This window comes from Macaca nemestrina, chromosome 16 (genome assembly GCF_043159975.1).
Source record: "Macaca nemestrina isolate mMacNem1 chromosome 16, mMacNem.hap1, whole genome shotgun sequence".
Taxonomy (NCBI): Eukaryota; Metazoa; Chordata; class Mammalia; order Primates; family Cercopithecidae; genus Macaca; species Macaca nemestrina.
In genome coordinates this window covers 22,384,259-22,672,616 of record NC_092140.1, presented here as the reverse complement: position 1 = coordinate 22,672,616, position 288,358 = coordinate 22,384,259, and the positions used below count along the sequence as shown (strand labels likewise).

The 288,358-nt window shown below is 37.1% G+C and overlaps 6 long non-coding RNA genes across 9 annotated transcripts; 2 read left to right on the top strand and 4 right to left on the bottom strand.

Annotated features, from left to right (window-relative positions):
• Positions 1-14,705: 14,705 nt before the first annotated feature.
• On the bottom strand, positions 14,706-53,459 carry LOC139359076 (uncharacterized). The gene is made up of 3 exons (XR_011614683.1): positions 53,318-53,459; positions 21,786-21,882; positions 14,706-14,720 (listed from the first exon to the last, which is right to left on the bottom strand). It is a non-coding gene; the product is annotated as an uncharacterized lncRNA (long non-coding RNA).
• Positions 53,460-94,639: 41,180 nt separating this feature from the next.
• Positions 94,640-98,798, bottom strand: LOC139359204 (uncharacterized). Its single transcript, XR_011615110.1, has 3 exons — positions 98,782-98,798; positions 96,901-96,996; positions 94,640-94,929 (listed from the first exon to the last, which is right to left on the bottom strand). It is a non-coding gene; the product is annotated as an uncharacterized lncRNA (long non-coding RNA).
• A 3,948-nt stretch (positions 98,799-102,746) lies between these two features.
• Positions 102,747-246,504, bottom strand: LOC105477168 (uncharacterized). Of its 2 annotated transcripts, XR_011614680.1 has the most exons (7): positions 246,198-246,504; positions 133,651-133,836; positions 133,131-133,243; positions 126,611-126,844; positions 107,061-107,244; positions 106,376-106,526; positions 102,747-102,900 (listed from the first exon to the last, which is right to left on the bottom strand). It is a non-coding gene; the product is annotated as an uncharacterized lncRNA (long non-coding RNA). The 2 variants fall into 2 exon arrangements; XR_984510.3 differs by lacking the exon at positions 107,061-107,244.
• LOC105477162 (uncharacterized) lies at positions 139,517-224,677 on the bottom strand. The gene is made up of 4 exons (XR_984509.3): positions 224,598-224,677; positions 206,512-206,576; positions 143,061-143,246; positions 139,517-139,755 (listed from the first exon to the last, which is right to left on the bottom strand). It is a non-coding gene; the product is annotated as an uncharacterized lncRNA (long non-coding RNA).
• Positions 224,240-232,690, top strand: LOC139359074 (uncharacterized). 3 transcript variants are annotated; one of them, XR_011614678.1, is made up of 3 exons: positions 224,240-224,314; positions 226,558-226,688; positions 232,070-232,689. It is a non-coding gene; the product is annotated as an uncharacterized lncRNA (long non-coding RNA). The 3 variants fall into 3 exon arrangements; XR_011614679.1 differs by lacking the exon at positions 224,240-224,314 and adding an exon at positions 225,162-225,297 and having other exon boundaries at positions 226,555-226,688; positions 232,070-232,690; XR_011614677.1 differs by lacking the exon at positions 224,240-224,314 and adding an exon at positions 225,165-225,297.
• A 19,277-nt stretch (positions 246,505-265,781) lies between the features above and the next one.
• Positions 265,782-283,190, top strand: LOC139359075 (uncharacterized). Its single transcript, XR_011614681.1, has 3 exons — positions 265,782-265,968; positions 281,374-281,516; positions 282,665-283,190. It is a non-coding gene; the product is annotated as an uncharacterized lncRNA (long non-coding RNA).
• The last annotated feature ends 5,168 nt before the right edge of the window (positions 283,191-288,358 follow it).

Genomic DNA, 288,358 nt, shown 5'->3' with positions numbered 1-288,358 from the left:
CTCTTACATCCATCATCTCAAGCATGGCATACTAATTCTCCCTTTTCAAATGCACAATTGCCAGTACTATGTTAACAATACAAAAATCAAAAGTTGTTCATTTGACCTTGATAACCACTCAAATTGTATTCCCTCTCCTTAAACTGCCCCCTCCCTGGCACACCCACACCAGATTTCTCCACTGATGACTTTGTTTCATCTCCTAGGAGACCTCTTCAAGAAGAGCTAAAAACCACTGCTCAAAGAATTCAGAGGACACAAACAAATGGAAAAACATTCCATGCTCATGAATAGAAAAATCAATATCATGAAAATGGCCATACTGCCCAAAGTAATGTATAGATTCAATGCTATTTCTTTAAGCTACCAATGACGTTCCTCACAGAATTAAAAAGAAAAAAGAAAACTATTTTAAAGTTCACATGGAACCAAAAGAGCCTGAAGAGCGAAGACAATCCCAAGAAAAAAGAACAGAGGTGGAGGCATAATGCTATGTGGCATTAAAATGTATACTACAAGGCTACAATAACCAAAAAAGTGTGGTACTGGTACAAGAATAGACACATGGACCAATGGAACAGAATAGGGAACTCAGAAATAAGACTGCACACCTATAACCCTCTGATCTTCAACAAACCTGACAAAAACAAGCAATGGGGAAAGAATTCCCTATTTAATAAATGGTGCTGGGTGAACTGGCCAGCCATATGCAGAAAATTGAAACTGGACCCCTTCCTTGCAACATATACAAAAATTAACTCAAGATGGATTAAATACCTAAATGCAAAACCCACAACTATTAAAACCCTAGAAGAAAAATCTAGGCAATACCATTCAGGACATAGGCACAGGCAAAGATTTCATGAAAGGCCAAAAACAATTGCAACAGAAGCAAAAACTGACAAATGGCATCTAATTAAACTGAAAAGCTTCTGCCCAGCAAAAGAAACTGTTATCAGAGTGAACAGACAACCTAAAGAATGGGAGAAATTTTTGCAATCTATTCATTTGACAAAGGTCTAATATCTAGAGTCTACAAAAAACTGAAACAAATTTACAAGAAAAAAAACAAACAACCCATTAAAAAGTGAGAAAAGGACCTGAACACAACACTTCTCAAAAGAACTCATACATATGGACAACAGATTTTTTTTTAAAAAAAAGCTCAAAACCACTGATCATTAGAGAAATGCAAATCAAAATCACAATGAGAAACCATCTCACACCATTCAGAATGGTGATTATTAAAAAGTGCAGAAACAACAGATGCTGGTGAGGTTGCAGAGCAAAAGGAATGCTTTTACACTGCTGGTGGGAGCATAAATTAGTTCAACCATGGTGGAAGACCATGTGGCGATTCCTCAAAGCCCTAGAGGCAGAAATACCATTTGACCCAGCAATCCCATCACTGGGTATAATCCCAAAGGAATATAAATCATTCTACTATAAAAATACATGCATGCATACGTTCATTGCAGCACTATTCACAATAGCAAAGACATGGAATCAGCCTAAATGCCCATCAGTGAGAGACTGGATAAAGAAAATGTGATACTTACGTACCACGGAATACTATACAGCCATAAAAAGGAATGAGATCATGCCATTTGCAGGGACATGGATGGAGTTGGAAGGCATTATCCTCAGCAAACCAAAACAGGAACAGAAAACCAAACACGTCCTCACTTAGAAGTGGAAGCTGAATGATGGGAACACATGGTGAGTAACAACACACTGGGGCCTGTCAAAGGGGTGAGTGGGAGGAGGGAGAGTATCAGGAAGAATAGCTAATGAATGCTGGCTTAATACCTAGGTGATGGTATGATCTGTGTAGCAAACCACCATGGCACACATTTACCTATGTAACAAACCTGTACATCCTGCACATGCACCCCTGAACTTAAAATAAAAGTTGGAAAAAAAAAAAAGACAAAGAGATAGAAAAGTATCTGCTATTATTATTCCCTAAAACAACAAAAATCTACTTTCTAACATGTATTATTTCAACACTATTTCAAATGAAATAACTCCCAGATATAAAAATAAAGTTAGAAATTGAAAATCCACACTGGAAGTTTTAATCATGTAAATCAAGGGATCCAGAGTTACTGTCAAATCATCCCATGACAGCCTATGAAATATACTAATCACAGGCCACTGACTCAGTGGACATTCAATAAATAACAACTGATGAAGTTGAAAATATGTTGCTGCAAGTTGACTTTCAGTCTTAAATAACCACTTGCAAAACTCCACTTGAAAAATGTCCTGAATATAAAGAATATTTATGAGTGACAGCTCTCTTCATCCCTTTCATAGAAGTGATTTAGTTCTGGCAGATAATACTGGATCTCCAATATTGAGGTATTCATGTTTAACGTCCAATATACGAATAAACACCATATATAGGCATTACTACTGTTAATCAGAAAAGTAAGTAAAATGTTAAATAATAAAATAGATTTTATCTGTATTCAACAAAATTTCAATAAGAAAAGTAAAAGTCAAGAAACATGATCTGGTGAAATAATTTCAACAAAAGGCAGAAAATGGAAACACTAAAATTACAGACATAAATATGTAAGATGCCTTGGGACAGTGGCAATGAAGAAGAGTAGCACTCCTGGCATATACACCATAGTATCTGAATTAAGGACTACAGCTCATAAAAGGGGACATTTGGTTACAGTATAAAAAGAAAAACCTAATTAGGCTTTGTGAAATATTTGGACAGTTTCTAAAATCAAGTTATGGCTTTTTTTTTTATTAAAAAGGCTTTAAGGATGCCTTTAAAAATGATGATGACAGTGAAATGTTTAGGCCAGTTTGCTGTAAACCTGAGTAAACTCCAAATGCCCGAGTCTTCTACTACACTGCAGCAGCTCATCGTTAGGTTTCTCAAAAGTCCAGGAAAGGCTACGCTTTCTCATGCTCACTAGCAAACTAATATATTTGTTTACATACGCAAATATGATTTCAAAAAATAGGTCTTTTTTCTGAAATCTCTTATGGTGTTAAGTGATTTTACTAGATGTGATTATGCCTAGTCCACAACTCAATTCTACAATTATTACAATGACTATATTAGAAAATATACCTGCTACTATACTGGGGAAAAAGAAAACAGACATTAAATGCTTATGAAATGATAATATTTTAGTTTTTCTTTTATTCTGCAATGATCTCTACATTAAATGATATTCCTTTTTCCTTTCAATTTGAATTTTTTGTTTTTTTTCAGATGAGGGTCTCACTATGTTGCCCAGGATAGTCTCCAACTTCTAGCCTCAAGCAATCCTCCTGCCTCAGACTCCCATCCCAAAGTGCTAGGATTAGAGGTATGAGCCAATGTGCCAGGGATAATTTGAATTTTTAATAGTGAAGTTTTACATTTTTGTCTCATGTTTTTTAGCCATTTGGATACTCTGATCTGTAAGTTGTCCTTAAAGAGTCCTTGGAAACACAGCACTCACTTTGAAAAGGGCACCTTTTACGAGATGTGGTCCCCCTCGGCTTTTCCCTATGGTAGTTGCTGGCACTCAGCAGTAGGTGGGTTTCAGCTGGGAGGTGCAACCAGCTACTACACTCACAGAAAGGTGACGCATGACTAGAGCGAGCCCTATGCTGAGGGACACTAAAATGATCTAGTCAGTTTATCTTTGTTAAAAATCACAGAGTTTCAGCCTGTGGTTCTGTGAGAAGTAGAGCAGACCATCAGTAAATGGTATTCTTGATGATCTTTGTATGTTAGATAATAATAAATTTTCAGAATAATAGGTTTTTCTATTCAGGTTGATGAAATCCAACATCTAGACAATATCTCTAATTTCCTTCTTGACATTCCTATATAGATTGTGAAAGGAACTGGGCTTTTTCTCATTAACACTGACTGTACAAAGCAAGCAGGGGCTTCTACTTCAGGTATAAAGAAAAACCACATATAAGAAGCATCTAGCACAACAGTACCAAAGTGCTTAGGTCATAAGATTTATGTGTCTGTAGAATTTATATCCAGCCATTATTAGCCATTATTCATAAGAGGCTTGAAATGTACATAAAAATAAAAGAGAGGCTGGGCGCGGTAGCTCAAGCCTGTAATCCCAGCACTTTGGGAGGCCGAGAAGGGTGGATCACGAGGTCAGGAGATCCAGACCATCCTGGCTAACACGGTGAAACCCCGTCTCTACTAAAAAATACAAAAAAAAAAAGAAAAAAAAAAAAAAAAAACTAGCCGGGCGAGGTGGCAGGCGCCTGTAGTCCCAGCTACTAGGGAGGCTGAGGCAGGAGAATGGTGTAAACCCGGGAGGTGGAGCTTGCAGTGAGCTGAGATCCGGCCACTGCACTCCAGCCTGGGTGACAGAGCAAGACTCCGTCTCAAAAATAATAATAATAAATAAAAAATAAAAATAAAAGAGAAAAAATTGAAATCCTTAAGAAACAAACCTATAGCAATAGTCAGCATAGAGAATGGAAGGATAGACACTGGTTTGAAAACTGTTAATTCTTGCTAGTTATGCAGCAGCATTCCCTAGGGTTAAAAAGACTAAAACACAAGAATCATAAGCAGAAGAACCCTAGAAAGTCCCATGATCATTGCTAACCTTTGGGTTAGGGGTATCAATTTTAATAACTTTTGTCATTAAAAACTTATATGGTTTTTGTGTTATATCATCATATTAGGAAAAATAATTCAGTATTAGTATGACAACTGGTTATATTGTCAACAATATTATCTTATTGGAAAATGAAAGATCATCCAATTGAGTATCTTTCTAGCAAACTGATGACTAAAATCTCAGAAAAATGTCATATTTGTAAATCACACACTACGTTCTATGTTAAGATATTCACACACACACACACACACACACACACACACACGTCACAGAAATCTGAGACTATCCTATGCTATTTTGAATGCTCCTTCTTGCTCCTCCAATGCTATGCTCTTCTGTTTGTAACAGAGCATATAACTGAAATATTCTCCTCCCCACTCTTTGTCCACTTAGTAGAATCATGATCTTTCTTTAAGATTCAGCTGAAGTGATTTATCCTCTATGAAGCACAACATAAGCCCTTTATCATGATGCGTAGGATGGTGGCCACCCTCAACCCCATTTCCATAGTCTTCTTACTGCTGTGGCATTTCCCATAGAGTACTGAAATTTGTTATAGGAGACTCTGTATAGAATAGTTGCAAAAATGGTTAAAAGCACAGAGGAATAGATGAGTGAAAAATCCAGATATATGACTTATGAAAATATTAGCTGTATAGCTTGAATCAAATCATTTAACATCTTTGAGCCTTAATTTCTTCATCTTTAAAGTAGAGAGAAATATGACTGCCTTACAGATTACAATAAAGGTTATGTGAGTTCATACATATAAAACATTGCACAGCATCGCTCCTACGGAAACAAGGAATTATAGTAACTGTTAGGAGGAGGAGGATGAAGAAGAGCATAGTAATGTTCCATTATCTTCTAAAATAGAAGATAAATTTCTATTTTATCTAGCAATTGATAGGTAATCATTAACATATCTAAAGCAAGGAAATGACATGATAAATGTTACCATTTTAGACATATAAGCAACAACCTGGAAAACAGATTGCAAATATTTTTATTCTATGGCTATAAATGAAAATATTTATTAACTTCAGCTATGTGTTCTCATTTCTATTACTGCAGATTCGAGGAAAAAAATTGGCATTTTAAATAATTATTTTAAATAACATTTTTCTTTGTTTTGTTCTGTTTATTAAATATTATTCAATCTAAGATTGGCATATATTTCCCTTGGATATTTTATACTCTCTGCCATATATATTTTTCTATTATGTATATGTGAAACAATGAAGAGTATGTCTATGAGGTTGAAAGTTCATTGAAGTCCTTTAATCACATTTTTAAAACTAAGTAATTACAGAAAAATAATGTAGAATTGTAAGAATTTTCTAGTTGATATTCACAGGGGAAGAAATCTTGACAAGAATAGAAAGGTCCTTGGTAGGTCAGCTGAGCATTAAACATTTTATTCACATTTCGGCATTAGGAAATAAAAGTTATTAACTTTCTTGCTTTTAGATGCACTTAATACTCTGTAGAAATATTCTTGAGCCTCAGAGGCTATTTACCTTTCTTTGCAATGTACACATGTGTCAATCTTTAAAGAGCTGGAAAATTTGAATAACAAATCCTCTAAAGTAAATGGCATAGCATGCTTAAGTGTATCAGTTTGCTAACATGTATTTAGTCTTTCTCATTACCATTATTCCTGCAATAAAAGGAAAGTGTCAACAGGGAGTTGAGATTTAAGTAATTTTTAAAAACAGAAAGGCTAGTGATTCTTATAGAGAAAATACCATTTTTATTTAATATATTAAACACAAAATATTGTATTACTATTCTTTGAAGCTGAATATCACTTTGCCCAATTAACAATATTTTAATCAATCAGGACATCAAACAAATTTTTATCTATAAGCAGGTCTTGTGTTAAACAGGTAGCTAAGATCAAGAAAATAAGTCCTTACCTAGCTATAATGTGACCATAATAATAATAAAGGTAATTATTTTATTTATTAGAGGATTTGAGGTGGCTTCACAAATAGTACAGAAATCATAGAGATATTTTGCTCGCTGGAAGTGAATTCGAAAAGGAAGCTGGAATGAGGATTCAGGACTGGAATTCTATGTATTTAACTATCTAAGCGTTGTGTCAGTTAGAAGGAGTGCTTGTCATCTATGAAAGCAGAAGGAGTCACCAAGGCAAATGTTGTTAGTTCCTGTGTGCTCATTGTCTAGGGGAGCAAGAACTTGAAGTGTCCTAGAGCCACTGACAGAGATAAACGTAGGTGACTATAGCCAAAGAAATTCAAATATTCTGATCTCCCAAATTAACAATAATATAAAAATTAGTGAATTGGATTCATCAAAATTAATAACTTTTGCTCTTCAAAAGTTAACATTAATAAAAGAACAGGTCATAGACAAGGAGGAAATATGTGTAAAACATATATCTAATAAATAATTTTTATTCAGAATATATGAAGAACTTGTAGCTCAATAAGAAGATGAAGAACCCAATTTAGAAAAGATTAAAGGTAAACAGACATTTTACCAAAGAAGATATATATTCACACAAAAAGATGTACATCAATCATCATTAGAAACACAGAAAATAAAATTACAATGAGATACCACCACACACACTAGATTGGCTAAAATCAGAAAGACTGGTAACACCCAGCATTGGCAAAGATAAGGATAAACTGCAACCTATTTGTATTGCTGATGAGAACATAAAATAGTATAACCATTTTGGAAACAGTTTAGCAGCCTTGTAATAAGTTAAACATACACTTACCGTATGGGCTACAAAGTATGAAAATAAATGTTTACACAAAGGCTTATATGCAAATATTTATAGCATCTGTATTCATAATAGCCAAAGAATAGAAGCAACAAAAATGTACTTCAAATTGCTCAATGGATAAACAAATGGTAGCATATCCATACATTGGAATAATACTCAGAAATAAAAAGGAGAGAACTCCTGACTTATGCAACAGTATGGGTGAATCTCAAAAGCTAAATAAAAGAAATCAGACACAAAATATTATATATTATAAAATTTCATTTTTTCAAAACTTATAAAAAAAGGTAAAAACTATAGAGACATAAAGCAAGTGAGTTGTTAACAAGCAAAGGGATGAGAATGAGGATTAGAAAATGGCAGGAAGAAATTTTCTGGGAGTGATAGAAATGTTCTGAAACTGGATTGTAGTGATGGTTGCATATCTTCATAAACAGTAAAACTCACCAAACTATACACTTAAAATGAAGGAATTATAGAGCTGTAAATTATCCCTGAATAAAGCTGTTAAAACATTAATAAAAGATGAAAGCCAAGGAAATCTCTATTTTAGTCTTATAAAAGGAATAAATATTATATAGAAATTCAGAGGGCATAAAATAATTTTAGAGAATGAGGAAGGTTAAGTGACAATGTGCAAAACATCAAACTACAAAATGAATCAACAGCTGGCTATTTTCTAATTCCATCCTCTAACTGGTTCATTCTTTTTAAACTATAAGAGACCTTGCTGAACTAGTCGAGATAATGCAGTATTTTTTATTAACTCATCCTGAATTGAAAACTACTTAAATAGATTCTAATAGTACCTGGAAGGCAAAAGCTGAACAGAAACAGTCACCGAAAAAAATACATGTTAATAATCAACTATTACAGCTCTGACTCATGCATTTCATCACATCAATCGCAGTATAAAGTATAAAATTTAAAGCCCATTTTAACAAAACATGGCTGAAGTCAACTGTGATCATTCAACATGGTGTAGACAGTACAGTACAGGTGCTGCTTCTGATAAATATAGTTTGCTTAAAAATCTGTGAATTTGAACAAAATTTCCATAACTGGATTTTGAGATCTCTCATTCATATTCCCATATCCCTATCAAAAGATCTAATATAAAATTCATTTCAATATATAATCCCTATCAAAAGATCTAATATATAATTCATTTCTCTATAATTAATGTTTTAATTTTCTTTCTTCTTTATTAACTTTTTGAGAACATGTCTTATGTATATTTATATTACTTGTATATATTATCATAAAAATATTTATTAAAATCATTAGATTCTTAAATAAATAAATAATAGGAAAAAGAAAAAAATGCTAGTGCAAATTCTTGGCAGTCCCATATCGTTTGCCTGCTCATACCACATACCTACTGATGGTAAAACTTGAATGAGCTAGGCGATTGCTGCATCTATTTATCAACCAACCCAGACTTTCGTAGGATTCTGTTGAATGAAAATACAGTGTATGTGAATCAGAAACTCATGGAAACCAGCTCGTTAGGAGACAAGTCTCCAGAAGTGTCTCAGGTTTCTACAGGTCTTGCAGAAAGGCACTGCTGCACGTAAGCAATAGACTATCTTCTCAAGTATGTCTGGATAGTGAATAGCCTGGGAAAGTGAGTAGAAATAGTTTAGTTTCTCTCTCTCTCTCTCTGAAGTTGGGATTTCTTACTGCCCATAAGAAAAGATTCAGGTTGCAGCTTCAGGGTCTCCATCTTGTAACATATCCCACTGCAGCTGCAGGTAATACCTGGCCTTTGTTGTGTCACTCTGTAGGGTCAGGGGCTTGAAGAATTAGGGCAATGCTGATATTCAGACTGCCAGATTGCTGCGAGTAATAAAGTCTTTTGTCTCTGACACAGTAGTCTCCTATATTCTGTCAGCATCCGTAAAACTTTAGCAGTTTAATTTATTAGGTTGCAAGTAGGGTAAAATCACAGACCCTTCAGAGTTCTTGACACAATTTCACTTTAAACTTTCCTTACTTGGTTGTCAACTCTGTATCACAAGCAGAAAAGCCTAAATTTATTTTGGAAATAGAACTGTGCAATACTATTTAATTTGGTCAATTTAGCCAAAATGAGACCTAGTAAATTCATGCTCAATAATTTTTATTTTACATACTACTTTGATATTACTTTGCAAAATAAACGTTTTACCTAGAAAATGTTAGTTAATAAAGATGTATATAGTTAATACAAAACATTAAAGATTAAAATGCACAAGGGATATAGTAAAATTATCCATTGATTTCAAATTGTTCAATCTTTTTTTTAGACTACTAGATTAATTTCTTAATTGTGTAATTTAAACATCAAACCCATATATTTTTCTAAAGATTAAGGATATGCATTCTACCCTAAAATCTAAGCAAACCTTAATGTTCATTAAATTAAAATTTATCCTCACTGTAGTACAAATTTAAAAGCATGCCATAAAATAATATAATAAAATTACTACAATGTGTCTTTTTCTAGTTTAAATAAATATTATCGGCCGGGCGCGGTGGCTCAAGCCTGTAATCCCAGCACTTTGGGAGGCCGAGACGGGCGGATCACGAGGTCAGGAGATCGAGACCATCCTGGCTAACACAATGAAACCCCGTCTCTACTAAAAATACAAAAAAATTAGCCGGGCGAGGTGGCGGGCGCCTGTAGTCCCAGCTACTCGGGAGGCTGAGGCAGGAGAATGGCGTAAACCCGGGAGGCGGAGCTTGCAGTGAGCCGAGATCGCGCCACTGCACTCCAGCCTGGGCGACAGAGCGAGACTCCGTCTCAAAAAAAAAAAAAAAATAAAATAAATAAATAAATATTATTTTGATAAACTAAAAGTCTTACAGGGTAGTCTTAAGAAGAGGCGTCAATGCAGGTACAGCCTTCTCATTTAAAGATTGCTGGTTGAGAAACTTCACTGTGACAAGTACTTAGCAAAACAGTCATTATTAAATCTGGTTTCTGGGTTCAATCAATAGCCATTGATAAAATGCCTTCAAAAGAACATGTATCATTTTGTGCAATTTTGAAAGTGCTACTTTTGATAATGTAACAGTGTCCTTAACCTTTTTGGAGGAAAAACTGAGTGCATTATTGTCCTTATAATGACAGCAATAGCAATTATTAAACTATTTCTAGAAGAGCAAACTTATTTGTTTTCATTGACACCTTAGTATCAGCACAATCACTTTGCTTTGAAGGAAATGAAAAATGACTTTAGAATGTCAGAGCCTATATATAGTTCATCTCTGATAAGGGCTTTTTCTTTTAGGACTTAATACTAAGGACACTGGTTTGGAGCATTCTTAAGAACTCTCTTGGGAAATTACATAAACATGACACACACACACACATACACACACACATGCGCACACACACAGAGAGAGAGAAAGAGAGAGAGAGAGAAAGGTGCTCTTTTAAAGAGCTCAATGTAAACTGGTTAACTATACTAATAATTAAAGACACAAATTACATGGGCAAATACAGCCACAGCTGAAATATATTAAGCTTCGTATTAAAAATTATTATATGGAATCAATACCTTTCTAAGTTCTTCAATAAACACATAGATGCTATGGAATGAAACAAAAGAGTAAATATAATTCTGAAATTCTATATAATAATATTACATTCTCTTTTAATGCTATCTATATGTTTGATATAAAACTTTATAGTCCATATTATGTATGTTATTGTTTTTGTTTCTTATCTATAAATCTATATGCTAATGCAGTGATGCAAAAAGAAAATATAACATTTGCTACTTTAAAATTTTGTATGAGTTTTGTCCTGAAAATTGTGTTTTGATAAGAAAACATATCCAAAAAAAAATTCAACTTAGCCAATTCATCAGCCATTTCATGTATAAATAAATAAATCTCTGCATGCATATACATAATTGGGAGGTTTAATATAAAAATCACTTGGGAGAAGGAGGCTAGAGGAATGTGAGCCTGAGTTTTATGACAGAAAAATTCAAGATAAATTATGCTGAAGACCCACACATAATGTTTTTGTTTTACCTTCTCATGTTATTTTTGATGCTGATTACATTTGGTCTAAATGTACAGATTCTTAATCAAGGTCTTACTATTTTAGGTAGTTTACCAGATTTTTTTTCTTTACCCCATTTGCCCAGATTTATGAAAAAGAAAAATGCAGCTGAGTTTAATACTAAGGTGATATAAAAGCAATTGGCATATCAACTATAAAAAACAAAGTTTTCCTCAGCATTTAATTGTATAATTAGCTACACTGAATTTACTCAAAGAATATAAATTCCTGTCTTTGACTTCCAACTTTTCAACCAGTCCTAGCTAGGCGAGAAAGAGTGAAGAGGTTCACTAAATATAAGCATGGCATTATTTTTTAGAAAGGCAATCTAGTGCAATGATTACATATTTGGTATGAGGCTTTGGCATCAAACAGATGTAAGTGAATCTAAATCCCAGCTCTGCCACTCATCGTCTGTGTCAACAGGAAGTTACTCAACTTCTGTAAGATTCAGGGGAAAAAATAAACTATTTAAAATCAATACTGCCTGTAGGCCCTTCTGCCATTAGGAAGTTGTCAGACTGGGAGTGGGAGGCATCATTCATATTAAGGGGGAAATAAATTTCTAAACTGCTTCTTTCAACTTACCTTGGCTGAGAGAGAATGGGATAAGAGAAGGCTGACCTTTCATAATCTTTGCCAGTTCTTCTCTGATACATCTAAGGTGACACTCAGAGTAGATGACTGTGTCTTCAACAAGAACGTAAACACATTTTTTGGATATGCGAATGGTAGTCCAGATCCTAACTAGGAGTAGAAATGTGAATTGTGTTGCCTGATCTCAGGACTTTAGATTTCATAAGAAAGCCCCAATGAAGCAGTTTGTATACTTTTATATAAACTCCCAAAGAGAGAGAAACATGAGATTTAAAGTGAGTTAAAGGACGAAGCAGCAAGTTGGGAAGAGCAAATTTTACAGTATCTAGAAAATAAGATGCTCCAAGAGGAATTTGGGACCATCAGGCACCATGTAGAGACAGAGATGTCTCATAGTTAATTTTGAAATGGATATCCTAATTTTCTGCTACATAAACATCCTCTAAAACTAAGGTAAATCCATTTTGTATAAGTACTGTGTAAACTTCCACCTGTTGCTCCTGCCTCCAACTGTCCTTGGAGGACAGTTCTGAGTGAGCCTAGACAGATTGACCAGTGCTCCTCTGCAAGATTGCACCCCCTTCCTGGGCATTCTGCCCCAGGGCCTTCTCAAACGCTACAACAGTTTGTTCATCCCAATATAATCCAGACCAGAATGCAGGACAGTGTGCACAGCCACTTCAACCTTCAGCCAATGTGGGCAGAAGATGGCAAATATATGCTCAGACTCCTATCTTGAGAAAGGACCACTCTGGTAGACATTCTGCATGCTTCCTGGTAAGCTCTCGGAGGGTGGAGCCCTCGCTGCTCAAAACAGAGGCATCAATAGCATGGGGGCCTGTCATCCTTTCTGACTCACTCCTCTCGCTACCTCCAACCCCTCTACCAAGGCTTTGTCTGTCCATGCATTTGCTTGCAACAAACCAAGATGCTTTATGAAAACGGATTTATGTGACAAACAAGGGGAAAGAAGCTATCCCTCCCTGAGCCAGTACAGAGCTGAAAGGGCCAGCAGGCTGTGGAAGAGAGAAGGCTGAGCAGAAACACAGACTCCACGCTGGGACCCTGAGGAGCACGATAATTCCTGTGTGAAGTAGGATAAGAAGCTTCTATCAATCTTTTTTTCTTGAATCAATTTTATTTATATCTCAAATGATAGTACAATCTTAGTTAACAGATACTTAAATAGTAGGTACATGATACATGGAAAAATAATTTAATAAAGCTGATTAGTAGAATTTAATATTCTGAACCAGTTTATTATGGTCAAGATCTTCAGTTTCAGTTTAGCTTTGATGAATCTCGGGTTCCATGGATATTGGACATAACTTTTAGTGAAGTATCCACCAATTGACAAATGGCACATTTTGAACCTTAGAGACATTGTATGAGTTGGTAAGAAACTATTTTTGAAAATTTATTTCCTAAAACTCACATTCACATACTATACTTCAGTCAAATATTACCTATATACACCTTGCATTTTACCATTCTCTCTATTGAAATAGCCTTCATTCTCACCTCTCATTTCCCCAATGCCTATACATCATGTACTGTCTGGAGGAGTACATGGCCCATGAAATCTTCCTGAACCATACCAGATTGTAACTAAAAGTTTCATGGTAGTCACTCTCTGTTATCTCTTGATATATTTGTTAATATTTTTCACTTTCTCCCATGTCACAGGATGCTACTTATGCTTCATTTATCTTTTATTTACATATGTTGGGGTTTTGGTATACAGTCCAAGATTGGATCTCATCACTTCTTGGTCCCGTTCAAAATGCTGGACATATTTTTAATACAAAAGATGTTGCTATCAGCTTTCTCATTAACCCCCAAAATTCTGTGTGTCCCATCCTACAATCCATTCTTTCAAACATTACCAATGATAACACATCTTATTCTGAAACTGAATTCTGACACTTGTTCCTAAAACAAATACCTACCTGTTGTCAACATTTCACTTTCACCCAGGTTCTTCTATCTCTTCTTATTCACAGGATTATGATGTGTACCAGTTTGTCCAGAGCATCTCCAGTTTAAGCCTGTTGTACTGATTATTTACAGTGCCTGCTGCTACTCTCAGAAGTTTCCAGGTTTGGAGGATAAATTATATAGTCACCTTATCTATACAGCTTGCAATGAATTTCTGCTTTCCCTTCTCATCTGTGCTTAACCTATTTTCACACTGGATTGCATATTTTACCTCCACTATTTCAGAATATACCATAATTTTTGCAAGTGAGGGAAATTGTCACATAAAATGATGTAACGTAGTCAGTTTGCTCTGGGCATAGAGAAAGACTTTTCTGTGACCAACATTATAAATATCTGAGCAGTATTAACTTTGAAAAGCAGACACAAACCAGAATGGGTGGGGAGAGAGATTGCATTTGGCACAGCTTCAAAAACATCATTTCAGAAAGAAAATCCAATTCAATTTTCAGAATGACTGGTTAAACCGATCCATGACAGGTCTATATAATCAATATCTACTGCTACTTACCTTGGCAGCATTCCTGGAGAGATCATTTTTCTAAATTGTCCTCTTCTCAGCCACTTTCCATTGTGTTTTATGCAAATTATTTTGGCTTGTCTACTGTATTTCTTTCTTTCTTTCTTTCTTTCTTTCTTTCTTTCTTTCTTTCTTTCTTTCTTTCTTTCTTTCTTTCTTTTTTTGCTTCCACTGCAATAAAGAACATAAGCAACATATTGCATTGCATATGAAATAATAGGTATTTTTAAATCCCTATATGCATTTTATTTCTTTGTGCAGTCAATTTTAATATTACTCTAAACTATCAGAGATGGGTCAAAATATTTTCCCATCTTCATAGCGTCTTGTAGATAATTCTAACCCAATGCTAAAAACCAAGTATTTCTATCTCTGTTATCAACCCCACTTTTACAAATTGTCATGCACCCTCCTGCCTTATGATGTTTCCCTTGGAGAAATCAGTGTTTTCTCAGCCAGCAAAGCCTTTGGCAGCAGATATAGCCACTGGATAGAAAACTGTTGATCCTCTCCAAAATACACATCTGATGAGGGCCCTCTGTCAAAGGATAAGCACCCAGTTAATTTGGGACTTAAGAGAAGTGGATCAGGAACCACTTTCACTTCTCCACTTAAATATACCCTCATATCTCTCAATAGCTTTCCATTGCTATGAGAGCAAAATCTAAACCTAGAACTGTGACTGATAAGTCCCTGCCTGGCCTGGCTGCAGCCCACCTCTCCAGCCCCGTCTCACGGATTCTCCCCAACATCTGCCATGTTCCAGCTACACAGGCCTCAAGTAAAGCATGACACTGGATAAGTTCTCTAATTTATGAGACTCTGATCTGACCATTCCATCATGTATGTTAGCTCAGTTGTGTATTAGAATCCCATGGGGAGTTAAAACAATACTAATGCCCAAGAATTACTCTAATATGGGGGAGAGGGGAAAAAGGGATGGTGAAGTTTGTTTTTCTCTTATTTTAATCTTGGGCTGTGAAAGTGAAAATATAACCAAAAGCTTATATTTTCAGTGATCCCCAGTTGTACTGGGTTGAATAGTGGTCCCCCAAAAGATATTCCTAATTGCTGCACACTGTTGACTTTGCCATCTAGTGATGACATAACAAAACGCCATCCATTGGATGGCTTAAACCAAAGACATTTATTTTTTCACAGTCTGGGAGGCTGGAAATTCCAAAAGCAGATGCCAGCAGATTCAGTTCCTGGAAAGGACACTCTTTCTGGCTTGCAGACAGCTGCCTCCTAGACGTGTCCTTACATGGCAGAGAGAGAGAGAGAAAGGGAGAGCAAGCTCTGGTATCTCTTTTTATAGGGGCACTAATCCTATAATGAAGGGCCCACCCCATAATCTCATCTAAACCTAAGTACTTCCTAAAGACCCCAGATCCAAACACCATCACATTGGGGCTTAGGACATCAATGTATGAATTTGAAGAAGGAGAAAAATTCAGCCTACAGACGCAATAAATGTCACCTAAAAGTTTCTTTGCAGATGTTAATTTAAGGATCTTGAGAAAAGATTTTCCTGGATAATCTGAGTGGGCTCTAAATCCAATGACAAGTGTCCTTATAAAAGAAAGGCAGAGGGAGATTAAATACACAGAAGAGGTTTGTAAGCACAGAAAGAGAGGTTGGAATTGTGCAGCCCCAGCAGCCCACAGAAGTTGTGGGAAGCAGGGAATAATTCTCCCTCAGAGCTATCAGAGGGAATGCAGTCCTGCCAACATCTTGATTTTAGACTTCTGCTGTCCAAAACTGAGAGACAATAAATTTCTTTTGTCTTAAGCCAAAAAAAAAAAAAACAAAAAAAAAACTAGTGCCCATGTTCTATCCCGAACCAATTAAATTGGTATCTGCTGGAAGTGAAGCCCTGGCACTGCTATTATTTCAAGCTCCTGAGATAGTAACTCTGCCATGTAATCAAGTTTGAGAAGAACCAAACTAAATAGCTATTCCTTCCAGAGATATTTTCATTTTAATTAGGGTTTCTTCCTTCTAAACAAAAATAATCTTGACCTTCTACATAAATATTGTCCAATATCAGATGCTTTATACTGGAGAATATATTAAAAATTAGGTATAGTGATAATATATATTAGAGACTTACAGCTCCTTTAAAATCTGTTGTCACCTCTATTATGATGGGAAAGGATTTTTTTATACTTGAAAGATAGACTGAAGTCACTATGGAACAACATAACATTTCTACCTCTTCATTTTACACTATAAATAATAATTCAAAGTTGTCCTGCATAGTAACATCAAAAAGCTGGGTATTTTCTTTCTTTTGTGTTATAATTTCCTATAATTGGTTCCTATTTTCATACTGATCAATAGTGAATAAATCTAGGCATACCATGTGAAATAATCATAACCTAACAGAGAAATACAGGCCGTTCATCTAACCCTAATCCTTTCTTTTTAACCTGCCATCAGAAGGAAGTGCAGAACGTCACCTCTTCATCTCTATTTCTTAAGGAAAGAATTACTCATACGTATTGTTAAATTGGCTTCTTCCTCCCAAAAATAAATGAGAGATGAACCGCATTGAGCATAGGTACATCACTATGCTCAGAAAGCCATTTGCTTGCAAGAGGAAATTAATGTAAAGCGGTCTTACAACATTACATGACATTAAATGTCTATAATCACTTTATTCTGCTTAAGTTGTATGATGTGTTCAGCCAGCATTCTCCTTCTACAATCTCCCCCTAGGAAAACTCATCTTCTTTCACAACTGCAGGGATCACTTCAAAACTAATAGCTCTCAAATCCCCATCTCTATCCCCGACATCCCTCCTAAGCTCTAGAGGCCATATGGTGCAGTAGTTAAGTATGAATATAGAGGCTTTGGAAGCAGAGTGTCTACAGGCAACTCCCAGCCAACACTCTTAGGCCAAATTATTTATGTTAAATAAGTTTCATTTTCCTCATTGTTGAGAAAAATGCATGCATCCCAATGCCTGGCAAGAAGGAAGTACTTGATAAATGTAATATTTACTATAATTATTATCATTAGGCCTAGCCACACAGATGTCCCAGGGAGTCATTTTGTATTCTCCCTTCTCCCTAATTTCCCATTTACTTTTTTTGGCTTTATTGAAGTAGAATTGGCAAATAAAATTGTATATATCTAAAGTGTACAACATGATGATTTGATATATGTATACATCAAAAATGATTAGCACAATCATCTTCATTAATTTATCCCTCACTTCAAATAGTTATCTTTTGGGGGGAGTGAGAATGCTTAAGATCTACTATCTTAGCAATTTTCAGGTAGACAATTCAATGTTATTAATTATAGTCGCCAAGTTGTATACTAGAACCTCCAAATGTATTTAACTAAAAGTTTGTACTCTTTAACCAACATTTCCCCACTCCCTAGCCACTGGCAACCACCATTCTTCTCTGTTTTTCTATGAGTTCTACTTTTTTAAAATTCCACAAATGTGGTAGATAGATGATAGATAGATAGATAGATAGATACATACATACATACATACATACATACATACATATATACATAGATATAGATGCAGACATAGACACAACTATAAATACAGATATAGATATAGATAGATGTAGATACCAAGCGTGATCCAACCTCACTGTCTTCGCATGTGCTCTACTGTTTACGTGACCCACCCTTTCCATCAGATAACTGCATCGCCCATTCATTATTTCCTTTTGTTCTTTGTTCAAATGTTATTTTAGTGTAGGTATACAGATTTATACACACACACACACACACACACACACACAATGGAATATATCTGGCCATAAAAAAGAAGGAAGTGTTAACATTTATGACAACTTGGATGACCTTAGAGGGCATTATGCAAAAGTGAAATAAGCCAGACAGAGGAAGACAAATACTGTGTGGCACCACTTAATTTTAGTTGTCTTATCCTGTTGTTCTACCTCTGCAGAGACTCATTGAGTTTCGTCCATCCTTGCTCACATGACCTGAATTTAGGTTATCATCTCTTTGATATTGAGACCTCCTCATAACTGGTCTCTTAGGCTCCAAACTCTTGACCTTACATTGCTGCCTAATTTCTTCCAGCAACACAGATCTGAACTGGAAGTGTCCCTGCAACACACTCAAGTGCCTTACTTAATACATCATTCAAGGACTTTCAAAACCAGCCTCCAACCACCCTGCCCACACTCACGTTCCCTACACACCTCTCATGAGGTTCTCAATCTCACTCTAATTATGACAGATGATATTAGTGAGTCATCCACTTCTGTGGGAATTCTCAAAATAAATGTAATTATCTGACCACTGTCTGTAAATCTACCCTCCAAGAAAACAAGGTAGAATGCAAGTGAGAGTAAAATTATTAAATGTGTATGTATGTATGTTATATACATATATATAGTGTGTATTTATATATATAATCTTAACGTGTTTCTAATTCATAACTCTTAAAATAAATTATGTGTAAACTTTGGTACTTTATAATTGGTTTTAAAAGGATTACTAGACTTGTACCCCTCAACCAATAAGCTTTTGGATGACTATGTTATAGATGGGTAGTGATGGCCAACAAATTAAATTGAAATTAAGCCAAAAATGCCGTGGTGATTCATTCTAGTGTACCTTTGCTATTTCAACACTCTCACCAAAACACCTTATACAGTACTCCACTACCTCCCAGTTCTTGAATACCAAAGCGCATGGTGTTCCTTTTGTTACCTAGGCTTATCTCCCTCGTCTGCCTGGTAGATCTACTCATTTCTTCTACTCTTGGTTTAAATAACACTTTTCTGTCTCTCTACCTTTTATTTTAGGTTCAGGGGATACATATGCAGATTTATTACATGAGTAAATTGTGTGTCACTGAAATAAATTAAAGGCAATGGAATACTGAAAATGAATAAATATTACCTATTCTTTGAATGTTCCTTGACCCCCTGGAAGATTAGATGCATGCTCCTTCATATATCTGAACTCAAGATGACCTGAAAACTGTGCTGAAATTCTGAGATTCAGTTCCAGGCTCAGGTTGGATGGATCCCTCAGCTGCAAATTGCAGCATCAAGGTTAATCAAAGAACAACAGCATAGGAAAGGTGATATTTCACACAACTGAAGTGACTGCAGAGAGAAAGTCTACGTATAAGGCAACTGAATAGAAATCACAACTTCAAGTCAGACAAAGAGTGATCAGGATATACATAGGAAGACTGAACCTGCAGAAAGTATTTAAGGTGCCAGATTACAACCATCACCTCTTCTTACAGGTCATGGGAACCTTCAGCCTAGAATGCAAAAGAAGCTCTCAGAGGCCACCCTGGAACATCACTGCAATCTATACATTACCATTTTATGAAAACTTACAATATTTTTTCTGAGAAACACTGATTATTAATAGAGAAAAAATATCTGGGTGAAAGAATTAAATGTATATGGAGGAACAGTGAAAAGGAAAATAAAAGTTAACATTAATATACTGGTATGGTAAATGGGAAGACAGAAATATATGGGCTATCTTTAATTGCTAATATAATTTAGGCATGGTAATATATGTAAATTTCAACACAGTGTCAGGAACCACCTAGTATTTCTAACTTGAAGCTAGAAAACTGTGTTATTGTTTCTAGGTAGAAAATAGTTTATCCTATTACAGAGCCTATCCAATTTTTCCATTGTGATTCAAAATAGAGTTAACGTAAAAATTTCAAAACCAGGCCATAATGAGGCAAATTTAAGTTAAAACAGCAGAAAGGCAACTCTGCTTCCCAGTGGCAAACATTTCCTTCATTTCCTTACATTTAAAAATCCAATTTCTATCTATTTCAAATGCAGTGATCTCTGTTAATATTATCCTTTATATTATTTTAAGTAAATACAAAAGGTTTACATAAAAATTTCAAGTTGTCAGATATCAACCTCATCAGAATAAATGAAGAAATGAACCCTACATATGATATGCACATATTGATTACAAAGATAGATGATAGCTAGATAGATGATAGAGACTGATGTTTACTAACCAACTTTGTTTATTTTACAAAAGCATTTCAATTAATTGCATTAATGATAATATCTCAGTTGATTCCTTTAGTAAAAAGTAATTTGTGCTTCTATTGAATACAAAGGTGGCAGCAAGAGGAGCCTGGAATCTGTCCTGTGCTTTCCCAGCCAAATCACATGCCCTAGCTCACAGCTCCATTCTGGAAGAAACAGCATCATTTTCTATTTCACACCAAGGCTGACAGCAGATTTTATAGTTCTCTGAAAACATAAGTGTCTGCATTCCTTTGAATACAAAACCAAATACATCACATAACACCTGATGTGTGATACCCCCTAGCACTGAGAGGAAATATTCAGTCACCCATGCATGCGTGCATGTATGCATGCATAGAACACATGTTAATTAAGCCCCCATTCTGTGCCAGGGCTCATTCAGGCATTAGCAACACAGCCCAGAGAAATCAGAAAGAAATCTCTGTTCTCATAGAGCTTACATTCTAGTGAGGAGAGACAGAGTGTAAACAGATTAAATCAGTAAAACACAAAGTAGCAGCCAGAAAACATAAACATAAACCAGCAAAATAAATGATAAGGAGGAATATAAGGAGACCCATAAATAATAAGGAAAACAATTAAACTAGTTTTGCTAGGGCACATGACTTGGCTGGAGAATAAAGTAAGAAAAGGGGATAAAGAATATAGAGAGGCTGGGAAAGGGTGGCCACAGAAGACCTACACCAAAGATAACATCTGAACAAAGACCAAAAGGAAACTGAATGGGGCATGCAGTCATCTGGGGAAAAGAGCAGGCCAGGTAGAAAGTAAAGCACATGCAAAGACCATGAGGTGTGATCATGCTTGGTGAGTTGGACAGTTAGTACTACCAGATGTATGCAATGCTTACAATATAGACAACGTTTTATACAATATAAAACGTTCATGAATGTTTTACATAAAACAATCCATTCAGTCCTCCCACTTATTATATAGGGGTTAGCATGATCCCCGTTTGATATAATTTGAATGTGTGTCCCCTCCAAATCTCATGGTGAAATATGATTCCCAATGTTGGAGGTGGGTTCTCGTGGGAGGTGATTGGGTCATGGGATGAATCCTTCATGCATGGCTTAGAACCATCCCCTCCATGATAAGTGAATTCCCACTGTGTTAGTTCAAGAGAGATTTGACAGTTGAAAAGAATCTAGAACCTTCCCTTTCCCTTTCTGTTGTTCCTATTCTCACCATGTGACCTGCCTGTTCCACTTTCAACTTCTGCCATGATTGTTGAGCTCCTTGATGTCCTCACCAGAAGCAGATGCTGGAGCCATGCTTGTACAGCCTGCATAACCATAAATCATTTTTCTTTATTAATTATCCAGCTTCAGGTATTTCTTTAAAGCAATGCAAAATTGGTCCAACAAACCATTTCATTGATGAGTAAAGTGAAACATGGTAGATAGGTAACTTGCTCAAGTTCATGCAAGGAGTCAGTGGATGATTCAAACCCAGGCAGTTTGGCCGCAGGGTTTGTGCCCATAACCACGCTACTGTAGTGTGTCCTACTCATTTCATAATTTTAATTCCCAGTAAATGCAGATCATGAACATATCTACATTAAACAATAGAAAGGAAAAATTTTGATAATCTAGTAAAGTCTATTATTCCAAAGGGCCAACCCAGAAATTCCACAGCAAAGTTAGTATCCATCTACTATTCCTGTGTAATAAGCATTTCTGCTGGCATAACATAAGTTTTTCTCATTGGTTGAAGCATTTAAGTGCCATAAAATTCTAAAAGGAGTAACCTTAACAAACCACTCAATTTCAATTACTATGATTCTAGGTCGTAGCTAAATTAATTGCCTACTTTGAAAACATTAGACAGGTAAATAGCAGAATAGTTAATAACAGATTTTACAACTAGATTTTCTGAGTACAGACCACAGCTCTATCGTTTTTGATGTTAACAAGTCACTTAACCTCTCTGAGTCTCAGTCTTCCTCTGAGAAATGTGAAGAGTAATAGTCCCTACCTCATTAGGGTTGTTGTGAGGGTTGAGTTAGTAGTACTTGTAGTTAAAAGAAAAAAAAAAGGTATAAAATAAATGTTACCTTTATTATTACTTCAGTGTCAGTGTAGTATACTAGGCAAGCAAGGAGCTCTTGTGGTAAGCTGTATGGATTGGAATCCTAGATCAACCCTTTCCCAGCTATGTGACTTGGGCAAGTTACTCATCTGTAAAGTGGGGACAACAGCAATACCAACTTCATAGTATTGTTGGAAGGATTAAATGAGTTAATACCGGTAAAATGGTTAGCCAGCACCTGGTACATAATAAATGCTATCATTTTGCTGATATTAACATTATCATTATATGTTATTTAGATTTATTAAAGGAAGTTGTTTTCTTTTCATTTTCATTCAAGAAGGCAAGACCACACTATGATTGCTTCTTAAATATCATTCTTTTTATTGTGCTCAAGCATAAAAATGTTACAATATGCTTTTCTCTGTGTCATTAGAATCCAACAAATTGAAAAGCATAATCCAAGAATTTAAGTATCCTACTAAATTATTTAGCCACTTCTTTGAAAAGCATGCTCATGGATACTTCCTTCCCTTGACTCATTACTAACCTGAAAATTCAGGTAGATTTAATTTCATTTTCCCCATCTGCAATTACCATCATCTTACCAATAGGATGTTTTCAGTATTCACTCATGTTTGACAGTAAAACCCTGATAACATGTCAAGATGCATGGCACGTGTAATGTATTTCTTCATTATAGGATAGTTCAGAGCCTCCGCTTAACTGTATACAAGGGAAAAGAAACTGAACCACAGCTCTAGTGAGCCATGCTGCTGACAATTACTATTTGTAGTGAACATGTTGTGCTTACCAAGATTTCATTACTGCACCTCAACATCTAAACTGTCCTGGGATTGCCTTAGAGGTCCTCAGACATATTAGTCTACACAGTCTTTTTACACAGAATATTACCTTTACCCCAACGCAAACGGCAGGAAAATCTGCCAAAAACCTAAATTGTTGTGTGATCAGCGTGGTTGGCACACACAGCAGAGTTGGCAAGACAGAACAAATGTTGCAACAAATATGCACTCCTGATGCTGCCCTATAAAGGAAAACATGTTGGCCCTCGCCCATGCTTACTGTGAGTCTAGAGCCCAAAGGTCCACACAGAAAATATCCAACGTGTGCAAAGTTCCTTGAGATGTCACTGAAAGAGTATTAAGAAATTCTGAATATAGGAATTCCACCTCAGACCTCATAATAGTTTTAGTTACCATGATGATCTCATTTTGAGGATTTTTACCCAAAAAGTAATACTATTAGGTGAATTCAAAGCTGATGTGATTATTTTGCCTCATTTTAAAAGTTTCAATAAAGACTGTCATTTCCTATCTCCACAGAAATGTTTTTAAATCTGAAATCCAACTATTCTAAGTTAAAGAGTGTAGCAGAAATTGCCAACTGACATTATCATTTAAAAGTATCATTGACAACACATAACAAAAAGGCTCAACATACAAAAAAACCTTTCTGGTATTTATGAGAGAAGATTCTTTCTAACAACCAGGAGAGCACAATTTTTACAAAGTTAGGATAACTTGTTTCTGATCAACATTTTTCAGTTATTTCCTAATACCTATTCCCCTGAGGGTCTGCAGAATCTACTGCAGAGCAATGATATTTAACCTCTTTTGATCTTTCAAAACTTAAAAAGTCTTAAAACCATAGATCCAAGTTATGAATAATATACATATAGGAAAAGTCTGCGTATGATAGCACAGGTTGATTCCAGATCTCAGAAAAAATAATTCTGTATTCCATGAGTCATGGATTTACTTCATTCTTTTTAATAGTTTAAGAACATTAATCAGAAGGCATTTGCCGTAGATTCCATTTTGTCACATTATGGCTACAAAACATGATGTTTCTGAATACAATTTATAAGAGTGATTGAATTACCTTACCATCTCTCTGGTTCTAGAAAGTAAAAGCATTTTCTGATTCTTTATGTGTTTAGCATTAGAGAGTCACTGTGACAATTTTACCATGTTAAAGGGTTCAAGGTTTCCAAAATCATTCTAGAAAGACAGTTTACCACCTTTGCTTTTATCCCTAGTAACTGTTACCAGGAAATTAGCAATCTTGTCTAAAAAAAAAAAAAAAAAAAAAAAGTAGGGGGTGAGGGGCTAAAATACAGCATTTCTGATGGCACGAGAAAACTGCTGAAATTAGGAAGACTTGCCATATTCTAGACTTTCTCCAGTATATTTAAGACATTCATTTATCTAGATTTTTTTCATTTTATAATTAACTCGAACTGCAAGCATGAAATATCACATAATGTATAGTAGAGAAGGAAAAAAATTCTCAATTTCTACAATGGCTCAGAAAATTTTGGAAGAACAACTATTCCCAGGGTTCTAGGCAGAAACTAGAATATGAGTCTTTTCTGCTCAAGGATCATCCAAGTTGTTGGGGGAATAAATATTCTCTACTGCATTAGAGATTCAATTTCAGGAGAGTCTAGGGCCACAGCCCTCTCAAAAACACCTGTTTTTCAATCTTACTCCCCCCTTCTCCATCTTTTTCCCTTTGAGCCAAATGGTTAGACCTTTACCTCATTTCAGTCTGAAAAACTGCTTTCACATCCATTCCTACACACATCTTACAGCTTGGATTCCTCTAGATTCTGGTTCTTGAAGTTTATAGAATACACTTGCAAATCAGAGAGCCTTTTTATCTCAAGAGCCTAATCCTTATAAGTGAAAGTCTGACTTTTAAGATTATTTTCTTCAGTACTCTTCAAGCATGGTGATTTTGAAAGTCTGCTTCACTGAAGTCTTTATCATTCCTTATTGTATTTCCACTGGAGACCCCTTGAAGCACTCTAAGTAACGAGTATTGCTTTAAGTTAAAAATACACCTGTTACGGAAAGATTTGCTCATTGTCTCCCCCCAGACAACATTCATATGTTAATTCCCTAAACCTCAAGTCACTGTGTTTGGAAATAGGGTCTTTAGAAGGTACATAAGGTTAAATGATGTCATAAGAGTATGGCCCTGAAACAAAAGGATTGGTCTCCCTATATGAAGAGGAGGACACGAGATACCCTTTCTCTATGCACTCACGTAGGAAAGGCCATGTGAAAACAAAGCAAGAAGGCAGACCAGGAAAAGAACTCTCACCAAAAACTCAATTTGACAGCACAGTGATCTTGAACTTGTAGTCTCCATAACTGCTGGAAAACAAAACAAAACAAAAAAAACTTCTCTTGTTAAAGCTGCCTACTTTGTTTATGGCAGCCTGGGCTGACTAATACAATCCAATAAAATTTCAAAAATATTAACACATTCTAGTTGATATCTACATTTCTTTTAGTCTAAAACTGAATTTTTTAGTTGGGAACTGTGGCTCACATCTACAATCTCAGCTATTTCGTTTGAGGCTGCAGTGAGCTATGATCATACCACTGCACTCCAGCCTGGACAACAGAACAAGATCCCATTTCTTTAAAAAAAAAAAAAAAAAAAAAAGAACAATAAATATGTTTAAAGCCCAAAGTACAGGACTATTTCTATATATTGGCATGATGAGAGGAGAAGACTTCTTTCTAGAAAAGGTTCTTGCTGGTTGGGCCGAACTTTGAGTTCTTATAATTTTTGGCCTGAGATATTTCAACAGGTGCAGATGTCAACCTGCACACTTTTTGATCAAATATGGTATAGTGGTGAGAACCCATCTCTAGAAGTAACTAAATAAATAAATAATTTTAAAAGACTGACTATTTTTCCCTATAGATAAAACAGTATTGTAAAATCAGGGATGGTTCAGGTGGTTCAATTATTTCAACTCAAACATTTCTGTTCGCTGACTGTTAAAATAACTCTAGAAACTGACTTTTAGAAATATTGAATTTTATTTTAAGCCATTATGCCATAAACTACCAATTTCAACTCAAAATGCAGTCTTTCATTCCCATTTCAAAATATGTGTTATTGTACAAAGAGGAAAATTGACATAGTTCCTGCCATCAAGGTGTTTACAGTTATACAAAAGGACAGGTTTAACCAAATAACTACACACTTCCCATAGATTCGAGTGTGTTTGGTAATCCACACACACTCTATTACATTTACTGGCACCCAATTAATGCATGAAGACTAATAGGAGAGTCACCTGAGAGTTCCTTGTTTCATAAAGTGCACAGAAATATATTTAATGTACATGATGCTACAAAAATGCATTGAGGTTATATTTTTGGAATCAGTGTTTAATATGAGAATGAATAACAAAAAGGCCAATAGAACTGAAAGGATCAATCTATAAAGAAAGACTGAAAAGATAAATGTCAATAGTGAAACCAAATAAAAACTGAAGGAATATGACAATAGCGATAAACGCAAAGTGTTTAGAAAAGAAAGAAACCTCAATAATGAGCCAAAAGTAAGAAAATGATTGTTTGCCCAAAAAAATGAGCACCAGCTTTGTTATTAAGCTAGAGATGCAGTCAAAGCAAAGGCTGCATGAACTCAGAAATGAGGGAAGAAATTCCAAGGACAGTCTACGTGGTCACTAAAGGGAAGGTAGCTATTGGCCATTTTATCCGTTCATGGTTATCCCTACTGAGGACATTTACCTTGGTAGAGACACCAAGAGAGTTTTTTAATAGTTCAAGAAATATATATATATATATATATATATATATATATATTTTTTTTTTTTTTACATATATATATTTTTTTCTTTCTAGACGGAGCCTTGCTCTGTCGCCCAGGCTGGAGCGCAGTGGCCCCATCTCCGCTCACTGCAAGCTACGCCTCCCGGGTTCACGCCATTCTCCTGCCTCAGCCTCCCGAGTAGTCGGGACTACAGGTGCGTACCACCATGCCTGGATAGTTTTTGTATTTTTAGTAGAGATGGGGTTTCCCCAGGCTGGTCTTGAACTCCTGACCTCAGGTGATCCACCTGCCTCGGCCTCCCAAAGTGCTGGGATCACAGGCATGAGCCAGCAAGCCTGGTCTCTGCAATGGTTTTTAAACCATGTTCTAGGAAACCATTGGATAGAGCTCTACAGAGAATAATGGTTCCACAATGTTGGATTTTAATTAGAATTTAAAATCTACATTAAACTATTTTTAAGCTAAACACACACCTACACCTGTGCACTTAAACACAGTTTAAAAAAAATAGAGTCAGATAGTCACGGGTTTAATTTCTGATTCTACTATGTACTAGCTGTTTGACCCTTCAGTTATGTACTTAATCTTTCTCATTCTCAATTTCCTTATCTAGAAATACAGATCATTATAGTACATATCTCAGAGTTGTCAGCAGGATTAAATGAGATGCTACAGGGAGGCAAGACAGCACAGTACCTTCCAGCATGGGTCCTCCAGCAATGGTTCTCTAAGTGTGTGCCACAGACAAGTAGCATCAGCTTCACTCAAAAACCTGTCAGAAATGCAAATTCTTTGGCCCCACCTCAGACCTACTAAGGGTGGGCCCAGAAATTGTGTTTTAATAAGCCCGCAACTAGATTGAGAACCACTGTCTTAGATTCAGGCTTCTTGGTTTGAATCCGAGTCTTGCCATTTCATAACTTCATAACCATGGACAAGTGACTAAACTTCTATAATTCATGTAAAGTTATTGAAACATAATAATAAATGTTAGGTGTGATGAAAGTGTTTAGGACTGTGCTGGATTCATGATAAGCAACTGAGTAAATGTTAGCCACTAGTAGGGGGAATTATTATTTTTATCATTTTTTATTAATGTGAATTAATATAAAATCATCATACTATGCCATTGTGAAACAGGGTCAGGTAACATTTAAGCTGTTACGTTCAAGTTGAAAGTAAGAAAAAGGAAATTGAAAGCTGATGGCCGCCCATAGAAATTTCTGTGTAATTTAAAAAGCAAGACCTGTAGAAAGGTGTCCAATATATATGTATTTCAGTTCCAAAGAAGTCACATTTTCTTTTCTTCATATGATCAAACTTGTTGAAGGCAGACATGCTAAAAATAAAAATGATTCACCATGATCATTCATGCAGTTTTAAAAGTCAAAGATTAGAAAGAGCCAACGTTCTTTCTAATCTGCTGATTTTATTCCTTTTGTAGTCCAAATGTCCACACATTACCAGACTTGAATGCTAAGTATGACACGTCATTATTTTTTTCATCTTTTGTGTCTTGTAAAAGTTCAAAGAAAGGCGAATGTGCCCATATGCATATGGCCTGGCATTTCGTTCTTTATTGCTGTGATTAAAATTTAAAAAAAGAAAAGAAAAAGAAAAGAAAAAAAAAGATTGAGGATTAAGATGCAGAGAATGGAGATGTTCGTGCTTGGGTGAGATGGTCATGATTTTGACAGCAAGCATCTGCTTCTTTACAGCCCAAGGCCCTGGAACTTCACAGCAATCTGATCATACCATCTGCAAGCATGGGAAATACTTTCTAAGTGTCTTATTTTCTAGCTTATCATATTTCTTGTATTTTGCCATTTTTTATCTTTTTCTTGGTAATAGCACACTAAAGTTCATAAAGTCTGGAGTTTTCTCCACGGGAAGACATTTAAGTACTAATTCAGGCTCCTCTTTTCTTTGATATGCAAAACTACATCTTTCCTAAGACTTTGTCCATTTTATCTACATTTTCAAATGTGTTGACTTAAAAGTTCATAAAATCTTTACATTATCTTTTAAAAACATATAACATCTAAAATTAGGCTTCCTTTTCATTTCTGGCATCAGTTATTTGTGCCTTCTATTTTATCATCTTGATCAATGGTATCAATAGTACCATCAATCAAATTTTGTTCATTTGGTAATCTTTTCAAAGTACAAGCTTTTGGCTTTGTTCAAAATTTTTAGTATGTCCTTATTTCTATAACATTAATTTAATGTTTTATCTAAACTTCTGTTATGTTCCTTTTATTTGGAATTGCTTTGGAATTTTAAATAAAAATGAAATTAATCATTTGATTAATTTTAGACTTTTTTTTTTTTTTTTTTTTTTTTTGAGACGGAGTCTCGCTCTGTCGCCAGTCTGGAGTTCAGTGGCGTGATCTCGGCTCACTGCTACCTCCGCGTCCCACGTTCAAGTGATTCTCCTGCCTCAGCTTCCCAAGTAGTTGGGACTACAGGTGCGTGCCACCATTCCCAGCTAAGTTTTGTACTTTTAGTAGAGACGGGATTTCACTATGTTGGCCAGGATGGTCTTGATCTCTTGATCTCGTCATCTGCCCACCTTGGCCTCTCAAAGTGCTGGGATTATAGGCGTGACCACGCCCAGCACCTAGAGTTCTTTTCTAAATAAGCAATGTTTTGGCTTTTTTCCAATAGTTTGACATAATAGTATTTGCAGTATAATTTTTCAGAATATTTTGTATCTATCATGATTTATCCTTTGAACATAGATTATTTTGAGCTTTTAATTCCAAAGGATGGAAATATTATATTGTATTATTGATTCATCATTGAATTATAGGTTTATCCTCCAGTTGTCAGGATAGCAATCTTTTTAAATGTGTGGAAACTGGCAGTACGGTCAAGTTTTGTATAGACAACTTTTATAAATGTTCTCTGTTTCTGAAAAGAAGGTGCATTCTATAGTTATGTGATATGATGTTCTGTATGTGTCTCTTAGATCAGATTTGTTAATTCCATCTTATAAATCTATATTTGTTTTACTGGTTCTGCCTGGCTTTTATCAATTAATGAGAAATAATTGTTAAATTCTACTACCATGATTGTCAATTTGTTAATTTCCACTTTGTTTCTGACTACATTTTCTTTTTTTTTTTTTTTTTTTTTTGAGACGGAGTCTCGCTCTGTCACCCAGGCTGGAGTGCAGTGGCCGGATCTCAGCTCACTGCAAGCTCCGCCCCCCGGGTTTACGCCATTCTCCTGCCTCAGCCTCCCGAGTAGCTGGGACTACAGCCGCCCGCCACCTCGCCCGGCTAGTTTTTTGTATTTTTCAGTAGAGACGGGGTTTCACCGTGTTAGCCAGGATGGTCTCGATCTCCTGACCTCGTGATCCGCCCGTCTCGGCCTCCCAAAGTGCTGAGATTACAGGCTTGAGCCACCGCGCCCGGCCTCTGACTACATTTTCTTGATGTATTTTGAAACTAAGTTTGTAGATATGTCCAAATTTACAATTATTTTATGTTCCTGAGAAACTGAAATTGTCAATACTATAAAATGGCCACTTTTATCCTGAGTCATACTATGGACCTTAAATTCTATTTTGTGTGACATACAAATAAATACACCAGGTTTCATTTGGATATTGTTTGTATGGTTGTCTTTTCCACCCTTTTGCTTTTAACTCTTATATTTATATATAGCCTTTCACACAGCTTTATCAATTAGATGTGTCTTTCATAGTACTTTTCATTCAGATGGTTTTACTTAACAATGTTTCTAAATTGAGCCAAGTAGACAATTTACCTTTAGCATCTTTACCAATGTATTTGGATTTAAGTTTACCATCTACCGTCTTACTGTGAGCTAATTGTTCTGCTTTTTGTATGTTGCTCTTTTGATCCTTTTTTTCTTTCTTTTAGATTAATGAATATGTTTCATCTTTTTGTTTTTCCTCCAATAGTTTGGAAGTTACATAGTCTGTTTATTCCTTTTACTAATTTACTTATAAATTATCACATGCATGTTTATTTTTCCAATATGAATCAATAAACAATTTGTCTCTTCCTGGAAAAAACAAGGACTCAACTTTATCTCCACTTATTCCCACTCCAACCTATATATTATTGCTGTCATAAGTTTTAATTTTTATCAATGTAATCCACCATAACATTATTACTATGATTTATATTTATAGTCAATAATCATTCTGATTTACCCAAATATCGGCCCACTTTGATTTTTTCATTACTGCTTTGTAGAACATATACCTTCATTCTGTTTCCTGTAGCAAGTATCTACTGATTGAAAATCCTGTCAGTTTTTTTTTTTTTTTATCTGAAAACATTTTTATTCTTGAAATATTTTTTTGGCTATGAATTAATGGATTGCAAGATTTTTTTCTTCAGTATACTAAAATTTCAACCCACTGTCTTCTAGTTATCATTATTGCTGATGACAAGATAGCCATTGATCTATTTAGAAATCCTTGGAGGTAATATAGTTTTTTCCTACTTTGGGTGACTTCTAAGATTTTTTTTCCTTTGGTGCTCTTCAGTTTCATTACAATGTGTCTAAATGTAGCTGTCTTTGCTCATACTTTCTGAGATCCACTGAGCTTCTTGAGTCTGTGGATTGGTGATATACCAGTTCTGGAAAGTCACTAGCCATGAGACAGCATTCACTCTTTCTTCTTCTAATTATGAACTAATTAAACCTCCCATACCACTTAACCTGTCTCTCTGTGAAGTGTGCTCTGGGTAATTTCTTCTGATGTTTCTTCTATCTAATTCTATCTACATCTGTATGTAGTGTTTAAATCCATGTATTGAGTTTTCAATAAATGTTATCGTAATATTTAATTCTAAAAGGTATATATCCTACCTTTTTAAATCTGCTTCATCAATTTTTATATTATTATTTTCTCTTCATATGTATACACACACACACATAGATATACATATACTTTTTATTTCTTAAGCATAAAAACTATTTTCTAATCAGTGTCTCATAATTCTAATATATTATTTTGGGATCTACTTTGGCTTTCCTTTTTTCCTGCCAATTCTCTCATTGTACGTGTGTGTGTGTGTGTGTGTGTTTGTGTTTTTGACCAACGCTGCTCATTTTGGTTGAAAGTAATTCTTTGTGGGGAATTTTTGATACCTAGACTAAAAGAATGACATCTTTCAGATTGGATTCCCATTTGCTTCCCCAGAACCTAGTGAAACTACAAGTCTGGGATTTTTTTCAAAATAACTTCATGGCTCCAATCCAGGATTTTTGCACAACACAGTTGATGTAAATCTGGGCTACGAAACTGCACAAGAATGATCTAATTGTGGCTACTTCTCAAAGACTTGTTTTCTCCTCTGATTTGTTCAGCACCAAGGGAGCTCTTTTTTGTAGGCTCCTAAGTGCAGGGTATGGGGCTTATTGTTAGCCAACTCTTCCTGATAATATGGATAGGCCAGTGTGGAGTGCAGAGATTAGCAAACACTTTTCATCATTAACCAATGGGCTTCAAAAGTCATAAAGATGGCTGGGCTCCATGGCTCACACCTGTAATCCCAGCACTTTGGGAGGCAGGTGGAGGTCACTAGGTCAAAAGCAGCCCAGCCAACATGGTGACACTCCATCTCCACTAAAAATTAAAAATTAGCCAGGCATGGTAGCATGTACATGTAGTCCCAGCTACAGGCTGAGGTGGGAGAATCCCTCAAACCCGTGAGGCAGAGGTTGCAGTGAGCTGAGATCTCACCACTGCACCCCAGCCTGGGTGACAGAGCCAGCCTCTGTCTCAAAAAAAAAAAAAAAGCAAAAACAAAAAAAAGGAATAAAGATGATATTTTGATCTCTTATCCTTCTCCTATGATTTATTTCCAACTCTTTTCAACTTAGATCAGAAAGTGTATACTTCACCTTTTATTTGTTTATATCTATTTTTAAATGAGCCAGTCTTATTTAATATAATGAGATTTTTACAGATGTGAAATATAAGCACACATATTCTTTGTCAGAATGTGATTTTAGTCATTATTGTTTGACACTATAGTAGGTATAATTCACATAATTTCTGCCACATATTGACATACCAATGCACTCATTCAACTAACATTCGTTGAGTTTCTGCTAAGGACCATTGCTACTCAGAGTGTGGTTTGTATTTCTTAGGATCTTATTAGAAATTTTGATGGATTAAGTCAGCTTCTGATTTTTAAGAAAGCAAAATAAACATTAAAGCATAAGTTGGGGTTATGATAAACATGATCTAAAACACAAGAATAAAAGTATTATCATCATGCATTAAATTTTGTAGGAATCTGAATTTCTTAGATTTTTTTGATATGGTTCAACACTAGTCTGTTTTGAAAAGAAGACACAACTAAAGTTGAGCTCGAGCCAGAATATCTAAAACCGCTATGTGATAACAAATGAAGTGTCTGCATTAGTATTTAAAAGTACCACAGTTTTACACCTTATGATCTCCCCATTAGTTTGTGGCCCAGGAGAAATATCAAGAGTACTTTAAAAAGATGTCCTCAAAACTTACTTTTAAGGCCTGTGGAACCCTTCATACAACATTTGGATAAACAGAAAATTCAATGAACAAAAGGTTATCTCAACATAAACTCTACTGAAATCTACTGTAGGATCTAATTTCAAAGCATTCAATAACATAATTGAAGCAGTAATTACCTGACTTCAGGATGAACAGTTGGAGGCATTCATTTTTTTCCCCAGCATATCACATAATTTTTACCTAAGAAAGCACCCTTTACATTTCTAACAACAGTTTTGATGGATAGGAACAAGAAGCATTTGCACTATAATTTTTCAGTGCATTATAATAAAGTGAATGTTTTCTAAATGTCATAGTTTAAATTTCATGGGGCGTGAAATCTCCTTTGAAATGAAATTTAAAGCCTTTTTCAAATAAGAAGACTAATCTTACAGTCAAAAACACTTTATATCCCCAGATATTATTAACCTTGGAGGACTGCTTGCAAGATGATAATACTTTCTGACACATTAAGATTAAATTTGTCTTTATATAATTACGTTAAATAATACATTTAAAATAGATAAGATTGCAGGAGAAGTGTTATGTATGTGCAATGGTAGGATTGCCATTTACTAATAACAAACTTAACTACTCATCATTTACATGGTAATGTTAACACGTATTTGAGCAGATCACTTCTAAAGAAAACTATTTTAGACTAATCATAGTGCTTAATATCAAAAATGATAGCATCGCACTATATCCTAAAAAATAGACGGCGTTAACTTCCTAGACTACTTTCGAATTTGAAAAAGCACACAACTATTTACTATTAGTAAAGTGCAAAATCCTTTTTATATAATCAGTGCTATTTGGGTGTACCCCAAAATGTTTTAAAGTGATCTACAATACGTTAGTTATACTTTAAACTGCTTGTTTTAACACTTTGTTTTTAATTACAAGTAGCTGTACATGAAATCTTTTGCAAGAAGGATGTATGGTGATTGGCCATTTTTCTCAGACATTGGCTATCAATGCTAAAATCATTTCAAATATGAAAAGCAATGATGCAATAACATTTTTATCTTCTTTAAGGCCTTGAAATCTTAATGATAATGGAAAGTATTAGGTATCTTTTATAATTTGTATTCCTTCATCATACATCTAATATCCACTTCCATTTTCAGATCCTAATGTTTTAAAATATGAACAAAGAGAGTAAGTTAGACATGAAAAAACAATCATAAATACTGGCTCATCAATCTCATATTCTTTCAAGAGAAAAAAAACAAACTTAAATTCATCTAGGTAACCACTATTCCACGCTGATTGCCATCTTCCACCCCTCTGTGCTGGGGCTTTGGCCCCACCTGGTGGTTGGATAGGAGAATGGATGACCCCACATTTCATCTGAGAAACTTACGCACAGGCACAGCTTCCTTTATTTACGTGCTGGTTTCTGTCTGTTTGTTACGTATTGCCCATAATTGTGTTAATTCCAATATAGTGAGTCTTTGTTTTATCCAGAGATACACTTCTCTGTAAATCCCTTTAGTTGTTCCTTTCTCTCGGTGCTGCCTCTTGCCTAACGTTTCTTTTCCTCTTAGTATCAACTGCATTATCCATCTCCTAAACTCAAAAACTTTCACTTGAAACCAAAAATGGGCCGGGCGCGGTGACTCATGCCTGTAATCCCAGTAGGTTGGGAGGCCGAGGTGGGCGGATCATCCGAGGTCAGGAGTTCTAGAACAACCTGGCCAACATGGTGGAACCCCCTCTCCACTAAAAATACAAACATTACCGGTGTGGCGGCGGGCGCCTGTAATCCCAGCTACCTGGGAGGCTGAGACAGGAGAATCCCCTGAACCCGAGAAGCGGAGGTGGCAGTGAGCCAAGATCACGCCATTGCACTCCAGCCTGGGCAATAGAGTGAGACTCTGTCTCAAAAAACAAAAACAAAACAAAACAAAACAAAAGGCATGGCTGATGAAACACAATATTAGTATTATTAACAAGACGAATCAAAAAGAAAAACCATACAGTATATTTTAAGCCCTTCAAGGAATTTAAAATTTCCCTCTCAGTCCTCATAAAACTGATGGCCGCTTCTAAATATACCAGTACTTCTCAGTGCCAGGATTTAAGGCACACAGAGACTTTTTCTTCTCTTCTTTCCCCCCATGGTATATACTCGACTACGGGGAAAATTGGGATAGGGTGTGTGTGCGTGTGTGTGTGTGTGTGTGTGTGTGTGTACCAGCTTTACTCTCTTTCTTAATATTCAGAGCATAACTTTTATTAAAGAACAGTCTCCAAGTTCCAGTAAACCAACTTAACCTATGCTTAAATTGGATACTCCTTATATTAAAGCTTTTTATCTTTACTCTGTTTAATTTTCCCCAGTAACAGAACATTTTGTTTAACACCCTGAGCACAGGGACTGAAACAGCAGTCAACAATAGAAAATGTTTATGCTAACTTACTCCTCCAAGAGTCACTTGAACATTTTTAATGTTTTAAAATGTATTAAAATATTGATTATTCCCAGGGTAACTAATGCTACATCATAAATTATCTTTATTCAGGCCAGATAAGACCCAGGAATAAGAGGTATATGGATCCTCTAAAATGAGTTTATGTAATTAGCAACTCCATTCAAGGCTGCCATTATCACAATATCATTCATATTGTAGTCATTTGAAATGCAAACTATATGTACAACTAATCTTTGAACCAAAGAACAAAATCTTGCCTTTAATCATCTAAACTTGAGTATTTTGAATTTTGTCCCCAGAATTGCTTTACAGAGCATTATTTCTGATGGAATTCCAGATAGGGTTCTCAGATGATTGCTGAAATGGCTAGATATCATGGGCTGGAAAGGAGTCGATCCAAATAGTTGATTTTATTTAAATTTTCAGGATAAGAAGAAAATATTGTAGTAATTATAGTCACAGAATGCTCAGTTTTTACTGGTCTGTTTCAATAGAAGTATCCCTGAGCTAGGAGGATGATTTGAGCTATTTACAGCTTTTGGTGTTTACTCAGCACTTAAGTTTATGAAGCACTTTCATCTTATTTCATTAACTATATTTCTGAATTCAGCCCTTCTAATAGATTTTAATATTCCAATATAACTTTTTAAATTTCACTATCTAAATCTATAAATCAAGATAATAAAAAATGTTTACTCTAAGAAGAATATAAATTTGAACTATTGGAAGTTACGTTTACTTTTTTTGTTGATCTTACTTATATACATTTCCTCATAGTGTTGATGGTGGAAAATACAACTATGATGTATAGAATTAAAATTTCCCAGTATAGAGAAGTAAATATTCAGGATCCTGAAACTATTGCTATTTGTAAGTTATGTATTCTGGAACCTCATTGTGTATCATGTTTCAAATAAAACTACTTTTGTAAGAGTTATCACTATCACCAAATAATATTTCTTCAACATTGTTACAATAATTGTTCCTTCATTAACTAGATACTTGCATAAAACCTTGATAGAAGATGCTAATATAGTACTGAGAGCCATGGATTATTTAGAGTGCTATTTGTAACTACTGAAATAAAAAGTACAAAGTTAATATTTGACAGCCATTTAAAAGCACGTCTCAAAACACTTTTGTTTTAAATAAAGATAAGCTCATTTTAATATCTGCAACATGTTACAAGACTCAGATGAACTGTGGAAGTTATTATTGTCACTTGAATGCTTCAGAAACTGTACAAAGGGATATTACATTTACTAGCTTTTGAAAAACACCGTTGAGACATGACCTATAGTGACATGTTTCTACCACATATTTGTCACTCATCTGCTTTATGCTTAGCCAAATTTAAAAGTGAAATATGTCATTGGAACATAAAGGCTCAGAGTCAGACTTTTAAAGTCTGAGCTGTTCAAGGTGAACTGTTTTTAATTTCCAAGGCATCTTTCCTGCAAAATCAAATAGAAACGTACTGTTTGACCATCACTGCCCACAAAATAGCTATTAACTTTTCTAGTAGAATTAGCATAATGCTGTCTTTAGAGATTATAAAGCTGGCTTTTAATTGCGACCCATCACCCAGATAACTGACAGAATTCATCGATGTCAGTAGCAGTCTTTCCACACCCCTCCAGTTCCTCTCCAAAATACCCAAAATGTACATTGTGGATCTCTAAGACAATTCTCTTTTCATTCCTAGTAAAACCTAAAAAAAAAATAAAAGAAAAAAGGAAAATCTTAATACGACTCTCTTGTAGAGTGGCTGAATGCCTGTAACATATGTTCTCTGTCTTATCAGAATAAGGAAGGCTTTTTAACTAATGCTGAAGCTGCTCTTGCCTATGAATAGTGTAAAAGCCAAACAGGATGTCAAGAACAGATCTCAAAATCTTTCGCTTAATATGATATCTATTTTAGGCTCCTGAAAATATACATACTAATTAATGGAACCAAGTAACAGACCTAGGAGATGTTTAAAAGCCTATGACAGGCAAATGTGATTGGAACCTCATTAAGATTAAGATTATGCATTGATGACTGCAAGAAGTGCTCTCATTGGCCATGACTTGAAATTTCATTTCTACTGGAAGTAACATACACTTTCCAGGAATTACCTGGGTAACATCTCTTTCCACAAAGTAATTACCTTTTTATGTTTTGACATGGATGGCACTTGTTAATGGCAAAGTCTTAAGGTGTTACAAATGCATAAATCACTGTCAAACACTCTCAGTTATATAATGTGGGGTATTTTTATACCAACATCACCATCACCAAAAAAGTACTTAACAAGTTACTCTGCTAAGAGAATTAAATAAATGGCTTTTATGAAGGAGGATTAACATATTGAAAATAATAATAAAATTGCCAATACACAGAAAAAGGAGCTAAGAACAAAAAACAACATACTAAGTCAAGGAAATATTGAAGAGTAAGCTAGAGCTAAGTGCATTCTGAAACTGACAGTAGGATGTATTTGTTGATAAGGTGAAATTATGGTGAAGTTCAAAGCTAAAGAGAAGCTGTATTTTGTTGTACTGCTATCTATGATATCTCAAGTGGATGCTATTTATATTGAGTTTCTGTTCATCTATTGACCTGGTCTACCGATGTGTATGACTAGAAAATAAAATGGATAGCATGATGCAAGTAGCAAAATGTGTATATTGAATTTAAAATGCATTATCTTTATGAAGAGAAGATTATTTTGCTAATTGTATTTTAATATGAGTTGGCATTTCCAGAACACATAATGCTTATTAAAAAGGAAGATACTTTAAAACATGCTAATACCATCCAAATGTGAAAGGCACAGTGGAATTTGGTCTGTCATCCCCTCCCCCACCACCATCACCACAGACACACATGTGACTGAAAAATTTGGATCTTGAATCCACCCCCCATTTCACAGAGACTTTATTGCACAGAATACAAATACACCTCTCCTGTTTAAAACTATTTGCTGTGAACTCAACCTATAGCAATCTGTCAGTGTGATTTGTAGGAGCAAATGGTCAAGTTTAGTATACAACTCTTTTCTATATAATTAAGCATTTTCTCCTCTCATCCCAGAGGAATCAGTGTCAGGATTGAAACTTTGTTATTAGTGATCTGGTCATGCCATTAGAAGCTTAATGGGCCTCACATTCTCTGATGAACTGAGCCCACAAGTCTGAAGAAGCATCAAAGTCCCTGGGTGGGCAGAGAGTCAGCACTGGGCAGTCAGAGATGGAAGATAGATAGGGAAAATCAACTTAAGAAATGAAAGAATAGGGAGGGGGAAAGAAAGCAGAAAGTAGTAACCTAGATGGGAAGAGAATAGAAACAAAAGAAATGTGTATTTTGTATATTGTGGAACATTTGCCTTTGTGCTACCAGCTGGGATGAAGAACTTTTAGAGCCTTGGCAGAGTGTTCAGATGGAATGTGCATTGCTATAAGAAAGCCCCCAAAAAGTACTTCCACTGCAAAATTCTGCAGCAGCAACAAATAACAACACTGGCCACCACCATCTAAGTGATTACTGTGTACTAGACACCAGAGGCAATATGCAGACATGTTTTCTCCTTTCCAGTCCTTAAAACAAAACTATAATGAAGTCATTTATGCTCACTTCATAGACAGAGACCCAGGGGTAGGTCATTTAAGTGATTTACCAAAGGCAACAGAGCTCTTCGGTGCAAAAGTCTGAGATGCCCACTTCCTCCACTGCACCATTTTGACACTTATTTACAATATCCTACATTTGAAGTATCTCTGATACAGTAAGTCAATGTTTGGTCACTGCTTTTAGGGCACCAAAAAAATCTGATAACCAATTCGATCAATTCTGATTTTCTGATTAATAAGCAATGCTTAACCTGCATTAAATAGCAGGCTCTAATTTGGGGAAATGGTTTTTCTACCTCTCCAACCTTGAATCACTGATAAGGGCAGGGGAGAGTGTTTCTGTTCAGTTTCTCCAATCATAGGATCCCCGAGCCACAATGGTGAATGCGGAGATGGCCATGTGACCCAACAGGGGTCCAGTGCTTTTTTCTATTATTATTCTCTTCCTTTTTTTATTTTTTTTCTAAGTTGAAAAGTGTATTAGGGAAATATGAGAGGCAGATACAGCCCCGTGACAAAAAAGAAAACTATGAAAATGTCTCTTGAAACCAGCTGTGGGCCTGGCATTGAATCTCCCCCAAAGACAAGAAGCTGGCAGGTTAACCACATTCTCTGGCAGGCACTTTCCCAGGGCATGTCTTAGCCAGGACTGACCCTACCCTCTCTTTCCAAAAGTGAAGGGGGCAAAGATTGTTTATAGAATCAATGCAGAGGCCAGGAGAAGAAAAGTCTGAGAGAGAAAGGAGGAGAGTAGGAAGTTCTTATTTATTTACCTAAGAAGTAGGAGTGGAGGACTTTAAGTAAGAGGCACAACCCTTTGGCTCTGAGTGCCTCAAATACATTGACACATAGTTTGATAAAGTGTCACTGAAAAGATAAAATGCCTGGTGTTGTTTCCAAAAGTTCCCCTGGACTTCTTCCCACATGCTAAATCACAACCCCAGATGTACCTGCAGGCCCCAAAGGGGAAGGAGGGAGGGAGGGAGGGAGGGAGGGAGGGAAGGAGGGAAGGAGGGAAGGAAGGAAGGAAGGAAGGAAGGAAGGAAGGAAGGAAGGAAGGAAGGAAGGAAGGAAGGAAGGAAGGAGAGAGAAAGCCAAGAATAAGTCCTGTGGATCTTTAAGAAGACAGGACGTTGCTGAAGGATGCCAACTCTTTCCCACGTGGGTCTGTGTTCCGTAAAGTGACTTCAAAGCAACAGCATGGGCCAGGCATGGTGACTCATGCCAGTAATCCCAGCACTTTGGGAGGCCGAGGCTGGCAGACCACAAGGTCAGGAGATCGAGACCATCCTGGCCAACGTGGGGAACTCCCATCTCTACTAAAAATACAAAAATTAGCTGGGCATGGTGGCACGTGCCTGCAATCCCAGCTGTTTGGGAGGCTGAGGCAGGAGAATTGCTTGAACCTGGGAAGGCAGAGGCTGCAGTGAGCCGAGATCATGCCACTGCACTCCAGCCTGGGCAACAGAGTGAGACTCCATCTCAAAAAAAAAAAAAAAAAAAAAAAACACACAGTGGGGTCTTTCAGAGGACATTTTTATTTCTTATAAGCTTCTTTAAGTATAGATTATAAAGAAATTAAATTTTTATCATGAATAAAGATTGGAGAGGGAAGTGGCTATCCTAATTTTATTTGCATGTACTACTTTAGTCTTGACACTTAATACTACTATGATTATTGGGATCTTTCCTTTATAAGAGGAAATAAGATCATTTTGGACAGGTTTGTCCCAGAAGAGAAAATACAAATTACCAATAAACATTTAAAACTATGCTTATTTTCACAAATAAAGAAATCCCAGTTAAAATTAGATGCTGCTTTTAATGAAACTTTAAGAAAATTTTAGTTAAATTAAATACATCTAAATGGAACCTTCAATAAATTATAAAAACACTAACTTACACATCCAATAAATATATACTAAGTGCAGACTCTATGTCAGACATTCTGTACCCTGGGGAAGTGGGTAAGAAGTCATACAAGCCCCTAATCTTATAAAGTTTACATGGTAGAAGGGAAAGCTAACCACAAACAAACAAATGAATGACATAAATTTTGAAAGTTCTAAGTGCTATGAAGAAAATAAGAAATAGGGAGGAGCTAAAGGTTTAGGTAGTTAGTGGGGTGTGTACCTTAGACAAGAAAGAAGACGACACTGGAGCAAAGACATGAATGATGCGGATGAACCAGCCATAAAACACCCAGGACAGGCCATTCCAGACAGAGGCATCAGCAATGGTAAAGACTCCAAGGAAAGAACAGGACTGGCAGAACCAAGGAGCAGAACCAAGGATTACCAGGATCTTTCCTTTGTTAGGGGAAATGAGATTATTTTGAATGAGTTTGTCCCAGAAGAAGAAATACAAATTGTCAATAAACATTTAAAACTATGCTTTTTCTCACAAATAGAGGAATCACAGTTAAAATGAGATGTTGTTTTTAATGAAACTTGAAGAAAGGAGCAGGAAGATGACGAGTGTGAGTACTATATGGTGAGCAAAGGGAAGAGTGGTAGAAAACATCAAAGATGTAGACAAAATTGGATTACTTACAGCCTTCTGAGCCACAGTAAGGACTTGCGACTTACGCTATTCTACTTATAATGGAAGGTCATTAGATATTTTTTGTTAGGAGATTTACATGATCTGTTGTTGCACCTTAGGGAAAAAAAAAAATCATTCTGGCATCTATGTGGAGACTGGCCCATAGAGAGTGAGAGGTGGAAGCTGGGGGATAAGTGAGGAAGAAGTCTTCATAACAGGGGATGGTGGCTTATATTAAGGTAAAAGAAGTAGAAATTGTGAGAAGGGGCCAGATTTGAGATATAGTCTGAAGTTAATGTAGTAAATATGGGTAGTGAGGGAAGAAAGAAAGGTCACAATGACTCCTAGATCTTAGCCTTTGTAAGTAGGTGAATGTCAGGTGCTTAAGTAAGATGGAGGACATCGAGGGTGTAAGCAATGGGAGTAACAGAACCAAGAGTCATATTTTGTATTCGTTAGGCTGAGATATCGCAGGGAGTAGGGGGTGGGAATGCTGAAGTTAGAGTGAAAATTTTGGAGAGACCCTAGTATATACAAGTTTGAGGTTCAAGTAAGAAACCAAGGCTGGTGATACGCATTTTGAGGGACATCAGATAATAGAAAGGGTTTTAAACCATGAAATCTGGTGGAATCAGCCAGGGAGAGGGCATACTCACAGAAAAGAAACAGATCTAGGATTGAGTCCTAAAACACTTCACTATCTAAGAGGTCAGAAAGAGAAGACACCAGTAAATGATGGAAGGCAAATAAGTAGCAAAGAGAAAAATTAAAACAAAAAATGTGAGCCAGGAATGGTGGTTCACAACTCTAGTCCCAAAGCTTTGAGAGGTTGAGGTAGGAGATTCAGAAACCCCCATCTCTACAAAAATAAAAAATAAAAAAATTAGCCAGGTGTGGTGGCACACACCTGTAGTTCCAGCTACTCAGAGGGCTGAGACAGGAGGATCACTTGATCCAAGAGTTGGAGACAGCAGTGAGCTATGATCACACCACTGCACTCTAGCCTGGATAACAAAGGGAGGCCATGTATCTAAAACAAACAAACAAACAAAAAACCTACAAATATGTTTAGAGTACAAAGGAAGGGAATATTTCTATGTACTGTAATTATGAGAGAAGGCTTCTTTGTAGAAAAGGATCTTGCAGGTTGGGTAGAATTTTGAGTTCCTGTCATTTCTGGCCACAGATATTTCAAGTGCAGATGTTAACCCACATATTTTTTGATCAAGTATGGTATGGTGAGAGCTTTATAATTCTTCAAGAACTTATTTTCACTTCTTATATGGCCTCTAAAGCACATTGAAGGGGTGGTCAAGGAATGGCAAACTCTTTGGAGTAGGTATAGCTTCAAACTCACCTGAAGTTTCTTTGAATTTTCTAACAGATTCTTCAAAGATAAAATAAGAAAGTGCTCTTGTTTATTTTATAGCATATCTTTCCACCACATTTTTATTTCCTTATCTATATGCTAGAGTGTCTGAGGGAATCTTTTAAAAGTCTGCCAGAAGTCAAGTTAAAAGACTTTTAGTCTGATACTAGATTCTAGTCTCAGACTTCTCTTTAAGCTCAAGTTTTAGTTGTTCTGAGCCTCTCGGCACTGTGGAGAGAGAAGCAGGTAAAACCCAGCGTAGATAGAGCAGGAGGCCCCAGTCAGTGCAACTTGAGGAAGACAAAAATTCACACACACACATACACGCATACACACTCAAAATCTCCCCAACAGACATAAACACCTGCTTTTAGATTACACTGTCAGTTAAAGCTTTATTTTCAAAACCATTAGCACCAGATGAAAATGTGTTACGTAAAAAATGAAATGAACACAGGCAAAGCCACACAGTGTAGACAAAAATCCATTAAAGGCAAGGATGCTGAGATTGGGATACTCTGCGGAGAACAATTTACAAGTTTAATTCACCATCATCCTATTATTTCATAATTATTTTGTATCTTTCTCTAATTTAAAATTCTTATTTTTTTCAAACATGGTTTACATACCATTGTGCCTTTTTTGAAACAAAAGAAGAAATGTACTCAGAATAAACTCAAGAGATAAAACATTTTTATCACAGATACTAAATTGAAGCACTTCACGGGTTAACAGTAACACTTAAATGAGGGGTAAGCAAACTATGGCCCAGGGGCCGAATGTGGCACACCAAATTAGCCGGGCGCTAATCCCAGCACTTTGGGAGGCTGAGACGGGCGGATCACAAGGTCAGGAGATCGAGACCATCCTGGCTAACACGGTGAAACCCCATCTCTACTAAAAAATACAAAAAACTAGCCGGGCGAGGTGGCGGGCGCCTGTGATCCCAGCTACTCCGGAGGCTGAGGCAGGAGAATGGCATAAACCCGGGAGGCGGAGCTTGCAGTGAGCTGAGATCCGGCCACTGCACTCCAGCCTGGGCGACAGAGCCAGACTCAGTCTCAAAAAAAATAAAATAAAATTAAAATAAAATAAAAATAAAAAATAAAATTGTGCTAGATCACAGCATGTCCATTCATTTACATATTGTCTATGACTTCTTTCACGTTGCAGTGGCAGAGCTAAGTAGCTATGACAGAGACCATATGGCCCCAGAGACAAAAATATTTATTACCTGTCTCCTTTCAGAAAAAGTTTGACAACCTCAGCCTCAGAACCTCTCTCACTCACCATATACTTCTATTTTAGATACAGCTCTAACAAGTGGTGTTACTTATTCTCCCAGACTGAAAAAGAAAAGGAAGGTGAACAAACATTTAAAAATGAAAGACTTAACCTTCCTTCCTCCCCTTTTTCCTGACAAACACTAAGCTAAGAGTTTGAGTCCTTATTAGAATAATTGGTTCAAATTTTCATTTTTGAAACTAAAGGTACAGCCATAAAGAGATATGTGGTTCCTTCCTAATCTGCAGAAGTCTCAAAAGAGTACTCATTACAATCAGGGAAAGAGCTGTACACTACCATGCAATATCAGGCTACTGACTGGCTCTATGAAGACGAAGGGCCTTAAAAATTATGAAGCAGTTTGAATAACGTTTATCTTTCTTCTCCATACAGATTTAGCCTATTGCCTATGTTAATTAGTTTTATTCTTGGCACAGGTATAAATATGTCCTACAATTCTTATCTTTACTCCTTGAAAAGGTGAGAACAGAAACAGACACAATGAAACTCAGGAAGATGGAGCAAATTCATGAAGACCAGATTTGAAGACAGCATGTGTCTCTAGGCTAGATTGCCACAAAAAGCCCCTCTCCTTGGTTTATTGTATAGACCTTGGGTATTTACAGTCAGAACTGAAGATTCTGCTAAAGACTCATGGCATTGGTCCTGTTTGAGTGACTTGCCTGGAGAAATATATAACGGGACGAGGCAGCTGGACCCTTCAGTTAAAGTACTTCACTGGGTAAATCTTGAACATCCTGAAATATGGGTAGCGATGTACCAAAAGAGAATAAAAGTAAGATCTTTAACGGAAAGAGGTGAAAAGGGGGAAGTCAGCATAGAAATTAAGGATATGACTGTGCTTTGGATAATTTTTCTTTAGAATCCCAAGAAAATCGTATTTCATGCACAGTTTTAACCATTTCTTTTCTTTGTTCTATAGGGATAAATTGTGAAAGACTTTTAAACAGAATAGAAAGATTGCTGGGTATGTTCAATGGAAAAGTAAGCATTGTCTAGCACACCCTTCAGGATTACGTAAATGTATGTTTTTGTTTCTTTCATTGCCTTTGAGCTATTTACAGCTTTGTAAAATATGGATAACTGATAACAATGCAAATTACTTCTGTCCATGTACGTGCAAATAACTCCTGTCCAGAAGGACAATTGATTTTCCTCCTTCCTCATTCTTCTATCACCCCATTAAAAAAGACACTTTTGCATCTATTTGTAAATTCATTTCAGCATTTATGATTAATCTTGATGTGTGTGGCATCCTTCGAACCAGTTGTAACATCCCACTGGATTATTCTTTAACCAATGAGATTAAAAACAATAATATATTCCTTTTACATTTACATTTATGTAAGTGTCGTGCTTTTGTATATTTTTAAATATACTTTAAGACTTTAAGAGTGGTAATCCTGCTTTTTGTTTTTGCTTTTTTTTTTTTTAGACGAAGTCTTGCTCTGTCGCCAAGGTTGGAGTGCAGTGGCACAATCTCGGCTCACTACAAGCTCTGCCTTCCAGGTTCATGCTATTCTCCTGCCTCAGCCTCCTGAGTAGCTGGGACTACAGGTGCCCACTGCCACACCCAGCTAATTTTTTTGTATTTTTAGTAGAGACAAGGTTTTACCGTGTTAGCCAGGATGGTCTCAATTTCCTGACCTCATGATCCACCTGCCTCAGCCTCCCAAAGTGCTGGGATTACAGGCATGAGCCACCGCGCCCGGCCTGGTAATCTTATTTTAATAATTCCAACTCTTCAGGAAAACATGGCTATCTACCTGTGCAACCTGTAGTGATGAATGAGGGAAGATAATTTAAAGGACAAGGCAGAAAAGGTAAAATCGCCTACCCATATTTACCTCTTGATTTGTTCTCATGTTCGGCCTCTAGAGAGGGACTGAAGTTTCCTACATCTATGGACTGAGTGGTGGAGAAGCCCACAGCAGGACTGGGAGCTTCACATTGAGAAAGAATACACCACACTTAGAACCAACCGTCAAATGGACAGCTCTGGAAATACATGAGGGACAAACTTCAGATTGCCCTGAAACATTAGAATACAGGAACTGCTAAGAGAGGGACAGATAGGGAAGTCTTGATGAGGACAGGGAAGTACCTTTGTGCTTGAATTACACATGGATTGAGAATTATACATGTGCTCTACTAAGTGGTTTCTGTGCTCTGATTTAATCTTTATTAAAAGTGCCTAGAGTAAACTTGTTTCTCCCTTATGCAGATTTGGAAACTGGCAATCAGAAATAGGTAAAATCAATTAAATCCTAACCTGGAAGTAAAAACAAAGTCACGATTTCACAAAGTAACTGCACATCCCTCATTCCAACACTATGTACACGTTACGCGGGGCTTCCACCAAACGTCAAGAGTTCAGCAGATCTGTTCCATATGTACTTCTGAGCACATTCTTTTCACCTGTCATGCAATGCCAGCTATCTGCTTATCCACTTCCTGTGGTTTCAACTCCTTGTGATAATTTACCCTGCAAAGCCTCCAAGCCTTCAAAACTCCATGACAGTATTTGCTCTTGCTGCTGGTACTGCCGCCCTCCTTGTCCCCTTGCCGAAGCCTCACTGTGCATGTGTTGTGCTGCACCCAATTTGTTCTGCTGGGTCAAGACACTCTGCACTAAATGCAAATTCTAGCGCTAGTTATGGCACTGGTGTGGAGACTGGTACCAAGGCTCCAAAGCCACATAAACTGCAGCTACTGCTGGAAATGTGGACACTCACAAAAAACAGTATCCGTAACTATGTGGAAAGTGTTCTTCTGAAGTTGGATAAGGTCCTCCACTTGTTACAGTAGGTAGTTAGCCATACACGGGCAGGGAAGTAGAGCCTCCCCCCAATCCTGCCCACGAACTGTTTTTGTAAAGAAAGTTTCATTGGAACACCTTCATTTACGTATTGTCTATGGCAACAACAAGGACAGTTGATTAATTGCCATAGAGACTGTGTGACCCTCTACAGAAAATGTTTGCGATGCTTCCCTCCAGAGATCAAGTACAAGTACGAAATCTGCATTATCCATGAAGGACTTATCTGGAAACCTCTAAACTAGCCAGCCTTGGCAAGGATTCTCATGGACATACTTTGAACTGATAACCAGTTAAGTAGCCTTCTGGAAACAAAACTCCATGATAACTTCTTTCCATATTCAAGTTTATCCCACCAGGTTGCAAGAAGGTTCATTGCTCGCCTCTTTACTTTAGATCAATTATTTCTTGCTATATGCTATTTCCTATCCAAAGGTATTTATAGTAGGGCAGAAACTTGTTCTGAAAATTTTTCCAGTTAAATATACTGATACTGCTAACTTGAGTATTTTCTGCAAAAGAGAGTAACTGCAAAAGTTAAAATAGACAGGTTCTAATGTGAAAATAGTACCTCTGAACTGAAACTACCCTTTTCTCCACTTCTGTGCCTCACATCCTGATGCCAGGGCAGGGCTTAAACTCCGTGGCAGACATAAGGCTTCTTCTTGTGAATATTTAACTACATGTAAAAATGTCACTTAATTTCATCATATATACATACAGAAAACATTTTTTTTCATTTTTCAAAAACTTTTCACCATGTTTCAATAAACAACAGACTGGATTGGAATTATGAGTGGCAGCTTCCAGTCCTGGCTCTGATACCAAAGTTGTATTGTAAGAACAGCTTCATTTGGTGTGAAGGGAGGGGGCAGTGTGGATTAAAGACAGAGACACTGAAAATCCAACCTATGTTTACACAGGGAAGACGAACAGCTTAAGGGAAGATCTAGGGGTTGGGTGGTGGTTTCAGAAAAATATCTGACATACAATAAGTATATGTGGAGCAATTTGTTTTTAACACAAAGCCATAATGTGTAAAATGTGTTGGTAACTGTATTACAGCTTATATTTTGCCATAAATTGCATTGCTTATATTCATACTAGTCATGTCATAATATCAGATAAAACTAATTTGATAGAACCAAAAATTTATTTGTAGAATAAATATATTTCAGAAAGGGAAAACAGCTCTTCCACTTGATCTGGTACTACTTTTAAACCTCCACCTTGCATTTTGTTTTTCCTCGTGGCTTCCCCAAGCAATCGTAGGACGAACAAACAAAAAGTCATTGACCTTTGCCCACAAATTTTACTAATAAGCCCCATCAGTTTTTCTTTAGGACCAATTATATGATTTCACCCCCTCTTTATCCCCTTCTCCTTCCCCAATGTGGTGTTTTTTTGTTTTGTTTTGTTTTGTTTTTTAGAGATGGGGTCTTGCTCTGTCGCCCACACTCAAGTGCAGTGACATGATCACAGCTCACTGTAGCCTCAACCTCCTAGGCTCAAGCGATCCTTCTACCTAAGCCTCCAGAGTACCTGGTACTATAGGCATGCCCCACCACGCCTGGCTAATATTTTATATTTTAAGTAGAGACAGAGTTTCACCATGTTGCCCACACTGGTCTCTTGCTCCTGGACTCAAGCAATCCTCCCACTTCAACCTCCCAAAGTGCTGGGATTACAAGTGTGAGCCACTGTACCCAACTTCAAGACAGTTATTGTTGACTGAAGTTGTTCATAATTCCATTTAAAAGGAAAAAGAAAAACTTTATATTCCAGAATTTAATAAACACACATAGTCCAAGTAACAGATGAATGTAAATTATTTTTAATTGTTTTACTCAGAGCACCATCTACAAAAATTAAAAAACAGATTGCTTCACATTTTTAAGAAGGAATAAAGATTGGGGAGCCTTATGGGAAGGGATTTCCTCAGGAGGTGTTTAAGTCACATTGCCACCCTCTAAAGACTTCAGGTTTTGTCCATGCTAAGCTCTTGTTAAAAAAAAGTGCTCATGATTCTTCAAAGAGCTAAAAGAAGAACTACCATTTGACCCAGCAATCTCATTACTGAGCATATACCCAGAGGAATATAAATCATTCTACCATAAAGACACATGCATGTGAATGTTCATTGCAGCACTATTTACAAGAGTAAAGACATGGAATCAACCTAAATGCCCATCAATGACAGACTGGATAACGAAAATGTGGTACATATACACTATGAAATATTATGCAGCCATAAAAAAGAACAAGATCCATGTCTTTGGCAGGAACATGGATGGAGGTGGAGGCTTTTATCCTTAGCAAACTAACACAGGAACAGAAAACCAAATACCACATGTTCTTACTTATAAGTGAGAGCTAAATGATGAGAACTCATAGACACAAAGAGGGAAACACCAGACACTGGGGCCTATTTGAAGGTGGAAGGTGGGAGGAGGTAAAGGAGCAGAAAAGATAACTATTGGGTACTGGGATTAATATGTGGGTGATGAAATAATATGTACAACTAACCGCCATGACACGTGTTTACCCATGTAACAAACCTTTACATGTACCCCCAACCCTAAAATAAAAGCATAAAAAATTCTAAAAGGAAAGAAAATGTTCAACATTGTTCATTTAATTTGTACCTTATAAAAAGTTGAAAATATTAATATTATCATACCCTACTTCATATTTTAATACTTCTTTTTACTTTCTTTTGGTCCATTTTCTTCCTAAACTATTTTTTTCTTTTTGTCAAATAATTTAAGAGGTTGCAGGTAAGAGCCTATGCAGAAAATGGCATTTACAGATCAATGAGAACTTTTCCACAAATCAGATAAAGTAATAGTTCAAGCTTGCTTTGTAAAGCACCTGCTACAAAGTTTACCTGCTCCCTTTTTTGAGGTTGCTGATAGTCATCGATCACTACTCTGGTTGGCAGATATCCTGCACTATCTTAGGCCCGTCATTACTTATTAACATGCAGATTTCTTCTTAAACTGGGTACTTAAAGGTCCTGTAGACATCAAAACAGAGATTGCAATTGTCACAGCAGATTTTGCTGCATACTAAAGATGTGTGCTTTTTACCTACTTTATCAAGGGCCTCCCTTTGAGATAGCTTCAAAACAGCTTGCTTTCTCACATGTGCAATTTTAATTTAAATTATTTCTAAAAGTAATAACCTATCTAACTTTTTGGCAAAAGTGGTTCCGACAATAAAAATGATCAGTGTGATGAAATCCTTTCAGTAGTGAAAGTGTGGCTGACTTATTCCTGTAGCCACACCCCAAAGGACAACTGATGAATGAAGACTATCTACGCATCTCTTCAGTCTCTTCAGAGACCCTGGAATATGGAGTCAATGAGCTGTGGGGAGCCAAGTGAAACAGCAAGGTCAAGTTAAAATTAGGAAGAGCACAGTAGACCAGGCTCATGAATAAACACCTAAAGGAAATTATTTTGCCCAAAGGATGCTGAAAAACTAAACATGGTTCAAGATAGAAGCCTTGCTCCCAACGACAGTTCCCATAAGCCCTGACTATACTCAGCCAAACTTTATAATAAACCTCCCTTTTTGTTTATGAAACCTTGAGCAGGTTTCAGTTCCTTACAATCAATGATCCCAGTCTAGAATAGATATTGGTACCAAAGACACAGTACCAAGAAAGAGTCTCGAAGGTTTGAATTTGCCCCTTGTTTTGAGAAAGCAAGGAGGGAAAGGCAGGAAGAACTAGGAAACTATCTGTAGGATACAGTGAAGCTCGCTGATTAATTTATTGTAAACTGGTGGGATCTAGATCAGACCGCTGAAAAAATACTTTTGAGTACTTGGTAGCAGAATATAAGGTAAGTGTAGATATTCCTTATGGCATCAAATAAAGTTTTAGTAGGGAAAGTTTTGCTGTGGTCCATGGTGGCCATGCTGAATGCAGGCAATGAAAAGCAAGATGCCTACGCTAGTATAAAGGCATATAGGATTGTCATCAGCAGAAAGAAAAAGGGGTCAAGGGTAAGGACAGCTAGATAATGGGGGAAGGTATAGTATTATGTCTTGTGTGAAAACTACCTTTCAGAGATTCCCAGAACAATCACAGACACGGGGAGTGAGGGTTTCAAATGGATCAGGGAGTCAGAGAAAAGGCATTTTAAAAGCAGGTAGAGTTATAAAGCGGCCGCCATGAGACGTCTCATGACTCTATATATAATCTCCTGATCATATTTTAATTTCGTTTATCTATATATATCCTCTTCTAATTATTAAGAGTAAATTCTTTCAAAATAAAAAAGGTAATTAGGTGCCTGTTAACAAATCAGGATTAGGAAGGCTGGGTTCTATTCCACGGTATTTTGGAGAAGATGACAAAATCATAGGGAAGATTAAGTGACATAAATTGGAAAAGTAGGTCAAACTTTGGTGTTACATAAGAGGAAAATAAGATGAGACAGACATAGGATTAAACCTTATGAATAGTCCTGAGACATCAGCTGGCAGGAAACTTCTCTTTTTCTTGTAAGAGTGCATGAGAAAGCAAAGAGACAGGGGGTAGGAGGAAGAAAGTCATGAGGACACAGAATTATCTGACAGCAATTCAGAAGACAGAAATATGAGGCAACAGCATTCATTAGTTTCCAAATATGCTTTTAGAAATCATTGTTCTCTACTCTGTGACAATTCTAAATACCTGACATCTGAGGAAAATAACTACACTGTTTGACATTGCTCTTCAATCTCTCTCTAAAGTGAAATTTAAAAGAAATAACTTTTTTCACCCTCTGATGATTCAAGTAAAATGATTACAGGGTATTCACATTGCTACTTTGTACTAATAAAATCTGTCTTCAAAAGTTTAGATTTCTCCATTCTTTTCATTGAATAAGATAATCTCTCAGTTGATATTGTTCAAATTGGGTCAGAAGATAAACCTTGCCCAAAAAAAAAAAAAAAAAAAAAAAAGGAAAAGAAAGGACTTTTATTCAGGCTCTGACAAAATTTACTATATTTGCAACTATACATAAAAGGAAGGAAGATGAAACCCAAACTTACAGTTGCACTTTTATATAGCTGTCAAGAAACACAAATACTGCCACCCTGTATCCGATGACACTGGAGAGAAAACTAGCTCCCAAATGATGTGAGGTTAAATCTACAAAGGTGAGGTGAATTGTGAGGGGAAAGCATTTAGCAGGTGAAACCAATCAACACAGACAAGTAAACAAGGCAGCACTGTCATTTTACTTTCTCAGTAAAAGGTTTATACTATTGGGTTTGGGGACAGAGTTATCTTAATAATTACATCAAATATTCGATTCACTTTGCCTGTCCACAAGTTGCTAAGTCACCATTTGACACGAATCAGATGGTTGATTAGTCTAAGCAATCTCAGCTCAAATCTTCACTTCCCTTTGCTTTTATGACACTGTATTGTTAATACCTGCTCACTTACCTGTCCCTTCCACCTGTCTGTAAATTCATTGAGTACCAGGATTGTATCTAATGCAGTGATCCCAAGAATGTGGTTCTGGCACCAGCAGCAACAGCATCGCCTGGGAAATTATCAGAAATCCAAATTCTTAGGTTCCACTCCAGTTCTGTTGAATCAAAAATTCTAGGGTCGCGGCCTAGCACTTTGCTTTAAGAAGTCCTCTTGGTGATTCAAGTACGCATTAATGGTGTTGAGAATCACTGGCAACAAATCACATTCAGATACCAAGCACAATACCTGGCACAATGTAGAGTCTAGCAGGGAAAATTAGGCCTACGGGGGAACCGATCTTTTGCTGCAGTCAGCAAAGAGATTGAGATACAATCTTCCATTGTGCTACATGCCATCTATCATATAGAAAAGGGAAATACTGTCCTATTTACACTATGGACCTATGCTGCCCCTTTCTAGGATATCTGCAATATTTTTAAAACTGCTAGAGATAATAATACCCATTGCTTTGTGCAGGAATTAATTCAAATCAACTCCATTTTAGATTAGAGGCATTAGAGAAAGCTTCTGATTTAGATAACAGTTCTTTGTGGTCTCATAACACCCTGAATTGCAGTAGGGCATTTTCTAGATTTTCTTCTTTTCTCCACTGGGTGCTCCTGGATGGCAATGTGCTCATCTCTTATACCTCAGAGCCTAAAACTGTAAGTAGCAGGTAGAAGGTATTTAATATATATTACATGAATGAGTGAATGAACCCTATAAAATCGACTTTTTCACTTTTTGATTATTTAGTATGGAAGTTTATAAATACTTCTGTAATAAACTCAGTCTTCAGAAGTCCCCCAGTACAGATGCAGGTTGGAAGATAATAAGCCAATTCACATTAGCTAATACTATAACCAAAGTATTCAGTCACTCTTTGCTGAAAAAATAAAACATTCTGGGACTCCGGAGACTAGAAATATTTTACTAAACAGGATTATTATACCTAATTGTGCCCATTCTCTTCAAGATGAGCAGCTTCTTAGAAGTAATCGGCCAAGAATCAGAAAACAACATATATGACTGGGCATGGTGGCTCACGCCTGTAATCCCAGCACTTTGGAAGGCCAAGGTGGGGGGATCACAAGGTCAGGAGACCAAGACCATCCTGGCCAATATGGTGAAACTCCATTTCTACTAAAATACAAAAAATTAGCTGGGCATGGTGGCAGGTGCCTGTGGTTTGGAAGTTTGATGAGGACATAGATTCCATCAGTATTGTTCACTACTATATTCACATGTAGATATTCTGTAAATTTGTGTTAAATTATTGAACGAAACTCTCTGTTACAGATAAGAAAGAAGAGCTGGGCATTCAGAAATTGAAAGAGAGGCTAAAATGAGTAGCAAAGAAATAGACTGGCTTTTCAATAAATATTTTAGAAACAAAGATATGAGACTCTACTGCTGTGCTTTGGAATTGCATTTCAGTGGTATTTGTATTTGTGAGATGGGAGGAAGCCGAGGCATAAGTAAGATGGGTTAACAGCATGTATTTTGGCATAAAGCAGAGCCAAGACCCTAAAGCCAAGGAAATTGAAGAAGAGATGAAAAACACCTTAGAAAGTAAAAAAATAAAAATAAAAAATAATATAAGTCACCCAAAGGTTTGGGAAAGTCAAATATTCAAGTAAGTAAAGAAATGAGAAAAGGTACAAAAGAACGTAGAAAGTCAAAACCAGTATCAGAACACTGTTATTAACTCCAAGTAACAAAATCCAAAAAAGGATTCACAATTAGCTCGAGACCAAGGCACAGAAACAAACACTAAAGAGCTTTTCTGACTGAATACTGTCTTCAACAAAGAAAACAATTACATATATTTCATTGAAATTGAAGTGGATAGAGTCCCTACCACTTTCTTTCATATCAATATGGTACATCAAAATTAATAACATAGACTTGTTCTAATGTCAGATGTAAAAATCATATAGGTAAGTTCTCTAATGCCATTCTCCCGACAAGGACTAAGTTCTTCACACCCGATTTTTTCTTTTGTTGAATTTTTCAAGATTCTAATTCTCAAGATAGCCTTATTTTAAGCTCATAACTTTATGTTGTTAAGAAAACCTTGACTAAAGTCACTCACATGACTCTTTAAGAATCTCTATGGGATTAAAAAATGGATAAGTAAACATCACAGATTCACCAGAAATCTGTAAAAGAAAATCAACATTTCTTCTGGACAAGAAAAGACAGTAATAATAAGGTACTGATGTAGAATAAAAGGCACAATAAGTTGTTTAAGGCTGCCCTTCAAAACCAAGCACTTTGAGATAATAAAATGCCTAGTCGAATAAGTTAATATCAAAAGATGTCTACTGCGGATGGAAAAATGCCAGCTAAGCTTTGTTATAAACATATGTAAGATAGTATATTAAGCAAAAAGTAATCCAAATCTCATTTACAATCTAATTGGGTCTGAGCTATCAGCAAAACTCAGGAAACAGAGAGGACTTTGTAGATTGACAATCCCTAAAGGCATCGATGTAATGTGCTCCTTTTAGCTGGCGCCTTTAAAAGAAAGTCTTCCAAAACTCCACACTGAAAAAAGTACCCAGGCATGCAGACCCGATTCAAAAACTAATTCCTGAACTGCCCAAATCAATCTCACAGCTCATCTAGTCTTGCTCTAATTTCCCAGCTATGAACCTCAGTATTTATTTTCCTTTAAGATATTACTTTAGCTCTCAGATTTGATAACCTATGCAATCTCCAGGTAAAATCCCACCCATCTGCCCACTGTAAAGCATCACCAGTAAACTTCCCAACATTAATACCTATTCTGCCTAGATGTGGCCCTTTGCCCTGAGTAGTTTCCTACCAAGGGTAGAGCCCCTCACAGGGAGGACAGGCCATGAAATTCTGCTAGGTCAAAAGCAGAAATAAAGCAATGGGCATCATTATCAACAAACATTGTGGGGATTTTCTCTCTCTCTTTTTTTAAGTGAGAATGCATCTCATTTCTATCATGCAAACATAAAGAAAATCAAGGTTTGCATTGCTGAATTTTAGTTGTATGCATACTTTCCATGTAGCATAAATGCCAGGAAAATTATCTGAATTTTGCCTAATTTATGTTCATTTCACATGAATATAAACTTCACCATGTCCATTTCTCTGTGGATACAATTACATCGCTGTATAATGTCCTTGGTTTAAATTACACTATCGTCAAATTAGCAAGAACATAAACAGACAAGAACAGCGATAGAATTGTTAAGATATGTATTTTCAAAGCTACAATATATGCAATAATATGTACGTGCTTTGAATGCACTGGTATCACGTAACTGAAAAACAGCTATCGAATGTGAATATCTTTTGTCTTTCCATGTCTTTTAACTCCCACTGCAGAACACCACTATCTAAATACCTGATCCTGATGGTTTATAATTACAAAATGCCATATGCCTTTCTTTTCATTAAAATGATTTCCATATTATATTCAGTTTGTTTTATAAAGATGAAAACAAGGAAGAAAGCCTTGTTGAAGAGACTACAAGATGAGCATATAGGCAGGACTTAATTCTACATGATATCACACATTCCTATGAACTCTATTTTTATTCTGCAGAGTATCAGCAAAATCTGTTGGAATCAGAGGTGTCTGTGATGGAATGCTACAATTCCCTTTACATCCACGGTGCCCCAAACACAACAAAGGCAGATTTTTAAAACAAGTTGAGACCATTTGTTCATGCCTTTTATATACAAGTTTTCTAACTTACTTCAATTTTGTGCATAGTATACTTCTGCCATCTACTGGAGCAATGAGGTAGTATAGTTGCAATCATCTTTGCAGCAGTAAGAATCAAAACAGTAGCGATTAAACCAGATTAACCAGACCCTTTAAAGATAATTTCCCAGGGATCTAATACACAGAGAGGCAGAGAAAACCATCTCTTTGAAGATTTCTAGGACAGATACCTTCAAGCACTAGAGACCTTCACAGATGCTTGAGAACCTCTTCTTTGTGGTAAGAGTCTCTTTCCAAAGGCTCTTTTGAGATGCAAGGATGCCTGTTTCAAATATGCAACATCATAGGGAGACAAAAGAAAACCATCTGGATTTCCAAAGGCTGGAGGCCTAGATAACAGAGGGGAAAATGCATAGTCCAATGTAATCATTAACATTTTCAGTAAATTAATTTTGGTTGAGGATTCGTTCTGACTTTTTTCATAAACAAGATCAATCTGGCAATTTCTCCTTTATTTGATAGGAGAAGGTTTCCCATGGTCTTCTTATATTTAGAGAATACTTTAAAATTTTCACATTATTTTGAATTTATAATCGTATTTTGACCTAATTCTCTAAGTTCAGTATATCCAACCTTCTTACCATCATCTGAGAGGTAAAGAACAGAAGTGTAGAGAATTTGGAGCAGGCAGACTCGAAAAATGCGCTCCTCCGAATACCACCTCCTAATATCCACATCCTGGGGTAATCCCCTCCTTATAGCTGTAGACTGGAGCTGGATACTTGCCTCTGACAGTCTCTCCTCAGCCAAACTATGGCCAGGTTCCTCTGAATCCTCCTCCCAAATAGGCCTAGATTTGGGTTCCTTGCTTTGCCTGATTTTAGCAAGAATTCTGTCAAGTTCTTTTAGCCAGAATCCTTCACTCTTGTTATCTGATCACCCTCAATAACTGATCAGATTCCTCATCCCCCACAACCCCACTGGTGATGCCTGATCACCCTGGCCTGCCATTAGCAAGAACTTGTTAGGTTGGTTCAGCCCCTAATGCCCCCTTACCCCTGATGCTTCCTGTTAGTAATTTTCCATCCACCAACCCACCCAACCACCCTGGTCCTTGGCTATAAATTTCCACTTTCTCTTGTCGGATTTTGGAGCTGAGCCCAAACTCACTCCTTTACTGCAAAACCCCATTGCAGTAGTCTCTATACTTATGGCAGGAGTCCTGAATAAAGTCGGCCTTGTCGTTTTTACAAACATCTCGAGTAATTTTCCTTCTTTAAACACCTCTAACAAATAAAAACATATATAGCGAAGGCGATGAACAGAATTGTCACTTCCGAGATTAGGTTATAAAAGACAACTCCTATCTTGCCGCTCAGTCTTTTATCCCTCCTCTTTCTCTCTCTCTCTCTCTCTCTTTCTCTCTTTCTTTCTCTCTTTCTCCTGCTTTGTGGCTCTCAGGCTCCCTCTGGCTGTTCTCACTTGCTCACTCTGATGAAGCCACACCTCTATGTTATGAGCTGCTTTGAGTGCCATGGAGTTGGCAAGGAACAGAAGAGGCCTCTGACCAACAGCCAGTGAAAAATGAGGCCCTCTGTCCAACAACCCTCAGGAAACTGAATCCTGCCAAAAATCATGGGAGTGAGCTTATTAGAAGTAGATGCCTCCTCAGATAACTCTTGAGGTCACTGAGGCCCTGGCATCACCTTGATTGCATTGTGATGGACCATGAGCCAAAGAAACCAGCTAGGTCACATCCCGACATCTCACCCATAGAAACCAGTACCTCATAAATATGTTTTTCATTTTAAGCTAATAAGTTTTAGAGTAATCTGGCATGTAACAGTAAATAACTATGGCAAGTATATTAAGTGATTTCCCATAGATACCATCCTGGCTACTTACATAAAGGGAATCAACAGTTTTCACATATCTCAATAAGTCAGTAATAGGTCTTACCTTGGCAAATCAAAAATTATGAAGGAATAAGAGAAGAAACAAGTGATGCAATGCAACAAAAGTACTGAGCACCTAATTTTTAAAGACCTAGATCAAATAAGGAAAAAAAAAATCAGTATTGTAAGGGAATAACACAGATAAAGATGAATCAATAGAACAATGATTAGTGCAATGGATATAAATAATAATTTCAATGTAAAGAAGGCCCAAAGAAGAATATGTTCCCTGAATAAAGATCAGGAAAGACTTTATTGGACAGATAGTTTTTGAAATAAGATTTCCAGGATTTTTAAATGGGGAGAGAAATCTGAATAATTATTAAAACACGAGAAAAGCTACAGAAGGGAGAAAATGTGACATATTTAAGAGTAAAGGATTCATATGTGCAAAGACACTAAGGAATAAATCTGCAACTGTCACATGGGTGATTAGAGAGCACTGAATATTGGGTCTGAGAAGTGTGTTTTTAATTCTTCAATGATCCACCGAAATTTTTTGAGAGGTAGAAGGCTTTGACGAAATTAGTAACTTAAAAAAATTATTTTATACCAAAATGAAGGATAAGTCCAATACTCTTGGGAAAAATTGTAAAAGACTTTGAAATGGACCAAAAAGACTACTGGTGACTTCAGTAGCTAAACACGTGTGCTGAGAGCAGGGCTCTGTCACACTAGGAGCAAATCTGGCTGGAGGCATGCTTTTATATAGCCTTTGAACTACAAATGTTTTTCATATTTTTAAAACATTGTAAAACCAAACAAAAAAAAGATGAAGAAGTGATGGAGACTGTAAGTGGTCCATAAGGCCTAAAATATTTATTATCTGATCCTTTACTGAAAATTTTGCAAACCTCTAGTCTAGAGGAACGCCTTTCCAGTTTCTAAATCTAAGGGTTTTGCACCTTTCATAGTCTTTTGAGCTGCTTAGAAATTCTGCAAGTTCTCAATAACTGGTAACAGTGCAAAAAGTTCCTGCCTATAAGCATGCAAATAATTTCTGTCTGATAGAGAGACATTTTATTTCTTTCCCTTATTTCAAGGTCCCCGACCCTTGTAGAAAAAGAGTCAGCTTTACTTCTATCTGTAAAATCGTTTCCTGACCTACATGTTTCTGCTTTTTGAATTATCATTTGAACTAGTTGTATAACATCTAACTGGTTACCTCATTAATTCATGAGCTAGATAAAAGCTCTGACATGTGTTCATTTTATATTTTTTATGAGAGTCAGGATTTGGCCTTTTTACACATTTATCTTCTAACAATATGATAAATCAGAGCCAAGCAAAGCCATCTCTGAGACCCACATGTCTTAATGTGGTATCATTAAACGCAATTGAGCTCTGGGTACCTCTAGTTGATTAAGTTCAGTGTATTAGTTTGTTTTCACACTGCTATAAAGAACTACCTGTATTTTCTCTCCTCCTTCGTTCTCTAATCACCTCTTTAGAACAGGATATGCCTGCCTTCCCCTAATGTTCTTCCTTCCTTCTTACCTCTTTTAGCACTCATCCTTCTCCTATGAGAAAACTGCTTTTTAAAAAACCTTTCTACTAGCTCTTTCTCAATTGACTTTGACAGTTCATTAGAATCAAGTCAACAAACAACTATCTTTGCTCTACAGCAGGACGGGTATAATCCTTCATTCCTGAGTGAATGATATTTGGGTGTTTGGGATGGTGGTGGTGAGATACTTAAATTTTCAATGATGGAAGATGTTTATTTTCTCTATTACAAAGTCTGAATTAAGTTATCCTGTTCCTCATGGGTAATGGCAATGGGATTAGGGGAGAACAAGGTGGATAAAGAAGGCATTATAAAGGTAGAATATTTGTCAATTGACATTTCATAGGATATACAGGATGAAATGTAAGAATTGGTTAAAATACACTCCAGTATATCAAGCCTGGGCCGTTGGTAGCAGCATTAACAAACATGGAGAATTTCAGTCAGGAAACCAGTTTGAAGGAGGATGGTTAGAAAGATTATGATGTGGCTTTTGTCAATGTAAAGACCAATTATAATTGTAGTGGTCATTATAGAAAAATTTCAAAATAGTGATTGGGCATATATTCATTCTTCAATGCACAATCTCTATGTTGAAATTTCTGTAATTACTTGTAAAAGTAATTCTCATCTGTGCCACAGATAAATCATGTGGCTCTGTGTACTGACTTTGTCTTTTTCACTTAATTCTAGAGTGAAAAATTTTCTACACTTTTATCCCTGGATTTGAAGAACAAAGTATATGTTGTTATATTTATGATATTTAGAATAAAATTTTATGAAATATTTCCTATTTTTAAGAAAACTACTTCATCTAACAAAATGTGATCTTCTATTAATCTCTGTGGGTTCTAATAGCATCACTGATAGTTATTAAGTGGGTCCATGGATAATCCATCTCCAAAAGATCAGCCTGTAACTTAAGGAGATTTTCTTTGTTGGAAACTAACATCTGTGGGTAGACAGAAAAAGTCATACTTCATTTACTTCATCAGACTAAACTTATATTGCTTTGTTGCAATCCAGATGTTGAAGAAAGAGAAGATATGATTTCTAACTTATTTTTCCAATATTGGTTATTTTGCTTTTCATCTGTGGCCAGAAAGGAGGGTGAGAATCCTAAATTTTTAAATACCTCTAAAAATAAATGAGTTAGTTAACATTTTTAAACCTATTTAAAAGCCTGATTTTATCTAGCTTAATGAACCAAAAAAAAAAAAAAAAAATCGGTTTCAGAGTTAGCATCCCCTCTTCCCGACTTTCCTTCACTATTTTGTACAAACTACAACTTGATTTTTAATGAAGGTATTAAGTTTTTAAGAAAGTATATTGTATTCTGCCTCTTGGCAAAACTATGGAAATCAGCACTCAGTCAAATGAAGAATATGATTCCTAGTTTCAGGACTTGCTTTAGGCAAAATATGTCAAGCAGGCAATCTCTCCTTGCTTTTATGGAGACCAGGGTGAGAATCTGACAGGGTAGAAACCATAAAACACATTACCCTCAAACTGAAATATTGTTTAGGCCCCAGCCATGCCCTATTTCCTCTAAGAAAACTAAGACCCACACACTGTGTGACAGTTAATTCCTTTCAAATAAATTTGTTTTTGTGCAGACCCAGTGGTGAACAAAAGATTAATCTTCAAGCAAAATACCAAGAAAAAGCATAAACATACTTATTTTCTACCTGTTCTAATGAATTAAACATTCCTTTTTGGAGTAGAACAAAGCCTTCACTGCTTTTGAATGGCCTGGAGCTAATACAGTGATGTACACTTGATTTTTTTTTTGTTAAGTTGATTTATTACAGTTCTTCATCATGACTGAGAACCCACTTCAAATTAAATTATTTCACTACTGTCAAAACTAGAATGTACCAAACAATATTTAAAATGCAAAAAATTTTCAGATGAAACCTTAATGAGTCATTAATACTATTTTTTAATAAAAACTTTGTATGCCGAAGCAAAGTACTGAGGATCTCCTTAGAGTTTTGCATGCAATTAATCACACATATATTTTCTGAGAAAATAAATCTATGTAGTTTTTAAAATTATAGTATTGAAGAGTCTTTTTTATAATTGTGTGCCATGGTAACTAAAATTTAAATTGTCAGTAGAACACACAAATATTTTGAGTACTAAATCTAACTATTTCACCTGTAGATACACAGGTCAAAGCCTTTTAAATTTCTAAGCTGGCTAATCTTCACTAACCATGCTGAGATTTCTGTCCCATGCAAAAGAATGTTTTATACTATGGAAACAAATACTGTAGTGCATCAGAGGCATGCCTTACACCCAAAATCAAACATACTAAACATGAAGTTTTAATTATCTGACTTATATGATCAAAATCAATTAATGAACATATTTTAATATTATCAAAAATCAATAAATGAACACATCTTAATGAACATATTTTGATTTGTCTGCTTTTTTTAATTTGAAGTGTTATGGTTGCTCAGGCACATAAAAATGTTGGCTAATTTACTTATGAATTAATTATCTGTTTAGAATAAGAGTTGAACAAATACAAATATTTTGAGATTACAAAAAATGTAGACATTTGGTTTTTGACTAAGTTTTGTTGGGAGAGTAGAAAAACATGTTTTGTTTGACAACACTTCCTTCAAATTTGAGTTTTGTCATTATTGGTAACTGACCTCTCTGAGCCTCAATTTTCTCACCTATAAATGGGGCAATAATATAGACACTGCAGACTTGACAGGATTGAAAGGGCTGGTCAAATAAAGGAATAATCATATATAGTAAATTGTTCAATGAACAGCAACTTCTTCTTTGCTGATAACTACCAGGTGGCAGTTTGACATGAAATGACCTGGATCAACATACTTACATATGAGAGAAATATTTCTTCTGTTTTCTGACTTACATTCTTGGAAATAAAATAGTTTTCAACAGGTCAGGGAACATTTCAACTTCATTTACTTCCTTATTTTTTTCTAGAGCTGACTGTAATGACAAAATGCTGGTGCATTCAAGTTGTCACCTTGCATTTCCTGACACTGACCACCATGGCCCACGACATGTCTACTCACCAGACAAATAATTTTAAGCAAATTTATTTGGCTGTGAATTAACATTTATCAATTACTATGTGATGGCTAAAGCTAGAATTACAAGATCACCTCTCTCACAATTCACTATAAATATTGGAATTAAAAAATTAAACATCTCTATAATTTGGTGTGTCAGAATTAAAATAAGTAATCACATATCCCCAACTTCTTTAGTACAAACAGTTTATGCTTAGTTGAGCTAAAAATAGAGAAGCCTGGTGCCTTAGCAGAAAGATCATGGAGCTAACAAGCAAAAGATGAGTTTTCAGCCCATCCTCTCAAGCTGCTAGATTCTGTATATGTCACTTAGAACCTTGGATTTGCAGTTTCTTCATCTACACAACAAACAACAAAGCTGCCTATCCTGTCTACTTCGCACGGTTATTAAGAAGATAAAATATAAAAGCACTTTTAGATTTCCAAACTGGTAAGCACAAGTGTAAAGCAATACTTGATTTCAGTTAACTCAGCATGAAACTTCACTGTAGAGAATATGTATATATCTGTTCCCATTCCAGAAGAAAAAGAACAATACAATATTTGGCCTACATGGCCAAATATCAGCAAGAACTACTTTTTGCCAAAAAACAAATTTGCATTGGGAGGAAATGAATATCGCCTTGTGTGCATTGCCTAGCAGACTTATATGCTTTAAACATGTTTACCTCACGATGAGGGAGAGTAAAGCAAAATGCTGGAAAAAGAAGAAAAGATTTACTGCAAAAGAAAAGTAAAATGCAAATAGAATCATGAAGGAGCAAACCGAGACCAATTTTTCCACTTTGATGAGAGTTGACCTTGGTCATTGGTACATCAGACTAGGAAGATTTGATTCTTGAAAAACACTCACCACTGTTTTCCTGGCCAGCAATATCTAAGATTTAACCACAAGGTTCTAAGGAGGATAATCCAGACTACCTTGCTAGTAAAAAAAAAATAAAGATTTGATCCTAACAAACAAACACCTAATTTCACAATTTGAGGAGTGTTATACTTAGGAGTGAATCCACACAATTTGTTCCTCCCATAAATGTAAAAATCCTAAAAAATATTTCTCAAATTGAAAGACAACACTAATAGTTGTTTGGGAATAAATTGTACATACGGTAATGGAATTTTAAAAAGACATTCATTTCTACCCAAATTTACATCCAGAAAGTTATTTTCTAGTTTCTCATATAGGATAAGTGTAAAAAATATTTCATAATTAAGATCATATGTTCAAGAGAATCTAATAAAATATAAACCAAATCAGATTAGAGACTAGTCTTTAAATGCCTAGAATAAATCCCAGATCTCAGAGTAGATATAGGAAATTGAAGAATGGAAGAAGCTAACATCTCTTGTCCACTTACTATGTATGTACCTGGCCAGTGCATTGGATTTTGTAGATATTTCATTGAACACTCACATGCTTACAAATCTATACAGTATTTATAATAATTCCCTATTAGAGATGAAGAAACTGAGGTTTCAGAAGTTTGCCAAATGCTACATAGATGGTAACTTATGGTGTCAGAATTTACATATCAAAAAGTCCATCTGTGGTCTTTAACTTACTGATTTTTCATGGCTATGTTTTCATTTCAACCTTTCACTGCTAAATAGGTTTAACTGCATGACGTATTCTACTACAAATGTAAAGTTTTTTTTTCAAGGTTTAGCAGAGCCAATTATACTACTAAAAAATAAGACAATCCAGAATGCAAAATATTTCTACAAATATACAATAAATAAAAATTAAACTAGCAAATTAACAATTACTCTAGCAATTGTTAAAGTCACACGACTTAAAGGGTTTGAGATATCCAACAAAAGTCTGTAACCACTCTATTATTTTCAATTCTGTTGATCCTTTTTTCCAAAGGTCAAATAATTTATACCTCCAATACTCTGCAGTAGTTTTCCAAAGGTCAAATAATTTATACCTCCAACTGTCATAATTGCATAGGAGCCCCTCCAAGTAAGGCCAAGCTAGTTAACCAGGAATCTTCACTCTGGGACAGTAGCTAGAAAAGATCTTCTAACATTCCTTCACCTAAAACGTTTATTTCAGTTAAGGAAGAAAAGAAAGTGCCTAATTCCTAAGACCCAAGGATTAAACAATCTCATTCTTTCATTCATCATTACTGACCCAGTTTTAGGACTTCATGTACTTCGAATATGGACTTGAGGAAGTCCAGCAGCCAGTCCTTATGGCTTTAACTCACAGACAAATCAAACAATTAGAAAAATAATACAGAAGTGACAGTTATGATTCTAAGACATCTATGAGAAACAGCCTAAACCTTTCGAACCAGTAGGCCCAGGCAAAAATGTCTGAATTATATTTAATATGACAATTCTAAAGCCATTTTATTTTGGCAACAATTTTAAACTACTTTTGTTTACCAAAGATTACTAAAGTCACTGAGCTAAAATGCATTTAGTTTTTAAATTTTTTGATAAAATATTTTATTTATGTGCTTATTTTAAGCCAATTAATTAGAGGTTTTAAAATGTATTTTGGTACAGAAATATTATACATACATAACACATAAAAATATATAGACATAGAGACATACACATAGAAATAGATGTTATAGCTTTATATGATTTTCTTATCATGTCTTAATTTTTTTTCTACTAGACTGTGAAGCCCTAGACAATTGTTAGCTAGGCAATCTGAAATTTTTACTTAAACACATACATGAATGTTCATTGCAGCACTATTCACAAGAGCAAAGACATGGAATGTTCATCAATGACAGATTGGATAAAGAAAATGTGGTACATCTACACTATGGAATACTATGCAGCCATAAAAAATAATAAGATCATATCTTTTGTGGGAACATGGATGGGGCTGGAGGCTATTAACCTTAACAAACTAATGCAGGAACAGAAAACCAAATACTACATGTCCTCACTTAAAAGTGGGAGCTAAATTATAAGAAATTTAGAACACAAGGAAGGAAACAACAGACAATGGAGTCCACTTAAGTTTGAAGTGTTAGAGGAGAGAGGAGCAGAAAAGAGAAGGTACTTGCCTTAATACTTGGGTGATGAAATAATCTGTACGACAAACCCCCATGATACTAGTTTACCTATGTAACAAACCTTCACATGTACCCCCAAACCTAAAATAAAAGGTTTTTCTTGTTTTTAAATGAGATCAATTAAAAAATCTAAAAAAAAAAAAAAAAAAAAAAAATCCCAGCATTCCACTCTGTTCTAATTTAAATTTTCTATAACTCATTACAAGGTTATGAAGATTAAAAAATACCAAATGCTTATGTGATACTGACTAGCGTGCACCCGTTTCTCTAACTGCCTTCCATATTTATACTTGTTTCCTCTTCACTGCAACTCTGTGGGGCAGTTTCTCCTATTGCTTTCATTTGATTGTTGAGCAACTGTATATGTATCTTGTCTCAGAAAAAAATGAGATCGGATTCTAGTCGGTCTGCCTCTCATTGAATAAAATAATAGCTTGAAAATTAAACTTGCACCACTGACACCAAAAAAAAAAAAAAAAAAAAAAAAAAACAGACATGACTTCCAGGTTAAAATTTACATTTCAGAGACACAGAACTTAGATATAAACACCATTATTTCCTGAGACAAGAGAAAGGCTTAACAATAAGGCCCAGTCAAAACAAGATTGTCAGGAAAAGTATCTCAGACTAAGGTAAGGTTCTTATGTAGATTTGAAGCCAGTGTCTTTTTTATCATAAAAGTTTGTAGAAGCTTATGTGTATAAATGAAGCTTTTTAATAGATGTAAATGTTTTTACAATGAGTTTTAAAATTGTCAGCTAAATTTTAGAAAATGTCTTTGACAGTAATCTAATTAGACAAGTGGTCTTTTTAACTTAGCTTTGGTGGGTTTTTTACTAGATTACTGGCTTCAGGGTATAGTTCTTTAATAGGGCAAAGAAAGTATTTTTAGTGTTCAGGTCCTAATATTTAAGGAAGGCAATGTATCTAGATCTTTAAAAATCAAGCATCTCATTTTTAGACTGAATTCCAGTACCTGAGAAGAGAAAAATGCCACGAGAATGGATTGTACACAGTTTCATGGTGTACCTCACTGTAAAGACATTCCCCCAAGGCTGCTGGTGGCCCAACAACAGTCAGCCCACTCTCTGATCAGCCCATCCTCCATGGGAGTCTTATTCCTCGGTGGTGACCACCCTCATAGCCTCTGAGTGTTTAAACCTGTCTTTTTATCCAAACATGCAAAGGAATTGTAGTAACAACCATATATTGTAACCACTGTCAACTACCTCTAAATCTGCAGCCCTTGCCAATGACCCACCAGTGGTTGTTTACATAGTAGAAAGTAATCTCTGGTACCCCTAAAATCTAAAGACATGAGGCAACATAACGTAAAAGAAAGCAGAGTTTTAGACTTGTAAAGCACCTCTCCAGTACTCCTTAGGCTACACAAGAAGACAGAAGGCCCCAAAAAAGGGAATGAGTGGTACCGTTTTTATGTTTCTTAAATAGTCTGAGCTACTAGAAGTCTCCTCTAGATGTCTTGATGTGGTGCCAAAGACAGTAAATAGGAAAGAGGATCTTGATTATCAGCTTCTAATTAAGCTGACCTCTAACCATAAGGTTCTTTAAAAAAAAAACTTTTAAAATTTTTTATTATTGGATTTTAGCTGGAACAAACAACTGATATTCCTGACTTTTGAAATTTTTTTAACCAGAGGTACCTTTCCAAGTGACTTACTAAAAACAATAAGCCAGGGTTATGACTTAACCAAGGACACATAAAGTATCTCTAAAGAGGTGGAAATAAGTCCTCACAAGATTCAGAACCTCACAAGATTCAGAACCACCTCAAAGACAAATCAAAGAAAGTAAAGATTCCCTAGCCACAAATGGACTACAACTCACGTTTCTGTCTGGCCTTACATTTTAGGATCTCAGTTCTCCAGCTGAGCACCTATGCATGAAGGCCCAAAAGCTCTGTATACCCTGCAAAGGAAAAAAAAAAAAAAAAAAAAAAAAAAAAAAGACAAGAAACTAAAAGCTGTCTGTAAAGGGAATAGGGTAAATAATAAAAAGGTACTCCAGAAGGTTAAGAGTCACATAAATAATTGAAAACAATGGGATTAGTTCCCTGACCTGGAATTAAACCTGTACCACAGTCATGTAAGCACAGAATCTTAGTCACTAGAACACAGGAATTTTTTTTTTTTTTTTTGAGACAGTGTCACTCTGTCACCCAGGCTGGAGTGCAGTGGTGTGATCTCAGCTCACTGCAACCTCCACTTCCCGGGTTCAAGAAATTCTCTTGTCTCAGCCTCCCAGTTAGCTGGGACTGCAGGTACGTGCCACCCCGCCCGGCTACTTCTTTTGTATTTTTAGTAGAGATGGGATTTCACCTTGTTAGCAAGGATGATCTCGATCTCCTGACCTCGTGATCCACCTGCCTTGGCCTCCCAAAGTGCTGGGCTTACAGGCATGAGCCACCGGGACCAGTTACGGCGTTCTTTTAATAAATCTGGGAGGGGATCCAAAGCAGGCAATTTGAGAAAGAAGTGTTTCCTTGAGAGGTCATAAAAGAGGCAATTCCAAGGATCCACACATGCACACACACACACAAAAATGTACTCTCAGAAATAGGTCAAGATGGCTAAAGACTCTTGTCACCACAGACAACAGTTAAGGATCATGTTTGTGAATATGCTGGCTCTGGTGACCCACACATTTGTAGGAGGTCACCAGTTAAAGACCTGTTCATCTGTGATGCAAAGAAGGCCCTCCTGAGATTGGACTTTCCCCTGACTTACCAGGTAGCAAGGGTTGAGGTGACAACAATTCCCTAAGAATGGGACGTCTTTAGACAAACTCCCTCCAGAGCAAAAAATTGTCAATTAGAACTGTAAACTAACCAGGCTACAGAGCCAGCTCGCGCAATTAACTTACACGGGTTTTAGGTCCATGTACCCTCTGGTACCCCTCCTTATGACAGAACAACACGGAAAGACAAAGACAAAGGAAAAGACTATTTGGGGAAGGAAAAGGAATCAAGCAATATGAATATTTATACCCAAAAGTACTACAAGCACACCAGAGTTGTTAAACCCAAGACCAGTCACAAAAATCCTTTCTTTCTCATGAATCAAGATTTTGCAGGCACGGTGGCTCATGTCTGTAATCCCAGCACTCTGAGAGACTGAGGAGGGGAGATCACCTGAAGTGAGTTTGAGACCAGTCTAGCAAACATAGTGAAACCCCATCTCTACTAAAAATACAAAAAAAATTAGCCAGGTGGGTGGCACGTGCCTGCAATTCCAGATACTCGGGAGGCTGAGGCAGGAGAATTGCTTAAATCCAGGAGGCAGAGGTTGCAATGAGCCGAGATCGGGTCACTGCACTCCAGGCTAGGCAACAGAGTGAGACTTGGTCAAAAAAAAAAAAACAAAAAAAAAACAAAAGTTTTGCAGAGGAGACAAACAGCAAACAGTGATTTTTTTTTTTTTAAATCATAAATAATCTTTACCTTTCTGTTGACTTCTCAAGTGCTAGCTTCTAGAAAAGCAGAGTGTCTTTGGTGTCTTGCTTACTGTGTTAAAGCTGCAGGGGCCAAAGGAAGGCTTTCCTTTTGCCCTCTGAAGGTTTGTTGACAAATCAAGTCACAAAGGAGGTGAATAGGAGAAATGGTATAGGAATGTATCAATGTGCTCTTGAGAGAGAACCACAGAGTGATTACCCGCTTCTAGAAAAATGAAAAGTCTCATGGAAAATATCTTACTCCTTCATCAAGGAGTGAGAACAACTAGCTGAATAAAACAGGACCGTCAACCACGTGGAAGGCTCAAGAATCCAGAAAGACTCATCCAGGCATAACTGTGGAGGAGCCGGAAGGCCTCAAGGGCTGGTGTTGGTACCAAGGGGCCAGGTCCCTGCAATGCTCCAGACAGAGAAGGTTGTGGTGAGAAGGGAAAAGTGGAGGCAGAATGTGAGTAGGGGCAGAGAGATACAGGGATTACAGGGATCCCTGTTTTAGGATCTGAAAGCCTTTATTTACTTATTTATTTTGAGACAGAGTTATCACTCTGTCGTCCAGGCTAGAGTGCAGTGGTATGATCTTGGCTCACCGTAACCTCCACCTCCCGGGTTCAAGCAATTCTCTTGCCTCAGCCTCCTGAGTAGCTGGGATTACAGGCACGTGCCACCATGCCCAGCTAATTTGTGTATTTTTAGTAGAGATGGCATTTTGCCATGTTGGCCAGGCTGGTCTCGAACTCCTGAACTCAGGTGATCCACCTACCTCAGCCTCCCAAAATGCTGGGATTACAGGTGTGAGTCACCATGTTCAACCTTGAGAGCTTTTGAAGTTTTTGGAGACAACGGTTAAATCTTCAGATTAGTCTTAAAAAATGTAGGGATTCTCATTTGCATTTGGAGTTTTCAAAAGTTTTGATTAAAGGAAATTTTATTACTATCTTTGAGAAGTCTGGACCCCTCTTTGTTTCACTGTCCACATAGTTTAATTTAGATGTGTCCCTTGGGTCAATTTTTATCCAGCCTTAATCTTTAAATGTTACCTTTTAAAACCATCAAAGTACCTGATGGTGTTTGATCAGAGACTGAGCCACTGAGCTACACTGATGAAAGCTGTCAGAAGCCATTCTCATAGAACCCAGATTACCCACAGCACTCACGTTATGAAGGCATCCGTCAAGTGCAATCGAAGTGTGAGTACCTGCAAAACTGAACGTGAACACACTTCGCCAAGACTGACTGGACCCCTCAATGTGCAAGCATACCCCACAAATGGGTACCCTGTGGAGTACCTGAAGGAGTTTAAAGTGTAAGAAAAGTCAAAATCCATGTCCCAACCCAATTTTCTTTTCTGCTTCATGAAATTCTATTTTATCTTTAAGTAATATAATTCAGGAATCTGCTTTCCATTTTATTGATACCCTCTTCTGATCCAATCCATGCCTACAGGCACCACCCATGTGCTGATGGTTCACAATGTACACTTCACCTTTGCTGAGCTCCTGACTCATACAATCCACCTTCCACTGGACATGTCAACATAGCTTTCAAAGCACTTCAAATTCAATATTCCTAAAACTTAACTTGTAATCTCCCCAAAAGCCTATTCCTGCTACTCAAATCTTTCCATGTATAGTTTCCAAAGCAGTACACCTAGAACATTTTCTCAAACCTGACCACCCTCTTACTCTTTACAGCTAAACCATTTCCCAAATCCTGCCTGTTCCAACTAATTTATATCTCGAATCCATCTACTTGACTCCATCTCCATTGCCACTATCCTAGTCCAACTCACTTTTATTTCTACCTCGATCACTGCAATAGTTACTTGATTGGCTCCACTGTCTACCATTGTATGTTGTAATCCAGGCTCCCTAAAGAAAATGAAGCATCCAAGTCCTCATCCTAAAAATGGGAGATCTGGGATCCAAGAGGGCTTATCTGATTCCTACCCAATGCAGCTCTGAAGGCAGCCAAGTTCAAAGAACTCTCACAGGTGCCAGTGCATTGTTCCAGGTGGTACAGAAAAGGAGATTGGGGTTCCCTCAGATCCCATCCTCATCATCAAAAAATGTTCATAACATAGAGCCAGATGCAGTGGCTCACATCTGTAATCCCAGCACTGAAGGAGGGTCGCTTGAGGCCAGGAATTTGAAACCAGCCTGGGCAACATAGCAAGACCCCTTCTCTCAAAAAAAAAAAAAAAAAGTTTAGAAATTAGCCAGGTGTTGTGGCTCATGCCTGTAGTCTGAGCAGCTTGGTGAGTTGAGGCAGGAAGATCACTTGAGGCCAGGAATTTGAGGCTGCAGGGCTATGATTTCATCACTGCACTCCAGCCTGGACAACCTGAGAGCAAGACCCTGTCTCAGAAAAAAAGAAAGCAATCTTAACAAAAGACCACAAGATCTGTGAAAGAAAAAAGGGAGAGTTTCATTTAAAAAAAAAAAAAAAAAAAAGAATTATCTACAGATTGGGGAGACAGCCCTTGGTGTAAAATACAAGTGTGGTCTGAGGATTCAGGGAAAAAAGATTATAAAGGCAAAAATCTCAGGGCAAGAGTGAGGAGTCAGGAGAGAAACAGTGTCTTGATCAAAGGATATTTAAGCCAAAGCCATCAGTTTTTCTTAATTGGCTCATTCCAGGTGATCCGTTCATGGACAGCTGGGGAATTTTCAGCTGTCGTCTATCTCAACACTAATAGAAACTCATTTGGCTTGATTGTAGAAAGGGAGGGCCTGCAACACTTTTACAACATATCTCTGAGAATACAGAGCATGTGACCATTCCCTCACCCAGCCATATTACCTCTTCTGTTTTAACTTTGAGATCTCAGTTAGGTAAAAGGAGTCAATGCACTCTGTTTACAATGCACTGCAGTCACAGCATTTTTTCAAAACTAATTTGAAAACAAAAACAAAGCTTCTGAAATTAAAACAAAAGTATTAACTCTTGAATCAAAGAAGAACTCAACATCCAAACTGAAGAATATCCAAACTAAAAATATCAAGTGGGAAACAAATCAAAACTTGTAAAATTCAGCAAAACCAGCATTCTACTATATGAAAATTCATAGATTTTTATCAACTGTATTAATTAAAAAGAAAATACTGATACAATAGATGTTCCAGTTTTAATGGAAATATTTCTTATGTTTTACCAGTAAACACAATGCCACCTCCTGATGTAATATGTATGTTTGTTCTGTTTCACCCGCAACTGGATGGATGTACTGCAATACAATTCTGAAACTACCGAAAGTTAACATCAGACTCCACCGGCTTAAAGTTTCGGTCTTCCTCAAGAATGTTCTTCAGACTCCACCTGCATTTGGGCAGCTCCTAGGCCACCTGGCCTTCCAAGCGACTATAAATTCAAGCATTCTCATGACCCCTTCATGTTCAATAATTTGCTAGAACAACTCAGGAAAGTGGTGTGAAAGGAAAATAAATTTGGGAGCCCCCAAACCACTAAGCGAGAGGGAAAAGTCAAGCTGGGAACTGCTTAGGTCAAACCTGCCTCCCATTCCATTCAACATCACCCCTCTGCTCACTGAGATAAATGCATATCTGATTGCCTCCTTTGGAGAGGCTAATCAGAAACTCAAAAGAATGCAACCATTTGTCTCTTATCTACCCGACCTGGAAGTCCCCTCCCGACTTAAGTCATCCAGCCTTTGCCTTGAGTTGTCCCACCTTTCCATATCAAACCAATGTTTATCTTACCTATATTGACTGATGTCTCATGACTCCCAAGAATGTAGAAAAACAAACTGTGCTCTAACCACCTTGGGCACATGTTTTCAGGACCTCCTGAGGCTGTGCCATGGGTGCACGTCCTCAACCTTGGTGTAAGGTACATGGATGTGCTTTGGTCAAAGAATAGGCCAAGGCAGATATCCAGGCCTGCATGACTCAGTGAGTTTGGTGCACAGGCGCACACCTCCACTTGTCATATAACCTATTTGTGTAAGTTCATTCTTGGCTCTGAGCCACTATTGTCTGTAAAAGGTATAATTGTCCTGCTAACGCTGTACAGGAGCTCTTGGGACTTGGCTCAATTCAACACGGCTTACCATGGCAGGCATGGTGGCACCCAGAGAAAGAGAGAGAGAACCAGAGCTGTCCGTCTTGTAGATGGACAGACAGAGTCACAGCATGGCTTGCACTCGTGCCCAGAGAGAGAAAGGGTTAAGTTGCTGACCCTGAAGGCAAGGGAGAGCCACTGGGCCATCCAGCTGCAGGCTTGGGGACAGTAGGAGCCACAGGGTCAGAGCAGACAGCTGAGATATAGGGGAACAGTGTGAGAAAGCTGTTGATGAGAGTTGTTGCTGAGCAAAATTACCTTTCACCTGCCTACAACCCTGTAAGTGTTCTTTCTGCTCATCTACCCATTCCCCTCAGACTTCAGCATTGGCTGGACCCAGACCCCGAGATCTGACACTTGGCAACATAAGTATTCTAAATTAACTGAGATTTGTATTCACAGTGATAGACTTATTATTAGAGGCCTTATAAAAGATACATATAGGGTGAGGCTTGGGTGGGAGTGAAGAGTTTTATGTAATCGCTACATGGAGTCAGGGCCATCCCATCAATGTGTTTTCCAACCAGGAAGCTCTACTGAACTCCTTTTTGGAGTTTCATTATGTAGGCAACTGAAGAGGTGTTGTTTATCTGGGGTAATACCCAAGGTTCATTGTCTCACATGAATAATATTGATTGATGTCTCATGACATCATCAAGGACATGGACACAAAAGGAGTGAGGTTAAGAGTGGAAGTTTAATATGTGAAAGAAAGAAAAGAGCTCTTTCCTGCTGCGAGAGGGGTCCCAAGTGGGTTTTCCGGTTCCATGGTGAAATGCAAGGGTTTTATAGATGAGCATGAGGAAGTGGTATCTGATTTACATAGAGTATGAAAGATTGGTTGGACCAGGTGTGTCATCTGCATATGGGCATGAAAAACTGGTTAGGGCTAGGTGTGCCATTTACATAGCACACAAAAAGGTGTTCATTCCCACCCTAATCTTTTATTATGCACATGTGTTCTCTACCTGGCCGGTGCCATGCTGCCTGTTTCTTTACTGTACACATGGTAACAAAGAAAAGGGAGGATGGAGCCTCCATGTTGAACATTCCTGGCTGTCAGTTAGCCCTTTTCTACTGGCACAGCTGCTGGCATTCCCCCGTGAAAGCTTCAAGCTTGCCTATCTATCTTTGCAGCTCAATTTTTCAGGCTGCTCTTTGTTAGAAAAGAAATGATTTGGGGGCTGCTTTTTTTGTTAAAAGGGAAATTTTGCTGAGGACTCTTTTACCCTCACTGTCTGCCTAAATAATTTCTTTCTATCTCCTGTATCACAGTCATGGGCCATGTGATTAATGAACTCAATTTCTAGCCCCCATCAGCTCCCTGGAGGTCAGGCTAGCTCAAAATTCCTAACCCTCTGGTCATGTAATTGGTTTTTGGTGAAGATACCTCATTCTGAGGCTATCTGATGACCCTCCTTGAGTCACAGTTAGCCTAACAAAGACGTTCCTATTGCTCAGTAAATTCCAAGGGTTTTTTGAAGCTCTGTGCCTGAAACCTAGGTAAAATAAATAATATTTTATTTTATTTTACATAATTATATACTTTATTGATATGTACAATGCCTGATCATGTCAAGGAAATGTCTCTCCTGAACCAAGCAAAGTCTCAGGAGGAAAACAGGTAACATACTGAAATTAGGGTAATTTGGTTTTAACAAAGGTACAACTTATTAAGGTGAGGGTGGGTATCAATGAATGAACCTCAAAAGATATTTCAGTAAACTTGGTATTACTTAAAGGCTAGAAGGGACAAGGGGTTGAAGCCTTTACCAGGTCTTCGAGGAAGAGAGTCATTTAGAAAGGCCACTCAAGGGGAACAGTGTCATTTCCTTGAGAGACACAGTCAGCCAGAAGCAATACTTCAGAGAGGGAAACAAGAACTAAATATTCTGACGTCTTACCCTTGATCTCCTCATGGGGGACAGGAATCTCCATTGGCTGAACCTAGCTGGACCCCCAAAATTGAGACTGTTCTTTGATGGGGTTCATACAGGCCAGCTTCCTAAGGGACAGAGCAAGGTGAAGAAAGATTGAGAGGAACAAATGCAATATATCCAGCATTGCATGGAGCATGGGTGTAGAGTTTTACGTGACACTATCTCAACATCCATGGAAAATGATCTCCTGTGTTTGCATTTGGCCTATTAATATGGTAAAAACTACCTAAAATTAAAGCATTCTTAGGTTTCTGGAAAGAAGCTCACTTAATCATGATACATCATTTTCTCACATGCTGTTGGACTCTATTGGTTAATTTTACAGATTTTTGCATCAATATGCATAAGAAAGAGGCTTCTGCAATTTCTTTATTTTCCCTGATGCCTTTCTGCCTTTCTTTTGCATAAATAAGGATTTATAAAAAGTGTTTCCCAAACACAAATATAAAAAAATACCAAACACAAAAAGGTAGAAACTCTGGTATCCACCTCTAACAATACAAATAACCAAATCTTGGAAGTTTGAAAACTTCTCTGGCTTTCCTTCCCCACCAATAACCCCTTAAGGAGAAATGGTAAGGATAGAGAGAGATTCTGCGGGGATCATAGATCATTTTATCTTTCTTCTTATACTTATAGGAATGTTCCACAGAGCCGGTAATTCTTTGACTGGTCTATGATATGGCTAATAAACATTGCCCTTTCTTTTACTCTTTAGTTCTCTCTAGGCCTCAATATTAGAAAAATTGATTATCCTAATAAACAGGCAGCTCAATAACATTATTTTGAAATTGCTTAATATTAAATTAATCTGTAAAAAGCTGCCATACAATTTCTGGTAGTATTTGTTACTTCTCATCTGCTTTTACAGAAGAACTTTAAAGGTTGCTTCCAGAAAGGGAAATTCAGGTAGTCTGTAGCTTTGGTCAATTTGACGTGTGTGTGTGTGTGGGGGGGGGGGGGGGGTAGGGTGGGGGGTGGGGCTGTATTTGACCAATTATGTTAACTACAGCATCTTAAGGAACAAAAGTGTATGTGAGAAAACACACATACACACCACCTCACCTGCCTACTGATATTATTAGACCACATCCCTCCATTTTTTTCTCTCTTCTCTTCAAGCCACATACTTAACAGATCATTGGTAGAAATGATAACTGGCTTCTCTGTACAGAAAATGAGTACCTCTAATCTTTAGCTCATTGCTAAAAATACGTAGATGACATTTGAGTACTTATTTTTCCAAGTAGTACTAAGACAAATTCAAGGATAAATTTTACTGGCAAGCAGGGATGATATTATGTGCCTCTCATCAATCTAAAGTTGTAATTGAAGGCATCAGATGCCTCTACTATGAATAGTTTGACATCTTCAACTGTATTTGTACAAATCAGTGGAAAATATTGCTCAGTGTGTGCACTACTGACTATATAATAGATATTTCAATGTAGGATGTATATTTCAAAATCTTTTTATGATATTTTAGGGACATTAAATTTTCCTTGGAAATAAACTTGATAAGAAATATTCAGGACCATTCAATAAATAAATGGACAATGACATGTTTCCATATAAAACCAAACAGCTAAAATAGTGCAGACTATTTCTCACTTAAAAGCACTGCCATATATACTTCTTCATTTTCTCTATATTCCCACCCTTTACTTTGGTGAATGTTAAAAATACAACTAGCACGTAGATCAATATTGACTCTCCTAAATGTTCTCAGAGTTTTCCTCCAAAAGACATGCACACGTTGCAAAAGCCAATGTGTGTATAATTTATTACAGTTCAAATATTGGGCCATATATTCTTGGTTCTAGTCAAACACTATAGAAATATTTAATGGTAAAGATAAACCAAGCATGTCTATCCAGTCACATTCAACTGAAATCGATACAGTGTAATGATGATTTAGAGTGCTTCTTAGTTTAACTTAAGTAATTTTCTCTTTTTTACTTTGAGATTGTAAATCTGACTAATTGCTTCCCACTCTCTAGAACTGCTTCTTCTTGCTAAGTATAATTGCTACGTCTGGATTCCCCTACGCCCAGAGTAATTTAACGGAGGGCTTACCTACTGATCTTATTATACTTCCAGCTCTGATGCATCAAGCACCATGCTGTTATTTACCTACTTCAGTATACTTGATAAATTGAATCCAGACCTTTCAATGTACTCCTTTATGGCACAAATATCAAAATTTAGTACGGGTAAGATTAAACTATTAATAATATGCATTTTACTTCTTCCACAGTGGAATATACATTAGTTGTCTTCAATTTGGCCACAGAAACACCAATAACAAAGAAAAAGTAATAAGCCTATTTGTGAAATAGATGAGTTTGGGAAAAGAGTATTCTAGGATAATTTTTGAGATGGAAAAGTGATTATATTCTATCATTGCTTAATCAGCTCTTAACCAAAATAGGGTAATGCATTGACGATAAACAGGAAAACAAGAAGATAAAAATAGTAAAGAAAGCAAGAAAAATTGCTACCCTGTACTAACACCCATTGTAAAGCCAGTTATTTTGATAATCACAAAGAATTGCCTTCTTAACTAAGCCCTAACAAACAGAGTTGATTTTTTTCACTTAGACCATATTATTTCAGTCTTATTAAGAAAACCAATCCAATTTGATGAACTTTTTGTTGCTTTGCTCCTGTGCTCACAGCTGGAGGGAGGGACAATCCACAGGCTCTTGTCAGTAGCACCTCTCTTCTTTGAAGTTTGTTAGGGTTATAGTTTCTTCTAAAGATTTTATCTTTTGACTGTTTTCTCTCCAGTAAAGAAATTGAGCACATTCATTTGCATCGGCAGAGGCTTCACTCACCTGGAACCATCCAAGAACAAGTGTTCTCATCTTTCTTGCTTATCTTTGGAGCATTTCTCTGCAGATAATGTGCTGATCTCTCTGTAGCACACACTTCTTAGAAAAGCAGGTAGAAAAGTCTGCTCTGAAATTTGAATGTTAACTAAAGCACAGCTTTTTCCAGGGCAAAGTTCCCCTCCAACAAAGCTTTGGGACACAGTATGGAAATGTTGTTTATTCTACAAAGAACTCTTAAGTGCTAACACAAGTGGACATTTCTATTTTGGGTTGGTGTCAATTTAGGTGGAAAAATAAAACAGAACATTTTGGGAGTATTTTTGAAAATATAAAATACAGTCTATCAGAAACAGTCCTCTGTAGCCTACGGTTAGGAGATGATATGGTTTGGTTGTGACCCCACTCAAATCTCATCTTGAGTTGTAGCTCCCATAATTCCCACGTGTCATGGGAGGGACCCACTGGGAGGTCAAATCATGGGGCAAGTCTTTCCCTAACTGTTCTCGTGGTAGTGAGTAAGTCTCATGAGACCTGATGGTTTTATAAATGGGAGTTCCCCTGCACGAGCTCTCTCTTGCCTGCCTCCATGTAAGATGTCCCTTTGCTCTTCCTTTATCTTCTGCCATGATTGTGAGGCCTTCCCAGTCATGCGGAACTGTAAGTCAATTAAACCTCTTTGTTTTATGAATTATCCAGTCTTGGGTATGTCTTTATTAGTAGTGTGAGCATAGCCTAATACAGGAGGTTCCTTGATGGATGTGAAACCAGGTAGTAAAGCATTTTGTGTCCATATCAGTTATCTATTGCTGAGTAACAATGCCAAAACTTGGTTACTTGCATTGATAAAATTTATGGCTCTTACAGTTTGCATGGGTTAGACATTTGGGGGTGGTTTAGCTGACTGGTTTTGGCTCAGGTTCTCATGAGGTGACACTGGCTAGGTCTGTATTCATCCAAAGGCTTGACTGGGGCTCAGGAATCCTCTTCCAAAATGGGTGACTCCTGTGGCTGTTAGCAGAAAGCCAACACTCACATAGGGTTTTGTTGGCAGAAATCCCTTGCTGGCTTTTGACAGGAGCCCTCTGTTTCCTGCCACATAGACTGCTTCATAGAACTACTTTAATGCCCTCATGACATGGCAGCTGGTTCCCCACAGGGTAAGAAATCCAAGAAAGAACATAAAGAGAAGGTCACAATGTCTTCTGTCTCAGAAGTCACACACCATCACTTCTGCCATTTTCTATTTGTTTTAAATGAGTCTCTAAATCTAGCTGAGGGAAAGGAATTGAAGGGAAGAATATAATAAATTTTGCACCTACTCACCTACAGTTAATGAATGTGCTTTTCACTTAGTAATACTTCGACAGCTGAAACAATATTATGGTGGACAGATTTTAAGATGAGCTCCATGAATTTTCCTTCTCGTCTTCATGCTTTTGTGTCATTCTCTCTCCTGAGTGTGGGCAGAAACTGTGACCTGCTTCTAACCAACGGAATGTGGGAAAGGCCATGAAATGTACATGAAGATTGCAGTGCCTGTCTTGCTAGGTCCCTCTCTTCCTGTTGCTGGCTTTGAAGAAGCAAACTGACATGACTCCCACCACCATGAGTTCTCCCTGGAATGAGGAAATGAATTATTTCATAATCTGAGTGTGCTTGGAAGCAGGTGCTTCCCCAGTTGGGCTTCCAGGTGAGAATCCAATCTCAGATGACACCTTGATTGCAGCCTTGCAGAAGATTCAGCTAGACCATTTCCAGATAGTGAATGTGTGTTGCTTTAAACCATTAAATCTGTTGTGATTTGTTATGCTCCATAAGAAACTAATACAGTACTGAAGTTAGGGAAGCCAAGTTTGACCTGTTTTTTAAATGTTTTAAGCCATAGTACCTTGAAGAAATAAGTCACCTCACATCTTAGCCTGAGTGTCCTCATCTGTTTCACAAGATGGTGGTTTTAATACGATCGAGAATAATCCAATCATTTTATGTCATGAAAATTACACGTGAGGTCAATAGACAAAGAGGCTATAATAGATCTCTTCTTATTAAATAGGGAGAAAGATCCTCAAATATCTACCCTCCCATTTTATAACCCAGTAGTTATGAGAAGCACAGATTGAATATTTTTAGACTGGATTACTTTTAAAGTGTCTAGATTCTTCTAGCCTAATCAGGCCATGATTTTATGACAGACTTAAAAGAGAAAAAAAAAGGGGAAAGATCATGAGCACTCACCAGGTGGACAAGAGAAATTTCAAACATATAGCATAAAATTGTTCTTACCACCAATGGCATGGCCCCTACCACTGCCCACCATTTCCCCTTTCCCCTTTATGCATGTCTTTCTGAACTATGTGGCAGACCAAAATAGAATGGAAGTTCACTGCTGTATTAGTCAGTTTTCACGATGCTGATAAAGACATACCCGAAACTGGGAAGAAAAAGACGTTTAATTGGACTTACAGTGCCACATGGCTGGAGAGGCCTCCTAATCATGGTGGGAGGTGAAAAGCATTTCTTATGTGGTGGTGGCAAGAGAAAAATGAGGAAGAAGCAAAAGCGGAAACCCCTGATAAACCCATCAGATCTCGTGAGACTTAACCACTATCATGAGAATAGCATAGGAAAGACCAGCCCCCTTGATTCAATTACCTCCACCTGGGTCCCTCCCATGACATGTAAGAATTCTGGGAGATACAATTCAAGTTGAGATTTGGATGGGGACACAGTCAAATCATATCAAATGCTATTACTGCTCATGGCTTTGACTTACAAATAAATTGTATTTCAAGGTCCTGTGGAGTAACATATACTGTTAAATATAAAGCAGCCAGAAATTTACTCAAACTCAGTGAAAGGTATTAGTCAGCTGTGTGTGTGTGTGTGTGTGTGTGTGTGTGTGTGTCTGTGTGTGTGATTTGGGGAGAGGGATTGATAGCGTAGGTAGTAACAGGCTTATTAAATTTTACCATTGCCCCCAACTACATCTATGCCCTTTGCTAAGGGAGTTTACAGTTCCATTAAAGTTTAATGTTATATTCCTCTATCCTTCTAATTTGGGCTTAGCCATGTAACCAACTTTGGCTAATGGCATGAAGGCAGAAGGAACAATATGACAGTTCCAAGACTACATTTTGAAATACTTCACATCTTATCTGTTGTGCCTCTGCTACTTCCATATGATAGGCCACACTGCTAGTAGCCACTTTGTCCAAGGAGATTAAAAGACACACAGGTAAAGCCGCCCCAGGCAACTATGCGCCTTCAGGTAGAAACAAAGGTAACCAAGCTGGTTAGCCTGAGGAAGGGCTGCTAAATCAAGCCCGCCTAGATCAGCCAAGTCTACTAACCCACGGGTCTTTCAGAATAACTGATTACTGCTTTAAGTCATCAAGTACTAGAGTAGTTGTTATGTAGTATTGGAATGTAGCTAACCTATACACTGAGCAATGGTGTTAGGAAAGAATCTTATGCATATTCTCTATCTCATATCTAGCTTCTCAAAATGCACTATGTTGCATCCTTACACGTGCTAATAATTTAAACTTAACAACTTTACCACTGAAAGTGTCCATCTGCCTAACTAGTGACCCTATAAGAGAGAAGGACTGGTAAAATTGTTTTCTATTGGAAAAGTGTAAACCTTGAAATTTTTAAAAGACCAAGGACAACATTAAATTGATAGGTGTAAATAAAGAGAACTAAGATCATTATGGTATTCTAAATAGCTGATATCTTTAGTTATACAAAAGCATTCCTATCAAACAAGAGGTTTTAGGATATAAAGGTTGTTTACTGCATATACATTTATCATTGCTATATCTTCCTGGTGGATTAATCCTTTGTCATTATGTCATATTGCTTTCTGTCTCTGGTAATTTACTTTGTTCTGAAGTCCAATTTATCTGATATTAATACAGCCAATCCTGCTTTCTCTTGATTAATATTTGCATGGTGTATATATTTTTCATCATTTTACTTTCCGTCTACCCATATTATTATATTTGGAGTGAATTTCTTACAGCCAGAATACAGCTGGTCCTCTGGATTCACAGGTTCTGCATCAGCACATTTAACCAACTGTTGAAGAACCCCCAAAAAATAAAAATAACAGCAACAGTACAGCAATAAGAAATAATAGCAATTAAAAAATAATACAGTATAACAACTAATCACATAGCATTTGCATTATATCAGGTATAAAAAGTAATACAGAGATTATTTAAATCATACAGCAGGATGTGCATACATTACATGCACAATCCTCAGATTTTGGTATCCAGAGGCACCCTTGAACAAATCCAAAGATACTGAGGGATGGATGCATAGTTTGATATTTTTTATTCATTCTCTCAAACTCTTTTAATGGGCATATTTAGATTATTTGCAGTTAGAAAGTTATCAATATATTAGGGTTTGTCAGCCATTTTATTTTGTTTGTTTTGTTTAAGATCTCTTATTTTTATTTGTTTTCCTTGTCTTTCCTTCCTATAGGTTACTTAAACATATTTTGTAATTCCGTATGAATTTTTCATAACCTGAGTATGCTTGGAAGCAGGCACTTCCCTAGTTGAGCTTCTAGATGAGAATCCAGTCTTAGATAACACCTTGATTGAGCCTTGCAGAAGATTCAGCTATAGTGATTTCTCTTTAGTGATTTTTAATACACCTGCAACATTCTTTTTAGAATTCATTCTACATAGAATTCCACTATGTAGATACAACAGATTTTATTTAATTAGCCCCATTCCGCTCCTTCTTCACAAACATAGCCTAACGGACTTTATCTGACAATCTGATTTCAGACCTTTTTCTATTACGATAATCACTACATTAAGGGTTTTCTTGTCTAAAATAATATTTACAGTTGATTTTTCCCAGTGAAAAGTGGTAATATTCTAGAAAAATGTCACAACGTCCTTGGGTCTCAACTTTCTCATGTGCCATGTTACCCACACAAATAAACCTGTATTTTCTCAGACCATGCTACCTGCGAAATAAAAATAAAATCACATTAAAAGAAATACAGAATTGCTTTACCTCTGACAGGAGCCTCTATTATGGAATTTTGAAATATCCCCACACATATTTTTCTCAGTGGCCCTGGGCATGCCTCTTGTGTCAATTAATACAGCCTTCTCTGTGAAATGTGGAAGGAACTATTTTTCTCCTCGTTTCTAGCTGTAGTTTCCTGAGGTGATGTGGCAGATCCATCTGATGCCCTTTGAGCCGTCTGAAGGATCTTTAATACTGCTGGTGCAATTTCTCCTGAAAAGATTTTTCTGTGCAATGTGGTCAAACTATGTTGGAGATCTTTTGGTATTAAAAATAGAATTACCATTTTCTAGTGGAGGAATTGTTTTATTCTTTAAGAATGTGTATATGTGAAGCAATTCAGTGGGCAGTTTTTGTTACCCAGCTAACTGAATCGATTTATACATATAGTCCTCAAATGGTTTATGATTAAATAATTAATCAATTTAACTATCATAGTTCCTGTATCTTAAACTATGAGTTTCATGGCCTCAATCAAAACTCCCATATCATTTTTTCCTCAATACAGCAGGCCTATGAGTCATTCATAATCAGATACATAATTGGTCAAACCAATTAATCAGCAATCATTTGCAAAACAATTAGAAAATACCAACTCATTCAAGGAGCAATAGATTCAATGGCCTTGTATTACAGTTTGACTATATCATCAAAATGCAGCAGATGCATTGTTACATTTCCTTTAAATTGGTAAGAAGTCTGTATTCAAACCATTAAATTAGGTGTTAACGCTCTAATTCAAAATTCTTCAGCTTAAGGGCATTGAATTGTATCTTCTAACAGTGTAAAAGATTTTTTCCAGGTAATTTTCTATTCCATTACCATATGTGATGCACAAGAGCATAGCTACACATCAAGCCAGCTTTTGGGCTGATAGGTTTTTACTGAGTATTTATTGAGCATATTATTCTATGTTGTAAGGCATAGCGCATCATGCAGATTTTTTTCAAATTTATTATTATGACTTCCCTACAAAAGACACATATTCTTTCATAGTAAGAAAACCTGAGAAATTTTGACCTTTTCACCCAGAGAATCAGTATCTAAAGGCAGATTTCTTAAGCAGAAAGTCCACTGTGTCATGCATTTCCCCATAAAAAAAAAGTTCATGTTGTCCTCAGAGCAGCAGTCTGAAAGAACAATAAGTCTTGTACAAGCTTACATTTCATGGGTAACTTACATTAATATGATGGCTGGCAAGAGGAAATGGAAGCTTTGTAGTAATATATGTAAGTTTCTATTTGTTTAAAAACAGTCATGAAATTTGCATGTGACATTTAATTACAGACATCATTTAAACATTCTTAAAATGGTTCAATGCTGAGGCTTCAGGCTGCAGCTAACCAAGTTGAAAATCGTGGCTTGGCCACTTACTAGGTATTTGAACTAAGACAAGTTTCTTATTTATTAGGCCTCGGTGTTCTTCATCTTTAAAAAATGGTCTATTTTTAATACCAACCACATACATTTGAGAGATGACTAAGTAAGATACTGCAAGTAAAGAATTTAACAGAGTTTTGTTCAGTTAGGGCAAAATAAAGATTAAATATTGTTGTTGCTATATCTGCAGGCTGGTATATGGTTAGCCTTGCTAGTTAGTACACTTTCACTGTAACTGTACCAGAAAGCATACTTGAGAAATTAGAAGAAAAAAATCAAAATAAATAAACTTCTAGGTACTAAAAATCATGCAAGATCTGTTGTTTTATTGCTTGAGGATCGATGGTATAAAAATACAGTACTCAAGAGCCCACATCATCTGTTTTAAAAAAAAAAAAAAAAACAGAAAACACTTATTCCATCTTTATAAATAGACAGGTAGCTCTAGGAAGAGAAACCACGCAATAAACACTAAAGTAAGCTATAGAAACAAACATTGAAATCTTCATTCTCAGTTTAACATTTTCCAAAAGCACATCGTTTTATTTTAGTCTTCTGAAATAGAATAGTACCAAGTAAATTTAAAACGTGCCTTGTTTCCGCCTTTCTAGATGCCATTACATTTGCTGACGAGGCCACTTCTTAAGCTAAAGAAATAAAACATACACACTGCTTTCTAGAGCTTAAAACTGTGTCTCTTTCCATTAACACCCATCTCTCCAGCAGAGGGAGCAAATAAGTGTTTGTATTTTCATTTCTACCAGAAGAACTTCTTTGACTTACTATGTGCTTTTGTAGAAAACATTTTGAATGCTATATTAAAGAATAAATTTGTAATAAGAATGTATTTAAGTCAACTCAGTAGCGCATACTAAATGTTCATAAAATATTCCTAGGTGTAGGTCTTATGCTTTTCATTTTGCTAAAGACACTACATCCATGAAAATTTAATTCTAAATATTAGCCAAACAAAGAAAAATTATTTTTAAACTCTAGAAATACTAAACTACATATGGCACATTTTAAACAATGATCTATTCTAGAGTTTTTTAAATTTTTTCTTAACTCCCTCTTAGAAATCTAATAGTAGTAGAAACATGCCAAATAAATGTTGGAAAAAGATTGTTACATATCTTGGGATATGCTATGTGTGTGAGTTAAATGTGTAATATTAAACTCACATTGGATTACAATGATTTAATTACTTAGACTTCAAAATCATAATTTTTAGGGAGTAATTTCTCTTAGATTTAGTTCCAAAATCATTTCAATAATTTGTAAATGGCTTTAAATTTTGAAGTTAATAAAATAAAAACTCTTTAGTGAGTTTTTTTATCCTCTCTTATCTAGTTTTTTTTTTTTTTTTTTTTCAGAATTTTGGGAATAATGAATTAATAGTCTTAAGAACTAATGACTACTTATTCAGAGAGACCCTAGTAAGGCCAGAAAGCTTATAGGCTTTAAGGATAAATTTCCATTCTTAAGGAGAGCTTTATTAAATGTGTACCTGATGCATTTAGCATTTACGGATTCTTAATATGTATCCCGGAACTAGGACTGACATGTTGAATTTCTTAAGTTAACTGTTCCATATATATACATATTTAATATATATAAAACAAATTATTATATAATAACAAATCTTGTTTTAAGTATTTAAAATAACTCTAAAATTTAACTTTGGTTCTGGCACTGATATAAAATAACTCTAAAATTTAACTTTGGTTCTGGCATCGATACTTGGAGACCTTAAGAAAGTTGCCTACGGTTGCTAAGATGTATTTAACCACAGCAACTCTGCAAACAGCCTTGAACACTGCAGTACTCATACTGTACTTCTTAGTTCCATGTTAGTTACAAAGGTACGGTTGCTAAGATGCAAACAGCCTTGAACACTGTAGTATTCTTACTGTACTTCTTAGTTCTATGTTAGCTACAAACGTCTCCAGTCTGAGACCATCCCTCAACATGACAGAATGTATTTGGTATAACATGATATTATCATATTCACTAAGAAGGTTTGCCAGGACCCCCATATCCTGGCTTTGTTGTTGTTGCTGTTGTTCTTGAGAGATGATTTCTACTAGCTTATCCCAGTAAATGTGAATAGTAATGCTTTCCTTTTCTATTCCAAATATATATAGGAATCTCTGGAGATTATTTCAATATTTGTTGAATCTCTTGCCTCATAACTCATGTCTTCTTTATGCCTGAGAATATATGCAAGGCAGAGAAATGTTCCTCTTCTCAGTGAGCGCCACCTCCATACCTCCAGTCCAAGCCACAAATGTGGTTAAGTCCTGAACACCCCCTCTCCCTCACCAATGTGGCAAAGTAATCAAATATATTGCTTCTACCTCTTAAAGTCTTCCAAATCGATTTACTTCTTTTTCCTTTTCTACTGCAAAACCATAATCAGGGACACTATCTCTCAACATGTGTTTCTAAAATAACCTACAGACTGGCTCATTCCAATTCATTTTGCTCACTACACCCAAATTTATTTCATTAAAAAGCAAATATTATCATATTATCCTGTTTCAATCCCTCAACAATTTCTAAATACCCTTGGTATAGAATCTAAACTTCTTCACATGGCTTAAAAGAACCTTAACAACTTGGACTTACCTAATTTTCCAGTGTCCTTTTCTGCCACTGCTATATGCTCTAGGCAAATGGATAATCTATTTCAATCTTTGGACTCTTATCAATGCTTAACCTAAGTCAGGGTTACTCAACCTTGACACTACTAATATTTTGTTTTGAGTAATTATTTGATGTGGGGAGCTCTCCAGAGCATCGTAGGATGTTTAGCAGCATCTCTGGCCTCCACCCACTTGATGACAGTAGCACTCAGTCTCCAGTTGTGACAGCAGAAAATGTCTCTAGATTTTTCTGAATGTCCTCTGGACAGGGGCAGTGTTATTTCCCATTGAGAACCACCGCCCTAAGTGAACTAGCCCAACCCATGATTTTATATGCCAAATATTATAAGCAGGGGTACTAAAAGATCCCTCTCTCTCTCTCTCCTCTCTCTCTCTTTCTCTCTCTCTCTCCTCTCTCTCTCTCTTTCTCTCTCTCCCTCTCTCTGTCCCCTCAGTCCAGCAATAAGTAGTCCAGTGGTGGTATCATAGCGCCAAGATTGTCAAGAACCCAGGTTCTTTATTTGGCTTCATCAAATTAAAAATTAAGAATTTTTCCCTCATCTACATGTTCTAAGATGGTTTTCCACCACTGTGTCCATATTCTGTCCAACAAGAAGATAAAAACCAAGAGAAGTGAGATGAATATGTTCTCTCTTTTACAGAGCACAACCCTGAATGCGCACATCACTTCTAGCTGCAAAGGAGCCTGGGAAATATAAAAATCAAATTTTCATTGCAAAAAATATGATATTAATAAAAACAAATAAATGAATCAGTAAACTGTGTATCAGGGAACAACAGTTTTTGCCACATCCTGACCTTTTGACCACCAAAATATCTGGTGTGCATCTTTCTTGTCATAAGAAAAGTACATTCACCTCTTGTCCAAAGGAAAAAGGAAAAAAAAAAAAAGTCCCAGACAGGTACTGCACCCAGATCAAAGTCCAGGATCTCTGAGAGAGAGTCTTCTCCACAAATTCCATATGTTGTTTTTCCTGATTAGGAAACTATGAATGAAAAAGAAAGTTATATGTCCCCCATCGTTATTTACACACACATGCTCACAAACTCAATAGCAGATAATGTTAGGAACAAGATAATCTCTGGCGCATAGCAACAATCAAATTTTGCTGGGAAGACTGCTGCCCTGACAGATGTGTGGTTCTGGGCTGGATAAGCCCATCTGGCAGCCCCGAATTCCTGTACTCCTAATTTTATATTCAGGAGCTTCTTTTTTGTCCTTATTCTCTGTGATCCTATCAAAAGTAGGAAAGAAAGGGGTGTATGCTTTTCTTATGGGCAAACCTTTTGCAGTCTGTTTTCTACTAAGTAGGTTTGGGTCTTTGAGGGTTAATTTAGAGCTGAAATCATCACAGGCTTTTCTAGGTCAGGCTTCTGGTTTCTTTGCTGATAATAAATATCTTGTGTTAGTATCTCTTACCAAATTTCTAGAAGTTTTAAGCCTGAAGAGTTTTACTTACTAGCCACTCTGCTGTTAAAATTTCCCTCCTCTCTCAATTGAATTCTGACTCCCTTTAGAACCTAAAAGCTTCAGGAGGAACCCAACCTCTATAATCTGATCTCTGTTACTAACTGTCAAAAATACACAACAGGAGAGAACCTCAGGGTCACAATCTTATCTCCTATTAAAACTACCTGCTCGGAGCCAGCCGTCATCACTGCTTCGATTGGGGGAGATATATAGTTGGTAATGGTTGTCTTTTTCAGCTCTGCAAAGCCCAAATTACTGGACCTTCATTCAACATAGAACATGAGATTCTTGTGGCTACTTTTTTCTGTCTTCACCAGCATCTAACACCCAGTATGAATCTTAGCAAGTGTTCAGTAACTGATTTTCAGTGAACTTTAAACATTCATTACCTCCACAAAGTATTTGAAAAGAACCAAATGAGTTGCAGACTTGGTGCAGGATGTTTGGAGAGATCTCTGTGGCAGTAACTGCTAGGAAAATCCTACAGAGGGGGTTGGATTTATGCAGAACTTTCCATGTCACAGAACTTTTCAAAAAAACGTTAGTTGTATTATTTAACCTTCAGATCAATCCCACGAGATGATACATTGCCAGTTTACAAATGACAAAACTGAAGTTCAAAGCTTTCTCCCTACTGCTGCTCAGTCAGTAAGATAGATAACTTAGATTCAGATCCACTTCTTCCAAATTTCAAAATCTTCGCTCCTCTCATTTTCTATAACTGCCACTTGTGATTAACAGGCCAAAGGGAAATGGGGAGAATATTCTAAACACAGGGAGAAGCCATGGTCAAATTACGCAGAAGGAAGAAAGAAGAATGTTTCTTTCTTCTTTCTGGATAAGAAGAGAATTATGTATTTAGGTCAGCTTGGATGGGGCGGGGGGGTGTTGTATAAAAAAGAAGAAACTAATGAGAAGTTAAATTGAAAAAACCTTGACTTCAAAAGGTATTTTAAGTATTTTGATAAGCAATGCTCCTTGAATGTGCCTTCATTTTGCTGAATTTCAATACAGAGTCAGTGGTGTAATAGCAAGTGTTCATTTTATGAATACATATTTTAATGCTTGCCCTCTCCCTTTTATGAGATAATTATTGTTTGATTATCTGGAAAAACGGTATGCTATTGTTCTTGCTACATTAAAAGAAAAACTTAAAATTTTGTCTTATTAAAATATAATTCACGGTTTGCCATTTATTTCCTTTATTCATTTTATTGCTACTGCTACAAATAACATTGAAGTAAACAATGTTTTTCATTTTCTTTGAAAAATTCTTTAGGAAAAGTTATTCTATTCAATCTCAGAGGGTAGAATAATGGCTTGTTTTTCCTCTGAATGCCTTTGTCTAACATAGGAAACATAAAAGAAGCACAAATGAGTTGATTGTCTTGGTACCCATTTTAGGAAGCTCGTTATTAGTAAATTCATTATTATAGAGGAATTTCAAAAGAAAAAAATAGGGTATTTGAGGGTCGCTTAATTAAATAAATGGATCTTGGTAATAAGACTTTTTTGGAAAGATAATGTATTTGTCAGACTTATTTAGATGAGTTTATTTAATAAATATCCCCAGGAGATGTTAGTTCCTCTTGTATTTAATCATGATGGGTTTCTATACATATCCTGAGGATATTAGGGAATTTCCTGTTCTGTTAATGGGCTGCTCCAAATTTTCTTAGTTTCAGAACTGACAGAGATCTCATCCCAGCCTTAATGACTATTTAAAGAATACTGACTGGAGTAGGTGATTAGCAACAGGAAATAGGATTTATGTAATTGAAATGTATCTCGGGTCAAAAGAGACAGAAAGGAGGTAAGAAAGATTGCAAGATCTAACAGTTTTTAACTTGCTATTGGAAATAAAAAACTGAAAAGGGATATCTCTGCTCTTAATCAGTGTTATCACTTTGCTTCACTTAAATCTCCATTTTAACCCTACAGTTTTTAATACTAGCTCATGTAGGCAAAGCAATTTCATTGTGCTTTCAAAGTGGGCCAGTCACCATAAACCAGTAAAAGTCCTGGAATTTATAAAATAGATTGAAAGAATGTATTGATATGGTCATCCATCGAGCAATTCACCAATAGCACATAATCACATGTGGCATTTTTCAGCGGAACACCAATTATCTAAAACCATGTAAAGCGAACAAATACGTTTTGTTTTCATATATACATAGTTACAAGTCAAATTGCAGGGCTAAACTTTGACCAATGCAGTGACAATATAAAACTTATATGATCCAAAAGTGGAAAATAAAACACAAGAAAGTAATAAGGTTTATTATAAGTGTGGATGGTAACATGTTGAGAATAAGTTCAGACTAGAATCAAATCAAATTCAAATAAGACAATGCATGTAAAACCACTGGATGTGCTCTACAGCCTTTGCAAACATGCATTAAATTGTCTTCAATCTTGTTCAGGTTCAAGCAGGCACATATAAATAGACAAAATAATACATGAGAAATCATCATTGCTTTTATTTCTCAAATTCAATCATTCAGATCCTTTGATGATCATTCTGCTAAGATGAGAGGTAGGACACAGAATTTCTACAGCAACTGAAGTAACAAAAAGAGCAATTCAAGGGCTTTTCTCATGTTCTGCCATTGAGATAATTTGAAGGAAAAGTGCAGGCTAAAAGGACTCAAGGTGGGATTCTCCCAGCAAAATGCAGAAACAGAGACGGCCGACTGCAGGCAGGATATAGTAATGGAACAAGGAGAATTTCAGGTGTGTGTCAGACCTTTTTAAATCCTCCTACCCTGCTTGCGGGCAACGACTTTGATAGATTATTCATAGATTATTTAATCTCTCACAGTTTCAGTTTCTCAATCTCTGCAAAACCAAAGTGACCTCGTGGCAAACAAAGAACACAAGTTAGCATTTTCCTCTTTTGTTAAGCCTGCCCATTATACCACATATGACCACGAGAAGACATCTATTAATGGAGCTAACCTGTGTATAAGACATACCGCAGTACAATTGTTAGCAGTCTCCCAAAGTTGGAAAAACAGGAAAATACATTTTTGAAGGTCCAGGGTCTGGGCTGGGTAACTTTAAGGCAGAGAAATGCCAGAAACGGGCAGTGTTTACTTTGATTGCTAAACTTAGCAGTGAGATGATCTTGAAGGGAGTCTTGAGGAGCAAACTGTTAGTCTTGATAATAAGTTGTTTAGGGCTTTCCTGGTCTTATCTTTCAGGAGCCAGTAATTCTGGAGCATGCAGATAAGTTATTATTGCTCGGTCCCAGCATTGTTTAACATAGGGACAGAGAATTAGTTAGGCTCAATTGTTGAGCCTCACATAGCAATTTTGCCTTCAACAATAGAGTATCTTTTCTAAAAAATTATTTTTGTTTATCTAATTGCATTAAATCGTGACTCCACATCAAATTAACTTATACTGTGTAATATATAACAGGGACTTCTTATTCCTGATTTTAAAGCAAAAGCTTTCTGTAATTCTGCAATGCACTCTTGAAACTATGTAATAGTTTTACAGTTTTCATGATTTCTATTTCTATTGTTTTTAACCTTAATTTATTCCTTCTAATGCCCTTTTTTAAATGTTGTAATTTCTTGCATTGAGTGATTAAAGATTTTGATTATTTTTGTTTATTATACCAATGGATTTATTTATGATAGATTTTTCCTGTGAGCACTGATTCAGCTGTAACCGTAAGTTCTTCATTAATTGTATTTTGCAGGTTGTCATAAATTTGATTCCTTATGACCCAAAATTTCTTTAAAAGAGTTGTTAAATTTTCCTTTGGCATAGTAGTATTTTTTTTAACTTTTGTTGCTCATATTTATTATTATTTTTAGCTAAAATTATACCCATGGTTTGGGAGAGGCCAGGAGTGAACCTTCAAGCCCAAACTGGTCCAATTAATTTGTTCCTTTCTTGAGGAAATGAGGAACTGGACTAGGGAATTTTTCAATGAAACAAAGAATGACTTAAACAAGGAATAGGAAACACTCAGAAAGACTGGCATTGACTGAACTTATACACAGAAGGAGAGAACAAATATATGCATGGAAAATATCTACTGCTTACTTTTAGCCCTCTAGTCTCCAGCTTAGGCTGTTCTTGGAACCCAACTGAAACTCTGACTTTGGATTTCATGAAACACCTCTGTAGCACCATAAACACAGCTCCCATTTTACCTACACTGGCCTCAGGAGATTTCTCTTAATTTCAACCTGAAAAGACCAATAAATATACAGTGGAAATGTTTCTGTTGCTATAACAATTAACAGTCCAGCAGATCAAATAAAGCCTGGGCCAAATTGAAGATATCACGTAGAACTGGCATTCAAAAAAGAATTTTAAGGGTTGTAAGAAATTCTGCGAATCAAAACTTTCCAGCAAGACATTTAAATCTAGAAAATTAGCCAAAGAAAATCAAGGATAAGTAAAAAACATGTATACAATTAGTTTATAGTCACATTATTTATCATTGTAAAGAATGTCCCAAAATTGGAAATCATCTACATGTTCAATATTATGGAATTCATCAAATATTATAAATTACTTGACATTCCTATAATTTTAAAAAGTTGCAGTGATAAAAGTTTTATGCAGATCTACCTACCTAAATATGGAAGAATTTCTTTGAGTAATCAAAGGAAATAATGCAAATCATTTTGTAAACGTTCCCATTTTTACAAGAAAGGACGTGTGTGCACACATTTGTGTATGTGAACTGAAAAATATTGGATGGATATACAGCAACATTTTATGAGTTATTATTCCCTGCTTGGTGGACTAAAGGTAATTTTACTAGCATTTTTAAAAATTGGTATTATTTATAGTAAACATATACTATGTAATTATAAGAAATAACCTATTTCATCTTAAGACAAAAGAAAGGAATGTATGTGACCAAAGAAAATATTTTTTGCTGAGAAGAAGGCCATAAAAACTCAGGCATTATGAGATAAATAGGAAATGGAGTCAAAGGTCAAATCTTGAGGCACTGGGAAAGACCTCATTGCCAGGTAATGAGAAAGAACTACTAAGGATCAGGTTATTTCTCTCTTAGTAACTGCTCTAGACAAGTAAGTAGGGCAGTCTGGTAAAGGGTAGAAAAAGAAGTTCATGTTTGATAAATAGATTTTTATTATTGAAGATCCTGAAGAAAATGTTTAGATTTTCTTCCTGGAAAAAAAAAAAAAAAAAAATGATAGGAATGCTTTGCTGTGTTGTCTTAGCAATTTACATCACTTTAAATTAACTCAGCAAGTCATCCTTTGCCCTGTGCAAATCTTCCAGGCGTCCTTTTGTATTTCCTTTGCCCTTTTCTCAGCCCTGTTCTTTGTTGTATTGTTCCAATAGGAACCAAAGCAAGGGCCTCCTGAGTCCTCTAGCTTGTTATTTGGCTGATCAGAGGCCTGGCCGGAAAGGGAAGGAAGACAGAACATGAGACACAGTGTCCACTCCCCGGGCAGGCTTCCCGCCAACTGAGGAAGATCCTGCTTCTCTTCACACAGCATTTTTATGCTGCTTCTCCTTACCCCTTCCAATCTAAGCATGACATTCACCCCACAACCAGTTCTGCACTGATCCCCCACGGCTTCCTAACCCTCTGCCCTCACCTTACTAAATAGCCCTTTGATGAAACTCTTCTCAAATTACCCAGTGTGTAACTAAAAGAGTATAACTGGATTGTTTGCAACACAAAGGATTAATGCTTGAGGGGATGGATACCTCATTCTCTATGATGTGATCACACCTGTATCAGAACATCTCATGTACCCCATAAATATATACACCTACTATGTACCCACAAAAATTCAAAATTAAAAGATTTTTAAAATAATATAAAGTTACCCAGTGTGGTGGACCATCTGCTTCCTGCAATGCACTCATCAATACAGACATTGGTCTGTAAAACAGATGAGCAGGACCTACCGCCCTGTTCTTTATACAAAATGACTTCATCAACTAATATTCATCAGCTTCATGGTTGCTCGTGGAATGTAATTACAAATGAACCTGCAGCGGACCTTGTCAGTATTCTGCCTGTAACTCTCACATCTCTTTGCTCATGTCTTTCATTTTTATTCTCTGAGACAGCACTTGCTCTCTTTGTCGGAGGCCTACCTCCATCTGCCAGAACCCTTCTGACAACACACAGGAAAAAGCAAACATGCCTAGAAATGTACATACCCCCATCATGACTCACGGTGCAGTTGTAAATACTTCAGCACCCTTGTCTCTGATGGGGACGATTCTAAGTGACTGGCCTTATCTCCAGATCCTCTTTGCTGGATTGAGCCACAGATGTTTTCCATGGAGTATAACTATATAATACAAGCTTGCTTGGATTTCTTCCCTTTCCTTCACTTCCTTTCCCATCTCTGTTTCAGGTCCCCGTCCATCTACATGTTTTTCCTGGATATATTTCCTAATAAACCATGTTCACCCAAATCCTCATCTCATGGCCTGCTTCAGAGCAACCGCAATCTAAGTCAGGAATCATATCATATACATTAGAAAATAGTTTTTTTTAACATAAAATGATAGCAAAAATAAAAAATCTCGTATAACCATTGTAAAAAAAAATAGACATGTCTAAAAGAAATGCGTGTCAGATAAATTTAGTTTTTTGATCAATTGTGATTTAATACAATTAATTTTTGGCCTGGTATCAATTTTCTAAAAAGCACTGCTCTGGAGAAAAGTGAAAGCATATCCCTTTCTCTGACGTATTTTTAATGTTGAGATATTAGATTCTAAAACACAGACTCTATGGACTCTAATGAGATCACATTACCCATTGCTAGGGGGTGTGGCACTGACAAGGATAAAGAGATAGCATTCTGCTGGCCTTTCAGAGACCTGGAAAGAAAGTAGTAGGTGCTCAGTGAACTAGTTACACTTTGAGAGGTCTGCTGATAACCATTTGTCCACTTCCAGGGACCTCTCAAACCTGATTCATCTTCAATCTCACCAGGGAAATACAGTCCTCTTTGTAAAATCAGAGTAATGAATGGAAAAGAGACCAAAAAGATATGGTTCATTATCTTCCCATTTCAGCCTTTACTTTGACAAATGAGGTGACCAAGTACAAACGTGTAGGAGGTTTACACAAAACCATTCAGCTGGTTAGTGGAAGGGCAGGGACTTAGATCCACGTGTCCAACATTCTAGCTAAGCGAGTTTCTTCAGCTGATACTACTGATTCCACTTTTGAAATTATTCAAATATCCTTCAAGAGTCTGAGAGAAATGCACATTTAATCTTTCACAACTTTTTTTCTTATGTAATTATTGCCATTATATCAGAAAGCTAAGTGCTGATTTTATCAATTACCAAAGTTGATTGAGGTTGGTTCTTTGTGAAGTCATTAGAAAGCTTACCTTATCAATTATGAACCTGACTTCAAGATGAGGGATGGGGGATGTGGGTCACCCTCCTTTTTCTCCCAGAAGGACTGAGGTGTCACCATCCCACTTCTAGAAAGGGAGCCACGTGTCACCAACAAACCAACAGTATTAAGGAGAATGTTTAACATAAAAAGTCATGTTTTATAATAAAAGTCAATAAAAGGAACAAAATATTGAACCAGTTAATGTCTTCTCTAATCATTTCTTTTTGTTCATTTACAGAGTAGTAATGATTATTTTCTCTGCCTTAATTTCTAAGCAATTTCTCAATTTAGAATGAATTAACTGGAAGAATAGTTGCTTCTTTCTACACATACAGAAGATAGTACACATGTAAATAACTTTTTCAACAAGATATCTTGATAAATCCACGTACCTAAATTATTTCCACTGGTACATCATTACTATATTTTTCAACATCTAATAAGCAAACATAAGATCTGAAAATGAGTTCTCCCTGCGTACTTGCATCTATTACAACGAATATTGTGTGTGGTTTGGGTTTTGGCTGAGATAATTGTGACATATTTATAAAATTCATTCTAAAAAGTTTACATGCATGCTAGTGGCTATTAGTTAAAAGTAGGAATACATAGCACATGATGGTCTCTTCACAGAGCAATGTCAATAATACAGTTTAAAGATATTTCACAAATGCATTTAAAAGGTGTCAAATTATGTTTGTACTTTTGATCAGTTTAAATAGCATACATATCTTAAATCTAGGTTTTTAAGTCTTTTGTAAAGCTTCTTTTCTAAGAGAAGAGAGACGCCTATTAATGGAAGATTTCTAATCATTTATAAATTAAAAAGCAGAAATGTTACACTGTCCCGTAAAAACCTACACATTCTATTTCTGTAAAATTTGCTTCTACCTATACGCCAAACTAACACTATTTGTCAGAAGAGATTATGGAAGAAATAATTAATTTTGAGAAAAAACTATTAGTGTGAACAAAATAATGCTACTTAAAAAGCAATTGCTTCATAATTAGAGCCATTCTGCACAAATCTAATTCATGTTTGTTGTTTTTGTTACACGTATACACAAAATTATCTTTGAAATGGACCACTTACCATCTTTTCCGACATTAACCCAACCAGCAGACTTGAGCCTAACATGAGAATTCAAACCAAATTCACCTCTTACCAGCTGTGTGACCTTGGGCAAGTTACATCACCCCTCAGTTTTCTCATCTGTAGAATGGATACGTTAATGAGAGTAACTACATCATAGCATTGCTGTGAGGGTTAAAACGAATCAATACAAAGAAATATTTAGAAGCATGCCTAGCACAGAGTGACATTATATATGTTTTTACTATTATTGTTATTCCCAGTCCACAGGAGGCACTCAGTAAATATGTGTTAAATTAAATGCCTCTGCCAAATAAAACAATACATAGCAGCCTCGATCAGATAAAATGACACAAAATATTCTCACATTTATTAAATACATAATTTCTGAGACAGAAATTCAGAAACTCTGTTCCAGAAATTGGTATTTACAAGGCCAGGAACCGTTTGTGCAGTGTTATCTGTAGGTCTCTGAGAACACCATATCCCTCCCACAAACTGTTTTAGGGCCTGAAGCCCAAACAGTACTCCCTTGGCTAAATCTTTGGAAGTCCTTTTAAAAGGCAATTTTTAAAAAGCAGAAGAGGTGGTGTTACATATTAAAACATAACCATTTAGGGCCGGGCACGGTGGCTCATGCCTGTAATCCCAGCACTTTGGGAGGCCGAGACGGGCAGATCATGAGGTCAGGAGATCGAGACCATCCTGGCTAACACGGTGAAAACCCTATCTCTACTAAAATACAAAAAAAAACTAGCCGGGCGTGGTGGTGGGCGCCTGTAGTCCCAGCTACTCAGGAGGGTGAGGCAGGAGAATGGCGTAAACCCGGGAGGCGGAGCTTGCAGCGAGCTGAGATGGCGCCACTGCACTCCAGCCTGGGCGACAGAGCAAGTCTCTGACTCAAAAAAAAAAAAAAAAAAAGCCATTTAGAACAAGGTGAGGTGTATTTGAACACCTACTGATACTTTAGTCGTACAGTTTATAAGATTAGTCAACTAGTTTTAGACACATTCCGTGGGATATCAGTGAAAGAACAAGGATACTAATGGGAGAGTTCTGGAAGGACTCTGTTATAAGGTGGGAGGAATAAATTGCCTGTTTAACATTTTTTCAGAGGCTAGTACACCTCTGTCATCTTAAAATGCCATCAATACTAGTTTAAACAAGAATTTTCAACCTCAGCACGTATGTGGTAGTGTGTCTAGCTTTTGAAGTCACTGACAAAAAGATCTGATAATGTTCCATGTTATGACACTTCCATTATCTCACAAAATACTTTCTTGCTTTAAAAAAAAAAAAGTGGTTCCAGACTTCAAAGCAAAAGCTTGTCTCCACCTAACACTGAAGGTTTCATTTATACTGTGTGCTGAGTACAAACTGCAGTGCAAAAGTCAGCCTGGATCTGTCAGTGACACAATTAGGAAACCTGACATAGGGTCACCAGGACACAGACTGCTGCTATGTAAATTTAACCTGCTACATTCAAAGGTGGAGGAAGAACTTAGAAACTACTGTTGTGCTATAAGAAGCAAATGGCACCGATTTTCAGTACACACCTACTGAACTAATTCCAAAAATTCACAATCCCTCAGTATTACTTTGAGTTCCAGGATCTGGGTTAATACACTCAGGGCATGCGTTATAGCACGGAATGAAGGTTGGAATATAAGTAGTATCCCATCTGATACTTCTATGGATTAACATTACATATATTTGGAGTGGTGGATCCATAATTAGCATTCTTCTCCTTCCTTCCCAAGATCAGATACGATAGACACAGGAGTCAGATTGATGGAAATGAATGCGCCACCTCTCTTACCGGAAGAAGCTAGCTCGGAGGACACATGGCAGGTGTGCTGACAGATGGCTTGCTGACACTCATGCGAATTGAACTTTCACACACACCCCTAACCCCAGGATATGGCAAGAAGCAAAGTCAACTCTACCAGTTATGGAAGAAAGCAGACCACAATTAATTTTCACTACAAGTAGGCAGTTTCCACCTCCCTCTGCCCTCAAGAACAAAAGGGAAAAAAATAAGTCAAACACACCACACCAGTTCCTTCTTTCACTAATGAATTAGAAAACGCATCCCTCCTCATATGAAGAGAGTTCAGGGATTTTGCTCTAGCATGTGGTTTTCAGCCGGGCTGCAGATAGACTCCACAGGAGACTTGAAGAAATGCAAGGAGATGCTCCTGGCATTTAGTAGGTGCGCGTCAGAGTTACCAAACATCCTGCAAAGCACACTACAGTCCCAGCCAATGAGGAACTCTACTGCCTAAAAGACAATAACATTCCTGTTGAGAGCACTTCTGGGGAGATTTCCACAGGAAAACACGAGGAAAAAGGAATGCATCCCCCTAGCAGTATTGTAGGTGGGCATGTGTGTGTGCACATGCAAGTCTGCATCTTTGGGGACACAGCTAAGTGAATTCTTGCTCTGTCTCTTTTTTTTTTTTTTCTTTGAGATGGAGTCTTGCTCTTATTGCCCACACTGGAGTTCAGTGGTGCAATCTCAGCTCACTGCAACCTCCACCTCCCAGGTTCAAGCGATTCTCCTGCCTCAGCCTCCCGAGTAGCTGGGATTACAGGTGCCTGCCACCACGCCCAGCTAATTTTTGTATTTTTAGTAGAGACGGGGTTTCACCATGTTGGCCAGGCTGGTCTTGAACTCCTGACCTCAGGTGATTCCCCCGCCTCGGCCTCCTAAAATGATGGAATTACAGGCGTGAGCCACCGTGCCCGGCCAAATTCTTACTCTTTTTTAAAAATTTAAGGTGTAATTTATATTCAATAATAGTCACTGTTTTTAGTAAACAATTCTGAAACAATTCTGAGACTTTACTGCCACCAAGATATAGAACAATTCTATCTCCTCCAAAATTCGCCCATGACTTTTGAAGAAAACTCCTCCTACCCCAACCCCCAGCCACTATTAATCTGCTTTATGTCCTCATAATTGTGTCTTTCCCAGAAGACCATATAAATGGAATCATACCTTTGAATCTGGCTTCTTTCACTCAGCACAGCACATCCGAGATTCATTCATGCTGTTGCATGTATCAAAAATTCATTTCTTTTTATTGCTGAGTAATACCCCATTGTGTGAAGGTACCCCAATTTGCTTATTCATTCCCTAGTTGAGAGGCCATTCATGTAAACTTCTAACCTTTAGAGATTTTGATTGCAGGTAAGATAAATATCTTTCAAGAAGCCATGTCCAAAACTGAACTTGCTGAATCTCTCTCCATATTCTCTCTTGACACCTTTGGGAAACCATTCTGATTCAGGTGAGGTAACTCATTGAACACAGGTTTCTTGTACATGCTGCCATCATGTCATTTACTACGCTGTAATTGTCAATTTCTCCCAACAGGCTTGAATTCACTGAGGTAGGTGTAGTGTCTCATTTAATATTTTTTATCCAGGGCACAAATACAAGGTTTGGAGCATATAGGGTGTTAATATTTATTGAATAAATGCTTGAGCAAATCAATGGCAAGTGAATGAAAACACTCTTATCTGTGTCTTATTTATGTATTTTTGAACCAACAATATATGCATCTGTGCAGAAGTCTATACTTGACTGTTGGTATCTAAGAGGAACTCAAAGTTCCCCTCTGCTTTTCTCTCTACACCCTACGCATGCACACACACACACCCCCACACCTACACACACTCACACCCAAGTAGAAATGTAGACTTCTAAGTACGTGATTGTTTCTTTTGCAGCCACATTACCCTCTAAGATTTACCAAGAAAAGATTTAAACAGAGACCAAGCCAGGTAGGTGTGGGTGTCTTATAATAACGTCGTCATAGGCAAGAAATGTTGGCACAACCAGGGAACTCCATCCTGGGCTCGATGGCCCTTAATTAAATAAGTCAAGCTGTCTCCTCTGCTCCTCCCCTCTAAGCCCGCGTCCAAATCTCAGCTCCCTGAATCATAGTACTGAGATGGCAGGAAAAGATAGAAAAGCTAGCAAGAACGTGGGGGTACGCCTCGAGCAGGGGCCAGGTCCCATGCAGAGACCGCCTCTGGGAGGCTCTTGCCTACCCTACAGCTCTGGAGAGAGAGTGGAAAAAGTCAAAGGGACACCCAAAACGTTTACCTCTCTCTTCACCGCATGAAAACTGGACCCCTGAGAATTGTGGCCGGAAAACAGACCCTTGCACTTAACCTGCACTTAATAAAGGACTGAGAAGGAGACAGAGAGAAAGAAGTGCCAGTTAGGGGTCAACAATCTAGTCTAACAATCTCATTTTGTAGATGAGAACAGCCTGTGGTCAGAAAACTTCTTTAGAAGTTAGAAAAGCTAAATTCTTGATCTCCTTCCATCGCTAATTATTAGTAATGAAACAATCTTGAGCAAGTCATTTAACGTTCCTGAACTTCATTAAGGAAAAGTCCCATATTCCATGCCTACCCCATCGATGCATTATTTCAATGAAACAATATATTAAAAGTACTTTGAAATATGTATGATATTATCATGTTTAGAGTGCTGCTATCAAACAACTCACTTGGGATAGCACTTAGAAATATCATAGATTCAAGGATAGACTATGCCTGGGACTGAAATGAGAAAACCTTGATGAAGCCTTGCCTTAGTTCTGTTACCAACTGGTTCTGTGATAACCAAAAGGAATCTTTCTCAGCCACTTATTTTTTTCCCGGGCATTAGACAGGAACACATAAATTTCATTTAAAACAGTGTAGAAAAATAAGTATTAGCCACATTTTATAGGGTGAGAAAATAAAACTTACAGTGGGTAAAACCTTTGCCCAGGAAACAAATTATAAATGGTAGCTTTGGGATTCAAATCTTGGTCCACTTGATATAAAGCTTGTATTCTTCCCATTATCAACATTTCTAGGCTGCAGTTATTTTATCTGAAAAGTAAAAATGAGAGAAGATTTGAAAATCTACATTATCCTTTACAGGTCAGAAATATTTTAACCTTTAATGATTCTAATTTTAAATTTTGTATTTCTCTCTTATATCCTCTTAATTACAGAAATTTTTTATTTTTCCCTTCTACTCATCATCTCAGTTCCTGATTTTATAACCATGGGTTACAGAAATTTTTCTAACTCAGTAAAGTGAGATATAAGTAGTTTAAGCTACTGCCTTCATCTTCACTCACCTATCACTTTAAAATATTTTGAAATTTCATGTAGTTCGTTTGGTCTTTATCTACAATTTTTCAAATGAGTTTAAGTAAATAATATAAACATATTGCTAAATCTATAAGACATGAAAGTAACTATTGCAAATGTATCTCCTAAAGAAAATCGTGAGCTTTTTTTTAAGTTAGTTCATGTCTCACTGAATGAATATGACCAATAACTAGAATGAGTCTATACATTAACTGTAAAAAAAAATAAAAAATAAAAAAGTCTAATTTTCTAAGAGATATATTTGCAATAAAATTTTACTTTCATTTTTAATACCTATTTATAGATTTTAGAATGTATTTGTGTTGTTTACTTAAACTCCTTTTTAAATTTTTTAATGTCAACCAAAAAGAACTACATGAGCTTGTAATAAGTAGGTGGTAATAGAAGAGATCTTGATAACAATATCACTTACTTTGTAAATTTCTTCTGAATGTTATACCAAAATTGTATATTATCAGGAATGATTTTAATAGCATATCAATTAATAACTCAAATATTTTGTTTTTAATCACGTTGAAAGCAAATTTTGAAACCACCTGACCTGCAAAGAATATTTTGCCCAGAATTTACTTTCTCAGTATCTGAAAAGTATCCCAGAAAAGCTTTACCAAAACTTAGCAAGTGGCTCTTAATTATAATGGTAGCTCTTTTACTTGGGGACACCTTTTTTTAAAGCAAGTGTACAGAAAGGAGTTGACATAGAACTTTCAAAAAAGCTACCCTTGTTCAGGCACGGTGGCTCACACTTGTAATCCCAACACTTTGGGAGGCAAAGGCAGGTGGATCACCTGAGGTCAGGAGTTCGAGACCAGGCTGGCCAACATGATGAAACCCAGTCTCTACTAAAAATACAAAAATTAATGGGGCATGGTGGCATACACCTGTAATTTCAGCTATCCAGGAGCCTGAGGCAGGAGAATAGCTGGGACCCGGGAGGCAGAGACTGCAGAGAGCTGAGATCGTGCCACTGCACTCCAACCTGGGCAACAGAGCAAGACTCTGTCTCAAACAAACAAACAAAAAAGCTATCCCTTTGAAAGGTCTGCCTGCAAAATTGGCTCATGACTGGCACCTGGGAACTTAGATTTTGAGTGGATTCCCACCACCATTAGATGATAATAATGGCTTATGATTTCTAAATTGTTTATGCAAACAATATGGCTTAGGCTGAACACCTGCTTTCTTTCTGGCAGTCTGGGATTTGGGTACATGACAGGCAGCAGGTACCTAGGTGATCAGCCCCCAGTAAAACCCTGGGCAGTGAGTCTCAAAGAAGCTTTTTGTGGCAAACAACAATTCCCAAGTGTTAGTGTCACTTGTTGCTGAGGAATTAAGTGTGCCCTGGCTCCACTTTGGAAGCGTGTGCCTGGTTTTCTCAGGACTTCGCCTCATGCACGCTTTCCCTTTGCTGTTTGTGCTTGTACTTCCATTGTAAAATATTAAAGCACTGAGTACAACTATATGCTGAGTCCTATGAGTCATCCTACTAAATCATCAAATCTGAGGGTGGTCCTGTACCCCCAACATACATAGTATAGTCAGAAAAAGTTGGAAAAAATTAAAATATAGTTATTTCAACACACATTTTCCAATGCAATATTTTTATTATTTTTCATCTTAACTTTTGTAAAATATGCTTTCATATTTTGAAACCTTGAACTTGCATATTTTGGTTACTTCATTTATGGAACATTTTCACAATATAGCCTAAATGGCAAAATCATTCTTATTACCAAACAATTAGCCAAAGCTGACTAAGGAATAAATCATCTTGCAATATTAATTACTAGAGGTTATCTCATCAAAATTAAACCAAACGAGATCCAATATATTTATTTTATCCAAATGTATAATATTAGAAAAAAAGAAGAAAAACATACAGCTTCTCTTTACTTTATAATGAGATAAAATATAAAATTAATACATGATATATAGCTAAAATTAAAGGTATTAATAAAATTGAAAATATAAGTTATGGTATTCTTTGAAAAATGTTTATATGGAGAGATTGACATCCTGGATTCAATTTTATAGAATAACTGAATAAGAACCAACTATCAAATAAGAAATAATTAACTTTATACATCATGATCAAACTTTTCTAATGTACCAATGAAAGAGAAAAGAATATAATGTTAAAATGAATCCATCCATGAGCTAGCATATAATTTTAGACTTTGTCTATAGGTGGCAAAAAAATACTAAATATATAATAAAATGAAATAAGATGAGGCTGCAATTGCAATAAATATTTCACAGTATGACTTATTTTGAACTTGAAAGAAATCATAATAAAGTTTTATCTTGGACTTTTAGCCAATGTATCATGAAAAATTTAATAGTCCTTGAAAATATTCCAGTTAGAGTTAAAAAGTCAATATGAATAATCTGTTTTGCTTTGACTTTTTGAAAGTACTTTTGAAAGTTTTCCAAGGGTGAATTTTGAGAACAGTGAAAAAGAATAGTTTATGATTACATATACGAGAAAAATATTTTTATTGCTCAGTACATCTTACTGATATTTACTTAGCTGTGTTTTAATCTCCTTCAAGAGTAATGCATTTTGTACAACAGGACAAAAGAGGAATGAAATAAAACAAAACAAAACTTTTGAATAAACGTGGCCATTAATCCCACAGTGCAATTCTACCAAATACCTGAATCCAGAAGATCCCACACAAATCAAACTACCCTGCTGTCTGACGCCATGCTATATGCTTAAGAGAACACGTATGGAGAAAGAACAATGAAAATCTCTGATGGTTTCTTGTGCATTGATCAGTTGTCAAAAGTTAAAGGGGTCATTCCTTTAACTTTTCGTTTTAGTATTGAGGGTGCCTAAAGCACCATGATAAAATTTGGGGTATGGTAGGGTGCCTTTCTTTGATGAAATGGAAGAATTATCGCAAAAACTGTCACAGATTAATTTTAGAAAAGAGGTCATATAAAGGTGGAGAATCTGAAAAATATTCCTTAAAACATCTGGGTTCCCTTACCCCTTAGAAAGTTTTCTTACACTCCCAGAATTAACAGGTCAATCCCAGTTTGAAGATCACTAGTGATAAAAATTTTTCCTGAATATCCGTAAGATTTCTTTCTGACTTAATTCCCAGGTCTAGTTGCAAGTGGAAAAATGTTATGGGTAATATATGATAAACTTGGAAATGAAGGCGTTCACTTAACTCACATGCTAGGCTTTCTTTCTAATGATGCTTTCTGTGGTTCTTCTTTGTAGGATTCCATACCACCCCAGCTCCAACTTGCCAGCCATTTTTAGTGTGTCTTGTCAGTCTAGGTAGCAGCTCTATTAATCCACTGATGACCGTAATGTGATTTGCCTTGTTCAAGAGATAACAGCATTATTAGATATAGGATCTTTAACAGCAAAAATATACACCCGAATATTATTGCAGTATTATTATTTGTATTTCTAAATCTTATTATAAATAACATTATAAAATCCACATAAATATATGCATGTGCAACTTGGAAAAAAAGTGAGATTTTGTGTTTATTATGTTGAAACTTAGATTCTTTCATAGAAGAACTCATGGAACTTAGATAAAAGAAAAAACTTGAGAGCTACTGGTTTAGGAAATAGAAAGCCAGTTTGGCAATAACCAGTCATTCTACTTTCTTCCCTTGGCCAGTGATCGCTAAATTTTAAATCATGATTTTTCTGTACTTTAATCAATAATTATTCCAGGCTAGAAATGAAGTGTATTATTATTATTATTATATTTCTAATAATATGCAATAATAAGGCTAGACAATCATCTGGCATCCAGAATTAGCATGATCTGTCTCTAAAATGGTTGATGCAGTGAAATAAATGAAGTAACCTAAGTGAGTTTACACAGAGATGTACTTACGTATCTAGAAATAAAACCCAAAACCAATTTTGGTTCAGTCATTTATCATCCCACCAAACCACAATTCCCTCTTCTATATTGTTTAGGCTCTTTGAACCACCAGTCCTTCAAAGTGACGTATTTGAAATAGATTTCAGAAATTGACTTTCACTTTGTTCCTCATAATGTGATATTTTGAGCATGACTAGTAATGGCAGAGAAAGAAAAGAAAATGAAAGAAAAGAATAGAAAAGAAAAAAGAGAAAAAACTGTTATTGTGAAAAATCTGGACACACGAGACTATCATGTTAGGTAGATTATTACATATAAAAATAACCCTACTAAAAGAAAGAAATAGACTCATTACTGCTTACAACATCCTAATATTACATTATATATATACACACACACATACACACACATACATATACATATACATATATATATATATATTTTTTTTTTTTTTTGAGATGGAGTTTTGCTCTTGTTGCCCAGGTTGGTGTACAATGGCACAAATTTGGCTCACCACAACCTCTGCCTGCTGGGTTCAAGTGATTCTCCTGCTTCAACCTCCCGAGTAGCTGGGATTACAGGCATATGCCATCATACCCAGCTAATTTTGTATTTTTAGTAGAGATGGGGTTTCTCCATGTTGGTCAGGCTGGTCTTGAACTCCCAACGTCAAGTGATTCGCCCGCCTCAGCCTCCCAAAGTGCTGGGATTACAGGCGTGAGTCACTGCACCCGGCCACATTATCATATTTCTTTTAAGAAAGCTTGCTATACTAACAAGTTTATCCACATAAAACAACAAAGTTAGCACCACTGACAAATAAAACTGATAATGTTTACATAAATCTCTGATAGATTACTAAAAAGGTCTAGAAAACAACTTTCTATTTAGTTTATATTTATAATTTGATCAAATGCAGCCTATGTAAAGGAACTATTATGTGTTTCTGTGCATCACCATAATTCAGCTATAAAGCAAATGAAACTGGGAAAAACTATGCATTCTACCGGAATTTTATTTCACTTCTTTTGCTTTATTAAGCACACTCTTATCTGGCTTTTTAGGAACCAATTCTTTATCCAGGATGGCAGTTTCAGGAAATGATGTATAAAGTTTCTGCGTATCTCTTGCTTAAAATTCCAACTGGACACTTTTACAGTTTCTAAAGGATAATTCAGACCAATCTTATGCACAATACTGTGCACTTTTTTCAAAAGAACTGATATTTATGTGCTTTGCCAATTTCTCAGAAACCACAACTATCTGAATCTCTATGAAATAAATAGGGAAAATTTATGAAACCATCCACATTTTATCTACAAAGTCAAATGAAAATATTATGGAAACCCTGGGATGTATAGAAAAGTTGGGAACTGTGTAGGAAGAAAGGTTGGTGAATTTACTTGAACTTCTTTTTCTTGCAAATATCCAATGGCGTCAACACACGGTGGGTATGCAGATACTAAATAAGCTGAGAAAACCTCCAAATATTTGAAATTCACATATTTCCTCAGCCCTAAGTTCCTCTGAGAATTGTACTTAGCTCAGAAATGCTTGGGAATGCAGCTCCTAATTCCCCCTGAAGAGAAGTTTCTTTCCATTTTGATTTTCTCAGCCACAAACTAATCATTCTTAATTGTTCCCAGCTGTGATTCCTTCTCCCAGCGGTTACTTCCTGCTGGTATCCAAGTAGTACAGAATCCTGCAATTTTGTTAAACTCCAATAAATACATGGGAGTTTTGTGGAACCTAATTCATGATACAAGATTTCAAGCACTGTAACTATCAAGTAAACTTTCACTCAGCTTTGAAAACTGACCACGTAATGAAGACCACTCTTTGTTACAAAGAGGCGACAAGATAGCAGGCAATTAAAAGTTATATTTTCTACTATTAGGGAGTATAATGGAATAATATTTATATATTTATTTGTAATATGTGTATATATGTGTATGTATTTGTGTATGGACATACATGTTAAATTATTTGTAATACATTGAAAATAGTTTTCACATATGTTTGGGGTATTTATTTAAATTATTGTTATAGCAACAAGAAATAAAATAACATTTCAGGACCAAATGACACTGTCTTGAAACAAAACACTCTATAACAACACGAAGAAAGTAAATCAAAATAGGAAATATTGACACATTACGATCTGCATAAAATCAAATAATTGGTTCCTCCTTACATGTTTACGTTTTAATCTCAAAAACAAATATTTTTAAAAAAATTAAATCCTTGTTATCAGAAGAGCATTTAAATTGTATCATTGAAAAGATATTAGGATTTTATCTTTTCTAGTTTATTAATGTTACAAACTCAACCATTTTGTTGGTATTAATGAATCAATCCTTTTTAAGTTATTTTTAAACAAAGAAAACAAAGCAACAAAAAAACATGATTAGAAGAAATTAAGTACATGTGAAAGTGATTTAAAAAGTGACTATAGGCTTTCTTATTAAAACCAGTGAATCTGAAGTTTCAGTTAATGAACCACCATTCATGGCTATTAGCTTCACTAATAAACTTTGTTACTAGGGAGAAAATTGAGGATAATAAAAACAGCATTTCAAAGCTTGAGAACAGGTTGTCATTGACAGAAACCGTGCAAGTTCAAAATGCCTCAGAAAGTTTGCAAAAAGACATTAAGAAACGCACAAAAATAATTATTCTTCTGCACCTGTAGCCTTAATGAACTCATTGGCTATTTCAACATACTACAGTTAATTTGTGCTCCAAATAATACTTACCATAGCATCAATGTGCTGAAGGAAGATTAAGATGCTAAGCTATGTAGGTTATAGAGTTTTACCCTAAATAACAAAAAACAAAAAAAGGTAAAATATTTACACATTTTAGGGTAATATGGAGAATTTCTTAGTGTTATTTTTATTTCTGAAAGCAATTTCATAAATAATAATTCAAGGTGTGCCATATTTACACTAAAACTCAAGAAATGAAAACACAATGTTCAGACAGAAATGAAATCTGGAAAGACTAAACTGAGAGAGGATTGAGTAGTTCATGCCATATTAATGCCTCCGCAAAAAGCAAGTAGGAAGGATAGATAAAATATAATAATCACTTATCTAAAACATCGGATTTCTGTGGAAGCAACAAAAACTAAAAACGAGTATGTTAGACATGGGGAGACTTTGGAGAAATGAGCTGGTGATCTGCCGCCGCTAGGGCATTTGTTATGGCTAGAGCACCAGGAAGAGGGAAAGAATGTGGTTTGGTCTAGGCAGAAAGCCGCTATGTGGAGAGCAGAATCAGCAGAGTGTTCAGTGGTTGTACAGAGCTGGAAAAACAAGACTGGAAAGTTAAGTGGCCTCAAACATACATATTATCCCCAAAACTGGATAGGAAAGAGACAGAAGAGGTAATCCAAAAACCTTGATAAAGTAAAGCAGCCAAAGATAAATATAGAGGAAATAAACCTACAAAAAGATGCGCTGCAGGCCGGGCGCGGTGGCTCACGCCTGTAATCCCAGCACTTTGGGAGGATCACGAGGTCAGGAGATCGAGACCATCCTGGCTAACACGGTGAAACCCCGTATCGACTAAAAAAAAATACAAAAAAATAGCTGGACGTGGTGGTGGGCGCCTGTAGTCCCAGCTACTCAGGAGGCTGAGGCAGGAGAATGGTTTGAACCCGGGAGGCGGAGCTTGCAGTGAGCTGAGATTGCACCGCTGCACCATCTTAAAAAAAAAAAAAAAAAAAAAAAAGATGCGCTCCATCAAATGTCATCAGGAAAATGCAACTTAAAACCATGAGATACCACTACACCTATTAGGATGGCCAAAACCCAGAAGAGTCACACCACCAAATGCAGGAGAAGCTGTAGAACAACAGAAACCTCATTCATCGCATTCATTGCCTGGGGGGATATAAAATGGTACAACTGCTTTGAAAGACAGTTTGGCAGTTTCTTATGAAACTAAACATACTCTTACAATGAAGTTCAGGAATCATGCTCCTTGGTATTTACCCAAAGGAGTTGAAAACATGTCTACACAAAAACCTGTTTATGGATATTTATTGCAACTTCATTCATAATAATCAAAACTTGGGAGCAAGCAAGATCTCCTTCAGTAGGTGAATGGATAAACTGTGTTACATCTGGACAATGGAATATTATTTAGCACTTAAAAGAAATGAGCTATCAAGCCATGAAAAGACATGGAGGAAACTTAATGTATACTCCTAAGTGAAAAAAGAACAACCTGAAAAGGCTACATACTGTAGGATTCCAACTATATGACTTTCTAGAAAAGTCAAAATTGTGGAGATACTACAAAGATCAGTGGATGCCTGGGGTTAGTGGGAGGTGGAAGCGAAATATGGCACAACTTGAGCCATAGAGTGGAGTCAGTGAAGACCAGAGGGCACTGAAAATACTCTGTATGATACTATAATGGCGGATGCTTGTCATTATCGATTTGTCCAAAGCCATAAAACACACAACACCAAGAGTGAATTGTAATGTAAACTATAGACTTAAGGTGATAATGATGTGTCAGTGTGGGTTCAGAGTGGTAATATGCCCTGCTGGCGGGGAGTGTCGAAATGGGGAAAGCCATGTGTGGGGTGGAGTGGCAGCAGGGTGGCATATGGGAAATCTCTGTACCTTCCACTCAATATTACTGGGAACCTAAAACTTCTCTAAAAGAATCTATTTGGTTAAAAAAAAAAAAAAAGAGCCACTAAAACAGTGGAAAAAAATAGTAAAGCAGACTGTTTCACAGTAATGTGATGCTAAAGAGAAAAGACTATTCAGATGAACCGGTCTGAGTGACTATCATATTTTCAGTGGAAAGTCTTGAAAGGAGAAATGTATTGGTGATCCACAGATGTACTTTCAATTTCTTCAGTGGGCAGAGAAAGGGATTCCACTCTTGTCCCTGGAGAAGAACTGGATTACAAAGAAACCAGCAGAGACATCTCTGGTCACACAGGATTAACATGACTAAATTAAAGACTTCAGTTTCCCCTTTAAGACCTTTGTCTGCTTACTTGAATAAATGGATCACCTTCGAAATTGAATTCTTGAGTAATCAATTAACTGTTGCCTAATAATTTTGATTTAATGCTACACATTGTAAATAAAAAACAAGAGACACAAGATAAGGTTATCTTCCTCCATTTAGCAGACAGAGAAACAGATAAGTACCTTAAAATAATAATGATATGTTAATGGCAACAGAGGAAGAGAGGAATAAATAGATGAGTGAGAAAAAGAGAAAGAATTTGATCACATAACTGAAACACCTTTTTACTTTTAGAACTGAAAAATATATCTAAAATTAAGAAACTATTGGTTGGGTATACTGGCAGGTTGAATACAGTAAAAAATAAGATTGTTGGAAAGATAAACTGGAAGACAGGTCAAAATAAAATATAATAAGTGAAATACAGAAAGAAAAATGATTGTGAAATAAAGAAAGCATGAGAAGCATGAATAGCAGAGTGAAAAAGTCTAAAATATGTAAAATTGGAGTTCATATAAAGAGAAGGAGAAGATTGAAATAGAAAATATATCTAAGGAAACAATGGCTGAGAACTTAACAAAAATTAATGAAAGTGATTAATAAGAATCTACAGGGAGCTCTGCAAATATGAAACAAGATAATTACATAGAAAGTCACAAATAGGCACATTGTGATAAAACTGTTGAAAATCAAAGGGAATGGGAAAATTCTTACAACAGCCATAGGAAAATGATACATTACTTTCAAAGAAGCAGCCTTAAGGATGACAGCAGGTTTGTCTACCAAAACCATGGGAACCAAAAGACAAAGGAATGGCGTCTTCATCATGCAGAAAGAAAATATCTGCCATCCTAAAAATATGCCAAGTAAAAATTCTCTTTAAACATAAATATTAAACAAAGTCATTTTTAGGTAAATGCAAGTTTTTAAAAATGTACTGAAGAAGCCTTTCACTGAAATAAATAAAAAAAGAAATTCTTTATGAAAAAGAATCATGGTCTCACAAAAACAAAAGCAGTAAGAAGGGTAAAATAGGTGCTTAAAAAGTGGGCAAATAGAAACAAATATTAACTGTACAAAATAATATTAAATCTTGAGACATTAAAAAGTTTATCTACTTATCAACTAAATATAATATGGTATCATAAATGGAATCCTTGAACAGAAAAAAACCAATTAGGTAAAAAACTAAGGAAATCTGAGAAAAGTATGGACTTTCATTAATCATAATGTACCAATATTAGTTTGTTAATTTAGACAAATGTACTTAATAAAGTAAGATGTTTATAATATGGAAAAGTGAATATGGTTATTTAGAAACTCTGTGTAGCATCATCATTTTTCTGTAAATCTAAATCAAAAAAGTAAAATTAAATGTTTATTTAAAATACATAGAATTAAAACACATGGCAATGACACAAAGTATGGAAAGGGTATATAGGGCCGGACTATTCTTGGATTCTAGCATGATCAGGCAAGTGGTAAGAATAATAATTTCAGATAGACCCTAATACACATATAGGCTGCACTCTCCAGAGGAATACTGTATAACAAAATTTTCTGTAATTATAGAAATTTCCTGTATATGTACTAACAATACCATAGCCACTGACCATTCCAAACAATGTACTAACAATACCATAGCCACTGACCATTCCAAACGTAGCTAGTGGGACTACGAAACTGAAATTTAAATTTACTTAAATTTAAATTAAACTGAAATTTAAATTTACTTAAATTTAAATTAAACTGAAATTTAAATTTTATTTAAATTTAAATAGCCAGCTGTGGCTAGTGGCCACCACACTGAGAAGCATAAGTCTAGAGTAGCGTAAAAGAACAATAAAAACTTATGTGGCCAACAAGTTATCAGGAAAAAATAATAATAAAAAATTATATTTCATTCATCCAATTGAAGGCAAAGAAGGTAAGAAAACATTACATAATACAAGTGGGTCTAAAAGAAAACAAATTGTAATATGGTAGCTATAAACTCAAATGCATCAATATTGTATTCAATGTACTTGGACAAAACATTCCAAATTAAAAAAAAAAAAAATCTGTTGCTTAGACCCGATTATATATTGTTTGTAAAAATAAAAATGCTCTTTCCAAGACAGCAAAATAAGGAAAAACATCAATTTTGCAAGGTAGGCAAGGAATTCAATCAACGCAGATATGAAAGGGTAGCATCTTAAATTTCAGTCCAAAGTTAGTCAGATATAAAGCAAAGGCAGAATAGACAACTCTTCCAAAGATACCTTCTCAATCAATACTTCCATATTTAAACTTCAGCTCTCAGGTATGAGTGACAGCACAAAAGGAAAATTTACTAAGGATATACCCTTTGCCTGACATTTTTAAGCCACTGCTTTTCTCACTTATTTTTATTTTCTCCTACTTTACCAGCTCTTGTCCAGCACGGTAATATTTCTAGAGAGCATCAGTTTCAACCACAACCAGTGGTCAAAAAAAAAGAACTAAGACAGTTTTTATAAATCACTCACATTTTTTCTACTAGGTTTTTCTTTCCTAAATCTGTGAGAATATACTGTTCTGGTTCGTCTGGGATATTGAATCAGCCCCAGTGAATTGAATTTATTTATATATTTCTTTACATTCAGTTCCAGTTTTAGAGAAATCTAGTTTATTCATGACAGGCTAAGTTAGGGCGTAACAGAAAAATCCCAAAATCTCAGTGGCTTAAGAAAAAGTTTTATTTCTTGCTTAAGGAAGTTGGCAAAGGGTCTGGGTGATGCTTCAGGGGTTCTGTCTTCTAATGGCTTAGCATTACACCTTCATTTCAATATTTGCTTTTATAACCACATAGCAAGGGTGAAAGTGCTGAAGCGTCTCACAAGTAAAGGATTCTTCGGAAGAATATGAGTTACTTCTGGTCAAATTTCATTAAGATCATAAGTCAATGGCTATGCATAAAACCTCAACAAGAGACAGGAGTGTCATCCTTCCCTTGCAATCTTATCCCAACAGAAGGCAAAAAGGAACCATTGATCAAATAAAAAATATATTGGGTAACTAATGTTTTAAACCAATTGTCCAAGCTATGTCAAGTCTGAACTTTAAAGGAGAAAGAAATATTAGACTTGAAAAAAGTGGATACTAGATAAGAAAGAGAAAACAGGGTCTATTCAATGATTCAATATCACATAGCTTCATTGAACACTGACTTGAGAAGAATTCTGAGGCTTGTGCTAGCTCAGTGGAAGAGTCATTTAAAAGGTCAGTGATATCAGCTAGGAGCACAAGAATGAGGAGTAGTTCTATATAACAAACGGTCTTACTCGCCCCAATTCCTACTTTCTCCTGCTTCCACACTGTTGCAGGGCTTTATGGAGGGAGGGCAGAGTGTGCTTCTCCATCCTTCAATCAGGCTTGACCCTGTAACTTGTTTTGCCTAATAGCACATGGGTAGAAGTGTGCAATTTCTGAACCAAGACTTCAGTGTCCTCCTGTGTTTCCACTTGCTCTCATGTGCCTCTGTCATTCTCATGAAAAAAGCATACCCCAGGTGGCACTCTGGTAGCAGGAGACAAATGTGAGATATATGAAACATAAACCCCCTGTTCCCAGGGCCTGAAATGGAGTCACCCCAGGCATTCCGTAGGCTTGTGAAGGGTGATCATCAAAGCCACATGTTGAGTTCAGCCTACATCAGCTGAACTTCAGACAACCTTCAGAGAAGCAAGAACAGTTACAAATGTTCGCTGTTTTAAGCCATGGAACTTCGGTGCAATTTGTTATGCAGCAAGAGCTAATCAATACATGTTGGTGTGCCAGACACTGACCACACATAAATTACAGTGGTTGGGGAAAAAAAACCCACAATCTAAAAAAGAAAAGAGATGGCAGACTGTCACACAAAGAAAATTAAAAGATAGGCATTCTTGAAAATTTGGAAAGAAAAAGAAGAATAGATACATTTAATGTGACTATTTTCTAAATATAGATATATGAACTACAGTGTCTTTTCTAGTTTCAGTCTCTATTTACCTGGAAAAAATTCAAAGATACAAAATTGTACTTTAAAATATATATTTAAAAACTGATTTTATTTTAAAAGAAAAAATTAAATGAAATGGAAATAGTACCTGACAATATACATGAATGACTATTAATAATTATTCTATAAAATTACAAATTCAAACATCATGTTTATTTTATATATATATATATATATATATAGAGAGAGAGAGAGAGAGAGAGAGAGAGGTCTGGCTCTATCGTCTAGACTGGAGTGCAGTGGTGTAATCTTGCCTCACTACAACCTTCGCTTCCTGAACTCAGGTCATCCTTCCACGTCAGTCTCCTGAGTAGCTGGGACTACAGGCGCGTGCCATCATGCACGGCTTATTTTTCTATGTTTTGTAGAGATGGGGTTTCATCATGTTGCCCAGGCTGGTCTCAAACTCCTGAGCTCAAGCAATCTGCCTGCCTTGGCCTCCCAAAATGCTGGGATTATAGGCATGAGCCACCATGACTGGCCTAAAATATCTTAATGTATTACAATTAAAGAGATGTCTCAGTCTTGAAGGAGGAAAAAAGAAGAAAGCATAACTTCCAACAGTAAAACCATAGAACTCAGTGACTTAATATAAAATGTTAAAATGTAAATGCAATCATGTACCCCATAATGATATTTTGATCAATGACAGACCAAATAAACAATGCTGGTCTGATGGAATTGTAATACTATCTTTTTACTGTACCTTTTCTACATTTAGATATGTTTAAGTATGCAAATATTTACCACTGTGTTATGATTGCCTACAGAAGGGGTGTCCAATCTTTTGAATCCCCTGGGCCACATTAGAAGAATTATCTTGGGCCACACACATAAAATACACTAACACTAATGATAGCTGATGTGCAAAAAAGAAAGAAAAGAAAAGAAAAGAAAAGAAAAGAAAAGAAAAGAGAAAAGAAAAGGAAAGAAAGAAAGAAAGAAAGAAAGAAAGAAAGAAAGAAAGAAAGAAAGAAAGAAAGAAAGAAAGAAAGAGAGAGAGAGAGAAAGAGAGAGAGAAAGGGAGAGGAAGGAAGGAAGGAAGGAAGGAAGGAAGGAAGGAAGGAAGGAAGGAAGGAAGGAAGGGAGGAAGGGAGGAAGGGAGGAAGGGAGGAAGGGAGGAAGGGAGGGAGGGAGGGAGGGAGGGAGGAAGGAAGGGAGGGAGGAAGGAAGGAAGGAAGGAAGGAAGGAAGGAAGGAAGGAAGGAAGGAAGGAAGGAAGGAAGGAAGGAAGGAAGGAAGGAAAGAGAGAGAGAGAGATTTGTGTTGGGCCACATTCAATGCTGTCCTGGGCTGCATGTGGCCCATAGGCTGCTGATTGCACAAGCTGGGCTTACAATATTCAGCACAGTAACATGCTGTACAAGTTTGTAGCTTAGGAGCAATAGACCATACTGTGCAGCCTAGGCATAGGCCATACTGTCTAGGTCTATGTACACTCTATGATGTTTGCACAATGATGAAATCTCTTAATGGTACATTACTCAGAATATATCCCTGCTGTTAAGCGATGCATGACGATGTTTTAAGGTGAATTTCAGAATGACAATTTTAAAATGGGATGGGATATTTAAGAAAGCTAATTTGAAATACCTTTTGAAATGAATACCAATGTCCAAAAGGTAGCCAGACACTAGTTTTACAAGAGCAAGTATTGGTTTGATTTGGCAGCATTGTGCTTTTAACCCAAGACTCCAGCCCAGGTATCAGCAACCTTTCCTTGCATCAGAATCACTTGGGATGCTTTTTAACATAGAGGTCCCCACACTGTATCTCTGAGCTTTTCATTTAATTGATTTGGTTACAGCCTAGATATTAGTAACTTTTAGAAGATTTCTATATGATTTCAAAGTGTGACTAGGATTAATAAGCATCACTACTTTGTCCTTTTCAAAATATAAATAAGTCAATTATTTCAAAATGATTCATAACAGTTACCAACTCTCCAGATCCCTGGCTGTTCCCAGTCTCATTGTGTTGGACCAGATCAAGTCTGATAATTCTTATTGTCTGTTTATAATCATTCTGATACTTCTAATAATCTATTTTATTCTGGTGTTTAAAATCTATGGGAACTGTCATGTTCATGTTATAAAATATGTTCAAAGTAACACAGTGGCATCTTTGCAAATTGTACCTCCCAGTAGTCAAGGTGGATTACATAACAAACAGAGGCAAAAGATTACCAGTTAACCATAAAAAGAATCTGCTATATCTATAGAGATCACGGTTTACACAGAAAGTACTAGTTTCCAATAATATGAAGTAGAGAACTTTTTTAGTGTAAGCATTATGCTATAGAAGAGACTGGACAAAAGAAAGAACCACTATGTCATAGATTGAACTTTTGAAAAACAGTATATCTTTTCAATAAAAATGAGATAATACTGAAGCTGTATTTACAGGTTATTTAGAAAACAGTCACAGAGAAAACTTTGCTGAATATCTACTGAAGTCCAGGTGTAGGAACTTAGTACATGGAATACAAAAGGACACAAGACTAACCTTTTTCCCAAAAACACAGAAAAAGGAAAAAAAGAAGAAAAGAAGGAAGGAAAAAGGAAAATGGGAAAATTTATTTTCCTTTTCAATTTTGAAGAAAGTTAAAGAAACAAAAACAGGGAAACCATTTGAAACTTACTACTTGCCAGTGTTACTATTTGATTGAAGTGATTTCACTGGAAAATTCCATTTGAAGTTATTTTTTGCTAATAAACTGATGTGTTTGTAACTGTAAAACATCTTTAAGATTCCTATAGGTAAGAATACCCCACAAAATAGCAGGTATAAAATAAGTAGACGCTTTAGCAAGAAAAAAAAATGTTTAAGAGTATGGACTATGCTATCCATGTTTCTGTTCAAAGGGGCAATCTGATTATAACCCTATCCCAGATTTGGAAGCTATGAAGGTGTATGGGGGGGAATTTATAGCTGCACAGATTATAGAACAAACTGGCAACAGCACCAGACGGAGCCAACAAACTTCATGCCCAGGCAAATAGAGCGGAAAAAGGAGGAGAAGAAGAATGGGAGGACAAGAAAGAAAATGTTGACAGAAAGTGTTTTATGCCAGAAGTGTACCAGCACCTTTGTTATTAAACACAGGCTTTGATGATGACACATTTCCCGTGTCCATAACTACTGATTGGTGAGTTACTTTTACATTTATCTTAATGAGATGACACCTCGCTCTGAGATTTTATAAGCCATTTTCCTACCTATAAAACAAACAAAATATTATTTTCTCCTATTTCATTACTTCGTTGACCTTGGGAAAACTGAACAAGAGAACAGTCTTGGTTACGTATTAACCTATGTGTCTGAGGTTGTGTGGGGAAAAGGAGTAGTCCGACTTTACTAACGCTGAGGTGTTTTTCACCTGGGAAACTCGGTTCGGTGTTTTTGTGACTTTTATTTGTACCTTGAAAAATTACAAAGACAAATGATGAGAAGTAAATTGTAGGGGGAAGTTCTCAAAAAACTGTAAATACATATTCGGCCTTGAAAAATGCATCTGAAATCAATTCTTTTTTGTGGGTGAATAAAAATTAATGGAATGTGATTCATTATGGGTATTAAATATTCAAATTAATGAAAAACATAGCCAAGTAGACACAATTATTGTATTCTTCAGTTATTACCTGCATGCTGCAGTGGACAGAGGATTTGGAATGTGTCTTTTATTGCTGTCATGCTGCTTGGAGCACTGGCTTGGGAATTAAGGATTCATGCCTCTATATAATGATATATGATTAGCACTGTGAAAGTAATTGAACTCTTCGTTCTAGACAATCCTTTGCAGTGTCAGCAAGAAGCTGGAACAAACTGTGTCATTTAACAGAGTTATACTGTGAGAAAAACCTCTGATCCCTGCACAATTAACTTCCTAATAATTTTTAGGTTTTCGAGATCAAATGAGAGAATTAATATAATAGAGCATGTAAATGTGCATCAGAATATAAAGCAACACAAAGGCACAAAAAGGGATGGGAAATTTAAAGAAATTAATAATTGCGCTCAAATATAATAAGAGACAGGTGTCGAGCTGTTAAAAGGATGATTGTTGTAACTGGAACAGCTGAAGATGGTAAAAAGCACAGCTGTTGCAAAGATTAGTTGTATAGGAACAGAGAATACTTGTTTCACTGTGCACTCCACTAAACTAAATTGTATTACAACAAGCTCATAAAGTACCCCAGAAAGTGAAGTAATAATGATATTGACACATATTTTACATAATAAAATACTACAACTCAAACCATTTACCATAATTTTATGTCTTCAAAATTTCACAAACTGGCTTTATTCTTTATGAAGTTGTTCAATTTTCTTCATTAAATGCATGACGTATCTGATAATAATTATAACAATAATGCAATTACATTATATCACATTAGGATCACATTTTGAAAGTAGTATATTCTCCTTGAGGTTTGCCAGTGCCAAACAACATTTTATTCTGGGAGTTTAGCTTAATCAAAATGTTATTTTGTTCAGTGCAGAGTAATAAATTGTATTTCAGGTAATTCTGTAAATTCAATGAGTGCCCCTTCTGGATAAGGACTGGATTGTGTTTGTTTCAATGTCAGACTCATGCTGACATTCAGGGAAAAAAAAAAAAAAAAGGAGATTGTTTTATAATTATTTTCAGTTTTTTGTTTGTTACAAACAAAATGATGGCTGGGCATGGTGGCTCATGCCTGTAATCCCAAAACTTTGGGAGGCTGAGGTGGGAGAATTACCTGAGGTCAGGAGTTTGAAACCAGTCTGGCCACCATGGTGAAACCCAATCTCTATTAAAAAAAAAAAAAATTACAAAAAAAAAAAAAATTAGCCAGGCGTGGTGGCTGGCGCCTGTAATCCCAGCTACTTGGGAGGCTGAGGTGGGAGAATTGCTTGAACCCAGGAGGCAGAGGTTGCGGTGAGCAGAGATTGCACCATTGCACTCCAGTCTGGGAGACAAGAGTGAAACTTTGTCTAAAAAAAAAAATCATAACTAACCCCCTTTGTACAGTATAGATCACAGAGAAAAAAAAAAAACAACTTATCAAAATAGAGAAGTGACTGTATTTATGGTTCCCAATGTTATTTCATTTTTAAAGTCTAAGAATAAAAATGAATTTTGGTCACTTATTCTTAACTTCCTAAAACATGTACATTCGTTGATGGCACTGGGGTTATTCAGTGAGTTTTCTTTTCGGTTCATAATATTTTGTTTTGATAAATTACAAAATATCCCTTTCCCACCTGTCTAGTCAACACCATCTCATGTGAGTTACATTCACATCGGCAACTAGATGCTCATTCTACCAAACATGAATTAAACATGGAAATAACACATTTGAACTGATAAACTGCTTTGAGAATTGATCTCAAACAGCAGTTTTGTGCAACTTTGGAAACTTTTCCAGTATTTAATATGTGTTTGATGGCTGGCTAAATAAACATTTTTCACCCTAGCAATATTAAATTGACCATACACAAGGTATTAGACATTTTTTGTTAGTGATCGGAAGAGTTTTGTGTCTGCCTGGATAGACTTAAATAAAACATTCATCTTTTTACTATTAAAGTTAATTTGATATTGCAGAATCCAAATGCTTAGAATTTTATTCTTTGGGTTTTGTTCTGCTTTGTTTTTGTTTGTGTGCTTTTGTTTTTTGCTGGAATAAGTTGGCTACACAATTAAGCTTCCACTACTCTTTAATTACTACTGGCCCACTGATTTTGGAGACAAGGTTTGGTAGACACTCTGGCTGATTGCCTAATAACATTTCTATTTGAATAATCAGAGAGAGACCAGTGTGAAGCGATGGTGAATTTTGATAATACTAAACTGTTCTCCTTAGAAAGAGCAAAAAGGGGCCGGGCGTGGTGGCTCAAGCCTGTAATCCCAGCACTTTGGGAGGCCGAGACGGGCGGATCACGAGGTCAGGAGATCGAGACCATCCTGGCTAACACGGTGAAACCCCGTCTCTACTAAAAAATACAAAAAACTAGCCGGGCGAGGTGGCGGGCGCCTGTAGTCCCAGCTACTCGGGAGGCTGAGGCAGGAGAATGGTGTGAACCCGGGAGGTGGAGCTTGCAGTGAGCTGAGATCCAGCCACTGCACTCCAGCCTGGGCGGCAGAGCAAGACTCCGTCTCAAAAAAAAAAAAAAAAAGAAAGAGCAAAAAGGAAAAAGCATGCTATTAACTGTGTTAAAGAAAAGTTTAGTAGAACTTTTCCTATATATGCTATTCTATTCTTTCAAGAGCAATTACTTCACTTACTGTTTCTAAAACCTTAACAAAATTTAAGAGAGTGAATGAAGGCCGGGCGCGGTGGCTCAAGCCTGTAATCCCAGCACTTTGGGAGGCCGAGACGGGCGGATCACGAGGCCAGGAGATCGAGAGACGATCCCGGCTAACACGGTGAAACCCCGTCTCTACTAAAAAATACAAAAAAACTAGCCGGGCGAGGTGGCGGGCGCCTGTAGTCCCAGCTACTCGGGAGGCTGAGGCAGGAGAATGGCGTGAACCCGGGAGGCGGAGCTTGCAGTGAGCTGAGATCCGGCCACTGCACTCCAGCCCGGGCGACAGAGCAAGACTCCGTCTCAAAAAAAAAAAAAAAAAAAAAAAAAAAAAAAAAAAAAAAGAGAGTGAATGAAATAATTCAATGAAAAATTATATTGCTGCTGCTGCTATGAATGATTGTCAAGGGTGTGTCTTCAGGGTGACATCGGCCTTCTGAGATGGTGAATCTGGCTGGTTGTGGCATAATTAATAACATACCACAACCACTTGACTTTTCCATTATCTTTGCAGTTGATATTATATAACTAGTTTCTCTGGATCTTTTGTTGTTTATCAAAGTGACTGCCACTGAAACCAATGAGCTAAAATTCTTGGAAAGTTTTTAGATCTTAGTATATAAGTTGTTTGTTTACTTGCCTTTCCTCCGTGTTTTCTGCCCCATGCTTATACCAAAAATGAGCCAATCACACATGAGTAGGCTTTTTTTTTTTCATGGTTCTATGCCCTGCAGTATTCAACAAACTGCCTTCCTTTTAAAGGACTCACAAATAAGTTTAAATGAATTGAACACATGAACACCCATGGAATCCAAGCAAGGGAACAGAAGATCAAGATAATGCACAGAAACCAAAAAGGAAGATAGTACCAGAATGCAGAAAGGAAGATAGTATCCAGAATGCAGTAGGGAAAATAAGTGAGAAACAACAGAAGCCCTAAAAAATAAAAAGAGGTAGACAGGCTTCAGGATGGTTACAGCAATTGGAGGATCCAGACAAAGTAGGAGTTTATTTCACTGAATGCCCAAATATTGGTCAAGTGACAGGAAGCATAACAAATACAGAGTGACAATGAGTAAGACAAACACCTAACCTCCTGCAAGTGTTAACTTGTGGAAAGCACAGTGAAGGAAACGAACATTGTGCTTCGGAAGATGGTAATGGATGGACAAGGGGTTGACAAGGAGTGGAGTAGGCAGCTAGGATTTCCATGAATAGGTATTTATTTTGAGATCTATTATTTCCAAAAGTGGAAAAAAATAAATTCCAAGCAGAGTGGACATGTGCCAAATTCCTGAGGTGAGAGAAAGCTTGGAATGTCCAAGAAACTGGAAATAAAAGCCAGTGAGGCTGGAGGACTGAGAGGGGGGTTGGCAGAAGTAAGGTTGAAGAAAAAGGTGTGGCAAGGCATTGTAGGGCCTTGAACACCAAGATAAGGATTTCATTACAAGTGCAATGGAAGAATTTCACAACTCTTCCAAGTGCACCAGATGTCAGTATTTAATTTAACATAAAGATGGAATATATACGTATAAAACACTTCCTGGTGACCATGTGAAGATTAAGTGTTAGGGAAGCAAGAATGGAAGAGGGAAGGCCAATTAGCAGGCCATACAGCATCTCTAATGTGAGATGATGACAGCTTCAATTTGGGCAATGGTGGTGAAGACAGTGAAGCATAGAGCTCTTTGATGATACAGCATTTGCTGAGGAATTGGATGGTGGAGATGGAAATGAGAAAAGTAATGAAACAGCTGAAATTTAGGTTCATGGCTTGAGAAACTAGACGAAGTTAATGCATTGACTAATATGGGGAACGTAACAAAAGCGAGGGAAAACTGAGTTTGAGTGGGAGTATGAATCAATAGTCCAATTTTAGCTATGTTCATGCAGAGATACCTAAGATGTCTAAGTGGACATGTCTGTCTTATATACAAATTTGGAGATCAGAGATGCCTTGGCTAAAGGATTTATTTGGAAATCATCTGCACAATACAGCATTTAAAGAAAAGACAGTGAATGAGGTCATCCAGAGAGAGGAGAAACAAAAGTCAATACCCAAGTACCACCAGCAATCAGAAATGACATGACTATTGCTGTCAGGTGTTTTGTCTCTGACCTAAGCAGAACTTTCTTAGAAACTTCTAACTACACTTCCATCTACATGGAACAGGGGAGGTCTTCTCATGGAAACAGGAGATTCATTGCTGACTGGCTTGAGGACGTATGTGGCTAGAAAATAATCATAGTTGTTAATAATGTGATGTTTCTGTCTTAGAACTGCCAATACAGCTTCTGGTTAAGAAAGATCACCCTATCTTCCTTAAATCTAAAGCACAGTCTGGATATCATCTTGCTCAGGTCAAGAGGAGGAGGAAATCTTTTCTCTGAATAAACATTCATGCCATACCCTCTCCTGTAAACATCTTAAGATACCTGGCTGCAGCTGGTTACAATTCTAATAAAATGTTGGTCTTTTGAGCCCCAAACATCTTTCCCACCCTCACCTCAGCATGGTTTTCCTTCTTTGAACAATATCATATCTCAGGAATGGATCCAAAATTATTCTGACATAGTTAAAGATGACTGGTAACTTTTAAAATATTACCTTTCCCTGAGGAATTTTCTTTTCAATAAAAAATTTGGAAAATTATGATATCATTGAAAATAGGACGGTCGAAATTGAAGCCTTCAGTGGTAGAGTTTCAGATGATTGCCTTCAGGAAAGATGAACCAAGATGTAGAAGGGAAGAGGGGTTTTATGCTACTGTTGGTAGCATTAACATGTTCTATTAAACACACACACACACACACACACATTTTGGAAGCAGAGAATACAAATTCAGCTGAGGAGCCTATCTTTTGTATCATATGCCCTTGGCTGGTGTAAAGTCTGGGCATCCTGATCCAAGTGAATTCTGTGTAAAGGTAATAATGAGTTGTCAAGCTTTTACCCAATAAAATTGGTTATTTTTTCTTTATGAACTGAAAAGTATGTCTATTGTAGCATAAAAATAATAGCAATGATGCTTAAGGTTAATTTTATGTTTATGAATTTATTTTTCTCACTCTGAGAAATGTATTTTTCTCTTTAATGATTGCCTTGAGCACTTTTCCTCCTAGGAGGAACAAAAGCAAGGTACGCTAGAAAGTACTAGACTGAAAGTATAGCAGAAGCTCTATTATTTGAAACACAGTTCAAGTCAACACAGACAATAAAGCCATTGGCTGGGGTAAAATTTAACCGACCCTTTCGAGGTTGAGAAGAATCTTCAATCAAATGTTTCCCTCTCAGTGGATGAAGAGCTCTGCATTGAACTGATTTAACGGTAAAACTTACTGAAATACTTCTCACTGGGGAAAAATAGGCTAAAACGAAAACAACAATAGTACAAACCCACTACAATAGTGGTTAAGAATATGCGTTAAGCTGCATTTTTCTGTTTCAAAGGCTACTACAGACAAGAGGATTTTTTAAAGTAAAACAAGTCAGACGGACAAAATTAGTATTTTTTAAGAGTAATGTTTTGTTTTGTTTTGTTTTGTTTTGTTTTTTTGAGAGGGAGTCTTGCTCTGTTGCCCAGGCTGGAGTGCAGTGGCATGATCTCCGCTCACTGCAAGCTCTGCCTCCCGGGTTCACACCATTCTCCTGCCTCAGCCTCCCTAGTAGCTGGGGCTACAGGCACCCACCACCGTGCCCGGCTAATTTTTTGTATTTTTAATACAGACGGGGTTTCACCATGTTAGCCAGGATGGTCCCGATCTCCTGACCTGGTGATCCGCCCGCCTCGGCCTCCCAAAGTGTTGGGATTACAGGCATGAGCCACCGCACCTGGCCTAAGAGTAATGTTATTCCTCTCTACTGTTATAGTTTAGTATGGCATTAGATCTAAGATTTTAGACTTCTATATATATATATGCACTTTATATTTATATACATATAAAATATAAATTATATATATTTATATAAATATAAACATGTATATACATTATATATAAAATTATATATATTTATAATTTATAATTATATATTTATATAAATATATAGTTTCTATTTTATATGTATATAAATATATACAATTTATATTTATATTATTTTATTTTTATATTATTTGCATTTGTATTTATATTATTTTGTAATATAAAAATTAAAAGGTTATGTATACAAGACATACAAGTAACAATATACAAATAAAAAGAGGATTTTTTTGACACAGAAGGATATTTGTGATTTGTTCTATTATACTTACTATCAATGTCACTGGCCTGCCTTCAGGGTTAAATCCACTAGAAAGTGTTCTCAGTAAACGAGTTACCATAAATATGGTGTTAACTTGCGCTTCCTGGAAAATGGAAACAAATTTCTCTGGAAGTTGAGGAGATGGTTGTTCATCATAATGAAGTATCTTCCAGTGGCTCCATTTTTGTTTTCTAAGTTCTCAATTATTTTAGTCACAATCACAGCCAGTGCACAGGGTCTCCAGCTGGACAAATTAAAATCAATGAATGGCTCAAAATGATTCAATATGATGTGCCTTTTTCATTTCAAAATGAAGAACAACAAAAATTATAACTTTACTTCTACTGATTCAAGCTGGAAGCAAATCTGATAGGTTCACAAATCCCTCATAAAGGAAGGTTAATAGAAGCCATAATTCTGACACCTTCTCAAATTGTGGGAAGCAAGTCAGAGGCCACACAACAAGCCCAGCTCCATTGTTAATTTCACACATGAGTAGTACCACGTAGTTAAGCATTCACTGCATGAATTCAAATCACAGCAGACTATTGGTTTCAGTAATAATCAAAAAGGAAAGTTAAGTATAAAAAAAGATGAAAACTACAGAATACAAGGCTTTCTGTCACAAAAAAAGTCACTTTTACCAAAATACAGATTTATCAGACTTAATCATAATGTTAGTGTACATAATAAAAACTATCAAAGAGGCCAAAGCTTATGCCATCTGAATGAATAAAAGTATGAAAGTAGTTTTCCAGATAATTCTATAAGTGACTATTCCTCTTGCCTGAAATCTGAATTAGGGTGAAAGTATTCTCCTCCCTTTTTCTATCCCTAATTGTCATACTTTTTTGGCAGTTTGCTCAATTCTTTACTTTGATAGTGCAAATTTCTTGTAATTATTAAATGTTCTCAGATGATTTCATGATCCCTAGAAAGCTCATGAAAGCACTGTATGCTTAGAACAAAATAGCACCATTCAACAGTGGCCAGAATTGTGAATAAGAAACAGTATATCTACTGATTGAACTATTAAATAGTAGACTGCACTCATGTAGAGTTCATGGTACTACCTTAGGAAAATGTGTACTGAATGGAAGAAAGAGATAAATTATCCAGAAAAGAATATATGTTTGCCAACTTATGAAAAGTAACATGTTTCTCCAAGTAATTTCTAAGTAATTTTAATGTAAGGTTTCCACCTGATGTTTAGCTGCTTTAAACATGAAACATAACAATTTGCACACATGCACATTCACCTTCATACATTTATATTTTGTTTATGCATTTATCTGAAGGTTTGTATCTGTCTCAGGCCCACCAATAAGACCCTTTGGCCGTTTGAATTTTCTAGTCATCAGGCATAAGTAGCGTATTTACGTCCACTTATTTTACTTCTATTGTACAAAGAAAAAAAAATGTTTTGGTCTAGATAAATGTCCTCTTTTCTAAGCTGATACTTACAGCTGTACCTCATCCATCAGATAAGTGAATATTGTTAACACAGATCTTGACAACGATAACCTAAAAAACCTCTAAAATGAAAATACTGATCCAAAATAAAATTACATGTCCCTCAAATCTATGTTACTGACTTGAGCATTCATTTTTAAAGTTTGTTTCCAGCAAAACCATTTACCAAGGTGTAACTGGAATCATAATAGTTCAAACTCAACTACGTTCACTGAAAGTCAAAAGTTGAAAACATTTTAACTTAAAATGCTCAGTTTTCAACTTCAATTTATGTGTATAAACACGGTCTATATGTATGTAAGTTGTCCCCATGAGAAAATCACATTGTAGTTAGTTGAAAAACATTTTAAAGAGATTGGAGCAGTAAATAGGGCAACTTATGTCTAGGCAAGAATACACACAAAGAAAAGTATAATTGCTTGAGTTCTATAAAAAGCAAAAAAATTCGGTGGAAAAGTTTCTGAAATCACTGTTTTGAACAGATTAACTAGTGGACCCACTACCTACTTTCCTCATATTGTGAAAAGTTGCCTAGCCCACACCAAGTCTTACTTTGTAAGAACATTTTTAAGATTTATGAATATTTCTGAGCTGTTGTGATTGCCATTTGATTTAAGATTTGGGTAATGAATATTCTAGTAATATGCAGGGTGCAGGCACTCAAAAGCAAAGAACATATTATTTTCAAATCATTTTCCATTAAATACAGAAAGATATGAAGGCAGGATTGAAATAGTGCTCCATTACATACAGTTCCCTGATGTGTCTCTCCTCCCCTGCACTCCTCATACCTCCCTCTGCTTATGGGCATGTGTCAGAGCCCATCCCCTAGGCATATTCTGCTTTACTGCAGCTTGCTGCTACCGCATCTTTGATCTATGTGTCCCACTGTGTTTATGCTCCATAAATTTTCATGAGAAATCAATGATTTTTTTTTCCTAAAGGACTCTGGGGAGACTGAGCATTTAAATGCAGTTATTATCTAATCTAGCAATATTTACAATTAGAGAAGTTTAAAACGTATACAAAGGCTCCCCATAGTCTCCCTTCATAACATAGTTTTGTTTTGAAACAGGGTCATGCTCTGTCACCTAGGCTGGAGTGTGGTGGCACGATCTCAGCTCACTGCAACCTCCACCTCCCGGGCTCAAGTGATTCTCCTCCTCAGCCTCCCGACGCAGCTGGGATTACAGGCACCCCCCACCATGCCTGGCTAATGTTTTTTATTTTTAGTAGAGTCAGGGTTTCATCATGTTGCCAGGCTGGTCTCGAACTCCTGACATCAAGTGATCTGCCCACCTCAGCCTCCCAAAGTGCTGGGATTACAGGTGTGAGCCACTGCGCCTGGCCTATAGTTTTGAAGGGTACAGAGAAGACACTTTAATAGAATATTTACATATTAAGAAACAAATGATTGAGCAAATAACATTAATGAAATCCCTTCAGCATGAATCTACTCCATTCTTGTGGCAGTACAGTCCTAGAACCACGTCTAAGATCTTGTTTTAACTAATGGGAAGCATCAAACGCCTTTCTCACAGTAGAAAGATCTCCGAAGATTTGGCCAAATGAAGCCACGAAAGAGATTCAAAATTTAATCAGCTATCAGCATTACGTTTGCTATGGTTCTAAAGAGATAAGAAAAATATGAAATAAATGAATGCAGGAACCCCGAAAATGTGAAGGTTCCTATAACTAGCAAAGGGGATTATATAAATATTAAGAGCCAAAGAAATGCAGTCTGATCAAATAGGATAGCATCTTGGGTGGAAGTTTCAGATTTCCATGAGTAGACCTGGAAACTAGACTTCGGAAGCTAATAGGGTTTTGCCTCTAGATAATGCCAGATTATAAATGGGGTTAAGGATGTCCCAACAACATCATGAAAAGAGAGTCCAGTAAATATTCTCTCAAATGTCTCTGGTCATTCGCTATTCTATCATAACCAACTGAAAAAGCAACCTCCCAAATTGTTTGGGATGACAAAGTTGTTCATTTAATAAATAAGGTTCTTTTAACCCAGAGAAGATGTAAACTTAAGTATAAAAAGATCTAAGAAGATCAAAATTCTGGTGTTAATTATATTTGTATTAAGACATCTGAGCATTGCTTTCTATGGTTTGTATAGTGTTCAAGATAATTTGTCCTACTGTCAATAGGATAACAGATAACCTTATGATTTTAATTGAATATGTGTTGCTAAATAATTGATTTCAACTTGTGATTTAAAGTTTAAATGTATAAGTGAAACACTAATGAAAATTATTAGAACATTTAGTGACACAACCATTTTAATAAGTTTAATTTATTCAATCGTTATGTAATACTTGAGTACTTGAAAGTTGGTCAGTCAGAAAATTAAACTACTTAGAAAGTATTTTTAATATAATAAAGTTATAAATTTATTTTAAAATACTCATTTTTAAGTTTTAAACAGCACTAATCGTTAAAGACTTCTTCAAAGTATTGTTACATTTTTCTAGATTTATAAATATATGAGATTTGTAGGGCTAACAAATAACTAAATTCTAAAAATTATAACAAAAAAATTAATACTAAGTTTTTAGACAGAAAATTCTGAATAATCATTTTGTATGCAGATATACACAAGTTTTTAAAAAATCCTCATAAGCATCAATATAGTCACATTCAAGACAATGACTTTTAGGTTAAAGAGAATTTGGATTTTTTTTTCCTTATCGCTACCTCTTATTCCAGGGCTACATAACAAAAAGTCAATAAAAATTGTTAGCAATCAGCAATTTGATTATAAACTAAATAGTGTCATAATTTCAACAAGAGAGATTACCTGACTACATTCATTTTTTTTCTCTTGAATTCTGTGGAATTTAATTGTGTGGCCCTTCTAACACCTGATGCTAGTAATTATGTATCTTTCCTCATCTTACTACATTCTAACTCTGCGTTTCTCAGAATTTAGTAAACATAAATTTTGGATATGGTAAGTATATGCATAGGTGAAGCCCTAATATCCACTGTGCTTGGGGTAATCATTTATCAGTTAACGGCAAAAACAAACAAAACAAAAAATTCTAAATACAAATGATACAAATAATCATTAAAATAATTAAAATTGATTTTTACTTTAACAAAAATGCACACATTTATTTACTTTTTTTATACATAGGTCTTTTTTTGTTAATTATAAATCAGTAGTAAGTATTTTCCAGAAATTCATTATTTAAAATTTTTGGTTTTATTTCTTTAAAGTGGTCTGAGAATAAAAGATACTAGCAAAGCAATCAGAATACAGAAACTGACAGCTGGTATTTTTTATCTCAGTCTTTCACCTTCTTGCTCATACTAGAGAGCCTTTTTTAGTAACTTACCATTATCAATGCTTTCTATAGCATTCAACATGGTTTCATAGAAACAAAAATAACTGTATCAAGATGCACAACTGGATATGTACATATGTCCTGATGTATAATGAAAATGTATATTATAGAATCCTAGAAAAGTATAAACTTCTTATTTCTGTCTCTCCCCATACCAATAGCATAAATAGGTAACTTGATAATTTAATTTGTTCATAATGACTTCTACTCATTTTGACATGTCTAGCAAATCTGTAAGAACTTAACGATGGAGGGAAGGGGAGGGAAGGCAAGGGAAGGGGAAGGGGAAAGGGAAGGGGAAGGAAAGGAAGGAAGAAAGGAAAGGGGAAGGAAGGAAGGGAGGGAGGAAGGGATAGAAGGAGTCTCACATGAGTTTAAGTTTCACTGTTTTTAACCTGTGTTATAATAGGCAATATCAAATATTATATATACAGGAGTGCTGAACTACACCCAGTTCATGTAGGCCTAAAAGAGTACATTTGCAAATTTGGAAACCAGTTGTTAAATACAGGCATGGCCAAAAATTTAATTATATAAACTTACAATTAAATAAATTACAAGATAAGGAAATGAATACTCAAAACTTAATATTTCCCAATTATTTTAATGCATTTCACTATTATCTGTGCTTTTGTAGTTGCTTATATTTATTGCATCTTTACTATAAAAATACTTTATAATGATACCTCTTCCTAACTCTATATCCAGTGACATCAAGTTGGTACTTTGAAACTGGCCATGCGGGAGTATTTATACCATGGAAATCAGCAAATGCAACAAAATAAGTTGCTGTTTTTCAGGGAGGAGGATAGCTGTTGAACATTCACAGGTACACAGTTTTATATAGAGCATAATATGCTACTAAAAGATATGTTTTAAATATATTTTGTCAGGCCGGGCGCGGTGGCTCAAGCCTGTAATCCCAGCACTTTGGGAGGCCGAGACGGGCGGATCACGAGGTCAGGGGATCGAGACCATCCTGGCTAACACAGTGAAACCCCGTCTCTACTAAAAATACAAAAACTTAGCCGGGCGAGGTGGCGGGCGCCTGTAGTCCCAGCTACTCGTGAGGCTGAGGCAGGAGAATGGCGTAAACCCGGGAGGCGGAGCTTGCAGTGAGCTGAGATCCGGCCACTGCACTCCAGCCTGGGTGACAGATCGAGACTCCGTCTCAAAAAAAAAAAAAAAATATTTTGTCATGTTCTTAAGTATCAAAAGTCATATTTGAAGAGTCAATTTTCAAAATGTTTCAAAAAGGTAATTTCTAAATGTGTTACTGCACTGTCCTCAAGAAGAAAGAAGAGTACATTGGCAGACACAATGGGAAATCAACTCAGATTATACAAAGAAATTTAATCTGAAAACCAATGGTCCAGTCACTATGATATTTAAATAAAGTTAAATATGCAATGAATTGTACCACTTAAATGCTGTGGCTAACAGCTGAAAACTCAGCAAAATTTCTAGTGCAATGCACAGATTTTGCAACCTATAGGTATACAATTTTCCACATCAAAAACATTTACAAATGGTGTAATACTCTTATTTTAATAATGGAAGTTATAAAAGCAAAACATTGTGTGCTGGAAAACTCAAGAAATATAAATTCAAAGTTTATTTTGCATTAGATAAGAACTCATGGAAAATAAAGCCTAACCTTCCCAGGCATATGCTATCATTGGGAAATCATCCACTTACATTGGTTGTGGCCTAAAGTCCAGGGTCTTTGACATGTAATCAAAGGTTGATGTCCTTTAAATGCTGTAATCTAATTAAGTAGATGCTCCATTGAAGCATTAGTAGCAGAGTGCCTGTTAAAGTCCAGAGGGACAGTAAAAGATGAACTTAGAGGAAAAAGGAGAGTGGAAGAATAATCATCTGAGATTGGAATATTTGTCTCTTACATAGTCCCTCTCCCCATTCCCAGGTCCTTCTAGCCTTTGTCTATAATGGAGGATAGTGTTTCCTCAAATCTGAGACAATTATCAAATTATCAATTTTAGATACACCATTCGTTCGTGTGGAGCTAATTTTAAGAAATCAGCCAATTAAACTGACACAATGCTTTCTAATAACTTAGAATCTTTGACACTTGTTGAAAAATTTAGACATACATGAATATAACACTTCAAATATCACTCGCATGCACTTGTAAAATGAAAATAGAAATAAAAATAAACTGGCAAAGAAATATACAAACTTCTTTGCAGAATCTTACTCTTTTGGATAATTTCCAACAAAAAGTCATTGATAACTCTGTTTTCCCATAAAGTGTCATCCTCGGTGCCATACAGAGTATTGATTATGCTCTTAAAATATGCCCAAATATTGTCTTTGAGGTCTTCTTTCAAGCTTCCAACATCCTTTCAGTCTTGGTGTAGTGTCTTCTTGATCTTAATTGATTCTGACAATGGAAAAGTTTGGGTAACAGTCAAAAGACATAAACTTTCCTACTAATGCTCTCAAATAGTTTATGATAGAGATATCAAAGTTTTTATTTGCCATATGGTACAGAAGCAACAGACAAGGTCAAGTATGGGCGGGAAATAACATGCCATCATCTCCACCTGATCAGAGTCCACTTTAAGATTCCATCAATCATAAGACATGTCCCAACTTCAGAAAAATTAAAATGTGGAAAATGTGCAGCCTAGACTCAATAAAATTAAGTGTTCAAGCTGCCCCAAGTTAACTTTGTCAAGCTGAGTTAGGAATTTTGACACAATTCTTAAGTCATTAGACTGCTGATTAATTTAATCTGTCTGTCTATGTTACTTTCCCTTTAGTAAGAACCCCTCCTTCCTGCCCTCATAATCCATTACACTGAAGTCACCTACATTGCCCTCTATGCCTAGGTCTAGAGTTTGTAATACCAGCAAATTTTGCTCTCTGAATTTCTCCTCCCTTCATGAAGGATACCTTATAAACCATTTCTCTCAGCAAACGATCCAATATTTCTTTACACCAAGCAGTAAAACACATAATAAAATACTATCCAATTTAAAGGTCTATATCCCTTCTCTAGGACCACAGTATAGACGAGTTTCAGAACTCTTAATTGTTTAAAAAAAGTCATAAAGATACCACAGTACATGTACTATATCCTATGTAACCCCAATGGGGTCTAGAGTGGCACTCTGAAATCAAATGCTAATATTTCTATAGCAAAATGTATAAATAGTAATATTAAAAGGGATAAAGATCCTTGTAAAAGAAAAATCTGGGGCACAATAAAATTTTAAAGAGTTTATTTGAGTAAGAAATAATTCATGAATTGGGGAACACCAGACTAAATGAAGTTTAGTGTTCCAATGACACAGCTTCAGAGGCAAATATTTATAGGGTGAATAAGAAAACTAAACAAGTTATTTGACTAGTGGCAATTACAAAATTGCTTTTTATGGTTTACCTTGTTGGAAAGTCCCTAGTCACATAATCATATGTTAGTTGGCTGCTCATGATTGGCTAAGGTTAAGTTTTGTCTCTGTGTAATATAAGCATTTACCCAAAAAGATCCGAGTTAACTTTTGCTTATGTTTGCAACTTAAGCAAGGCTAAGGCTCTCTTTAAAGCCTTGTTGGTTTTGTTTGGTAAGGCATTCTTCAGGCAGAGTCTCCATTTAATCTTGCTTTGACATTACCAATGACATCCCTTAAATTCAAGCTGGATTTTGCCACCAAATTAGACCAGATGAGGTGAATTTTGCTGCCAAGTAGGTTACACAAATCTATGACTTTTCCAAGCTAATGGGATTCGGAATTGCAGATACGGTGTTGTGGACATATATTAGGCATAAAGAATCTAGGTTGTGCATAGAGTTTAAGACATGAGCAAAAAGTGAATTACATTTTAGAAAGATGGAGAAAGCACTAGTTTTTCTCAGTTCCCCAGTAACTGCATCACATTTGGAGAAATGGACAATATCCACACCTAAGGTTCACCTAGTTGTTCTAAAAAGTTTCCTCACCGCATTATCTTCCTCCTTAAATATCCTTACCTCAGCAATGGCATCATGTACCATCAATTGCTCAAACCAACCACTGCATAGTTGTCCTTGGTTCCATTTTGATCCCTCCTCATATAACCTATCATGAAGTCTATCAATTCTGCTTCCAGAGTATTCTCTTCAATGTCATAGGACCTATAACATCCTCTCCATTTCTGTAGCTACTACCTCAGTCCAAGCCCATCATGTCTTCCCTAAATTAAAAGAACTTCCTAATTAGTCTTCTGTTTACATCCTTATCTCCCTGCTGCCATTCTGCATGTAGCAACCAGGGTCATTGTTCAGGCAAAAATCAGATGATCTCATTCCCCTGTTTAAAAATTTCAAAACTCTTAAAATGACTAAAAAGGCTTTTAATGACCCACCCTTTTCCTCCCACTCTCCCTTCACTTACTGCACTTTAGTTGCTCTCATCCGCTTTCTTTCTTTTTGGCAAATAAGTAAGCTCCTTCTTCCTTTAGAGTCTTTTGCGTTTCCTGCTTCCTCAAGGACACAGCTGGAAACATTCATTTCCAACCTTTGCCTTGCTGGTTTCTTCTGGGTCTTTAGTTGTCAGTGAAGACATAAATCCCTCAGCCATGACTTCTCTGGTTTCCAAACTAAAGTACATTTAATTCCCAAACCCTCAAGGCAAGACCCTAGTTGATTTTCTTCAAAGTATTTGTTATTATTTGAAGTTATATTGATGAATTGTTTGCTGAGTTATTTATTGATCTGTCTCTGTCTTCTAAAATGTAAGCTCCATACAGGCAAGGACTGTTCACGAGTACATCTCTGCTGCCCAGAACATTGTCTGGCACACAGCAGAGGCTCACTGAATGTATTCCAAGCATAGAGTTAAAGTCAAGTAACTGATAGTTTAACATACTCATTTTATTATTGCAGTCATTCACATTACTTGTGTTCCTGGTCCATCTAGGTTGTGCTCAAATTAGAGTGGTCTGTGGATATTGCAGAGAATAATGATGCGTCTGGAATACGAGGCACAATTTTTATGTCTGGTATTTTTTTGTTGTTGTTAGTTTGATATTTTGCCTACCTAAATCAGTACTGTGGGTCTAAAACTTGGATTACATTTAATGAGGGTTTGTATAAGAACTATATGTATATGTGCGTGTGTGTGTGTATCTATCTATCTATCAATAGATAGATAGATAGATAGATAGATAGATAGATAGATAGATAATTCTAAAAAATATTTTATCCTTTTAATCCTCTGAAGAGAATAAGTGACTTGCCCATAGCTAAAGCGCAATCACACTTAGTTTAAATTCCACATTCTTCAGAGTACAAACGTAAGGAAATGAATGTAATTATTCATTTTTAAACAAATTTAACCTTCTGTATGTAGATGATTTAAATGCAATTTTGGAAATAATGCTATTCTATAGTAAATGAAAATAAGTAGTTATTTTAGCTCTATGGATTTTGAAGAACATGGAGAAAGAAGAATTTATTGTGTCTTTATATCAGAAACAGTATCTTCTTTGTGGAAAAGCTCTAGAAGCTGGAGTCTCCAGATTTATTTCCTGCTACTCTCAGAGAAGATTTAAATAAAGTAAGAAAATCCCCTCATGAAAATAGCCTGGTTTACAAGGCTATCATTTGGAAAAGAACACCAAAAATCTGCCTTCCCCTACATTCTTGACCTCAAGGAAGATGTATTTTCAGTATAAAATTTAATGTTCTGGTTTAAAATGTGTAGGAATATTAACCTTCTTTTGGTGAAGAAAGTCCAGATTATCTATCAGGAGAAAACAATCTTATGTAATCCAATTGAAACTATAAGACGAAGATGTTTTGCAAACAAATTGCTAATATGTAAGTCATTTGGCTAGACCAACAGGGTGACCTTTCAAGCTATCTCATGGGCTATTTATGCACTTATTTAAAGACCACCCTGCTATGTTGAGTGAAATAACATTTTCTTTGTCTTATTTTCTCATTTATTTGTTATGTTGCAATAAAGTGTATGTTTCCTTAAAAACAACACTCACACACCAAGAAATAGAATTTTAAATCAAAAAGTTGTCTTGAGGTTTATTTTCAACTCTTCTTGTCAACACTTCTCAATGCTAACTAGATTTAGTGAAACCGCTTTCATAAGCGTGTGAAGACCTTTTCAGCGACGACTATCCCAGCTAATATTAACCACAAAGTCTGGGGTGTGATTGTAAATGACTTTTCATACGCCAAAAGTATTTTGTTGTTTGAACTGGCAAATAACAAATTCTATATATTTATTGTGTATTACGTACATGTTGTTTTGAAATATGCATACATTATGGAATGGCTACATAGAGCTAATTAACATATGTATTATCTCACATACTTATTTTTTTTTTGTGGTCAGAACACTTAAAATCTACTCTCATGGATTTTCAATAATACAATACATTGTTACTAACTGTAGACACCATGTGACAGTACGTCTCTTGAACTTATTCCTTCTAAATGAAATTTTGTGTCCTTTGACCCATATCTCCTCTACCCCTGCCTCCAGCCCCTGGTAACTACCGTTCTACTCTCTACTTTCAAATTCTTCTCTTATTGCTGGCTTTACACAATGACTGTAATCATTCCAAGAAGCGACCTCAAAGAAGCCATTTCCAAAAACATCATTTCCTAAACTAATTTTAAAATAAAATTGCTGTAAGTTACTAAAAAAGAAACAATATATGCTAAGTATATAAAATTTAGGGCTGGAGAAATGTTATTCAAAACCTTTCTCTCTTCATATTTATTTAAGAAATTATATAATGTCAAAGAATATTAATTTTTTGAAAGACACAAAAGACAGACATCTAAACCATCCAGATATAATATAATCATGATCATGTAAAAATTATTGTAACCATAGAGAAGAAAAAAAACCCCATACTTGTAAGTTCTTTAATGGTTGTACTGACTTTATTTATATAATGATGGCATCATACATCTTTCACTGTATATTATTTCAGTGACTTTCAGTAACTTGATTTTAAAGGATCTTTGTTGCCCTATTTCTCAGTCTTCTTCAAGGCCAGTACACATTGGAGGGAAAGCTATTTTTGCAAGAGGTGCAGTTTGTGACTGATATATGGAGACAAATCAGCCTGAATGGGGCTTATTTTGAGTCCAAGCCTATTGACTGAAAGAGAGAGGGCTGGAATTTAACCAGCATCTGCCATAAACTAGGCTATGTCTTTTATCAGCATATCAAGAAATAAGCTTGGATGCTCAACTCCTTAAGTTCCTCTACAGAGAGGGAACCAGTGACGTTCCTCACTGCATTTAATCTCATTAATAATAATCTCCTGTTTGTTAAGTTCTGTTATAGACCTCATGTTACACATAAAGATACTGAGATTCAAACATCCAGTCCGTGGCAGGCAAGGGTTTAAATCAAAGGACTCTGGTTGCAGGCTCATTCTATTTGTCATACTTCCTGGAGAGGGAGGTTGACTCACGCCTATAATCATAGAACTTGGGGATCACGCCTATAATCATAGCCAAGGTAGGGCCAGCCACTTGAACCCAGAAGTTCCAGACCACCCTGGGGAACATGATGAAACCCCATCTCTACAAAAAAAAAAAACACAAAAAGTAGCTGGGTGTGGTGGCATGCCTGTGGTCCCAGCTACAAGGGAAGCTGGGAGGACACCTTGAACCTTGGAGACTGAGGCTGCAGTGAGCCAGGATTGCAACACTGCACTCCAGTGTGGGCAACAGAGTGAGACTCAGTCTCAAAATAAATAAAATAAAAATAAAATAAAATAAATATTTCCTTTCCAAGCACTAGAGAACTGAGAGATTGGTCGAGAGAGTTAAAAAGGGCCAAAGCAGTGATTTTCAACATTTTATGAATAAATGATGAAATCTGTGTGTGTGTGTGCATGCATGCATGTGTACAGAAAGAGCACATGAAGACAGACAGAGATGTACAGATGGTTTTGGTAGAAAACACCAAGCCTTAAGAACAAGTGTAAAAAATGTAAATATAAAGATTAAGGAACAGAGGATTAATACCATGATTGCCTATTCAGAAAAGAAGATTTTTGTCCTGAAAATTTCATTACTGGAAATCATTTCTCCAAAAGCATTTAGATCGTCCTTTATTCATATTAAGAGGAATTAATTGCTTTCCATTTCAATTTATTTTTTCTTCAAGTTAGTCAGTTTTTTCCCTAGTATTATAGATTCATGCTTCATAGACAAGATTAACTTTTTAAAAAAAGTTTAACAACAAGGAGGGTATGAAAGGATTAAGAGCTTGAACTTTTTCCTTTAGATTTCTTGGATTCAAATCAACTGTACCTCAGATTTCATATTTTTCTCCTGTAAAATGAAAGTTGTAATGATTAAATGAGAAGATAAAAATAAAGCACTTAAGATACCTGATAAACATTAAATTACAGCTCTTACATCGAAATAACATGCAGAAGTGAGCATTTAAATGTCTTAGATAACAAAGATGCTTCCATTATCAACAATTCATACTAGACCTGCATTGGATTGTTGAATCAATTATCCAGTGAATAAAGTATTGATTGCCAGTCTCTCTAAATGTCCAAATAATAACGGATTGTTAAAAAATTAATCATATTCTATGGGCACAAATGCTCTTTGCCTCTCTATCTTAAAACCACACACTAAACCACTCATGAATCACTTGAATCAGTCATTTGGAAGTGTCAAACCAGCATAACACAATCTAACAGTGTTCCTAATGTTACATCTTAAAAGATTTATCCACAAACAGGCAACACAGAATCATGACAAGCATTTTCCTTTTTGTACATAAAGTATGGGTATTTTGAGAATTTGAGAAGAACTATAAGTAGAGCATTTTGCTTCTCATATTACTGGTTTAGTGATGGCTAGGCTAAGGACAATAGGGTTGAACAATTTATGCCCAGGATCTCAAGAATAAAACTGTATTGTCCCAAGTGGTAGCCCCAAAGCAGTTAGCAATTAGAGTTCTGAGCCTAGGGTTCTTTCTCTGCTTTCTAACCTCTTGCTGTTATTTGCCTGAGAGTGCTCAAGTCTGCTGATGACTGGGCACATCAAGTTTGAATGAATATGTGGCAGACTCCATTCCTGAAACCTGTGGCATCTGGGTGGAATCCGGATTGCCAACATGGCTCAGCTGATTGTGCACGTGCCTTATGTAATCTGATGGACTTCACATTACAATGTAACTATTGTAACATGTACCTGTGTTCCTCGCTCTGTGTGATTAACTCAATCCTGAGAAGAGTTGAGTTTGTTCACAGTTGTCAGTAATAAAGGAGTTACTTTAAGTGCTTAAAGGGATTTCTGAGACCATATGTATGGTAACATAATGTCATATTGATGAAGTAGAGACTTTGACTCATGTATGGATACCTAGGATGGGGCATAGACAAGGGCTCAATAACTATCTGTTGCTTGATGACTGAGTGAAGAAATGTATAAGGCAAAGCCTGGAAGTGAATGAGTGAGGCAGGAAAAAGAAAAAATCTGGGTGTAGGTGGAAAGAAAGAAAGAAAGAATTAGGTACCTGTTAGATTAGTAGATCAATATGTTGTCAAAAGTTACAGAAAATTAAATACTCAACAAATTCCACACACATTTACAGCCACCTTCATGCGTTAGTTCACTGTTTCCCACATATCAGTCATTTGTTTAGTTCCTTCACAGTTTGTCATATTGAGGCAATGCCTACCTCTTATTTTCCTTTAAATGAAGCTTCAATCATTAAAACGTGGCCCATTCTACACAGTATCACCCGCTAGATGATGGGTTTGGTGCTCTCAGTGCTCCTTATATTTTCTTTCTTATTTATTTATTTATTTATTTATTTATTTATTTATTTATTTATTTTTGAGGCAGCGTTTCGCTCTTGTGGCCTAGGCTGGAGTGCAATGGTGCGATCTCGGTTCACTGCAACCTCTGCCTGCTGGGTTCAAACAATTCTCCTGCCTCAGCCTCCCAAGTGGCTGGGACCTGCCACCACACCTGGCTAATTTTTTGTATTTTTAGTAGAGACGGGTTTTCGCCATATTGGCCAGGCTGGTTTTGAACTCCTGACCTCAAGTGATTCTCCTGCCTTGGCCTCCAAAAGTGCTGGGATTACAAGCGTGAGGCCCCCTGGCCACTTCTCATACTTTGATGTCAGCTCAAATCACCTGGGATAAAGTTAAAATGATTCTGATGCCATCAGTCTGGGTTGGGGCCATTTCTGCATCTCTCACAAGTTCTCAGATGAGTCTGAGAACCACATTATGAATATCAAGATGCTACATACATATTCTGATAAACACTTAAATACTTAACTAGCAACATTTTAAAATTTATCTTCGTATCAAGTAAAATTGTTTCATATACCCCATCAGTGGTAAATTGAATGATATAAATATAAACACTCTACTGAGTTAAAAAAAAATAAATTTCCTTTGCTTTCTGGGAATTCACTGCCAAGAAGAAAGATAATTATGTAAGAAACCAAAGTAACATGTGCTATGGGCTATTCTAGAGCTCTGTACAAAATGCTCTGAGAAAATCCTAGAAATTTGGGGAAGACCATAGAAAGAGTAAAAAGTGTGTCTCTGAGCACGAAAATAATGGTGGGATGTCTTTTGGTAGGCAGGAACTAGTTGGAGGGGTAAGAGGGTCAGGAAAGCCCAGAACCTGGGCTGTCTTCTGCCTGCCCCTACAGTTGTGAAGACTGTGCCCCATGCAATGGAACCCAGCCAGGGGCTGCATGGGTGTGCCACTTGTCCATTTCTGCAGACCTTCGCAGGACTGCATTGGCCTGTGTATTAGTCTGTTTTCACACTGCTGATAAAGACATACCCAAGACTGGGAAGAAAAAGAGGTTTAATGGACTCATAGTTCCACATGGCTGGGGAGGCCTCACAATCATGGCGGAATGCAAGGAGGAGCAAGTCACATCTCACATGGATGGCAGCAGGCAAAGAGAGAGATGGGCAGGGAAATTCCACCTTATAAAACCATCAGATCTCATGAGACTTGTTCACTATCATGAGAATAGCACTGAAAGACCTGCCCCTATGATTCAGTTACCTCCCACTGGGTCCCTCCCACAATATCTGGGAATTCAAGATGAGATTTGGGTGGGGACATTTGGAAGGGGGCATCATTTTGGTATCACCCATTCACAGATGGAGAAACGGTAGCTTTTTCAGCATTTATCTTCCTGGAAGAGGCTCCCTCTTTTTATTTATCTTCCTGGAGGGGCATTTTGATTCTAATTTGCACAGACATCATACAGCTGCTTCCCTGAACTATTTCCTTAGTACCAAAAGACATCCCATCCTTATTTAGTGCCACACACCGTGAATTATTTGCATAATTTCTTGGCAAATGGGTTTCAATTATCTTCTCGTTTCCCAACTTTCTATCCCATTAGTAGAAGGTAAGAGGATGGATTTAGGAAAGGAGAGGAGAGGATGAGAAAGCCCTAGTTCCAGCTCTCAGAGATTCCTGGCCTTTCTTCAGTATTCTATTTACCCTCTGTCACAGGCAGGATAATGGTCCCCAGAGATATTCATGTTCTAATCTCCTGAACCTGTAAATATGTTGTGTTACATGATGAAGGAGAATTAAGGCTGAAAATGGAATTAATGTTATTAACCAACTTTAAAATAGGGAGAGTATCTTGGAATATCCAGGTGGACCAGCTATAATCACAAGGTCCCTTAAAAGTGGAAGAAGTCTCAAACTGCCAGCCTCAAGCAATTTTCCCAGCTTAGCCTTCCAAAGTGCTGGGATTGCAGATGTAAGGCACTGCACCTGGACTAAGATAAATCACTATAAAGTATAATCTTTAAAAAAAAAAAAGTCTGTGTGGATAGATAGATAGATAGATAGATAAAGATATATATATAAAGAATTTTCCAATTTTCTTTCTCAGAGAGAAAACTAGCAATTATTATTTCAAGTGTATTTTATTAGCCTATATTTATGTGTTAATTTGAAAAAATAACAGCTTGAGTTCAAGCTGGTATCAGTTTTTGTTAAATTCCTACAAATAAGGCAATAATTTAACCAGATATCATAATCACTTATAAAAACAAAATATTTTGCCATTAGAGGCCTGCACACACCCTCAGTGATATGCCCAACAACTTCTTGAATATTTTCTTCAACACCTAAAATTAATTACTACACAATTATAATTTGTTTCCATATTATACCTTGCTTCATATAAGTTCAAAAAATTATCAAACAATTATACATATGATTAATAGCACTAACAACATTTAAAAAATAACCATAACAATATTTCAGTAAGTTCAATACCTTTTGAGACATTATTAATTGTGTCAGTAACATATACTAATGGTGATAATACCTAGTATGTGTCTAGAAAGCCGGCTTGTTAATTTATTTGGCTTACAGTTAATAAAATGAACATTATTTATTTGGGGGAACAAAGCGGGAGAGGGAAGCAGGAGAGGAGGTCAAATGGTGTGATATGAGAAGGACTCCACACTCCTGGCTGGGGGAAGGGGCCATAAGCCAAAGACTGCAAGCAGCCTCCAGAAGCTAGGAAAGAGTAGGAAGTGGATTTTCTCCTAGAACAGTGGTCCCCAGCCTTTTTGGCACCAGGGACCAGTTTTGTGCAAAACAATTCTTCCACGGACTGTGGAGGGTGGATGGTTTCAGGATAGTTCAAGCACATTACATTTACTGTGCACTTTATTTCCATTATTATTATGTTGTAATATATAAAGAAATGATTATACAATTCACCACAAAGTATAATCAGTGGGAGCCCTGAGTTTGTGTTCCTGCAACTAGACGGTCCCATGGGACCGTCACAGATGGGAGACAGTGATGGGAGACAGTGACAGATCATCAGACATTAGATTCTCATAAGGAGTGTGCAACCTAGATCCTCACAGATGCAGTTCACAATGGGATTTGGGCTCTTACGAGAATCTAATGCTGTTGCTGATGTGACAGGAGGCGGAGCTCAGGCGGTAATGCCAGCGGAGCAATGGGGGAGCAGCCTACAGTACAGGTGAAGCTTCTCACCTGCCCGCCGCTCACCTGCTGCTGTGCAGTACCAGACCGTGGCCCTGGGGGTTGAGGACCCCTGTCCTAGAACCTCCAGAAGTAACGCAGCCCCGACCACACCTTGATTTTAGCCCAGTCAGACACACATCAAACTTCTGGCCTGTAGAACTATAAGATAATAAGTTTGTGTTGCTTTAAGCCACTAAATGTGTGGTAATTCAGAACAGCAGCAATAGGAAACCAACATGACCTCTCGAGACCCAGAGACCCCTCTGGTTTGCCTCTTTCTGTTTCCAGGATGCTGCTTTTTTCTGGCTACATCTCCTACTTTTCCTTCACAGTCTCTTTTCCTGGCTTCTCTTTATCTCTAAAAATTGGTTCTTCTCCAGATTATGCAGTTACTTCCCTTTTCTCACTCTACAGGAATCACAAATTTGCTGAACACAGCCCAGATTCAGATTTCAGATATGTTTTCCTTGGCCTACAGGGTGTTTTTTCACAAGCCAAAGTGAAATGCATTTAGGTGAAGCATGCGTCCTCTAGATTTCCATAACTCACACTACTCCATACTGTATTTTACCTGGCCTTCTTCCCTCATTTACATTATTTGCTTTGTCCCTAAACATTTTGAGTTGAGGATTCTTCTTCTACAACATACATATGTAATGAGATGTCAAGATGTTACTTTGAAAAGGATTCACGAATCACATAAGTTCAGGAAATGCCAAGTTAGACAAAGGTGGGTTGTTATATGTCAAGAATTAGGAGCCTCGATTATGCTAATTATCATATATCTGCATAGATAGAGTACAGGCACGCACACAGTATGCAGCTGTATATAGCATTCAGCATATCCCAAACTTGTATCCCTATGGAACTTTAACTAGTGTGGCATCTTTAGGTTGGATGCTCCAACTGTACACATTGAGATATGTTGTTTAATACTCTCTTTTCATCTGTTTCCATTACTGCAATCATCACCCACATCTTGATGAATTCCCAAAGCTATAAATAAAGCCAGCACTTACAAAGCATGAACTGCATGGTACATACTGTTGTAAGTACTTTCATACATATAAGATGACTTACAACACTGATATGATTGATAGTAGACACTGTTTTTATTCTTATTTTACAGGTGAAGAAACAACTGAGGCCTAGATAACTTATGCGTACAATGCTACGCAGCTAGAAAGCTACAAAGCTGAAGTTTGAACGCAACTCATCTTCATCTTGGTCCAGACTCTATGCGCAGAAGTACCCATACATCCGGCACTCACCTTGCTCTTGAGCAAAAGGTACGTGTCCAACTTAAGAAAGCGTTTACTACTAGAGATCACTGAAAAAATCATAAGTCATCTTAATCAGGTTGAATGCACTGCCCCAGAGATGTTCAAGAAGAGGTTCAACGACTTCTTAGGAGAGAGTTTTTTGAGAGGCACAAACATTGAAGACATCAAATCCAATCATAAAGTCCTTCCAAACGGGAGATTGTAAAAGGATATAAAGGTCTATTCTGGGTGGGAGGATAACATGGGCAAAGGTAATGACTGTCTGGGAGGAGCAGAACAGTCTGGCTGTCATGAGAAATTCATGGAGAAGAGCAGTTCCCAGTAATGCTGCAAAGATCGGCTAGAATCAGATTGTGAGAGGCCTTGAATGTCAGCAAAATCGGGGTTTGGTCTGAATCCTCTTAATCCTTTAACTGATGGGAAGTGCTAAAGAGTTTCTCCTCGGGAAAGTGATAAAGTGTTGCCTTTTTTTTTTTTTCTGGTTTGGAGTTTTTTGTTTTGTTTTGTTTTGTTTCCGATGCAAAGGGTATGAAGGAAATTAATCAGAGGACAGTCTTGATCTGAAGAATGACTCAGTCAAACCTCTTTCGAATCTTCTCTTCCTCCCACTGCCCACAAGGTGGCACCAGAACTCAAAATCAGGACTCCCTGGAAGGTTGTCTCACTGTTCCAAGCCTTTACTGTAGGATGACTCCTATGAAGATACTTGTGAGGTGAACATGTCAAAATATATTTTTATTACCAATTTCTAATCAGCCTCTTCATTCACTCTGGGGTATTTGTACAGGAGTTAACAATTTTCAGCTTAACCGACTGCAACGTTCTGAGGAACTTCTGGGGACGGTGCCAGTTTAAGAGACTGTTGTAGGCCGGGCGCGGTGGCTCAAGCCTGTAATCCCAGCACTTTGGGAGGCCGAGACGGGCGGATCACGAGGTCAGGAGATCGAGACCATCCTGGCTAACACGGTGAAACCCCATCTCTACTAAAAAATACAAAAAACTAGCCGGGCGAGGTGGCGGGCGCCTGTAGTCCCAGCTACTGGGGAGGCTGAGGCAGGAGAATGGCGTAAACCCGGGAGGTGGAGCTTGTAGTGAGCTGAGATCCGGCCACTGCACCCCAGCCTGGGCGACAGAGCAAGACTCCGTCTCAAAAAAAAAAAAAAAAAAAAAAAAGAGACTGTTGTAGACCAAAATCATAAACAACACATCCTACAGAAAATGCTAATGACCAGCTGGAAGTTGATACAGTGGAATTTGTTCCACCCTCGATGACTTCCAGAAGCGGGGAGCTGTTCTAGTTCACAAGACGGAGAGGCTTTTCAGGTGGCTGGTTAAATTACCTCTTTGACACTTAACTCTAGTTAGGATGTGGAAGGAGATGAAAGGCTGAGCCAACTTATTACCTACTTCTTCAGGAAAGAAATGTGAGAGTACAGCTCTGTGTCCCTCTTTCCTTCCGAGTGCCCTTTCACGCTATCAACTAGTTTACACTGCTGAGGGCTCGCTCCTTTACATATCTCTTAAGCAAAATTTTTTTCTTAATGTCACAGTTCTGCTTTTGTTTTGTCTTTTTTAAAAAAAAAAATAATGAGAGAGAAGTAGGCTTTCAATTTGCTGGAAAGTTTCTGTTCTCACCAATCTCTATAAAAAGCAATCATACTTGGTCACTTGTAAATATGCCTAGTACACGTATCAGGATTCCTATTTTAAACATCTAAGACTAGTTCATATGATTCGAAATTTCAAAAGGCAAAATGGTCTAGCACTCAAATCACAGGTAAGTGGGCACATGGCATTTTTCCCTAAATCCTTCAAACTGAAATTTGAGGAGGAAATACAAAGTTCGTGAGCGTGTGACAAAGCAGGTATTGTTTAAAGATAAAGGGGCTTTTGTCTAAATACCATGGTCTCAATTTCCCAAGTTCTAGAGAAAAAGAAAAAAAAAAATGTATATACTCTTTAATTTTGTTTACTTGAAATTCTTATGTTTTAGTTTTTCCAAACCTGTCTCTTCTAAAATGGGCAGCAGAAAAGTGAGGCTAATATAGATGATAGACTGATGGACTTGGATAAATAATTAATGGCCTGGAGTAATTAGCTGGAAGATGTTTAATCATTAATTTGTCTGAGTCATCAGAAGCATTTGAGCTTACCGATAAAATATTCCACTAATCATGAGTGTGTATATTTTGTCAAGATGGAAATTAATATGAGATGAGAATTAGCACTTTGAAAAATTAAAATACGGGACAAGTCTATTTGGTCTACTCTTTGTTTGTTAAAGATAAATGAAATTTTGTTTTCCTTTATTGTACCTAATGAGAAAAAAAGGTACATAAATTATATCTGTACATATAACCAAGAAGTCAAACTTTTTGGTTAGAGAGGCAAAGTAGCTGGCAAGCTTTGTCTTTCTTTAGGGACTTATTTAGGGGGTAGGAGAGCAAAAACGAAAACACTTCATTATTAAAGTATCTGGTGAACAATTAGGCTTCTTCCAGAGGATTTAAGGGGAAAAAGTTTCTTTAACATAATGCAATTTATGGCTGTGTTCTTCAATGTGGTGTTTTCCAATACAATTTTATTACAGGCTCTAAATTATACTTTCACAGGAAAGGTCTGTCTTTAAACTTTTAGGTCAGAATTGTTCAGATCTTTTCACACTGAATCAATCAGGTTTAAAGCTGGCAAAATCCTTGGCAGCCTTGTAAATCTTTCAAAAGATGTTATCCAATTACCCTTCATGGGCCACAGGATTCTACAGCGTGACTATTTCCTTCTCTATGAGGAATTAAGTGCTCATGAGAGGTTAGAAACCAATGGAGTTGAAAAGTAAGGTTCTGCATTTTTCCTCCAGTTCACATGGTAGAGATATAGGCAGCTACTAAGATATCCTGAGATTTGCCAGACATTCTGACCTAAACAGTGGCCCTCCTGGCATCATTAAAGTTGTAATTGTTTTAAATCAGGAAAACAAACAAACAAAAAATGTTAACACCAGAATGGTTCTTGTTACAAAACCTTATTTTTGGAGCTGTATTAAGGATTTACCAGAAGAACGTGATCCAAATGGAAAGCGTAAGAGATCACTATTACTCTTAGTTACTTTTGCAAGAAAAACATTTTTAGGTACAGTCAGTAAATACACAAGGGATTGAAAAAGAAAACAACAAAAAAGGATAAAGGTACTTCTTTAGTCTGTGTTGATCTAAAAAATGTGCTTATTTTCCATTTAAAAAACACATATTAATCTCTGTTAGTTCTTCCTCTTCTAGGTTCCCGATATAGAATACTAATAAAAGGCTAAGGAGACATTCAATTTATATAAAAGCCTATTTCATGCCACTTGGTTTCAAGGGAGAAAATAATCATAGGCAGAATCATTTGAAAATAATTTTTCAAGGGAAAATGTGAACATGTAGCTAGATTCCTTCACAGAAGTTAGGAAAGCACAGCTTTCCTTTGTCATGTAAAAAGTGGAGGGGAGGTTATGGGATTCCAGCTGCACCTTTGACCTCAAGGCTTCTTGAGTCACTCACTTGTCATGACCTTTGACCTTTGGCAAATCATGCCCCTGTCTGTTTCGCTTGATTTTTACTACCTACAACAAAAGGCGTTTTCCCCTCTGGAACACATAAGCAGAAGTCATATAAATGTTTGCAAATAGTTTCTCTGCCAACCATCAGGCGAAGAGAGAATAAGTATAAAAGAAAAAATTACAAAGCACGGAGGAAAATGCTCTAACGTTTAAAGTTTCCTCCAGTGGCGTAGATTGATTTCAATAACTACAGTGTAAACACTTGGATTCATGTTCCCTCTTAAAAATCTTTACTTTCTTTGATTTAAAATATAATGTAGTAAGAGGTGGAAAGATTGGTGCTTTAATAAATTATACTTCTTGTACTTTGCACTCTAGTCACTAAAAATTGCAGACATCATCTCACAGCTGTGTGTCATCAATACCTCCTTTTACTCACTTTCTAGATTGTTTCCATTTCCAAAGACATGCAATTCCTTTTATCAACATTGTGAGTGAAAGGTGAATATGTGCAAACATTGGGAATAAAAGGTAGTGTTGGAGCTAACTCAAGTACAGGAGAGGAAACCAGGCTTGCAAAAGCGTAGGTAGAAGCTCTCCGGGTAGAATATTCAACCACTTAGCACGTACAGTTCTAAGTCCCAAACCTCATTTAGTCTTTACGATAATAACAACTATTCAGAATCTATTTAATACACACTGCTGATTGGTAACACATGATTCGAGTTTTCACAAGTTTTCCTTTCTAATACTCAAGTTTGTTTGCTTGCTTGCTTGCTTGTTTTAAGCAAGAAATAAGGGGGAAAAAAGCTTGAAGATACACATTAATAAAAGTGTCTAGAAGGTTCGACACAACGAAGAATGATGTATACTTTTTCACCAAGATGAGAATGAATGAAATCTCTTGGATCATAACACTTTAGGATTTGTCTACTTATGGGATGTTCTGTGGTTATTTTTACTGCCCAGCCAGCATGGAGATTCTTATTTTTTTCTTTTTGCATCAAGACAGAAGCATTTTAATATTTGCTTTGGGAATAGTTTTATTTTTAGCTATTTCCACCCACTTTTTGCATTCATTCACAGTCCACTGTTTTGTTTTTTCCTGGCAGTTTCTCTTTCTCTGAGGCTCAAAATACATGTTTGATACTTCGAAAACAGTGAAAATTGGCACCATAATGAAGTCAGTTTAGGTGAGCCAATACACCTGGCTCAATCAAACTTTAAAAGGAAAATTAAGAGCTTGCCAAATAAATGCTCATTTAGTTAAAACCTTTGCAACAAAGACTTTCAATATTTGTAATTCATTTTAAAGAGAGTTGAAAACAAAATCTCTTCTAAAATTCTCACATAAATCTGTTTATAGCAGTGTATCTGCAGCCTATAGTTTTTATGGTGGCTACACAGAAAAAGATTAGACTAAAAGATGCCCAGAGGGTTAAAATATTACCCTTCCTGAGTTAGAGGTAGGGTCATTTGAATGGGCTGATAACTGTTGAGAAAATACTTAACAGTGGCCAGCCTGTGACATCCTACGCTGCCTGAATGTACTTTTTTCTAATTTTCAGATCTATCACCACAATACCAAATACTTCCTAGAGCAGTCAAAATTCTTTCCCCTCAGATCTTAGCTAAGGGTCCTATGGCTTCCAATTAAAACTCTCAGGATTTAGTTTTCATTACCTTTCCACTAGAATATTTATGACTTCCTGTAGAGCTAGGCTTCAATAGCTTTTAACCATATGGAAATTTGGGCGAATTTGTTGCATTGCTTTCTTACTTGAAAGGTCTGAAAGTTGAGTTGATAGGAAATAGATTCCTTAATTTCATGAAAATCTGTAACACATGTCATCTGAATGAGATAACTAAATGACAAATATTATCCATGTTTTAATTTTTTTCCCCTATGTTAAGCCATTTGAATGAATAATGTCACTGACTTTCTCCATCCTCCTGAGGGATGGGTGCAGTTTTTATAGTCATGATAAAAAAAAAATTACTACTACTATGTGAGATAGTAAACAAATTTTACTTTAGGCTTCACATGGCTAATAGTGACTGTAATTTCTTTATGACCCCTTTGATGTCAACCTGTATCTACTATTAGCTTTCTCCAGAGCAAGATACTTTTGAAATGCAAAAGATCACCCTCACTGTCCTCCCTCCCCCAACCCACCCTAACCCTCCACCCGGAGTCCTGCATAAAATATCTCAGTGGCTATCCATTCAAATGGAGCAGGGTTTCTCAACTATGGGATAATTCTTTATTGGGGTGGGAAGAGGACTGTCTTTTTTTATTTTAGGAGGCTTAGCCTAATCTCTACCCTCTAGATGCCGGGAACATTATCCCCAAGTGATGACAACCAAAAACATCTTGAGACATTGCTAAATGTTTCCAGGAGGGGGAAATTGCCCTCAGTGATAAACCAGTGAGATGGAATGAAATCCTCAAGAATGATTTAAGGAGTTTTCCTACCTATTACAGTCTGTAATAGTCAGGGTTCTCCGGAGAAACTGAACCAATAGGATGTGCATATAAATAGAGAAAGAGATTTATTATAAAGAGTTGGCTTCCATGATTATGAAGACTAGCAAGTCCAAATCTGCAGTGTAGACAGGTAAACTGGAGACCCAGGAGAACCAATGGTGCAAATGAAATCTGCTGGAGAATTCATGTCCCTCAATGATCCCTTTCCATTATCCCCATGCTTCAGCCAAACAGACCTTATTTCATTTCCTTGAATATATGCTCTTTCTCATCATAGGATCTTTGCACATGATATTCCCCAATCCTGGAATACCTTTTCCCACTACACCCTGCCATTAAACAACTAACTCCCTCTTTCAGTTCAACCTCAATTGCACCTCTTGCAATTATAAATTCTTCCCAATCTTCCTGAGTAGATGAAGTCTCCCCATTATTTGCTGTTATAGCACTTACACATCTTCCTCAAGACACTTATCACTTTAAAGTCTTTGAGGCTTTTAAATGTTTGCTTTGCTCTATATCCCCAATACCTAACATACAGTAGGTATTCATCAAATATTTGTTGACTGATCAAATAAATGAATTCACATTTACTCAAAATATGGTATCCTTTTTCTGGCAATCACTGGCTTACTGAATGATGTTATAATGGTCTGAATCACAAGCTTCTATGCATGAATATCAGAAAGTCAATATAGCAATGCAGCATGCTTATTTGACAAACATTCATTGTCAGCTGCCTATGGGCTATTAGAAAAACTTCGGATGCCTTAGACTCCACTGCCACTGTTTCTTATTGCAACTCCTTGAAAACTATAAAATGCATCACTTTATTTATTGTAGCATAAAATCTGTAATGAGCATTCATAAATGTGCATTACATATCTTGGAATTTAATGATTTGGGGAAAAGTAGTATGAAAGGAAAATACATCTTGGGGTCCCAAAATCACTAAGCTAAAGGGAAAAATCAAGCTGGGAACTGCTTAGGGCAAACCTGCCTCCCATTCTATTCAAAGTCACCCCTCTGCTCACTGAGATAAATGTGTATGTGACTACCTCCTTTGGAGAGGCTAATCAGAAACTCAGAACACAAGCATCTGTCTCTTATTTACCTATGACCTGGAAGCCCCCTCCACACTTCAAGTTGTCCTACCTTTGCTTCCAGTTGTCGCAGCCTGTCTGAACAGAGCCAATGCTCATTTTATACAAGTTGATTGATGTCTCATGTCTCCCTAAAATGTATAAAATTAAGCTGTGCTCTGACCACCTTGGGCATGTGTTGTCAGGACCTTCTGAGGCTGGTCATGGGCATACGTCCTTAACTTTGGCAAAATAAACTTCTTAAATTTACTGAGACCAATCTCAGATGTGGGGAGTTCACATTAAGTATGCCAGTTACTCATTTATTGCCCCTGTGCTTCAAATTCACCCTTCATTGCCCTGCTTTGGAACATTGGAGATGGAACCCTAAAAGATTTATCTCTTGCTAGTCAGTATCACGTTAATCTTTGTCAGTGGGAGACATCAGAGGAGGGACAGTGCCAGAGGAAGAGACTTCTCTTGATTTGGTTGCTTCCTTTCTTCTTGTTTTATAGTGTACCAATTGGAGGTGTGTGTCCAAGAGGTGACGTGGCACATGCCCTCCAGCCAGTTTTGCTTGGACCCCAGTGGAAGGCTTTCTGAATGCCAGTTCCTACCTGGATTTCCCAGCTCACCAGTCCCAGCCAACTGGCCATGGACCAGATTTGGCCTGAAGCAGTCCAACTTCTCTGCCATCCAGTAGGTCCAGCCACAATGAATTTAGATTCCAATGAAGTCTGAATCTTAGTGCTGGAGAGGAACCCCCTTCTCCAAGTGTATTTCTTCATTTGGGACGTTCAGAGAATTCAAGGGAATTCCCTGAATTCTCTTTTATACTCTCTGAGTGGCTACTCACCTGCTACCAGTTAGTAGTTCTATTAAATATTCCTTGATAAATTACTGGTGTTGATTCTGTTTCCTTTTTGGACTCTGTCTTGTACAGTAAATCAATGAGTAAGAAGTCTGAATACATAGACATTTACTCAGTCTGAATTCAAGAATATTCTGCGTTTCTAGGCTAAAAAAAATGTTAGCAAGCAGAGCTTTTTAAAGACCTAATGTAATGATCAGACTCCAAGGAATAGATCTTTACTGTTAGATGGAGCCCAAGAGGCCACCAGCCTTTCCAGTTGAACCATTCTGGTCACCCAGAGGTGAAGTGGCTTTGTTTATGGAGTGGCTGTGTGGGACATGCTGGGAGGCAGCTCCTCCTTGAGATTTCTCTGGCTGCCGCTGAGGACCCTCTCCAGGAGCTGCACCAGATGATGCACTGGCGTTTTTATGAGGACCCATGGGAAGGAGAAAGTTCTCTCAAGTCTAAGAACTGGGAATAGTTACGCTTCTTCTGAATGACTCCTTCGGATTTAGCTCATGGACACTGTGAAACATGTAACTGCTTGGTTTCTATTTAGAACAGTGGCCAGAAAGGTCAGGAGCAAAACCGTGGCTCTCTCCGGGGAAGCAGGCAGTGCCCCATGACAATGACACTTTACATTCCTGCTCCTCTGGCTTAGCCTCAGTTGTTTTCCACCCTGCTTTTTCCCTTGCCTTGATTGCCTCATGTATTTATTATTGTTATCCTATTATATACATCACTTTAAAACATCCATTTAAAAGTGAGTTGGCTATAAACAAAATATCCAAGTATAAATCTGTTCTCCTCAAGCTGACTTCATTGTTCTTTTTATTACTGTTTCCTTGCAGCAACAAAGAATTCAAATACTTGTACCTTCCTGCGAACAGGTGCACCTCGGAGACCCAAGAGCAATTTGTTCAGATATTTCGAAATTTCCTTTACTACTTGCTTACCTAATTAATATGTTTAATAAATGTCCAATTTCATATCCAAATCACAAAAATTGTTAGTCTGGGCTTTATCAACTTTTTAGTAATTTTTTCAATGCAAAAGTATCCAAATTGATCACATTTGACTATTACAAGGCTGGCCACAGGCTCAGAAAAATAAACTTTTATTTTTTCTTATTTCTTTATCAAATTATATTATCAAAATATGGTTTCTTTCAAAGATAATCATTTAGCAATATTCCACTAATTGTGGGGGAAAAAATTTGTGTCCTTTCTCTTTATTTTTGTGTTCTTATTGTTTTTTCTGTGCTGAATAAGCAGCTTTCTTTCTCATGTCTCTCTAGGATGGTGAGAGATGACTATTCAAAACGTTATTTACACCTAGACTCCCTCAAGTTTCTGTGCTTCCGTGGCCAGACTTCCGCAGCTATCATTTATCACGGGCAGTGACTCATACCTTGTAGGGGAAAAATAAATATTTGCTGAATAATCCTCAGAGCTGCTACCAAAAATGGGAAATCTTGGAAACAAAAAAGCAATCACAGAAAATAAAGTAACTGCAGCTGTGGAAACAGAGAAACCATATGATATTCTTGCTTTTCTCTTCATAATTCCTCCAAAGAGAGGCAGATTTTGTTTCTCTGTACTGTAGCTGAAAAACAACGTAGCTTTGTCTTCGTCTGATTTCAAAGAAGTCCAAACAATGTTTTTTTTGTTTTCCTTTACTTCAGAGAAAACATGACACTTTGCCATTGGTAGATACTCATTCTTTTTGTTAAGTATCTATGTGAGAGTTTGACAGTGTTTTTATGCAGATAGCCCTGGTAACCTTGGTTCATACTCCAGAAGGCCTTTGGTGAAGAAAAGTCAGGAAAATGGATCTACAGACTCGTCTAATGGGAGAAATTCGGAGAAATGGGCCACAGGAACAAATGACAGAAACAAATAAAAAAGAAGTGTAAATGAACTAATAAAGAGTCAGTGCCTCTGCTCTCCTATTGCTGTAACCAGCACATTACTAGACGTGGCCTTCTCTTTGTCTCTTATTTAACCCTGAGCATGGTTCATAGATAAATGGGCCAATGTCCTTTTAAATCCATCAGATTTTCCATTTATTTCAGAAAATACAAGATCAATTGTCCATGTGATTCAATTGGGTTACTGGGTTAGTGCCCTTCATGCCTTCAAACATACTCTTGTACCTATTTGCATCACCCAAGTCTTTGATCTTCCAAAATAAAGCCTGTGTTTTTCTCAGGGCCCTTCTAGGATGATTAGCTCAACTGAATCAAGGAGGAATGAACCCTTATCTCTGAACACCCTAAGTTCCTCATGCAAGTGAGCTAACAGAAATCAAAACAGACAAAGGAATTGCAAAAGACACATTTTAAATACCATATCCTATCAGTTGATATTTTATTAAAATGGGTGACTAGATTTTCAGACTTAGGTCTTACAAGTAATTTGTTTTTGAAATTAGTAACAGGAAAACACATTGACATTTTCCAGCTTTATCAATCACGTGAAAAGTTTTGATGAGCACTTTTAAGACATTTTAATAAAAACAACCTTTTCCTGTAGTATGTTAGCCTTTGGTTAAGGAAAGCATGCATGTTGTAAGTGTAAGTTCTCCTGGCACAGAGATGTAAGTATGACCAGGAAGATAAAAGGCAGTGGTGTAGCGAAACAGAGCTATTCAGATATGTGTACAGACAGGATCCCTGGGAGCCAAGGGATGCTGTGTTGTGATATGCTGCAGTTACATCTGCTCTTGTCCTGTGTGGTCAGCTCGCTTCGGATAAGATGTGGGATCTCTGAGGAATTAAGTCAGGACCTCAATCTAACCAACAGAGAGCCTGTCATTGGCATTAGCAATGGCATCGGCCCTGCAGTATGCAATAGCTGAGCTTCCCCTTGACAACCACAAAAGTTCCTCAAAGGCTGTCTGCAGGATAATGTGAGCAACTAAAGAGGAAGAGAAGCATGGCATGCACAGTACTTAGTAATGGAAATATGACAATTCCTGTTGCTATTTTTGACGAGTGCAAAATTACAATGGGGATAAGGCAGTCTAGAAAAGGCTATGGCTTTAGTGCGCTTAGTTTGGGGGTGAAAGTAGAGATAAGGGTTGGTACAGTTAAAAATAAATGATTCTGTTACCATGGTTTCCTTCTTTATAAATTCTTTTCAACATGAATTGCTGTTGTTGTGTTTAATTTTAGATTCATGCAGATTTTCAACAAATAAGAATTCCTATACGTCTGAAAAATGGTTTTTTAAAGCTGTAGGAAAGGTTTTTGGCAGTCTGGTTTAAACATTTCTAAGCAAACTAACATGCAGGGTTCTGGCTTTTAGACAACTACCAAAGGAAAGTGAATAAACAGAATGAGAACTTAAAGAACATATAAGGCTACATTTAATGTTCTCATTAAAACATAAATTCATATTATTGTAACATTTAAGGGCATGCTGAGTATTAAATACTGCCTCTCAGAACCATAGAAATACAGGTGTTCCTCCTATAAAGTAACTCTCTTGACAATGTACCCATAAAAGATTTCAGGTATCAAACATTAATTTACATAAATATGTATTTATTAATATCAAAGGCTCTAATTGTGTTTTCAAAATCTGTCATATTACCTCAAATACAATTCCATTTTCTTGAATAGGGTATCAGAATTACTTATAATTTATACCCACTCTAAAACACCTATGTTTCATTTTTTTAAAAAATAATAATGGATATTTCAAATTTGGAAAACATAAATGAAAAGGAAGAGTTGACTCGACCAAATAAATTATTTTTCCTTATGCATTCCTTATGGCATCATTTAAATAATGAACTCCCCCACCACAATTAAAATAGGACTTGATTTTTTAAAAGAAAGAAAATCAAATTACCTATACAGAAATGCATTATAATGCAGTTACAATGTACACAGCAGTAATACAGTTGCAGTAGTACAGGATGGAATTCATTACAACTGAAAGGAAATGAGTGAACTATATTTGTCTTTATAGACTTATTTTCTAATTTCATTACTCTGACTTATTATAGTACTTAATTATTTTCTTAATTGTACATTTTGTCTTTTAGTCATAATAGTTCCAATTTTGCTAAATTTTTTTTAAATCTGAAAATTTAGAAAATAAAAAGTAATCCTTGTGGTATTTTAGTTCAATTAAAGTTGAAACAGAAGCTGACAATATTTCTCTTGATTTATCCTAAGTTTAAATTAACATATACTGATTTGTGGTTTGGTGAGGGGTGGTGTGTGTGGTGTGCTTTGGAGGAAGGCAATGGACTTGATTATTAAGATATTTCAATTAATTGCAAGTCATTGCCCAAGTTGATGTCATAATTGTATCAGTCTCCACTTCTGCCTGTAAGTATAAGGAAATTTCCTCATGTTTTTTACTATTTCCATAATATAGTAATCATGCAAAAAATGTGAAAATTCAGGTGTGAAATTTTCATGAATAGATCAGAGCTGCTCAGAGCCGATTTTACCCAGTGTCTGTTCTTTCCAGAAATATGTCTGGGAGGTAGTATGGCCAAGGACATACTACTTCAGTTTCTCTAAGCTTTGTTTGTGGCTAACTTGGAAGAACAGCTGATCAGCTTCTTCCTGATGGCAGCTTGCCTCTGTCATGAAGCTAAAAATCCCAGGGGCCTTTGGATTAAAGTGCAACCGCAGCGGTTCTGTGGCTATTAAATCATTTAGCTTCGCTATGAAAGCATAAGGTACATACCACTGGCTGTGACAGACTAGTGTTGACTGGTCTTCATACCCAGAACAACTAGAAAAGCTTGAGAAAATACTTTTCAAGAATCTGCTTGAGGCTAGGCGCGTGGCTCATGCCTGTAATCTCAACACTCTGGGAGGCCGAGGCAGAAGGATCACTTGAGGCCAGGAGTTTGAGACCAGCCTGGGCAACACAGGGAGACCTTGTTTTTACTAAAAAAAAAAAAAAAAAAAAAAGAGGGGAAAAGAAAAACATAAGCCAGGCATGGTCCCAGCCCATGTCTGGGAGGTTGAGGCTAACGGTGAGCCATGAGCATGCCAGTAACTCTATCTTTGGCAACAAAGCAAGACCATGTCTTAAAAAAAAAAAAAAATAGAATTTGCCTGAAAGTTTTAAAGAACTAGCAAAACAGCCCCGACATAAAGGAGTCAAGATCCCAAAGACTAGAGAAATTCATTGAGATGAGTCTCCCTATTGTACGCCACTTTTCTCCCTGAGCAATCCCAGGGTTTCCTGCAGTCTCACCAAACTGGAGAGCTAAAACTTGGAGTCCAAACTCCAAGGAGCCATAAACTGGAGAGAAGGTAAGCATAGAGAAGTGAACTGAACAATTTGAGAGGAGACCCAGTGAGAAAGTAGATGACAGAAACAGATGGTGATGTAATAGATACAACGGAGTTATGAGGCACAGACTTTCCAATAACTCAAGAACATACTTGGCAAAATGAGCAATTGCATTTGAAAACCGAAACCTATTGAAAGAAGAAATCAAATGAAATCTCTAGATCTAAAAATTAAACTAAAATAAACATGCAATAGATTGCCATAATGACAGATTAGACACAACTGAAAAAAAAGACAATGATATGGAAAACAGGTCACTAGAAAAAATAGCCAGATTAAAACAGAGGGAGAAAAAAGCTAGAATATACAGAACAAAGACTTCAGAGAATGTGCGACAAGATGCCAAGGTCTAATATGTGTGATTAGAGTCCCACAGGAGAGTAAGAACAAAAGTGAAACGAACAACATTTATGAAGATAATAGCCAGGACCTCTTCAAAACTAATAAAAGTTATCAACCCACAGATTCAAAAAGCAATATGAACCCAAAGTACAGTAAATACACTGAAAACCATGCCTAGGCAAATTAGTAAAATCTGCTGAAAACAAAAGAAAAGAGGTAACCTTCAAAGCCGCTACAGAAAAATTACAAGCTTTTACTTTCAAGGGGCAAAATACTTTCCATAGTAAATTTCTCAACAGAAATAAATAAATCCAGAAAACAACGAAATGATATCTTTCAAGAAAAAAGAAACAGCCAACTTAGAAATCTATACCAAGAAATAATAGTCTTCTAAAATGAGATAAATGCTTTTCTATACAAACTTAAACTATAACAAAATTTGCCAACATATCTGCATACAAGAAATATTAAAATGTTTTTTCAAGCAAAAGGAAAATTGTAACAGAAGCACAGAAATGCAAGAGAGAATAAAAAAAAAATTTAAATATGTGGGTAAATCTAAATAAATATTGACTGAAAATAAATATAATTTCACCTTATGTGGTAGAAATACTTATAGAAGTAAAACACATGATTATAATAATCCAAAAAGCAAGAATGACAGCAACTGGTGTTAAAGAGTCTAAGATCTCCATAAGGTATAAGAGGTGATAAAGATACAATTTATATTAGAGTCTTACAGGTTAAGGATACATACAGTGATTTCTAATATGGTTTTGTAACTAATGTCGCCTACAAAGTTAAAGAAAGGAAAGTGGAGTGATAAAATATTTTATGAAATACAAAAAAATCTTGCATAAAAAGAGATGTATCGCAGGCAGAACAAGTAGAAAAGAGTAAGACGATAGACTTAATGTCAAATATATCAGTGATTATATCACATACACATGGCTTAATAGAATTGTAAAGTAGTCCAATGGCTTGAGAAAATTTTTTGACAGTTTCTTATGAATTAAATATACATCTATTCTCTGACCCTGAAATTCCACCCCATTGAAGTTTTCCTAAGAAAAATAAGAATGTATGTACATATAAATGCTTATGGAATCTTTATTCATTATATATGAAGGTTGGAAACAATTCAACTGTATATCACACACAAAAAAACAGTCACACAATATAACACTATTCAACAATAAAAAAATTACTTATAAATGGTAAGCATGTATCATGCAAAATAAAGGAAACCATATACTCAAAAGTTTACATGCTGTATGATTCATTTATATGAAGTACATATCCAGTCTATGGAGTTAGAGCTCAGAAAAATGGTTGTCTATGGGAGTAGAGACTGCCTGGAATGTGACCCAGGGAACTTTCTGGAAAGATAGAAACATTCTATGTTTGGTTTGAGTGGTTTGTATGAGTATATACTTTTTTTAAAGTTGTCATATTATAGCCAAGATACATGTATGGGTCTCACTGTATGAAAATTTCACTTTAGTAAAAAAATTAAAGGCAAGCAAAAAACAAAAGTATACCCACAAAGATAAATGGACTCAATATTCTAATTTTTAAAAATTATCAAACTGTATGAAACAATCCAAAATAAATGCTGCTTATAAGACACAATTATAAAGATACATAAATAAAATAAGGTTGAAAGTAAAAGGATGGAAAAAATATATTCTATGCAAATACTAATCAAATGAAAACTAATGTATATAAATTAACAGCAGACAATACAGAATGTAAGGAAAGAAGCATTACTAGGAATAATCCTTCACATTCCTCCACAAAGAAGATTAAAACAAAACTCTAGGCCGGGTGTGGTGACTCACGCCTGTAATCCTAGCAATTTGGGAGGCCTAGGTGGACAGATCACCTGACGTCTGGAGTTCAAGACCAGCCTAGTCAACATGGCGAAACCTTGTCTCTACTAAAACTACAAAAATTAGCTGAGCATGGTGGCACACACCTGTAATCTCAGCTACTCCGGAGACTGAGGCAGGAGAATTGCTTGAAGCCAGGAGGCAGAGGTTGCAGTGAGTTGAAATCATACCAGCCTGGGCAACAGAGTGAGGCTCTGCCTCAAAAAACAACAACAACAACAAAAAACTCTATGCATCTAATAACATACCTTCAAAATATATACAGCAAAAAATGCAAGACAGAAGTTGAATTATCACAATAGGAGATATATATATATACACACACACATATATATACCCATATATATACACAAATATATATATAGATATACACATTTTTTTTTTTTTTTTTTGAGATGCAGTCTCACTCTGTCTCCCGGGCTGGAATGCAGTGGTGTGATCTCGGCTCACTGCAACCTCCACCTCCCGGATTCAAGCAATTCTCCTGCCTCAGCCTTCCGAGTAGCTGAGATTACAGGCATGCGCCACCATGCCCAGCTAATTTTTGTATTTTTCGTAGAGATGGGGTTTTACCATATCGGCCAGGCTGGTCTCGAACTCTTGACCTCGTGATCCACCTGCCTTGGCCTCCTGCCTTTGCCTCCCTGCCCACCTTGGCCTCCCACAACGCCAGACCCGTAATGGGAGATACTAACATTCCCATCTTCATAACAGAAAGAAAAATCAGACCAAAAAAGTCTATAAGATTATAAAAGATTTGGACGCTTGTAACTAATCTGACCTAATTGACCAAACATAAAACAATGCACCAACAACTGCAGAATGTACATTCTTTATCAAGTGATATGGTTTGCCTCTGCCCTATGCAAGTCTCATGTTGAATTGTAATCCCTACATGTCAGGGGAGGGGGCTGGTGGGAGGTGATTGGATCATGGGGGTGGATTTCCCCCTTGCTTTCTCATGATAGTGAGTGAATTCTCATGAGATCTGATGGTTTAAAAGTGCAGCACTTTCTCTCTCTCTCTCTCTCTCTCTCTCTCTCTCTGTCTCTCTCTCTCTTGCCACCATGGTAAGATGTGTCTTGCTCCCCTTCACCTTCCGCCATGATTTTAAGTTTCCTGAGGCTTCCCCAGCCATGCAGAACTGAGTCCATTAAACCTCTTTTATTAATAAATTACCCAGTCTCAGGTAGTTCTTTATAGCAGTGTGAAAATTGACTAATACATCAAGTAAATGTTGAGTATTTATCAAAAACTGACCACAAACAAGTCTATAAAGTAAGCTGCAACAAATGTCAAAGGATTTTAATCAGAATATCTTCAGTGACTATAAAAAACTAGAAATTAATAACAGCAAAATCACTATAAAATCACCTTATGTCTAGAAATTAAGTAATATTTCCTAAAAAAATGAAATTAGAATTTTATATAATGTGATGGGAGTCTAAATTGGTATCATTACTTTCAAAAACTGGCAGTATCTAATTAAATGGAAATTATATATGTCCATGGAAGTAGTAATTCCACTCATAAGAATACACTCAAAAGAAATATTTATGTTCACCAAAACACATGTAAACACACTATTTGAAATAGCCTGAAACTGGTGAATATTTCTATCAAATAATCATCAAGACATCAGAATGAATAATAATGACATATTCATAATATTCATTCAATGCATTAACACGCGAAAATTGACTACAGATATATGTAATGAGGTGGGTAATTATTAATTTTGAGTGAATATGACACAATGTACATATTTTGTCATCCTGTATATAACAACTTTATCTCCATAAATTGTATAGATGGATACCAGGATAGTAATTACCTTTGGGCAGCTAGGAAATTGTTAATGACTACAAGAGGGCAAAAAAGAGGCTTCTAAGTTGGCAGTGATGTTCTGTTTCCTGACCTGGGTTATGATTAGCCAATGTGTTCATTTTGTGCAAACTGATCAAGCTTTACACCTACTTTATGCAGCTTTCTATAAGTATATATTATTTAAACTACAGAGCCGACTTAAAAGCGTGAGACAAATTCTTTTAGATAGCTTCATTCATGGTGACTGGTCCCTTCTTTGATGACTTGATTCACCATTTTGAAAAGAAAAATCAAAGGTAATTTTGATGCCATGTGATGAATAAAGGAGGTTAGTAAGCCAAGGAAGAAGGAGGGGTTGTCTGACCAAACAGGACACGAGGCTGTAACATAATGGGAATGATGCTCTTGTGAGACTGAAAAACTGATCTTAATAATATCATTTCATAGGAGGATTTCCAAAAGTTTTAAACAATGGAAAACTGGGAGGAAGAAGCATGACTATTTGGATTGCAGCACTTGTTTGTATGAAATCTTGCTATTTGTTCGCATAGGTGTGTAAGCATTTATTAAATAGTGCTTTCCTACTGTATTTTTACTGCCTCAGCACTCTGGTGAAGTAAGCCTTATAATTATTTTGTGAAGGTAGGCATTATTATCCTGCCATTTTTATTTAATTTTTTGAAAGAGAGAGATCAAGGAGGATAGGAGAATCTAAATGGTGATTTATTTACCAAGGTTACACACAGTGGGAACATGCTAGAGGCAGATTTTGTCCAAGGTCTTTTAATTCCTGTCCACTTTCCATTCCTGTGCATCCTGGAGAGTAATAAGAGAATTTGTATCTAATTTTTTTTCTTTGAGCTGTTTCCTTATCTACACTACCCTTTTATACAACACAGCATGTCGAGCTTCTGATTTTATTTGAAAAACACATGATTTTTGTACTTGTAGAGCAGAAATTTCAGTGTTACAAAATCTAACAATTTTGTCTCTAGGTTTATGTCATTTGCACAATAAAGACAATGAGAAAAAATTAAAATCAATAAAACAACACATCTTTATGATCACCTCCAATATTTTATAAAATCAAGATTTTTGTTTTGGGATGAATTTATCTGATTCCATTATTTTGTTACGCATGTTGCACAGCTATTAAAACTCAAATTCAGAGTTCCTCTGTTAAAGTTTGCTACTATGTTTACTAGTGTTTGAATGCTATCTCAAGCAATTCCTGAGGAACTGCTCTGTCCTCAGAAAATTATCTTGGAGCATAGAATTACAGCTTGTCTTCCTGTACATGCATTTTACACAGTAGGTGGCCAGGAAATATTTTTAGAATGCATTAACAACTGAATCATTAGTGACATGAGGCACTCTGATTTGGGGAGAGGCTCAGAGCATCCTGTACCTCACAATTATACCTCAGACAAGATATTTTCTCTGCCCTTTGTGACAACTTATGCAATTTTTGTGTTAGGCAATGTGAGATACAGTCCTGCTACTACACATTCAGATATACGTGGGTGATTCTCCTTTTTATGTTAATTTGAGCTTTGTAACTTTTTGATGTTTCCAGTTAATTTTTTATTATGAAGAGTACACACAGCCTTATGGAAGACAATAGCTAGTAGATATAACCAAAGCCAAATTAAACTTCTGCTGGTCTATTTCAGAAAATAATGTTATCTTGGATTTCCTCTGATAGGTGGAAGACAATTATTATTCTTTGTCCATCTTTCTTGCCCCATGTTTGTAGTTGAATGTAAGACAATTAAGGCATATATATTTATAGCAAAGAGTGCATGATTAAACATTTTCTGCATAATTTAGAAATTTCTTATATTTCCAACATTTTGTTTTTCTCTAATTTCAGTCTTTCCATCTCAACAGGAAAATGATGGCCAATTTGAAGAGTTGTAAAGATAGTATTTACAAAGCTATCTGGGAAGTAAAAGTGGAGCTAATGTATGAAACCAAAAATGCTCTTAGCGTACAATCCAGCAATCATATACTCTTGGGCATTTATCCCAGAAAAATAAAAACATACAAGCATGAAGAACCCTGTACATGAATGTTCACAGAAGCTGCATTCCTAGAAAACAGACCAAGGTAGAGAATAGACGTGGGAACAGAGAGCCAGGGGCAAATGGAGAAATCTATCCATTTCTGCCATATGCAAATACTTTCTTCTTGCATTTCTCAGAGCAAAATTTTTCTTATAACAGTAGTATTTATTTTTCTGAAATTTTCACATTTTTTTCAGTTGTCTGTGTAGGCTTCTGCCTAATTGGTCCTATGGACAGTATTATTTTATTTGTTGTAAAGGTGTATTTGTAGTTTTTGATCAGTAAACAAACACTATGTAAACTGGATATATTTTATTTCTTAAATTTAATTAAAATCATGGTACTGTGCTAAGCCCTGCTAGACATACAATTAGCAATAGAGAGAGGGAGATTTCTCTGACCTCAAAGCTATTCTTAGTCCTGTGCAGGAGATAAAAATGCTTACAAAAAGACACCAGTGCACCAGTGCATGGTACAAAGTGAAAGGAAGGCAGTGCTGTGTCTTTAACCAGATGTAAAATTCCAGGTTGAAATATTGACCTGATGATGCACGTAGCTTTAAAATTCCATCAGAGTTGAGCAAATGTTGGAAAGGGATGGTGAAATGAGAGATGTGATACTTCTGAATCTCATTCCAGGAATGTAGTTAATGGAGTCCTGAGATGGCTTTGCATTTCTGATGCAAGTTAGGTTTTCTTCCACTTTCCATCATTTTCCTTCAGAAATGCAAGATGGTATTTTTGCAGTCACCTATTTCCCTCTTGCTTTCTCATGTTGCAACTCTCTGGACTACATCAATCTTTCAGCCTTAATTCCTGACCAAATCTTCTACTCTTTCCCTGCCATATCATAGCATTTGAAGAGAAACAAACTTACAATTTGAGTATTGTTTTTAACAAAGTAGAAAAGATTATGTTTATCATCTATCAATTTTGAAATGCAGGTTACATAGGACATCAATGTTACATGAAAACACACTTTTTCATTTAAATTACATTTTTTTTTTTTTTTGGTACAGAAGGGAAGATCCAACTGAGATTGTTCTGAATAAAATAAATATACTATAACCAACTTTGCAGTATTTCCATCTGTGAAAATGAAAATAGATCTGCATAGCCTTTGAAATATTTATTTAGTTTTTTTTCTTCAAAACTGTTTTTTCCTTGCATTTGATTGCCACCAGCAAATATAAAAAGTGATAACTTTTTCTAAAATCTGGAACTAAACAACTCTTATTAAGTAGCAAGAATCTCACAGTCATTGTTCTTTGTATTCACTCTGCACAATGACTTTTAATTTGCCTGGCTGTTATGATAAAATAAAAGAAAAATCTGACTTATAAGTGACATAATTTACTCAACTTTACAAAAATTGTTTCATTTAAATATTTTATCAAAGACGTCCAAAACAGTTCAAATTGTACTTATCTTCAAAACAGATTTGCACTGAAATCTAATCTTTAAAAAAATCCTGTCTAAACAGTACATATATTTTGAGTCTATTCATCTTTAACAAAAGACAGTGAATTTTTTATCACCTTATCTCCAAAGAACACCACCACTACTCTGCATTATAAAAGCATGTTTATCTTGAATATTTGTATATATTTCATCTCATTTTATCCTAACTCAGCGGTAGTAGAAATCTGTCTTGCAGATGAAGAATTAAGACAAATGATTTTGTCTGAAGTGACATCTGTACAAGGAGCTATGCACGAACCTAAACCCCTAACATGTAGCCCAGCTCTCTCACAGTGGCCACACTGCTGAAGTAGCCAACATACCATGTGCAGTAGAGAGTTGAAAGCTTTTGTCTCCCTTCTGTAATTCCAGCAGCTGGTGGTCACTGCTGTTCTGAGCATGGTTGCTTCGGGGATGCTTTAAAATTAGAAACTCAAGAAGAAACTAGAAAGGGGTTTGGCTTATTTATTTTCTGGAGAAGGAGGAAATGGAGAGGATTCCTCCTAGTGGTATGCTAAATGTTTCACTACCAGAAGTCAAACTTTTTATTACAAAATGACAATTTTCTAAAGGAAATGAATAACTCTTTTCATTCTGCATATTGACAAAAGCTCATGGGGGGGAAAAGATAACTCAGGCAAGTGTTAGTGTGCTTCAGATGCTGGATACATTAGGGCAAATATATAGAGAAGAGAAACGCAAGTGAGAGACAGAAAGCTAGTGGCCAATGAGGAGGCCCCAGGGATGGGCTTAAAGAAAATGGGGAACTTACAAAGATTTGCCACAAAGGCTCGAAAATACTTATAGAGATCCTCCTTAGAGATGAAGTCATCGCAGCAGAAGTCTACAAGCTCTCTGAAACCCAATGGGAGCAGCAGCAAAAAGGGTGAGGCTGAGACAAGACCTGTTTGTTATTAACTTGGAAACTTGGAAACGAGGAAGAATAGGGAGATTTACTGCCAAAGATCACTATCTGCAAACTCATCCACTAAAATGTTTAATGAATTCTTCTGTAACTGTCCATTGTACTCAATTGTTCCCTTTTTGTTACAAATCCCAAAGAAGTAGCCTCAGTCTGCTATCCTTTGAGAAACTGCTGATTCTTGGTGGCCTCTGAAATGAAGAAGCCACAGACATATTTCAAAGAAGGGAAGCAGAAAGTAACATCAAGGCCAGTGTTTTTAGAACTGGATGACTGTGGGGATAACTTGGTTGCAAACTCCAGGCTCCTTTATCTCTTTAGTCTCACACTAGGAAGAAAAACCTGTTCTCCCTGACTGCATTCCTTTTCAGAAATTTCCCTGTCTCATACCCAGATGGTGCCCTTTGAACTTAAAAGCTAAAGAACTTTGTTCCCCACTGTAAATCGTCCCCACGGCCATGTTGCTTTTCCATTTAGCTGCCAAGCCGGGGAGAATTGGCTGTTCCACCGGACAATTAGCACTTTGAAATATTATACCACCACATATGTAACAGGTTAGCACAGTGCCTGGACCCAGAGAGCACTCTGCAAATGTTAGTGCTTCCTTCCCTGTGGGCACGGGAGTAAGCAAGGTCTACTTACCCTCCTACCACTGACACACAGGAAAAGGAAAGTAGGAAAGTTGATGTTTGGTGTCCTACAAGGGAATAGATACATAAGTAAAAAATATATAAAAAAAAGATGTTACTGGACCCTTATTTTAAAACTTACTTTTAGATGTATAGATCATTAAGCAAAATCTGAAAAAATCAGAGAGAAAAATAAACAACAAGAAATGAAATATTAATGTTGAAATGCCTGAGGGCGATCACCTTTATCTCTGGTTGGTAAAACAATCCCCACTCTAAAAGCTCACAGCCCACAGCATTACAGAAAAACCAAAGACCTATAAGTGGACTGTCTCTATTAATAATAAGTGATGGTTTTAAGTTTTTTCCTAGCACTTTAGTACAACCCAAAATGTTATCACCTAGAAGGAAGAAGCAATAGCAGGACTGTTATTTATACAATCTGTGAAAATAAGCACTAACCCACTCCTCTAGTCCCTGAATAAAATCAGACATATGGTGGATATTAAAAATCAAATAGAGTCTATCACAATTTCCTAAATTTTTGTCTTTTCATGAAAACTCTAACTTAAAGGGCATTTCTCTGTTTCAGTCTTCCTTTAGGAGATAAATTCTCTAAAATACTATTCACCCTTTCAAAAATCCTTAAACCCAGAAGAACATGGCTCCTAAAAGTATTCAAATTAACTTAGGAGTAATAGGGCAATTTAGCCAGCCAAGAAGTAAGTGGAGACTTTCTAGCTATTCCAATAATTCTTTTCTAACCAGAAAAGGGAATAACCTATAGCTTTGCCCTGAGTTAATAAATCAAGACACATTAAAGCCAATGATTAAGTGAGACATCCATAATCTAGATTGCTAAACAGAAACAAACAAACAAACATAGAATTTAGTTGAGCTTTCCAAGTTTGATTAAAAGTATACTAAATCAGGAATCAGAAGATGAGTATGAGTCTTAGATCTGTGAACTTGAAGTGTGTCTTTCTGTTTTTCAATTTTCTCATTGGTAACATAAGATAATAGAAATTATGAGCTTCTGTGTTTATGTAAGAATTTTGTTACTCCTATTGGATATACATTATTATTCCATCAGATAGCATTCATTTAACAAATATATTTTCAGTGCTCATTCCCCCCAAAAAGATTTTATTCCATTTGAAAGCTTATCATTACATATATCCAAAATCTGTGGTGTTTTTGGAAGGAATAAGAAGGGTTAAGTCTCAGGTATTACAAAGCCCCCTTTATTCCTCTGACCTTGCAACCTTTAGTTCCGGAAGCAATGCCTAGCCTCTCCTCAAAGACTGCTTGATCTCACTTGGGGAAGGGGAAAAGATGCTTCTAAATTTAGTCTAAGTGGATTTAACATATGGCATGATACCTTCCTGGGTCAAGAGGTCCCAGGGTTTCTGGAAAACTGGAAAACATATTTTACTGGGTAGTGGAAATTGGAGAGCGTAGACCATTCAGCTACTTGAAGAAAAACAGTGACTTGAGGATTTATTTTTCCAAGCTAAATTTCTAAAAGAAAGCTATGCCCTGATGCTAAATGGCATCTTGATTTAGGCTTTTGAGATATTTCCCTGATGGCTCTAAGATATATTAAATTATTTGGCATCTGGTCCATGCGGACTCTGCTCCAATGGAGTTAAGTCAGGCTTCGACCTGCCAAATTATCCTTATTGGATTTGAGGATAAAAATAAATAGAAACATAAGGAGGGTTAGAATAGAGGTTTTCTTTTAAAAAGCCAAATGGTCAAAATCTATAAAAAGGCAAAAGAGGAAATAATAAGGAAAAAATAGTAAAATCTAATAAGACTTTTAAATTAGTAACAATTTTTAATGAAGAATGTGATTCAAATCTGAACATTTTCTTACTAATAAAGTCATCCCATCACTTTTAAGCGAGCATGGCTGGCACTGTATTAGCAAAAGACAGTGATGTGTATTTCTGTGAACCATAAATAGCCATGAATGAGAAACAGCTATGATCTTCCACATTTCCTTATTCCTTAAGTAAGCTATAAAGATTCAAAAGACACAGAATCTGCTTTTATGTCTGTCGTGGGATATCCATAATTACTAACTTTCCTATAGAAGTTTTTTTTAATTTTTGTTTTCCCTACTTGCACCAAAGGCATAAAAGGAGGCCAGGAAACTAACAATTAAAGACAGAGATGGAATGGTGTAAAATCCAAAAAGAAGGTGTATATTTGGGTCTGTGCATTGAAAACGGCTGCAGTGGCTACCGTTCTAAACTATGTGAATAGTGCCATCTAATGCATTACTTAAAATCAGCAAGTATTTTGGGAACTTAACACTGGGAAACAAGAGAAACTGAAAATAACCACCTAATCAGAACTGCCATTATCAGGATTTTACTTCAAATTAAATTGAATGAAGTATTTAAATGAATCATGGTTCTTGTGTCTTTTTTTTTTTTTTTTTTAGCACACCAACTGAATTTATTTACGGAATACCTGCCACATTATCTTTTCTCATTTTTAAATAATAGATTTTTTTTTTTACCAGTACTGTGTAGGAAATAGTATTTAAATTCAGAAATTTGCTAATTTGGGATTATTTTGTAGCTTGGAGAAAATAAGTAATCAAAGTCTAGACCTAGAAAATATCCAACAATTTGTCTCTATTCAACATTGGATGTAATTAAAATGTCAGATGTTCTGTTAGAAGCTATCAATCCTGTATTCACCATGGCCATTTTCATTGCTTCAAGACTAGAAAAATTTTGAAAACCTGTTTATAATGAATGAGGTAGAAGAAGCATATCTCACACATACACACACACAGACACACATACACAATAACAAGACTATCATAACTTCTTCTAGTCTTCATATAAGGAATATTTGGGAAAGAAATGGTTAAAAATGTATGAACCATTTCTTATATTGGGATTTTGTTAAATGGCTTTACTAAAGCTTCAAATGAGTCTGGCACAAACATTTATATAAAATCTCTAAGCAAGTTGAAGTAGTCCTGTATTCTTTTGGTTTCACTGCCAGGAAATAGCTGATGGTTATCTTGCTGTAACAATTCCCACCCCGGAGAAACTAAAAATTCTATTTATGAATAAAAGAGAGATGGTGCAGTAAATTTGATAAGTTTGGAGAAAGAGTACTGCTCCAAACTTCCCCAGCTTTTGAGATCAATGCTTCATGTTAGCTGAAGATACGTGAAGGTCAAGGATCTAGAGGCAGTCGTCTACATTGACAGTGGTAAATATTTAGAAAATGCGGATATTCCTACATTCATTAATTCACTCAGTTTGCTGAGCTGAGAGCTGTGAGAGATGCAGAGATCAATGAGATGGTGTTTCTATGTTTCAAAACTTTCACAGCAGTAGGAGAAAGAAGATATCTTCACAAAAACAACACATATAACAGAGTTTGAAAAGGGTGTAGAGCTTAGCAGAATAGGTGTCCAATAATTATTTTTTGAATATTTGAATGTGTAGATAATTGTTTGGATGAATGAATACATGAATATACAATGGAGTGCCATAAGAGAGGTCATGGGGGTTCAGAGAAAAGACAAATTACTTCTAATTTTGGTGAGATGAGAAGTGGAAAACGGATACAGGAGATTAAGATAAAATATAAGGCAGAGTTAGTGTTTGTGCAACATTGAATGATTGTTAATACTAGCTCAGGTGAGGATGAGAGTAAGGAAGGTCAGTGTAGACAGAAGAAATAAGAAAGGCTTAGAGACAGGAATTTATTTGAAATAATTTTATTTTTTGTTTGCCTGAGTGACAGATGATTTTTTAAAAGAGGAAAACCACAACTACACACCATTTACAAAAATTAAAATAGAGAAATGACCAAAATACAAAAGCTAACAGCTATAAAACACGTAGAAAAAAATGTACAAGCAAATCCTCACATTGGATTTGGTAATGAATTCTTAGATATGACAACATAAGCATGAACAACAAAATTTTAAAAACAGCTAAACTGGACTACAGCAAAATTAACGATTTTTGTGCATTAAAGGACATTAATAAGAAAGTGAAAAGAACCTACAGAAGGCAGGGAAATATTTGTAAATAATATATCTGACAAAAGTCTGGTGTGCAGAATATACAAATCGCTTAGAGCTCAATAACAAAAAATAAATAAATAAAAAATAAAAACAGCCCAAATTTAAAAGGGGAAAGGAGTTAAATAAATATCTCTTCAAAGTACATGAAAAGACATTCAAGATCATTAGCCATTAATGAAATGCAAATTAAAACCACAATGACATGCTACTTCATACTCACTAAAATGGCTATAAAAATAAATATATTGGCAAGAATGTGGAGAAATTGGCACCCTTGTACATTGCTGGAGGGAATGTAAAACCTTTCAGTTGTTATTTAAAAAGTAGCTTGGTGGTTTCTCAAAAAAGTAAACATAGAATTGCCATATGACCCAGCAATCCCAATCCTACTTATATATGCAAAAGATACAAAACAAGGTACTCAAATACATGTACATGCATGTTCATACCAGCTCTATTCACAATAGCCAAAAAGTGGAAATGACCTAAATGTCGATTAATGGATGAATGGTTAAACAAAATGTGGCATATCTATGTAGTGGAATATTGCTTGGCCATAAAAAGAAATGAAGTTACTGATAAATCAATAAAACTGGAAACATTGTGCCCTGCATCAAAAAGTCAGACAAAGGTCAGTAATTTGACCTGCATAATGAATTATACAGTCAAAACTGTATAATTTCATCTATACGAAATATCTGGAATAGAAAAATCCATAGAGACAGAAAGGATAGTGGCAATAGTGCCTGGGGAGGAGTAAATGGGAAGTGATAGAGTTTGGATGTCTGTCCCCTCCATACCTCATGTTGAAATGTAATCCACAGTGTTGGACATGGGGCCTGATGGGAGGTGTTTCGGTCATGGGGGCATATCCCTCACGAATGCCTTAGCACCATCCCGGTGGTGATGAGTGAGTTCTCGCTGTGAGTTCATGGGACATCTGGTTATTTAAAAGAGTCTGGCCGGGCGCGGTGGCTCATGCCTGTAATCCCAGCACTTTGGGAGGCCGGTACGGGCGGATCATGAGGTCAGGAGATCAAGACCATCCTGGCTAACACGGTGAAACCCCGTCTCTACTAAAATACAAAAAAAAATTAGCCGCGCGTGGTGGCGGGCGCCTATAGTCCCAGCTACTCGGGAGGCTGAGGCAGGAGAATGGCGTGAACCTGGGTGGCAGAGCTTGCAGTGAGCCGAGATCGCGCCACTGCACTCCACCCTGGGCGACAGAGGGCGACTCCCTCTCAAAAAAAAAAAAAAAAAAAAAAGAGTCTGGGATCTCCCGCTTCTCTCTCTTGCTCCTGCTCTCAACATGTAATGTGCCTGATCCCCCTTCACCTTCCACCATGAGTGAAAGCCTCCTGAGGCCTCACCAGAAGGAGATGCTGGCACCATGCTTCTTACACAGCTTGCAGAACCATGAGCCAATTGAACCTCTTTTCCTTATAAATCACCCAGCCTCAGGTATTTCTTCATAGCAAAGCAAAACCAGACTAACACAGGGAGTAACTGCTCAGTAAGCATGGGTTTCCTTTGGGGTGATGAAAATGTTTTGCAACTAGAGCAAGGTGGTTGAACAACATGTGACTGTACCAAATGCCACCGAATTGTTAACTTTAAGCTGGTAAGTTTTATGTTATGTGAACTTCATCTTGATTAAAAAAATAAAGAAGAGGGAAAAATTTAAAATGGAGGGTAAGTTGGATAACTTTTTATTCACTGCCAATAAGACAAACATCCAAGGGAGAGTCACTCACTATAGGTTGCTGGTTAAAAGAATGACATGATCACCTCTATGCTGGGGGAAGTTTGAAGCAGCTGCAATGTGTGGCAGAGATTGGATGAAGTGACAGGGAGTGAAGCTACCTTTTCACAATTTAAAAACTAGTTCTGCAGAGGTCTGTAAAGGTCCAAACTATGCTGGTGGCTGCAACAGGCATGGAAAGGCTAGACTGAATGTCAGAAGTTAAGAAAGTTGTATGACATACTCAAACCAATCCATCTAATCTATCTACAGTGGGGGTATAATTTGCAGAGAATGATTCCAGTTATATTTTTTCATATACTTGAATAATATTGCCTAAATTGACAGAAAAATGCAAGTGGAATGGCTCTCACTGGAAAGCTGTGTAGAGGGTTATTCCATTCACTCATGTGCGTGAGGCATATGATAGAGCAATCACAATTGTTATCATATTTTATTATGTACCTCTGAAAGTTTCCATCATTATACTCAATTTCTTCTCTCAAGGTGAAGAACAAAGGTACTCTCTTAGCAAATATTTGTTGAGTATACACAATGTGCATAATGATAGACAGAGTTCAAAGAGGGGGAAAAGTTGGGCTTACAGTCTAGTGGAAGGTAAGTCAACAGGAAATAATAATGTAATTGAAGGGGAAGGATGAGGATAAGTTCAGTAAACACCAGATATAGGAAAAGATACCTGAACCATCTGGGATATGAGCAAAGGCAGGTGGTGGTGGCAGGACAATGGCAGTGGGAAATGGGTTTGGGCTCTGGGAAGTCTTCTGCAGAGGAAGTCACAGCTGAGACCTAGAGGACAAGACCTATTAAACAGAGTAGGGCAGGGTTGGGAGCAGAGGAAACTCCGTGATTTCTGTTCAGGTACCTGAGTTAGCAAGAGAAGTGTTTCTATAGCAGGAGCCTGCTACCAACAGAGAAAGAAACAAGTGTCTTTACCTAAAAACTGGCAGGCAGGTTTTATCCTGCAGGTGGCAGAACTTATGTCAGTTAGAAAAGACAGTATGCCATTTGGGGGCCTTATAGCTGCCTGGACTTGGGCTGTCATCAAAGGTAACTAGACTGGGTGCCTGATGCTGGGGAGCCCTCCCCTGTAACTGTCCCAGAAAAGCTACTCCTGATTTACACTTGACTCACATTCACGTCACAAACTCTTTACTGCTAATTACACAAGGATGTGTATATGGTTCCTTTCAATGGTTCTATCTAATTGAGTTTCTATCTTTTCACTATATTGGATTGCTTTTAATGTTTACATTAATGTTTCTGCATATTTATTTTTTCCTCTTATATTTTACTTTTAAATGAGGACTAGGAAGCAGAATTATGTTGAATATGATGAACAGCTTTCAGTCCACACAAATTAATCATTTCCTGCCTAAAGGTTGTTTTTTTCTCCACCAAGTCCCCACGCAGCATAGTAATCCTATTAGAAAAAAATAATGTTATTTTGAAAAATATCTAAATGCCTTCTTTTAGAAAGAGACTCAAATAACTCTTTATTTCTAGGGAAGACTTTATGCCAAGTCTCTGATAACTTTTCCAGTCAGTTTCCAACGAACTCTCCATTTCACTGTGGGCTATGAAACTGGCTTTTCTAGTTTTAACTAAATATTTCCTTCCCTACTTATGTATCAGTTGGTGGAAATCACCATATCCTAGTTATGCTCTACATGTGGGTTATGGATGATTTGTTTGCTATTATTTTGAAATGTATGGCTTTTCAGAGAAGTTGTAGGAAGATTCAGATTCAGGTGGCCACCATAGCCTATAAGAACCTACATATTCTTAAAAATATGACACAACTTGTATTCTAAGTTCAAAACTGAACTGAGTAGGGAATCTTTGAAGAATTAGGAATTTCTTTACAAATATTTTCAAGTATAAAAACATTAAACCAAAATATTTATTTCAAAACTACTGTAAGTTCTGTGTTGATGGTGATGCTGGCTACATATCAATACTGTAGCATAGATTTTTAAGATTATTGACCAGTTGCTGTAATGTGTTAACTTAGAAATAAGCAGCCATTTTTACTTTTTGAGTAGAAATTTTATTTTTTGTAGGTACCTCCTAAAGGTGAGAACTTACCCCAACCACGATAAAAATGGAAGAAAATATATTTCTGATGCTTTGAAAAGTAACTCTCACCAACTGTGTTTTTCTCAATACCTTTGCTTTCCCTAGCCCATCCTCTTCTTCATTCTCTTTCTGTCTTAGTTCTGTAAAAGACGCTTAACTTCTTCCCTCTCAACCATTATATCTCTCTCTTACAGATATTAGAAATCCTAGTTGGGGAACGGTTCATTCCCATGGAGTGTAATCATTTTTTTTTTTTTTTTTTTAAGATTTGAAAGTTGTTCTCAGTCATAAAATGATTAATAAGGCTGGCTATATTAAGAATTTATGGCTATAATCAAATTTTATATATTTGGAATCACAAACATAAATGCAAAATAGCAGACAGTGACTTCTTTACCTATCATCTGTAAGGAAATCATTTCCATTACACAAACATTCTCACTAAAAAAAATTTACATTCTGAATAATTACTTAGTTACATTTCTGTTAGATGTTTGGATATTCTTCTAATATTTTCTGCTTTTGACTAATGCTGTTGGGGGGGAAATAACTTGATTCTTCTCATCTCATTTTAGACAGTGCTAAATAGAGTTCATGCCACTTGGCTATAGGCTTAAGAGCGATACTTACAAAGAACAATAGACCTTGTCACATTTCAGCATTACAAAAGGTAGGGAGGAAAATAAGGGAAGGTTCAATTCTTCCTGCTTTTTTTTTATTCATCAGGCTGATTCTTTCTTTATGATAACTGCTCTTTTCGCTCCTTTTTTGCTTCCCCAGTTGGTCAATTCTTTCCCCAAAATTCTGTCTATGTAGTAACAATTACAACCCAAATGCTTTCAGCCCACCATCATCTTCCCGCAGGATTCTCCTACCTCTGGTCTTTTTGGGAGAAAGAGAAACTATTTCTTTTTCCTACTGAGTCATTTCTATTCTGCACCTCTTTCCTAACCCCATCAGAGACTTCTACCCCTTGAGTGGCAGTCACCTCCACCCATTCACACCCCCAAAAACAATTAAATCAAGGTTAGGTATAACATTTTTTTACTGAAGAATTGAAAAAAACACTTAAACTATTAAACATCCTATCCTCAAAATTCTTTTCACCATCCCCATCGCGAGAGGCTGTTTTCTGAGTATCCCCTCTACTTGGGCAGACTTCTGCCTTATTGCAAAGCCTCATCTGTCCTTTTCACTTCCAGGCAGCTCCCCACTGTCTACTTTCTTTTTATTTTATTTAAAGCCAATTTACCAATCTTCTGTTTTGCTGTCTCCTTCTAAATCCTATACACATTTACTCCCAAGGTCAGACTGTTAACGTATTTTCTTAAACAAAAGACTCCAGAGAAAAATTATGCTACCTCCTTAGGGGCAAAGGCAGTTATGTTATTTGTAGTTTTAACTAGCATTTTTTTCTCCCTGTTACTTTATGTTATTCAACAACTAATGTAGTCCTTTACATCAGAGTCATCAAAACCAAAGACTCAATGAATACCCTTAAGCTTTAGAAGTGCTTTTGCAAGAGAAGAGATTTATAACAACCTAACTCAGGGTTAGAGGAGATACAACAGTGATGAAAGAATTAAAATACTCATTTTCTGTTTCAGTATACACCAGTTCAGGGATTTTAAAAAGGCAACACTTCTCTTTTTCCATTTCTGAGGTGGAGAGGTGCAGAAGCTTTAAGCAGACTGTGACTAAGTCATTAATGGAACAGTACACTAAATAAATTAAATAAGCAAATGCCTTGTAAAAGTACAAGGCAATCATGGTTATGATTAGAGAAGCTTAGGTGTAGAACACCCAGAGAGAGCACTGACGGAAGTATTAAAGACTCCATATGTGGCCCACCCGGCTGTGGAAAAAAATCTGAAGAAACAGTCAAATGAATAAATCAGAAAAGTAGATCAAAAAGAAACTTTGAGAGCAAGATCAATGTAAGTAAATTAAAAGAGAAGAAAAAACCTTTTATATAATGTGACCAAGATTTTGAGGGAGCCAGCTATGTAAAATGATAATAGGATTTTTAAGAAATACCTATTTGCATCAAAAGTCTGTGTATTTCCTATGTATAATTAATTACTGTATTGGTAAGTTTTCTTGAAGTGTAGCAGTCAATCAGTATGGATTCTTGGTGGCAAGCAACAGAAATCAACTCAACTTTAAGCAAAAAAAAAATACTGAAAGATATCCAATATCTCAAAGACTTGATCTGAGGAGAGGACGCTGCAGAATGAGTTTCAGAAATGGGTACTACTCAGGGAGAGGAGGTGGTTAAACACCTACCACTGAAAAGCTTGATTCAGATGCTCTCTTAGGAACACTCCCAGTGGGCACTCAAGTCTCCTCTGATGCTTCCACCGCCACTCTGGAAAATTTCTCACCAGTCACTTTTCTTCTTGAGATTTAAAGTTCAAAGTCTCAGACAAGAACATCTTGTAGGCTGAGCCTATGTCACATGACTGGTTCTAAAGAGAGAAACAACCGCGCCTCTTACCACAGTTCATAGACTGTGCCTGTGTGTGTTGGGGACGTGGGGCGGATTCCTCAAATACTGAAGCCCCTTCTCCTTGCCCCCACCACCAAGTAAGACATATCAAATAGCTTCCATGAAAATGGAATGTTTGACAGTGCATTCAATTTAATTTAGTTGGATCGATGAATGGAAATAGCTAGAATTCAGTTTTCCTGATTGATCTTCCATCACAAAACGAAGTTGTAGGGTGATGGCTGGGGGAGGAGAAAATTGAGGTGGAGAGGGCTAATGGTGAAGGCTCTATAGTCCAAGATTTAAATCTCAGTTACAACATTTACTATCTTTGAACGTGGGTAAATCTATTACAGCTTCATATTGGTGATGTCAAAAACAAAAATAAAAATGCTATTTACCTCATAGATTTATTCTCAGGATGAAATGAAAAAATGCATAACACTCGCTTACCGTGTTGCCTGGAATATGGGCAAGTGCTCGTAAAATGTCAGCAACTATTACCACTTAGACTATGCAGCTCCACTTTCCTCCCATCATGGCACCAACACATGCATTACCAGGACAGCTACTTTGAATAAATGACTAAATTTTTATATTCCTCTTTCTTCCAGAACTGAGGAGAATCTTGATACCAGGCTTCTGTGTCCAGTGATCTTGAATGCTTTCTGGAGTTTGTCTAGTTACCCCTCTTTAACACTCAATCTCCTCAACATATTATCTTGTGAATAAAATAAATTCTGCCTTCATCTGTATTCTTGAGTTCCATATTTGGTTTAAGAGAAACATCCCAACAGCCCTTTCTAGGACTAGTGCTTTGTTTTATCTTGTGAGCCATTTTGCCACCAATCTCTAGCATTCTAGTGACTGGATTCTACTACCATGACATCAGCTCAGAAGCCAGATGGACTTGGCTTTGAATCAAGCTCTACCACTCAAAAGTTGTGTGACCTTAGACAAGTTAGTTAACCTCTCCAGGCCTCATTGGCATCATCTGTATAATAAAGATGCTAATGAATCTGGCACGTTAAAAATGCCTTTGATTGTTATCTCAAAAAGTGCACTTAACTGTGAATAGTCCGAAGCTTCTGTCAGGATACCGTAATGGAAAAGGCTCTATGGCATGCTCTGAGTAGAGGTTACAATAAGTTAATGGAAGATATAACGGTTAGTGACTCTGTAAGAAACTAAGATTTAAGATCACTCCATTCAAGCACTTTATAAAATTATTGTAAGACCAATGGAGAGAAAGCCCTCTTCCAACCTCAGCCAGGACCATGTGGATCATAATGGGAGACACAACAGCAAGATGACAGGAGAAAGGACAACATCACAGTCAAACCCACGTAGGATTGAAGCCCAGGCTCTCCCAGGCTTTGGGATGTGTCCTCTCCAAAGAGATGGTCTCAAACCTGGCTAGGCAATGGAATCATTTGAAGACTTTTTCAAAAACACCAATCTCCAAGCCCCATCATCGGAAGTCTAATGTGGAACTGCATTAACAGGGAAAATAAATATAATTTAAAATATAATTTAGTATTAGAAAGGAAGAGAGAGAAGGAAACACTATCCAGGGAAGTTACTGATCAAGATCATCTAGATCATTTGCCCACTTCCTAGAAAGACCCTGAAATCCATGCAGAAAGATGAAAACCCTCAACAAGTTCTTATGGGTTCTATTGTTGATGTGTTTCCAATAGCTCAAAACCTTTACAGTTAAGAAACTCTTACTAGAGTTTAATCTAAATCCCTCCTATTGAAAGATAAGTCCCATTATTTCAGCTCAGAGCCTGTTTAGCTCAGAGGAAATAAGACTTGCCAATAACATTCAGATGTTGCCCTCTCTTGAAGTGTCACCCAAGTTTACATAAGGTGAGTTCCTTTCATGCTTGATGAAATTGAGTCACCATTTCTGCCAGGCTGTCCTAGAAATCAGCTCACAAGCCACTCAAAGCAGAATCCATCTTGTCTCCTAAGCCAGGTTCTGCTGTGAGAGCAAGCATCTCTGTCCCAAAGGCCATCAGGTGAATGGGATGGCAGGACCCCACATTTTGGTTTCCACTCAGAGTAACCATTACACTGACCACAAATCCCTGGTGGTAGCCTGACTTTATTAAACTTTTCTGCCAAGCCTGGGAAATGAAAAATAAGTCTTTGGCAATCTCCAGTCTGACTCAGTGTGCATTTAAGCCAAAGCATGAAATACAATAGTCACTGCTACTGAGCATCTAATTTATGCCAAAAATGTAGTAACAATTAAAGGAGAAAATTTATGTACATAGCATACTGCCAAGCACATAGTAATCTCTATAAATAGTGACTACTATAGGTGTTACTGCTAATCCCAAAAGTGGCCTTGAAAGGGTGCCATGATTATCCTCATTTTACAAGGAGGAAATCAATGTTCAGACAGGTTCCATAATTTGCCCAAGGTCATACAGTTTGTAAATGGCAGAGCAACCATTAAACTCGGGGCAACGTTTTAACAATGGAGCCTTGCCCAGGATTTAGAGAATAAGGGCAGTTGCAACCGTTTGTGGTGGTTTCCCATGACTGGGAAGGAGAATGAATGGAGAGATCAGTGAATTACTTCCTTTGCATAGGATCAAAACTTTAAAATTAATCCTGCAGTAGACTATTGGTTTTGGGTGCGTATGTGTGTAAGAAATACATATCAAATGTGATTCATTGGCTTAGTGATAATAGTATAGAGGGGCAGGTGCTGAATTGAATTGAACTGAATTGTAGCCGTAGCACAAATTGATCACATTCTTTTTGAATATCAATATTATTCATTTCAATTCTCAAAGTATTTATTTTAAGGATGTATTATATGTTTGATAGTGTGTGCATGTTCCTTAGAGGATTTAAAATAATATATGGCAGAGTACCAGCACTTGGAAAGCTTTGGTGTAGTTAATACTTACTGTGAAACAAAGAGTCAACGAATATAAGAAATTGTACAATAAAATACTAAATTAATCATAAAATTCAATACCCAAATATATACTACATGATTTCAGGATGAATGACCTGAAGGGAAAAGAAAGAGCTGGACAGTTATCAAAGAAGGCTTCATGAAGGAAGAGTTGGCTACAGACAGGCACTCAGGAATTTGAAGCAAAATGGAGAAAAGGGTGTGAATTTCATTTTCTTCAGTCCACATGTCTTAGGTATCAGCCTGAGCAAAGCACTTAAGTCAAGAATTTGTTTATTCATTCATTAACCAAGCAAATGTAATAGGTGTTAGATTCCTGGTAGGGAGAGAAATAAGCATGATATGTACAATGACAATGAAGAAGCTTACTCGGTAGAACAGAGAGTTTGATAGGAGTTGTTAGGAAACAGACACAGAGGGCAAAAGTCTGGACACCCTGAGAGACAGAAGTCAGTGGCTCATGAGAAACTATTTGGCTCATGAGAAACTATTCTAAAGTTTTGAAGAAGAGAAAGATACAATGAAAGTGGTATTAGAAATTAGTCCAGAAGCGGTACTCAGGATCCTTGGTGGCAGGTCAGTACACACATGCACACACATATACAGTCTGCTTACTGGAAAAACTGGTTTGGCTATGCTAAATCTTCAAGAAACACAGTATTTAAACATGGCAATGAATACACTCGAAGGCAAAAATGGTCCATAATCCCTGACTCTGGTTTTCACTTGATATCAGATAGCCCCAGTCTAGCCCCTTTCTAGGAAATTTTTTGTAATCCCATCATCAAACATACCATAGGTTGGGTTTTCCATTACCAGTAAACAGAAAATACCAAGAAGTTTTTCAATTGCACCCAAAAATCCATGTGGCTATAGAGGGGATTTTTTTTCTTTTGGGGACATAAGGCAACAGGCCAAGAAAGGAAAATCTTTTCCATGAAACAAAGAAAAGTCAAACAGCTTGTTGTGCTTCACTGCTAACAAAAAAAAAGAAAGAAAAGAAAAGAAAGAAAAAAAAGGAGAGATCAAATCTTATTTTCCTACTGTCAGACCAAAGGTCTCAGTCTTTAAGGAATCTATGACACTCAAGCTAATTAGAATAAATCTGTCCTAAATTGCAACTGGTTTCATTACATGAGCAAAAAAAAAAAAAAAAAAAAAAAAATCAGAAAAACTCTCTAGTGGGAAAATGTGAAAATTGCCAAAGAATCGCTTTAATTTTAGATTATCAGGAAGAATTTCACACAGCAGCAAACATAATTCCACTAAAGCTGCATGAAAATAATATCTACCTAAACAACTATAAATCTTTTCTTGCAAAATAACAGTAAATGTAGTTCTAATGAATAAAATGAAGTTTAAATCTATATCCAGTACCAGTGTTGGCTTGGCTGCTAACAGAGCAGGTCTAAATCTTAGTTTATGGCCTTATTGCTCAGCTCTAGGGCCTGTGGATTGGCTTTCCCATTACGAGTGCATCAAATATGAAAGCAACCTTCCCAACCATCAATCACTTAAAGGAAAGGAGATGTCTTAGTGGGGTGCAGTGGCTCATGCCTGTAACCCAGCGACTGGGGAGGTTGAGGGCAGGAGTTCAAGACCAGTCTGGGCAACATAGCAAGATCCTGTCTCTACAAAAGAAAAAATAAAGAAATGATGTCTTACTCTTAACCAAAACACTGCCTATTGGCACACTAGATGTTTCAGCCTAGTAGAAGTGGGCTGGCTGAGACTTCAGAATGTGTCTGTAGCATCTAAGACCACATTGTTCTTTCCTGATGCTCCATAGTTATCAATAGCGACAGTGCCAGACATGAGAATGTGGTTAGGGAAAAAAGTTCAGAAATGCCAGACAGAAAAATTCATCATAGCCAATCTAACAACTACAGTGATTTCACTAGTTTGGTTTTACAATGTCTAGAGAAATGGAAATTATCACTCAGAATGACCCCTAGCCAACTTTTACTAGCCACCCCTAGCTTGTTATACAGCTGCTCCTACAATTGCTCTTTTAAGAAGGTGACATCGAAGGCAGCTATGGGTTGATGAACTAAAGAACTAGCTTTTGCTCTTTGTGACACTGATAGCAATTGTGTGGGTAGAAAGGAATTTAGATGATCAGACATTACCATACCACATGCTTTTTCTTTGCTCTCTGAATGGTGACTGCAAGCTGATCAACAAAATCTGATCTTTCTCTTACACAGAATAGACAGTGCTGAGCATGTCCCCTCCCATGGTTCTAGGATCTAGGTTTATTTACAGTTAGGGGTGGACCATATCACTATGCTTTTGGCAAAACAATGTAGGCAGAAGTGATGGATGTCTTTTCAGTCTTATAATGAAATGAGGCTGTGCCTTAAAACCATGAACATATCTGTTCCATGCTCTCTTTCTTTTTTCTTCTTGCTGCAACCCAGACAGGGCAGCAGTTCAGTATTGTGATTGCCCGAGAGAATGCCTGTATTAGTCTGTTTTCACACTGCTATAAAGTAATACCCAAGATTGGGTAAAGGAAAGAGGTTTAATTGACTCAGTTTCACATAGCTGAGGAGGCCTCAGGAAACTTACAATCATAGCATAAGGGGAAGCAGACACCTATTCACAAGGCAGCAGGAGAGACAGCGTGAAGGAGGAACTGTCAAACACTTAAAAACCATCAGATCTTATGAGAGCTGACTATCACGAGAACAGCAGGAGGGAAACACCCCCCCATGATCCAATCACCTCCCTCCCTCAACATGTGGGGCTTACAATTCAAGATGAGATTTGGAAGGGGACACAGAGCCAAACAATATCAATGCCAGAACATGAAATTAGCAGAAATCTAGATACCAAATTAACTCCAAGGAGTAGAGTCACCCTACTGACCTGCAACTATCCTCCGAGCAAGGAACCGTCTTCTATATTCTTTAAAACTGTCTCTTGAAGTTTAGTTTTATCCCAAATAATATGCCCTACACAGCCTAGATATCCACATTTGTCAGTTAATTAATGTTATACTAATTTATTAATTAAAAACAGCTTTGAATATTCAATACCTTGCCATTCTGGACCAAAAATAAGCAAATTTCATTTGTACCTGTTAAACAAACTTACGTGAGCTGTACTTTTCCAGTGATATATTTTCCTTGAGGCTGTTCCCTTCATCTGAATGACATCCTTGAACATCTGCAGTTGTTCCAAGTTATCATAATTATAAGTTTTGAGAGGAAAGAGTACACAACAAAGCAATTTCTTATTTCAGTTGGAATTATAAGTGAGCTAGAGTAGACCAGAATTTTAAAAATAATAATAAGGAGGTCCTTGCCCTTTGAAATATTAAAATGCTTTCTAAAAAACTACAATCGTTTTTTAAAGGGAGATACTGGCCAGGGAATGGACAGATGACAAGATGAGACAGAATACACACACACATATACACACACACACATATGCACACACATATATATACACATACATACACACACGTATACACAGATACATACACATACACACACATGCACACACATATACACACACGTATACACAGATACACATACATATACACACATGCACACACATATATATGCACACACATACACACACGTATACACAGATACACATATACACACACACATGCACATACATGCACACATAAAGTCATATACGCATATAAACACACACATATATATGCACATATATACACACACGCATTATATATACACACACACATATATGTATATATTTATAGGTTAAGGCAGCATCTCAGATCAAGAAAAAAGATTAGGTGTTAATGGTGCTGGAATAACTAGTTTTCCATTCGGAAAAAGCAGCAAAAACCAATCTCTACCTCATTTTATACGGCAAAATTATTTCCAGACAAAAAAAAAGCTTACATGAAATAAATAAATAAATATCAAAGCATTTATCACAGGAAAATGACAAAAATTTGGAAAATGTATACCAAAGATATCCATGTCTTTAAGACACCTAAAAGTCAATGTACACATTGGCATACGGAGCAACAAATGTATACCATGTATACAAAGGTATACAGAAGATATCCATGTCTTTAAGACACCTAAAGTTCCTACAAGTTATTGAGAAAAAGAGGTACCCATAGGTACCATAGAAACATGCACAAAGGATTAGAATAATCACATCATAGGATAATCGATTAAAATTGACGGTGGGCATATAAAGATTTCAGCTTCAGTAGCAATTCAAAATTTCAACTCAAAACGAAAATGAGAGGTTATATGTCAACTATCAGATTGGTAAGAAAACACATTGCACTAGCAGTGCAACATGCAGATTGGAAAAGTGAATGCAAATTAAGGTTTATGGAAGTCGCCTCCCACTGGGACCACCTATGCCACGACAGCAGCATGTTTTCCACAGACCTATAGAATCTCTAAGTCTCCCCTATGTTCTAAACCCTGGGGCTTAAATGTGCCTTTAATTCACATCTATAGTTACCTATTATTTTTGCTATTCCTCTCTGGGACTCTAAGTTCTTCCTGTTGCTCATAACTTTAAATATGATTAGGCACATAAGATGTTAGAGAAATATCGCCCACTGTCAAATAATGACTTCCTCTCTCCTAGAACTAAATCACAACTCCATAAACAAGGTTTCTTGGCTAATTGGGAAAAGAAGGCTTAAGGAGTCGGTATGCAGTTGGGATGAACTGCAGGTCCACATGAGAATATCACTGGTGATTAGGTCACCTCTACTTAAGTATCCTCCTCCTTACTTTACCCCTCTTCGGATCATCTGCCTGCAAGAGAGACCCTCCTTCTTTTCACAATGCCTTTCACATTAGACTGCATTTGTCCGATTTGCCATTTTCTCGGGACAAGCAAATTAATCAAACTTATCCCTATTAATGAGGTAGTGGGTTTATCTATTACCTCTATTCTTAATCTAACCAGGTGGTTCTAATGGTGGCACTTGCTGGCGCCGCGGCATGGGTGCTCGGCCCTGGAAGCAGATTCAATCACCTGAGGATGACACCAAAGCCAATTTCTTTCTTTTTTTTTTTTTTTTTTTTCTTTTTTGAGGCAGAGTCTCGCTCTGTTGCCCAGGCTGGAGTGTAGTGGCGCCATCTCGGCTCACTGCAAGCTCCGCCTTCCGGGTTCACACCATTCTCCTGCTTCAGCCTCCTGAGTAGCTGGGACTACAGGCGCCCACCTAATAATAATAATAATAATTATTATTATTATTACTGTTTTTAGTAGAGACGGGGTTTCACCGTGTTAACCAGGATGGTCTCAATCTCCTGACCTCATGATCCGCCCGCCTCGGCCTCCCAAAGTGCTGGGATTACAGGCGTGAGCCACCGCGCCCGGCCACCAGAGCCAATTTCTAACCAGCAAAACCTATTAATTCAGAATATCTGGCACTGGGGCTTGGGCACACTTTGTTTGTTGTTCCTTTGGTTTGGTTTGAATGCTCCGAAGGTGATTCTAATGTTAATGTGCACCGAAGATGGTAAATCAATCCCTAGGGCAGTGGCTCTCAAAATGTGGTCTCCAAATCAGCAGCATCGGGATCACCTGGGAACTTGTTAGAAATGCAGATTCTCAGGGTCCACCCCAAGCCTACTGAATCAGGACTCCAAGGGTGAGGCCCAAGACTGCTTTAGCAATGCCTCCAGGAGATTCTGACGCATTCCACAATATTTTGTGAGTCTTTCCTGTGCCCAGGCACTCTGTATATAAAGACAAAATGGAAGTGCGCTTCTAATTTGGCATGGTATCATCGGGAAAGAATAATGATGTACTTTAACAGTCCAGAGGAAGAAAGGATTAAGCCTCACTGTGGGAAGGCTTTCCACACAGCCTTTTCAGCAGCCTCTCAAATTTTTACGCTGCTTTAGGATTTGAGGGTGACCATGGACAAGGTAAGGTCAGGTGGGCTTTTACAGACTACAGTCTGGCGATCTTAAACCCCAAATGTCCCGTTTACTTTCCATCTTCTGATGACAACGATCTGATGAGAGTTATACAGCGTGAGCCCAAGAACTGGAGGTGTAATGGCAGGCGGCATTGCCTTCTGTTCCGAAGCCACTGATCAGCTCCACCCCACCCCATCCCCAGCGTCTTTCCAAAGTGGTTCAGTCAAGTTTTGCCGAAACTGAAGGCTCTGGCTTCACTCCCTGAAGCACAGCACTGAGCTGGCGGCCAGGGCCAAACCTAAGCTTGAGTCCAACAGAGCCGCCCAGTCACCCCACCCATTCACACCCCCTCCCGGGAACCCCCAGTGTGCGCCGTCCCACGCCAGCCCCGGGCGCCTTCACAAGGCAGCCCAGCTCCTCCCACACAACCCGGAAGGAAGGGTAAAGGACCAGCAAGAAGGGAGAAGAAGCGAAAGGGCGGATCTTCTGTTGTTTTCCACGTCCGGTGGACGGCGCCGCTCCTCGGCCGCTTGCCCCGGTGCCCGCGGGCCTGGGCGCGCCTCCGTGGCCGCCGCCGGGCGCGTCCTCCGCGAGCGCGCAGTGCCCAGCCCCGAGTGGGACGCGGGGACGGCCCTCCGCCCAGGAACAGACAATCTGCGTTCACAACTGAGTCTGGGGCTCGGTACACCCAGCCTTCTGCGGGGAAACGGCGAGCCTGGCACTGGTGGTCCCCGCTGGCCAGATCCCACCCAGCTCAGCGCAATCTTGTACGCCGGGAGCCGCGAGCCCAGGAGAAAGGGACGCGCTAGCCCAGGAACGAGGGCGGGGCTCAGGGGGGCAGGCACCTCTCGGCTTCCTTGCCGCTTTATTTCTTATCCCATTCCCTCTCCTCTTCTTTCTCCCCTTCGATCCTTCCAACCTTCCCACTCTACTCGATCTTTCTGCAGCTCTCCTCCCAGATACTCACTGAAACAGTGGGAAGAGGAGCCACCGCCTTGCTGCCCTTTTGACTTTGTACATTCCTGATAGCCCCTTCCAAGCTGGGTTGGAAAAGAAAAAGCAAACGGTCGGGCTTCTAGAAAGAGTCATACCCCATTCGCTCCCACACATGCACACCTGGAAACAGTAGTCCAAGAGAAACATCAACCCTGGGCGAAATGATCAAGTGATTACATCATTGCCCTTCTGTGATCGCGCACACACACCGTCAAGCAGGCATGTGTACATCCATGTGCTCACCCTCTGTGGGACCCAGCCGCTGCCCACAGATGGCATTTTATGTGCTGTGTCTTTCTCCATCAAATGGAGACTCTCCTGTCTCATTTTCCCCAGGGCCTGACTGGGGATATATCCGCTCCCCCTCCACTTAGCCTAAGCCTGCACTTGTCTCTCCCTCTTCTCACACCAAATCTCGCCCCTTACCCTACCCCTCAGTGGATATGTTCATTAAAAACAAGTAAAAGGAGTCCACAAACTTCTCACCCAAGGTAGTTATTTTATACTAAAAATTGTCTTCTCTTTAGGTGTCAGTGTGCTAATAACCATAGAATCTCCAGATATACTCTATTAATCCCACTATTTCTCCTGAGGACCCTTTGACTTTGAGATCTTGCTGGCAGGGGGCACCTGTGTGTTGAAAGGGATCAGACTAGACCCTGGGGTAATAGAAGTTAAAATGGGTACCCATAACTTAAAAACATATCTCAGCTTATCAGGTATTGCCCAGCACACAGCACAGGGTACCTTGGGAAAAGGTACTTAGTAGGTATCTTTTGTAGGAAGGAGGGGTTCTAGAGCAAGATAGAGAGCAATGGTATTCCGTCCTGATTGCATATAATACTCACAAGGGAGCCATGTAGGTATCTCTGCGTGTGTGTGTGTGTGTGTGTGGGCGCGTGCGCGCGCGCAAGTGTACACAAAGCATCAGGGATAGGACCTGGATATATATTAATCATTTAAAAATATAAAAACCATTCTTATGCTCTGAGATGAAGCCTGGACATAATTTGGGGAGTTTTGTTTTGCTTTTTTTTTTTAATTCCTTTGGTGATTCTAAGATACCGTTGTGATTAAGAAGTGCTGCTAAAAGCCTTCTCAAAACACAGTTCAAGACCAGCAGTATCATCACAACCTGGAAGCTGGTGAGAAACGCAGATCCTCAGGTCGCACCCCAGATAGAGTGAAGCAGGAACTCTGGAGGTGAGGCCCAGTAATCTGTGTTTCAACAAGCCCTCCAGATGATTCTGATGCACACTAAAGCCTGACAATTAATGAGGGTTGTTTGGTCTATATGGTGCTATACCACCCACAGAGCTAAAATAATATGCATATTTTAAAAGAACTATAAATAAGCAGCAAACAGATAAGGCTATGCTCACAAAGCCGAAAATATTTACTAGATAGATGGCCCCTTACAGAAAAAAGATTTCATTCTAGACTAGAGGGTCATATGGTGGGGGACCCTGTTATCCTACCAGACAATGGCAGTATGAGAGTAGTGAGAAGTTTTGTGAACTAGTAAGAGACAGGAGAAAGTAGGCAAAGAGAATAGGAAGGTGTCCAGAGTAGAGAGAGGGAAAGATATTATTTTCTTATTCATATAAAACCAGACTTGTTTAAAGGATTTGCTAAAATCATGGAGGTCGAAGCAAGATTGCCCTCTTTTTTGTAGATGTGTATTATTTATAAGCATTAAGCAAACAACTATGGAGGATCTGTCTTTAATATGGCTTACATGAGCCATAGCAGTTTTCCAGGTAGAAGCTGAAGCAGACTAGTTCCATTTTTAGTCCACTTCCAGCAGCCCTACCTCTACCCAAAGCTGTTTGTGTGTAGGTTTGCTTTCCCTAGGAGCCCTTCAGCGCCTTGAAGACAGAAAATAGAAGCTTTATTTTTGTGGTAGGTTGAGCCTGAAGCAGAGTGATAGGCATAGAGTAGCTGCTTACATATGTACATTTCAATCAATGTTTGTTTAAAAATTCCCAAGCGTAGTTCTCTGTAGAAAATAGTGCCAACTCTTCAAGTATGTGCTAGGTTAGATATTTGGGAAAACTACACCAATTATCAGGTAGGGAGGAGGCTAAAAATATATAATAAAGGCTACGAGGCATCCAAAATGGCGAACATTATATTTTACTTATTGTTAAAAGAAATAATGCCCATCTTTGATACAACAGGGTAACCATTCATAAACTGGGATCAATCTTTATCCACTCAAAATAAAGTTGGTAAAGCTTATTGCTGGTTAATGTTAGTGCTGTTCACCTAAAAATGGATCACCTCCCTGCTCATCGTTCTTAGTAAGGTATGCAAACTAAATGTATACATGTGGATTTCCATTTTAAAGACTAGACTTATAGCATCCATTTTGATTGAGTGATACTATTTCCAGCCCTGGATCCCAGCCATTACTAATACTACTTGGCTGTGGTGGGGCTAAAATGAATTCTATTAAAAGAGAAAATCCTAAGTAACAGATATGTTCACAAGTTGCTCTCCATTTAGCATTCAATCTGTTTAAAAATATGTGATTCTTTTAATCCAGAATTAATGCAAAATTACTGCATTTCAGTACCGTATTGTGTGTTTTAATAAACTAAAATTTTTGCCAAAAACATCATATTGTAATTTTTGGAAAAGGTAATCATTTGGGGCTTAGGTCGTCTCTCTCTGACAATGAAAAAAAAAGTTATTGATTCACAAACAAATATTTGTTTCCTCAAACTTATTCCTACCTCATGTTTCAAGGCCACTTCAAGTCATTCAGACACCTCACTTGCCATTAAATTAAGAACAGATGTAGCAACACCAGCATGATCTACTAGAGTGAAACCTTGTGCACTAGTCAGCTCGGGCTGCCATAACTAAATACCATAGACTGGGTGGTTTAAACAACAGAAGTTATTGTCTCACAGGTCTGCAGGCTGAATCCAAGATAAGGGTACCAGCATGGGCTGGTTCTGGGGAGGGATACCTTCCTGGTTTGTGGAGGGCGACCTCCTCACTGTGTCCTCATAGATGAGAGGGACAGAGAGAGTCTAGATCTTTTCTTTTTTTTTTTTTTTTTTTGGCGGAGTTTTGTTCTTGTTACCCAGGCTGGAGTGCAGTGGCCCAGTCTTGGCTCACTGCAACCTCCGCCTTCCAGGTTCAAGTGATTCTCTTGCCTTTGCTCCAAGTAGCCAGGATTACAGGTGCCCGCCACCAGACCAAGCTAATTTTTTGCATTTTTAGTGGAGACGGGGTTTCACCATGTTGACCAGGCTGGTCTCACACTCTTGACCTCAGGTGATCCACCCACCTCAGCCTCCCAAAGTGTTTGGATTGCAGGTGTGAGCCACTGTGCCTGGCCTCTAGGTCTCTTCTTATAAGAATACTAATCCAATCCAATCACAGCTCCACCCTTATGACCTCATTCAACCTTCATTATTTTTGTGAAGGTTCTACCTCCAAATATAGTCACACTGTGGGGCCAGAGCTTCAACACACAAGTATGGAGGGGTGGGCACAATTCAGTCAACAGTACCCTGATTTTTAAAGATGTAAAACTTCAACCTTGCTCAAGCATAGAGTACCTAGTTAAATCCCGTGGAAAGCAATTAGCCTATGAAGTCTTATTTACACCCGTGATTATAAAAACACAAACTTGATTTGAGTCTTTAGCACAGTAATAAAAAAACTTAAAAACTAACGGTATCCCTTTATGAAAATAATATGAATGTATGAAAGTATAGTTGAGGCTACCTAGGAGGTTGAGATGCTTGCAAATGCTAAAACATAACATACTTAAGATGCCACTAAAGTGTAAAAGTTCACCAATAAAGATAGCAAAGACCATAATTTTATTAAAGTCCCACAAAACAAATACAATATAAAATTATTGCTCTAAATAATTTGATCAAATGCTTTTGATTAAATGCTTTTTTTTTTTTTTCCTTTGACAGAGTCTCGCTCTGTTGCCCAGGCTGGAGTGCAGTGGTGTGATCTCGGCTCACGGCCACCTCCGCCTCCAGGGTTCAAGCAATTCTCCTGCCTCAGCCTCCCAAGTAGCTGGGATCACAGGCATGCACCCCCATGCCTGGCTAATTTTTGTATATTTAGTAGAGACAGAGTGTCACCATGTTGGCCAGGCTGACCTCAAACTCCTGGCGTCAGGTGATCCACCTGCCTCAGCCTCCCAAAGTGCTAGGACTACAGACATGAGCCAACACGCTTGGTCTGATCAAATTCTTTTGATCAAATGCTTTTACCTATGCTAATCATGATGTTTTGCTGCATGTTTGCACCCCATTTTCCCAAGGAAGAGGCAAATTACAAAAAAAAAAATTAAAAATATGGCAGAAAGTAAGATGTACCTTAAAAAAATACAAAATATGCCTCGAGGTCAATACAGATCCAGGCCTCTATTTCAAATTCTCTTATTAGTCACCATCTACTCAGGTATCTGTAACCACTAGTATCACACTAATATTCCTATGGATATTAGTTTGATGAATGTTTTTAAAGGCCATGGTTGCCCCATGGGGGTGCATATTACTAAGATAAGGGTCTCCCTAGCTGAGACGTATAGCCAACTACTCCTATAATCAGGCCTACTTAGCATGTTGGGCCTTCCTTGGTTGCCTCCTGATGGTCCTGTCAATACCTACCCAGTTCACTACTGGACTGGCTCCTTAGTATAGTTCAGCTGAACAGTAATGAAATTCTAGGTTGAAAGATTTCCTTGCTTTGGCCCTCCTGCTCAAAATCAACCCCAAAGGTCCAGATTAAATCTATCCCCATTCAAGAAAATCAGCTATTAAAGCAGACAAGGCAGATCGATTGCATGTCCCACTTTGTGTTTCTGGAAAAATATCCAACATCCTTACAATATATCCCCCTTCAATGAAGCTAGCTTAAATTCCTTTCTCTTTTCTACAACCAAATAACTCCCAAGGCAATAAAGGATTCAAGATGGAATTGTGGTCAACAGGCTGGACTACCTTAGAAAAGTCTAGAAGAAAGTATTATAAGAAAATGTATAGATATCTAAGTTTATCAGAACAGAAACCAGTCGAGAAATAGAACCTCTATGTGATAATTACACAGGGCAAAAAAAAAAAGGGAGGCAAATGTGGAATTGGAGAAGCAACCCAGGCAATTGCAGGGAGATACTACTACCTATGGGTTTGGAGAACCAGAGGGAGAAGATAGGGCTAATAGAACACAAGAGTTAGGACTGCCCATGAGGATGTGGGATTATAGAGAGTGGTGCTGCCTAGCAAAGCTAGAAGCATAGTTGATACAACTATAGTTAGAAACCCATCCAAAACAGGAAGGTTAGGGGTGAGAGAAATTCCCTGGCTTCTACCCTCTTGCTCTCCTTCTACTTCCTGCCTCTTTTTCCCACTGGCCAAACCCAGCCGGAAGTTGATTGGATAAGAAGCTAGAGAAATGCAGGTGGCAGGAGTCAATATCATACTATACAGGGCAAAGGGAGGGAAATGGATCAGAGAGAAAATAAATTGCCCAGTAATCCACCAGTCTCTGATACTGGTTGCTAGATCTGCATCAGTAAGCCTGGTAGGTCAAGACTACTCAAACATGGTCTGCTTTAGTGAGGATTGGTTCATCATCAATGATTCAATTGACTGGTCCTGAAGTAGAGAGAATATCAGCAATTCACATGAACTCAGTAGTGGTTGACTCAATTGGATTCATATGCAGACATAAAGTAATCAGAAACCAACTGAAAATGTTTTTCCATAGTAGAAAAAACAAAATATGATTCCTACCTTCAATTAACCCTCTGGTTGTGGGGAAATGATGTAAGTGGCACCATGCTTCAGAGTGGAGAGGAAGGAATAAAAAGTGAGCTAACATTTATTGAGCTCCTATTACGTTCCCCAGGCTAGCCATGTCGGTGGGCAATCTATTCACCCATACGGAGTATGGGTACTGAGTGCTTTATCAACACTGTTTCATGTAGTCATATAAAACCTTGTGTTAGCAGATAATTCTCCATGAGTCTCTGATAACTGTGCACATGTTATGAGCAAAGTCACTCACAGCTTTATTTCCAGAGTATCTTTGTACAGCAAACAGTCTTGAAAGATAAAAATGGTGTCTCTTTCCAGAGCAGAGGGCAGGGGTTTTGTTTGGTTGGTTTTTGTTGTTGCTGCTTTTTTTTTCCCTTCTTCTCTTCTACTGCCCAATATAATGAAAATAATATCTTAGTCTGGTACAAAGGTCAGGCCAGTTTGCTTGCACACCATAATAAAAGATGTGGATTCTTTAAGCCTGGAATTCCTGAGCTATGTGACAAACCCACTGAGGACACAGCATCCACCTAGGCTGCTCACCATTACAGAGCAGACTTGAGTGGCAAGGGAACTAGCACGAATGGGAAGCTCGGGCTGCTCCATATGCCGTGAGTCCTCAGTCTCTGGCCCGGGGATCTTTTGTCTTTTGCCAGCATCCATGAAACTAAAGTAGGCTAACTTGTTAGCTTGCAAGTAAGATAAAATCTCAGACCCTTCATGTTTCTTGAAACTACAATCATGGCACCAGGGCAAAGCGAGAGGTGCCTTGGGCGAACAATGTAAGGAGGAATTCATTCAAGATCCTGCAAGGGCCTTCTCTATGGGCTCCTCTCTTCCCTCACTCCAGTCCTGGCCTTGCTTGACTCCTTGGGTACTAAGTATTATATTACTCATTTTATAGATGAATATTGTAGACAAAGTTTTAGCCCAAGATCTGTCTCCATCCAAATCACATTTTACCATGTGTGTATATGTTCATGCATAACGGATTTATAGGTATGGAGGACCTGAAGTGGTGATGGCACCAGAGATTGTTAAAGAAAAACAGAATTGTCTGATAGGAAAAATACACCAAGCTTTTGAACAGTTTAGTAGAAACTGGACAGCATCATCTCTGATACCATTTTGACTTTGGAGTTCCGGATGCACAGTTCGCCTTGCATCACAAACAAATCATGGTGCATGCACTGGGCTGTGCTGCACTGCAACATTAACGTATTACCTGGCCTTCACACAGAAGACAGCAGAACTCCCTTTGGAGCTTTCAACACTGAAGAGATATCCAAGAGATATAGAAAATTTGTTGCTATGAAAGAATAACTCAGTGTGAACTAAAATGCTTTGCAGACCATGAAGGAAAGTGGCAGGGCTGTAAACACTAATGGACCTTGTAAACAGTGGTTTCAGACATTATATCCAACCACTGTGGCAGAGGAGTCACTTTTTTTTTTTTTTTTTGTATTTAGTGTCAGATGCAAGCACAAGAAAAAAACATCCCTAGAAGCTTCATTGAAAGCTAATGATAAATTTTATGGAATATAAAAGGAAAGGGGATGTCAGGGAGAGTTAAAATGATATTTTCATTCAGATCACTTGAAGTTAAAAAATCCTTGCTTAAAAGAGGTGCTTAACTCCTTATTAGAAAGGTTAATTTGGGAACATTTAAATGAAAAACTTGAATTCCATTAATAGACATTAAGGAACGATGGAATCTGAAGTTGTTCCATTTGATAATAGAGACGGATGGGAGTAATGAGGGCAGACGAGGTCAAATTGATACATTAAAGTGAATGTTATATCTTAGAAAATTAAAATACATAAGTCTTTAAGTCAAGTCTAGAGCTCCTAAATTCCCAGCATTTGAATGGTGAAAATTATCCTACATTTAATTTTGATGGGATGACATATCAGGCATAAAGAAGGCAAGTTCCATATGCAATGAATACAATCATTCACATATATATAAATATATGTGTGTGTGTCTTTGTATACAGAGATACATACATGTAGCACTACCTAATATTCTAGAAAGAAAGCTGCTTATTTTGTCTGTTCTGGGACCCAGTGCCTTTACTGAGATCTCCAGGTAAAATCCTTTCGGGCCTGTTGCATCTGTAACAAGCCAAAGGTATCTATAAAATTACCCAGAGGGGTTCTTCAACTTAAGAGTTTTCTGAATCTATAAAAGGCTTCATGGAGAAGGACTGAGCTAATATGATAAAAGACTTATATTCTGTTTTACTAATCAGTTAATGTATGTACTGACACTGAATTAGTTAATTCAGTTATATAACCTCCAGTTACTTAACACCTCTTAGCTTCAGTTTTCTCCTGAGGAGCATAATGGAAAAACACATACCTTAATGGTAATGTGAATTTAATGAAATAATGCAAGCAAAGTGCTTGGCATGCACCTAGTTTTTTAAAGTGTTAGCTATTATTGTTACCATGCACATTATAGAAAATATACTTTCTCCTCACAGAGGATTGGTGAAAACCATGAGCCATGTATGACGCTAAGGATCTGAGCTATAGTTCTTCTCTTTGGATCTCTGGGGTTTGCTTACCCTCTTCTAAGTCCCCCACAATGTTCTTATTCTGCCCTTCAGGGGGAGGGAAGGGGTCAAATGCCTCCCAGCATCAGGACTGAGAAGTCTCAGATGTTATCTGCAATATCTCAAAAGTTCACATTTCAATATCCGAGTCTTTGTATACCATGGTAAATGATCTTCAAACTCTCCTCCAAAGTGCTCTTCTGAATGCCTGCCAAGGATTACTCATGTCCCAGAAAGTGGCTTCTCTCTCAATGTGTGCATACCGCAGCTTCCTGTTCCTTTGGGAGGGCTCTGGGCCTGACACCCCTCAACGTTGCCAGATCTGTGTCGTTTGCTCTGCGTTGCAGCAGGGATAGAGGGAACCTGATTCCATAACACTTCTGGTCGGAGGAGTAACCTCTGAGTTTGGTCATCACCAAAAAGAATCCCCTATTGTGTGGCAAGTAAGCTATGATGCCACCTGCTTAGCTCCATTGAACATCAACCCGCCTGGCTACAGCAGCCACGAGACCTCGCTTTGTATGAACTGCACTCCTGATACCTTGTGTACTGCAGAACAGAAACACTCCAGAAGGGTTATTATTACACACAGTGGCACCCCCTTCCCACCTTCCCCTTCAAAACAGCAAATATTTATATAACACTTTGGCTCTAAGTGTTATATAATGCCAGCTACTATATTATATTTATATAATACCAGCTATTGTTCTGAGCACTTTACATGTAATAATTCACTCAGTCCTCAACAGCAACACTATGAGATGGAAACAAGAATTATCTCCATTGTACAGGTTAGGAATGTTAGGCACAGAGGGGTTAAATAGATTGCCCATAGACATGGCTAGTAAGCTGCAGAGCAGGGCTTCTAGTGCTCTGCTCTCTTGCAAGTGGCATGATAAACCCAAGTTTATGTAACCATTATAAATAATTCTTAATATTGAGCATTCTCTAACTCTGAAATTGTAATCATCGACATATATAAATGTATATCCACAAGAAAAGAAGAACTACAAATTGTACAAGAAACATTTTGGACACGTTAGTGATAACTAACTGGAAATAAAGTCACTTGTCTTCTGGGAACTTCCCTAAAGCAAAAATAAATATAAGATGCAAAATATTACAAAACCAGACCTGCAGTCCATCTTACGCATTTTCTTTGCAGAAGTAGAAAATGCAGGATAAATATCTGTTTCATGAAACGCTCTTAGGAGAATTATAATTTAGAAATAGCTCCCACATAAGTCAGCTCTGAATGTCTTGATTAATACTGCCATCTAATGCCCAATGGAGAAATCCAAATTTACTTTAGACTGAATGTGTCCTGGTGCTGTCCTCCAACATTACCAACAGAAATGGCAGCACAAATTGTATTATCAACTAGGATCCTATAACTGTATCAATCATTGTGAGATAAACTTTAGAAAGTAACAAGAGACTATGGCTCTTTAGCATTACCATCCAGCTATAGGCACCTTAGTTTCAGGGTATGGTGGCATGGTCATTACAAAAACTGATTTCATTATATCCTCCCACCAGGTAGAAGACCAACATCACAAAATACTGTCAGTAAAACTCTACTGAAAAAATCAATATTTATTTTCCTTTCTATTTAATCTCTTTAGATTTTTTTTTCCTCTCTTGCTTCTTCTTGAGAAGTGTACTGATAAAACATGTCTTCCCTTGGCCTGCAGAAATATACCAAAACAAAATGCAGAAACTAAACAAAGTCTAAAGTGTGACAATAAGACCAGATACTGTATGTATAAAGAAAAGTATAATCTATACTAGGCACGATTCACTCACATCTCTAATCCCAGCTGCTAAGAAGGCTGAGGAGTGAGGATCACTTGAGCCTAGGAGTTTGAGGCTGCAGTTAGCTATGACAACACCATTACACTTCAGCCTGGGAAACAGAGTGAGACTCCATCTCTTCAAAAAAAAAAAAAAAGAGAGAGAAAAAAAAGAGTATGGTCTATTTTCACTTTTACATACATATATCAGTGTAAATGCATACATTGTTCTACTTTTATCTCTCTTGGATTATTTCTCAATACTTGATTGATAGTTATTTCCTGGTAACAAGAAGATTGGGTGACCCTTGGATCCTTTTAGCTAGGATATAAAAGATTAAAAGAAAAATTATTCATGGTAATTTATATATTGGTAAGTTAAAGAACCTTGACTCTTCCTGAAAAGTTCCCATAGTTTTTACACGTTTAATCTTTACTTAAATTTAAAACATTCTATAAATTATTACATTTTTATAATCTACATGTTAACTAATAGTCTCCTCTTTATGTGACTTCCCAAAATTATGTATTCAGCCGGTCGTGGTGGCTCACGCCTGTAATCCCACCACTTTGGGAGGCCGAGGTGGGTGGATCACCTGGGGTCAGGAGTTCGAGACCAGCCTGGCCAACATGATGAAACCCCGACCCGACTAAAAATACAAAAACTAGCCAGGCATGGTGGCAGGCACCTGTAATCCCAGCTACTCAGGAGGCTGAGGCATGAGAATCGTTTGAACCTGGGAGGCAGATGTTACAATGAGCCAAGATGGCACCACTGCACTCCATCCTGAGGGATACAGCGAGACTCTGTCTCCAAAATAAAAAAGAGAAAACAAAACAAAACAAAACTGATATATTCATTCTTGTCAACATGATTGAGCAAATTTTAGATGACTAGTGCTATAATAGCCACACATGTATTACACCTAGAAGAACTCAATTCATGGCCTAAAGCTCATTTGATCTTTCAACTTCCCCAACTTCCCCAAAGTAAGAATGCCTTGGTCAGTATAACTAAATCACGAGTAGACCCCATTGGTTAATCAGTTTCACAGGGATAGTTCTCACATCATGAGTGGGCCTGAGACATGCCTCCATCCCATGTGGCATATGGAAAGACAACTTGAGCAGTGCACAGAACAAAATGTCAGGGCCAGAAAAGAGGATCCCTAAGTAAGAAATGAACTTGCCATGATTTATCCACCTAGCATCCTCCCTTCTCCATTGCCCTTAGATCTGCTTGCTTCGTCGCCTTTCTAAGGCTGACAACATTAAAAAGTAGGATCACTGTTTAAAAAGGGCAGAAAATCATCCAGGGATAGATCTGTCCCTACATATTGACCAATTCCATCTTATGACATTTATGCATGTATTTAGACAAAATAGGAAAAGATGCTATTTATGCAATTTCAAGCCAGCTTTTAAGAAAGAGTTGAATTATTGTTAAAAGTGATTCTGAAAACCAATAAAATACTGTCAAATTCGTAATGAATAGCTATTTTCACAATAGCAAGTGATTTGAGTCCATTCAGCCTCTACTGTTCAAATCAGTTTGTTGCTGGCACAGCTGAAACCATTTGCTGGAGTATTTGGAGTTGAATACAAAGAAAAATAAATAGCTTGACCTGACATTAATTAATATAATGTTGTTAGGAGCAATTTAGCTTGCTAGATGCAAAACCAACATTTTTTAAGATTTAACCTTCTAGTATGAAGTACTTCTAAGCAATTTTCAGCAACTCCATATGGAATTCTTAAAATGCAGAACCAACATTATTATAATAATGGCTATGAACCAGGGACAGAAAAGAGGCAGATGTTCATCCTGACAGAGATAAATAATGGGCAAAGTAAATTATTAGCTGGATACTTGTTATACATGAACTAAACCATCTCACTTATATTTATACACAAAGCATAATGTTCTGGAATCCATTCAAATGAATACGGTAGTAGTTACTAGGGAAAAATGATTTTGATTGTATCATTAAATTTAAAGCATTCACTTTAGGCACTGAGCACAGCCCTCAAGTGGGCCTTTTATCACAGGCTTAATGTGAAGAGTGCAAGAAAAAACTTGCTAGCTAGTGTTTTTAGCATCTAAACCTCTCTCCCCTTTTTGGTGAGACTATCTAAAATACTTAGGAAAAAAAGTCAGCATTGCATTTCTAATTCAGCTTCAAAAATAATGTGGAAATATTGGGGAAAAAAAAAGAGAATGAAATAGCAGTGGGGGTGCTGGGGGGGAATCGCTTACTGATTGTCCGCTGCCTGTTCAGGATAGTAAATGTCATTGGCCATAAGGGACTGTGAAGCCTCATCACTCTAGATTTCACGAAAGACAGAAACTAAAGTAGAGATAACTTGAAAAGTTCTGCTACCCTGAATCATTTACCACAAATTGAAATATACATTGGGGTTTTATGTTGAGTAATAATTGACCATGTTTTGAGAAAACTGCCTCTTATTTTGTTTTCCTGATTTTCTGTCAAAAAAAAAAAAAAAACCCACAGAAATACCCATCCAATGATTAAAGTTGACCATTTTGTATAGTGATTTTTAATCTTTGTAATAGTAGTAGTTGTTGTTGTTACATATCCCTTTGAGAATCTGATGATCTCTCCAGAAAAATCCATGTACGTTCCCTTCAGTTCTGCATGTTTCAGAAGATGCAGAGAAGTTTTATTCAATTTAAGAAGGTGATAATGTAGGTAGGAATAGGATGAGTAGGATAAAAAAGGAATGTGATAATGTATAACATGATGATGAAGAGCGATTCTGGAACCAGGTTTGGATGGTTCAGGGCCATCGAGCACAGCTCCACACAGAGGGAGGATAAAGATAATAGTATCCTAGCTCTGATGGGGTTCAAATCCACCCCCACCATTCATAAACTCCAGGATCTGTCAAGTTCTTAGTCTCCGTTTCTTCACCTGTATACTTATATCACCATTTTGAATATTAGAAAAAGTAATGCCTGTAAAACATTTTTAAATAAGAGGTGTGGCACATAGTAAACACATAGAAAGATAAGCTGTTACCATTGTGCCCAAGTTGGAGCTAGTATAATATCATAGAATGACATGCCAAGTTATTTTTCTAATCCTTCATCACCGACTTCTTGGATATGTTTTCCACCTGGTTGTACCATGCACATGTTCACTATTCCCAAGCTTTGGAGTGTCCTCTTCTTATCCCTTTTCACACTGATAAGCTCCTACCCAGCATTTCATTCCCAACTCAAATATCACTTCCACTTGGGTGGTCTCCTCAATTCCCCTGGACAGAGCTTGCTGTTCCTTTTCTATACTCATAGCATGTATTATCTCTACTATTTAACTCGTCACCTTATACTGAAGTTTTAAATCCACCTTTTTATACTCTTAGATTGTAACATTTTTATTTCTATTCCCAAGTCTTAGCATATGACTGGCAAAAAGCTAAATATTTAAAACAGATGGATGGAAAGAAAGAAGAAAGAGAAGGATGGAGTAAGGGAGGGAGAAAGGAAAGAAGGAAGGTTAGTTGTATTGCCAACCTCCATCAAAATGGAATAAAAGTGAACCCATTATCTTCACCCACACCTGAAATTCCCTGGAGTTCTCTCTCTCTAGGTTTATATGTTTTTTGTTTGTTTTTTGTTTTTCAGTGCTTTCACTGTCTCCCACTTTAAAACCATAATCCTATCTGACTTTCTTGCTCAATCCCTTAAAAGGCAATCCATTAGAACACCATCTTATCTCTCTTTTTTTGAGATAGAGTCTACTCTGTTACCCAGGCTGGAGTACAGTAGTGCAATCTCAGCTCACTGCAACCTCCACCTCCCAGGTTCAAACAATTCTCCTGCCTCAGCCTCCTGAGTAGTTGGTGCAGGCATGCACCACCACACCTGGCTAATTTTTGTATTTTTAGTACATAAGAGATTTTGCCATGTTGGCCAGGCTAGTCTTGAACTTCTGACTTCAAGTGATCCTCCTCCCTCGGCCTCCTAAAGTGCTAGTATTACGGGCATGAGCCACTGCACCCAGCCAACCATTTTATCTTTCTTCATGGAATATCTTCATCAGTCCACCTCTTATTCCTTTTATACTAATAGTTTAGAACTTGTGCTCAAAGCATTTTTAAAACCTTCCTTACTGCTCTCTCATGTCCAGTCTCTCCCTACTAAAATTTAATTTTCCCAGATAAAAACTAATTATGTCATTTTCTTGCTAGAATGCCTTTAAGAGTTCCCTGTTGCCTGACACTCAGTGTGCTCCAAAGTGTGGTCCCAGCCAACCTCTTCAGAATTCTCTCACTCAATCCCTTCTCCTTTAGCCAATGAAGTAGGCACATTTCTCTTACTCCACACTTTTGATCTCTTCCTCTACACCATACCTTTGCTCTTGGTCACTCTCTTCTCCAATGGCCTTCCTTTTTTCTTTTTAGCTCATATAAATCTTTTAATTAATAGTGTTTTATTTATCTAAGACCTCAGACCAATGATTTCCAGCCCATGGAGTACTAGAGATCATTTTAATGCTAAAAAAAATTAAATTTTGAAGCTTTCCAGGTCTGTCATGAACTGAAGGCTCTGAGATTTTAACTACTTGCAAGCTAATAAGTTAGCCTGTTACTGTTTCATGAATGCTGGCAGAAGGAGGAGACTCCTAGACCAACAACAAAGGACTTTGGCATAACGAAATAAGCAGCAAGCACATCAGGATACTGAGGCTCATAGCCCTTGCACCCAGTACTACCAAAGCAGTATTATGGGCCCAGATAGGTCTTTCACATCCACTGAGTTTGCTCACAGATGAGAAACTCAGAGCCTAGGGCTCAGCATTATTATTTTTTTTTCTAAATTTGATTATTAATTCATACATTATATTTGAGACATTTATGTGGTTTGTGTGACATTTTCTTACATGATAGAATATGTAATGGACAAGTCATGGTATTTGAGGTATCCATCACCTCAAGTATTTATTCCTATATGTTGGGAACAATTCAAGTCATCTCTTCCAGCTACTTTCAAATATAAAATACATTGTTGTTAATGGAATCAACCATAGCTTTTTCTTTTTCTCTTTGATTCTATATCTTTTTTTTCATTTTGTTTGTTTGTTCTGTCACCCAGGCTGGAATGCAGTGGCGTGATCTCGGCTCACTACAACCTCCGCCTCCCAGGTTCAAGCCATTCTCCTGCCTCAGCCTCCCGAGCAGATGGGATTACAGGCGTGCACCACCACACCTGGCTAATTTTTGTATTTTTGGTAGAGATGGGGTTTCACCATGTTGGCCAGGCTTGTCTCAAACTCCTGACTTCATGATCTACCCGCCTCAGCCTTCTAAAGTGCTAGGATTACAGGCATGAGCCACTGTGCCCAGCCGATTCTATATCTTTGCTACTATGTACAGTGCTGCAATAAACATGAGAGTGTAGATATTTCTTTGATATGCTGATTTATTTTCCTTTTGATAAAGACCCAGTGGTGGGATTGCTGGATCACATGGCACAACATTTCAGCATTATTTTTTAATATTTTTTATTTTTTTGAGAAAGCCTTGCTCTGTTGCCCAGGCTGGAGTACAGTGGCATGATCATGGCTTACTACAGCCTCAACCTCTCAGGCTCAAGCAAACCTCCCACCTTAGCCTCCTGAGTAGCTGGGACTATGTGCAGGCCACCATGCCTGGCTAATTTGTGCGTGTTTTTTGTAGAGATGGGGTTTTACCATGTTGCCCAGGCTAGTCCTGAACTTCTGGGCTCAGGTGATTTGCCCACTTTGGCCTCCCAAAATCCTGGGATTACAAGCCTGAGCCACCGTACCTGGCCTCCAGCATTATTTTTGAGCAAGCAGCAAACATTGTAGCAAATAATAGTCAGTCCTTTTCTCTCCAAGTAGCATGCATTTATAGGGAAGTCAGACTATGATCCCGTTACCTACCAGTTGCCTGTATTACTAGCTACAGAAATGGGTTCACCAGTAGTGGGATACGCCTTGCAGTGTGTGGAGATATTCAAGGCTCATGCTTAAAAATATTAAGAGTTTTCCACTCTTAACAATATTGAGTGGCAAACATCATGACAAACAAGTATACATTCATAGACTTGTATTCTATTAGTCATGGAAGTGTCTACACACCTTTTTGCAAAGCAATTATACAGGTAATTTGTGAAGCCTGAGTCAGTCTACAGAAAGTGCAACTCTCATTTCTGTCATCCTTAGGGGTCTGTAATATATACAGGTTGGAAACCACTACTTTTCATTATAAAGCTCTTTGAGGTCTCAGACTGCATTTTCATGTCTTTTTATTTCCCATGACCTAGCATAGGGTTAGGTTTATTCTAACTATTTAACAGATACTTGTTAAAAAAAAAAAAAAAAGAAGGTAAATAGAATTTGCCAATAAATTCGAGTTGAAAACTATGGAGATACATTTCATAAAGAGTATCAGTGAAGGCAGCTGACTTTGAAAACAATAGGAGACAAAGAGTAACTGTACGTCGAACCCAGGATGTGGGGAAGCAGGTTTCCGCATGAGTTTGATTCCATTTTTCTTTGGTGTGTTGTAGAATTCTGTTAAAATTCTGAGGAGTAACAATTCAATAGCCAAAAAGAGATGCTTCTTGCAGGTAATGATATAGTAAAGTCACCATGACAGAGTTCAAATAGTAGCAGAATATTGATCAGGAGACCGAGATTGTAGTTTGAGTTCTTCCCCTAACAAGTTGTATGATATTTGACGTATATCCCCTGTCTTCATCTGCAGTGGACAGGGACAAGGCTGAATTCTGTAGGGGATGTTGTTGGGGCCTCCTCATGGTACACAGCAAACCATGGCCACACTTTTTTTTTTTTAAGTTCTTCCCATCAACAGATGGAGTCTATTTCTCCATTCCTGGGGCACTCAATTGGCCTCGTGACTTCCTCTGACCAACAGAATGTGGCAGAAGCAACCTTGTGCACACCCCAAGTCTGGACCTCAAGAAGCCTTGCAGCTTGCACTCTTGCACTGAGAACCCTCCCACCACACAAGCAAGCTTGAGTTACCTTTATGAATCAGGGGTCAGCAAACCTTTTCTGTAAAGAGTCAGATGGTAAATATATTAGCTTTGGTGTCTGTACAGTCTCAGCCTAACTCTTTCATTTTACTGATAAAGCAGATACAGGCAAGATATAAAAGAATGTACTCCAACAAAGCTTTATTTACAAAAACAAGCAAAAAAACTGGATTTGGCCCATGGGTCACAGTTTCAGATCCCTATGATAGAAGGTAAGAAACTATGTGAAGAGAGCCCTAGCCATGCCCACTGCCCCAGCCATCCCAGCTAAGGCCCCAGACGTGGGGGCAAGCCCAGCTTAGATCAGCTGAAACCTCCTGAGGCCTGCAGCATGGTCCAGCTGCCCCACCACAGGAACAACCTGAAGAAATCTGAAATGAACTCAGCCACTGCAGTTTCAAGCCTCTAGGTGGTCTGCGACACTGCCAAAGTTCAACCATACACACATTCCAATCTTCTTTTCCAGTCTAAATTACCTGTTCTCCAGTGGCTGTGAGGTTACTGAGGGCCCAGAGCTGCTCCTACTTCAGAGAACTGCCTTACCTTAGAGATTACACTCTGCCCCCAAGGCAGTCCACGATAAATGGCTGACAAGGAGGTACAACAGGTCAAACCCCTACTGCAAAGTGGGTGCAATTCAGGAGTTGTGGGCTCTCTCTGGGAAGCTGGAGTGAGTTTTCCTCTGAAATCTTGCTTTGTTCGGGAGCTTCTTCCCTGTCCTGCCTTGCTTCCCTCTCTTCCCTTCTCCTGCATGTACTCTTCCAATAGACCATTTGCACAAAAATCACCATGCCAAGTTCTGCTTTTAGGAAACATAAGATAGCTCCTAAAATTTCTTTGGTATCCATCATAATTATAATCAGGCCACAACTTGGGATAAAAGACTGAGATGCAAATGTGAAGGGCAACATAATAAACCAAAAAGATGAAATTAAACCCACCTTAAGACATGGCAAGAAGAGCGTAATCTTCTATGCCACAAATGCCTTGTCTGCACCTAGAAATGCTAGTAGGGGAAGGAAAATTGAAAGTAGAATTTCTTGGAATAAAATTAAAATCCTGGTAATCTGTCTTCACTTAATATCATTTCCTTAAAATTACCAAAATCTATCAAATTTTTGAAATATATGTTTATTATATTGTCCCAAAAAAGTCCCTGTTATAGTTGGTGCATTTCTCCCCTCCAAATCTCATGTTGAAATTTGATGCACGGTGTTGAAGGTGAGACCTAGCAGGAGGTGTGTGGATGGATCCCTCATGTGTGACTTGATGCCATTTTTAAAGGATTGAGTGAGTTCTCACTCGAAGTTCTGACAAGAGCTGACTCTTAAAACGAGTCTAACACCATTCTCTCCTTCTCTTGCTTCTGTCTCACCATGTAATGCCTACTTCCACTCCCCCATGAATGGAAGCTTCCTAAGGCCCTCCCGCAAAGCAGATGTGGGTGCCATGCTTCTTGTACAGCCTGCAGAACCATGAGCCAAGTAAATCTCTTCTCTTTATTAATTACACAGCCTCAGGTATTCCTTTACAGCAACACAAAATGGACTAAGACAAACCCCATTCTATTGGACACTGTGCCCACATCACGCTAATAGACAATGTTAGTCCCTAATCTTGTCTCCCTTTTGTCCTTTGTTTCCTCACTGAGAAAAAACAACACAAGTTGTTCCAACACATCGTGTGAAAATTGAGACTACTAATGAATTCATGCACATAAATTAAATTGAAATCACCAGATGGACAGTAATTTGTAAATACAATATACCTATCATCATTATTCTTCAAACAGCATTCTGAGTATTCTGAATCAAAAAAAAAAAAAAAGGAAAGAAATATTGCCATCAGCGGGTTCCCTGTAAACTGGGAATTGGGTAGCTGGCAAAAGGAGAGATCTGAAGGAAATCTGAAGAAAAAGTAATGAGAGCAGCAGGGTTCCCTTTCAAAGGAAGAGAAATAAAGAATTGTCAGAGAGGAAATACTAATAACTAGCACAGCGAAGTATGTGAAAAGAATCTCTAAAAGATATGAGATAGAAACAGAAAGACAGCCTATATCTAGAGGCTAGAAAGGGGAAATTTAAGAAAAAGAAAATGCATTTGTTGGAATAACATGAAGATGCTTCCTCCATGTGGGTATGTCTTCTAGGGATGAAAACACTCAGGAAAAGAGTGTAGTGAAAAATAAAATCAGGAATACCTTGGTAGCTACACACTGGAATTTATACGTTCTTAAATATGTGTTAGTTTTAAAAAATAAAGATTTAAATGAATGTTTTCTGTTTTGATTTTCATCATTTCAATTAGTTTATATTTTTTTCTAAGTGAGAATTATTATCCAAACTAAGATGGTTCTGTCATACTTGCTTTCTTAGTAGAAAATAAAAGAAAAAGAAAGAAAGGAGGGAAAGAACAGTTCAATATACAGACTTCTTTTGAAATGCCGAGCACTTCATCCAAACTTTCTATATCTTAGTTTCCTCACTTGTATGTAAATGAAAAGATCAGGATATGTTTTAAAATTCAATAATTCTTAGGGAAAAACATGAGGTTTTACTGCATGAATACTAACTGGAGGAAACATTCTAAATGGCATTTTTAAGTCAAATTGCTGTTTGTAACCTTAGAATACAACTTAGAAGAGCAATACTTTCTGCATTGCTTCAAATCTAAAAGTATTCAAAAAAAAGCTAATTTGGTACAGCTGGAAGAGCTCTAAGGATGTATGTTAATCTAATGACTGTTTAGTATAGGAAATTATAGCTTAAATAATTTATATGAATTTGGATATTCATTAAGGTTTAACAGCATTTGAGAAGGAGTAATTTGAAGACCAGGAACTAAAAATAGTGGCATTTGCTTTCACAGAAACCACAAGTAAATGGCAAAGCATATAATTAATGTACACATTACTTCATTTTAGGGTTTATGCAAACCAAGAGTTACACAAACTATAAGACATTTTGAGTTCAATGCATGTGGTTATTTTCAGTGAATTAAAAAATCTGTAAGATTGAAAAAGGAATCAACTAGATAACTTTAAAATAAAAATTAGCAGGAAGGCTTAGGGAAGCATTTTTGTGGATAAATTTGACTTCATCATAATCAAGAGAAGGGTGTAAAGACAGACTAGGGAGAAAGATGGCAAAGGATAATTAGGAAGCAACATCCCAAAGCAGGTGATGAGAATTCCTCTCTCACATGGAAGGGGATTCCCTGAAAATGCACAGAAGTAATTGTCCCTCAGGAGGGGAAGAGGCGAAAGCAAATGTAATTAACTACTAGTTGCCAAGACATTTGCTTTTTCATGGGCTTCAATTCTGCTCTTCTTGTCTCCTTCTAAACCACTCCTTCCTGGCCACTGGTATGAGGAAGTGCTTCCTGAACTCATGTGGTTCAAATCTCTCTCCCTGTGCCCCAAGTCTCATTTCAATTTTGATGACTGCCCTCTGGGTACTGGTACTCCATGGATCTGATTGGGTTCCATGATTGACTTCTGATTTGAATTCTCCAAATTACCATGAATATTACCATCTGAAATGTTCCCTATTTTTTACTCTTCTGACAAAATCCACCCCTACTTCCATGGCTGTAACTATTTAGTCATTACAAAATGTTTGAATTGGTGAATCAAGATATTTGATATATGCCACAATCCAGACTGTTTTCATATAAAACACACGTTTCATACCTTTGGTCTTCAATGTGAAGAATTTCACATTGCTTATTATTTAGGCACCAATACATTATAGAATATATAATTTTAAAAGTTATGTGTAATTCTATATTATTAAAATATACAAATATAATTTATGTATATTAATAACAGTGTTACAGACTTTCAATAAATCAGCATGTTAATCTCACAACTAAGATTTTGTGAATGACTGAAAAGTATTTTATGCTGGTAAAGTATACATAATACAAAATCCCATCTGAACTCTTTGAAAGTGTAGAGTTTTGTGGTATTAGCATATTCACATTGTTCAGCAACATCGTAACCATTCGTCTCCAGAAGATTTTCATCTTCCCAAACTGAAACTCTGTAACCACTAAACACTAACTTTTCATTCTCCCTCCTCCCAGCTACTGACAACTACCATTCTCTTTTCTATCTCTATGAATTTGACTACTTTAGTTACCTCATGTAAGTTGGCTCATACAATATTTGTCCATGTATGACTCATTTATGACAGCTAGCATAATGTCTTCAAAGTTCATTCATGTTTTAGTACATGTCAGAATTCCCCTTCCTTTTTTGGGGGGGGGTGGGGGATGGAGTCTCGCTCTGTTGCCCAGGCTGGAATGCAGTGGCCGGATCTCAGCTCACTGCAAGCTCCGCCTCCCGGGTTTACGCCATTCTCCTGCCTCAGCCTCCCGAGTAGCTGGGACTACAGGCGCCCGCCACCTCGCCTGGCTAGTTTTTTGTATTTTTTAGTAGAGACAGGGTTTCACCGTGTTAGCCAGGATGGTCTCGATCTCCTGACCTCATGATCTGTCCATCTCAGCCGCTCCCAAAGTGCTGGGATTACAGGCTCGAGCCACCGCACCCGCCGAATTCTCTTCCTTTTTAAGGCTGAATAGCATTCCATTTTGTGTGTGTGTGTGCATGTGTGTATAAAAATTACATATACACACACACCACATTTTGTTTATCCTTTTAAACATTGATAAACACATGAGTTCTTTCTTGGCTATTATTAAGAATGTGGCTATGAATGTGGATGTACAAATACTTGTTAAAGTTTCTGCTTTCAATGCGGAATGGTCATAGTTTTTGTTTCATTGTTTATATTTAAAGTCTACAACATTATGTTATGGGATACAGAGATACTGAAAAGGTTACTATAGTGAAACAAATTAACATATCTATAACCTCACACAGTTACATATTGTGTGTATGTGTGTGTTGGTGGCAATAGCAGCTATAATCTACTAATTTAGCATGAATCTCACATACAGTACAAATTTACTGCCCATGGTCTTTGTGTTACAACATTAGATCTCTAGACTACAGAGAACTCAATCGTGAAAAAACAAATAACCCAGTTAAAAAATGGGAAACAGACCTGACTAGATATTTCTACAAAGAATACATAAAAATGGCCAACAGGTATGAGAAAATATGCTTTGCATTAATAAAAGGGAAACACAAATCAAAACCACTATGAGATACCATCTCACCTCCCGTTAGGATGGCTGATAACAAAAAGACAAAAGACATCAAATGTCAGCAAGGATGTAAAGACAAGGGAACTCCTGTCTACCGCTGATGAGAATTTAGGTTGCTACAGCCATTAAGGAAAACAGTATGGAGATTTCTAAAGAAATTAGAAATAGAACTACCATATGACCCAGCAATCCATCTTCTGGGTATATACCCAAAGGCAATAAAGTCACTAGCACATAAACATATCTGCATACTCATGTTCATTGCAGCATTAGCTACACAGCCAAGATATGTAAATGACCTCTGTATCTGTCAACAAATGAATGGATAAAGAAACTGTGGTAGACATAAAATGGAATATTATTCAGCCCTAAAAAAGAACAAGATCTTGCCATTTGCCACATGTATGAGGCTGAAGGACATTATGCAGACAGATGACAAATATTTCATGATCTCACTTATATGTAGACTCTAAAACAAAAATTCAAACATAAGAGAAAGAACAAAACAGGGATGGGAGGGAGAAGGGGAAGAAATAAGGAGACGTAGGTTAGAGGATACAAAACTAAGTATTTTAAAAATTACTTTAGTGCCTGGTTAAGTATCCTGCTCCTAGCTACTCAATACATTTCTACTAAATGCAAAATAGCATTCCCAATTTCTCATGATTATTTTGTTGTCAAATATTAACATTTGTCATTTTAGTAAAATGACAGGAATTACTTTTCTAATTAATAAAATGAATCCCTATTTTCCTTTAGGAGTCTTCACTGAAATTGTTACAAAATAGTTAGAAGGAAATGTACAATGAAAGGTTATTTTAAGAAAGGTTATATGAAGAATTGCTTCTTAATTAACAATCCTCTTTACCAATTTAGTTGTAATTGATGTCCTTATAAAAGTGAAGTTTCTGTAGCATTAAGATTCTTCCTTAAGGCATGTAGTAATCATTTAAAGGTGGACTAACATACAATGAAAGTTAACCAGTAAGTCAGGTTGCACTATTGGTAAGTTTGTGCTGTTAGTGTACACTTTCAAATAAAATGAATATCGTTGAATTAGACGCTGTTACCTTTCTAATTTTACTGGCAATTTTAAAAAGAAAATGAAATCCTTGGCCTGAAAAAGCAAAGGTCATTTAACTTCCCTTGCATTGTTTGTAATCTTTTAAAAGTATTCTAATGAAAAATAACATTAATATCTAAATTCATAAAGATTCCCTCCACTTTAGTCTCTTTACCTTATTAAATATACTCTCATTACTGATGCTAATTATGAAAATAAACCACACATGACCTCCAAATCACATTTTTTTCTTTTTTCTTTTTTTCTGAGACAGAGCCTCGCTCTGTCACGCAGGCTGGAGGGCATTGTTGCGATCTCAGCTCAGTGCAACCTCCGCCTCCCGGGTTCGAGCGTTTCTGGTATCTCAGTCACCTGAATAGCTGGGATACAGGCGTGCACCACCACGCCTGGCTAATTTTTTTTTTTTTTTTTTTGCATTTTTAGTAGAGACAGGGTTGCGCTGTGTTGGCCAACCTGGTCTCGAACTCCTGACCTCAAGTGATCTGCCTGCCTCGGCCTCCCAAAGTGCTGCGATCACAGGCATGAGCCACCACCCCTGGCCTAAATAACTTCTTAAAAATAATATGTAATTATAACTTCAAATGTTATAGATGTATAAGAAACCTATTAGAATCTCTGATTTTTCAGTGGCAAAAGTAACATCTCTCTGCCGTTTTTACAAAGAAAAAAAAAAAAAAAGCTGATACCTACACATATACAGGTGTGGTGTAATATAATATGTACACAGAATACAATAAACATAATAACATATACCTATATCACACATGTCTATTAAACAGCACTGATCATTCATTCTATTACCACATGTTGAATGCCTATAATATAGCAGGCACTCTTCTGGAGAAAATGACTTGACATCTAAGGTAACTAAAGATCTGACGTAACAAAGTCTATTTTACATGAATGTGATTGCTTTTAAATACCTTCTGATAAAGAAAAATAATCCTAACATTTTGTATATGAAGGGTAGTGTAGACCCACTATGGGTTTTGACTCCAGATTGACCTGGTTTCAAATAACTATTGCATCGCTTACTAGATATGTGATTTATGTAAGTTACTTAGGTGATTTATGTAAGTTATTTTAAGTTCTTTAAAAAAAGAACTTATGTAAGTTCTTGCATCTATGAAATGGAGATAATAATATAGATTCTTAGGGGGTGGTTGTTGCATGATAATTATACACACACACACACACATATAGCTTAATACCATACCTAACACACCCTTCGAAAGGTAGTTCTTATTGAATCTCATTGCTGTGATTCAGGAAATATGTACAATGACACTGTATTAGTTTTCTATTGCTTCACTAACAAATTACCACAAATATAACCACTTAAACAGAGGTTTATTATGATTTTATAGTTTTATAGATCATTAGTACAACACAAGTTTCATCAGGCTAAAATCAAAGGAACTGCACTTCTTTCTGCACTCTAGGGAGGATAAAATCCTGTTTTCTTCCCTTTTCCATCTGCTAGGGGCCACCTGCATTTCTTGGTTTGTGGCCTCCTTAATCTATTTTCAAAGCCAGCGACAATGGGTTGAGTCCTCTCATCACATCTCTCTGGCCACCAGAAAAACCAGAAAAGATTTTTTGCTTTTAAAGATTCATATGATTGCACTGGACACACAAAGATAACTTAAGATAATCTCCCCCATCTCAAGGTCTGGAAACAATGACATCTGCTAAGTCCCTTTTGCCCTGCATGGTAGCACATTCACAGGTTTCAAAGATCAGAGCATGCACATATTTAGACAGCACTATTCGACCTACTAACGACACCACGGGACCAACTGGAAGGGTCCTGTATTGTGGCAACAAGTGGCTGGAACTCAGATGTAACTATTGCTGCTGCTGGCATTGGACATTCCTAGAAACATGGAACTTAATGCTGAAGAAACTTTCCATTCTTCCTCTACCCACGTGAAATCGTGTTAGTGTAAATGCTATTAAGTTAGAAGCAATCATGCTCTACGACTATCTTAAGAGAGCAGTCGTGTTGAAAATACGCCCATCTATGTTGAAATCCTTGGACTCTCTGACACTACTTTCATGTCCCTAATCAATATATCCCACGGCTGCAACTACCTGGGGCTTTAGTGTTTAACCATTTTACACTCTCTGTGAATGTTCTTCTCCACAGTGTACGTTCTGCTCAACAGTCTTAGCAAGACAGCACGACTGGTTTGGCAGCTTCATCTCAATTAAGCAAATGAATTATTCTAAATGGATCTACCTAAGTAGTTTGATCATGCCACCATCTCACATGTTCTGTCTAACGAACAAAGATGTAATAAACAATTTAAGTACATCGTTTGGCCACTATATTTAATTCCTTTCATCTGGTAAAGAAAATAACATATTTGCCATTTTAAAAAGCAATGAAATAGAGTGGAAATTTTGTTTTACCTAGTCTTAAAATCAAGGAATTTAATGCAACTTCATTAAAGCTGATGAATATTTTTGGTATATCTACAAAGTTAGGCACCAGGGCCTCAGTAGATGGACCACATTTGTTCATTGCACTCAAAGACGCTAAACTATAATAGAGGTAAAAACCCATAGATTCTACCATCCTAACCCCTCATTTAAACAATAAGGAACTGAATTCTGAAAGGTTTAAATGCGGCTGATTCCACCTTTGATGCATAATCCACCTTCATATCCCCCAAAGTAGAATTCATTAGCAAGACTGGGCTTCTGAGATTAGGGAGGTCAAGGCATTCAGCAGAACACTGACTCTAATTATCTTGGTAATCCAAGAGAGAGAAGTGGTGCAAAAGATATCAAGCACATTAATAATATTAGAGAAGCAATACTAGAAATAGCTAGAGCTCCCTTGTCAGACACATCAGGGCTTTCATCTCAGTCCAGTATGTTAGCTTGTGAGCTTCACCAAACTGCTTGACCTTTCTAAGCCTCAGATACCTCATTTGCAAAGCATGGAGACATCATAGCATGGAGTACAAAAACGCAGACTTCTGGCTTTAGAATCACATGGGTTTGAACGTGATTCTGCCATCTTCAAGCTGGGTGATGTTGAGTTCATTCACCTCCTTTAATATTACTCTCACTGATATTGGAATAATACCCGCCTCAAAGGTATTATTAACTCCTTGTTACAAGGAGCAAATGGGGTACATAGAGCACTTAGGGCAGTGTCTGAGTAACAGCAAGCAGTCAGTAAATAGTAACAAGTGTCACTGCAAATTAATTTGATGATGCTTTGTGAAGATTATTAATAAATGCAAACCAATTCCCTCATACCTGACAATTGCTATGGTCTGACGTTTATGTCTTCTCAACACTCATATGTTGAAATCCTCACTGCCAAGGTGATGGTCTTAAGAAGTGGAGCCTCTGGGAGGTGATTAAGTCATGATTTGGTTTAATGCCCTTGTTATACCAGCCTGAATGAACTATTAAAGCAATGCTGTGACTATCTACATTCTAATAGTAATTGTATATTTTTAAAGTGTCTTTAACCACAGACCCTATCCTCATGCCCCAGCAACTGAACGATTAATTTGTCCTCATTTCACAAAGTAGAAATTTGACTTTGGTAAGGTCCAAATGGTTCAGGATCAAATATTAAAGTAGGAATGAAGAAAGAATTCAAACTCAGTGACCCCTGGCTCTCTATTCACTGCTTTACCTGTTAAATTATATCACCTTGGCAGTTTAACAGTACACTGGAAACATTTTCGAGGAAGAATATTTATACACACAACTCCTGGCACCATAAATATTTGTCTGAATTTATCCTGCTCCAGGCCAATCAACACCTTATGAAACTTGTGATTTAAAAGGCTTAGATTTTTATTCATGCAATGTTAATATAATGGAAAACAATTCAGTATCTCCAGCAGGAATGATTTTACAGGCATTAAGCAGGTGGCAGACTACATAAACTTTACCTTTCTTGACATTTTTAAACAACTAATATAGTTTTAAAGCATGTACATTTTTGTGTCATTTAAATAGGAAAATTATTAATGATAAACAAAGGTTGTAAGAGACAGAAATTTGAGGCATTTTGTTTACATTGAGTTAAGGACATATAAACTTTGACAAATGTTAGTGGAAGTTACCAACACACATTCCTTTCATAGCAATGGAAGACCTCTTTGTATAATTCCAAATAACCCTTCTAACTTGTGAAAAATGAATAAGGAACTGGAGTGTACAGAACACCAAAGTATAATAAGATCAGAAATAAGTGAGCTTAACTCCAGTTTATTTCCGAGTTAAAAACTAAGCAATAATTCCAAACAAGTACATTTCATGAGGCTTATCTTTCATGGCACTTTTCTTCTGACCTAGCCCAAAGAGAATGCCCTCATTTTTACTATTCATTCCCACATAACAATTCCCTGGCTTCCTTCCTTACCTGCTGTGCTTTCGTATTGAATTAGAACTATAATTAGTCAGCACCTACTCATTTAGTCCACGAGTATGTATTTAGCACCAGGTACCATTTGTGATAATAAACAAGAGAGCTGTCCCTGCTCTCCAAAAGCTTATAGTCCAGTGGGGAGAACACAAATTAAGCAGAAGGTTTCAAAACAGTGTGATAGTATCTGAGGCATGTAGTGTGGAAAGGGCTAAGGCTTAGGTAAACAGGGTGTTCTGGAAATGCATGGAGATAATGTAGCCAAATAACTTCACGGACTCAGATGCTAGACAGAGAGCACCTGTTGAGCAAGGCACTGTGTTGGGGCATTGTAAAATATAAATTCAGCCCCTGCTGCCCAGAAAATTCACTGTAATTGGGAATATGGAGGCCAAAGTTCTCTCCCCTTTTTTCCAGAACCAAACTGCCTCCTAGACATCTTCACTTGGATGTCCCACCAGAGCTAAAACTTATTAGACTCAATGCTTATTTGTTTTCTCCTCCAATCCCCAAACCGGATCCTCACCTCCAACATTCTCTGTCTTAGCAACTGCCCCAACCCATCCAGTTACTAAATTAGAATGAGAAGGAGCATTCCGTGGGTCACTTCCTACTTCACCTCTTACTTCAAAAGCATAGGACAATGTTTGGGAGGGTGAGTAGTAACAAGACGGGAATAGTTCACAAAGGTTTCATGGGACAAGCTGAAAACTGTAGGTATTATCCTATAGACAATTTTGCCATTCAATCACTGCTAGCATTGCCTTGTCACATAGCTAAATGAAAGAATATATTTATAAGGCACTCTGTGAATTTTCATTAGTGATAAATAGGCTCTGATTAATTTTAATGTCTGGCTGGGAAACAGGGAGAAAATTTGTTAAATCATAAAATGCATTCTAAAGTCAAACATTAATGGGAAGGGATCATTATTTAAATTAAAAAGTTCCATGTGTGCATGTGAATATATCCATATAAATAGCATATTCTAAAGCCAAATATTAATGGCAATAAAACTTTTTATAAGGAGCATACCAGATAATTCATATCAAATAGTATCTCTTGAAACTAATTATCTCTGTGGACCACAGAGACACAAGTTGAACATCCCTAGTCTGAAAATCTGAAATCCAAAATGTTCCAAAATCCCAAAACTATTTTCGGTAAAACTATTTTCGGTAAACACAGTATCACGAGCGGAAAATTTCATACCTGACCTCATATGACGGGTTGCAGTCAAAATTTTGTTTCATGCACAAAATTATTGCAAATCTTGTGTAAAATTACCTTCAGGCTATGTATATAAGAGGTATATGAAACACAAATAAATTTTGTGTTTAGACTTGGGTCCCATCGCCAAGATTTCTCATTATGTATATGTGCACATTCTAAAATACCCCCAAAAAACCTGAAATCTGAAACACTTCTGGTCCCAAGCATTTGGGATAAGCGATACTGAACCTGTAAAGGCTTATAAGCAAAGTTTTTGCATTGAGTAGACCTCCACTGACATCGTGCCTGTGATATTCTTCTACTATGTGACCTTGGTCAAGTCATTTAACCTCTCTGAGTCTCAATATCCTCACTTATAAAATGCATATATACCCAACCTGTCAGGTTTTTATGTGAGCATTAAATAATATAATTGAAGCATAAATATATGGTAATAATTCAACACATTATAACTACAACTATACTCACTTCAAAGAGAAGCCAAGGAGAAAAACGGCATTTTGCTTAGGAAGAGGTCATTTTAAAGCATCAACTGGCTTTTCAGGGGAGCAGCATTTACTAGCTGTATGACATATTCTAACAAGATGGTGGAAAATGATAAACTAAAAATGATCCAGATGCAAACACCCAGAAATGCTGGATAAAATCCACCTAAATCCACAGTTGAAAGTCCAAGAACAGAAAGTACTCAGGAGTCAGAAACAAAAGAAAGTTGAAAAACTAAAGTAGTATGCGAATATACTGGCAGCTGTCCTTACCGTGGATGATAGATGTGGTCAGCTTCCATAAACTTACAGCCTGGGTTTAAACACCATAAGTGACAAGAAATGAGGCCTTGGGCCCAAACAGGAGGAGGAAGTTAGAACTCAAACCCCTACCGAAATCTGGAACCTCAAAATATTTCACTATCGATGACAAGTAGACTGAAGCAAAAATATACTCACATACAAAATAACAAGGAAGCTATGTCTCTGCCATGGGCTTAAGTAGGAAAAAAAAAAAAAAAAAAGAGAATCTCCCCTGAAAATCAAAAACAACTGACCAGCACCTAGTGTGGGTTCGGGGTTCAGAATTCTTCTACTAGTTTGTCTAGGAACTCCCAAGCCAAGGTATTAGCAACAATAGCAAAACTATTCCGAGCACTGATAGCTTGTAGGGTATCTGGTAGAAGCAAAAGCAAATCTGCCTTGGAGGGCCACGAATTCCACCTAAGCTCACTACATACCTACAAGTACCCTAAAATTGCAATGCCAAAAATATGTTTAAAGTTACTTTTAAATATTCCATATAAGCAATGATTAGCAGGGACAGCCAAAAGGATTAGAATCCCACAAACTTCATATTATAAAAGACTCTGATAAACCCTTTGGAAATGAGCATGTTTAAAATTATTGAAAGAGAAATCAACTTCTAAAAAGAACAAGACATAATGGAAAAAGACTGGCTAGCTTTGAGAAAGAACAATTCAAAATTGTAACAGTAAAAAATATAATCATAGAAATTAAATCTTAATAGGCAGATGACATAGGAGATAAAACAAAATGTAAGGCACAATTGACAAATTGAAAGATAAGGAAAATACCTAAAATGTATCAAAGAGAGATAAGGAATTAGGAAAATAAAAGACAATTTAAGCATCAAAGAAAACAAAATCAGATGTTCAAATATACAGCTCTTTGGAGTTCTGGATAGTGATAACAGAGGGAATGTAGAAATATTACTCAAAAATATAATGGCTGTGAATGTTACTAATTGATAATGTATTCAGGCTGTCATTCATGAGTCGAAAAGCAAAAGATCTTCTCAAGATTAATAGATGGGTGGGTAGATAATAGATGGATGATAGATAAATAGATACATAGGTAGACAGGTAGATGAGAGAGAGAGAGACAGACAAATAATATTGAAACTGTATAGATAGATAGATAGATAGATAGATAGATAGATAGATAGATAGATAATATTGAAACTGTAGAGTTACAGTCATAGAGAAGGTATTTAAAGAAACCAGAAAAAAAAAAGACAGATTATTTACAAGGGATCAACAATAGACTGACAGCAAACTTCTGAACAATAAAAGACAGAAGACATTACATTTAAAAGCGAGGCGAAAGTAAACTGTTAACTTAGATTTCTCTACTTCCGTAGGGCAAATAGCTCTGTCTACTATTGGAAAAAGTGAACTGTATATTACATTTATTTCTTTGGAGAAACTTTCAATACGGACTATAACCTTATTTGACTACATAACATACATCCTTCTAAAAGGCAAAATAACAATAAAAATACAAAACATGATCCCTTGCAGCCCTATGATTCATCAGTTTGGGGATTTAAAATTCAATCCTTCATCTTTGAAGATGCTGATTTCTACAGTGAGTTATTCTTCCAGGTCCCATGTGCCTCAAAACAAACAAAAACTACGAATAAACAACGAATATGAAATATCTCCTAGAGAGATTTAATTTAATTTGCACTTAAAATATTACATAAAACCAGTAGTGTACAGTAGTCATCACTGTTTTTTTGGCGTAACTTTAATTGGTTCGAAAATCAACGGCCACCAGATCTTGCTCTATTTATAATATTAAAAAGATGGAATTCGTGGATTTCTTACATTTGACCACCAAAAGATACGCTAGCTCTGAGTTATTAGGCTATGCTGCCCTGTTTAAAAAACAAAAGCAGAAAAGCCAATTAAAACATCTTATTATTAAAGATTGTGAGATTTTGACCCTGAAAGGTATTTTTATCTTCCAGCTTGGTGAAATATTCCTAGCGGAATTCACAGGAAGTGGAGAGCCAGCTGGGAAGAAGGGAGCCTTTGAAGTGGCTGTGCCTCTGAGGGACCCTCAGCGTCAAGGGGCTGCAGAGCTCTGATATCCCATGGGTGCCTGAAAGAAGCTTTTTCTCTGTTGATGAGTTCTCAGTCAGTTAGATACTTTCTGTCTTCACTAATAATTTTCATATTGCAAATGCGATTACAGAGGTTTACATTTTTTTCCAAACCAAACAATTGGGTAAATTTCAATATAAACTCTTTCCAGTCTATGCATGTATAAGTATTCTAAACATTCTACGTACCTTTAAAAGATACTTGGACTGCCTGATAAATAAGGTTAGCAATCTAAATGACTGCAGTTGAATATGTCTCTTACAAGAATGGAGATAACATTAATTCTTTCATATTGATTAAATCTTTAGCAATTTCCTAACTGTATTCAAAAATATATACTGTATGCCCAATAAAATCTGCAGATTAAGAAATTAAACATGTTTATATTGTGTTACTTCCTATTATTTTTCTTCATAAACTACAATGGTATCTTTAATTTTATTTTTTTCAAGACATCAAAACAAGAAAGGAAAAAAAAACAATTTTAAAGAATGAAAATAGACCAGGCCTTCACATCCAGGTTAAACAGATATCTTTGTTCAGAACTACAAACAAATACGTAAAACAGCCAAAAATCATCCTACTCACAAGCACCTTCAGACTATTACAAGAATTGAAAGGTAGCCAAAGATTTGTTCTCTGACAAGTACTCAAGTATTCTAACACTAACATGAAATGGTACGACAGTTACCCTCACAGGATGATGACTTTTGTTTCATAAACCATCTTAAACACTAAATTATTAAACTGAAACTTGGTTTTTAAATGATGAAATTAAAGTCACAGGTTCACATCCCAGAAAAGGTGAGTGGGAATAAGCCTGAATTGTGTGAGATCATTGGGTATGCAGCCATGATTTCAGGGGAAGCAGCATAGACGTTTTTCAGCTTGGGTTTAAGCTTGGAGTGAATTCCATGGCCTCCCTAGGCCTGTGTTGTCTTTCTTATCACTGCCTAGTGATCTCTGCATATAAGGAACAAGGAACAATAATAATAGCTAATGCTTACTGAATAGTGAATATAAACTGGCCTTGTTTTAATCATTTTACATATACCACCTCATTGAGTCCTCATAAAAACCCTGAGGTAGGCAGTCTACCTCATGTACAGTTCCGTTCCACAGATACGAGAAGAAAGGCAGAGCAGGCTTAATTTACTTGCCTGAAAATCACTGTTAGCAAAAGATGGGCGATTTGAATACGGGTACATTTATACATGCACCCACAGAACCTGTGCGTGCATGTGTGTGTGTGTGCGAGTCTGTGTGTAAACACAGTAACATAAAACTTACCATTCTAATCATTTTCAAGTATACAATTCAGTGACATTAAGTGCATTCACAACATTGTACAACCATTACTCCTATCAATTTCCACAACTTTTTCATCATCCCAAACAGAAACTCTCTACCTTTTAAGATGAATTAACTTTTCTCCCTCCCTCAGTCCCACAGCCTGTCTTTTTAACTACTTCCTTCTTTTGAGTAAATGAAGTAAAACTGAATCTCTGTAACAAAAACTGAGAAAGAAACAAACGAAAAATCATTTTGTCATCCCAAATCCTTGAGAAAGAAACAAACGAAAAATCATTTTGTCATCCCAAATCCTTAATAATGGAAAGTCTGAGGATGTATTTTAGGCAGAATAAAGATAATACCAGGGAGGAGGTCTGAGTATGAGAAGGGATCATAAGCAGAGATATCGTTAAATTTTTTATTAAATCTCAACAATATTGATTGAATAAAATAGTAACATTTAATTTCTGTCTTTAAAGATCAGCAGAATTAAAATATCAGGTACCACCGTATGTAAATTAGAAAGGAAGTAAGATCAAAGTTAAAGCATTTTAAGGTTCTTGTAATTTTCAGGATGAAGGTAAACGTTTTGATACTTCTAGAAGAATAGACGCGGAACACATAGCTTCTAAACAAGTTGAGGAGAAAAAAGTAAAAGGAAAAAAAAGACGGCCGGGCGCGGTGGCTCACGCCTGTAATCCCAGCACTTTGGGAGGCCGAGACGGGTGGATCACAAGGTCAGGAAATCGAGACCATCCTGGCTAACACAGGGAAACCCTGTCTCTACTAAAACTACAAAAAATTAGCTGGGCATGGTGGCGGGCGCCTGTAGTCCTAGCTACTCACGAGGCTGAAGCAGGAGAATGGCGTGAACCCGGGAGGTGGAGCTTGCAGTGAGCCCAGATCAGGCCACTGCACTCCAGCCTGGGCAACAGAGTGAGACTCCGTCTCAAAATAAATAAATAAATAAATAAATAAATAAATACACCAAAAATGAAAGAAACACACACACAACACAACACAACAAAAAATACTTGCCATAGATATATTGATGCATAGAGTATAATATATATCATGAAATACCTACATTAGAGAAGTAGAAACATTCAACATTAATAAGTTTAGTGTGCAACCCAGAAATTTAGAAAAAGAATAGAAAACCAAAAACAAAGAAAATAAGAGGAAAGAAATATTAAAAATAAAATCATAACAATGAGAAGTGAAAACATACAATAGAGAGAATCAACAATGCCAAAAATTAAGCCTTTGGACAGATTAATAATACAGAAAGACTTCTGGCTAGATCAATTGAAAGACAAATAGAAGACACAAAATAAAAAATACTTGTAATAAAAAAGAGACATTACAGTACATGCTACAGAGATTTTAAAAAGGCGACAAGTTTTTAGGGGCAACAGTAATGTCAAATATCTTGAAAATGTCGTCAAAAATAGATATATCCTTTAAAAATACAAATTCCAAAATTTACTCAAAGAGCAGGTAAAAGTTTAGTAGTCTTAGAGCCATTAAAGAAATTAAATCAGCAGTTAAAAATCTTCTCCAAAGGAGAACACTAGGTCCAAATGGCTTTGTAGCAGATAATTCCAATCCTACACAAGTTTTCAGAGAATAGAAAAGTAATAGTCTCCTCAATACATTTTGAATGTAGTTCTCAAGCTTGAGATGGCGCGCTCAAGCTGTGATACCAAGGAAAAACAAGGAAAACAGTATTTATCAAACTTACTTATGAGCACAAATTCAACAAATTGAGCACAGCATTGTTTAAAAGTGTATATATGTCAAGACCCAGCTGGAATTATTTCAGAAATATAGGATTGAATTAATAATAATAAAGTATTAAAATCAGTTACTACTCTAAAAGAATAAAAAAGGAAAATTATGTTATTACCCCAATGGATACAAAAAAAGGGGACTGATGAAATTCAGCATCACCCATAAAAAATCCAAGCAAGGAGACAAACAAGAAAATGGCAAGAGAGAAATTTCCTAACCTGAAAAGAACATGTATAAAAATAGCATTAAAATAAATGCCACACTTAATGGCAAAACATTGAGAACATTTACTTTAAGATAAAGCAGCTTAATGACAAAGATATTCATTATTATCACTTCCATGGCAAAAAGGTAAAACAAAATAAAATTGCATCCACACTTTGTATCATACATAGACATTAACTTTAAATGGATTCAAGACTAAGACTTAGTTGTTGAAGACAGTTTATCTTCATGATTTCAGAACTGGGAAAGATTTCTTAAGACCCTGAAAGTTCCAACTATAAAGAAAAATATTAATAAACACAACTTCATTAAAACTTCAAACTTTTGCTCATCAAAAGATACTATAAAAGCAATAAAGAGCCATATAGTAGAAAAATATGACCAAGAATTAGTATTCATATATATAAAGAACTTCTACACGTTAGTATGAAAAAGAAAATCCACTAAAAACATGGGCAAAAGACCTCTTCTGAAGTTTCAAACACAATCATGGACGGAATCACACTTTCTTGTGTAATCATGATGTCACCTGGTCTCCTCACTACTTAAAATCTAAATAAGATTAATTCAAACACTCAAATGCATGGATTGTGGAAATTCAACATCTTCCCTAATTATATTCAAATTCCTGGGAATGGAGAAGGTGGAGGTGTGCCTTAAATTCTCATAATCTCTTCTGATACAGTTTTCTTCCTCAGGTTGAATTTTTTACCCCTGCCATGTGTCTCATGCCTATTTTTATATTTTCATCCTGGGGTCATCCCAAATATAGAACAAAGGTCCCTCTTCTATCCTATCTCCCAAAAGCTACAAAAATCAGGCCTATTAAGTGTAACAAAACTTCTACTGGAGATTTGGGGGTCCCAAGGAGAGACAGATTTATGCCATGTAGCACTCCAGGCTTTAACCTTTCTGGCATCTCTGACACCCACCTCCCTTCCAACACTACTTCTCTGGTAGTGTTCACTTCCAACCCTCTCTTCTCCACCTGGCTCGCAGAAGCAGAACTGTTCCTTCTTTACTTTCATTCCTGCCAACACCCATTCCCTCAGGGTCTCCCTGTCCTAGTGAATGTTGCATAAACAAAACAATACCGCCGGAGTTCCGGAGGCAGCTGATAAGATTACATATTTTCACCCTGCTGCATTTAAAAGAAACAGAACTATGCCAGGATTTGTAATAAGTAATGATTCTTGTAAAGATATCTCATACATTGAGAATTTTGAGAGCACTCACATCTGTTGAAAATTGATTTTCGGCCGGGCGCGGTGGCTCACGCCTGTAATCCCAGCACTTTGGGAGGCCGAGGCAGGCTGATCACGAGGGCAGGAGATGAAGACCACGGTGAAACCCCGTCTCTACTAAAAATACAAAAAATAAGCCAGGCGTGGTGGCAGGTGCCTGTAGTCCCAGCTACTCGCGAGGCTGAGGCAGGAAAATGACGTAAACCCGGGGGGCGGAGCTTGCAGTGAGCCAAGATGGCGCCACTGCAGTCTAGTCTGTGTGACAGAGCGAGACTCCGTCTCAAAAAAGAAAAAAAAGAAAATTGATTTGAAAGTTAAGTTTTATTAGACTGCACCTCTGCATGCTTCACTTTTGACCGCATTCTAACAAATTATCATTTGTCAAGACGTACGTTTTTAATGTCGTATCTAATTCTTCTGTAACTTTCAACCAGTCCGCTTATCAGTATATCATATAACTAAGGTGGTTTATTTTAGATTAGAAATCTGCTTTACTTTTCAACAGCATTTGACACTCTTTGTTTTATGCAAACTTTATCAAGAATATTTTTTCCATTAAAGAACATTAACATGTTAGGGTCAGCTGATGACTAGAATATTTTACAAGTAATTTTTAAAGTTGATTTTTTAAAATAAAACATACTCCATAGACAAATATCTTAAATCCATTTTCTTCATCCCTACCGCAAGCAATTGTCATGAATGTGACATCTAGCTTGGGTGCCACTAACTGTTCTTCTCCAGATAACAGCTAGTTAGGATCGGAAGTGGTGACCAAAGTGGTTCCCTAGTCATGACTGTGATTGACAAGTTTCCTAAACCACTTCCTCTTCAGGTATTAATGTCTCTGTTTTTTATCTCACACGGCGTTGAAAATTATTCTCAAAATTAATTGACATTTCATTGATAAAAAAAGAAGAGCCAACTACCAAATTTTTAATAACAATTAAAAAGTATTAACATTATTAACACATGGAACAAAGCTTAACACACTCTTTTATTCCTTCAGTATCCCGCCTCTTCTTTGAATATTATCACTTTCTCGTCTTAGGCTTCCATATTTAAGAATTGACAACTAGCAAAACTCACACATAAGTGTTTCTTTCCACAGTTCTCTAGGAGTTCTCAAGCAGTTTTCACTTCACCACAATGACGTTTACAAATGTGACATGGAAACTTGGTTGGCAGTTCAAAGGAAAATTGATTTTTTTACTATGAGATTTTAAAACTTCACTTTATGAGGAGATTTTAACACCATCCATGTAGAGGGACGAAATCGCTACAGCCTAGCAAGGTCCATAACAGTTACTTCTGACAAAACAAAAACAAGACCTCCTTGTCACCTTGTTTCACAGCTGCCAGGGTGATCATAAACCAAACTACTCGAGGTTTAGTTTGGAGGAACAAGACGGCTAACCTAAAATAAGTAATTAAAAATTAAGCCTCCAGCAATCCATTTTGAAAATTTCAAGTCTTCTAAATTCTAGTTAGGCAGGAAATATATTAAGAAGTCATGACCCTGGTAGAAATCAGGATTTCCTTTCTTGACAGAAAAGTAGATAAAAATTGAAAAACTGAATCTTAAAGTGAAAAAAGTAAATCTCTCTTTTTCAAATATTTTAGCCTTATTTGTCTTTTTTCTTAGCAGGTATCTTATCTAAGAATACAGAAAAAGGAGATTTGGAAACTACATATGAACACAGTTAAGACAATAGTTTGCCTCTTTCAGGATCTGAAAATGGCTCCTGACATTGGATGCAGCGATCGTGCAAAGAATACGTATGTATTTTTATTTTACATGAAACACATATATATTTATATCTTATATTAAAATAACTATATTTTCAATTGTTACTAATTTTTTAATCTTAAAAATAGCCATGAATTTAGAAATGAATTCTATGACTTGCAACTAAATATTTTTGGTTTTCCAAAAGTATAATTGTTCTGAAAAGGCTACCTACTGTATAATATCAGCTAGATGGCATTCTGGAAAAGGCAAAAGTATGAAGACAATAAGATGAGCAGTAGCTGGCAGGGGCTGGGAGGAGGGAGAGGGAGAGACACATATATCCATAGGTGAAGCACAGAGAATATTTAAGGTGATACTGTATGATACTTTAATGGTTACTATATGGCGTTATGCATTTGTCAAAACCCATAGAACATACAACACCAAGGGTGAACCCTAATGGAGATTATAGACTTTGGGTGATAAAGAAATATAAATATATGTTCATCAATTGTGACAAATGTACCATCTGGTGAGGGTCCTTGACAGTGGGGGAGGCTGTGCATTTGCAGGGACAGGGAGTTAAATATGAACTCTGTACTTTCTGCTCAATTTTGTTGGGAATGTAAAAGTGCTCTAAAAAATAGAAAAGTATAGTTGGCAACTAAGATAACAACACGGTAAGAGATGGCAGTTACTGCTCTACCAAACCTCACATTAAGGAATCAAGAGTAATAGCAATAAATATTTTAAGAGGAACTATATATGACACTTCAGGAATAAAGGTTAGCCTCAAACGGAAATTCTTGTACAAAAACTTCATAACCATTTGATTGCATGCAAAACAAGAGCATTATAAAGGGGTACACATCTACACATATTCTGTTGTAAGAATAGAGTTTGCAAAAGAAGTGGGGCTTGTTCAGTGTGTTCAAGTTGCGAACAGATCTGTGCTTTAGCAACAAGACTTCCTCAACTGAAAATAGAACTTTTGAGTTCAAGTTTGATCTATTCCTTTTTTCAAAGATGCTGAGTCATTTCCTCTCTTTAGTCTTTCTCTGAAAAGCCAAAACTTTGAAGGGCTCAAAAAAATGAAACTTCAGGTTGTCTGAGCCTTTCAGAACGTGCATGCTGTTCCAACACTCATCTGCATTTAGAAAAGAATATCAGCCCTGTTTGATTCATTCTTGTGGAATGAGCCCATAATCTGGATTCATTTTTTTTTTCAACTTTTGCACTCATTTTTAAGGTTATTTTCATGACACCCTCTTTACATAGCCATTTTAGGAATTACCATCTCTATTGTAAGGACCAAAAAGGAGGGTGTTAGCAAAAACATCATCTGACTTGCCACCTAATGCCAAAGGACTATGTGGAAAATTAAAATTGGTGGCCACACTTATTTTGAGTCCCTGTGTATAAAAACATGGTAGCTTTTTCTTAGGTAGACAACTAAAATTTTCATACATCCTCTCCATGATATTTCCTCAAAGAAATGCTCTAATATGCAGAAATTGTTTGCTACTGAATCTGTGCTGTCTTCCTTAGTATTCTGTACCCCCGAAATCTCTAAATAAGTTACTTTAAAGAAAAGAAAAAACTCAAAAAACAGACATTTTGCATTGTGTATTTATACCTCTAAGCTTTATTGTGTATGTAATGGCCTTTCAAGTCAATACATAATGGAGATAAGTTTAGAAGACTTTTTATTTCTAAAGAGATAATTACGGCCAGGCACAGTGGCTCACGCGTATAATCCCAGCACTTTGGGAAGCCAAGGCGGGAGGATCACCTGAGGTCAGGAGTTCGAGACCAGCCTGGCCAGCATGCTGAAACCCCATCTCTACTAAAAATTCAAAAATTAGCCGGGCATGGTGGCATACGCCTGTAATCCCAGCTAGTCTGGAGGCTGAGGCAGGAGAATTGCTTGAACCCGGGAGGCGGAAGTTGCAGTGAGCCGAGATCGTGCCACTGCACTCCAGCCTGGTCAACAGAGTAAGACTCTGTCTCAAAAAAAAAAAAAGAGCTAATTACAAAAAGAGAATAAGCCGAGCATCTCCTAATTTTCTCTGGGATTCAGAGATAGTTGGTGTATACCTATGAATATTTTCAGAGATGTTTAATTGGACTAAAGTTCTGAAAAACTTGGATGCCTAAAAGGCCAAGACTAGAGAAATGCCATAAAGTGAATGAGGAATTTGACTGAATACAAAAACAAATTGTATATCATATAAGGGTAAATCTAATTTATAAGTGAGAAGTACTCAACAATGGCAGGTCCAAGTTCAGTTGAATCTCCTTTCTTCAAGATTTCTAACTATTGCACATAGACAGAAGAATGCTGCTTGTGAAACATTACTCAGTGAAAAAATACACATATCCTTAATAGAAAGAGCACTTTGAAAATTATGTAATTTTCATAAGAGCTTCATAAATACCTCATCCTGTGATTTACAAAAGCACAAAAGGATCTAATGTCCTCTAGCCCAGTAGAAAGCAAGCTGACCTAAAGTTTACTATATATTATAAAATGTACATATAATTTCCTCTCTCCATTTTTGGGTGGCCAAGCTTTAAACAAGCTCCAAAGCCACTCAGTTCTACAAAAGAATATGCCTAAAATAAATGCTTCTATGTTTCCATTTATTCAAATATTTTCAGAAAAAAAAATAAATAGTAGAAACAAATTATGTTTATCTGAGGACAGCAGCGCTGACAAGAGCACGGGTAGATTCATGATCAAGATTCTCTTCCTATCGCCTACAATTATGATGGATGGTGGAGCTAAACCATAAATCAAAGAGATACAATGCACTTTTCAGTATTTTCAAAAGTTATTCATCCCACTCTTTAAATTCTGAAAATGACAGAACATTTATTCTTTCATGAGATTATATTCACTGTGAAAATTCTCAAAGAAAAATAGTTCTTTGTTGCTATTGAAATGCTACTAGATGTGTGTCAGTTTTCCCACTTCCCATTTTCGTGGGACTTAGTTTATGTGCCACCCGGATTCCTTACTGTCCTGAACTCTACTTTTTAGTGGAGCCAGAAAAGACATTCAAAGAATAGATTCTAGGTCCCGTTGTTTTATTGTATTATAGAAAACAAAACAGGATAATTCAACTCGTTTCAAATCCCAGAAGTGGCTCTCCTTTGCTAGAGGAGAGGTCGCCCCGAAGGATGTGATGAAATAGAGGTTTGTCCCCCTGACCCCGTTTTTATTACATCAGCTCTGCTTTTGTTTTACTTACTGGGTTTCCATGTTTTTGCTTAAGGAATGGGCTCAGCTGCATCCGGCTTTTAAAGCCACTCTCTAAGAGAATTTGATCACCGCGTTTAAGCACATTTGGTCTGATGCTTTATTTTTATATCTATTTCTGCTGAGGAAAACAACAGTTGCTAGGTTGGCAATAGAAGTCAGGGGACTAAGTGAAAGAGTATGAATGATCTACAATTTGCTAAATAGCTCAAAGTATTCATAAAGAAATTACAAAAATAGCAGGTGTAGACTGGGGAAACCCTCGACATCATTATAAAAAAGAAATGTCCTCGTTGTCACTTTTGTAAGCCTGTTCTCTAGCTCCCCTTCTATTCACACAGGTCTTGATACCCACTATTTTGTATTTTCCCTTCTCAACCTTACACCCTTGGACCAGTAGCTTACCTTATTTCAATCTGTTAGTATGTTGCTCTCTGCATTGGGAAAGCCTTATTTTTAAGGCACTGTCCTCTGTTAATTAAAGGCAAGGGAGCATAATTTTCAGACATAGAAGAGATAAAATTCCTCTGAATTGAACTTTTAAGGAAGATTAACTTCGATACACTTTGCAAAGACTCTCAAAGTATAAAATATATCCGTTTATTTTTTAACAAATATTTGTTGTGCTTTTACTGAGATCCACATAGTCCTTTAAAAGAACACTCCAAGGAAACTTAAAATGGCAAGGTGGAAGTAGGACTAGTGCAGGTGTGGCTTTCAGCCTTATAAACCCAGAATCTCAATTTCATCAGTTTACTCAGAAGCAGAGGGGCTTTATAAATGTAGAGCAAAGATCACAGGATTCTGAGTCCAAGACATAGGTTTGAGTTCCTGCTGCACAGCTTATTAGCTGTTTGTGTTCTTAAGCAAGTGACTTAATCCCCTAAGGAAAAAAAAAAGTTGAGAAATAATACTTGTCTTGCAGGATTGTTGTGAAGATTAGATGAAATGGTGCATACAAAAGGGTTTTACATACTGTCCTAGGTTAAACATGTGTTGGTTAGATTTGCCCCTAGCTTGAGAGAGATTCCCTAAAGAAAAGGACTTCTACGTGCCAGTAGGCACCCAGCAGGGATTCCCTGCGGGCAACCTTTGAAGGCTGATAAGCATCTCTAACAGCTGCATAAGAGAATACAGGGACCAGCCAGAGGGCAAGGGTCATGCCCTTTGCCCTTTTGCTCTCAGCTCAAAGGACATCTGCCAAAGATCCCCTGCAGGGAAATTTAACTCTAAGGAGAGAGGCCCAGCAAACATTTTAAGAGATCATTACATGTTCTCTTATAGACCTATCCCTCCCTTTGCACACATAGTGTCTTGCCTGTGTCTTCCATCACCTGCTGAATTTAACATCCTCTAATACTCAGTAAAAGCCTCCATATTTTTCAGAGTCCGTCTAGATTCTTCAGAGTTGTTCAGGTTTCTCTCTCTTCAGCATCTGCAGAGAACCCATTCTTGGCAACCTCCAACCCCTCTCCCCTAACACAGAGCTTTTTTAAAGCAGGAATCGTGGGTTCATCTCTGATCACTAAAGGTTATTCTGCTCTGCAGTTTCTCTGAGACAACTGCTAAGGATACTCTCCTTTGCACCTGGAGTTCTCAAATGTAGTCCTTGTCCATAGCTAAACTGTATCGGAATCACCTGAGATATTTTTTAAATTAAAGATACCTTGGTCTTTGCAATTTTGCTTCAATAGTTTTAAAGTAAGGACCTAGGGACTATATCAAAAATGTTTAAAGTGGAAACAATTTTAAAACTGCCCAAGTAATTCTGATGCAGTTTATCCATGGACTGGCATTTGGACCCACTGAATTCAATTGCTGTAATTATCTTGATGAGGTTTAAATATTAAAACAACAACTTGGTGTTATTAAAATGTTTACAAATGCCTTCTTAGAATGGGTGAATTTTATTATTTTTTCTTTAGTGTATGATTTCTGCAGTTAGCTATCTTTCATATTATATATTGAATATGCGTTATCAATTTCATTAAGAGTTCCTGTTTCTGACTTTGTTTTCAAATTGTCTAGTGTTTCTTACTACAGATTCCAAATGCCTATTGTGGTTGTGAGAGTTGTATACCTTCCACTCACAAAATTGACCTAGAAATTCATTATCAGAATAACTGCATAAATGCTAGACAAGAAGCATGAATCTATTTCTTTCAGAAAAGAACCTCTTACATCTACTGACTGCTTCTCTGCTGAGATTCTGGCACTGGCATCTTTATAGAAGAATAAATAAATGTTTCAATGTAAGCAATAAGCGATCTCGCGACAATAAAGAAGCAAATGAACGAAAACTCAGGAAGTTCTTTTGACACTCAGAGCTGATTTCCTCAATCACATTGGTTTTGAAAACAGAGAAATATACGCAGTATAACATTCAGAAAAGTGACTTTTTAAAACAAACCTGCCATATGCCACACACCCAAATAATTGTTGACCCTTTATAATACTTTTTATAATATTGGTTTTTATTGGTGGCTTTAGACATTTTTTTCATTGTTACTTCTATAGAATCAGGGATCTCTTCTGAAACTAAAATAAAATGACTTGAAAAATAAAATATAACAAATTGTGTTGATAACAGATTTGAATTTTGAAAACAGCTAGGAAATATATGGCTTCAAGTCTGATGAAAAGTTGGGGAAAAAATATGATTATATAGTAAAAATAATGTTTGGTCTAATTTTAATTTAGTTTTGAAGCCAATTGCCAAAGTTTATTTCTAAAAAGTTTCAGAAAATGATACTCCTAACTGAGCAAGAATAAAGCTTCCCATTTTGTAATCTGATTTTGATAATATTTATTTGGATGTTTATCTGCTCGAAGGTATGTTTATGTGCTAGAAGGTGAGTAAAGTCAATAATGTTTCATAAACTTTGAGATAAATTATTAGTTTAATATTAGGCTTTTTAGCTACTTTAAACATTTATATAATTTCAAAATTAAACATATCTTTTAAAAAAAGAAAAGAAACAGCTTTCCCAATTTGCATAAGTATAGCCAGAGCAACAGATGGCCACTGTCTGTTCTTCTCCCAGTCCTCTTCTCTACTTAGATTTTTTGTAGTGTTCAAAGCAGTTCTTCATTTGAGAGCAAGAATTTAGAAAAAGGAATATTCAAGGTGCTAACTAAAAGAACTACTTTCATGGAAAGCAGAAAGTTCTTGGCATGATAAAAATAAGCTCCTTAAAAGGCTCAGGAAACAGCATAGCATTTGAGGTGTATTATTGTTGGATGCACAAAGTGTGCATGAGATGTGGATAGTGGAAACGTGAAGGTGGGGAGGAACCGAGACCCTCTCCAGTCTCTGGATCCTATCCAACTTTGGGCAAAACTGAAAAGCAGACTAAAGCTTGTATGTGAAGCTCCTCTTTTCCCTGTTTAATGATCACATCTCATCTCCCAGTGACCCTTATTAAAATATTAGCTAATAATTCTTAAGGAATACAAAGGAATCAACCCCAGCAAATTAGGCAATAAGTGAGCTGGGGATTAAAATGTTACCCCCTCAGTATGGGAATAATTTCACTACTGCCCCTTAAAGGCAGTCTTGAGATTGTTATTTTATTTTCTCTGGCTAGATATTACCCTGGAAGTATATTTGTGCCTTCCTGTGAGGTTCTTAGGGAGAAAACAGTGTTCCAAATCCAGGGAGAGAAAGCTGTGATGTCAAATCTGTGGCCCTTTCCTGACTTGGGAAGATGATACTGTACAGAGAGGCCTTAACCCTCACTATCCAGATTCACACCAGGCGGTGGCCACCGATTCTGCCTCACTGTGGTGTTTACTTATCCTGTTCCAGACACCCAAGATGTTTTCCCTGTACTGCCACATGAGTGGCATGGCAAGATTGTTTGTTAAACGTAGGCAGGGCATGATGGCTCACATCTGTAATCCTAGCGCTTTGGGAGGCCAAGAGAGGAGGGTCATTTAAGCCTAGGAGTTCAAGACCAATCTGGGCAATACGGCAAAATCCCATCTCTACAAAAAATACATAAATTAGCTGCACGTGGTGGTGTGCACCTGTGGTCCCGGCTACTTGGGAGGATGAGGTGGAAGGATCATCTAGGCCTGGGGAGGTTGAGGCTGCAGTAAGCCATGATAGAGCCACCGAACTCCAGCCTGGGTAACAGAGTGAGACCCTGTCTCAAAAAAAAAAAAGTGACGAAGTGACACCGTTGTTAAAGAAACAATTATTTAGGCCGGGAGCGGTGGCTCACGCCTGTAATCCCAGCACTTTGGGAGGCCAAGGCAGGAGGATCACAAGGTTAGGAGATCGAGACCATCCTGGCTAACACAGTGAAATCCCGTCTCTACTAAAAAATACAAAAAATTAGCCGGTGCAGTGGCAGGCACCTCTAGGCCCAGCTACTCAGGAGGCTGAGGCAGGAAATGGTGTGAACCCTGGAGGCGGAGCTTGCAGTGAGCCGAGATCGTGCCACCGCACTCCAGCCTGGGTGAGAGTGAGACTCCATCTCAAAAAAAAAAAAAAAAAAAAAAAAAAAATTTAATGATGTTTATTAAAGCACAGTATGAAAGACTTTATTCAGGACAGTTGCAATAGGTATAGAGACCACTGCAATAGGGTCTTGTAGTTATTGGAGATCGGGCTCAACTCCAAATACAGCATGGGCAGGTGGGAATTTACATCCAAGGAGCAAAGTAGGGGGTCAAAGGATGGAAAATTACTAAGAAGAAACATCAGAGGTAAGGGGGATTCTGGCTAAACCGACCTAACAGGATTCTTGCTGAATGCAGGCCAGGGTAATGAGACCTCACCTGGGGGATGGTGAGGGATAAAGAATCCGATCAGATATCTGGTGTGAGCAGATATCCAGCTAAACTGCCTTGCTAAACCAGGATTTTATAAGGAAGTACAGAGATGGGCTGAGGAGAAATTTCAGAAGCCTGACTGAAGTTTGGTCAAGCAAAGGATATTTGTGACCACATGGCAATGGCACCCAAATTAAATCAAAACTAGAAAAAAGAATTCTTTAACCTTGGCTTTGAATGACTGAGCCAGTTTTCTGGGTTTTTTTCTGTGTTGGTTTGTAGCAGAAACCAGAACTAACTCTTTTTGCTGAATAACCATATTTGTGTCTTGGCACTATTATAACAGGAGGAACACAACGAAGGAAAGGAAGTCATTCTTGCAATAACAGAGTCATCCTACTTCAAAATGGAAAGGGATGATCCTCATTTGGGGAATGTCACATTGCATTTGAGATGTATTTTTATTTGGCACAAAAAGTATGTATAAGATGCAAATAATGGAGAAATAGAAGTGAGAGGGAACCAAGATCTGTGAAAGCCCTCATCTGCTAATAGGATTCCCGATCCCTGCTTTTCTCTAACCAACTCTCAGTTGGAGTTTGGTTCAGTATCTATTTCCCTAAATAATCGGCATTTTTCCTACCTATAAAATAGGAAACATAATAAAGTTTGCAATCTAAAGTAAGTATAGTTACAAACTTCAAGATCTGACTTGAGACTTGAGTAATGTCACTCTGAAGGTTACCCAAGTTTTATCTTCCTATCCCTCCCCAAGGCTGGTGTAATTTAGGAAATCAGAATTTACAAGTATGTTTTATACATATTCATATTTTCATGATGCAAATGTATACTGTAGACCCCATTAATGAAACCATATACTTAGTCCAAATCATCTTTCCAAAATTATTTCATCTGTCATCTTTTGATAGAAATTACTAAAAGCAATATTGCCACTGAAGGAAAGAATTCAAATTTATTCTTCAGAGCTAAATAGAAATAAAATGAATTCATGTGACTTTCAACTTTCTGATAAAGTAACAAAATGACAAAATTTCATTACTTTTTCGTCCAAAGACATATTTTAGTGTGACATAATCATATATATTCATGTAATAATAATGGCACCAATAATAACAATAAACATTCTGTCCTTTGCATGTGGAGATGAGTCTAAGCATGCTAGAAGCTCCAAGAAAACAATTATGAGGTCAGAGAAAGTATGCTTATGGCACTATCCTAGTTCTCCTTCAGGTAATTTTTCCCAGTTCCTGGAGCACAGTCTTCCGTTTTCCATCCTCCCCTCCCTCAGCTCCTTCAGTGTGTACTATTCACATAGATACTAAGTTTCCAGAAGGCAGCAACTCCTTGACTCCTTTCCCTTTCCCTGATTTTCCCAACATTTTCAACCACTGATTGCAGAATGCACACCACCTCCTAGCTCCAATATACCACACCTTCAGATTTAGCAACATATTAATTGGTTCCCTGTTAGCATGAGTTTGAAAAGATATATTTAAGCTGTCCAGCTTGCCACATTCTGTGGGACTTAGTTTTGTCACTCTCTCAGTTATGCATCTCAATGGGTTTTCTTTCTGCCGACCTGAAACTCCCCATTTGTGCTGTGAATCATCTTTGTGACCTTAATCCAGTGTCCTTCAGTACTCATCATGGGCTTTCAGCACTGTTTCTCAAATCAATTTACACTGTCACAATGGTGCCTCTTTCTGAAAATGGGGGACCTGATCCCTGCCTTCCTTTAACTTCAAAACTATAACCCAATTTGCAAAACTGGGTTTCTTTCTATCTTGTTTTATATTATGAGAGTTGTGTTCTAGTTACTCATTCAAGTATGCAGCAATTCACAGTTATTTATGCTTAGTTGCTATAACCAAGAAACATTTAGTGTTTTGGCTCTTTGGTTAAGGAATGTGATTATATGGGATCATATTATTTAGTCAGTTTAGCTAAAATAGAAAGGCAGTTGATTAGCCCACCAAAAAGTCATACTTTCTAAGTAAAACCAATCATCAAACCTCAAGTTAATTTGTCTGATTTTCCAAAGCATATTAGAATGATCTATATTTTAATGAGCAATTCTGGCTGGTGGATCTGGCTTCAACCTTTGGAAATTTTATTTTCACAAACAGCATCATCCACATCACAGCTTAGACCCTATTTCAGGGCAGGCTTCTTAAGAAATAGTAGAGTCTAAAATTTTTAACCTGCTTTTAAGCTAGCAAGTTGAGCAAGCTTCTGCCAGTTTCATGGATGCTGACAGAAGACAAGAGACTCCTGGGTCAGAAACAATGCACAGTTTATTGCTCACAGAAAGAGCATTGGTCAGAGTGTCAATTTTCTTGTGCTGACCCCTACGTCCCAATTCCCATAAGGCAATGTAGAAAGGGTCAGGTGACACCTGCATCTGGAGTGAATGGCATTACAGCAGAGTTACCCTGAGCTTAGGAAATCCCAGTGTTTTATAATATACAGTAACACGTACTTGGTGAAAATAGCTCCAACTTCTGAGGCTGTTTGCCACACAAAAATCCTTTAAAAGAGAGCCCTGAACAAAGGTGAATTAGTCCCTCTGCTCATAAGATGTGCAGAAAAGGAAGAAACCCATGAAGAACTGTCTCCCAATGATATTGCCTCTTCATTTCTATACTATCTTGTCTTTTGGTAAATCTTCTCTTGAGTACACCACTTCATCAGTCACAGTACTTAATCTGAACAGAGACTGGGACCAAATTAAATGTCAGTGCCTCCTAACTGGGACCTATATCAATTAAGGAAACAGGAGGCAGTGCTTCCAACACAATTTCTTAGGTAACTGGCAGGGCTTAGATTTCCAGTTCAGTTCAAATAATTGAATCTACTCCTTGTTTCTGAAGAGACTGCCTCAGGGTGTCAGTCCAACCTGCCTGTTTTTCCATGTCACTACAATGACTGCAGGAGTGGGGTTAGAAACGATATTCTGAGGTACTGATGGGGTGTTTTGCAAGGGAAGTGCAGGAGCTCAGCCCTCCCTGATGTTTCCAACAGACTCCTAGGTAAAGTTTTAGGGAGTGGAGATCAAATCATAGTCAAAATCATGTGGCAGAAGATGACAGACCAACAGTTAGTTAATTATTTCGAGGTGTTTACAAAACTTTCAGAGAGCCTTAGAGTATTTTCCTTTGTGAAAAAAGTTCCAGTATTGAATCTGAAAGTCAGTGATCACTAATGTCCCTCATTCTCTTGTACTTCTCAGGGCCTACAGTGTTTCCCTCCAGGTCATTGCTCTCATTTCACCTCCCCGCAAAACCTCCCCAAAAAAGCATGTCCTAGTCCAGTAGCTGTAGCTTTACTTTTTTTTTCTAATCTCCCCGTAGTTGCATCCAGACATTTCATCATGAAGAGCCAGCCACGGGAATGATAAAGGCATTTTACTAAATCTTTCGAAGACCCGTTATGTTCTCTATTTTGTCTTATGTGGGCCATTTTGTGGGAATTCATGACTAATGTACTTATCCAAGTGGTCGTTAGCCATATGATCTTGGATCATGTCAATTCAAGAATAGATTCCAGGTGGCTGAACCAAATAAAGTTTGAATCTCCTAGGCCAGGCTGCCAGCCAATGGAGGCATAAACCACACTAAAATGTGGATGTCATTAAGGAAAAAGAAAGAAGAATCATGCCCAGGCATGGTTGGAACAGAATCCCAATTTTTTCAAAGTAGGTCTGTATAACTTCCCTATCCAATGCTTTTTGCCTTGATCATAACCCAGGAAGTGGTCTAAAGGCAATAATCCTTTTCTGAGAATATCTGAGAATAGTGCATTCAGTGAGCAAACTGCTTCACGAAGGTGTATGGATCAGAAGAAGGTGAGGGAGGTAGAGTCAAAATGTATTTCAGTCAACTTTTGAGGGGGCCATTCCAATGCACCAAATACCAGATGCCTGTGGAAAGCACAGAGCATCAAAGGCTATTGAATATTTTGACTATCAGTCCACTGCCATGTGGCTTTTGTGTTAGAAGGCTCACAATTGTCAGACTAAAAATGGTCTGAAAAGCCAAAACCATGACACATTTGATTAGTTCAAGGGCCACAATAGTGTGACCAGAGTCAGCTGATCAGACTGCAACAACTCCATACCCTGACAAGTATCAACAGCAATCAGGCCACCTTTATGGCCCCCAAAGGAGCCATATGCCTGATAGACTCCCAGGAGTAAGCAGAGGTCAGAGCCCATGCAAAGTGGCCTTCCCATTAACGTTTGGGGAAAGTCACAAATCTTTCATGCAGTGGTAGCTCTGTATTCAAAGTACAAAGTCTTTTAATTTGTGCCCAGTCTACAACGGTCAATGTGTTATGAGTTCTGATACACTGAAGGATCCAGTTATTAGTGCTGTCCCCCAGGTCAGTGCAGGCTCGATCAGTAGCTTCACAGCAGTCAATTTCATCTTACAACAGACACTTACCATAAGCATCTGCATAAGTAATTCAGATGGCCTCCCTTTCCCAGAGACTATAATAGGCAAAATTGCCACTCATGTGAACTGTCATCAGTCAAAGCATTTTTGGACAACTTTCAGAGATGCCCATTGATTCAAGTGCTATTCAAAGGATGTGGATTTGCAGAATAGCTGATATGAAGGATCGAGTAGAACGGCCAGCTGAGACATACTGTCTCTAATATCCCAAAGTTCAGTAAGGTGCTGGGCCTCCTTTGCTGATGAGGCCTGAGAGATGGTCCTTTATTTTCTTTTCTATCATTGGAGGGACTGAGTGTTGTGCATCCATCCATAGTCCCTAGAAATTTTACCTTCACACACTCACAGCACTTTGCATTTAGGAAGGTCTCAATAAACATGTGTTGAATTTTAAGATGATGTTGGAGAGTAAACCCTAAGTAGTAGCTCTCTTCCTCTGAATTAATTACTCATTCTACTATCCTATTGCCATTTACATTCATTCACCTATGTCATTTACACTCATGCCATTTACATTTACATGCCATTCACAGATGGCATTCTTAACAACTTGGGTGTCTAATATAAACACCCAAGTTGAGCTCAAAGGCAATACAGAGTTAAAAGTCAGTATCCTACAGCAGGGCAAGTAATGGTAAGTATTGGAACATACATTCCAAAGTTGAAAAGAAGTAAAATTTTGAAAGCACTTCCCAGAATAAGAATGAGGTCAGCATCCCAGGCACCAAAATGTTTGTTCTCAGGTCAGCACTAGTCATCTCAATTAGCCACACAATCCAGAATAGACAAATACATAGATGCAGAAAGCATATTAGTGGCTTCCACGGTCTAGGGGAAGGAGGGAAGAAAGGAGTGACTGCTGAATGGGCATGGAGTTTCCTGGAACTAGATAGTGATGATGTTTGCACAACATTGTAAATGTACTTAATGCCACCGAATTGTGCACTTAAAAGTGGTTAAAATAGTAATTTATATGTTATATATATTTAACAAAATAATAACAATTGTTAAAAAGATTAGTCATACAATTGAGAATGAATTTTTAAGTTGGGGACTCTGAACCCATCCAAGGAATGGTGTTGGCGGGAAGAGTGATAAATGGTAACGTGAGGAGGTATAAATCTAAAAGTATCTACAAGAAAAGATGAATAGATACATATATTAAATACAATCTAATTTCTGTTTGACCTTTATGTATTACCTTGCAACCAAAATTTTACTATATTTAAACATATTTCAATGTATGTAGTTTAGTAGAAGTGGCCCACAAAACTTGCAGCTTATAATTCAATTAACTATCATGTTAAGACATTTAATCTCACTCCTCCCCTATCTTTTACATTTCAGTTTTCCATGGTAAGGAATAATAATCTTATTTGTGAAATATAGAATTTACCTAGCCACATTTGTTGTCTTGAATTCTAAACCCAAGTTATGGCATTTGGGGGTTTATTCTTAGTTTTGCCTCCAATACTACAGAATTATAGCTCAGGGGCATGGTGAGTAATGAATTTAAATGATTTCTTCTGATACATAGTTTCACCAATAAATATTTATCCCTGTTGGATGCTCCAACATTGCTTTTTAAGAGTGAAACTCAATGAAATTATATAACTGGTGACTGCGCTGAGCACCCTGTGGCTGTTCTATAAATATTAATAGAATCAAAATGCAAACATAGAGACCAAGAATGCCTAGAAGAAGTCCTTGCTGAATAAGAATCACCTCTTTCAGTGCTATAATATATAAAACATTAAAGCCTAAAGAAGTCTTCTTTTTATTCAGTTCTATCAAAATATGTTAACTCAGGAAAGCCATCTAGGGATATTTTAATTTCTGAGACCATCTGTCTCTTTGAATGAGCTTCATTTAAATGAATGAATTTTCACTGATGCTATAAAAATTGGTCAGCAGCAACTGATTACTTGGTCGACCAGCTTCTTCCTCCTCTCAGTTTCTAGAACAATTTTTACGCTTAAATGATTTGTTACTTGTTAGAGTCATTCTATCATAGGGTTTTCCTCTGTTAGACTATGAGATCCTTGAAGGCAAGGATTATGTCTTACTTATATTTGTAGTCCTAGGATCTAAACAAAGAGTAAATTAGCTAAATAGATATTTCTTAATAAAGATGGGCCACAAATATGTGAAACTTTTCATCAGCAAGTTTGTCCTGTACACAGTGGGTGGTTATAGTCCCTTAATCCGATGAAAAGAAAACAAATGAGAATGTTCCCTATAGGCTTAGTGGGAAGGAGGATCCTACTTCAGCTCTATAGGATCTCAGGGTAATAGGGAGAAGGCAGATTAGGGGAATTTGGCATATTTTGCTTTATAGGCAAACTGGTTGTAGTATCTTCTCCAACATCCATTCTGCTCCACCATGTTCCTTTACCAAAACAGCAGTCACCCATAACGAATGATAGAAAGTTTTGGTTGAGATAGGTTGACACTCCTATCCTGTCTTTTTATCACCTTCCACAGTGAAAGAACATCAGACCATTCATATTCCAGAGGGTTCTTATCATTCCAGACTCCTTGTTCTACCACCCCCCACCAACAAACTGAATCCAATATTATGCTTTCAGTATTCTATGTTTCCCAAAGTAATGGGTAAGTTGGATTAAACAAGAGTAATTTCTGATCATGAGTGTTATGAAATCCAATTAATAAGAGAAAATGCAAGCTGGCTTGGAAGATATCCTAAAGAATTTAGCTGAAACACAAATCCAAAAAAGTAACCACGAAAACTACATTGACTCAGTACTATTTTTTTCAGATACCTAGTCAGAAGAGAAAGAAATAAAACAATGATAAGAATAATATCATGAATAACCTTTGTGGAGGGCTTACTAGGTCCCAGGTACTGTGAGAAATATCTTACATATATTAGTACATGTGATTTTCACCTCATCCTCATTAGGTGGCTAATATTATTATTATCCCCATTTATGTTTGAGGGAACTGAGGCAGAAAGTAACGAAATACCTTGTTCAAAGTTTATCCAGGCAGCAAGTGGTAGAGTCCAGACTGAAGCTGAGTTAGGCCTCACTCTTATGCTAGAGACAGCTTCTCCTGGAGCTGTGTCAAAGCTGTGTGCCTTTCATCACATTTTCATCCTATTCTCGGAAAATATGACTTCATATGGCTTCATATTAATAAAACAAATAAAGGTTCAGTTTTGTAAAATGTAGGAAAATTTTCTACAAACCTGGAACTGAAAAACATTCTTATCTCTCTCTATCTCAGTCTCTTTCTTCCTGAAAAAGGCTGAGCAACCTAGTAGCTAAAAAATCATGATGTCATTCACAAGAAATTGTTCCTTGCCCTGCTCCCTTCTCCAATTTTGGGCCTCGACCAGTTGGAAACTGGCATGAATGTGCATAATGATGACCTCCGGGTGATCATTCTGAAATGACTTTCCTCAGTAATGTTAGATTTATCTGATGATTTTAATACCCTTCATTTTGAAATGCTATTATCCTGAGTGTATGCAGGGGACAGTACACTTAGTCATAAGTGATGGATGAATTCATTATCTCCAGCCCATTTTAATGGGTCATCTAGAAAGGAAATCACCAGTCAGTTTTGGCTACTGAGCATACTACCTCAAGTACCTTATTAAGCCAAATATAAAAATAGGGGGCTTTTCATTTTCCTGTCAGACAACAAAGGTCACCTATCACAAGCCTGAGAGGCATTAAGGTTTATTTCTCTTTAGCTTGAAAAAAAATGGATAGAGTTGAAGTTTTTATCTTTTTCCATTGTGAACTAAATATTTCAGACTGTGTGGCCAACGAAGAAGGAAAGTGCTTCACAGGAATTCAGAATGAGAAGGTTTCTCTGCTGAGAAACAGTGGTTGGCATTGATGTATTCCCTGGGTGACATTATTAATCTAATGGTCCTGCTGAATTGTAGGCCTTCAGCCCCATCATTAAGAGCTGGAAGTAAACACATTGGTGTGGAATATAAGTGGGTATGTCTGTGGGTATTGCTGACTCTTCCATCCTCAGGTACTAGAAACCAAAAATATCTGATACACACAAAAGAACTGCTATTCATATCTCAACCAATCTTTTCTGTTCTTGCTTGGGAATTCTTGACTTTTAATCTTTTAAAGTATCATTTTTCATTTGACCCATCAACTTGGACTTTTCTCTATGACCTGATTCTAAGCATCTGGAGCTGTTGAGTACAGTAATGGCAAAACAGGTATAAACTTCAGGATCTATGTTTGCTACTAGCTAAGACTCTTCTGCTGTTAGTTCCTGGTCCTATAAAAGTGACTTGACATCATTTTAATGCACTTACATATTGAATAATTATTTTGCATTGTCTTGAAAATGAACAGATTAGCAAATTTTGTTAGCAAATTGTTGAATTGTACAAGGAGGATTTTTAGGACGATTAAGAATCAAGGAGAAAAGCATGTTATAAATATTCTAATGCCAATATGTTACACCAAAATAACCTCAAAAACACATTGAGACTATATGGGGATTCTTGGGTGGAATTCAAATAGAAATAACTGCCCAAATGCTTAGAAAACAGTAGCTGATCTATCTGATTGCTATTTGGTGTAGCTCATCGTTTTAACATCCTTATTTAAGAAGTAATTATTTTGTTTATTTTGTATGGTGGTTATTAGTTGTGTTTAGTAGCAAAACATTATTTAAAAAACGAAACATCTTAAGTGAGACCTCAATAAATCAAATATAAAGGCAGAGCTGCTCTTTAGAAGGGAGAAGTTTGGGGAAGCTTAGAGTCAACCTCAATCTGGACTCCACCACTTGCTGCCTGGATAAACTTTGAACAAGGTATTTCATTACTTTCTGCCTCAGTTTCCTCAACCATAAATGGAGATAATAATAATATTAGCCACCTAGTGAAGATGAGGTGAAAATTACATGTATTAATATATATAAGATATTTATTCTAGTACCTGGGACCTAGTAAGCTCTCCACAAAAATTATTTATGATATTTTCTTATTATAATTATTTTATTTCTTTCTGTTCTGGCTAGGTATCTGCCAAAAAACAAAAATTACTGAGTCAATGTGGTTTATGTGGTTACTTTCTTGGAATTGTGTTTCAACTATATGCTTTAGGATATCTTCCAAGTAGCCCACTCCCTCTCATCTCCCTGCTACCCTCTGAGAGGCTCTCAGGGAATTCTATGGGACGCTAGGACTCCATAAAGTCCGTCTGAAATCAGTGACCTGCCGCAACAATCCAGACATAACTGAAGGAATTGTCCTTCCTCAATGATCCCTGCTAAAGAAACTCTTTTAAGAGTATTTGCCTGAAAGTGAATGTATACTTCACTAACACATTTTCTATGTGTAACTACATCTGACCTGGAGCTTCTTTGAGACTTACAGCTTCTAGCTTTTAAATCTTGCTTTTTAAGACAATTTTAGATTGTCATCAGATTTGTTCTAAAACAAAAAAAGTAGTTATATAATCAGAACTTGAAAGTTATGACTATTATTTCAGACAGTATATATGTTACTGCTATTTAGTTCTACATTTATTAGAGGTCCTATTTTAATACATAATTTTCTTTAAAAATTTACTGGAGTAAACACAAATTTCATTAGATTTGAATTTGTTCATAACCTGAACAATAACTACATAAGTATTAACCTATTCCTTTCATTAAGATTAATTATTTAAGAGTTCTTAAGACTCTGTGTGACATTTCCTGGGTACAATGCTCAAGCAATTCCCTGTGTAAATTCTTACCAAGTAAAGAGTGGTGATGGTTACATTTTTTTTCTCAGATAAAGTCAGTGAAGGTAATGCACACAGAGTGGTTCGTTTTCTGCTCATTTGAAAAACATACTACTTCTCAAAATGCCAAGCCTAGGTAAAGAATGAAATTGATGGTGCTAAAATGCTTTGAAAATTGTGAAAAGCTATAGAAATTATGAATTAAAACGAGACTCTCCATCTCTTTCTCCCGTTTCCTCCATGAATTGAAACTGTCATCCAAAATCAATGATTCCCTTAGGAATGCTCACCCATATGAAAGCTCAAGTAAAGGCACATTTCCTTTTTCAAACTCATAGTTATCTAGAAGCATTGAAATATACCTCAGACTTTATTTCTAAAATGGATAGAATATTGTCCATAATAAAAAGAAGAAAAACCTTGCCATATTATAACTTACTAAAATAAATTTTAACAGAAGTTACCAAGGATTTTAAACAGATGTAAGTTAGTTCTACCATACCCTATGTTTATGAATATGGCCAAAAAAATGTTAGAGAAGGTTTTAAGCAGTAGCAGATAACACAAGTCCATCTGCTTATGTCATCTGCTACTCTTTATGTGACACGGTAAAGATTATAAAAGGAAAATCAAATTCACATAGCATTTATCTAAGGATTCTATAATTGAATTCTGAAGGGATTTTTTTGTTTCTTTTCTCTCTTTTTTCTTTTAACCCTAGTTACTAATTAAAACAGTAATCTGATATTTTGAATATGTCCTCCTTTGTTTAAAACAAAGTTCTTGTTATTCACTAAGCCAATTTGACATGTTCAAATTAGCTTTTTATTTTTATTTTAATAATTTCTTAGCCTAATCTCCCTAGGCGGAAACACACAAGAACACACTCGTTTGAATTAGTCTTCTGTTGTTAGTGATTTTTAAGCTGTGTGTTAATATTCAGTAGTATACACATGATTAACAGTATAAAGCCAGAGTTCTCACTGCTCTAACATAGATCCTTATCACCTCGCTTTTCATCCATTGCAATATCCTCCTATTAGCCCAGTCTACCCCTACAAACTCTAATCTCTCCCCTCCACCCAAAACTTCCTTGTTATGGGTTATGACCACTAAGAGGAGCACAACATTCTCCTCCCTGTCCCCACACTAAATCCACCCTCAGGGAGGTCTGAGTACACATCAGACTCATTGGGCAACAGTACTAGGAGATGGAGTATTAAGCACATCAGGCTGGAGGAACTTGGAGCCAGCTCAGAATGCTTGTCACCCATATGGGTAATGCACTGAGACTGGACCACATACCTGATAGCAAGGCCAGGGCCTCCCATCTTTTGGGAGCTACAGGGTGACTCTAGTGAAAGGAGACATGAAATTAATACGGTCTTATCAGCTTCAGGCTTTCGGGTGTGCTTTTTTTTTTTTTTGGTTGTTCTTCCTTTTCCTTTGTCATCCTTTCTCCTTCCCTTCCTTTTTCTTCTATTCGTTCATCCAACAAATATCCACTGCATGAATGCCAGAGCTGTGTCAGGTACAAATGTCAGGGGCGAACAAGATACACACAGTCCCTTCCCTCATGGAGCATTCATTCCCTGATCAAGGAAAACAGATATTAAACAAATAATTACAACTATGATGGAGGTTAAAAAAGGAAAATTAAAATTATATAGATGCAATAGTAAGGGCCCTAATACAGTCTGCAGAAAGAAAAGGCCACTTTGAAGAATGGACATCTAAGCTAAAATCTGCAGGAAAGGGAATTAGCCATATGATATGAGGGGAAGGGGCACTGAAGAACAGAAGAGGGAATGATGCAGGCAGAGAAAGCTGCTAGAAATCCCAAAAGAGGTGGAAAAAGGAAGGAGTGAGAGAGAGAGTAAGGTTGTTGGAGGCCAGGAACTGAAAATGAATTCAACCTATCAAGAACAATGAGTGAGGAAGGGCCAGTAAGGGGAGGAAGTGTCTGAAACAGAACAGAAAATAACTAATAGGGCAAGATCCTGAAAGAGGGGAAAGGATAGTGTCCAAAGCAAAAATAAGAGTGCAGTTACATCCAAGAAACAACCACCTCTGCCAATATGACAGGGGGGAAGGAAGAAAGGAAGATTTGTAGGTTTGGTAGTGGAAGGTGTAAAAACACCTCTCTTGGGACTTTGTTTAAATGGAATCGGGGTGAGGTTATTTGGTGAGAGTGAAGGGGTGGAGATTTGAAATAATTGTTGTGATGCACATCAGCATGAGCCAATTGGGAAATATATTAAGAATGCCAGGCAACAATGAGAGCCCAGGGGAGGTGATGACTGTAAATTTACAATGGTACCAATCTTGGTTATGTAATTTTCTGCAGCAAATCTTATCAGACAGACTATTGGCACAGAGTGGGTAGAAGTTAGATTCATCCAGGGATGACGACTTGGGAGAATGGTGTGATGAAAAGAAAAGAGGCCTGAACAATTGGCAGGAAAGTTGCTGAAATGATCATCAAGACAATTTACAACCAAAACCAAGGAGAGAAAACTAGAAGGGGTGATGAATCAACTGACTAAGGACCCAATGTAATTGAATAAGCAGACAATTCTTGTTCCTTTGAAACTCACGTTCTACTGGAGGAGCCATAAAACAAACATAGATAAAATGGCAAAGAGTGTGATGAATACCACAGAGAAAATTATGGTGAAAGGATACGGAACGACAGGGTGCCTACTTTCTATTGAGGGGTCAGGATCTCGGGTAGACATCATTTAAGTTGAAATCTGAATGACAAGAAATATTACTCTTTGAAGCATGAAGGGAAAAACAATTTGGAAAGATGACAGAGCAAAAGTGCAGATGCACTAAGATGGGAATGAGCTTGGAATGCAAAGTAGGCCCACGGCACAAGGGGGAGCAAACACGGAGAAGAGTGCTTAAGAATGACATGCGATGGGGCGCTGTGGCTCACGCCTGTAATCCCAGCACTTTGGGAGGCTGAGGCAGGGGATTACTTGAGGTCAGGAGATTGAAAATAGGCTAGCCGACATGGTGAAACCCCGTCACTACCAAAAATACAAAAATTAGCCGAACGTGGTGGTGGGTGCTTGTAATCCACTCAGCTACTCAGGAGGCTGAGGCAGAAGAATAGTTTGAAGCCAGGAGGCAGAGGTTGCAGTGAGCTGAGATTGAGCCATTGCACTCCACCCTGGGTGACCAGCAAGACTCCATCTCAAATTATAAAATAAAATAAGAATGACATCCAAGTGACACAGGCCATAATGTGTACAGTCTAATAGAAAAATGCATGGAGTTTGCTCCTTTTTTTTTTAATGTCAGAAAATTAAAGTGGAGGAGTGATCTGTTTCGTGCTTTAAAAGTCAATTCTGGCTTCTATGTGTAGACTACAAACAGTGGGCCTCAGGAATATCAAGTTGCTGGTAGTCATTGCAGTAATCTAGGGAAGAGACAAAGGTAGAATACTCTAAAGCGTGACAATGACAAGGTGAGAGTTGGAATATGTTTTCGTGACTTGAAGGTGGGGAATAAGAAAAAGAGAACAAGATAAGCTTGGGACTAAGGCAATGAGGGTCAAGTGAAGTCATTTTCTGAGGTGAGAAGATGAAGATGGAACAGACTTAGGGGCAGCAATAGTAAATTCTGTTTTGGAAATACTGAGTTTGAGTTCTTTGTTAGGTCTCTAAAAGGCTATCAGTCATGTGGTAGGATAAACAAGTTGAAATTCTTGTCAGGACTGCAGATAGAAATGTGGAAATAATATAGGCAATGGAAATGTCACAGGAGGTTGTCAGGAGTTGCCAGAGCTCAGTTATTTGAGCATGAGAAGGTCAATGACCTGAGGCTCCAGGTTCCGGTTGTTCCATTTACTTGCACAGGCTATAGAGGCGGTGTGCTCAGGGAGAGAACCAGGCTTTTGGTAAGGCCAGGAAACTACAGAGGCTTAGGAATGACAAAATTCTTGGAGAGTTCATGAGGAAGTTAGGAAGAAAAAAATGAGAGTTTTCTGGAAAGCATATTGTAGAAATATGGAGAAGCTTACATTTTAACCAGAGAGGGAAGGGACCTGGAATACATGGAGTGGTGGCTGGAGTTTTAACACTTCCTAAATTCTTGGAGAATTTAACTGTAGCTTGGAAGGCTGTGATAAGTGTATCATTTTCCTTATGCTCCATGGCAGTGTTGGCAAACTATATTTGCTGGCCAAATCCTATCCACGGCCTGTTTTTGTAAATAAAGTTTTATTGGAACACAACCACGCTCCTTTATTTACATAATGTCTATGACTGCTTTCATGCTACAAGGGCCAAGTTGAATAGTTGTGACAAAGATTGTATGGCCCACAAAACTGGAAATGTTTATTATCTGGTACTTCATAGAAAAAGTTTGCTGATTTCCAATCTATGGATCTGTAAGGTAGGTGCCGTGACTAGAGAAATCAAGTATGAGCCTCGTGATTTGAGACACAGAGTAGGTGGCTCCTGTGGTCTTTGAATAAAAGTTTTTGAACCTTTAAAGGAAGATTATGTAAGCTCTCACATAACATAGACATATAACGTGATAACATATTGAATAGTTTGAGGGCACTTGTTTTCAAGTAATGCTTGATGTTCCTCAGCACCTGTAGAGGAGGAAAGCACTCAGGTTATTCCTTGGAGTAAGACTCCCCAACCATTGTTCTCAACAATCATTGCATGGAAACTCAGTTGCCATGATTGTCAATTCATTCCTCTTGCAGCTTAGTAGAAAATGTTAGCCTTCTATGTCTTGGTCAACAAGAAAATCTCACAACAAATTTCCCAGGCATCCAATGCATTTCAGCTGTTTTAACTCATATACACAAAGTAATTGCCCAAAAGCAAAACGCCCTGCCCATGCGACTGAACTGGTATGAGGTTTCGACACTAACGTGGGAGGATCTAAAAAGCTAAAGTTTAAGTGTAGGTTTAGATTGGGGTCATACACTCAAAAATTACAAACACTGGACAGGACTATAGATTTACAACATGAAACAGATGTTAGACAATAGGGTGAAGTGGGGATTGTGGTATACCAAAGAACGCTTACCCTATCTAAACAGAGGGATTGCTACTCAACTCTAGTTTTGCGACCATGCAAGAATAAAAATCTGTTCACATAAACTGATTATTCAAGAACAGTCACAAAATTAGATTTCAATGTTAAATTTCTGGATTTTTTAAAGCACATTCATTGTCAAACAAACCTTGTTTTGGATTGCCAAACAAAACCTTTCAACTTTAGCCCATAACTGCTCATTGTTACCCCATTTCTAGAAGAAAGAAGTGAAAGAAGCCCCTTTGCTTGTTCTTGTGCAGAACTGAAGTCTGATTCCCGAAAGCAATCTGTTGCATGCATGTGTAGTTACATTTTTGGCTCACTGGGAAACTACAAAGTGGTTAGGATCCCAAATCCCAGTCCAGAGTTAAAATTCCTTTTCACAACTTTCTTCCTGGGCTGCTGAACTCCACTAGACGTTAGTCCTGCCCCTATATTGATAGTCTGAGAAAGAAAACGCCAGCTAGTGTCCAGCATTCTCAGATCCTTGGAACTCCACTGCTGCCACATTTTCAAAAGAAATGTAGAGAAAAAAGACCAGCCAAATTCAAGTTCCTCCATAATCTGATTTCAATAAACCTTTCCAGCATATCCTCAGTTCTTTGTATTCCATTCAGTTACAATGCCTACTGTACCCAAAGCACGTTATGCATTACAATTTCTGTATCAGTCCCTTTTTACCTATCTGAATCAAGTACTTTATGTCATTTTGTGACATCTTCCACTGTATTGCCCATTTCCTCTTCTTTTGTACTTACTGATAATGTTGTTTTCAATTTTTCCGGAGTAATATTTGATTTATTCATCTAGCATGTTAGTCTGGGTCCTCCAAGATAAGATGTCAAGACAAGGTTAAGCATGTGAGGATTTTTACTGGGGAAAATGTGTCTGCACAGGAAAATAAGGAGCGGGAGGCTGGAAGAACTATTCAAATACAATGCAAGTCTGATCCCAAAGGAAGAAGAGTGGGAAGGAAGCTTGGGTGGAATCGTCCTAGACTGCGATGCAGTCAGAGGAAGGTCCAGTAATATTCATGGAGAGTCCCTAATCCAAATTGCGCTATCTTAAGAGTCTCATGTCTTCTGGGAATAAGCTGTTTTAGTATCTCAGCTATACTCAATCATCAGCTGAGAACAGTCACTAGGAAGTGTGGAGAATTTAACCATAGCTTGGAAGGCTGTGATAACTGTATGATTTTCCTTGTGCACAGTGCAAATGTGGCAGTGATGGCCTTCAAAGCACAACAGCAGAAGTCCTTGGTCAGTAATATGGTTTGACTTTGTATCCCCACTCAAATCTTACCTCAAGTTGTAATCCCCATAATCCCCTTGTGTCAAGGGTGGGACTGGATGGAGAAAATTGGATCATAGGGGCAGTTTCCTCCATGCTGTTCTCGTGATAGTGAGTTCTAATGAGATCTGATGGTTTTATAAGCATCTGGCATTTCCCCTCTTTGGATTCACTCCGTCTGCCACCCTGCGAAGAAGGTGCCTGCTTTTCCTTTGCTTTCCACCATGATTCTAAGTTTCCTAAAGCCTCCCCAGGAATGTAGAACTGTGAGTCAATTAAACATCTTTCCTTTATATATTACCTAGTCTCGGGTATTTCTTCATAGTAGTACGAGAATGGACTAACACAGTCAGTCATACTCAATACCCACAGAGTTAGAGAACTGAGAAGCACATTCTCATAACTGCCATTAAGGAGAAATAACCTCCTTACAGATGGAAATCATGTCTAATATACTTTTCTTCTTCCATAGCAAACTGCAAAGTGCCACATTCAAGGACATACATATGTAAATGCATACATACATAGCTACAAATGAATAGATCACAAGGTAATAAATAAGCATTTAGTTTTACTTTCAACTTGCTCTTTTTTTTAATATGCTCTTTTTTAAAAAGTAGAGAAATTCTACAAGTGTGGCTATATTGCATCTACTAATAAAGCTACTTTACTCATCTTACATTATTTCACTTCATTTTCCTAAATTGCTGCATTTCTTTATTTGTATTTGAGAAATCCACAAACAGAACACCATAAATTACAACTATAGGGGCCAAAAAGCTGCCCTAATGGCTTGAAACAATAATTTCATATCTCTAACATGCAATGGACCATTATATACTCTCCAGGAGTTGTAGAAACAAAAAGGAGACTAGAGATTATTTGAGATATTTCACTAAAGTATATCCTATCATTTGAACATGCATAATACTGTAAGTGTTCCTTATTTTTGTGTATTTTGTGTCCCTTATTTTTTACTTAATTTACACGTAGAGGTCATGACAATATCACTTAGATTCTTACTGCATACTTCCCACACTTTCATTAAACTAATTATCTTGAAATATAATTAGCTAATTACTGAGAAAGGTAGATAATGATAGTGAGTGGAATGTAAGATAAGCATTAATGAACAACAGGATCCAAATATTCCAGTCAGGGAGAAGACATTCAGAGTTGGCAGAGAGACAAGGAATATTCAATAACCTTTTGATCAGTTGCACTTGAATCAGAACTAACAATGCTACCCTGTGTTACTGCAACTGGGTAGGAATCCAAGTCCTCAATTTTTAAAATCCTAACAAAGCTCCTTTACATTTCAGTGATACTGAATGATGTACTAAAGCATCCTAGTGCAGACCGGTTGCAATTTGTCAACTGGACTTTTCAGTCTTATTTATTTATTTATTTATTTATTTTTGCCTTTTTAGAAAGTATTATGTAAAAAAGATTTGTTTTCATTTGTAGCTAGTGTCAAAGCAACATAATTTATTATAATTAAGTTCAACATGTTTCTGAAGGGCCAACATTCTAAACTTTAAATTGTTCACAATATGGTAAGGGCATATTTGTTTAAAATGAAAAAGATCAGGTTGAAAATGGATTTTTAATTAACTGGCTCTGGATCAGAGCACTTTTCAAATGAAAATACAATAGGGCATCTAATCAGATAAGTTATTTACCCAGAATAATTGAATCTGTGCTACAGCAAAGTCCTTAAAATGTGGCTTTGCTGCAACATTTTTTAGTTCTCTGAGTGCGTTCAACTGGCTAGATCATGGAACTAATGTAACATGTAGCATGGATAAAATCCCTGCATGAATCATCAGTCTCATCTGGAGAAAAGCCGTGCCAAGAGCAAGACCAGCCATGACATCTCACTTTCCTGTAATAATTGGATTGGTATTCGGAGTAGTATAACCTCAAAACTCTCCAATGTATTTAACTCTCCAATTCACTTGCCCAAATTCCCCATTAGAGTATGGGCTCCTTTTGAGGAGAGATTTAACCTAACTCACCTTTTATCCCCCTGCCTAATACCTAATAGGCCCTAAATAAATGATCGCGATTTAATCTGTAAACAGTGCAGAACACTGAGACTAATTTAATTCAATATATTATTTATTTACTCTGTACGAGGCATAGAACTGGCTACAAATAAAAGGGAAACTGTGGATATCATCTGGGAATGTACAATCTTCTTGGAAAATAAGGCAGGCACCCATGAAACATTTACAACCAAATAAGGTGGTTTGTAAACTTTATGTTTCAATGATACATAAAGTTTCATTTATGTCTGAAGTGAAACAGTGAATGCTGGCAGAATTCAGAGAAAGAAGAAATCTGTGCTGGTAGAGTGACAGGCAAGCATAAACACCATCATTAGAAAGGCAAAGGAGAAAAGAGGGCACCCACTAGGTGGAATAAGGTGAGTCCCACACATTCACAGGACAGAGAGGAAATGGGGCTGTCTGGAGTGGGAGATTCACAATGAGGAGTAAAGACAGCAAAGGTGGTGGGGTAAGGCTGGAAATAAATGAGGAAAACCTTGAAGCCATTGTGAGAAATATGAATAGTGTGATGGACAAAAGCACTGAGCTAAATCAGGAGATCTTGTACTAGGCCTTCCTTTGGCCCTGTTTGCTGCTCTAACAAGTGCACTGCATTGGCTTCAGTTTCTTCATACAAGAATCGAGCTAGACCAAAAGACTGCTACAACTCAAAGTTCTAGGCAAGATAGAGTCCCAGGCAGAGAAGCTGCGAGCAAGGAAATGCCGTGAGGAGTGAAAGGTTCGGGTAAGATCAGTCTGATGCACAGAAATGGCCTGGAAGTGTTTGCAATAGCAAACCAATTACCAGAAGACAAAGTGCTAAAATAAGGAGCAAGCATAAGAAATGGAAAAGTAAGAAATATTTGAATGTATCATTAATCAGACTCAATGACTTGTAGAAGGACTGACTTAAAAATAACGGCATTGCTCTGGCGCGGTGGCTCATGCCTGCAATCCCAGCACTCTGGGAGGCTGAGGTAGGTGGATTATAAGATCAGGAGATTGAGACCATCCTGGCTAACACGGCAAAACCCCATCTCTACTAAAAATTAAAAAAAAAAAAAATAGCCAGGCATGGTGGTGGGTGCCTGTAGTCCCAGCTGCTCAGGAGGCTGAGACAGTAGAACAGCATGAACCTGGGAGGCAGAGCTTGCAGTGAGCTGAGATCACGCCACTGCACTCCAGCTTGGGGGACGGAGTGAGACTCCATCTCAAAAAAAACAAAACAAAACAAAAAACCAGCAAAAATAACAGCATTGCTTTGAACCTAGGTGACTAAACATTAGAGTCTAATTAGAAAAGCATATTAAGGGCAAAGCCAGAGTGAAATGCAACCACACAAGTTTGCTTTGGCTCTAGCCACCCTAAATACCTTCCCTCCACTTTAAGAACCTCCCCTTAGTTTCAGCCTTAGGTTCCACAGCAAGAACCCTAGAGTGTGAACTTGCTGAGGATCCTTAATAGCCACTCCTATTTTCCCATGGCTCATGTATGGGTTTCCAACACACCACCTCCTTCTGTGTTCCTCACATCTGGGCTTTCTTCCAGATCTGTTCAGCTTCCCATAACCAGTTGCTCTTTTCAGGCTTTTCTGCTATTTTAGGTCTCCATTCTCAAGTGAATGAAATCTGACTGAAAATGAATGCTTTCTCAAGAAAATTACTATGGTTTTATTGCAGGATGGGCAAGCCCAAAATTGGGGCTTAGCCAGGGAGGGTTTTTGGCTTCACCCAGGAACAAATTCAAGGGCAAGCCAGTGGTGTTAGAGAGCACTGTTTCACTGAATGGTACTGCTCCTTGTAGAGCAGAGCTAACTCGGAGGCAGTGCACCCACAGTTGGCCACATATGGGCTCTTGTCAATCACATTTATAGTCACATAAATCCACTTTCAATTGCATGCAAATTAAGGGGTAAGTCAATACAAATTGAGGAGTGGGTTATTTAGAACTTTCTAGAAAAGGGGTGGTAATCTCAAGGTTGTTGCCATGAAAAGGGGTGGTAACTTGCAGATCATTGCCGTGACACTTGTAAACTGTCATGGTGCTGATGGGAGTGTCGTATGCTAATGAGCAGTGAGCACCTTGGGATCTCTTTTTTCATCATCTGCTGGTTCCTGACAGTTCCTTCATTTCAACCTGTCTAGACCAGATCCTGTTTTGGTCAGCAGTATTCTGACCAGAAAACAAGTCCTGCAGGTCTCCTACCTCCATTTGATAAGTAAGTAGGAATACTGGGTATTTGATCTTCACAACAATCTTTGAGATATTGTATTACGCTTCTCTTGCTGCGTGGTAAATTACCACAATTGTAGTGACATAAAGCCATGGCCATTTATTAGCTCACAGTTCTGTGGGTCAGAAGTCTGTGACTGAGTTCTCTATTCAGGTTCTCCCAAGACTGAAATTGAGATGTTGGCCAAATCGAGTTCTTATCTGGAAGCTTTGGGAAAATTCCACTTCTAAGCTATTCAGGATAGTGGAAGAATTCAGCTACTTGTGGCGGTGGGATTGATGTCCATGTTTCCTTGCTGGTTGTCAGCAGAGGGTTTCCTAGCTCCTAGAGGCCCCCCAGGGCCATTGTGTGGTCCTTGAGGCCACACACATTTTTGTTAATCAAGCTGGTATGCAGTGGTGTGATCATAGTTCACTGCTGCCTTGAATTCCTGGGCTCAAGTGATCCTCCTGCCTCAGCCTCACAAGTAGCTGGGACCACAGGCATGTGCCACTACACCCAGCTAATTTTAATTTGGTTTTTTTTGTTTTTTTTTTGTTTTTGTAGAGACAGGATCTTGCCATGTTGTCCAGGCTGGTCTCAAACTCCTGGGCTCAAGCAATCCTCCTACCTCAGCCTCCTGAAGTACTAGTATTACAGGGGTGAGCCACCACACCTGGCCAGTCTTCCTTTTTAAAGGTCAACTTTGCCATAGAACATAATAAAATCAGAGACCAAAATCTTCATATTCACAAATCCAGGGGCTATACAGGGTATATGCACCAGAGAGCAGAGAACATTGAGGGCCATCTCAGAACTTTGCCTAGCAGTGGTATATGACGGATGAGACCCAAAGCTATCTTAGAGACTTTCAGATGTTTCATTCAAAGGCTGGTATTTCCATGAAGTTTATTAATGAGTAATTTAATTTAGCATTTAAGAGCATGAGATCTGGGGTCTGCCTCCCCAGAGGCATTTCGCCTCTGTCACTCATCTGATATGAGTGACAATCAAGATCCTTATAGCCCTCCCAAATTTGGTTTTTCACATCATCAAGATATGGAGATAAGTAGTACTTGATTTATATATATTTTGTAAGATTAAGTGAAATAATTCATGTAAAGCTTTAACACAAATTCCTGGCTCTCAGATGGTCGACTGGCTCATAAATGGTGGCCTTTTTCTTTCCTTTTTCTAAATGAGACTCAGAGATACTACTTTTCCAAAACTGCACAACTACTAAGTGAAGGACCTGAGAATCAATTCCTAAGTCTCTCTGACTTCAGAACTTACTCTTAGGCTGCCAGGCTACTCAGGGTTTCTTCATAGCCTCCTGCAATGACTCAGAAACATTACATATTTATTGATTCATTAATTAACATAAAAGGCATCAAAAAGAGCTTTGATGTACTCTCAGCTTCAAATCTACCAATCTTTCTGCATCTGTACCTTTGTACCCTTACAGTCCTTCCTTGCACATGGGGTGAACTATCTGAGGCAACCACTTCACCTGTATAGGTTCACAGCTCTTCTCAGCAAATAGAGGAGCACTCCTGGAATAATCCCCTCTTTTCTGCAACTTTAATCATTCCCACCTTTGAGGATCACTTCCTTTAGCATACACACACACTGATATAGCTCCTACCTTAAAAGCAAAAGCCTCTCTGTCCCCATATCTGCTTCAAAAAGTTAAAACTTCTACTTCTTATTGGTCTCAATAAACAGCAGCTCCATTTTTCCCGTTGCCTTCACCGAAAACCTGGTGTCATCTTTAATGCCTCCCTTTCCCTCACACTCCACATTTATCAGCAAATTCTGACAGTTCCAACTCAAATATAAACCAAATCTGGCTATGCCCGCTACCGCCATCACCACCACCTCAGTACAAGGACCTCCCATAGCCAGTGAAATCCAAAGTCATTGTCAGGTTTTACAAGGTTCTTTATTATCTGACACCAGGTTTCCTCTCCAGCCATATCTCCAACCACACTCTGCTACTCCTGTTCACACACTCCAGCCTCACGCCTGTTCCTGGAACACACCAAGCAATCTTCTGCTTCCATGCCCATCAGATTAACTGCCCTCTAAAGGAGATGTCCTTCCACAAACACACACAGGTACCCTTCCCCTCATCCACTTCATTCAGATTTTGCCTCAGTTGTATCTTCTTGGAAAGGTTTTCATCACATTTATTTATTTATTTATTTTTTGGTAGGTCTCACGCTGTTACCCTGGCTGGAATGCAATAACACAATCCTAGCTCACAGCACCCTCCAACTCCTGGGCTCAAGTGATCCTTCCACTTCAGCCTCCAGTGTAGCTGGGATTATAGGAATGTGCTACCATACCTGGCTAATTTTTTTTTAGTATTTTGTAGAGATGAGGTCTTGCTGTGTTGCCCAGCCTGGTCTGAAACTCCCAGGCTGAGAAGATCCTTTTGCCTCAGCCTCCCAAAATGCTGATACTACAGGCATGAGCTACCCTGCCTGGACCCCTCTTTCTTTATTCCTTCTTTCTTATTACGAAGTATTACTAATGTCCCTGCATATTTTTAATTCAATGTGCTATAATTAAGTACCATCATCTTTTGTTTCAAATTATCATGAGCTGGTCTCAAACTCCTGGGTTCAAGCAATCCTCCCACCTCATCCTCCCGAAGTGCTGGAACGACAGGCATGAGCCACCACGCCTGGTCTCCATCATTCTTCATCACATGTGCTTACCTAATTTATGTATGTTATATACTTATTTGTTTATTATATTTTAGCTTTTTTTTTTTTTTTTACAAATTCTTTATTTTGTATTCAGTTGTTTACGTATGTATTTATTTGTTGACTTGCCTGTCTTTGCCCCACCAAAATGGAAGCTCCATGGAGGCAGGGGAAGTTTCTGCCTTGCTCACTGTTCTGTTGTTTGTGTCTAGAATACACAAGTGCTTGGCACTTCATAAATATCCCAACATATTGGTAAAGTAAACAATGTAAATGTTTTCCTTTCATCCTGAAATCATTCCGTCTCCCCATATCCACGTGTGTGGATTAAGATGCAGCAGGCTTTGTGCTAGGTGCTGGGCTTGTAAGAGTAAATAAAATACACATGATTCCTGTTCTTTTAAAATTTAAAGACTAGTAAAAGACATAGACAAAGAAATAAGCAGTGAAAGTCTAATTTTGGGCTATAACAGGGGAAAGGTGGTATGACTTAGGAACACAGAAATGTGGCATCTTTCTGAAGATGAAAGAATTGTTCCCGCAAGAATTGGCAGATAAGTTGAGATCTGAAGGAAGAGTAAAGGTTAAGGGAATGGGATTGGTAGGGGTGATGATAGAGATTATTTTTCTATTTGTACATAGAGAGTACAAAAATTCAAACAAACTGGTTTTGAAGGTACTCAAATTTTACCTAAAAACTATCGCATAAATCATTGATCTCACCAAGAAAATTATGTGTAATTTTATTTGAAACCTTCATTTTATACTTCAATCAAAGATACTCTGATGTTTTGGGGGTTTTTGAAAGTCAACTTACAAATTTGCTTTTTTTTTTTTTAACTTTGAATAGGATAATGTTGTGTGCTACTAAATCCATTTAATTCAATAGGAAGTTACTAAGCACATAGCAGGTACATAAAGGTAGTCAGGATGCCATCCCCCCAGAAGTGTATAATTTTATAGAGATGGCAAGACCTATTTGCAGATAATTAAAATACAAGACAATAAATGAAAAAGTGTACTTTAGGAGTGGTTCAAAATGCTATGAAAGTGAAGAAATCCTAGATAAGAGATTATTGATTGCCTTATTGAATTTACCACATATGCAAATAGAGAAAAATCTCATTACTAAAGGCTTTGGGAAGTTAAAAGAATTTTTTAAATCCCTAGAAGTCACTAGAGACTCAAGGCAAAATATATTCTTCAGAGGAGAGGTCAGGAATGTAAAAAAGAGAATTAAGAAAAAGATGATACAAGTAGCTTTGTCTTTCTACTGAGACCAAAGTTGGAATTTCAATAATGATTAAAAAAGCCAATGTGTTATCTTGTTTATGTTTTAAGCTAAAGTGAAAAGTAGTTCATTAATCTTCACCTATAACTATCAAAGATAAAGTGTTAGGTTACATGGACATTCTCATATAAGAATCCTAGCGCTAGCTCTGTTGTTTATATATAATTTTCCAACAAAATGTACACAAAATAACCCAAAAGCATAAGTGAACAACTTTTATGACATATTTTTTACTGTTGACTAGCATGTTTTAAGAACTCAATTCCCCTATCATCTTTCCTTATCCCACAGTAATGTATAAATTAGAAGCCTATCCATATTTAGTAAAATCGGACTTTCGTTGTGCGGTATATAATTCCTCAGAAGATTTTTAGCAGCACAATTTTCTTCATTTCCAAGAAGAGTTATATGAAAATTGTATTATCAGATTTTGGGTTGATTCCTTATAACATAGTGCCATCTAGAGATTAAAGCTGATGTTGCTACAAGCTACATTAAACACAACCAACTTCTAAAGTATGAAATTATATTTTATAGTTGTTAAGTTTAGCAGGGTAGGTTAAGTTTTCATTAAAGTACATCTACATGGAGTATGTTTTAAATAAATTAATGACTACTTACACATATGAATTTGCATTGGCATCTGATATTTACATTGGGTGGCTTCTCATGTGAGCAAGTGGTATGCCTGTGCTGATACATCTAGAAGTTTAACTGAGGAAAGTTATAGCGAAGTACAAGAATATTAATTTGATTAATTTTTGTAGGAAGGCATAATTGAACTTCTACAAAGAAGAAAGACGGTTTTCATTATAAATATGAAATATTCATTAACCACCCACTATGGGTAATGAGTGCATTGTACCTACTAGGTGTATTCATTTCCTGAGGCTGTCATAACAAATTACTGAAAACCTGGTGGCTTAAAATAGCAGAAATTTACTCTCTCAGAGTTCCGAAGGCCAGAAGTTCAAAAGCAAAGTTTTGGCAGACTGCAGTCTCTCTGGAGGCTCTGCAGGAGAATCCTCCTTCCTTGTTTCTTGCAGCTTCTGGTGGCTTCTGGCAATCCTTATCTTCCTTTGCTTGTAGCCACATCCTTTCCATCTCCATCTCTGTTTTCTCCTCACCTCTGGGTGTTGGGCTGTGGCTGCGTGGTTGCAACCTCCGCTTCTATCTTCACATTTCCTCCTCTCTGTGTGTATGTCTCTCCCGTCTATGCATCTCCTCTTTGTATGTCTTATAAGGACCATTTATTGTTCTTCTATTTATTGTCTATCATTCAATCTGGTGCCTGTCTAAATGATCCAGGATGATATCTTCCTTTTAAGATCCTTAACTTAATGACATCTACAAAGACCCTTTTTCAAAATATGGTAACATTCACATGTTCCAGGGATTTAATGTGGACATATCTTTTTTTGGGGGGGCACCATTCAACCCACTACACTATGCTTTTTGAGACAGGATCTCACTCTGTCACCCAGGCTGGATGGAGTGCAGTGGTAGAAACATGGCTCACTGCAGCCTTGACCTTCCAGGCTCAATTAATCCCCCCACCTCAGCTTCCTGAGTAGCTAGGACTACATGCCACCATGCCTAGCTAATGTTTTAATTTTTTGTAGAGATGGGGTCTCCCTATGTTGCCCAGACTGGTCTCAAACTCTCAACCACTCTTCCTGCTTTGGTCTCCCAAAGTGCTGGGATTACAGGTGTGAACCACTGCACCCAGCCTACACTATGATTTTAAAAAGAAAGAAAAATATATGGAAAAATAAATGGTTTCTACTTCAATACGTTTACAGCATAATTGGAAATAAGGCTTATATATAGATAACACCTACCTAGATCAGGGTTTCTTAACTGGCACTATCGACATTTGGGGCCAGATAATTCTTTGCTGTGGGGGGCTGTCCCCATATTTTAGAATGTTTTGCAGTTTCCTTGGCCTCTATTCATTACATGCCAATAGCATGTTCTGACTATTAAAAATGTCTCCAGAAATTGCTAAACATCTCCTGGGAAGCAAAGTCCTCCCCAGTTAAAAACAAGTGATCTAGATTATCATAAGTAAATGTAATAAGATGAAATTTCAGAGGAGGAAGAAACCAAAATGGACTGGGATAGTTAGAGAAGGTTTCATGGAAAAACAATGTAAATGAACTAGTTATTAAATCAAAAAATAGCACTTGAAATTGTGGAGGGGGTAATGGAAAGCATTACCAGCCTCTAAGGTCCTTCGGCTGAGAAGCATTGTGAGCTTGTCAAGACCGATAATCATACTCCTTAACTTGATACATCAAGTTCCCAGCACAGCCCCTGGCACAGAGTAGCTCTTAAAAATGTCTTCTGATTGAGCCAATCAATGAGGTTACTGTATTAGCCCATTTTAACACTGCTATACAGAAATACCCAAGACTGGGTAATTTATAAAGAAAAGTGGTTTAATTGACTCACAGTTCCACATTTCTGGGGAGGTCTTAGGAAGCTTACAATCATGGCAGAAGGGGAAGCAGGCACGTCTTACATGACAACAGATGAGAAAGAAGAGAGAGCACCAAGAGGGAAGAGCCCCACACTTATCAAGCAACCAGATCTCCTGAGACTTGCTCACTATCACAAGAACAGCTTGGGAGAAATTGTCCCCCAAATCCAATCATCTCCCTCCCTTGACCTGTGGGGATTACAATTCAAGATGCGATTTGGATGGGGATACAGAGCAAAACCATGTTAGATTAGTAGATTGCAGTCTGAATGTGGAAAATCTTAAAGAAAATCTAAAGGAATCTGAAAGCTATTCTACTAATTATGAGGGAATCTGGATGGATTTTGAGTAGAAAGATGAACTGAATAAAGCAAGTAGTGGCATACAGAAAATATTGGAGAGGCCAGAAACAAGATCAAGAAAGATCAGCTGAGAAATTATTAAAATCATCTTGCTGTGAAGTAATGAGTTCTGGTACCAAGATGATAACAGTGGGAATTAAAATGAGGTATCAATGACAAGAAAAAATAACCGTGAGTTTCTCATTACTGAATTTGGAGAAGATGAGAAAAAGGCATAAAGGAAACCTCTTAAGTCAGAATGACAACAACGATAGTTTGTTAGTTTGAGAAAAGTAAGGAAGTCCAGAGAGAAAGAAAAATGTTGAGCATGAGGTGAGGGTACACACACACATCACTGAGATGCAGGACAGATTATTTTTAGGTTAATTTTAGGGTCATCTTTCAACAAAAGTGATAGTAGGTGAGAAAGGAACTAAAATGTAAGATAATTTGATATCAAATTTGGAATTACTTGCTAGATATTATTCCCATGAAAATTCATAAGACCCTTTGGATCACTAAAAGAGGTTATTTTGCAAAGATTTCTGAAACCATTTGTCTGAATTCAAAATCAATGATTTTATTTTTACTCAACAACTTTTATCTTAGATGGAAAGGGGTGCAGTTCCAGATTGCCGCATCATTTATACTCTGGCAAGCCAGACACTGTTTCTTCTCGGTGCAATGATTTTCACGACAAAATGAACTCCAAATCAACAGTTATTTTAACATGGCAAACAAGTTTGAGGAAAAAAGTTTATTGTAAATACAAAACAAAACAAAACAAAAAAACAAGAGAGACTCTAATTTTAAAAATTGATTAAACTAGATTTTTCTCTTGCAAACTGATTATTAATGAGTTGAAAAAATAACTGTAAAATTATTTTAGTTAATTTTTCCTTCTTTCTCTTCATTTTCTATTTGGAAATGTTTAAGTTGTTGCCCTTTAGAAGCATTTTAATATTGTAAGTTACGAGTTACCATATATTTTTTGAGATTGCAACATTGTATACTTAATTAAGAATACAATTTCGTTTCAAAAACTAATCACTAAGCTAGGAATGAGTAAATGAAGAACAGTGGTAACTCAATCTCCAATATGTCTTAAAGGAAATGGGAATTTTGTTTTACTCTAAAGATTACCTAATTATCTTATTAACTGTGTAGGAGCAGGGTTTTTTTTCGTTTTGTTTTGTTGCTTTTTGTTTGTTTGTTTTTTGAGACAGAGTCTTTCTCTGTCACCCAGGCTGGAGTGCAATGGAATAATCATGGCTCACTGCAACCTCACTCTCCCAGGTTCAAGAGATTCTTCCACTTCAGCCTCCCAAGTAGCTGGGAGTACAGGTGCGTGCCACCACTCCTGGATGATTTTTGTATTTTTAGTAGAGATGGGGGTTTCACCATGTTGATCAGGCTGGTCCTAAAGTCCTGACCTCAAGTGATCTGCCTGCCTTGGCCTCCCGAAGTGCTGGGATTACAAACGTGAACCACCGAGCCCGGACGGGAGCAGTTTTTAAATCATAACTTGGAAACTCTTTTATAATAGTTTGATAGTAAAGGGAATCCTCTATCTAGCCTAAACATTAATTTTACATAAATTAGTGGGGAGAATGTTTGCACCTTTAAGACCTTTTGATGAATAATTTGATAAATAATGTTTTCTAAATTTGTGAAGTACACAGCCTGCACAAATTGTATGCAGTGACCATAGGCACATTGCTGAAATTCACACAGAGGTAATTGTGATGGTTCATGTTATGCACTGATTTGACTGGGCTACAGGGTGCCCAGATATTTGATTAAAAGTCTCCCATGTTGCAGGGATAAGGTTAACATTTGAATCAGTAGACTGGGTAAGACAGACTGTCCTCTCCAGTGTGGACTCCTCCAACCCACTGAAGGCCTGGATGGAAGAAAAGGCTGAGCAAGAAAGAATTAAAGAATTCACTCTCCCTGCCTCACAGTCTTTGAGCTGGGACATCAGAGTTCCCTTGACTTTGGACTCAGACTGGAACTTTTGCCGTCAACTCTCCCAGTTCTCAAGCCTTCAGACTGCAGACCTTGGAACTAATCAGCTTCCATAATTGCATGAACCAGTACCTAATAATAAATAAATTAATTAATAAATAATGCATTGATTCTGTTTCTCTGAAGAACCTGACTAACATGCTAATATATTAGATCAGGCTTTTAAAAAAAAAATACCTTTTGGAAAATGTGGCATTATCTGATTTTCTATATGATCAAATATGATTAATGTCTAGACAAGAAGGGAAATTCTTAAGAAATTGGTAGAGTTTATGTGGAAAGGTTTGTATCAATTAAGAAACATACAAAAATTGGATTCTGATTATTAGTCTTTCTAATTGTCAAAGTAGAGTATGATATAGAAACATGAACTCTCAATCTTATTATCTTCAAAAATTGAGAGCATTATATAGAACAAGTTTTAAAAATCTTTGTCTAGTGTAGACTTAAAATCTAAGATGCATAATGCAGACACAGGTGTATCTAAATACACAACATGTATCACTGTGTATTTAAATTTTAATATTCTTTTAAATTTTTCATTAGTTACTAAAATTTTCAACCAAATTATTGAATTCTAACAATTTTGCCTCTTGTGTGATAATATCCAAGGGGCTGATTTTCTTTTCCTTTCTTAATATAATAATTTTAGTTAAAGCAAGCACCATAAGCGAGCCTGATTTCTTAAGGTCAGTGTGAAACAGCCGCAGCAATAAACAAATAGATATTGTAGCTACTTGGAGATTTTATGATTTTCCCTGTTTTAAAAAATAATGAAAAGAATATGAAGGGCACTAAATATTTCTGAATATGTCATGGATTTCAGGAGTAAAGAAAGTTTCTGGAAACTTACTTTGCTTGTGGCAGAAGAAATCAGAATTAATTCCCCCACATCATATAGTCCCAAGGAGAATTGCGTTCCCTTGGCGACATGAAGTAGTATTTCCTAAGTGTGAATGACAGAACTGAGCCCAAGGTAATTTACACTTAATGTATGTTGAATATTAACACAGATATATCTTTTGAGTGATTTTAAGGTTCTCACATGTAATAAAAATGTAAAATGATCAATCGCAATTTTATGTATATCTTAAAACATTTTTTGTTTGTTTTGGGTTTTCATGTTCGGTTTTTGTGGGTTTTTTTTTTTTCTTTTTCTTTTTTTGAGATGGAGTCTTGCTCTCTCTCCCAGGCTGGAGTGCAGTGGCCGGATCTCAGCTCACTGCAAGCTCCGCCACCCGGGTTCACGCCATTCTCCTGCCTCAGCCTCCCGAGTAGCTGTGACTACAGGCGCCCGCCACCTCGCCCGGCTAGTTTTTTGTATTTTTAGTAGAGACGGGGTTTCATCGTGTTAGCCGGAATGGTCTGGATCTCCTGACCTCGTGATCCACCCGCCTCGGCCTCCCAAAGTTCTGGGATTACAGGCGTGAGTCACCGTGCCCGGCCTGTTTTGTTTTGTTTTGTTTTTACTATTTTGTGCTTAGGTAGACATTGTTGAAGGATACCTCAAAGTACCCAGATGGACAGGAGGAATTGTGGAGCCCCAGGCTGGAGGAATTGCGGAGCCTCAGGCTGGAGGATATCCCTCAAAACAAGCAAGACACAGGTGAGCCAGAAGGTGGAACTGGATAAAACTTACAAATAAGATCTGTGGGTTTCTGAGAGCTTGAAATTTAATAAAAGATAGTATAATAGAGCAGTTCAGAATACAAACTTAGAAGGGAATGCTTTTACACTGTTGGTGGGAAGGAACATTGGTACGACCTTTATTGAAAACAGTATGGGATTTCTCAAAGAGCTGAAAATAGAACTACTATTCCACCCAGCAGTCCCACTACCGGGTATCTACCCAAAGGGAAAAAATATCATTATATCAAAAAGATGCCTGCACTTGTATGTTTACCACAGCACTATTCACAATAGCAAAGATATGGAATCAACCTAAGTGTCCATCAACAGAGGGTCAGATAAAGAAAATGTGGTATAATTATACCATGGAAGGCCGGGCGCGGTGGCTCAAGCCTGTAATCCCAGCACTTTGGGAGGCCGAGACGGGCGGATCACGAGATCAGGAGATCGAGACCATCCTGGCTAATACGGTGAAACCCCGTCTCTACCAAAAAAATACGAAAAACTAGCCGGGCGAGGTGGCAGGCGCCTGTAGTCCCAGCTACTCGGGAGACTGAGGCAGGAGAATGGCCGGAACCCGGGAGGCGGAGCTTGCAGTGAGCTGAGATCCGGCCACTGCACTCCAGCCTGGGCGACAGAGGAGACTCCGTCTCAAAAAAAAAAAAAAAATTATACCATGGAATACTACTTAGTCATAAAAATGAGAGAAATCACCTCTTCTGCAGCAACACGGAAGAAATTGGAGGCCTTTACCCAAAGCGAAATAACACAGAAACAGAAAGTCAAACACATGTTCTCACTTACAAGTGGGAGTTAAACAATGAGTACATATGGACACGCAGGGTGGAACACTAGACACTGGAAACTACCAAGGGGAGGAAGGTGGGTGGGTAGGAGCAGGGTGAGGGTGGTGGAAAACTTACCTGTTGGGTACGATGTTCGGTATTCCAGTGACAGTTAACGTAAAAGCCCAGACTTCACCAAGATGCAATACACACATGTAAGAAACCTGCATTGTGACGGGTGTGGTGGCTCACGTCTGTAATCCCAGCACTTTGGGAGGCCCAGGCAGGTGGATTACCTGAGGTCAGGAGTTTGAGACTAGCCTGACCAACATGGTGAAACCCCATCTCTACTAAAAAAAAAAAAAAAAAAAAAAATTAGCCGGGTGTGGTGGTGGGAGCCTGTAATCCCAGCTATCAAGGAGGCTGAGGCAGGAGGATCACTTGAACCCAGGAGGCAGAGGCTGCACTGAGCTGAGATTGCACCACTGCACTCCAGCCTGGGTGACAGAGCAAGACTCCATCTCAAATAAAATAAAATAAAATAAAAAGAAATCTGCTGTTGTACCCCTAAATCTATAAATCTATTTTTAAAATTTTTATAAAGAACACAGAGTCAGACATTTAAAATTCCAGTTTCAACCACCTACAAATCATGTACTCTGGATAATTTACTTATATTTTTAAGCCTCCATTTATTTATCTGTAAAGTGAATACAGTTGAGCAACAGAGGCAGGTAAGCTTCTATACCAGTGGTAGAACCCCACTCTGGAGCATGTTGCCAGCTCACGGGAAGCCAGGCCCCATTCATAAAATATGCCAAAGAGGCAGAATTTGTGTCATTTTATGGAGTGGAGATTACTATTGTTGTGGACAACTTTCTACAGCTCTGACATTCCTCCATCTCAGCTAGCAAAGGTGCCCTGTGATTTTCAGCGCCACTGACGTGTCCTTTTGTCATGAATGTAAGGAGAAAGAAGGAGTTGCATTGTGGAGTGCACTGGATTTTTTGAGAATATTTGCTAATCAGTAGGGATAACATTGCTGTGATGCATAGTCCCTTTATTCATTGTGGGTTTAACTTAATCCATGAACATTGTACACTTCATCATCATTTTTTCAGTTTGTTGCTATTGTTGTGTTGGAGTTGGTGTATGTGAAGACAGCATTATCAAAAAAGAGAAAAGCTTATGTCACTTCCTTACTTCTTTAATATCCTCTTCATTTCGGGATGACTTAATTTCCCTCCATATGTTTTGCTAAAATCATGGTTAGTAGAAAGTGAGAAAAGCAAAAAGTAAAATCAAGGAAGACACCAATACCATTAAAGGTCTGTTATTTAATCCATTAAAATAGTTTGTGTCAATTGAATATTCAACAATTATTTTCTATTTATGACATTTATCATTTTTTATCTTTATAGAACTAAATACAGTTACACTAACCTATAAATATAAACACAAAAAGTTAAATCAGCTAGCTGTCTCCTCCCAAATCTTAAGTGCTAAAATTCACTCAACAGAAGACAATGATAAGAAATTCATTTATGTAAGAGAATTAAGGTTATTTATCCTACACTACAGTAAACCTGTTGATAGCCCTCTAAGGTTTATAGCATCTTAAACTTCAGTGTACACAGTGAGAACTTTTAATTTCTTTCCATTCTTTGATATGAATTGAATGTTCATTTAGCTGTGAAACATGTGCACCTTGTTTGTTGAAATCCACTTCATGTCTTATAGCAAGCTTGTCCAACCCCCGGCCCATGGGCCGCATGTGGCCCTACATGGCTTTGAATGTAGTTCAGAACAAATTCAAAAACTGTCTCAAAAAATTGTGAAGGTTTATTTTTGCGATTTTTCTTAGCTCGTCGGCTCTCATTAGTGTTAGTGTATTTTATGTGTGGCCCAAGACAATTATTTTTCCAAAGTGGCCCAGGGAAGCCCAAAGATTGGACACGCCTCTCTTAGAGTTTTTCTCTTTCTCACTAAGCAGGGTGCATTCTGACTACAGAGGCTCTTTTAAATATTTAGTCCCAGTTACTGAAGATTAATTTAAATTAATCTGGAACCGTTTCCCTCAAGTGAAGACGTTTTCTGTTATGTACACAAACCTACCTTAGAGCAGAAGTTACAAATTCAAATGTTATAGGAACAAACGTTTTGCTCATATAGCCCCTAAAGTAGTTTCAGAAAAACTATGCGTCCCTCACGTATTTTTAAGTCATCTAAAATTTTTCATCACGAGTTTAAATAATTGCAATGCATATGTTTTTCAGCATATTGTAAATAAAACATTTTTAACAAAACAGTTAAATCATGGTTTTAAATTTATCAAGTGGAAGCTAAACACTTTAATGATAAGTTATTTACTATCACCATTACAAAGAAAAGTTCATCTTTAACAGTTAGAAATTGTATACATTTTCTTTTTTTCCTTTAACTTGTATTTCCATTCCTTTTCTCTGTTGAACTTTATTTTTATGTAATGTATTATGTTTGAAAATTAAAAATCACAAAGTATTTTAATGATTATGCATCAGATTTTTCTATAACTAATACATGTATATAAATTTTAATCTATATTTTATAAACAATTGATTAAAACAACATAAATACAATACAAATCATAATAAGTATAAAACAACATTTTACTGTGAATGCATCTCCTATATGACATAGATGGGATTAGGTTTCCTTTTTTCAATTATTCCATATTTCATCTGGCCAAACTGATAAAGGGGTCAGTATCAATTCTGTTGCAATTTTTCATTTTAATTAATGTAAGCACTGAGAAACATTATATAAACAAGTTTTGTTATTGGAGTGTCACTAAATTTTTAAAATGTTTATGAGCTATCTGTCAAAATTACATAACCATCTATCCTTAAAAGTTACTTTTTAATATGCTATCAGCTGTCTACTTTATTAGGTTATTGTCCAAATTTGTTGAAAGCAAAGAATTGGAAACCACCTTAAGCGTAAAAGAATTTTGTGAGCCAGGCGCGGTGGCTCACGCCTGTAATCCCAGCACTTTGGGAGGCCGAGGCGGGTGGATCACACGGTGGAGACCAGCCTGGCCAACATGGCGAAGCCCCGTCTTTACTGAAAATACAAAAATTAGCTGGGTATAGTGGCGGGCGCCTATAATCCCAGCTATTAGAGAGGCTAAAGCAGGAGAATCCATCCAATCCAGGAGGCGGAGGTTGTAGAGAGCCGAGATCGTGCCTCGCCACTGCACTCCAGCTTGGGCGACAGAGCGAGACTCCGTCTCAAAAAAAAAAAATTGAATTTTGTTTGTGTCCTATCATTTCCTTACTCAATTTCTAGGAATAAAATAAAAAAGCCTTTGCCAACACTTATCAAATGATTATTAAATAGTTCTGTTGTTCTTTCACCTGGAAATACTTAGTTTACCCCAAAAGACTCAGAAGAGTTGAGAAAATAAAAATATTGCTAATTTTGCAAATATAATGTTAATTGCACATATGTTTTTAATAAAAGTTTTATACTATTACATTTTTAAAATATATTTTCATCACAACTTGGAACTGCAGCTTTAGCTCACATGATTTACAGAAAATACCTATTATATCTAATTGATAGAACCATCCTCACTGTCAAATGAATCAACAAAATTAGACTTATATTCTTATAAAAACAGAAACTCAGAACACCATTTTCAATTCAAATATACATAATAGGTGTTTCAGGGAATTATATAAATAAAAAACACTGTCCAAGATGGATACTTAATTTGTAATAATGTGTAAAAATTGTGTAGCTACAATTTTAAGTTATATATAGACTGAGAAGGATAATACACAGTGTAGTGGTCCTCTGGTGTGCAGATGTGAGGAACAATTAAAAATAATAATTGAGTATCAAAGTTATAGCTAAAGCCATTAATTTCATTGGACTTTATAATTAATTTTTTTCCTCTTTATTTAAAAAAGAGAAAGGTATATATTGCTAAATCATACCCGGAAAGCAATCTGAAATAAGAAGAAAATTAAAATTGACTAAAGATGACTCTTTAGAATTAAATTTAAAAAACTAAATAAGTATGTTTTTATTAGTTCGGTGTCTCTTATAAATACTCTAGTTGCATGAATAGAGAGACTTTCCCTCAATAGAATCATATATTTGTTCAAAATAAGTTTAATTAATTAGCAAATGAGTAAAATAAACATTGTTCTCACAACCTTATTAGAGAATTTATCTGAATTTAAAGCATCAAATAAGGACCTCCTTTCTTATGCCTGGCTTCTCCAAGAACCCAAAAATGGAATACAGGAAGGATAAGCAGCTCCTGAGTTCTGTGGTGCTCTGATTAATCCTTACAAGAGGCTTGTTTGAAATAAATTGTATGCCCCAAAGCCCTACTCCATGGATAGATGCGCGATGGGAGAGGACACGCCTTGTGGAAGAAGGGTTATCATGAACTCAGGCAGGTTCTCAGTCAGACTAGTTTAGGAAAGAATACCAGAACTTGATAAACCGGAAACTGATTTCCTTAAAACCATTCAATCTGATTATTCTTCTCATGTACTCTCAGTCTCAAGGCAAGTGGTATAAATAATGACTGGAGCCAGTTACAAGTGAAAATGCGTGCACTGCATGAGGGGTGGGGTCAGTGGTGAACCAGAGGGTGCCAAGGGCCAGGTCTAAAAGGCTGCATTGGGAAGAGAGGAAGTGTTGGCTTATCTTCAGATTTTAAGAAAATCTGGAAATCCCAACTTTTATTTCAAATAATCTAAGTTTAAACTGCTAACTCAAAAACTTTGAAAAAAATTCTGTGCACACCCGACAGAACACTTACTGCTACTTTTTGCTTTATGCCATTGATAGTTTTCTTGTTGTTGCTCTTATTGTTGTTTTCTGCTTAAAATAAACACATTTTATTTCAAAGTATAAAAATATAATGATGATGGCCAGACGCGGTGGCTCACACCTGTAATCCCAGCACTTTGGGAGGCTAAGGTGGGCAGATCATGAGGTCAGGAGATCGAGACCATCCTGGCTATCATGGTGAAACCCTGTCTCTACTAAAAATACAAAAAAATTAGCCGGGCATGGTGGCGGCGCCTGTAGTCCCAGCTACTCAGGAGGCTAAGGCGGGAGAATGGCGTGAACCTGGGAGGCGGAGCTTGCAGTGAGCCAAGATCAGGCTGCTGCACTCCAGCCTGGGCAACAGAGCAAAACTCCATCTCAAAAACATAAAATAATGTATATATAAATATATATATATAACTATGATAACTCTATATATTAGAATTTTATATCGTTTCTTATATATAAATAGTATAGATTTTCAAGGTCAACTATAAATGAAATTAGTGAAAATTCTGAAAAATCAGAATAAAATAAATAAATCTAGATGGTGGCTGTCATCTAGAAAATTCATTCATTCAGCAGTCATTGCTGAGTATTTCTTTGCAGGAACATTCTAGGCACCCTCAAAATTCAAATTAAAAAATACATGACTCTTTCATTTAATACAGAAGATAAAGCTTAAAAATAAATAGCAATAATATAAGTTGATGTGCCTTATGAATTAGAAAGATATTTTGAAAGTAGGAATATGGACTCAAAGAAAAATATATGATTATTCCAATTAGAATGTACTATTCATTGTTTCTTTTTTTAAAAGTATCTTCTGCTTTAAAAAATGGATGTATTTGAATCCCTATCAGTGTTAGATTATGGTTACTAAATTTTTCTGCACAATATTTAGACAAAGAAAACTAACAAAGAGAAAACAATTGCCACCAGTGTTGAAAATACTAGCATTTTTTCTGACATATATTGTATAAGTTATGGAAATAAACTTTTTATATCCAATAGAAATTTGACATATCCTACACTCTAAAATATGAATACTATTTTATAAGTGTACCCTTTCATAAAAATCATACTAACAAAAGACAATGGCAGGGTATATACAATTTTCATTGCCTTTCAAGTTGCAGGCATTTGAAAATATTAAGCAACAGCAAACTGAGAGAAAGGGAAATAATCTTGAGCTCTCAATTCTGCAAGGAGAAACAAAAAAAAAAGTTGGCAGCTTTTATCCTTTTATTTAGCCAGGCCGTATACAACAGTGCTGAGCAGCACAGACAGGGTTGATCATCAGAAAGACTTTGCCAATCAGCCTGGGTTTTAGTCTAGGCTCTAATTCTTCACAGTGGAGCCAGCTTATCAAAAGGTTAGGTTTCAAAGTCAGTGAATAAGACGAAAATAAGGTACGCAAATTGAGCCACATTGGAAAACAGCATACTATCTTGCAATAAATCATAATTGCCAATTTTCTTCCTACTTTGCTTCTTCCATTGAGTACCAGATAAACTAGTTAGTGTACGTTTAAAAAATAAATACACTCTAGATTTTTACTCAGTGTTGACTGTGGAAAGGCAGTGGAATCATCTGTATTATTTAATTTGTCATTTTGCTTTATCACATCTTCCTCCTTATAAGTGTTACTGAATTCATGTAAGATTACTGATATGTATATGTAATGCAACACCATGGTAAAGTCAGACAAGCTTCCTTAACAGTAAAATAATGAAAGTAACAACTCTTTCACAGAGATATTGAGAGGATTAAATGAAACTACATATATATAATACTTAAGAGTGTGCCTGTCACCTAGTACTCACTTAATAAATTATGGTTATCATTAATCCAGTTCAGCACATAATTTTTCTTACAAATAAATATTAATGATAACAACAAAGTATCACCCTTCAACTTTGAAGGAAGGGGCAAAGATCTGCTCCTGCCCCAAAACATGCACAAGGCTATTTTCATACGGGGAATGATATGATCAGGGTTATGTTTTAGAAGGATGAACTGATAAAGTCTCTGCCTCTCCAAATCCACTCTATCTCTTTTCCACCCTGCTTTGTGCCCTGGAAGGCTGACCTTTGTGGACTGCATCAACTGGTCTCCCTGGCTTCCAGTTTTGGTTTGTCCAATAAAAGACAATGGCAGGAGACTGAACAGGAAGAGGAAGGTGAAGTCAGTATTTGTTCCCCCATTTCCCTCTAGGCCATGATTCAGCAATGGCTGTGCTGAACATGGTCTCTATCAAAGACTACAGCTCTTGTCACTTGGCCTATAGCTAGAACTTTCTCTTTCCTACTTGTGGTAGGTGCTTGGTACCCTGCCCTCAGGTAACTGCTTCCCTTTGTTGCATGAAGATTGACTGTAGAAGACTGGAAGTAGAGAGAATGGTTACAAAGTACTCGTAGGTAGGAAATAATTGGGGGCTGACCAAAGTAGTGGATAATGAACGAGAGAAAACAAGACAGAAATAAGATATATTTCAAAAATATCTAATATAGGAGAGAAAAGCAACTATAACTAATTGGATGAAAGAACAAGGGAGAAAATAAGTCTAAGAGGATGTCCAAGTATTTTACTTCAGCAAATGAATAAAGACTGACGCCATTCGCAGAGACAGCAAAGTAACATCATCTGATTTGCTCCCCCAACAACTCCTGGTTTCTATTGTCATACTTTTCAAAACCGATCATTTGCTTCTTTGAGGTACCTTTTGTATTTATCCAGTATTTGCTGGACAGCATAATTATTTGAGATTTATCTGCATTGAGGCACGTATTCCTTTTTAGTGCTGAGTAGTATTTTATTGTGTAAACCAAAATTGTTTATACATTCACCAGTCGATGGACATTGGAATTGTTTCCTGGCTTTAACTGTTACACATAAGACTACTATGAACATTAATGTACGGGTCATTGAGGCTTGCATTTTCTTACAGAAATATCTAGAATTTAAATGGCTTAGTTATATGCAGGTATATCTAACTGTTTAAGAAACTGCCAAAATGGTTTTCCAAAGTGGTTTCACCATTTTATATCCCATAAGCAATGTGTAACGTTTGCAGTTTCACCATCTTTTTACTAACACTTGATAAGGTCATTCCTTTTAATTTTAGGTATTGTAATGGGTTTGCAGAAATAGTACATTGCATATTTTTGTTGTATTTTCCTAACGAATAATGATGTTGAGCATCTAGTAATGTGCTTATCTGTTCATGTCCTTTGCCCACTTTTTCATGGGATTATGTTTTTTCTGGTTGAGTTGTTTGAGTTTCTTGTCAATCCTGGATATCAGTCCTTTGTTCAATGCACAGTTTGAAAATATTTTCTCCCATTCTGTAGGTTGTCTGTTTATTCTGTTGATTATCTCTTTTGCTCTGCAGAAGACTTTTAGTTTAATTCACTTCCACTTGTCTATTTTTGGTTTTGTTGAATTTGCTTTTGAGGTCTTAGTCTTAAATTTTTTGCTTAGACCAATGTCTTAAGAATTTTTCTTAGGATTTCTTTCAGGGTTTTTACAGTTTCAGGTCTTACATTTAAGTCTTTAATCCATCTTGATTTAATTTTCTTATATGGTCAGAAATATGGATCCAGTTTTATTCTTCAGCATATGCCAATTTTCACAGGGTTTCCTTTCCCCATTGTATATATATTTTTGGCTTTGTCAAAGATCATTTTGTTGTAGGTTCTCTATTTTGTTCCACTTATCTATATGTCTACTCTTGTTTCAGTACTATGCTGTTTTGGTTACAATACTCTTGTAGCATAATTTGAAATCAGGTAATGTGATGCCTCCATCTTTGTTATTTTTTCTTAGTATTGTTTTGACTATCTGGGCTCACTTTTGGTTCCATATAAATTTTAGGATTATTTTTTCTAATTCTGTAGAAAGTGATGTTGGTAATTTGATAGGAATTGCACTGAGTCTTATATTGCTTTAGAATATGTGGCCATTTTAATGATATTGATTCTTTCAATCCATGAGCATGAGATGTTTTTCCATTTGTGTTATCTACTATTTCTTTTATTGGTGTTTTGTAATTCTCCTTGTAGAGATCTTTTACCTGTTTGGTTAGCTGTACTCCTAAGTATTTTATTTAATTTTTTGTGGCTACTATAAATAAGACAGAGTTTTTTATTTGCTTCTGAGATTGAACGTTATTGGTGTGTAGAAATGCTACTAATTTTTGTACATTAAGTTTGTAACCTGAAACTAGATTGAAGTCATTTATCAAGTCTAGGAGTCATTTGAAGGGGTCTTTAGTGTTTTCCAGGTATAAGATCATGTCTTCAGTGAACAGAGATAATTTGACTTCCTCTTTTCCAATTTGGATTTTTTTTTTTTATTTCTTTCCCTTGCCTGGTTGCTCTGGTTAGGATTTCCAGAACTATGTTGAATATTATTTGAATCTTCTCTCTTTTTATTTGTTAGTCTAACTAGCAGTCTAACGATTTTGTTTATCTTTTCAAAGAAACAACTTTTTATTTCATTGATCCTTTGTATTTTTTTGTCTCAATCTCAGTCCTGCTCTGATCTTTTTTATTTCTTTTCTTCTTTGTCTAGCTCCTTGAAGTATGATATTAGGTTATTAATTTAATCTTTTTCTATCTTTTTTATGTAGGTATTTGATGCTATAAACTTTCCTCTTAGTGCTGTTTTTGCTATATCTCAGAGGTTTTGCTATCTTGTGTCTCTATTTTTATTCATTTCAAAAATTTTTTTTTTCTGCCTTAATTTCATTTACCTGAAGATCATTTAGGAGCAAGTTGTTTGGTCTCCAAGTGTTTCTATAGTTTTCAGAGTTTCTGGTGGTATCGATTTCTAATTTTATTCTACTGCAGTCTAAAAAGATATCCAATATGATTTCAGGTTTTTAAAAAACTTATTGAGATTTGCTTTATGGCAAAGCATATAGTTTATTTTCAAGAATGTTCCATGCCCAGGTGAGAAAAATGTATACTCTGCAATTGTTGAGTGGAATATTCTGTAAATGTCCATTAGGTCCTTTTGGTCTGGCAACCAGTTTAAGTCCAGAGTTTCTTTGTTGATTTTCTGCCTCAGTGATCTGCCTAGTGCTCTCAGTGGTGTTTTGAAGGCTTCAGTATTATTCTACTGCTCTCTGTCTCTTTACTTAGGTCTAGGAGGATTTGTTTTATGAATATGGGTGGACTGCTGTTGGGTACATATAAATTTATAGTAGTTATATCTTCATGTTGAATTGAACCCTTTATCATTATGTGATAATCTTATCTTTTTTAACTTTTACTGATTTAAGGTCTCTTCAGTGTGATATAAGTATAGCTACTCCTGCTTGTTTTTGTTTTATGTTTGCCTGGTATATCTTTTTCACCCTTTTATTTTGAGTCTGTGTGTGTATTTACCTGTTAGGTGGGTCTCTTGTCAGCAGAAAATGGTTGAATCTTGTTTTGTTTTGTTTGGTCCAATTTTCCAGTCTATACCTATTAACTGGAACATTTAGGCCATTTATGTTCAAGGCTAATATTGATATGTGAAGTTTTGTTCCTGTCATAATGTTGTTACCTGGTTGCTTTGTAATCTTGATTGTATGATTGCTTTGTAGGATGTGAGCTTTTTACTTATGCGTACTTTAATAATTCTGAGTACATCCTTTTCCTTCACTTTTATGTTTAGAATTCATTTAAGCATTTCTTGGAGAGCCAGTGTATTGGTAATAAATTCCCTTAGCATTTGCTTATCTGAGAAAGATTTTTTTTCTCTTTCATTGATGAAGCTTAGTTTAGCAGGATATGAAATTCTTGGCTGGCGTTCTTTTCTTTAAGAAGGCTGACAATAGGACCCCAGTACTTTCTGGCTTGTAAGGTTTCTGCTGAGAAGTCAACTGTTAGTCTAATGGGATTTCTTTATAGGTGATTTGATGCTTCTCTCCAGCTGCACTTAGGATGTATTCCTTCATGACAATTTTGGATAGTCTAATGAATATATGCTTTGATGAGCCTTGTCTTGCAAAGATTATTCCAAATGTTTTTTGAAGTTCCTGTATCTATATATCTAATTATTTATCTAGACCTGGGAAGTTTTCTTGAATCATTCTGTCAAATACATTTTCCAAATTTTCTATTTTTTACTTCTTCTCCCTAGGAATGCATATAACTTATAGTTTTGGTTGTGTTTTACATAATCCCATATTTCTTGAAGTCTTTGTTCATTTTTAAAATTCATTTCTCTTTATTTTTGTCTGACTGGGTTAATTCAACGAACGGGTCTTCAAACTCTAAAAGTCTTTCCTACACTTGGGCTACTCTGTTGTTAAATTTTCTACTATATTTTATAATTCCTTCAATAAATTTTTCATTTCCAGAAGTTCTGTTTGTTTTTTTATATATCTATCTCTTTAGTAAATTTTTCATTCCTGAATTGTTTTCAAAATTTCTTTCTTTTGATTTTCAACTTTGTCTTGGATATCATTGAGCTTCCTTATGATCCATATTTTGAATTATTTATCTGTCATTTCAGAGTTTTAATTTTGCTTATGATCCATTGCTAGAGATCTAGTGTTATTCTTTGGGGTGTCTAAACACTCTGTCTTATTTTTTTAGTTTTAGATTCAGGGATACATGTGCTTGTTTGTTACATGGGTAGTACATGCTTAATGGTGGAGATTGAGCTTCTAGTGCACCCATCACCCAAATATTAAACATGTACCCAAGAGGTAATTTTTCAACTCTCACTCCTCTCTCACCTTCTCTCCTTTCAAAGTTCACAGGACACACGGTATTTTTGTACTGCTAGAGTTTTTACACTGATTCCTTCTTATTTGAAGAAGCTATCACTTCTTATATTTGAATGTGCTTTCATTTGGATTGGACTTTTAAGTTTTTATTATCCTCTCCCTTGAGGGTGTAACTGTAATGTATGTTGTGTGTCATCATTTGGCTTCAAGTCTGGGCACTTTCAGGGGACCAAGACTCCCTGTGAGTTCCTTGGTTGTAGATAACTTTTGTATAAGTAGTTTTCTCAAATTCTGGTCGTTGTAACAATTTATTGAGTGTATAAGCCGACTAACTATCTTCCGCAGGACTAGGAGTGCGGATGTCTCAAGAAGTTTATCTAGCTCCTTAGCACTATGCCCTTCTGTCAGCAGGTTTTTCATTTGGTTGTGCATTTCAGTCTCCAGCCCAGTACGTGGCACTTACAAGTAAGAGCTGGCTCTTCCTCGAATACCCCAATAATGAATGAAATCACCCATCTTGACAGGGGTTGTGGGGGTGCCTCCTGGTGGGATGCTCTGACATCTTTGTAGGGGGTGTGCAAGAGGGGGCTGCATCAGCTTCTCATCCTGCCAGGCAGAAACATGATCCACTTCCCTATCAGACCCCATCCCAGGGCTTGCAAATTTCAGTTCACATAAGTACTGTCTTTTACTTCCAGGCCACAGTGCAACTGAGGTCTGTGAAAAATGCCTATCCCACAACTACCACCAAAATGACCTCAGGGTGGAACCTCTTTCCTCAACCCAAAACAGGCAACCCTCAGCTGGTCTGCACTCCACTGCAGGAACACTGCCACTCTGCATAGAAAGGGAGAGATGAATCCTTCCCTTTGTGCAAGCCTGGGCCAGTGGGCTCACTTTCAGTGGGGATACATCACCCTGCATGGCACTGGAAGGACTTTCTCCAAGTCCACCCATGCCAACTCCCAGTAGGAAAGGCCACAGTTGTGTCCATAACAGTGGACAGGGGGAGCAGGAGAAGACTTCCTCTCCATGTTAATTCCTGGCCAATAGTGCTGCCTGCTGCTGGAGCAGAACAACCCTTCCCTGCTTCAGAGATTAGCACCACCCCCATGTCTCCATTGGGAGAGTCCCGGTCACTGTCTGGTCACAAGCAGGAGGGCTCTCATGCAGGAAAGAGCAGATAATCTGGTTTCCTTTGTTTCAAAGGGTCTGCAATCCCCCTTCCCCTAGGAGAAGCCCATGCTGAGAGCTAGATCTCCGGGGATTCCACAGCTCCCCAGGGTGCTGCCAGCCCCTTGTGGCTGCCACAGTCAGAGTGGGTTCTGACAAATGTTTGTGGGGGATCTAGTGATGCAGAGAAACAAGAGCTGAGATTTCTTTGGCAGGAGAGTGGTCCACAATGTTTGCACAGCACAAATGGCACTCATCACCTCACCTTGCATTTGAAGGGAGAACAAGCAAACTTGTACAAGATGGCTGCCCTGTGCTCTGCTTTCCAGAAGTTCACAAACTGCCACTCACAGCAGTGCCTGGTCTCACAGGGACTGAGGGGTTCTCTGACAATTCGTTGGTCAGCAGTCTACCGCTGGGATGTGAGAATAAACAAATACCTCTACCTACCCTTTCCATGGGACTCCAATTTCCTCAGGGATTAATCTTTGCCACACTCTTGCTGCTTTGTTTTTCTGTGCCTCAGCTTCTTCCTGTGAGTTCTTTGACGGGTTCCAGCCCTCTTCCCTCAGCACTCCACTCAGGCCATGATCATTCTCCGGTAACTTTGGACCTTCTTTCTGACAACTGGTATACAACGTTTCTAGTAAGCCACAGTTCAGGAGACCGGAAAGTCCAGTTTCCAAGCGGATTCAGTATCTGGTGAGGGCTGGCTTCCTGGCTCATAAAAGGTGTCTTCTAGCTGTGTCTTCACATTGTACAGAGCCATATGCCTTCTTTAGTGAAGTGTCTGTTCACATCTCTTGCCCATAAAACCAGGCCTTTTTTGTTTGTTTTCCTACTGAATTTTGAGAGTTCATTAAATATTCTGGATCCATATCTTTATTAGACACATGATTTGCAAATATTTTCTTCCAGTTTGAGGCTTGTCTTTTCATTCTTTTACCATGTCTTTTGAAGGGAAGAAGATCTTAATCTTAGTGAAGTCCAATTTATCACATTTTTGTTTTATGAATCATGCTTTGATATCACAGCTAAAAACTCTCTAAGTCAAGAGTATGATAATTTCCTCCTGTGCTTCCTTCTAAAAGTTTTATAGTTTTAGAACTTATATTTAGGTCACTGATAAATTTTGAGTTAAGTTTTGAAATTGTATGAGGTAAGATTATACTTAACTTTCTTATTTTTTACCTATGGAATATCCATTTGTTTCAGTATTAATTTTTTAAAAGACTGTCCTTTCTAAACTTTTTCAAGAATCGATTGATAATATGTGTGAGTGTATTTCTGGATGCTATTCTGTATTATGATTCAATTTGTCTATCTTTACTCCAATACTACACTGTCTTGGTTACTATAGTTTTTAACCCTTGAAGACAAGTATTTCAGCCATCTAACTGTTCTTTTTCAAAGAGTTTGGGTATTCTAGGTTCTCTACATTTTCATATCAATTTAAGAATCAGGTTGTCAACTTCTATAAAAAAGCCTCCAGGACTTCAATTAGGACAATGTCAAATCTATAGAACAATTTATGGAGAACTGATATGTTAATAATACTTGAGTTTCCCAATCCATTAATATGGCATATGTCTTCATTTATTAAATATTTGAAAAAATCTCAATAATGTTTTGTAGTTTTCAGTGTGCAGATATTGCACCCTTTTCAGATTTATCCTTAAACATAAACAACTTGTATTGGGATTATAAAAATAATTTTTAAAAATTTTAATTTCCAAGTGTTCACTGCTAGTATATTTTGGGAGACAGTTCTCCATGAATATTTTTATGGTCCAGGCCATCTGAAGAAAGGGTGCTACAAGAAGTTTGCGTAACTGCCTATAAAGCTAAAGATAGTGTTTCTTCTTTTCAGTTCTCTTCAATGTTCTGAAAGAGCCTGTGTGTAGATGGCATTTCCTCTCTAAATGCTTTGAAGGATTTACCAGTGAAGCTTTATGGGCCTGGAACTGTATTTACAGAAAGGCTGGTAACTAAAAGTTCAGTTCTATAGTGAAGGTAGGGTTACTTGTGTATCAATTTATTTTTGAGTGAACTTTAGTAGTTTTTACCTTTCTAGGAATTTATTCACTTTATCTGTTTTGTTGAGTCCATTGGCATAAAGTTGTTCATAATATTTCCTTATAACTTTTTAAATAACTTTGAAATCTCATGTGAAAGAACATTATAAACACTCTCATTCCTGAGGTTTTCTCATAGTGTTTTCTCTGTTTTTTTTTTTAACCTTACTTTTTCATGGTCCATGAATTAACTCTCAGTCATAAAACTATGACTCCACTGCTAAAGCGGACATTATAATCCTAGGTGGCTTTATCTTCTTCAGCTTGACAAATATTCATTTCTTCTTCCAAAATTTGTTATCATTTAATTATATTGGAAACAATGTTTTTAAACCTTTAAATCCATTACATAAACACTAAGTCAGGATTTTTCTTATAGGGACACAGAAGTTTTAGAAAGTAATTATATCTCTACATAAACTGTGAACCCTGCCCAAAAAATGAGCAAATACTTACACGCTGAGAACCCAAATATCAAAATATAAAGCAAAATGGAGCCTCTAAAAAATCTTTTATTACTCTGGGTTTTTATAAGTGTCCCTTTTTATAAGCAAGCTGAATTGGTGTGCACCCAGCGCTAGGGTTCATTCTAAGTGAAAATTGAAAAAAATGCCTCATCATCCACTTGCCTCAAGGACACAGTTAACTGACACAAAAATATGTTGATGTTTGCCTAACCATTTTAGTTTTAACACAATACTTAACATTACATATGCATACAGGGTACTATATTTGATAGAAAAATAACTGTGATTTTTCAATCATTAGCATGAAAACAGTAGACTAAAACATAGGCATATTATGTAAATAAAGAAGTAAGAAGGAAAAATGTCTTGACTCAAATTTGCAAACTTCTGTAAATTTTTGTGGGCCTAAAGATTGAGAGATTGTTTAGCACTACTATTGAATTTCAGAATAATTTTGCATATACTGAAACTCTAGACTGCTCCTAATTTTTCTGAAGCTTTAGTTTAGATTTCCAATTCCTACTGTTTCAATAGCTATCTAGAGATTATTGTGTTAAGAATCAGATATTGGGAAGTCACATTTGTTTTAAATACGTATTTTCTTCTGTATGGTTTTCAGAGTGATTTTCTTCTGTGCCTGGAGGGGAGTGAAAATCCGTCATTTCTCTAACAGGAAGCCCAGAGAAATACCCAGCTTAGATATATGGTCATGTGCAGTTTCCTGTTACATTCCAGGAATTGTTCTTGGGTATAAACAGTCATCTTCCAGGGGGCAGGTCATGGCTGCATCTGCCTTGTCTATCACTCTATATTTGTAGAATATATGAAGTATCTAGCTAAGAGTTGTTAATTCTGATATAGCACCAAGTCTCAATTTATTGAATGTATCAAACTTTTGCCAAGCTCAGTTTAGTAAGCACAACTTTTAGGCAAACAGAATGTCATTATTGATTGGATTCCATGCATCATTTCCCCAAAATAAAGCATCCTTGAGTTGATTGATTTTACACATTGAAAAGCATGTTTTAATGGGGAATTTCCACAAAACTGTGTTAAGCTTTCCAGTATCTGCAAAACGTAAACAAAATAAATAAGACCTGTCTATAAAAATGTCTACAACATAATCAGAATACAAGAATATTTGATTTGAGAGATATTGAAAAATAAAACACACTTTTCTGAATAATACGTGTTATATTAGTTATGAGTTAGGATTTTACTTCATAGAGACATAGAATCCATACTCAGTGACTAGATAGAAATGTGGATAGGACATGAAGGATTAATCCCAAAGTTGATTGAAGGTATAAACTGTGTTACATAGCCAAACACTTGGCTGTGTAAATGTAAATTAAATAAAGTTGTCATCTTAGTTCCTCAGACTCACCAGCTACATTTCCAGTGCATATGGTTAGTGGCTATCATATTATACAGTCTAGATATAGTACGTTTCCATCATCACACAAAGTTCTATTGGACAGCAATGGTGTTCAGAATATAACACACAAAGAAATAGTTTTAAAACTAAGATTGTTGTTCTTAGAAAAAAAGGAATGAGCATATGAAATGAGCATACAACATATGAAAAATTTTATGCTGTTTCTATATAGTTTCAAAAAATGTTTTCAGTGTCTCAATGTTTTAACTAAATTGGTAAGACCCTTTAAATATCATTACATAGCACAGAAGGGCAAATACAAATGGTCTGTTAAACGTATAATTTGGGGGATACTTAAGGAAAAGAATAACAAATTAGTTACTCAGAAGAACAGTATTTTCAGAATGAAAAATGAAATTACAACAAACTGCAAAATTTTAAAAAACTGACAACTATCACAAACATCAAAAATTCAAAAAATATTTCTATTGTCTGTGTAGTATACCTTTACATGTTCCATATTTTGCCTCATCATATGACAATGGTTCTGTGTAACTTTATAGAGAAAGAATAGAGAGACAATTCAATCTTCCTTCTAGGATGGTCAATTGAATTTTTAAAAAATGAATTTAGGATGCTCAAAAACGTGACTTCACACAGACATGTGCTTTTTTAGAACCCACAGGTTTGTGCCCTATAAAAACACATTCTGATCAATTCTCCATTGTATAATTCCCCCAACAATAAAAAAAATATATGATACACTGATCATTGTATATGCTACATTATCAAATATTCCCAATAAGGGATATTTTCCATTTTGATTAGGTGTTGGATTAGGTGTTGATGAGAACCAATTCTCTGCTTATAATTTTATGAGTCTGACAAATAGAAAAATCTTTCATAGATCAGCTTCTGGATCGGAACACTTCAACCCTCATTGTTTTTTGTTATTTAGCTTTTATTTCATAATCATAAATTTAACTCTGCAATCCAGCTAGGCATGGAAAGGAACAAGGAAAACATGGAACCCAAAGGGAACTGCAGCTAGAGCACAAAGATTCTAGGATACTGCGAGCAAAAGAGGTGGAGGACTGTTCTTCTGAACTACGGAAGGAATGGTCTGGTGGTTAAGATAAAATACAGGTCAAATTTATTCGAGTTGTCCACTGTCAGCAATGGTGATCTTCTTGCTGGTCTTGCCATTCCCAGACCTAAAGTGCACCATGGCCTCCACAATATTCATGCCTTCTTTCATCTTGCCAGAGACCACATGCTTGCCATCCAACCACTCAGTCTTGGCAGTGCAGATGACATACTGGGAACCATTTGTGTTGGATCCAGCATTTGCCATGGACAAGGTGCCAGGACCTATATGCTTTAGGATGAAGTTCTTGTCATCAAATTTCTCCCCGTAGATGGACTTGCCACCAGAGTGCCATTATGGCATAAGAAGTCACCACCCTGACACATAAACCCTGGATTAATTCTGTGAAAGCAGGAACCCTTATAACCAAATCCTTTTTCTCCAGTGCTCACAGCATGAAAGTTTTCTGCTGCCTTTGGAAACTTGTCTGCAAACAGCTGGAAGGAGACACGACCCAAGGGCTCGCTGTTGACGGCGACGTCGAAGAACACAGTGGGGTTGACCATGACTGATAGTACAGGGCTCACAGCAGAGGTGGCATCTGCAAAGCCTTCAACACTTATTTGTTCCCACTTCCCATGTAAGTCCAGTGGCAAGTGTCACAGGACAAGCTTATTTGATTTTACAATATCTGGTCCTACATCTTTATTTCATGACACTAGGTAAGTCACCAGTGGGTACCAAGTAGTAATACTCCTGGAAACAATTCCTGTCATGGGATAACTAGCAACAACTGAACTACACATAGAAGTGAGTCTGTGAACTATAAAAATATGTCCACCATCCACCACACCAAAATACATGTATTCAACATTTGACTTCCCTTTAGCAGATCCACAAATGCCCATGACCATTCTCCTGCTATCTAGCACCAAGGGAAAGCATGATAACAGTAAGTATGGATGAGTGATAGTAATCCAACTAAGCACAATTAAAATATCTTAATTTTGCAAATGTTATGAAAATATACATCCATGTAACAGAATGCTGGGATCCCTCCCAAGGCCCCCTGCAAGTGAGAAGCCGAGAAGCTAGACTCCATTGGTAAATCTAGCTCTGATAAAGGATGCATTCCTTACCAGCACCAAGAATTGAGGAATAGAGTTTGAAATATAAGGATTCTAATTAAATAGGAGATAGCTTTCCTGTCAGCATTGCTGAATGTTGACACTATAATGGAATAGATAAAGAGTTACAAGTTCAATATTCTAGAAGCTGTTTACGTTTTAGTTCTTTTGCCCTTGTTTAAAAGGCAGAACCTGCTCAACTTGTGATAAGGTTACATCCTGATAAATCTATCATAAGTTGAACATATCCTAAATCAAAGATGCATTTAAGGCCGGGCATAGTGGCTCGCACCTGTAATCCTAGCACTTTGGGAAGCCGAGGCGGGTGGATCACCTGAGGGCAAGAGTTCAAGACCAGCCTGGCCAAAATGGTGAAACCCCATCTCTACTAAAAATCCAAAAAATTAGACAGACCTGGTGGAGGGTGCCTGTAATCCCAGCTACTCTGGAGGCTGAGGCAGGAGAATCATTTGAACCAGGGAGGCAGAGGTTGCAGTGAGCCAAGATTGCGCCACTGCACTCCAGCCTGGGCAACAGAGCGAGACTCCATCTCAAAAAAAAAAAAATGCATTTAATACATCTAACCTACCAAACATCATACCTTAGCCCAGCCTACCTTAAACGTGCTCAGAACACTTACATTAGCCTAGAGTTGGGCAAAATCATCTGGCAACATGGGATAATGTAGCATACTGGTTGTCTCACCTTGGGATCCCGTGGCTGATTGACAGCTGTTGTTGCCCAGCATCACAAGAGTGTTGTACTGCTGGCATGGGAAAACATCAATACTCAAAGGACTGTTTCTATGTAATGCGTATCACTTTTGCACCATCTTAAAGTTGAAAAAAATCGTAACTCGAACCATAAGTTGGGGAATGTCACACAATAAGTGGTAGCTTCTAAAATTTTCTTGATTCAACATCCGCATTTCTATAACATAAGGTAACTGGAAAACAAGTCAAAAGTATATATGTCTACCTTAAATAATTATTTATGCCATCAGAGCAGTATAGTCATTCGTGAATGAAGCATATTTTGAAGAGATTAAAAAGAAAACTAAAGGTAACACTAGGCATTCACTTTATTTATCTTCAATTATTAGTCACACTTTATCAAATTCCTGTTCTATCCTTTGCGAAGAACAGAACATTTTTTCCTCCTCTCTCTGTTGTCAGGTCACAAACAAAACTCTGCTATCATGTTACTACAAAAACATTTGGTTTTTCCCTTGCTAAAAAGAGATAGGCTACATTTTCTCATTGTATTTGTCTTTTGCGGTTCTATATATTACAAAACACAAAACAGCTGCCCCAGAGGGATGTTAAGTAGATACTAAAAACCAGAACTCTCCCCAACAGTCCCTTCTCTCCAGCCTGCCTACACTGGACAAAAAATCACCACCACAGCCGGGCGCGGTGGCTCACGCCTGTAATACCAGCACTTTGGGAGGCCGAGGTGGGCAGATCACGGGGTCAGGAGTTTGAGAACAGCCTGACCAACATGGTGAAACCACATCTCTACTAAAAATACAAAAATTAGCTGGGCGTGGTGGCGGGCGGCTGTAATCCCAGCTACTAGGGAGGTTGAGACAGGAGAATCACTTGAACCCGGGAGGCAGAGGTTGCAGTGAGCTGAGATTGCGCCACTGCACTCCAGCCTGGGTGACAGAGCCAGACTCTGTCTCAATAAATAAATAAACACCACAGAAAATCAGCGACTGTTTTTGCCCCTATTGAATTTTCTCTCCAGCAATTGCAGGTCTATATTTATTTCACATACAGAGTATTCTCACTCTGAACTGTATTCCTCCACCCTAAAATCACCAAATTAATAACATCCTCATTCATTCATTTCTATGGCAACTATCACACAGTGGAATAGACATACCTACTCCTTGATAAACTCAACTTGTAAAAGATCATATAGTTTAAACTTTTATGTGTACAGAGAAACAAAATTTTAAACAGATGCATTTGATCAGAGCACATTAAATGTTCTAAAAAGTGACATGAAATGGTTTCTTCACAATTGGAAAAGAATGACTAGATAAAACTGAATTTTTACAAAGCGTGATGTGTAAAGTTGGTTTCAAAATCACCAAATATTTCCTCAGTAATCATAAGTATTGCTAGTGGAGTCTACAAAAGTAACTAGACTTTTCTATTATAGAAGACTATAATCTAGTTGTAGAAAAGGACAATAAAGGTATTTTAGGTAATAATAGCATTCACCTAATAATAAACACAAAAATATATAGGAAAATTCAGAAAAGACATGATTATTATGTGAATATATACACATTTAAAATAAACCTGAGGAAAAAATTCAAGTTACAGTTTTGGGAGAAGGTATGAAATGAACACACAGAAAGAGGCAGAAGAGCAGAAGAGATTTGAAAGGAGAGATGATCCACTTTATTTCTAGTCCAAAGTTAGCATGGGGAAATGTCAGGAGAAAAAATTAAAATAAAATAAAAATTAAATAAATGTGGTGAAGCAAAATATGAAGGTGGGGCTTAAATTAAGTATTTGATTCCATAGACAATGTAAATCCACTTGAGAAAAACCTTATAGATTAATGAAGCAATGCATATAATAATTTAAGGAAAGAAACCTGGCAGTGCTATCAACATCCTATCAATTATAAAGGAAAGATTGACCTACTGCTGGCAATTGGAATATGTTTCTGTTCATGTCTTCTGCCCACAAATTTAATACGTTT